The following is a 283221-nucleotide window of genomic DNA, read 5'->3' on the forward strand; positions in this document are numbered from 1 at the left end:
TATCTTTTTCCATCCCCTCACTTTCAGTCTGTACATGTCTTTAGGTCTGAAGTCGGTCTCTTGTAGACAGCATATATATGGGTCTTGCTTTTGCAAGCCAGTGCCTTTTGGTTGGAGCATTTAATCCATTCATGTTTAAGGTAATTATTGATATATAAATTCCTATTACCATTTTCTTAATTGTTTTGGGTTTGTTTTTGTAGATTTTTTTTTCCTCTTGTGTTTCCTACTTAGAGAAGTTCCTTTAGCATTTGTTTTACAGCTGCTTTTGTGGTGCTGAATCTCTTAGCTTCTGCTTCTCTGTAAAGCTTTTGATTTCTCCATTGAATTTGAATGAGATCCTTGTCGGGTAGAGTAATCTTGGTTGTAGGTTCTTCCCTTTCATCACTTTAAATATGTCGTGGCACTCCCTTATGGCTGTAGAGTTTCTGCTGAGAAATCAGTTGTTAAACTTATGGGAGTTCCCTGTATGTTATTTGTCGTTTTCCCCTTGCTGCTCTCAATAATTTTTCTTTGTCTTTAATTTTTGCCCATTTGATTACTATGTGTCTCAGTGTGTTTCTCCTTGGGTTTATCCTGTATGGGACTCTCTGCACTTCCTGGACTTGGGTGGCTATTTCCTTTCCCATGTTAGGGAAGTTTTCGACTATAATCTCTTCAAATATTTTCTCAGGTCCTTTCACTCTCTCTTCTCCTTCTGGGATCCCTATAATGTGAATGATCTTGTGTTTAATGTTGTCCCAGAGGTCTCTTAGGCTGTCTTCATTTCTTTTCATTCTTTTTTTTTTTATTCTGTTCCTCAGCAGTGAATTCCACCATTCTGTCTTCCAGGTCACTTATCCATTCTTCTGCCTCAGTTATTCTGCTATTGAGTCCTTCTAGTGTATTTTTTCATTTCATTTATTGTATTGTTCACCTCTGTTTGTTTGTTCTTTAATTCTTCTAAGTCTTTTTTAAACGTTTCTTGCATCTTCTCGAGCTTTGCCTCCATTCTTTTTCCAAGGTCCTGGATCATCTTCACTATCATTATTCTGAATTCTTTTTCTGGAAAGTTGCTTATCTCCACTTCGTTTAGTTGGTTTTCAGGGGTTTTATATTGTTCCTTCATCTGGTACATAGCTCTTTGTCTTTTCATCTTGACTATCTTTCTGTGAATGTGGTTTTTGTTCCACAGGCTTCAGGATTGTAGTTCTTCTTCTTTCTCCTGTCTGCCCTCTCACAACCAGTTACTTCTTCTCTACTAGGCACAGTCTCCACAGTTTGCACCATTGATACTGACACTCAAACTTCTGCCATTGCTTTCATGGAAAATGACATTAGCTCCCACTTCCTTCATCATGGGATTCAGTGGTATGCCAACATTTTGTATCACTAGTTTCCAATTCAAAGTCTGCTGTCAGTGGCTCTAATAAGCCAAGTCTATGTCACATGCCACCCTGGCCACAGGATGAAGTGGGGAAAATGAATCAATGCTTCTCACCTATAGTGAGAAACAATAAGGTGGGAATACCCTTAGCATAGACAATTGTTCAAAGAAAGGAATCCAAAAGTGTGGCAAATAGGAGAGTGATCAAGATGACAGTGTAGGAAGACACTGAGCTCAACCCCTCCCATGCGCACATCAAAATTACAACTATTTACAGAGCAACTCTTGATGAGAAATCCCAGAAGACTAGCAGAAAAGATCTACAACTAAAGACATGAAGGAAGGAACCAAAATGAGACAGGTGAGAGGGGCAGAGATGTGGTATAGACAAGACCCATTCCCCTGTTCTGGTGACATACAAACAGGGGGATAATTACAATTGCAGAGGTTCTTCCCAAAGAGTGAGGGGTCTGAGCCTCACTTTGGTCTCCCCAGCCTGGGGGTCTTGAACCAGAAAGAAGAGTTCCCAGAACATTTGGCTTTGAAGGCCAGCAGGCTATACTTTCAGGAGGGCCAGAGGACTCTTACAGGACACACAAAATCTAACACGCTCCAGGGCCCAGGGCAGAAGCAGTAAGTTGAAAGGAGCCTGGGTCAGACCCACCTGCTGATATTAAAGGGCCTCCCAGAGAGGCAGGAGACAACTGGAGCTCACCAAGTGTCAAAGACACAGGTGGCAGCCATTTGGGGGAGCTCATTCTACCATATGGATGCTGGTACTGGTAAGCACCATTTTGGAATCCTCTCTCTAACTTATTAGTGCTGGTATCCAGCCCTGCCCACCAGTCTCTTGGCACCAGTACTTAAAGGCCTCAGGCCAAGCAGGCAGGGACACAGTTCCACCCACCAACAGGGCAGCTGCCTTAAGACCTCCTATGCTTACAGCCACCCAGGGACCTAGCCCAGTTCACCAGAGGATTTAGGACCTGGCCCCACCCACCAACAGGCTGAAACCAACTTCAGAACACACAGGGACATGCATCAAGACCCCAGGACATGACTTTACCTACCAGTGAGTCAGAAATAGCCACTAGATCAGCTTTAGCCACCATTGGGCAGCCACCAGCCCTGGGACCCCTTGGGTGCCGGCCCTGCCCACCAGAGGCAAACACCAGCCTCAAGACCACAACAGCCCTGCACCTGCCATGTCAGAATCCATCCCACCCACCACCAAACAAACACCAGCTCTTGGACCCCCAGGGCCCTGCAGCCAGCACCCTCAGGATCTGGCTCTGCCCACCAGTGGGTCAACACCAACCCCCAATACCCATCCAGGCCTTGGCCCGACCCACCAGCAGGCCAACACCAGCTATGAAACATGTTGGACCATTCAGCAGGTGCCCAAGGATCCAGCCCCACTCACCAGCAAGCCAAAACCAGCATTGGGATACCCTAGACCCTATAGCCAGCAGGTCAGAAATTGGTCTCACTCACAAGCAGGCTGACACTAGACCCAGGAGGTCCAGTCCTGCAGTCACCCACCCCAGAACATGTCTCTGGCCACCAGTGGGCCGACGCTAGCCCTGGGACACACTGAGGCTCTGCAAAAAGCCACCTTATGACCAAGTCTTGCCAACCAGTGGCCGGGAGCCTTGGTACAAAGCAGGGCCTGGCAATCAACCAGACTGGAGGCAAGAAACACTTACCAGAAGACCAACAGTAGTTATCCCACCACAACAGAAGGACACATACAGCCTACACAAGGGCACCTCTAGCACATATAGTTCTGGTGACCAGAGGAGAATATGTTGCTGGGACACATAGAAAGTCTCCTACTCCTAAAAAAGGCCACTTCTCCAAGGTCAGGAAACACAACTAACCAAACAAATACATAGAAATAAAAACAGCAAATTAGGCAAATTGAGTAAAGAGAAAAGTAGGTTCCAAATGAAGGAACAAAATAAAACCCCAGGGTAACTAAGTGAAGGGGAGATAAGCGATCTACCCAATAAAGTGTTCAAGGTAATAATCATAGATGTTCAAAGAACTCAAGAAAAGATTAGATGAACAGAGTGATAAGTTAGAAGTTTATAACAAAGAGTTAGAAAATATAAAGAAGAACCAAACAGAGCTGAAGAATACAATAAATGAAATAAAAAATATACTAGAAGGAGTCAAAGTACATTAGATGATACAGAGGAATGGATCACCGAGCTGGAAGAAATAGTGGAAATCACACAAGCTGAACAGAAAAAGGAATAAAAAGAAATGAGGACAGTTTAAGAGATCTGTGGGACAACATCAAGTGTACTAACAATCATATTATAGGGATCCAGAAAAAGAAGACAGAGAGAAAGGGACAGAGAACATAGTTGAAGATGAATAATAGCTGAACACTTTCCTAACCTGGGAAAGAAAACAGAAATCCAGGTCCAGGAATCACAGAGAGTCCCAAACAAGATAAACCTAAAGAGGAGCACACAAAAGCACACTGTAATTAAAATGGAAAAATATTAAGTATACAGAGAGAATCTTAACTGCAGCAAAGGAAAAGCAACAAGTTATATAAAAGGAAACTCCCATAAGGCTATCAGCTGACTTTTCAGTAGAAAGTCTGCAGAACAGAAGAGTTGTACTGTATGATACATTTAATGTACTGTATGATACATTTAAATGATGTAAGGGAAAAGTGTACAACCAAAAATATTCTACATGGCAAGGTTTTCATTAAGACTTGATGGGGAGATAAAAAGTTTTACAGACAAACAAAAGCTAAAAGAGTTCAGCACCACCAAATCAGCTTTACAACAAATGTTAAAGGGACTTCTCTAAGCCAAAAATAAAGTTCACTACTATAAATATGAAAATTATGAAAGGAAAAATCTCATTGGTAAAGGAAAATATACAATAAAGGTAGTAAATCAAACATATATAAAGCTAGTAGGAAGGTTAAAAGACAAAAGTAATAAAATTGTCTATATCTACAATAAGTAGTTGAGAGATATACAAAACAAAAGACATAAAATATGATGTCAAAAACAGTGACTGTTGGGGGGGCGTACAAATGAAGGACTGTTAAAATTCATTTGAGCTTAAGAGGTCAACAACTTAAAGAAATATATATATACATACACACCTCATGGTAACCACAAACCTAAAATCTATAATAGATTATAGGACATGCACAAAAATGAGAAAGGAATCCAAACATAATACTAAAAACAGTCATCAAATCACAAGTAAAGAGATCAAAAGAAGAAAGAAAGAAAGAAAAAGAAATACAAAAACAACCCAAAAACAATTAACAAAATGGCAGTATCTACTTAATAATTACTTTAAATGTAAATGGACAAAATTCTCCAATAAAAAGACATAGAGTGGCTGAAATGATACAAAGAGAAGACTCATGCATATGCTGCCTACAGGAGACTCACTTCAGGCTTGAAGACACACAAGAGACAAAGTGAAGAGACGAAAAAAGTTATTTCATGCAAATGGAAATGAAAAGAAAGTCAGACTTAGACAAAATAAACTTTAAAATACAGACTGTAACAAGAAACAAAGAAGGCCATAACATAAAGATCAAGGGATATATCCAAGAAAAAGATAGAACAATTGTAAATATATAAGCACCCAACATAGGAGCACCTAAATATATAAAGCAAATATTAACAGATATAAAGGGAGAACTTGGCAGTAACACAATAGTAATAGGGGACTTTAACACCTCACTTACATCAATGGAGAAATCATCCAGATAGAAAATCAATAAGGAAACACTGGCCTTAAAGACCAAGTAGACTTAATAGATATATACAAAATATTTCACCAAAAACAGAGGAATACACATTCTTTTCAAGTAAACATGGAACATTCTCCAGGCTAATTCCAGGATAAGTCATATGCTAGGCCACAAAACAAGTCTCAGTAAATTTATGAAAATTGTAATCATATCATGCATCTTTTCCCACCACAATACAAAAAGATAGAAATCAACCACACACACACACAAAAGAACAAATACAACAAAAAATCGAAGCCCATGGAGGCTAAACAATATGCTAGTAAACACCCAGTGGGTTACTGAAGAATACAAAGAAGAAATTAAAAAATACCTGGAGACAAATGAAAAAAAAAATAACTACCCAGAATCTATGGGAAGCAACAAAAGCAGTTCTAAGTGGGAATTTTTATAGTGATACAAACTTACATCGGGAAGCAAGAGAAATCTCAAATAAGAATCAAACCTCACAGCTAAATAAATTGGAGTAAGAAGAACGAGCAGAAATATATGAAATAGGTACTAAGAAACAATAGAAGAGATCAATGAAACTAAGAGCTGGTTCTTTGAAAGATCAACAAAATTGATAAACTTTTAGCCAGACGCATCAAGAGAGAAAGAGAGAGGGGGCAAATCATAACTGAAAAAAGGAGATATTATAACCAACACATCGGATACAAAGGATCATAAGAGATCATAAGAGATTGCTCTGAACAATTATACTCCAAAAAAATGGACAAAATAGAGGATATGGAAAAATTCCTAGAAATGTACACTCTCCCAAGACTAAACTAGGAAGAAACAGAAAATGTGAACAGATCAATTACCAGTAGATAAAATTGAATCACTTAATAAAACAACTCCCAACAAACTAAAGGCAATGACCAGATAGATTCACAACTGAGTTCTAGCAAACATTCAGAAAGCAGTTAATACCTCCCTTTCCCAAACTACTCCACAAAATTGCAGAGGGATGAATGTTTCCAAACTCATTTTACAAAGCCAGCATCACCCTGATACAAAAACCAGACAAAGATACCACAAAAAAGAAAAATACAGGGCTTCCCTGGTGGCGCAGTCATTGAGAGTCCACCTGCCGATGCAGGGGATGTGGGTTCGTGCCCCAGTCCAGGAAGATCCCACATGCCGCAGAGTGGCTAGGCCCATGAGCCATGGCTGCTGAGCCTGCATGTCCGGAGCCTGTGCTCCACAATGGGAGAGGCCACAACAGTGAGTGGCCCATGTATCACAAAAAAAAAAAGAAAGAAAGAAAGAAAGAAAATTACAGGTCAATATCACTGATGAACATAGATGCAAAAAAAATCCTCAACAAAATATTAGCAAACTGAATTCAAGAATACATTGAAAGGATCACACACTCTGATTAAGATTTATCTCCAAGGATGCAAGAATGTTTCAATGTCCACATATTATTTAATGTGATACACTGCATTAACAAATCAAAGAATAAGAGCCATATGCTCATGTTGATACATGCAGAAAAAGCTTTTGACAAAATTCAACATACATTTATGATTAAAAACTCCTCACAAAGTGGGTATAGAGGAAACACATGACAACCTAATAAGAGCTATATAAGACAAGCCTACAGTGAATATAGTCAACAGTGAAAAGCTGAAAGTATTTCCTCTAAGTTCAGGAACAAGGCAAGGACACACATTCTCGCCACTTTCATTCAACATAGTATTGAAAGTTCTAACCAAAGCAATTAGACAAGGAAAAGAAATAAAAGGAATCCAAATTGGAAAGGAAGAAGAAAAACAGTCACTGTTTTCAGATGACATGGTACTATACACAGAAAATCCTAAAGGTGCTACCAAAAAACTACTTGACCTTAATAAATTTGGTAATCTTTCAGGATACAAAATTTATATACAGAAATATGCTGCATTTCTATACATTAACAACAAACTACCAGAAAGAAATTAAGAACACAATCCCTTTCACAATCATATCAAAAAGAATAAAATACCTGGGAATAACTCTAAGGAGGTAAAAGACCTGTACTTGGAAAGGTATGAAACAAATTGATGAAAAAAATTGAAGGTGACACAAACAGATGGAAAGACATATTGTGTTCATCAACTGGAAAATTAATATTGTTAAAACGACCATACTACCCAAGGTAAGATACAGATTCAATACAATCCCTATCAAAATAGACATAGCATTTTTCACAGGATTAAAACAAGTAATTCTAAACTTTGTATAGAAACACAAAGGACCAAAATAGCCAAAACGATCTTGAGAAAGAACAAAGCTGGAGGATAACACTCCATGAATTCAAACTATACTGCAAAGCTACAGAAATCAAAACAATATGGTACTGGCAGAAAAATAGACACATAGATCAATGGAACAGAATTGAGAACACTGAAATGAACCCACACTCTATAGGCAATTTATATATGACAAAGTGGGCAAGAATATGCAATGGGGAAAAGTCCGTGAGCCATGCCACTGAGCCTGTGTGTCTGAAGCCTGCGCTCCGCAACGGGAGAGGCCACAACAATGAAAGGCCTGCGTACTGAAAAAAAAAAAATTTGAGGCATAATTTATAAATGTATATTTTAAATTATATATATAATTATTTATATTTTTATCTATAATTTATACATTATTAAATAAATATAAATTTATAAATTATATATTTATAAATAATAGGTATAAAGAGATGTTATAAAATTTTAAATATTATAATAAATATATAAATAAATTTATACATACTTAAGAATATATTTTTTATATTTATATAATATTATTTTATATAATATAATTATACATTATTATATATTGACTTATATAGTATATATTACTAACATATATTAATAGTATACTAATTTTAATATATCATTAAATTATATATATTTTAATTTATATAATTATAATTTATATAAATATTTTAGTATATAATTTTAAAATTACATTAATATAATATAGATTAATATATTATTATATTTAGATATTAATACTCTATATTATTATAATGAAATAAATTATATATAATAATATAGGTTATTAATGTATATCATTATAATTAATGTAATTGATTATATATTAATAATAGATATTATATATGAATATATGATATGTTAATATAGGATATATAAATATAATTAATATACATCAATATATTATATATGTAATATATAATATATTAACTATATATTATATATCATATGTAAAATTTATATTATAATTAATTATGTAATTAATATATTATAATATTATATTATATTCTTAATAATTTTATTATTAATATAATTAATATATTATATATAATTTATATGAATATATATTATATTATTTATAATTTATATGTATTATATATAATGTAATATGATACATAATTAAAATTAATTATATATTATATATAATTGTTAATGATATATTAATATATATATTTGTTATAGTATATATTTTAATATATAATAATATAATTTATGAATATAAATTATATTCAAATATCATATATAAATTATATATTATATATACTATACAGATTATATATTAAAATATGTATTTAATTTATATAATATTTATATAATATAAATATATATTATTTCATATATTCTACATATTCTATATTTATTGTATATAATCTATATACTATATAGAGTTTTATGCTATAATTTATAGTATACTATATATCATATTTATTATAAAAATTAGAATGTAATTGTATATATTAATGAATTATAATTATATATAATTATGTATATAAAATATAATATTAGATTAGATTATAATTATATATATTCATTATTATATATAATAATAAAATTTATACATAAATAAATATATATTATTTATAAATATATAAATATTATAAATATTTAAATATTGTTTATAAATATTTATTATATGTATGTACCTTTACATTATATATACTATATAATCATAGAGTATATAATTATATTATGTATATTATTTTATTTATAATATATTATATATAATAATTATATATTATATAATTTTCTTTTGTATATATTATATTTATATAATATTTTATTTTTATAAATATATAAAAACATACAAATAATATAAAATATAAATATATTTATAAATGTAAATATACAGAAATATATATAATGTATGTTATATATAAATTAAATATATATAAATTCATATATATCTATGTAAATATATAATATATTCATTTATTTATTTATATATAATTATATATTGTATATATAATTATATATAATTATATATTATATATATAATATATATATTATATATATTATATATATTATATATAATTATATATTATAATTATATATACAATATTATATATTATAATATTGTATATAATAATGTATATAGACATTAATATGTAATAATAATAATGATAATAATGTATATACATACATGTATGTATGTATAATGTATATTATTAATAATGATAATAATAATAATAATGTAATAATGTATATAGACATTTTTCCCATATGTTGAAATTATCATTATATTCTTTTATTTTTAAGAACAAAATGACTTACTACCATCCACCCTAATTATTTTTTTTAATTGGGGTATAGCTGCTTTAGTATGTTGTGTTAGTTTCTGCTGTATAATGAAATTAATCAGCTATATATATACTCTCTCCTTCTTGGACATCCCTCCCCTCACCCACATCCCACCCATCTAGGTCACCACAGAGTACCGTGCTGAGCTCCCTGCGATATATAGCATGTTTCCACTAACCATCTGTTTTACACATGGTAGTGTATATATGTCAATCCCAACCTCCAAATTCATCCTACCCCTCTTCCTCCACCCCATGTCCAAAATTATATATATTATATATATATAATTATATATATATAATATATATTGTGTATATTATATATATAATATATATTTTTATATTATAAAAATATATATAATTATATAATATATATTATATATATAATTATATATTATATATAATTATATATTGTATATATATTGTATATATAATTATATGTATTATATACAATCATATATATATGATTGACTATGACTCAGCCATAAAACAAGAATGAAATCTTGCCATTTGCAAGAACATGGGTTGAGCTAGAATGTATTATGCTACGAGAAACAAATCAGACAGAGGAAGCAAACACTGTATGATTTTGCTTATATGTGATACATATAAAAGAACAAAAGTGAACAAGCAAAACAAATCAGAAACAGAGTTACAGATACCGAGGTGAAACAGGTGGTGTTCAGAGGGGAGGTGGATCGGGGGAAAAGAAATAGGTGATGGAGATTAAGAAGTACAATCTTCCAGTTGCAAAGTAATGCTTATGAAATATACCGTGTGGGGAATATAGTCAATAATTATGTAATATCTTTGTATGATGACCAAATGAACCTAGACATATCATGGTGACCATTTTGAAAGTATAGAAATATCAAATCTCTATGTTATGTAACAGGATTTATTATAGTGTTGTAGGTCAATAATACTTCAAAACCAAAAACACAGAAAACTTATAGAAGAGAGATCAGTTTTGTGGTTACCAGAGGTGGGGTGTTGGGGGAGGAGGAATTGGATGAAAGCCATCAAAATGTACAAACTTCCAGTTATAAGATAAATAAGAACTAGGAGTGTAATGTACAATATGATAAATATTTAACACTGCTGTATGTTACGTATGAAAATTATTAAGATAGCAAAGCCTAAGAGTTCTCATCACAAGGAAAAAGATTTTTCACATTCATTTAATTTTGTATCTATATGAGATGATGGATGCTCACTAAACTTATTGTCATGACCACTTCATTATATATAAAACAATTATGCTGTACACCAAAAACTTATATAGAGCTCTATGTCAATTATATCTCAATTAAATTGGGAGAATAAAAAAAGAGTGATAACTATCTACTAGATCCAGACTTAGGATCTTTTATGCGTTTACACTCAGCTTTCATTTTCCTTTTTGCCCTCAAGTTATGTATGGAGGAGACAAACAAGTACAGAAGTTACACATTGTCCAAGGGCACATTTGTGGACTTTTTAGCATCTTAGTGGAGATGTTAGAAAGCAAGTGCCATCAATGTTCATTGCAGCTTCATTTACAATAGCCACCTAAGTGTCTATCAACCTAAGTGTCTATCAACAGATGAACGGATAAAGAAATGAAATTGATTTATTTGTAGTGAGGTGGATGGACCTACAGTCTGTCATACAGAGTGAAGTAAGTCAGAAAGAGAAAAACAAATACTGTATGCTAACACATATATATGAAATCTAAAAAAAATAATAAAAAGGTCATAAAGAACATAGGGGCAGGACAGGAATAAAGATGCTGGCATAGAGAATGGACATGAGGACACCGGGAGGGGGAAGGGTAAGCTGGGACAAAGTGAGAGAGTGGTATGGACATATATACAATACCAAATATAAAACCAATAGCTAGTGGGAAGCAGCCACATAGCACAGGGAGATCAGCTCTGTGCTTTGTGACCACCTAGAGGGGTGGGATAGGGAGCGTGGGAGGGAGATGCAAGAGGGAAGAGATATGGGGATATATGTATATGTATAGCTGATTCACTTTGTTATAAAGCAGAAACTAACACACCATTGTAAAGCAACTATACTCCAATAAAGATGTTAAAAAAAAAGAGAGAGAGAGAAAATAAACTAAAACAAAGCTAAAAAAGAAAAAAAAAAAAAAAAAAAGAAAGCAAATGCCTTAAGAATGCCCTGCCCAGTGGCTGCCATGTTACCCCATGGGATCCAGAGACAACATAAGAGAATCTGTATTAAATAAAATTCTTTGCAAAAATTTCAGTTATTCACAGAATAATTGGTTATTAGTTGTAGATGAACTATTAATATACCATCTATTCAAATCTTTCCATTTAAATAGCTATTTTTATCACATTATTTTTTAAAAAGCATGTGAAAGAAAATATTGTGATCCTTAAATTTTTAGTAAAAATTACATGAAGCCAGAGTTTCCTGAGCAAGCAATATTTTTTAAGGAAAGAAATTCATTATTTTGTAACTGATCTTACATAACAAGGAATGGAGATCAATGGTCACTAATCCATCCATAGGCACACTTGTTCAAATTAGAAAAAAATGCCTTTCTGAATAGACATTTTTTCCATATGTTGAAATTATCATTATATTCTTTTATTTTTAAGAACAAAATGACTTACTATCATCCACCCTAATTATTTTTTTTAATTGGGGTATAGCTGCTTTACTATGTTGTGTTAGTTTCTGCTGTATGATGAAATTAATCAGCTATATATATACTCTCTCCTTCTTGGACCTCCCTCCCCTCCCCCACATCCCACCCACGCTGAGCTCCCTGCGATATATAGCATGTTTCCACTAACCATCTGTTTTACACATGGTAGTGTATATATGTCAATCCCAACCTCCAAATTCATCCTACCCCTCTTCCTCCACCCCATGTCCATACATCCATTATTTACATCTTCATCTCTATTCCTGCCCTGCAAATAAATTCATCAGAACCATTTTTCTAGATTCCACATACATGCATTAATATACGATAATTGTTTTCCTCTTTCTGACTTGCTTCACTCTGTATGACAGCCTCCAGGTCCATCATGTCTCTACAAATGACCTAATTTCGTTTCTTTTTATGGCTAATATTCCATTGTATATATTTACTACATCTCCTTTATCCGTTCCTCTGTCGATGGGCATTTAGGTTGCTTCTATGTCCTGGTTATTGTAAATAGTGCTGCAATGAACATTGGGGTGCATGTGCCTTTCCGAATTATGGTTTTCTCAAGGTATATGCCCAGTAGTGAGATTGCTGGGTCATATGGTAATTCTATTTCTGGTTTTTTAAGAATCTCCGTACTGTTCTCCATAGTGGCTGTATCAATTTACATTCCCATCAACAGTGCAACCTTTTCTCCACACCCTCTCCAGCATTTACTGTTTGTAGATTTTTTGACGATGGCCATTCTGACTGGTGTGAGCTGATACCTCATTATAGTTTTGATCTGTAGTTTTGATTTCTCTAATAATTAGTGGTGTTGAGCATCTTTTAATGTGCCTCTTGGCCATCTGTATGTCTTCTTTGGAGAAATGTCTATTTAGGTCTTCCCCCCATTTTTTGATTGGGTTGTTTTTTTGATATTGAGCTGCATGAGCTGTTTGTATATTTTGGAGATAAATCCCTTGTCAATTGCTTCATTTGCAAATATTTTCTCCCATTCTGAGGGTTGTCTTTGTCTCATTTATGGTTTTCTTTGCTGTGAAAAAGCTTTTAGGTTCAATTAGGTCCCATTTGTTTATTTTCATTACTCTAGGAGGTGGGTCAAAAAATATCTTGCTGTGATTTGTGTCAGAGTGTTCTGCCTATGTTTTCCTCTAGGAGTTTAGTGTCTGGGATGAAGTCAGGGAGCCTGATTCCTCCAGCTCCATTTTTCTTTCTCAAGATTGCTTTGGCTATTCAGGGTCTTTTGTGTTTCCATATAAATTGCAAAATATTTGTTCTCATTCTGTGAAAAATGCCATTGGTAATTTGATGGGGATTGCATTGAATCTGTAGATTGTTCTGGGTAGTACACTCATTTTCACAAAGTTGATTCTTCCAATACAGGAACATGGTATATCTTTCCATCTGTTTGTTTCATTTTTGTTTTCTTTCATCAGTGTCTTATAGTTTTCTGAGTACAGGTTTTTACCTCCTTACGTAGGTTTATTCCTAGGTATTTTATTCTTTTTGCTGCAGTGGTAAATGGGAGTGTTTCCTTAATTTCTCTTACTGATATTTTGTTGTGAGTGTATAGGAATGCAAGAGATTTCTGTGTGTTAATTTTGTACCCTGCAACTTTACCAAATTCATTGATTAGCTCTAGTAGTTTTCTGGTGGCATCTTTAGGGTTTTCTATGTATAGTATCATGTCATCTGCAAACAGTGACAATTTTACTTCTTTTTTTCCAATTTGGATTACTTTTATTTCTTTTTCTTCTCTGATTGCCATGGTTAGGACTTCCAAGACTATGTTGAATAATAGTGGTGAGACTGGACATCCTTGTCTTTTTCCTGATCTTAGAGGAAATACTTTCAGTTTTTCACCATTGAGAATGATGTTTGCTGTGGGTTTGTCATATATGACCATTATTATGTTGAGGTAGTTTCCCTTTATGCCCACTTTCTGGAGAGATTTTTATCATAAATGGGTGTTGAATTTTGTCAAAAGCTTTTTCTTTATCTATTGAGATGATCATATGGTTTTTATTTTTTAATTTATTAATATGGTGTGTCACACTGGTTGATTTGTATATATTGAAGAATCCTTGCATCCCTGGGATAAATCCCACTTGATTGTGTTGTATTTTTTAATGTGTTGTCGAAATCTGTTTCCTAGTATTTTGTTGAGGATTTTTGTGTCTATGTTCATCTGGGATATTGGTCTGTAATTTTCTTTTTTTGTGATATCTTTGTCTGGTTTTGTATCAGGGTGATGGTGGCTTTGTAGAATGAGCTTGGGAGTGTTCCTTCCTCTGCAATTTTTTGAGAGTTTGAGAAGGATGGGTGTTAGCTCTTCTCTAAATGTTTGATAGAATTCACCTGTGAAACTATCTAGTCTTCATCTGTATGTTCACGTTTGGCTCATCACCACAGTTTCGACATCTTAGTTAGTTCAAAGGGTACAGTTAAAGTAAATGTCAATGACTTCTTTTTTAAAAGTAAGACCAGAGGTTGCACACATCACTTTCCCTTAAACTGCATGGCCAGAACCATAGCATATTGCCATGGCGAACTGCAAGTTAAGGTGGGAAATGTAATCTCTGTCTGGGCAGCCATGTGCTCAGCAAAAATCCTTAGACTTCCATTACTAAAAGTAAGTGAGGTAGTAACTTGTAGTGGTAACTGGTAACTGCTCCAAGTACTACACAAAATCCTCCTGATTTCCTCAGTGGGTGTTTAGTTGTTTCAAACAATTAAAATCTCTCATCCTTTGCCCACCCCACATATAAGGATAATTTTCATGAAGTGTTTTTCCTCTGTGGGCATTCCTGTCAACAGCGAAAAGAGCTTTTAATAAAAGCAAGCAAAAAGCTGAGAGAAGAGGGAGTAAGGAAAAGGAAGTGGGAACAGGGAACAGGATGGGGTAAGACAAGAAGGGAGGTATTTTAGGATCCTTTACTTAATGGCCAAAGTAGCTGAAAATGACATTACTAATGTCCTTGGCCACTTAATGCCTTTCCTGAGGAGGCTTGTGGAAAGCACTCCTCGTTGCCTACCTTATAAAAACTGTATAATAGTCTAACCAGAGGGTAATAAACACTAGACAGTTTTCTGGTTCATGCAGGTGAATCCAGTCCTAACTGATATTGGGCTTCTCATCATCCTGTTTTTAATTTTTGGATATTTTTCAGTGACAGTGTTAAATAGTTTCAGTGGGTAAGGAAGCATGAAACTGTATCTCTGATACTGTCTGCTTCAGCTGTTGAATAAAACACCAGACAGTTCTGAAAGCCTGAAGAGTCTCTCTGTCTAATAGGGTTGTCAGAGACATTAGGAAAGAAGACAGAGGAAGAGCAGCACCTCTGAATGCCTGTCGTCCTGGGAGACATGCAAAATCTTCTAGGCCCAGTAGAGCTGTGAGACAACTGCACATATGGCAGAAGGCTAACACCTGCAGATTGGGAGACAGAGAGAGCAGAGGGGATAACCCAGGGCTCCAAGAGAAGACTGACATCTGCTGCAAATTGAAGCCCTACTAGAGCAGAGTGCTGTGTCCCCACCACCAGACTGTCCTGACCACCCAGGGTCAACAGAATCATGAGTGGGCAAAGAAAACTAAGAGCAACTATACCTAAGGGGGACTAAGCAACTGGAGAATCGAAGACAGAATAACTGGTGGGGTTTCCTAGCAAAACAGAACTGCCAAATGGGAGGAAAGAGGACTAAAAGACTAAAAGGGGACATAAAAAGACTCTGGGCAACTAAAAGTACTGTTTTCAAAAATTAAGTAGCTTAAAAACAATTAAATAGGTTAATGAGAAAAGAGTATAGTCATTCTTGAGAGCTGAATTAGTGTCCAGAAAAAAATAATGGAAGAAATACAGTATCTTAAAACACAGGTCACAAAGAAGTGCATCTTTTAGTTCAATTGCAAATACAGAAAACATTTCATCTGATTTAAGCAGCAAGGAATTTCATAGAGGGCAACAGGTGCTTCCAAAATTGTAAGTAGGTGTTAGGTTAACCCCCAGAACTAGCCCACCAAGTTATCATTTCCACCACAATTAGGAAGATGGGTGATGGAGTGAGGGAACCACGGCCCTGACTGCAGACTTCAGGACTACCGCCTCAGCCGGGTGCCAACAGAAAGTGTGCCCTATGCCTTGCCTCTCAACACCCATACCTTGTGCCAAAAGCTGGGGCCCTGGCATTGCTTCCACTGGAGAAACAAAGGCCTTTCCAACTTGCTGCAGAGGCACTGATTCCACTCAGTTCACTGTGCCTGGGTTCATGTGCGTGGTGGAAGCCAGGTTAAATGTAGAACCCATGTGGAAAGAAAGTCTGAGAAATGTAGTCTTCCCTTTTCCTAAATCTAACATAGACAAAAACATATTAGAAGGGGTTTGAAATCATACTATCTGCCATACATGATGTAGTGGACATTTGTCACTATTTTTGTCTGTTTGGCAGAATCCCCTATAGTACTATACTTCATCAATTCTAGGATATATTTCACCAATACTGGATTTCACCAATTCTAGGATGTGTGTTTTTTTTTCACAGTTAAACAATTCTGAAATCAGGTGTTCCTGACCCTTAAGGCACCTTAGATTCCCCCCATTTCAGGGATGCACAAACAAAGGGGAAAATAAATGCTCAGTAAATGTTGGCTATTACAATTATTAACTTCATCTCAAAAAAAAAAAGGGGGAAATTAATGGCAGCTGTAACATTTTAAAGTTAGTTGAGCATTTCATTATGGTTAGAAACTAGATGGATAGATAACTTATTTTTGTGATGCTCATATAGAGCTATCTGTACATTTTATATCTGTAATTTGCAAATACAAAATCCCAACTATCAACATCTGCGTGATAGTTGGTAAATCAAATCCTCAACAACATAGCAAGAACACAGTCTATTCTGAGGCTGAAAACAGAATTCTGAGTTAAAGTATAGGCAATGCTTAGGAAAAAATTACAAACAGCAGCATGGAACACTTGTTACCTGCTGATTATGTTAATTTAAATTTTTATAAAAGACCCCACATCAGCTGGGAATTAAATAAATAAATGTGGACATAATTAATATGCAAAACTTTGCTGTTACTCTTTAATTAAAATGCAGAAATTTTGATTTGAAAGAAGAAATAGTATCTTCCAAAGAAAGATGCTATTCTGGGAGAACAAGGCATATATTTAATACAGTGAGGAATAAATCATACTTAATCATAGTTAAGTTTTAGTTAACTCTTAACTATTTTAAGAGTTATTGTTAACAATTCTGGATGGGATCTTTAGGGGTTAACACTATCTTTTGTTGGTTCATAAACCAGCCCCTGTACATGGAGGGCAAGGAGAGACTGAAGAAAGAGGCAGACTACTCCAGATTGGTATGTGGCAGGTTTAATAAGCAAGGGAATTTGCAAACAAGGCTAAACCTGGTGGCCACAAGGTGAGATCTCCACCCCCCGGCCCGCCAGAATTTTAAAAGTATATATAGAGGTCTTAACTGTGTTCAGTAACATATACCGTACAGATGGTCTCAAATAACACATTGCTCTCTCAAGGCTGCATCCTTGAAAGAGCTCTGGCTATGGGAATGGTGAGTGGAAGTTACATGAGTGGAATATACATTAGAAGGACAGGGAAACGGGTGAGAAACCTCTAATTGCCTAGGTCCAGATTGAGAATCAATCGGTGGCCATGTCCTCTTGATGAACTCCTCCAACATTTTTCAAAATGTAAATCTTTAAGAGAACTGCTTCGTTTACATATTCATTTAAATTACTTGAATCAGATTAACTCTATCTGAGCCTCCAGCATTTTAAAAGGTAAAATAGACACTGGGCTTTGTGTTCTGCATAAGCAAACACAGTGCTCAGGACCACATAAAAGACCTCTAATTGAACTCACAATCAGGATCGAATGCCTTTAATAGGTATTGAGCACCTGGATTTTCCTTATCAGAGCACTTACTAAGCTGTTGTGTAATCATCTCTCTCCACCCAGAGGGCAAGCATCATCTCAGTTTTGTTATTTTTTCCATCTCCAGTACCTGGCCCAGTATATGCTCAATAAACATTTATTGAATAAATTGTCCAGAAAATGAATTGTTGAGCAATAGTCCCATGAAAAGAAACATCCCAAGAGTATTTAAATTCAAAGTCGTCCGGACAATCTCTCTCAAGTCTTGGCATAGTATCTTCCTCCAGGGAAGGAGGCAAAATTACAAAGTAGCTGAGTTTCTCTTTATAGGAAAATCCCTTCTTTAAGTTTATATATATATATATATATATATATATATATATATATATAAAACTTATAAAGAAGGGATATATATATATATATATATCTCACTGTGAAATACAGCATACGTATATAAAATAGGAAAGAAATATATTACAGTTTAATATGAATATGTCACTTAGGACTCAGGTCACAAAATAGAACATTTCTAGGACCTCCATACCCCTCTACACTCCCAACTCACCTCCTGCAACACCTGCCAGTCACCATGCCTTCCATTTCCTCTCCAAGTAACCAAGGTCATTATTGTCCTAACTGTTATGGGAATATTTTTCACTTGTTCAACCATCTACGTTCAAATCCCTAAACTATATGGTTTGATTTAATTCCTTTAAATAGCGAGTTTCCTTGGTTCCTCAAGATTAAGTTATGGTTTATATTTTTCAAGAATATTTCATGTCTAGTGAGCAAAAAAAGGAATGCATATGTAGCACTGGATAACAAGAAAATGTCTTTCCTTATATCACACAGATAAAATAAAGTTTTACAAACACTGGCCATTTTCATATTAGGAAAAGAACAAGAGAATAAAAATAATTCACAGCGACATGTTTATTTAAGCCTTAGCTAAGCTTTCATTTACAAACAAATAGTTTTTGGGAAAAAGATCACAAGACAATATTTTCAAGTGTCATACCATCCACATAAAAATTAAACTTGCAGAATTTACAAATTAATATTCTGAGCAGACAGATAAATTATACATCCTTTTGCAAAATCCAATCTACAATATTTAAAAATTCATAGTTACAACATAAGACATTCTCTCTTTACAATCTACCTATTTACATAGCTTTCCTCACTGCAGGTGATATAGTTCTCATCATAGCTACCAAGGTTTGCAAACATAGTACATTTAAAATGTATTTAGCAGCACATAAAAAATTAGATAAAAAGGGAAAGAAATACTACTATTAAATAAAAATGAAATTAAAGGGTGATAATAGAAACAACTCCATAGGAAAATAGATCAAAATATATTTCTGTTAGGACATCAAAAATGTTTCCCATCACAGAATGTATGCACAGCACTAATAAAACAATTTAACAGCATTTTAGTCCTGAGCACAGAATATAGCACAGCTGCAAAACTTTGGTCAATACAAGTAAATATCGACATCTAACACAATCTGTTTAACCTTCTTTGTTAGTAGATTAAAGTTAGTTCCATTTTATGAAAAATCACCATCAGTAATATTCTCATATCTTTTTTCCATTACATTAAAAGAGCTTTTAAATTTGGGAGCCCTCTGTAGACTGATATAAATACCAGACAAACCAATGTTTGATTAACATTCCCAATATGTTTCAAATATGTAAATCATCTGAACAGACTATATGAATGAGTTAACAATGGGTTGCTTTGTATTCCAAGTGTATTTTCTGTCACAAAAGCAGACATGTTGTACTTCAAATAATTTGAAGATGTTCTTTATAGCCAGGCATAAAAATCCAGCCACTATATAAGTGCAAATCAAGCAGCATATCAATTATAGGTTATATATGCATTGGTAGATATTAAAATTAAGCACATAGGATAGTACACAATTTTATTAGAATACCATTTATATTCAGCAGTTGGATTCAGATATATTTTCCAGTTAATTCCATTCACAAGTTTTTGCCTAATAAATGCAGGACAACATTTTCCATAAAGAACATAGAGTATAATCACAGTATTCAGTTTATGACTAACTTCATTCATGTTTAATTACTGGCAATATCTTCCACTGGATCTCCTGTGTCAAAGAGCTGACCATCTTGCAAATTTCGAGTCTTCCAAATTCTCACAGTTCGATCACTACACAATAATAAATTAAAAATGAACATGTGAAAAGAGGTGGAAAGATAAAGAAGTAGTTTGTAGAATTACTTATCATGGAAACATTTTCTGAAAAGATCTCTAATAGATGTAAGTAAAAATATACATTGTCCCATAGGTATACCAAACAGGTACCCATAATAATGAAATTAAAAATAGTTCATATTATCAAGGGCCTACTATATGCCAGGTATTATTACTATGTTCCCCTCACATACACTAATGCATTTAATTCTCTTTACATATCATAAGATATAGATAATGCTATTCTCCCCTATTTATTGATGAGCAAATTGAGGTCCAAAGAAGTTAATTAATTTGCCCAAGATCGGGCTTCCCTGGTGGTCCAGCGGTTGACTCCACCCTTCCACTGCAGGGAGCGTAGGTTTGATCCCTGGTCGGAGAAGTTCCGCATGTCTCAAGGTGCGGCCAAAAAATATATATATATATTGCCGAAGATCACAAAGTAAGTGATAGTGCCAAGATTTGAAACCAGGCAGTCTGGCTCCATCTCTTAAAGACTTTACTAATATGACATGGTCAGAGGTCTTCAGGCATAAGAGCCCACAGTAAGATCACAGTGAGGGGGCCAGGGCAGGAATTCCAGGGAGTTGGTGAATCTGTTGATATTCAGGAAGAATTATGTTCAGGTAAGCCCACAGAAAAAGCAGGAGGCTACTAAGAAGTAGTCTAACATTCTGCCTATCGTAGAACATAGACAATTCAAAGCTTTTCTGAGAAAACTTATTTTTATTCACTTAACATGTGGGTTCTGGGGACTAGTCATTAGACAATCACATTTCTTACCATGTCTCTCATGGCTCTAAAAAGAGAGTGTTGCTTTTCTCCCATTTCCTAACAAACCCAAAGCCAAAAAGAACAAGTTACCATAGAATTGTATAGTTAAAAAGTATTTCAAAGATTATGTAGTCCATTTCGAGGATAAAGAAAGTTTAGTGACTTGTTCAATGTAACATAGTAGAGTACAGAGCTGAGCCTAGAATCCAGGCTTTCTAATTTTTAATCAACAATCTTCTCATCCCTAAGAGTTCTTACCACAAGGTAAAAAAAATCACTTTTTTTTTTGTATCTACATGAGACGATGGATGCTAACTAAGCTTATTGTGATAATCATTTCATTATATATTTAAGTCAAATCATTATGCTGTATACCTTAAACTTACACAGTGCTGTATGTCAATTATATCTCAATAAAACTGGAGGGAAATAATAATCTCTCCCTATCCCACACAGCACATGTAACTGAAAACAGAAGGGGATATGTTCACACATCCACCCATTTATCCATTCATTTATACAACCATCCATTCAACAAATGTTTCTTGGGAACTTGCAGTGTTCTAGGCATTATTCTAGGTGCTCGGGATCAATTAAAAATAAACAAATAAATAAAAAACACAATCCTAGGCCTTTGTAGATCATATATTCTAGCAAAAGGAGACAGACAATAAAACTTAATAAATAATTAAATTATAAAGTTTATTAGAAAGTAATAAATGTTATAGAGAAATTAAAGAGTATGGCAAAGGGGATCAGGATCAGGAGTGGTAGTTGATAAGAGAGATCACAATTTTAAATAAAATGGCAAGGTTATTCTTATCGAGAAAGAAAGACATTAGAAGAAGATCAGGATCTCTGAAGGCACTTTGGGCAAATGTCCTAAGGTTGGAGTGAGCCTGATATGTTCAAGAATCAGCAAAGATGTTATTGGTGTTTTAAGAGAAGGAGCACACCAGAGGGTACTAGAAGGTAAGGTGAGCGATAAATGCTCAAAGGGTCAGATCAAGTAACGGCCTCTACTTTAGATAAAATGGATGATCAATGCAAGGTTTTGAGCAGAGAAGGAACAAGATCTGACTTGTATTTTTTAAAAATTACTCTGGTGTCTGTATTGAGAATAGACTACACATGGGCAACGGACCTTGTTTAGGAGGCTACTGTAGTAATCCAAGAGCTGAAGGTGACTAGGGTCAGAGAGGCAGCAAAAGGCATGGTGAGAAGTGATCAGATTCTAGATATAATTTAAAGGTAGAACACCAACAGAGTTTGCTGATGCATTGGATGTGGAGTGTGAGAGAAAGAGAGGAATGAAGGTTTCTAAACTAAGCAACAGAGAAGACAGACAAGCCATCAACTGAGATGGAGAAGGCTTTAGGATGAGCAGGTTTCTTAGGAAGGTCAGGAGTTCACTTTTGGACATATGAAGCCTAAGATGAACAAACTTACACTACTAGTCATGACAGAGTAACCTGTGCTAGGTTAGTGCTCCTCTTGTAAACAAAGTGAAAACTTGACAGAATATATGGAACAACTATTTTCAGAAACTGGGCAATAGGTAGTTCAGGCCTGTAATCCCTGAGAAAAGGGAAACAGAGAAGGTGAGCTCTGTGATGGCCCTGGCTCTCAGTCTGGCAGCACTTTCCAGACTACAGCAATGTGGGAAACCAAGCAGAAAAATCACAGAATCAGAGTTGAAGAGATAGTAATAAAAATCTGGTAAGTGTGAAATAGTTGGAATTTGTAGAACCAGATAGAGAAGAGGAGAGAGCTATGCAAAAAGAACTATGGAGCTATAGGAAAAGAATTCCATCAATCTACATAGGGGTCCCCTAATGCTTTTGACTGAAGGCTAAGTTGCACATGAGTAGAATCAGACTATAAGGCCACACCAAAAAACTACTAGTGAGTATAAGTCAAACAAATCCCAGAGTTCACAAAGCGCTGTGAGATGTTCAGGTTCTGACCAGTGGAGAACAGCATCAAACATTCAAGACATTCAATAGAAATCCAAGAAGAGTTAAAAACAAGTCTCAAAAATATGAGCTGAACCACAAGTAACTTATGTGCCTGACAAACAAAGCCCAATACTCTTTAAAGGAATACAACAAAATCCAGATACTCAAAACACAATACTATAATTAATGTTCAACATTCTATAAAATGTTACTTGACATAAAAGCAGAAAAAATAAGACCCATAATCATAAGAAAAATCAATCAGTGACATCAGATCCAGAAATCAGATATGATAGAATTACTTATACAAGGACTTTGAATTATAAAGTCCCACCTATAAAATAGGGATTATAATAATACTCACCTTCTAGAGTTCTTATGAAGACTAAATGAGTAAAAGCCTGAAAACACTTAGGACAATGCCTGGTAGATACTAAGCCCTATACAAACACTCATTAGATAACAAATAAGTAGCACTAATTTGAAAATAGGCCTTCTGATTTTATTGGCGATTTTCCTGATTTTATGTTACATGGTAAATACATCTGCATCTGATGCTCCATGGGTAAACTGAGAAAAATTTCAATTCTTCAAAAATAAAACTGTATCATGGAAGAAAAGTATTATATCATACCTCACCGACCAGACCTCAGTGATACATAATACTTTTATAGTCTTATCTTGTGTGTCCCACAGCTTTGAGGGATATTAATTTATTTCCCATAAATTGTCAAGGACAAAACAAATTTCCAAGGGAACAAATAAAAGTGATGACTCTTAAGAAAGTATGCATCTTGGAAATAGCATCAATGAAGCACCAAAGGTAAACACCTTAGAAAAACACAAAAGAAATTGGCTTTGATGTACTTTAGAGATGAGAGAAAGTAAATCTAAATGAGAAGAGGGATTCAATGGAAACAGCACAAATAATAAGAGACACCAGAGAAATATAGCAGAGGTTTCAAAATAAAATCAGGGTAATCGTGCATTTAGGACAGACGAATCAAGCAGTTGGTCAAATTAAGTAACATAATTGGTACACAAATGACATAGGGAGATTTTCAAGATATTCATGAGAAATTACATTTTATTTGATTGAGATGAACACCTCACATTACAGTTAGTATATATGCTTTCCTTTTCAAAGTACTTATATACATATTATGTCACTTTTATGGTCACATCTCTACACCTCCTTCAAACATCTTCTTAAATGTCACTTTTTCAGTAAGGCCTTCACTGATCACTCTATTGTGTAACCCCTGCCCCCCAGTGATGCTCTCATCCCCCTTCCCTGCTTTATTTTTCTCCATAGCACCTCTCACCATGTAACATATTTTACTTATTTATTTTCTTTTCTCCTCCTTAGAATGAAACTACAGTTTGTATCTACTTTGTTCACTTCTCTATTCCCAAGGGTCCGGAACAGTGCCTGGCACATAGGAGATTCATCATGAATAAGCAAATGAGCAAATAAATTAATCAATCCAGTCATCTTAACAGGGAAGTAGATATTATTACTATGTACTTAAACTTTAAAGGAGGTAGAAGATGCACAAAGTTTTTTTTTTTTAAATGAAATGGTCTAAATTTGAAGAATGACAAGTTTGTTGCCTTTCTGGAAAAAAACTTTTAGAAACTAGTCACTTATGAATGATTTTTTAAAAATTAAAATCACCAGGGGAAGATCTGGCAGAAGACTTCTTAGTCTAATCAGAGAGCCGATATAGGAGTAACACTATTACCATGTAACCAGGGGAGCCCAAACTCAGTGCCCACAGTGTTTCTCAGAAAATATAAATAAGACATCATAAATAGACATTAGAATAACTGTAATAAAAGGATTCATATATTCTACATTTCCAGATATTTACAACTTACAGGATTTATTAAATCTGAATACAAGTAAACAATATAGAGAAAGATCACATAGCAGAAACTTACTCAGCTGCAGTAAAAATGTGGGTGGAATTAACACATATGGCATTGATAGGACTCTCATGACCTTTCATCTCTCCAACTGGCACAAAGGTATCTATGTTCCAGAGTTTCAGAATGCCCCCTCTGCAGCCACTGAGCAAAACTGGGTGGCCTGGCATCACTCCAAGGGCACAGACCCAATCCTTATGTGCATTTGGAACTTGCTGAGAAAAAAAAGAAAAATCAGCAGTTTAAGGGGAGTAGTCCAAACTGACATTTTCATACCAAAATAAGTTACAAAAGTTTTTATTGACAAAATTCAAAATTTGGAACATTGAATTGGCCTGGAAACCATAAAAATCATTTTCTATGAAGTCACTCTTCATGATTTAAAGAAATAAATCTGTAATTTGCTCCTAAATTTGCCTCACTAGTTATCATCAGTGTTATCAGTATTAAAGGCCTAGAATGTTAAAAAAGAAAAATCTATAGAATCTAAAACACCTGGAAAGTATACAGAATTTTTCAAACATCACTTTCTCTTCAAAGGAGTAACTATTTCACCTTTCTCCAAAATGTATCTCACGCAACTAGTTTGAAAACTACAACCTGGTGTGTAGACTATAAGGATTGTCTCATAAAATCACTGCCTTAAATTTTGGAAGAGAACATAGAGGCCTAAAGCTTTTTGTTGAAGGCTGGAGCTAACCTATATATTTCACAATGAGTAAACAATAATTATAAGCTCAGACTATATACCATATTTTATGCATAAATATATTTATATACATAACATAAAAGTCACATCCAAGAATGTATATCTATAAAAGAAAAGCTTTTGAGTGCAATATATGCATCTGTTGCCAGGTTTTTGCTATTAACGTTCATGCTACTTGTTCATTTTGTTTTCATCTGGTTGTAAGCAGGAAAGTAGGAATAATTGCAATACATACACACGCATACATTTATATGGAAAAGCCTGAAATTGAGTACAATTTTATCTGTTAACTAACTTCTTCCTCTCGGAATTAGGAAAAGCCACCAATGTTTGATTGTATTGACAGGACACTTCAATCCAACTATCATTCTATAGGAAATGAGAGAACCACCACTGTTGAATGTATGAAAATGAGATGAGGAATCATTTAGACTGCTTTGACCTTAGTGAAACTTGGTACTCTTTGGAATATGTGTACATAAAACAAAAACAAAATGAGAAACTGACTGCTTTACTCCAAGACTGATTTCATTTAGTAAACACAAGCATGGTGCTATCCCAGATCTTCCAACTCTTATCAGAGTCTATTCCCCTTTTATTTAGGAGATATCATTAAATGTTGAATGTTGCCCTTTTCATAATTAGTAACTCTGGTGGGTGATGATGAAACACTCTTTAAGAGGAAGCCCTGTTTGATACCATCCCTAAACAATGAAAATCTACATAGAGGCTCTTCGCGTTCTTATATAGAATACTGGTGACTTTGAAATACCCACTCCATCCCATGAAAAGGTTTTGCATTACCTGTAGAAGGTCTTTTTGAGCTAAATCCCATTTCTTGATTCCATTATCTCTGGAACCACTAAATAGGTTATCCCCTTGTATGGTTAATGCTTCAATGCCATCATAATGAGGGGGCTCGAAATTGTGGGTGGGACTCACAGCTCCAAGAGCCCCTTCAGTTACATCAAACATCTAAATAAAAGCAGAAAGGAAGCAGTCATCCGATTTATCTGACAAATAAGCACCTATATGCATTCATGCATAGAAACACACACACGTATATTAACCAGATATGATTTGTTTTATTTTACTAAGGTAACTAAAATAACCTGCTATGAATGACTCAGGATGAACCTGAGCCCTATCTTCACACTACTTTTGCTTACATGTCACATGTTTACATGTCTGTAAGCTCTTAAGAAAGGCAACCAATTTTCTCATGTGTGAGTGTACAAACGATATGTTAAATAATAAAAATGCTACATATCAATCCAGTTGAAATTCAAATAAATGATATGATTGTTATTTAAACACTATTAGGTAGCTCTGCAATCTTGGTGGTCATCTCAAATTCTCCAAAGCTGCTATTCAAAGCCTTTTACTCCCCTCAGTTGCTCTCATCTCTCTTAACTGTTGAACTTGTGATTTCCTAAAAAGGTTAGTATGACCAAAAATAAACTTTCTGGACCATCCTCCCAGTTACAAAAGTTTTCTTTTATTCTCAAACATTCTCTTACCCTTCCCTTCTTTTCAGACGCTAAAGTGTACCTACTTTTTCCCAAGGTTCACATCTTTGATCTGATTCACCAATTGCTACCACTTCACTCTTCACACTTTCCCTCTCCACTGAGCCCATTTCCTGAGCATATAAACATGCTCAAGTCTACCAAATATAAAATCCTCTCACCTTAACCATTCTATTGTCAAGTCACTAACCGATTTCTCATCTCTTAATCAAAGTTTCTAAAAAATAGTACTTATACTCTTCCTATCTCTCTTTATTACTGTTTCCTCTTTTTTATTCCCATTGGTTCTTATAGGATTCCCCAAGGCTGAGTCATATCAACCCCTCTCCTTTGGCCATGTCAACTACTCTAACTCCTTAACCATCTGCTTCTATTTGAACAGCTCTGAAACATACATGTCTAGTCATAACTTATCTTGAGCTCTGGACTTGCCTTTCAAATGGCCTGCTGGACTACATGAGAAGGTCCTCTATTAGCATCTCAAATTTAACATCTCCAGAATCAAACTATGCTTCTCTCTTCATCTTATCTGCTACTTGCATAAAATATGAAGACTATAACATGTTCAGCATTAAAGGTGGTGATGATGAGACTTAAGCATTAGTTGGATGACTGAGCCAAAAAAATCTTTAAAATCCCTCCCAACCTATCTTCTATGAAAAGTGAGAATACATGTTTAAATAATAACACAACACAACCAGGAACCGAGTGAGGAAAAGATCAGGAAGAAAAAGCAAAGGTTAGAAATGAGAAAAAAGAAAACTGATTTAGAGAAAAGGGTCCCAGGTGCATCTCAATACTTCTAATCTATCATTTAATAGGAAAATGTAATTAAACAACTTTATTATACACACTCTGATATAATGATCCTTGGAGCCAGTGATGATTAAATCTTGTCCACTAGAAATCTGATCTACAGTAAGACACATAACAGGGCCTAGGTGTCCCGTTAACTTTCCTGTGGACTGAAACCTTTAAAAAGAGAGAAAAATAATTTTGTTTGAAAATATTTCTTAGCATGTTGAGCCTAAGCCTCAGCAAAAATAATCAACAGTCTTTGCTAAAACTGTTCTTTTTGATTTAACTCCACCTCTATGCAACTCTGTTCAAATTAAGAGTAAAAATAATGGCCAAAGTAATCAATTCTCTGATGGAAGTGTGAGGAGTCCTAAATAAGTTATTCCAAAGCAACTAATATCATTCAGGTAGTTAAAAAAAAAAAAAAAATCAAAACTCCAAAAACTTGCTAAAGGCTAATTTTAACTCTAACCTAAGTCCAGGTAAACCTTAATCAGTTAAATTCTCAACATGATATAGACATATGATTGATGTTATTAGGGCCAATTTGAAATTTGATTAAAACAACTATGTCACTGATATAACTAGAAAATAACAATATGAAGAAAGTAAAATTATTTTACTACACTAACATATATTCTCACATATACACATATATGTACACCCATCATATATACACATACATGTATGCACACATATGTGTATATACATGCATGTCAGAAAATAGGTAGTCCATTTCATCAATTATTACAAAGACATGAAAATGACCAGGAATATATCTGACTGGTAGAAAAACATGTGATGCCCATTGTCAGGGGGTGACAATGAACCTTTGTTTCATAGTCCTACCTCAAATCAAGCTGCTGGAATACAGAGGTGTATTTGCCCTCTAGAATATTATTATTTCTTGTAACTCTTTTCTTAGTTACTTTGTTAAGATGAATCTGTATTTAATCAGGTTGCTGAAATCAAGCAACTTGAAAAAGGATCTAACTTTTCAGCAGAGAAGAATGTAAAGATTTTCAAAAGCTGGTATCTTTTCTGCCTCATGTCATGACTTTGAGTATCTTCCTTCATGGTACTACAACTACAAATCAAGTTTAATGTCTTCAAGAATAAACCCAGTCCTCATCTCGTTCCTAATTTTCTTAAACAAGCACTGTTTTCAATTTTCTACTTTTTTTTTCTAAAACTGTTCTCAGGACTGTGTTTCTTATTTCTCTTTCTCTCTCATTTATTTATCTATAAATTATGCTTATAATACTTTCTCAGTCATGCATTAAAATGTTACAAGTTATAACCAATTTTCCTCAGAATTTCTAAAATAAATTTCCCTTTGATTTACTACTGACAAAGCCCTTCTAGATGGGATTATTAACTGAATTACCTATATTACCTGAATTACAAACTTTACTCAGAATCTTGTAATTGCCTTTTAATGGCCTTTATCCTCCATTACAAGATGAGTTCTAAGAAGATGGACACCAAATTTGTCTTGCTCAGTCTTTATCCCCAGTACCTTACCACAAGTGTTGGTATAGTGCTTGCCATAATTGATATTGAATAAACATTTATTAACTAATAAATAAATATTCCCTTGCTGCCAAATTTTTAAGAACTAGAAAAAAGCTAAAATAAACACTCAAATGAAGGATAAAAGCTTATACTTCATGGCAAAAAGAAATCAAATCAAAGATGTAATGCCTTATATTTCAATTTATCATTTTTCTCTTTGTACTCACTTCATCTTCTTAATACTTCATCATATATATGTGTATATATATATAATTCTATATTTATAAAAATCCTGTGAATATTTACGCTTAAAGTTATATGGTTTGTAAACTGAAAATTTTGAGATAATGATGCATAAGTGATGTTACAAAAAATAATTCTTTCAAAGGTACTGATGCAACTAGCATGAGAATTTTGTTCTCTTCCTGGTAAACAACACAACCTATAGACAAATGTTAAGAAAGGCTATTTTCCTTCATATATTTTTTTCCCAGCAATGGAGATTAAAAGAAAGGAAAATTGTGAGTTTGCTAACGAGGACATAGGCGTTCAGCGGTGCTGAATCAAACAGAAAAGTCTAGGTTTTTATATTAACTTCTGGGGTTATACAAATTAGATTTCACACACACTAATGCTATTAATGTGTGTATAATGCTATTAATGTATTAATGGTATTAATAATTTGCCATATACAGGAAGTACATTTTCTTTAAAATTCTACCTTTTAAGATCCCACATTCTGACAGCATTTCCAGAAGCTGCATAGAGAAAGGTGCCAGTTGGGTTCAGTGCAATTTGATTGACTTGGTTTTCCCCAGAAGGAATAGTAACTGTCCGGCTGGTGGTGGCAGAACAAGCATCTCCAAGAGTAACTTGACCTGAAGACCTTAACAGAGACAAAGTAAAACAAAATAAGTCACATTTCTGGACAAGAGTTAGTCTTAGAATTCCTTACATTCCTAGGAAACTGGCTGTAGACAACAAGAAGATCTGTGTTCTTTGGTCACTGTATGCACTGTGCCTAGCACAACACCTCATACACACTAATAAATAAACATTTTGATAGATAAATGAATGAAGAAAACAAGATGACATGGCTTAAAACTCTTAATTTGCAAGTTATTATAACACTAGGAATTCTGGGCCCTGTTAGAGATGACTTAAATATGATTCAGAAAAGATTAGATGACAAAGACAAAAACTCAACAAATGATACAGTGTCACAAAATTAATTCATTTTCCTGCAGTTTCCAGAAGTTCCCTGAGGAACAAGCCTACCAGTATTCCTTTCATATATAAGATTTGCCCTTATGAATTAAAGACACTAAGGACTTTTTATTTTCAGTTTTTGTTTATTTTAACCCAATCATATAAGGATTACTTACTATATGCGAAAGACTTAAATATGATTTATTTCTATTTCCTCAGCTAAATTCTAAATGGTAAGTATATTTTTAAATTTTGAAACATTTTATTAGCAAACTTCTAAAATACCAAGTTATAATCAATCTTTTCAAATTTGATTTTGATTTTAATGAGTCAACTGGATTGGTAAATTTCTAACATAAGATACAGTGTTTTTTTTCTACAAAATTCTCCACAAGAGACCTGTATTCAGTACAGTAAATAATTAGTAATTCTCAAAATATAAAATAGCACTTAAATATTAATAATCCTCACTCTACAAATTAGTAAAAATTAACCATTCCTATGCTCCCTTCTCTTATATAAACCAACAGAGTTCACCTTAATTTTAATTATGTAAAACAGTTCATCAATCTTATGGCAAAAAGGATCACTATTTGCTCTATATTTTAAAGACATATGATAACAGACGTAGAAAACAAATTCATCCTCCAATTGTCCAACATAACCTACAGTTATTAAATATAGGCTAGCACCAAAGCAGTGTAAGTCTTAAAAAAACTCCTCAATTAATTAGCATGTATTATTCAATACATGCTAATTAAATTTTGCAAGTACTTCTTAACAGTCTATAATGGTGATTTCAGCCATTTTCTAAATAGTGGTACTCATTTGAAGCAAGTAATGTAAATCATTTAACTACATCAATTAATGAATACTATGAAAATTTAATTCCTTAGTTATTTGGGAGGGAGGAAATATGAAATGTGTATTTAGTCACAGATCAAATATGACTTCTCCTTTCCTGTTTAATATTGAGCTATTGTATTTTATTTTCTCAACAGTTTTTTTTCACCTTATTTTATCTGTGTTCTTATTATAAACACTTTCATATTCTTTGCAAGTGGATAGGTATAAATAAACAAGAATGCATAAATAGGCCTATCTTTTCTTACATTTTGTAAACAAGAACTATTTGCCCCTTATGCTGTTTGTCTTTAAGTTACTTACGTTAGCGTTCGAATGCACTTTGCTGAATCTCTGATATCCCACACCTTAATATAAGATGTTGACACAGTGAAGACCAAACTTGTATAATTACAGTATTTTACAGATACTACATTGTTGTGATGACCTCCCAGTGACATTATCTCCTGCCCAGTCACCAGATTCCATACTTTACAAGTACGATCTAAAAACAAACAAATAAAAAAGAGGAAATACTGTCAATATGAGCTAAATTAGATTCTCTTAACAATAACAATTTCTCTTCTATGAGAAAAAAAATGAGATAAGAAAACAGTAATTATTTAATTAACTTGCAGCAGGCATCCTAACTCTATCCTTGACACTTTTCAGCAGGTTGAAGGGCAAAGTAGGTATAAAGGATTAGATGAAAGCCAGGATATCTGGTGTATGCATTATGTGGTATTAAAAAATAATTATACAAAATTTTGAAATAGACATATCAAGAGAATCTTGTTTCAAATTGCTCCTGAATTTAAAATGGCAATCCCAAATCAGCCTCTTTGAGACATTTTGCTTTGATCACTCTTTTGCGTACTTACCACACTCCACATGTAGGAATACACACACCTTTCTTTTCCAGGGGTCACTGATTGATTTCATTTTTGACCCAAAAACATAATCATAAAACTATTCTATTTTTTTGACATGCTAAATATCTAATTATCCTGGACTAATAAATTTAATTTGAATCATTAGAAAATTCTTTTACAGAGCAAATTTTTTAAATTGGGGAATTACTTGCCATTATTCACAATTCACAAGTTCTAGCTAGACTTTCCCCTCACCTTGTAACATCCCTAAATGCTAAAAAGCTTTGACTAGCTTCCCAAATTCCTGTACATGCTTCCTTCTCACTTTTCTAACCTCACTGTCCACCACTGCCCCTAAATATACTCTACTTTTCAATCCAACTGAATTTAGTTTCCAAACCCACTTCTACCTCCAAGTCTCTGCTTACACTGTTCTCTAATCTTGGTTGCCCATTCTTACCTGTCAAATCCAAACAATACTGTAAGGTTCATCCTAAATGCCTCCTTATCAAAGCCTTCCTTATTTTTCACAATTTAGCATAATCTCTCCCTTTTCTGAAACCTTGAAACTCTTTGTCTATAACTCTTCAAATCGTTTACAGTTAATTTCTAGTTGCCTGCAATTTCACCAAAGGGGTTAAGAGTGCAGGTCTGGAGATGAGTAGACCTAGGTTTCTAATCCTGGCTCTTTCACTTACTAGTTAAGTTTATCTGGGAAAATTATTTAATTTCTTGAATCTTCAGCTTCTTCATCTGTAAAATTAGGATGCAACATGTATTTCATTGGGTTTATTGTGAGAATTAAATGAGATAAAATTTGCATAGTCTCTGACATAGAGTAAGTGCTCAAGAAATGGTGGTTGCTACCCATCTTATTCTCTTTACCACACTGTACACTGTAATGGCCTTTTGTAGATTTTTATATAGCCTGCATTACTAAGCTCAGTGCTTTGTATGTATTAGATGCTCAATTACCAAAAGGAGATGTATTCCCTCACCATTCTATTCATCTAACATCAACACAAGTTTTACTTTCTTCCCAACTATGCAATGATTTTATATTTTATGTAATTCAGGAGTTGAATGAGATTATCTCTCAGATTCTTATGTGTCTTAAGCAGTTTGACATTTTTAAAAACATGTTAAAATGTAATCATTAAAAAAAAATATGTTAAATATCCACATGGCACAACTACTAGCACCTTTTGATCCAGTGAAGAGAAGATCATCAGTAGAATCCACACAGAGCACAGCTTTTGTATGCCCTTCAGCTATGTGAATACACTGAAGTGGAGAAGCTCTGATTCCTTTCAAAGCTGGAAATGGGTTGATTATGCCCCTGAGGTGGGGGAAAAAAATAAGATTTACTTTAGTAGCTATATCATGAAACTACTTTTTATGTTTTTCTTTGGCTTTAAGAAGTCTTTCTAAATAATTAGTATTGTAATAAAATCCAGATTGCTCCCTTGTCTCTTTTTTAAGCAAAAGGACAGAGACAAAGCGTGAAATTATAATAGTAGTGTTGGAGTGCATCAACTAATTAGGCATCAGCTAGCAGGTGCATTCTGCAAAGAGCAAAGTCATGATAAATTGGATTTTCTTATTAACAATTTCATCTCTTCAAAATTTAATGAAGTAATATTGGGAGCTCTTCAAATATAGTGAATTATGAAAAATGAGAAAGCATAAATGATGGATAACTGGAAGGTGTGACTATCAGCCTGGAATGAGACTCTGTCAAAAAAGACATTCTAAAGAAAGTATAATACATACCACCTAAAATACTAAGGAAGCAAATTTCAAACAAATTTGAATAAATACAAGAATGACTGCATAGCCTGAAATTCTAAAGGGAGAATGGCTCAAAAATAACAAAAACTTTTAAAACTCTAACAATCTCAAAGATGATTTTTAAAAAAGAGTAAGATTTTAAAAGAATAGTGATGCTCTTTAGGGAGATTTCTCATAATTTTAATATTTCTGGAATTTCTGCTTTATGCCACTGGACTATGAACTATGAAAATATAAAATTTATCAAAACACTGTCCCTATCCCAAAGGAGGTTAAGACAGGATCTGAACTGAAATAATTGTATTGGGAAGACTAAAAATGAGAGTGAATTAAGAAATGATAAATATATAAGTTGGATGTATCTATTCTCAGAGCAGGAAGAAAAATTATGTTGAAATATGTCCATTATATAAGACAGATGGCATAATGTTAGGACAGATTCAGCAATAAAACAAAGCTGTCTGTTTCCATCTTCCTGATGAAGGAGAACAACCTTTAAGATGCGATGGACAGAAATAATTAAGAAGAAATGTAAGCCCAAGATACATTAGATCTGACAATGAAGAGTTATTCAGTGAGTTCAAGTATTTCTGTTTTTAAATCGTTAGATCACAGGGTTGTGAAAGTATATACCATTGCAGAGGCAAAATCATTGTTGGTATACTAAGAGGATCAATAAAGGGGATAAAACATGTAGACCCAATTTTCCAGAAAGGAGAAAAAAAAGTGGATTTCAGAAATTACAGATGAGTAAAACTTCTTGTTGAGTATCAAAGAGGAAAATATTAAACAAATAATTACAAACACTTAAATGCTCATCAGTAAGAGATAACATCTCACAGGGGAAGGTCCTTGTAGAATTAATAGGCAGGAAATTAGGGGAATGTCATATTCACAATATATGTTGATTCCAATAAAGTCCATACAAAAAGCTTTTCAAATGATATCCCTATGGACATGGTGGGTAAGTATGAAACTGTTGTAGTAAGGTAGTTCCATCAATGGCTGAAGAGTCACCCCTAAAGAGTCAATGTTCCTCTCAGTCTGGAAAAAGGTCTTCAATATCTAGTCAGTCTTTCCCCAGAACTCAAGACAGATATGGCATGTTTATTAAATTGATATATTAAAGAGCTGCATTGTCTAGAAAAATTACCCCAAAAAATCCATTTAAGTATGTACTTAGCACTAAAATATTCATTGGATAAAATTTAAACATAAAATTTAAGTTGAAGATAGAACAGAACGCTCCAAGTAGGAAAGGAGCTTAATTAGATTTTAAAAGCTAAAGAAATTTGTTTATTGAATACAAGATCAATGGATCAACAATTTATGATTCTTCTACCAACACTTTCAATGACATGTGCAACAGAAGTAAGTATTTCAGGAGAAAGAAAGCAATAGAGCTACTATATTCTGCCAAGGCCACATCTGGAATGAGGCTGAGTTCCAGTTGCCACATTTTAAAAACAGCTTTGAAAAATCAGAGATTTTCCAAAACAGTGGAAGCAGAAAGAAGGATCTGCAGACTATATCATATTAGGAACAGATGAATCTAAAACTATTGAGCTGATAAGAGAACCTTCATCGGAGAGAGCATACAAAAGCACAGTTAAATAGCTGAATATTTAAAGAGCTGGCACATACACACAAAAAAGGTATACTGGATTAAATCTAGCATAGCTCAAGAGGGCTGATGACAGACCAATGAATAAAAACTTAAAGGAGGTAAATTAGGCTTAGGATTTAAAAAAAAAAACTTTATTTTTGGGATTTAGTTATAATGATTTCAAAAAGTGAAGGGAGTTCCCCATTACCAGAAATAAGACCAGGAATTGTTACCACCTGGGTGTATAATTACAAAATCCAAAGTATTATTTGCATTCACACATCAATTTGAGATTCTTGAAATTAATGCTCAGTAACTTGTTGGCAATGTAAGAACTTAACCAGATTAAAACTGAAATGGTAGCAAAACCTCCTCAAAAGTCTAAAACTGTCATTTTGAAATCCTATCACTATTATGTGGGGTTTATAGCTATGAACTGAAGCCATCAAATTATAACTATTGCTTCAAATGTTGAAAAGTTATGATCTAATGCATAGTCAATTGCTGCTCTTCTAAAACATTAAATATATATGTATGTATATTCTAACAACCTGATTATAAAGAAAAGAATTAATGTTAATAACCTAAGAGCTGTTTTGATCTGCATTTAATGACACAAATCATCCTAAGAAAAAAGCTAAACAGTACCCTTGGTTATTTAGCACTTGGTTATTTAGCACTATGTCTCCAAAAGAGTTCCTTCCTTCAGATTACTATCTTTATCCTAAGAATCTATTAATGTTTCCTGATGATATAATGTGCAACACAATTCTGTCATGTCAAAGGTTGTAATATTACAAAAGTGAATATTTGCCTCCAGTAACTTATGTATGGCATAGCCCTAGAGACCAGGATGTCTCTTTTTCATTCTTATGTGTTTTATTTATTTAGATTTCTGAAGAAAAATAATTTCAACATTAAATATAGCATCATATTTATTAGATACTGAAAGATACTCTCAAATATTCAGAATGTTAGAGTTAATATTTTATAGAGATTACCTTATACAAAAGGTAACAGAAAAAGTACAGAAATTGGAAACATAAACCCATGGTATTTCTTTCTCTATTAAAATTAATCTATCCACATTGTGAAGTATATAAATCAACTTTAAAATAGTTTAAGTTAAGTTTAAATATTGCAAACTTATACAACAGATCTGATGTGAAGGGAAAAAATGCTTATTTCTGATCCATGCAAAACCAGTAAAGTCTTGTAATACTGTGAATAAGATTAATTTCCTCTCCCTTCCCCTGCCTACCTTCTGGAGGATCTACTGATGATCAGGAAAATGGCCATAAAACATGGGAAAGAAGTGCAAAGAGAGAGGAGACAAACTGATTAGTGGGAAGAGGAAATGAAAGGAAAAAAAAGAAATTAGGGGTCCAAAAAACCCATAAACATGAAAAAAATGCCACATTGTTATTTGAAAAACAGCATCTACCAGTTAAAACAATTTATTATGTTTTTAAAATTCTTTTACTTTCTGTATCTTTCTATATTTTAGGTACCATAGCATCCTTTTTTCCCCTAGTATACCTTTTTTTAAAATCACAAATCCTGCCATAAACTTTTTATTTAAAATCGATAAATCAACATGAAAAAATACCTTATTCACTTCCCATGCCTTGAGGTGGAAAAACCCATTGAGGAGCAAACCTTTACATTAATTTTCAAAGAACTTAATTTCTTTAAAGGAAAGTTTTAGGTTATAGACAGAATACAAATAGCACAAATTTTAATGCTATCATATAAAAAAGTTTACCACTACTTTGAAAGGTATGATCACAAAAATATATTAAAATTAATGTTTAAAAACATCAGTGCATTTATATGGTTTACAAGTTATGAATGCAACAAAAATGAGATTTGTTTAAAGTGTCTAGGAAGGCATTTTAGAACATCAATGAAATGCCAGAACGTAGGAAAGAGAGAAAGTACCTGTGTACCTCCGACAGAGAGGAATCACTTTCATCAGACCTACAGTGAAAGAGTTAGAATTATGAGGGAAAAGAATACAGATGTCAACAGGTAAAGACACTGAGATTGAACTGATTCAACAGTATGAATAACAGAAATACAGCAAACATTTCCTTTACAGTGCCCTGCTTTTCTATTTGCACTGGATATCAGCAAATTCAGTGACAGCTAAATTAGTTAAAATTTTGTGCTTATGTTTTCTACCAAGATTTGGGGGGAAAAACTTTCTATTACTGATCCACAGAACCCATCTATCCTCACTTTCTAAAATGTAGGCCCTGAAGAGGAAAAACATCAAGCAAGTGAAATACATCACTTCAAGACTCTATTTAATTTGACTAGTACTAGAAAAAATTTTCAGTTTCAGTAGTCATTAATGAACTTTATTCCTCTTGATAATTACTTTAGATTTAGACTCTCATGTGGAAGTTGCACAAATACATTATATGTTTGCATGGAAAGCAAATCATTCAAAATTTAATAACCTTTGTGTTTTTTTTTTTTTTTTTTTTGCGGTACGCGGGCCTCTCACCGCCACAGCCTCTCCCATTGCGGAGCACAGGCTCCGGATGCACAGGCTCAGCGGTCGTGGCTCACGGGCCCAGCCGCTCTGCGGCATGTGGGATCTTCCCGGACCGGGGCACGAACCCGTGTTCCCTGCATCGGCAGGTGGACTCTCAACCACTGCGCCACCAGGGAAGCCCCAACCTGTGATTTTAATTCATCTCAAAAACATGGAGCTCTTCTGATTAGGCAGTCCCTCAGTAATAGTTGGGAGGTTTTACTGGGATTTTAAATACAGGTGAGCCACTCCTGTCAGCCTTAACCGGAAACCTCCAGGACTGACAATAAGTCTGGTTATCGTGAAAATCTATTTAGCTTGTATTATTATACAATATCCTTGGGAAGAATGAGGATAGAGTGAGTGCTGGCATATTATGTAATCAGAAACAATGTGTGGGACCTACTTCTAGCTGGTGAAATATGCTAGACTCAAAAAGGAGCCCAAAGAAAGTCATTAAAAAGGTAGGTGAGTTTTTTGAAAGTGTAGTCAGTTATTCCAAGTTTTAGTTTATAGAGACTACAACAGAGTCAAATGATTGGTAGGTAGCTCATAAACTATTTCAGTAAAAAGTACAGAACTATAATTAGATTGTCAAGATTATCAAAAGACCAAGAGAAAAATTTTATGACTGTGAATGCAAGGGAGACAAAATTTAGTAATTCTTCATCATTGCTAGTGAAAATGGACTTCCTAAAGACATTCTTAATGTTCTTCTACTCTTTCTCAATTAAATGAGAGGTATGATTTAACAATGTTCAAGAGTCTTTTTTAAAATATATTTTAAAAAAATACCTATCTAGATCATTTGAAAGGACATGTCATCTGATTAAACTATATTAAAACCTAATTTTAATATAGTTTAATCTAACTGATTAAACTATATTAAAATCTAATCAAAAATGTTATCCATAAATTAAGTAGATTAAAGAATCTTTCAAAATGATGGTGTGTCTCTCTAAGTCTATAGAGCCATTTAGCATGATCTAAACATGCCAGACAGATCTTAAACAATACCCTGTAAATTTCAGAAATCGTTGATATATACAGGGAGATTATAGCATAGAAAACAAAGAACTGGTGTGGGATACTGAATATCAAGTACATATACTATCCAATATGTTATCATTCAAAATCAAAGCAGACAAGTCAGTTAATAAACACCTTATGGTAACACTGTTAGTATGAAATTCTTGCAAGAGAGATTCTGGCTCAGTGTGGGAATATTTTTTCACTTCAAATTTAATGAAAATTATATTTTCCATACCCCTCCAACTTCTCTTCCCCAACAACCCACCCTGAGTTCTACCCCCTCCACCCATAAAGGTACTCTTCTATCCCAAGAATACAATTACTCAAGTTTTGTGGTGGATTTAGAACAACCAAATGATAACAACATGTTACACATATGGCAATGCTTTTGTAAGCTGTTATATCCACCAAAGGTAAAATAATTTGCCTCTTTTCAATGCAGGCTGTCTGGATTAGAGGCTTTTATAGGCTCAATGAAGCTGAAAAATCCCAAGAAATTTAACTTCAAGTGGTCTCAAAGATTTTTCAATTCCAATTTACTTGTAGAAGAAAAGGTAAGATAAGTGCTCAGTATAGCAATGCAAATCTATAGCAGGGAATAATGTTCAGCAGGAAAATTAATTTCTCTAATTTTGTCTATATGGTTCATTTCCCATTGGAAAAACACATGAAATATGGCAAGAGTTCACAAGTCAGACTCCATCTCCCACACAGAGAGAAGGCTAAATGTTTTCTACAGACTGTATTGAAAGGTTCAGAATATTATAATGAATAATTGGGGCTCTTTTACATAATGACTTACTTATCCTGCTGAACTGATGTGTTTCCCTGAGAAACAGTAAGACGATTAAAAACATTCAGTTCATTACGGGGCCGGCTTGGTGGGGAAGAAGGAGGTGAAAGACTAGCCTCTGAGGTTCCAGAATCTGAGCTACAAGAAAAAAAGAACATTAAATAGGTGGCTTTAATTGGCTTTGATTTGTTAGAAATGTTGTAAGAAACATGTTTTTTTATAAAAGCTTTTCATTATACAATTCCTTCCTTGCTTCCTTTCTTCCTCTGTTCCTTTTTCATAAGATAAAATGCACTCTGAACAATTTAATTAAAAATTTTTTCCACTGATATTGGCTCGGTGCTTTGTGACAGCCTGGAGGGGTGGGATAGGGAGGGTGGGAGGGAGGGAGACGCAAGAGGGAAGACATATGGGAACATAGGTATAACTGATTCACTTTGTTATAAAGCAGAAACTAACACACCATTGTAAAGCAATTATACCCCAATAAAGATGTTAAAAAAAAAAAAATTTTTTTTTCCACTGAATCTTGTTACATTGGCCACAAGATGGCACTAAAGAAAAAGTTCTGTCTGCTAAAATCTAAAGTCAGTATAAATAAAGCAAGCCAAATTTAAAATTATACAGTTTTAGAGTTGAGAGCAAGTTGTTCACTTTATAGATGAGGAGACAGACCCTGAGAGTTTAAGAGGAATTTGCCTATTCAATTGATTCATTCATTTATTTTTAAATTACTTATTTGCTCCATCCCCTATCTCCTACTTATTCTTAAGACATTCGATTCAGTAGAAACAGGTAAATTACATCTTTAAATACAGGAAACAAGGATGATTAGAAGAGCAACCTCCATGACATTCACGTCAGCTAAACCAGTGGTCAAAGTAGAGAGTGTGCATGGTGGTACAAGGGAGGAGGATGGTATAAGATCATCCACTTGGGTACAGAAAATATATGAAAACTTCTTTCATAATTATTTTTATGTTAAAGAAATTGTCTTTACCAATACTTAAATATAGATTAGCATTGATATTCCTACTCAAGAGCATGTCAGAGATCTACCTGCTATATGCAGCTCCTTAGGAGACCTGAGGGAGATCTCAGTGTGCCACAGGGTAGAAAGGTAACAGTGGCTCTAACCCATTTATAACTTTCTGTGTGTTGTGGTGTTGCAATTTACAAATGTCCACGTAAGTGGACCATCAGATTATATTGTGTACTATTAAGTAAACTAACCCTCACAAAACACACAAATAGCTTTTAAACTATTTCAACAAAAAAAACAATTAAGGATAATACCAATTTAAACATAAAAGAACAGCAAGAAAATGGCACAAGTCACACATCTTCTAACACTAGATTTTTGTTAACCATTTTAAAGAGGTGAAATCAATGTCAGTTTTATCAGATGACAGTCAAAATTAATTTCAAAACTTTCTAGAAGACTATCTGTAGTTTTAATAAACTTCTCCTGAAAGGTATATTAACTCCAAAATGATATGCACAAATAATTGAAAAATAAATCAGACTATATGAATGGGGACAAGTGCTCAAATTTATTTACAAGTATGTGTTAACAAGAAAGTTAGACTACTTATACAAGCCAACAGCACACTTGATTGTCTTGATTAGTCAAATCAGTCACAATCCCAGAGTCAGTCTGAATATGGAAAATAATTTCACTATTGTGCTTTAGCATCTAAGTGCATCAGACATTTTATACTATCTAGTAGATAAAAAGCATGGGTAACTTACTGTTTTTGTTCCTTGGCCTTTGATTTTTCCCCTTTCTCATATGCCTTTCTCCTTGTTACAGGGGAAGGCTCTGGTAACTTTTTTTCTGATACAGATGACTGTCTGGAACTAAGAGAGAGAAAGGTTCTATAATCATCTAATTTTAAATATATACGTATAACTTTGGCACTCAACCTAAATATTTAATAGATTAATAACTGGAACTTGAGAAAGATTATTTGGAAATAAGAAATAGAACTAGGACAGGAAAATATCACATGAGTTATTTTAATTAATGGGAGCTTGATAACTATATATTTAATTTTTAAATTGGCAATTTTGTCAAATACATACATGCCCATTATCTTTGAATGTAAACATCAATGCTATACTGCCAAATAGCTAAAATAATTTTTTAATTTTAAACATTAAGTGTTTAAGTTTGATTAGAATTGCTTCAGTTGAAGAAAAATTGTCTTTATAGTCTTGCAAGAACAAAAATATTAGAATATCAGAATATGAGAAACAATGAGACTTAATGAATTAATACTTACACAGTCACAAAAGAATACTACAGGTAATCACAAAAAACTACAATCATTTTACTTAACTAGTATTTAAGTATTAGTTAGCTATATCTATTTTAGTACTAAAAATATTTTTGTTTTATTATAGACTTTAAATGTTCAATAGTGGCTATGTAATTAATAATTTAAGACTATGATTGTTGTGTACAGTGGTAATGAATTTTAATTGAAAAAACTGAATTTTTTGCTATCCTTGACTAGCTTTATTAATAAGGAAAAAAACCACTAAGGAATTAGCAAGCAGGATCCCCAGAATGGGCTTACAGTGATTCCTATTTGAAAGTGAAAACTAAATATAATTAAACTTCACGTGCCTGATTTTTCTAATTAGAGGAAATCACATTTTCGAAGTTCTGCATCATTTAAATCATAAGGCCCACTTGAGTAAATTCTTTTACTTTATGCAATGGAAGTCATGTAGTAATGGGATATAAGAGTTACTGCACCAAGCACATGACCAACTTTTAAATTTGTACAGAATTACACAAACATCTTAATTTATGAAAACTTAGATAATAAGTCATGTGAAGAGACAGTGTCTAAAAGACATTTTCTACAACCTGTCATGAATGATATATTTTTAAAATGAAAAACAAAAGGGCAAAAGGAAGGTATTACCTGAATTCTGGATTCCAGGTCATAGATTTAGTCTTGAAGTTCCAAAAGTCTCTATTCATCTGATAGACTAAATGCTGAACACATAGGAGTCTCTAAAATCTGTTCTCAGTTCTATATCACTACCTTCACCAAAAGCAATTCTTCCACTGTTATCTTACCAAAAAAGCACTGAAGCCATAAGCTATACTGGTTAGCAATCTCTAAGAGCAAATCTAATAGTTAATTACATAAGTCACCTCAAGCACATGCAAGATAGTTCTGTCATTAAAATTAATTTTGGAACTAAAGGTAGCAGATGGGCTTACTGAATGGAAGACAGTGAAAATATCTTTATAAGATGAAGAAAGTTATGGGAAACAGATGTTCAAATTAGGGTGGGGAGTATGACATACAGAGTCATATAGTATGAACCATTTTTTGGGCAATATTTCCCAATGCAATGATGTGTTCATTCAATAGATCATCTGCTAGATCACACGTGAGAGTTAGTTTGGAAAAAAGCCATTAAAAATCTTTACCAGTGAATGACTGATGTAATTTTAATATAACTAACAACACACACACACACACACACACACACACACACACACACACACACACACACTGGCCTGTGTAGGGAAATCTTTGTTCTCAAGATAATAATGAAAAATTTTTAAATAAGATTTGTTTTGAATGGAATGTTTTTTGTTAAGATTATCATAGAGAGGAGAGGTAATATTTCCTCCTTCAAATCTTTAATAATACAATATTTATACTTTGTGTGTACACTCCCAGACGTGCAATGTGCTTCAAGGCAAAGAATTAGGAAAATTCAAAATGTATTATTTGTAACTGACATTTGTATTTTTCTTTAAAAGTGTCAGCAAAGGTTTACTATCTTGACCAGGCTCTTAGAACTAGGATATAATGTAATTTAGAGTAAATTTAAGAATCTTTAAAGCTTCTGTTTTATATAATGGTTTTATAGGTATAACTTTAATCTAGTTTAGGTGTTTCTAAATAAATTTTTTCTGTAATTCACAACTCAGCCTTTATAAAAATTATAATCTTTAAGAAAGACCCTAAAACTTAGAAATAAGACAAAGCAATTCAACAAAGAACATCTCATTTAAATTATTTTGAATGTCCCAAAATTAGGAGACACAACACCTAACAGAAATTACTTTGAAAACTAGAGATCTTATTTACATAAATTTTAAAAAATAGAAATAAGAAATTAGCAACATGCATTTTTTTTTTTAAAAAAGAAAGCCAAAAGAAAGGAAGTTAGTGTAGCTGGGCCAGACTTACATGCTGCCTATCTTAGAAGGGAAGCCAGATGGGGGAGGGAGCATTTTTTCCCTAGCAGAAGTACTTGTCTCTGTATTCATTCCAATCTCTTGCCCTTCTGCAACAGGTGTAAGAGGGCCAGGCAAGGAGGCATCTCCTGTACTAGTGTCTGAAGCTAGTTCACTGCTATCTGCATACAGCAATTCCATTTGAGTGGTGGTTCTCCTTCGGGCCTAGTCAGAGAATGGAAGGAAAAACAATCATGTGCAAATTTTCGCAGGGAAGATGACTAGGCGATATTTAATATTCATTTGAAATAGGTAAAACATTTAGCATGTCTTTTCCTAGCAAGTGTGTCAAACATAACATGTAAGATAGTGACAAGCCAGAGCTACAGCCAGATAAGACCTTTAGAGGCTGTAATAATAGCCAACATTTCTGTTGGATGCCAGAAATTGTTATAAATACTTTACTATATTAGTATATACTATCATTATCCCAATTCACAAATGAGAGAACTGAGGCACAGAGAAGCTAAAAGTCCAAAGTCACACAGCTAGTAAGTGGCAAAGCCAGATTCAAAACCAGGCAATCTGCCTCCAATATTATTGTGCTATACTGCCATTCATCGCCAGCTCCCTCAACATATCATTAAAAAAAAAAAAGAAAGAAAGAAAGAAGAAAGAAATTAAACCAAAAGATAGTTGCAGGGACATTCAACTAAATTCTGATGTTTCCCAGGCTTAGATGATTTATTTAATATAAATTTTAATTTCATTTTACTATAAATTTTTACATCTGTTTCTCCTTTTTTATGACCCTGCCCCCTGACGCTTTAACTGGGTGTTTAATCTGCCTGCTGGATATCTACCACCAGTCCATACCAGCTTTTGTCAGCATGGTGAGGCAGGTGAAGGTTATTTTCCTAGAATCTAAATTTACCATAAGCATTCCCTTCCATACTCCTGAAAAACCAATGGGACTACCTTGTTGTTAACGCTTAGAGTTGGCTGCTATCGCTAATGTATTAACAGATAATCAAGGTGTTTACCAGATTAGAAACCTCTAAAGGGCAGACAACCTGTTTTATTCAACTTTGTATCCCCTGCATTTAACATAGTGCTGGTAAATATCTATTTAAAATATATACTCAACTTCACTTTTTCAATGAGTGAAAAATAAATAATATGAGAACCTTTTAGGCATCTTTGCAGTTCAAAAGGAGTGGTAGATAATACCTGAAAACTTTTGGAAAGAGAAAGCCCTGCAGGTTAACCTTTTACCCTGTCAGTTCTCCCTACTGCAAATTGAGTCATTTTCTTGGGAATTCCGAACCACGGTGGGTTTTATTAGGAGATGACCTTTAGGCTACCACTTCACATTTCTCTCTGGCTTTCACAAGGCCTGAAAGACCAAGTTACCTTAGGAGATTCTCTCCTCCACTTAAGACTGGATCCAAACTATACTCAAATGCTTTCTTTGAGTTTGGGTAACTTCTACTTAGTCACTTAGAATAATAAGACACAAACCACATGTCACCAAGCCAGTACCTCAAGGACCATACATAAAGACTGGAGATGTTTTTCAGTTGGCTAGCCCAGTATTTTAAAGATAAGGAAATTCTCCATTAAAATCCATATTTAAAGCTTCTCTTTAAAAAGTTGAGGATCTGGTAGCCTTAGGCCCATATTCCATCATGGCAAAAATAAGCAGTAGTTGAGTGGTGGCTATTTGCTTTAGATGCAGCATGTCCACTTCAGGTAATCATAATAATCCCTATTAATTACCTTATATTCAGCCAAATTACTCATTTATATTACCTGGCTAACCACTGTGGGCCTTAAATCCATCCTGTCCATTAGCACAGTACTATTTTGAGTCCTGATTTCATCCATTCATTCAACAAATATTTACTAAGCACTACAAGAATTCTTTGTTTTCAAACATCTTAAGATAGTTAGTTAATTCATCTAGTACCAATGTTACCAACACTCAATCTGAAATAGACCATGTGTTTCTTACACATTTAACAGTATGTATTCTTTATTTTTTTAAGCTTCACAAATATACATTATAGCATCAATTTTCAATACAAAATGATGATTAAGAGTTGGCCTATTCAAACCACCTCAAGACACAGTTAAACAAAATAAATAAGGAATACTTGAGGACATACTAGAATGTTAAAATTTCAAAAATCTCCTGTCAATCTAAATTATTTTTAAGGATTGTTTTCCATAATCATATGTTATCTAGTAGAAAAAGTACAAGAATACAGTAAATCACAAGTTTCACAAAGGAGCAATTTTTCAATATAAATTTTTTTCAAGGGGGAATATGATAAAGAACTAAATTTCTTACACATGAAATCTTTGGTAAAAGCATGCCTACTTGCTGACCTATTAAGAGTCAAACCTGAGGCCTATGTGATTAATAGTAACAATAAAGAACGGCAGAAAAAATGTTTACCTGGTATTTTCAATTCTCCTTACCTTGTTTTTAGGTTTCACTTCACCACAAAGCTTCATAAGGTCTGAAGAGAGTGAGCTATGTGCAAATAAGTAATTAACCACATGATTAAAAGGGAACTTATAGAAAACTGTATGTCCTCTAATGAGTACAAGTATGGAAAAAAATTTATATGCCTACAGAAAACACAGAAAGACAATATTTAAAATCAAAATAAACTAATTAAAATAGTCCATTTTCCTTCCTTAAATATCCCAGTATTTTTATTTTAAAGTTTTTGATGGTTAAACATTACTTAGTTGGGCTTCCATATTACTGTTTCTAGTTCTCTTCCCTTAGCCATAAAATCCAAAATTATTTGTTTTATGGTAATTCTTTGATGCACAGGATAAAATTATTAAAAATATTACAGAAATAAGTCAAATCTATTAAGTTTCTAAAGCCTCTCTTACCTTCCTTCTGATCCTGGGCTGTTTAAAGGTACATCCTCATCAGTGCTGTCCTCTACATTTTCTAAAAAAATGTCCAAAATGTAAGTATTATCCACATGTCACAATTTGAATGATGACTGTAATCCCTATGCTATAATAAGCAACAGCCCAAGTTCTCTCAATATGGGCACTTTGGTTTTAGTAACTGAATCAAATTAGAAATGTAAAAAAATATTTCTAAGAAACTCCTTTGATTATATGCCCTAGGATGAGAAAAATATGTTCAAAATAGGAAAGCTATGAGTTGAATGATAGAACAGCATTCACAGGATGGAAATGAGATCATGTATTTATCAGAGTATGTAGAATTATTTATATATTTTTCAGAGTATGTATTTATCCCACACCATCCATTTATCCCATGTATGAAAAACCACTGAGTAAAACACAAGATTAAAGTAAATGCTGCATGCGCTCCCTTTAATGTACTGAGCCAACTTCAAAAACTACATAGGTATAAACATAGTTGTACTTTATCAGTATTCCAACTTATATATTTTCCTTTATTTTTATTTTTGTTTTCAAGTAGAGAGAGAGCATGTGTGTGTGTCAAGGTATTCAGGAGTTACATACCAGCATGCAGCTCATTCACATGTACATAAAGGACTAAAACTACGGGTTTCCATGCAACAGTTTTGTAGATAAATACAAACAAACCACTGCTATTTCAGAACAACTGTAGCACACTAATAAAAAGAGAGGAAAAAGCAAACATATAAAACTAGTAGGAAGTCAGTAAATAAAACAGCCACTGAAAGTAAATTATTTAAAATGTCAGTGAGCCCCTAACACAGGTGCAAGTTTTCAAAACTTATACATTTTATTATAAAGCCATTCCACAAAACTAAAGGCAATACTATCAACAATATATATGTTGGGGACTTCGCTCGTGGTCCAGTGGTAAAAAATCCACTTCCAATGCAGGGGATGTGGGTTCGATCCCTGGTCAGGCAACTAAGATCCCACATGCCGCAGGGCAACTAAGCCCTTGCGCCACAACTACCAAGCTCGCACGCCTCAACAAGAGAGCCCGCCTGCCGCAAACTATAGAGCTCATGTGCTCTGGAACCCATGCACCACAACTACAGAGCCCACGTGCCCTAGAGTCCGTGTGCCACAACTAGAGAGAAAAAACCCACACACCACAACTAGAAAAGCCCAGGCACCGCAACTAGAGAGAAGCCTGAGCAGACCGTGCACTGTAATGAAAAGATCACTTGTGCCTCAATAAGATCCTGTGTGCCGCAACTAAGACCCGATGCAGGCAAAAAATTAAGGAAAATAAATAAATAGAATATTTAAAAATAATTATATATATGTCAGTGAAAAATATACAGTATTCATCCCCCTTTAACTTTTACATTTATATCATACAGGTGGATTATGCTCATAAGTCAACTAATTCCTTTCTCAGATGCTCCCATTCTTCCTCACTGTTTAGCAGACACTTCGATAGAAATTCAGTAATACTTGATAGCATTATCTAAAATGGAGCCCATCTAGGACCCACACAAAGGGAGTTTACTTTCCGAAATGAGCAAAATGGTGGTCTTGAAGGCAATGTGTATCTCAAAGCCCACGCTTGCAGGCTGGAGGATGTGCTTCAAAGAAAGGATAATTGAGTGCTAAGGTGACTGAATTAGTCAATAACATAGAAAATGTAAAGAAATGACAAATCTAGTCTTTATTTTTCCATGTATAAAAGCAGGCTAAGATTGACTAGTAATTTTCTTGTAGGGAGTGATGAAACAAGTTAGTATATTAAACATCATATGAGTGCTCAGTAAAAGCTACTTAGCTCTTGCATATGCATATATGCCTTATTTAGAGATAATTACAGTTTGACATAACCAACCCAGCCAGAGGATACAACCCTCCACCCAGACATTCACCAAAATAGACACCTCTTCAGGACTGAGCTTTGTCTGTAGCACTACAGCCATCTGGGCAGCAGGACATGCCATCACCTCACTGCTCTACTCTCAACTCTAAGAACATAATTCCAGCCCAACACCAGCTTCTCTTCTCATCACTGAGCATTAAAGCTAAAAGCAGAGACTTAAAACTGCAAAATGCTTTAAAGTTCATACATATCGGTACACAGCTGCATAATCTCACATCACTAGAAGTTAACCAAACAGTTACTATTAAAGTCTTTTTTAAAGTTTATATAGGTATATAGATATGTATATATGTATGTATATGTGTGTGTGTCTGTATATATATATATATATGTATATATACATATATATATATATGTAGTGTATGGAAAAGAGTTAACATAGCAGCCCAGAGACTACTATCCTTAGAAAGGCCTCCTTGCAAGGTTGGATTTTGTCTGTCATCTGAAACTTGGCTCTCAGAGTATCCCTAGTCATCAGTTAACTAGTGAGGGAAGTTCATTATACCTAGAACATTTGTGCAAACAATATGGCTTATGCTGAGAACTCCTGCTTTCCTTCTGGAGTCTAAAATTCTCGTATATACTAGACAAAGCGTGCCTATGTGACTAGTTCCCAGTAAAAACCTCAGGTGCTGAGTGTCTAATGGACTTCCTTGGGTGTACACTATGCACACATGTTGTTGCATTTTCATTCCGGGGGAAAAGTGCATTCTGTGTGATGTTTCCTGGGAGGGAGAGAGCATAAGGCAGCCTGGACATGGATTTCTCCTGACTCCATCTGAGTCTTTTTCCTTTACAATCTTGTTGTGTATCCTTCCTACATTGCTCTCATGAATCTTTGCCATGAATACAACTATATACTGAGCCCCCTGAGTCTTCTAGCAAATCCCCAAACATAGGAGAAGATCTTAGGAACACCAACATAGGTAGGGAAAAAAGAAGGGGAAAATAAAGATGTTCTTCAAAGGCTACAACAATACAAGCCTATCAGCATGGAGTACTGGCCCTTGCTCCCCCTCTAGCCTTATATTCATCATCCTACACCACATACTTGTTGCTCCAGAGCACCAACCTGCTTGAAGTCCTCATTCATACAATATTTTGGCTAAATGTCCAACTTTTAACTTACTCCCTGCTCAGAGTGACTCTTCTGCCCAGCCCCTTTCCACCTTGTCTCTTGCCTGGCTAAATCTTTTTCTTCATTTATGTTTCAGCTCAAATTTCACCCCCTCCAGAAGGCCTCCATCAACTCCTCCATTCTTGTTGGGTAGCCCCATTCTGTGTTCCCATAATTCCCTGTACATATCTCAATCTCTGCCCTGTCTGCAATGTATCATAATCTGTTCATGGTCTGTCACCCTCAGCAAGGTATCAAGTCCATGAGGGCAAGATTCTGTGTCTTATTTATCTTTGAATCCCAGCACCCAGCCCAAAGTTGAGATAAATTGAAACTAAATAAATATTTTTTAAAGCAATGAATATGACCATCTAGTTTCTGTGTATTTAACTTCCATGTTTTTCTCCTTCCGTGCTTTTCTTCTAAGCACCTCTGGTCTAGATTATGGCCTTAGGGAAAATTTATGCCATGAGTCACAGGTTATATCAGCTGAATGTGTTTCCCCTCTCTGTTTTTGACCCTGCTTTAAGCTACAGATAATTAAAAGTTGCTTGAAAGCTGTGAAAAAGTAACAATGCACATCAAATAGCAGTTTAATATTTTCTGCACAAAAGGACATCAAAGAGGGCATTGCATTTTTCTTCCAAGTTAAAAGAGATAATGGACTTAAATAAGAATTTACTTATTACTATAAATTGAGCCACTAAGATGAAGAAGAACAAAGAAAAGTCAGAGGAGGAGGAGGGGGAGAAGGATAAGAGGAAGGAGGAGGAAGAGGAAGAGGAAAAGAAACATGCTTAATAACACATGGAATGGCAAAAATTCTGGTTATAATTCAGAAATTTGGGCAGCCTAACATGGTTCCTTAATATAACCAATCCTTTTTCTACCTGTCTTTGTTATAGCTTGAGCAGGATAAAAGTTGTAGCCTGTCCATATCTGTATTATGGAATTGATCTCAAGGAAATACTATTTTGAGATTTAACACACAGGGTAAACGTCTAAAAAAATCAAACAGGGCTTCCCTGGTGGCTCAGTGGTTGAGAGTCCGCCTGCCAATGCAGGGGACACGGGTTTGTGCCCCGGTCTGGGAAGATCCCACATGCCGCGAACAGGCTAGGCCCGTGAGCCATGACCGCTGAGCCTGCGCGTCCGGAGCCTGTGCTCCACAATGGGAAAGGCCACAACAGTGAGAGGCCCGCGTACCGGAAAAAAAAAAAAGAACCAAATAGTTCATGTATTTTATTTGCATCGTTTAAAATAAATTCAGATTCATAGGTTATGTTTATTTTAATAACCCAGAGAGGAAATTACATTTAATCTTTCAGTTACATTCCTCTCCATCAAGTATTAGAAAATTTTGACAGCTGCGTGATTAGAAAAAAGTTAAGATCAGATTTTGAAATAATTTGAAATAAAAACTGGTCCAAAATAATCATTCACGAAAATTGCAAGTAATAAAATTACACTGATGCTTCTGATCCTTCATGTATATAACCACTAGGAGGAGTATAGATACTACTCATGAGTGGGTGTAGTTCACATGAATGTTGTACTGGCAAGGGAAAATGTCAAAAATCTCAATACTCAGTGATATCTAAAGCTCTAACTTGAAAATATTATAATTATAAATAATGTTTTAATCTGTTCATTAAAATCCTTTGGATAGTTTTATTCAAGTTACAATATTAAAATATACGTGGCTTAATTTTATAAAACTTAAGAACAACTGAGAATCTAGCAAATATAAACCAAAAACAAATATATATAAAAGATAAATAACACAGAAAGTTATTTATGAGGGTAAAACAACAGATTCAAGTTAACAGATAGATTTAAAAATTAAAAAGGAATATATGTTCCATTTTTTACTACAAGAAAGAGGGGCTTATGAAACTGGAACCAAATCTGGAGTTCAAATAATAAAATAGAAAAGTAAACATACTTCTTTAAACATCTAAGAACTTAAAAATCAGGAAATGTGTAAGAAAGACAAAAGACTTAGTATGTTTGTGGTCACAGATACATTTCATAAAAGATCATGCAAAAACCAGCTCGCTGCCAATAAAAATTTTTAAATAAGATGTACCACAATTAGTGTACATGAACAATTAGTAATTCATGCAGCTGTAGGGTACACAGAAAGCTAAACATACTTACCTAATGGTATGCTATCTAGATCTGTGTAAATAACAGCAAAAAGGAAACAAAAAGCAATACTCCAATCAAAACAAATCCAATGTTAACTCTCATATAAAACAAGATTATGTATCATTTATAAGATATGTAGAATAGATGCCATAGCAAACACTTATAAATTTATTTTTTAAGGCAGTTAGATATGTAAAGTAATGAAACTTGGTTAATACTTTAAATAATTTAAACAACCAATTCAGAAGCATGGTTGATCTTATTTATTCATAAAAACTAATTACTTAATAATGCTAAGGAAGCCTTTTTAAGTTGCTAATCATTTCTTGCAATGACAATAATTACATCCCCCAAAATTTATACATGCAAATTAAAGCAGGAATAATTATCAAAAGCATAAGTAAATATAGCATCTATTCAGTCAAGCTATAGGGAAAAAAGGTAGAGTATAGCATACTCAAAGAGCAAAGTTACCATGCAATTTATTTAACTAAAATTTAATCCAAATTACCTTGTAAAGCATGACCTAGTAAAGCATCTAGCTCAGGATTTAATTCTGCTTTCTCTTTCAACATATGAAATAAGAGCTGGTTTTGTGTAGCACTGGTTATTTCAGTTTGTTTAAGCCGACCTTCAAGTACTTTAATTTGAGCCTCTTTCTGGGCAGCCTGAAGACCCTATAACAACAACCCCCCCAAAAAAAATTTATCTTAGATCATACAAAACAGAATCTACCACACAAAGATCTGTATCAAATAGCAAATGCATATGATGTATGGACTTTTACATTAAATAGATCTCGATTCATCCCAGCTTCTGCACTTGCAAGCTCGTTGACCCTAAGCAAGTTACCTTATCTTCCCGATTCTCAGTTTCCAAATATTCAAATGATATGAATGATTCTTACTTCCTTCCACGTTGTGAGGATTAAGTGAGAGAACAAACCATTAAAGGTCTAGCACAGTCTCAACGTGGGAAAAAAGGTGAGTCAGAAATTATCACCTTTAATATTTAGGCAGAAGTTTCTGAAGACAAGGAGAGTGCAACTGTATTTTTTCCTTTCTGATTTTTTTTGAGCACCCTAAGAGATTTTTCTTTTAACTTTTCCTTTGTTAAAGTGAAAAAGAAATTATTCTTTAAGTTGTTTACCTGTTCTAATACACAAGCACAAAGATGAGAAGCTAATGGAATTGATGTAAATACTGCTGAGTTTTCTTAACTCTAAGGAAAAGAATCTTCCTCCTTATTACAAAGGAAAGGGTCAATAGAGAAAGATAAGCAAAATTGCAATGAATTAACCAAAGCTTAGGTTTTCAATAATAGTGTAGTTAGAACTTACCTTATTGATGCCCATTGACAGGAAGTGATCTAGCAGGTATCTGGCTTCTGTAAGTGTACAAGCATTAATGACTGCAGTGACATCCAACGTTTCTCCTTCTTCCTACATCAAACCAACATATGATGTATCATTACCTTGACCTGAATGTATTTAACAGAAGACAAAGCCATTGTTTCATGCATTTATTTGATATCATTGGATTAACTAATGTGACTCCACAGAAAAGTATAAAATATGATCCCTACTCCAAGAAACATATGGTCTAGTTTAAAAGACAAGACATTTGAGCAGTTAAGAACTCAAGGTTGATTAATACATTATATATGCCTTGTGTAAACAATAATAATATCACAAAATAGGCACAGAAATGGAAAGCAGGCAGGGAGTGGTATACATGCAAAACCTAAGAATCACATTAAACCATAGATAGAAAATACCTTCATATAAAAATTCAAAGTGTTTTTAATGACAAAAAATACAAAAATACTTCTTATTAAGTCATTAAACACCTTTTTAGTTACAAACCTTTGCTTCTTCCATCTGCATGATGTTGGCTTGACAATCAGAAATACTGTCATTGATATAATCTATATTAGCAGTTAATGACTCCATCTCCTCATTGATGGTAACCACATTTTTATCGCCCTCTCCATTTTCCTTGACTATCTTTTCCCTTCTTTTTGAAAGCTTCTCTCGTCTTTTTGTGAGTTCTTCCCTTTGCTATTGAGAAAACAGATTTGATTTTAAGAAATTATTTTCATCTAGGACCTTGAGAACATTATGCCAAATGAAATGAGTTAACAGAAGGGCAAATACTGCAGGATTCCACTTATATGAGGCAACTAAAATAGTCACACTCGTAGAAGCAGTAAATAGAATGGTGGCTACCAAGGGCTGGGGGGAGGAGGAAATGGGGATCTCCTGTTCAGTGGATATAAAGTTTCAGTTATGCAAGAGGAATAAGTTATAGAACTCTTCTTTACAACATTGTGCTTATAGCTAACAACACTGTGCTGTACATTTAAAAATGTGTTAAGAGGGTAGCTCTCATGGTATCTGATCTTACCACAATTAAAAAAAAGAAATGGAGATAGCCTCAACCACCAGAGGGCAGACAGCAGAAGCAAGAAGAACTACAATCCTGTAGCCTGTGGAACAAAAATCACATTCACAGAAAGATAGAGAAGATGAAAAGCAGAGGGCTATGTACCAGATGAAGGAACAAGATAAAACTGCAGAAAAACAACTAAATGAAGTGGAGATAGGCAACCTTCCACAAAAAGAATTCAGAATAATGATAGTGAAGATGATGCAGGACCTCTGAAAAAGAATGGAGGCAAAGATTGAGAAGATGCAAGAAATGTTTAACAAAGACCTAGAAGAATTAAAGAACAAACAAACAGAGATGAACAATACAATAACTGAAATGAAAACTACACTAGAAGGAATGAGTAGCAGAATAACTGAAGCAGAAGAACAGATAAGTGACCTGGAAGACAGAATGGTGGAATTCACTGCTGAGGAACAGAATAAAGAAAAAAGAATGAAAAGAAATGAAGACAGCCTAACAGACCTCTGGGACAACATTAAACGCAAGAACATTCGCATTATAGGGATCCCAGAAGAAGAAGAAAGAGTGAAAGGACCCGAGAAAATATTTGAAGAGATTATAGTCGAAAACTTCCCTAACATGGGAAAGGAAATAGCTACCCAAGTCCAGGTGCACAGAGAGTCCCATACAGGATAAACCCAAGGAGAAACACACCGAGACACATAGTAATCAAATTGGCAAAAATTAGGCAAAGGAAAAGTATTGAAAGGCAGCAAGGGAAAACCAACAAATAACATACAAGGGAACTCCCATAAGGTTAACAGCTGATTTCTCAGCAGAAACTACAAGCGAGAAGGGGGTGGCATGATATACTTAAAGTGAGGAAAGGGAAGAACCTACAACCAAGATTACTCTACCACAAGGATCTCATTCAGATTCGATGGAGAAATCAAAAGCTTTACAGACAAGCAAAAGCTAAGAGAATTCAGCACCACAAAACCAGCTCTACCACAAATGAAAAAGGAACTTCTCTAAGTGGGAAAGACAAGACAAGAAAAGGACCTACAAAAACAAACCCAAAACAATTAAGAAAATGGGAATAGGAACATACATATCGATAATTACCTTAAACGTGAATGGATTAATTGCTCCAACCAAAAGACACAGCCTTGCTGAATGGATACAAAAACAAGACCTATATGTATGCTGTCTACAAGAGACCCACTTCAGATCTAGGGACACATACAGACTGAAAGTGAGGGGATGGAAAAAGATATTCCAAGCAAATGGAAATAAAAGAAAGTTGGAGTAGCAATATTCTTAACAGATAAAATAGACTTTAAAATAAAGAATGTTACAAGAGACAAGGAAGGACACTACATAATGATCAAGGGATCAATCCAAGAAGAAGATATAACAATTATAAATATATATGCACCCAACATAGGAGCACCAGAATACATAAGGTAACTGCTAACAGCTATAAAAGAGGAAATCGACAGTAATAGTGGGGGACTTTAACACCTCGCTTCCACCAATGGACAGATCATCCAAAATGAAAACAAATAAGGAAACAGAAGCTTTAAATTACACAATAGACCAGATAGATTTAATTGATATTTATAGGACATTCCATACAAAAACAGCAGATTACATTTCTTCTCAAGTGTGCACAGAACATTCTCCAGGATTGATCACATCTTGGGTCACAAATCAAGCCTCAGTAAATTTAAGAAAATTGAAATCATATCAAGCATCTTTTCTGACCACAACACTATAAGACTAGAAATGAATTATAGGGAAAAAAAAGTAAAAAACACAAACACATGGAGGCTAAACAATACATTACTAAATAACCAAGAGATCACTGAAGAAATCAAAGAGGAAATCAAAAAATACCTAGAGACAAATGACAATGAACACACAACAATCCAAAACCGATGGGATGCAGCAAAAGCAGTTCTAAGAGGGAAGTTTATAGCTATAGAAAGCCTACATCAAGAAACAAGAAAAATCTCAAGTAAGCAATCTAACCTTACACATAAAGGAACTAGAGCAAAAAGAACAAACAAAACACAAAGTTAGCAGAAGGAAAGAAATCATAAAGATCAGAGCAGAAATCAATGAAATAGAAACAAAGAAAACAATAGCAAAGATCAATAAAACTAAAAGCTGGTTCTTTGGAAAAAACAAAATTGATAAACCATTAGCCAGACTCATCAAGAAAAAGAGGGAGAGGACTCAAATCAATAAAATTAGAAATGAAAAAGGAGAAGTTACAACAGACACCGCAGAAATACAAAGCATCATAAGAGACTACTACAAGCAACTCTATGCCAATAAAATGGACAACCTGAAAGAAATGGACAAATTCTTAGAAAGGTATAACCTTCCAAGACTGAACCAGGAAGAAATAGAAAATTTGAACAAACCAATCACAACTAATGAAATTGAAACTGTGATTAAAAACCTTCCAACAGACAAAAGTCCAGGACCAGATGGCTTAACAGGTGAATTCTACCAAACATTTAGAGAAGAGCCAACACCCATCCTTCTCAAACTCTTCCAAAAAATTGCAGAGGAAGGAACACTCCCAAACTCATTCTATGAGGCCACCATCACCCTGATATCAAAACCAAACAAAGATACTACAAAAAAATAAAATTACAGACCAATATCACTGATGAATATAGATGCAAAAATCCTCAAGAAAATACTTGCAAACAGAATCCAACAACACATTAAAAGGATCATACACCATGATCAAGTGGGATTTATCCCAGGGATGCAAGGATTCTTCAATATACGCAAATCAATCAATGTGATACACCATATTAACAAATTGAAGAAGAAAAACCATATGATCATCTCAATAGATGCAGAAAAAAGCTTTTGACAAAATTCAACACCCATTTATGATAAAAACTCTCCAGAAAGTGGGCATAGAGGGAATCTATCTCAACATAATAAAGGCCATATACGAGAAACCAACAGCAAATATCATTCTCAATGGTGAAAAACTGAAAGCATTTCCTCTAAGGTCAGGAACAAGACAAGGATGTCCACTCTCACCACTATTATTCAACATAGTTTTGGAAGTCCTAGACACAGCAATCAGAGAAGAAAAAGAAATAAAAGGAATACAAATTGGAAAAGAAGAAGTAAAACTGTCACTATTTGCAGATGACAAGATACTATACATACAGAATCCTAAAAATGCCACCAGAAAACTCCTAGAGCTAATCAATGAATTTGGTAAAGTTGTAGGATACAAAATTAATGCACAGAAATCTCTTCCATTCCTAAACACTAATGATGAAAAATCTGAAAGAGAAATTAAGGAAACAATCCCATTTACCATTGCAACAAAAAGAATGAAATACCTAGGAATATACCTACCTAGGGAGACAAAGAGACCTGTATGCAGAAAACTATAAGACACTGATGAAAGAAATTAAAGATGATACCAACAGATGGAGAGATATACCATGTTCTTGGATTGGAAGAATCAATATTGTGAAAATGACTATACTACCCAAAGCAATCTATAGATTCAATGCAATCCCTATCAAATTACCACTGGCATTTTTTACAGAACTAGAACAAAAAATCTTAAAAGTTGTATGGAGACACAAAAGACCCCAAAGAGCCAAAGCAGTCTTGAGGGGAAAATAACGGAGCGGGAAGAATCAGACTCCCTGACTTCAGACTATACTACAAAGCTACAGTAATCAAGACAAAATGGTAGTGGCACAAAAACAGAAACATAGATCAATGGAACAAGAGAGAAAGCCCAGAGATAAACCCACGAACCCATGGTCAACGATCTATGACAAAGGAGGCAAGGATATAAAATGGAGAAAAGACAGTCTCTTCAATAAGTGGCACTGGGAAAACTGGACAGTTACATGTAAAAGAATGAAATTAGAACACTCCCTAACACCATACACAAAAATAAACTCAAAGTGGATTCAAGACCTAAATGTAAGACTGAACACTATAAAACTCTTAGAGGAAAACATAGGAATGAACACTCTTTGACATAAATCACAGCAACAACTTTTTTGATCCACTTCCTAGAGTAATGGAAATAAAAACAAAAATAAACAAATGGGACCTAATGAAACTTAAAAGCTTTTGCACAGGGCTTCCCTGGTGGCGCAGTGGTTGTGAGTCCGCCTGCCGATGCAGGGGACACGGGTTCATGCCCCGGTCCGGGAAGATACCACATGCTGTGGAGCAACTGGGCCCGTGAGCCATGGCTGCTGAGCCTGTGCATCCAGAGCCTGTGCTCTGCAACAGGAGAGGCCACAACAGTGAGAGGCCCGCGTAGCGAAAAAAAAAGAAAAAAAAGGTTTTGCACAGCAAAGGAAACCATAAACAAGACGAAAAGACAACCCTTGGAATGGGAGAAAATATTTGCAAGCGAATCAACAAAGGATTAATCTCCAAAATATATAAAGAGCTCATGCAGCTCAATATTAAAGAAACAAACAACCCAATCCAAAAATGGGCAGAAGACCTAAATAAACATTTCTCCAAAGAAGACATACAGATGGCCAAGAAGCACATGAAAAGCTGCTCAACATCACTAATTATTAGAGAAATGCAAATCAAAAGTACAATGAGGTATCACCTCACACCAGTTAGAATGGGCATCATCAGAAAATCTACAAACAACCAACGCTGGAGAGGGTGTGGAGAAAAGGGAATCCTCTTGCACTGTTGGTGTGAATGTAAATTGATACAGCCACTATGGAGAACAGTATGGAGGTTCCTTAAAAAACCAAAAATAGAATTACCATATGATCCAGCAATCCCACTACTGGGCATATACCCACAGAAAACCTTAATTCAAAAAGACACATGCACCAATGTTCATTGCAGCACTATTTACAATAGCCAGGTCATGGAAGCAACCTACATGCCCATCAACAGATGAATGGATAAAGAAGATGTGGTACATATATACAATGGAATATTACTCAGCCATAAAAAGGAATGAAATTGGGTCATTTGTTGAGACGTGGATGGATCTAGAGACTGTCATACAGAGTGAAGTAAGTCAGAAAGAGAAAAACAAATATCGTATATTAACGCATGTATGTGGAACCTAGAAAAATGGTACAGATGAACCAGTTTGCAGGGCAGAAGTTGAGACACAGATGTAGAGAGCAAACACATGGACACCAACAGGGGAAAGCCACAGGGTGGTTGGGGATGGTGGTGTGATGAATTGGGCGATTGTAATTGACATGTATACACTGATATGTATAAAACTGATGACTAATAAGAATCTGCTCTATAAAAAATAAATTAAAAAAAAGAAAGAAATGGTATTCATCTATTCATATACAATGCAACCACCCACCCCCCCCACACACAAGAAAACTTGGCAAGCATTCAATTTACCCAGGGAACAAATTTAGAAAACTAAAATTAACAGCTAAGGGAGAGCATATCTACTTTCTATTTTCCACACCTTTAGGAGCCTATTCATATCAGCCTCCATATTGGAAATAGTCATTTTCTGCATGATGATGTCTGTGACCCTGCGTTCAAGAAGCTGCCACTTCATGCGAGCTGTCTTAGAAGTAAACACTCGGCCTGTCAATCCTTTCCTCTGATATTTTTTTCTAGAATCATAAAAAAACAAACATAGTTACTTATGTGCTTATTTGATTATGTACTGCCAAATAATGAGCTGTTTTTCATTTAAGTCCAACATTCAGTAATGCAAAGATTATGTCAGGAGGAACAGAAGAATCATGTTGACCTGGTTCCATTTGTCGTGGGTGTTGGTAAGGCCTGGACTCTTGCCACAGGAATTCTCATTTTCTGCTGGGCTCCAGCCCTTGATGCATCTGTTTCTATGGTAGTTGCACTGGAACCTGTGTCCTGAACAGGGGTATCAGTTGAGCTCAGCTTCCGAGTGACTTTCCCAGCCACTTTATCTGACATGGGCCTTACTTGCCGACGAAGAGCTGTAACCTGAAATAGCAATAGAGATTGACTCATGCTCTTAGTCTATAGAAATACATCATTTATCTCAAAGCCAGAATGTTTCCTCCAAATGGTCAACTTGCCTCTTCTGTTTTGCGACGAAGAACCACTTCTTGGTTTCTTTTTTGGGCTTCTAGAAGTCTAAGTTGATGCTATAAAATAATATTGAATAAGTTAAAATAGGAAACTGAAAGATATAATACTTCCTACTCCTGCATTAACATGTTTCCCCATTCCACTGGGAACTGTAAGGGTTCTTAGCAGTATCTGAGCTAACACTCAGCTTGCATCCATTACTACAGATATAGATATTTTATTTCAGTAAACACAAAGGCATACTTATATAGCCATTTCTCTCTGAAAATAAAAACTTATCTCTGTGACACATACTTTTATTTAACAAACACTAATATAGGGCTTACTATATACAAATACTTTTCTAAACGCTTTACAAATATTGTCTCATTTCATTTTTGCAGGACATTTTGTTTTGGTTGCTGGCTAAGGCATGATTAGGGAGAAACACAGCTTAGAATATTTTCAACAGAGGCATCTTACAATATATACAGTAGCTATAAACTATTTTAAACATAGGGAGAATGTATATTAATTGTATTAGCACTTTATAGTAATTTTGGAAATGTTATTTCCAAATAACATTGGAAATAAATGTTTTATTGTTGGACAATAAAACAAACTGGCTACCAATTTGTATTTTAGGTAGTCTATATGATAAAGACAATTATTATTAATTATTTTAAGCCACTTTCTAGGGATATAATTTAGGAAATAATCTTGATCACAATAGGCTTGATCACAGATAGCCTTGATCACAAATGTCTCTTCTAGGACTTTAATTCTGTGATGTAACAAATAACTCTCCATGTTCTGTATCCCAAATTCAAAGAGATGATACATCTCAAGTTTATACACATTCTTATGTTATCAGATGGGAATTCTTTGATAAAAAGCATCTATCTTATCACTGACATATCTTAATTGCCTACACAATAATAGACATAGAAGCAAAGTTAATAAATCTTTTTTTAAATGAATGAGCTATCAAAAACTAAAATTAAATATAGTTTTAAGCTTCTCACTACATTTAATTTCTTCATATTAAAAATAAAATCTCAAGCTCATTCATTTTTTTTGTATGATGTACATATTTGGTTCTCTAAGCGTTCAAAGTTGAATATTACAAGAAACAATATAGACAGGAGTTGAATATGCACACAAAGCAACAAATTAAAGGTAGGAGAACATCTGAAATGGTAGCTTTGTATGTGATTAGCCAGCCTCAGATCTTTATAATAGAATAGAGACACCATATGTTGTGGATAAGATTCAAAAGTTCAGTCCCAGGAGTTAACTGTTCAATATTGATCTCTCTATACATCATATTAATTAGTAATAAAGAAATAGGTAGCATACATTGTAAGGAAATTATTCCTGTTACCCAAAAGTTTTCATTAAAAACAAAATAAATAGGCCAAAAGTCAAAACAACCTAAATGCCAGCCAATCGAGGAATGGATTAGGAAAATGTGCTCTATACATATAGCCATAAAAAGGAATGAACTACTGGGCTTCCCTGGTGGCGCAGTGGTTGAGAGTCCACCTGCCAATGCAGGGGACGCAGGTTTGTGCCCCGGTCTGGGAAAATCCCACATGCCGCGGAGCGGCTGGGCCCGTGAGCCATGGCCGCTGAGCCTGCGCTCCGCAACGGGAGAGGCCACAACAGTGAGAGGCCCGCGTACCGCAAAAAAAAAAAAAATAAAGGAATGAACTACTGATACATGCTATAACATGGATGAACCTTGAAAACATGCTAAAATGAAAGAAGCCAGACACAAAAGGCTACGTATTGTATGATTCCATTTATATAAAATGTCTAGAATAAGCAAATCCATAGACAGAAAGTAGATTAGGAGCCAGGAAGGAATGGACAGTGATTGCTAATGGGTATGGGGTTTCTTTTTGGAGCGATGAAAATGTTCTGGAATTAGAGTGGTGACTGTTGCACAAATTTGTGAATATACTAAAATCATGAATTGTATAGTTTAAAACAGTGAACTTTATGGCATATAAATTTTCTCAGTTTTTTTAAAAAAGCAGAAAAAAAGACTAGACAATATGTTAAAATGTGCTTCTACTCGATTTCAGTAGGAATGTATTGGTATAAACAAGATCTAAAATGCCCAGGAATTGAAAGTGATAAAATAGACTGATTATTAAAATACATTAATATCCTGGGAAAATAAATAAATACAGTCATAAATATGGGAGTCATCTGGCTAAAATATCTACTTTTCTATCTCATTGCTCACTCTTCTCTATCCCCTTAATTTCCTCTTTACCCCCCAAAGTAGATTTCTATTTTCTAAAATACCCTGTATGTTTATGTTTTCTTCAGGGAGAATTTAGAAAAAGTTGGTGAGAAAAAAAGAACAAGGGCTGAAACCTAACTGATATTGTGGAAAGGAAGGTGATGGCTTCTGTTTTTAAGAAAAAAATGTCATAAGAAATAACTATATTGCCAAAACTTTGGAAAGAAAAAAATCCAAACAACTATAACCTATAACCCTAATACAACCACATTTAGCATATTGATATGTATCCTTCAAATTTTTCCCTCATTGTAAACAAGCACGCATATATAAAATGTTACTTTACACTTAATGTGAAGTCATAGTCATTTTTCATTTTATTATGCAGTTTCCAAATCCTAATTTTTAATGGATGAATAACCACCTTTTAAATGGGATGAACCATAATTTATTTAACTGTTACCCTTACTGACACACATCTTAGTTGATTTTACAGTTTTCATTACTACAAATAACCCTAAAGTGAAGATTTTAACACACTGTAAAGTAATTTGTCTTAGTTTAAATTATTTACTTAGTCTGAGTTCATGGAAGCAGAATTCTTGGGTCAAAGAATATGAAAATTTTTATAGCCCTTAGTAAAGCCTCTTCTAGTGAAGCCTGGTTATTATTCCAGGAACATTTATAAAAATCTCTAGTGGAAGCTGCCTTTGGAACCATCTTAAAATTACTATCTTATATAATACTGCAACTACTTCCTTGGTCTCCCTAGAAATAACCAGTCATTATTTGCCATTTTCTTCCATCTGATCATCTAGGAAATACGCCTCCAATAAAATTTATAATAATATTATAGTGTTTTTCATAAACTTTTATATGGAATTACTATAATCCACATACTATAATAAATGCCAAATTATAAAATGCTTATTTACTGTCCTTAACCTGTATTTAATAAAGTTATCAAAATATTTCTTTCATTTATTGAACAATCTTGTTGATATACAATATTCTTACATAACTGAGAGTTAAAGTCCACTCACATCTCTTTTACGTTGATCCTTTTTCAATTGAGCAATCTCTCTGTTTCTTCTAGACTCTGTCAATCTGGCTTTTTCTTGTTCTTCTTTCATTTGTTTCATTAAGCGAACCTAAAATATTAGGTAAATACATCTATTGTGATTACCCTATCGCAATATTCATTAAATAAATCACATGTATGGAAAAATGTTCTTAGGATTCTGAATATTTAACAAGAAAAAAATGTGGAGTTTTGCTACACATTAAATGGTCAATTCGTATTTTTGTAAGATTAATATATTTATATTTCTAATACATTTCTAACATACTTCTATCAAACTGCTTAGTGTTCTATGCTTTTTATATTCAATGTCCAGCTGTTCTACAACTTGAATGATTTTTTGGTATCTAACTTATTATCAGTAGCTGTGTGACCTTGAACAAGTTACTTAACAACTCTAGACTGGTTTTCTCATCTATAAAATGGAGGTAATAGCTCTATGGGATTGGATTCCTCTGAGAATTCAATAAGTTAATACCTGCACTATGCTTATAACAGTGCCTGGCACATAGTAAGCACCTAGCTATTTTAGCTATTTTTGCTGTCATCAGCAACTACACAACATAATAATCTACTTCTTAAATCATTTCCACATTTCCTATTTTAAGGAAACAACATTGATTTTCATGCCAAAAGTTAAGAATAATCCGTTCCACCACAAAAACAGTAACGGATTAGAATTCACATACTCTCTCTGGTCAAGGGAAAAAAACTTGTACTTTTCTATGCATGGGAATGATAACCACCAAATTCAAGATAGTTGTTACCTCTCAGGGAAAAGAGAATATGATCAGGAAGAGATATATAGGAAGCTTTGTGCATATCGGCAATGTTTAATACCGTAAACTAGACAGTGGATATATTGTTCATTATGTTATTATCTGTGCTTTCTTGCATGTTTGAAATATTTTATACTTTTATTAAGTTTGTATAAGAGTTTTGTTTTGTTTTGTTTTTAAAGTCAGAGAAGCCCTGCTGACCACATGATTTTCAGCTACTCCAAAGAAAGACTTTGACTATGGATGACTATAGGAAAACAACTTTTAACTGCCAAAAGGAAGTGCATCATTTCTAAGACTGGTTACCTTTTATTGAATACAGGAAGAACCACAATAATTTTTTTTTGGTCCCAAAAGACACAAGCATCACCAGCATCTACCGTTAATGGAAAATATAATCAATACCTTTGTTTTTTTCATTTCCATCACATCCTGCTGTAATTTCTTCAATTGCTTTTCATATTGGGACTGATTTTTAAGCAACCTTGCATGCTCTTTTTGAGCTGTCTGAAGTCTCTGCAGTTCTTTATTCATGGCTTGCAGTTTCTTTTCATATTCAGACCTAACTTTTTTTGCTTTTTCTTCTGAGTAAGATTCCACTGAGCCTAAATGACCAAAAAATACTTGTATTTGTTTGTGTGAGACACAGATTTTTATTTCACAGATTTACAACTCATGACCTTAGACAAGAACTACCTCCTAAATACAAACCTCAGGAGGCCAGGATGCCTTTCAATCACTCTGCCTTTTAATATCTACTCTTATTTAACAATTATTGAAGTTTTTATCATTTTAATTTAAAAAAAGTACCCAGCATAAATCAAGGCATTAAAACAATTAGCCACAACTTTGGGAAAAAAATTACTAAATAGCCTAGACAGGTACCAGCATGAAAAAACAAAATAAACAGTAATATTTAACATAATGGGACAAATTAACATTTAATGTGACTTTTAATATTATTTTTTTCTTGTAAAGGAAGACAGGATAAAAATCTATTTTGACAATTTAGTTTGAACTTTAATTTGAATTAAATATAATTCTTACCTAAGTTTTGAAGCACCTGGTCTCTTTCAAGCTGAGTGTCCCGAATTTTATGTTGCAGCATCATTAGCTTCTCTTCATACTGCTTTTTCAGTGTCTGCAGTCTTTTCTGGCTGTTTTCTAGTTCATCAATCAGCTTTTGCTTGATTGCAATTTCACAAGTAATGTTTGCTAAGTCTGCCTGATAATTGGCTATTATAAAAGAGGAAAATAAAAATTCTGGGATAGGCCATAATAAGAGCATGAAAACCATCATCCGTATCCAAGTATTCACTTGGCAGCTGTAAGGAAAATATCCTGAATATACCAAAAATTAAAAAAGGGCAAAAAGATAGAGTGTTCACTTTGGTCAAGGACAAGAGATACCATTTGTAGCAAATAAGAATGGAAGTTACACAATGACAAAATCCAATAAGAGAAGAACATGAGCCTTGGAGGGCATACATAGGCCAGCAATTATAAAAGGTGCTTTCATCAAGGACGAACTGGAGAAGGTTAAGAGTTTTCTGCCATGTTTTAAACAAGTGCCCAAAATAAATTTTTGTCCTTGTACCAAAGGACAAGTACCTTTTTCATCTGACTCAGAATCTGATTCATCAGAGCTTTCACCCCCTTCAATGTCATCTTCTTCCTCCTCCTCTTCCTCTTCCTCATCTTCATGATCACTCACTTCTTGACTTTCTTCCTAAAATGTGATTTGTGTCCATTAATAGCACAATATTGGCAAGGCAAACTGATTACCTCATTAAGGGAGACTGTGTGACAGAATTAGAACAAAAATTTTTACATTTTGTGTGGAAACACAAAAGATCCCAAATAGCAAAAGCAATCTTGAGAAAGAAGAACGGAGCTGGAGAAAACAGGCTCCTGAACTTCAGACTACACTGCAAAGCTACAGTCATCAAAACAGTATGGTACTGGCACAAAAACAAAAATATAGATCAGTGGAACAGGATAGAAAGTCCAGAAATAAACCCACGCACCTATGGCCACCTAATCTATGACAAAGGAGGCAAGAATATATGATGAGAAAAGACAATCTCTTCAATAAGTGGTGCTGGGAAAACTGGACAGCTACATGTAAAAGAATGAAATTAGAACACTCCCTAACATCACACACAAAAATAAACTCAAAATAGATTAAAGACCTAAATGTAAGGCCAGGTACTATAAAACTCTTAAGCAAAAATATAGGCAGAACACTCTTTGACATAAATCACAGCAAGCTTGCTTTTGATCTACCACCTAGGGTAATGAAAATAAAAACAAATATAAACAAACTTAAAAGTTTTTGCACGGCAAAGGAAACCATAAACAAAACAAAAAGATAACCCTCAGGATGGGAGAAAATATTTGCAAATGAAGCAACTGACAAGGGATTAATCTCCAAAATATACAAACAGCTCATGCAGCTAAATATCAAAAATACAAACAATCCAATCAAAAAATGGGTGGAAGACCTAAACAGACATTTCACCAAAGAAGACATACAGATGGCAAACAAACACATGAAAAGATGCTCAACATCACTAATTATTAGAGAAAAGCAAGTCACCTCACACTGGTCAGAATGGCCATCATCAAAAAATCTACAAACAATAAATGCTGGAGAGGGTGTGGAGAAAAGGGAACCCTCCTACACTGTTGGTGGGAATATAAATTGATACAGCCACTATGGAGAACAGTATGGAGGTTCCTTAAAAAACTAAAACTAAAGCTACCACATGACCCAGCAATCCCACTCCTAGGCATCTTTCCGTAGAAGACCAAAATTTGAAAGGATGCATGCACCCCAATGTCCATTTCAGTGCTATTTACAATAGCCAGGACATGGAAACAACCATAGAGTGAAGTAAGTCAGAAGGAGAAAAACAAATATCGTATAATATCGCTTATATGTGGAATCTAGAAAAATGGTGCAGATGAACTTATTTGCAAAGCAGAAATAGTCACAGATGTAGAGAACAAACTTACGGTTACCACGGAGGAAAGGGGAGAGGTGGGACGAATTGGGAGATTGGGATTAACATATATACACTTACGTATAAAATAGATAACTAATGAGAACCTACTGTATAGCACAGGGAACTCTACTCAATGATCTATGTTGACCTAAATGGAAAGGAAATCTAAAAAAGAGTGGATGTATATGTATACATATAACTGATTCACTTTGCTGTACAGCAGAAACTAACACAACATTGTAAAGCAACTATACTCATTTAAAAAATAAACAATAAAAAACAAACAAAGAACCAGAATCAGAGTTAGAATTTTTCTTCCTCCCTTAATATTATGAAGTGTGCCTAGCCATATGACTTAATTTTGCCCCAGCTTCTATTATGGTGCTTTATATTTAATATGCACAATATAGTCTCAATGAATAAATACAAAAAAAAAAGAGACTGTGAGTATAAAGTACAAGAGCACAAAAATTTCACTTTTCATAAGTTAAAAATATCAATCCACAATTTTAAGGTTATTTTACAATAATTCTGTCTTAAATCAAAGAGTACTTCATCTCTCTTAGTATTCTATCACCCCATACACAATGCTTTCACAGTGCACAAGACTGTGAGTTGCTAATATTTAATAGCTCACATTTCTGAAGAAAAGAAGTCCTCAAGGACACAATTTAAAATGGATGTATGATAACCGATTCTCTTTTCTACATATAAGTTAGTACAGTTATCAGCAACCAAGAACAACCTAATCCAGGGACTCAAAATTACAAGTTTATTCTCTCATACTTACAACTTCTAATTCATTGCTTTCTCTTTCTGAAATACCCTTTTCTTCTTTCTTCTCTTGGTCAGTGTCTGTATTATCCTCTTTACCAGCCACACTAAAAAAAAAAAAAGAAGCAAAAGTGTATGATGCTAAAGTAGAGAGGAAAATTGTTCACTTTTTTCTCCCAGATTTTTAAAAACCATCAATTATTTTTGAAAACAAACTAGAAGAGTTCATCATTTAACTCAGCAAAGTTATCATGTCTGATGCTTCAGAGGAAAATTGAAACTGCCATTCAACTCATAGTACAGTGATTTATATCAATGGAGAAAATCTTATTTTCTAGAAACACTGAGGAATAGATTATACCCTGGAGCATGACACCTGATGAGACAGCTAAGAACTAGTCACCATAGCATTCAATCAACTAGAATGTAGGCAAATTAAATTTAATGGAAATAAAAAATATTTTTGTTTTCTCATCTAAATATATAAATTTTTCTCATCTTAATACAAAGATATAGAAACTGCATTTTTTATTAATGTCCTAATACATTTAAGAATAAATTTAAAGATCAGAATACATCTGCCCACAGTAAGTTTGTCTATACCGGCTGCATCCATCACAATGTTCAGGTCTCCCCTGGTAATAGAATAGTACAGGTTCTTTTCTCCTAGGTCATACCTGTAGCACAGGGCTATTTCTCATAATGTTCTCACAGAAATGGGTCTCTGCACATCAGAATTGTCTGAAGTTCTGCCTGACCCCTGATTGAATAGGAAATTCCAGGATCTGCCACAAGATTCACCATACAAATAAAAGCTTCCTCTTCAGGTATCAGTAAAGCAGCCCTAACTATTGATATATACTAATGTCACATAATGTTATAGCTAAACTAATTGCTTCAGCCCTAGTGGCCATGAGAAAAAGAAGACTCTATAGTGAGCAAAGTTTTTACATAGTTAAATCACTCTGACCCTTCAGGGTTTAGCAACCACCATCAATTATGCACAGAAGTTACACTTCTGTTCATTAGACTCCTACATTTTATCCTAAATAATATTAAGAAAGTGAATTTTAAATGAATTTACATATGAAAATTTTCTTCTTGTGCTATAGTTAACTTTTTAAATCATTAAGAATACTTGAATAAAGCAATATTATCCAAATAAAATTCTTCTAGAAAGAGCTTAAAATTTTTATCAGAATAACTTTATAACAGCTATCATTTCTTTCAAATATTCTGCTACATTAAATAATTGCCCTAATACATGGACTTATTTTTAGCTTCTAGGCTAAAAAATTAATCTCATTTAGGTGCTGGTATTATTATTAAACTCTAATGTTTAACTGTAGGTCCCAATTCTCAAAGACATTTTTGAACTCAGAACAAGATGAACACAAATACTTTTCCTTTGTAAGCACTTTTCAGAGTTCTTAATTTATGTTTATTTAGGTAGTTATTTCTGTAATTTCTGTCTTCCCCACTAGACTGTAAGCCTCATGAGGGAAGGGATCATGTCTGTTTGGCTCAGCATTACATGCCCAGTACCCAAGGGATGTGCATAATAAATGTGCATGAAGTATTTGCTAAATATATTAATCTCTATGATTGTGCATGAGCACCTCTGTTTGGAACCTCTGCCTATGTGTCTCACACACTAATTATGTTGGAGTAGAATAGTACAAATTGAAAGATGCATAAAGATGCATGGAAGACAGCATATCTCTAGAGTGAGAAGAAACTACCAGTAGGAATATCAATAAAATCCTCTTAACTGGAGAGGAATCAAGTAAACTATAACAAGGTTCCATGAGTTTGTTAAATCACTTGTTAGAGAAAAATGTTGAATATACTGAATGCCTATCTTACATCACTTGTATCATAATAGGACTGTTCATTTTCCATCATCATACATTTCAAGATGAAAATCTAGAAAGAAACTCCCCCTTCATCCAATCATCTGATTTAAAGGCCAGCACCATGTACTCAAGTAGTGCTATACTTGAGACCGGCCTAAGGCTTAAGACTAGGAAAGGAGCATGTGTTAGGAAAGATATCTCCCATCAGCATTTCTCATCCCCTCCCCTATGCAGTCTCCCTTCCTCACCTGCAACTCTTGCAGCATACAATTTTTGTTATTGTCAGTTCCTTCATTACTTCAAGCTCCAACACAAATTCCCTTTTATTCAGGTTTATAGCCATACAACCACCTTGTTTCAAATACTTGACCTAACACACCCTCCTACACCCTCCAAGTCACCAGAATCCAGCTTAACAAATGTTATTTTCACTTATATATGAAGTTAACTCATGTATTATAAGCTGTTTGTGCCAATTCTGATGCAGAAAAATCAGCAGTTGTTAACTTCATATTAATTTACCTTTATAAATCATGTAAGGCTTAAGCTTTTAAAGTACACAATTTGATACTTTATGATTATTGTACAGCAAACATTCAAGTTTTCTTCAATAAAGTGGGGAAATTTCATATCTAAAATAACTATCTAAGCAGCAATGAAAAATATGTAAGTTTGCACTTTACATAGAATCAGAATCTTGGAGCTGGAAGGAACACTAGTAATCAAGTAATTTAAACCCTTTGACATTTAACAAGCAATGTCAACATTTTTGTTGACAACCAAAAAAGAAACTGTGGCCTGGTGAAGCTTATCAACTCAAGGGGACTTAAAACCAGGTGTCATGACTCCAAAGCCAGTATTCTGGAATATTGCCTCAAAGTTCAGTTCACAGACAGAGAAGCATCAGCATCACCCAGGAGCTTGTCAGATACGTAGAATCTCAGGCTCCATGTCAGTCCTACTGAGTGAGAATCTTCATTTTATCAACACCCCAGGTTATCTATATGCACATTCATATTTAAGAAGCCCTGTCCTAGAACACCAAACAATTCTGCTTTTGTTATCTATTAGGCATCATATAAAAATTGGAGGCAAATGCTATTCATTAAGTATATTTAAAGGACTTAACTATTTTAAGGTGGGAAAATGTTTCCATTACACTACTTTAACTATGCATTTTATTCTGACCTTTCGAAAGAGAAAATTTTTCACATTTTAATGCTCTAATTTAATTCCAATGATAAACATAATGTCCTAAATATAAACTAATTAGGTGAGTCCTAAGATGACCTACAGATAGAATTATATTTTAATTATAGAATTATATTTTAATTTAACTATATAATTAAAATATAATTCTAGAATAAATTATAGAAACTTTAGAATACTATGTAATATGTAGGGTATAATTGTGGAATGTAAATTATTAAATAACTTAAAGAAAATATAATTTACGGTTTCATCTATTTAAAGTAACAGATTAGTTTAATTGTTGCACAGTAAAAGTTCTCAAGGCTTATTTTCTGTTTGGTTAGTTGGTTGGTTATTTTTGCGGTACACGGGCCTCTCACCGCTGCGGCTTCTGCCGCAGCGGAGCACAGGCTCAAGACGCGCAGGCCCAGCGGCCACGGCTCACGGGCCCAGCCGCTCCGGGGCACGTGGGATCCTCCCGGACCGGGGCACGAACCCGCGCCCCCTGCATCAGCAGGCGGACTCCCAACCACTGCGCCACCAGGGAAGCCCCAAGGCTTATTTTTAGTAAGATATATATATATATATATATATATAAAGTGGTGCTTCTAAAATAGTTAATATTATTTTGAAACCAGTTTATTTTCTTAATTATTTTGATATTGTAATCATGAGACGTTTAGAAAAATCTATAAAGAGAAGTTCTAATAAGAAGTAAAATACTACTTGATACTTGGTTAAATAATCATAATATTGAATGAGTAAAATGCAAATTTTTATTATATTGGGAGTTCAGAAGCAGTGCTTCTAAATTTTGCTCAAATTTCAAATGGAAAAAAAAAAGAGAAGATCCTGGGGGGTTTTTTTGTTTTTTGTTTTTTTGGCGGTACGCGGGCCTCACTACTGTGGCCTCCCCCGTTGCGGAGCACAGGCTCCGGACGTGCAGGCTCAGCGGCCATGGCTCACCGGCCCAGCCGCTCCGCGGCATGTGGGATCTTCCCGGACCGGGGCACGAACCCGTGTGCCCTGCATCGGCAGGCGGACTCTCAACCACTGCGCCACCAGGGAAGCCCAAGAAGATCCTGTTTTTGATGCTGACTTCAGGTACATTTTAAAAGCAAAACTTGTTTTTCTAATTCCTCCTTAAATATGCCTTATAAATCTTATCTGTAGTAAGGCCACAGTTTCCTTTTACTTTGTTGCCATTTTAACGTTGTTTTCCTAACAAAGATTACACAAAATAAGGAAGAGATGAGAATGAACCCACCCATGACTTAGCATGTGCTGCAACAAAATGCGAATTCCCACCGAATTAATAATTCCCTGTCTGTTCACAAGTTTCCAAAAGGGATATTCTGAAAGTTAAAGGGTGGGGTTCTTGGGCCATTTTTAGCCATCAAAATTATGATAATCTATTCTAAATTCACATGAAATTCTTGAATTTTAATTCATATAACCACTGGCTTTTATTCTTAAAAAGTATTTTTTTATATTTTCAGTGTTTTTGTTAATTTTATAAAATCATCATTATTTTTAGGAGCACCAAGCTAATCTAGTCTGAAACAATCTATAATTCTACAGCATATATCCTTTTGAATGGCAACTAAGTATTTAAATGACATTTTAATAAAAAACCTGGGAAATATTCCAACCTTCTTTCTTCTCGATTGCTTTCCTCAAGTTTCTGTAGCCTTCAAAATCACGAGGCACAGTATTGGAAGGCCAAGCCAATGAAGGACAAACCAGACAGTAAAAAGCGAAAGTGATAAGAAGGTAAAAATGATACATGAGCTTGAAGACTTTAAAATAAATTTTAAAAGATATCATCAAAGGACAATACACAGTAAAAAGGCAATACATTTTGTATGAATAAAAAGTAAGAAAAACAAGCAGCATTATATCTAAGAAGAGTATATATAGACTATCAGTTGAAATTATTCAGCAGTAAAATGTACAGTCTCAATTTATAAAGTTGATAAACAGTAAGAGTATTTGGATGCCATTGCTTTTTTTAACCTGAAATGGATCAATTTTCTCAGATTCCAAAAAAAAAAACCTACTTCCAATGATATCCTCTCTTCCTTGTAAACCTTTACAAAATACCTTTTTATGGCATCATTAAAAGAACTTCAAAAAGTAATGCCTTTATACCATAATATGAAAATACCATTAATACTACATACTAGGATACTAATTTTTAAACTTGTTTTCTATTTCAATATACTACATGTGAACATCACTAAATCTAAAAAAAATTCTATTTCAAAATTATACATGAAATGGTATTATGGTCAAATGAATATGACTATTATGATATCAGTGGAAAACTGTAATTTTATTAACTGAAAATTAATATCACTGTACTAATTACTAGACTACCAAAAAGATATATCTAAGGCAAAGGTAGCAATAAAATGGGAAATGTAGTACATTCCATTAGTAAGATTATTTTTCAACCAGCAAAGTATGAGAAAAACTATAAATATGTATTTAAAAGCTTTGACATTTAAAGAATATTCAATACACAGAATTGGGAATCTTTACTCAGTGGAGTGTACTGAATACCAGTATCTCTCATGTAGACAAAAAGATAGATGTGCTAGGCTCTGATTAAGCATATAGCAATCTTGATATAGTACACTTCTGCCTGAATTCCAAAAAAAAATATTTTTTCAGAATCATCAGTAATTTAAAATGAAGAGATTGAGTCTTAGTTATGAATTATTTCATCAAGGCAGTTCTCATTTTAATTTTATAACATGATTTTTATTTGCTGGCCTGTGATTGTTTTTCACAATCAACTTATATACTGCTATTGCAAGAAGAGACTAGCAATCTTTCTGAGAAAAAAATTCTGCAGAGTGATAGTCACCAGAGATCAAAATGTCCAGTATAATGTCTAGAAAAGGGTAAGAAAAGCCATCGCCTAAGAAATCTCTGTGTTTCTAGAGTTTCAACCTGACACCACTAAATACAAATATAATGCAGTCTGATGAATGAGTGAATTTTTTATAATGCAAGTCATTTAAAGCTAGATATTCAAAAATATGGGGATCAATGTATGAATGGTAAATTTTCTTTATCCATATACAGCAAAAAAAGTAAAAAAAAAAAAAAAAAGTCTAATCTAGGCTTATACTGATGATAATGAGCTATAATGACTCAAAGGATATGGTTCCCTAGCAAAAAACCCAAATTTTCTATTTTCAGCATGAAATTTTGTTTACCTTACACTAGAGAGCTATATTAAAACATATGGATAATGTGAGCTAATAAGTGGATAAACTTTAGATGCCTTCCCAATTGTCTCTTTAAAAAATCACTACAATCAATAGTTCCAAATGACAGTAGAGGGGCAGAGATATAAACTAATAATCTGATACTTCTCCATAATTTAAAGGAGTTCAGTCTTTATTTCATTTAGTTCCATTTATAATACCTCTTCCACAGTTAAATGGGGGGGGGATGACAAATCTTGCTAACCATTCTAACATTTGTGTAACTAAAGAAAATAGTCAATGTAGTCTATTCGATTATTCTTCCTTATTTTCTTACTACCTACACTTATGGATTATTTTACATCTCAACAGAAAATAAGCACAGGAAGAAGAGCCAACCTTTAAACCACACATCTTAGCAATTGGTTGTAGTTTAGATAAAGACTTTGACAAGAGGGTGAAAATTTCATGTAAAACAGGACTTATGGCATCCTCCTTGAACACAAATGTAGCTTCTGACATAAAAATGATACAGTTGCCACTCCACCAACCAACACTTAGTGTCAGAGGCCCTGAAGTCACTACAACCAAAGGCTAACAGCACAAAAACAAAGTAAATTAAAAGACATGGAGCTTCTAAAGAATTTGTGCATTCAGTGGGAGAAACAGAAGTAGCTATGAGAACTGGGACAGCTGAGCAAAGCTGAACCCAAAGGCCAATCCCCAGATAGGTTTTGGAAACTGTCAACCAAAAGGGGTAACAAAAATCTTCCCTACACTATTTAATTTTTTTTCTTAATGAGGTTACTGCCCAAATTTTCGATAGTTGGATTAATGCTTCCTCTTTCAAAATTACAAATATCCCTAGAGGAATTTTATTAGTTATAAGTCATTTCCACTGGAATGAGTTCCTTTCTCTAGTCAGATGGCTTTGTTTCCAACTTTGAATTTAAGGAGATGAGAGAAGAAAGTAGATGATTTTGAAACTGGGAGTGCTTCGGGCTAGGGAAGAATTACATGAGAACTGACCTCATAAGGGAGGAATGAATCAAGGTAGCATGGGGACACAGAAGGTCAGTAGGTAGGAATAAGAGAGAATGGCTAAGGCGGAAATTCATATTTTCCCCCAAAGGTTGGTCTACATTCATGGAAGGGAAACAAAGTTTCTTTCCCCTATTTTCCTTTTCCTATTCCCTTTTGAATTGCTCTTACCACACTATAGAATGAGTAAATATCATTTCATGTGAGTGAGTTGGGAAACCTGGACATTATGTACTTGTAACACTTTCTAGAGAAAAATTAGTTCCAAGTTCCAAACGATTTTAAATTGAACTTACTTACTATATATGCAAGGTTGAGGTAGAACCAAATTTTGCAATGTTCTCTTTGATAAATAAAATAAGTAAATATGAGGCATGTAATACAACTTAACCAGAATCAATATATCCAAACAGAAGCTACTCCCTCCAGAGTTCCTGTAGAAGACTAATCACTAACTTCAGTAAAGCTGCTGTCATTCTAAACACTTTATTATGTTTTGTTTCAACAACAACTCTTTATTATTTTTTGTTTCAACAACAACTCTTTATTATTTTTTGTTTCAACTTTAGCAAACCCTTTGGCTAAAATGAGAGCTTACCAATATTTTTAAGAAAGGAATTTACATTACATGCAGCTAAAAGTTATTGGTGATAAATGAAATGCTTTATCAAGCTGAGTAAAATAGAACTATTTATCAGTCAAAAACCTTACAACCCTGCATTGTCACAGAAATAACCTGCATCAGAGGTATAAATTTAGGGTACCTATGATCACTATAAAAACGTCAAAAGTGCCTAGGTTTCTATTGGGATCCCTATCTGTTTTTTATTATTCATACCCAACAGGTGATTATGGTAACATCTCTAAATTTACCTCAAAAGGAAAGAGCAGAATCAGTTCATGACCTTAAGAAATATACCCTTGCTTATCCTTACTTATTATTCATGAACACAAACCACCTACACCATTAAAAACAAGTCATACCATTTCACATTTTGACCAACTACACAACTGAATTTTACAAATAAATGTTAAGTCATGTGCAGAAGTCTCATTTTCATTTCCACAGCATGTTGGGTCAAACCAGTTTTGATAATTCTGTGAACACTGTTACAGTTTTAATTGCCCTGCATAAGAACTAACCATTATATATTTCTTAATGCTGCCATAATCAGCCATCCATGAGCAACATCTTTTAAGACATTAGTATCTTAAGAATGCAATTTCAATTGCAATGCCTCCTAACCATAGATGTGCAACTCCTTGTTTTAATTATTCTAATCAGTCCTTTTTAACTCAAGGACAAACAGCAGAATTAATTTGGAGAGTTTAAACCTCTAATAACTTTGGTCAACTGACTATTCAAAGAAGAAATGCTTGGTTGTCAAAATAAATTTCTAAATAAACTGAGCAAAGCAGCAGCTAGACTAAATGTCAATAGTAATTCTAAAAAGTGCACCTCCATAACAAGCTATTTGACAAATAAGATATCTTTTCCCCCTTTGGAATATCTAGCCAAAAATGCTTAAAATTAATTTGACTGGCACGTTCAAAATATATTCTATGTAAGTAATTTGACTGCACCATAGAATCAATATGTAAACATGTAAACAATTTATGAGGTTTTAACCACTCATAGATTACAAGTGGTCATATTTTAATTTTCCTCCTCTTCTTTGCATCCAGTTGATTTCAGAGGGAGATATTACCAGGATGCAAGGAAAAGGAAGCCTAGAACAGTGGTGAAAAGCTGAGTAACTCATTGTTGGAAGAGTCAGAAAGCCTGAAATAACATAAATAACTTTCACATAATCAAATTAGAGCCCACAGAAAATACTTAAGAGACCAAATGATATTAAATGACAGTCTGATGAATTAGTTTAGCCTTTAGTTAAACTAATCTAGACAGGAAGCAGAATATATCAATGAGACTATTTAATTGTATTAGAAAATGGAAAAAAAATGAAAATATTGAGTAATGGTAGAACAAGCTTTGCAGAAAAGATGAATGGAATGCAAAAGCAGCTATTTGAAAAGATAATAAAATAATTTCTAATAGTAATTTTACCTTATAGTCTAAATAAAATTCACTACCATATTATTATAAATAAATTAATTTTTTTACATACAAGTAGAGATAAATCTTTAAAAGTATATAATTATAATTGTCACCTATGTTAAATGACATTTTATTTATTAATATACTTATGAGACTATGTATACTCATTGCAATTGCAAATTAAAATAGCCTGAAAAGTAATTAGCAGTATAGCAGTGATTTTATAGCACTACCTTTTTTTCTTCTTCTTTTCTTTCCTTTTCAGCTTCTCTAAATCCTTCTTAGCTAGATCTATAATCTCAATGGTCTCTTTGTCTGAGGATACTATAGTAGGAGAGAAAGCTGATGATCCACTGAAGTACGGTGATCTTGCTGTGGCTCTTGTCAAGTTTTTTCGAAGGTTCTCATTCACTGCTTCACTTTCTAATAATTTTGCCCTAATGAATAAAAATACACTTAAGTTGGAAACATTTTATTATTGTGGTAAATAATACTTAACATAAAATTTACCTCCCTAACCATCTCTAAGTTCTACAGCAAAAAGTACACCCACACTGTTGTGCAACCATTGCCACCATCTACCTTCAGAACTTTTTCATCTTCTCCAATTAAAACTCTGTACCCATTAAACACTAACTCCTCATTCCCCTCTCCTCCCTAGCAACCACCATTCTACCTTCCATCTCTGCAAACTTGACAACTCTAAGAATAAACAGGGAACATTTTAAATGAGTTGTTTTGCAAGCTAAAAAGTTTCCCAAAATGTATTTCAACATTGCTACAAGGTATGGCTTTTTTAACATATGTGTTCACAAACATTAGTGTTTAAGATATTTTTAAAATTTCCTGATCAAATAACTGTAAATTTGAAGTAACACTCTTAGTGCTCAAAAGTGCCAGTGATAATTAGATTACTTGCATTCTGGTCAATAGGCACTAGTTATCCTTGCTTTGTAAACTCATCTTTGAAACTTAAAATGTGCAAGCAGCATGGTTCCCTTCCTTCCTGTTCCTCATTCATCATGCTATAATAACATTTCCAAATCTTTGTAAGGAATAGTTAGCCAAACTTGCCTCTAACTGGCTGAAAGATATCTGGCTCCTGAATATGGCATGGGAAAAGATGAAATCTCCAAGGAAACCCGAGTTTGATAATTAAAAACATTCTTTTGTTTGCTCAAGCGGTCCTCATAATGACAGGAAAATAATGTATGTGCTGTCAGTAATAACACTGAATGATAAGATCCTAAAAGAGCCTGGATTCTTGAGACTACAAGGGATTCAGAGAGTCCTCTAGGCCAGTTCCTTTAGACCATTTGATCTAAACCATAAAAGAACACAATTATCTACTTCAGTATAATAAATTTCCCAGGTCAATTTGGCACAAGGGTGATTGAGACAAGGTTATAAGGAGAAAATACTACCCACTATCTCTGTCTCAAAACTACATTACTAAGCACTTTTGCCATATGTTCAAATGTTTCAGAGGAAGGTGCTAGATTATTTGCAACTACTGAGCTCTAGAAGGCACAGTCAGCTGTGTTTTTACACTGCCTACCAAAATTATTCATGACACTGTTGAAATCAACTAGAGACAGAATATACACAAATCAGTGAATATGTTACAAATAAGTGTCCTATATATTCTTTAATGAAATTGTTTTACTTTATATTTGGTGTTGCAACAGTTACAATGTTTTAAAATGGTTAAATAGCTGCGTACAAACTTTTAAGTTAAATGATTTCAAAATTATTTTAAAGAAAATTCTGAATATAATGCTGTCATTTTTTAATAAGAGGACAACCTAAGTATAAAAACGCAGCTTAATGATAAAAACTCAGTAAAAATTTACACTTTTCTATATTTTCAATATCTAGCACAAAGCCTGGGTACATAATAATGAATGTTAATAATGAATGAAGGGGACTTCCCTGGTGGCACAGTGGTTAGGAATCTACCTGCCAATGCAGGGGACACGGGTTCGATCCCTGGTCCGGGAAGATCCCACATGCTGCGGAGCAACTAAGCCCATGAGCCACAACTACGGAGCCTGAGCTCTAGAGCCCGCACACCACAACTATTGAGGCTACATGCCACAACTACTGAAGCCCACGTGCCTAGAGCCCGTGCTCCACAGCAAGAGAAGCCACTGCAATGAGCAGCCCGCGCACCGCAATGAAGAGTAGCCTCGCTCGCCACAACTAGAGAAAATCCTGCGCGCAGCAACGAAAACCAAACGCAGCCAAAAATACAAATAACAAATAAATAAATTAATTTTTTTAAAAAGACCTTTTTTGGGCTTCCCTGGTGGCGCAGTGGTTGAGAATCTGCCTGCCAATGCAGGGGACTCGGGTTTGAGCCCTGGTCTGGGAAGATCCCACATGCCGCGGAGCAACTGGGCCCGTGAACCACAACTCCTGAGCCTGCGCGTCTGGAGCCTGTGCTCCGCAACAACAGAGGCTGCAATAGTGAGAGGCTCGCGCACCGCGATGAAGAGTGGCCCCCGCTTGCCACAACTAGAGAAAGTCCACGCACAGAAATGAAGACCCAACACAGCCATAAATAAATACATTTAAAAAAAAAAAAAAAAAAGACCCTTTTAAAAAATGAATGAAAATATAAATTAGCTATCAATTAATGACCTGTTTTTAATTGGCTCATTTATATAATAATCAGACAATTTGTGTTTGATTATTACCTGATTTTAAAAATCTGCGTTTGGTAGGGGCATATTTTTAATGCTTCTTCCGTCCTGGTGCTAATAAAGGCTGAAACCTTTAGGGCTCACCTCCAACTCCACCAACCCCACACTACATTAGTAGATCCTGCTTTTTGTATGGGCTGTAGAGATAACATCTCTCTCTTTGCCTCTCCTTCTCTTCCTACTCACCCAATCACACACTTGTTGCTGTCTGCATTTCATTTAATAGGAGACCAAGCAGTGAGGCATGAGGGGAAGTACACAGACTTCCTTGGGAAGGAATAAACTGAGGCTTGCATCTCAGCCTTTTCACTTACTGAATATCATCTCAGCTTTTTCACTCACAGAATCTCTAAATCCTTCATTAAATGGAGATGAAAATATATACTTCCCTAGGACGGTTATGAGGATGATGATACAATGAATTTAAAACTCACCTAATAATGTTTTTAACAAATAATAACTATTCTTATCAAAAAGTTGGAAACAATATAATTATCTAACAGTAGGGGATTAGATAAATAAATCAATTACAACCCATGAGACAGTACTCATGGAGCCATGCAAAAACCATGTTAGAAAAATATTTAATAACATTAAAAAATGATCCTAATATCTTGTCACATTTCAAAGAATAGATAGCAAAGCAATACATACACCCCGATACAAATTTTGCTAAAGTATGCATTGAAAAATTATTGAAGAGATACACCAAAATGTTAACATCAGTTCTTGGAATGGTGAGAATATGGGTGATTTTAACTTTTTAAAAACTTTCCTATATTTTCAGAAATTTCTACAAAAATTTTGAACTCCAGAAAACTAAGATTAATTATGACTATTATCATTTCACAACAAATAATGTGATGTGTAAATTTATTAAAAGGTAACTAGTATTATTTTATAATTAAAATGATAAGACTTAAAATATAAACATTCCCATGTAGCAATACATTTACATAATTTACATTAAGTTTAAGTAGCTGTGAATGAATGTCTTCCTAAGAGAAAGTATTGATTAAAATATGGATTGGAGTAGAATTTTGTAGATGAAACAGAATGTGAGAACTTGGACCTAAATAATAATATGTTAGACCTTTACAGTATTTTTCAATTTAATAATTTTTACATCCTGTTCTTTTATTTGAGCCCCATAATAACTCTTTGAGACTAGCAGGTTATTACCTCATTCTTACAGATAAACACTAAAGATCAAAGAGTTAGGTAATTTGCCCAAGGTCATATACTTAATAAACAGAAGCTTAAAAATTTCAATGCAGGTAATTCAATTTAAATTCAAAGATCATTTATGTTTATCTCATATGTAAATTATTTTTATATTATAAATTACAGTCCCGAGATCTGAGAAGACTACACTTTATGAATGGGACAAACTGAATAAAAGAGCCAAAAAGCTATTAACCTATACCACGAAAGATTTGATCACTGACTGAACTCAAGGCCTAAGAGTCATCATTGTTCTCTAGATGGCTTAAAGAATAGTCTTAACTCAAGAACTTGAAGAAGAAAGATATTAGATGCTCCTTTTAGCTACTAGAAGGAATGGAAATGATTCAGTCAGTTTTCTAGGAAATAATGACACTAGTCAAGCCATTCACCAAATAATGAGATCAAGCTTAGATATGGTCTTAGAATACATGATGGAAGAGAGGAAATCAAGCCCAAGAACCAGAGTATGGAATCAGCCTTAACAATTGACCAGTGCCAAGAAAATAAAAAAAGATAAAAAGAAGCAGACTAGGAGCAGGAAAAGAATCTTTAGGAACTAAAAGACAGAGATACTAGTTTTGTCTGAAGGAATGGTAAAGATGGGGTCTACAGAGTCAGGAAACACAGGAGACTGGTCAGAGGACAAGTTTTTGGCAGTAGGCAGGAAAGAGCACTGCCAACACAAGATGGAAACTGCAAGTCCAGTTTGGCAGCTGACCAGAACTACAACCTAAGGTCCCAAAGGTCTCCATCAAAAAGGTAAAGTTTGGAAATATATAAACAGAATAAAAGTAATAGTTATTTGAGTAACTTTATCTATTGCTACATCAGATGTTTTCTCACTGGTTTTTATTTTTTGAAGCTTTTAAGGGACCTGGTGTGCCTTACGGAGGCAGAAACAGTAGAAACACTACTCATCTCTGTTTAAGAATCTCTAGAATAACCAGAGGAAGAGAGAGGGAAATAGAACACAAATACAAGACAGAGAATTGTTAGGGTAGCTGTGAAAGATAATCTCTCACTTGGTTATTTTCTGCAAATGGATAACAAAAGTGAGATCTGAGCTATTTAGGTGCTCCCAATGGAGCTGACTGTAGTTCTACTTAAAGAGAAAGCAGCTCAGCCATCAGGGCAAACCATGGAACCTGAAAATATTATAGAAATGATTAGTGTCCTTGATCTACTTTCTGACCCCAATTCTTCCAGTCTGTGCTCAGTGGTCCCCTCCACATTCCCACACCTGGCATGGGTGTTCTATTTACTGATTTCTGTCATTCCATTTACTACATGTGACTATTTATGTAAGTTGACCCACCTAGACTGTGAACTCTTTGTTTATGTCATACTTGTTCAGTCCATGGCATGATGCTTGGCATACTGTGAGTATTTGCAATATGTGTGTGAAATGTGGGTGATGAATGAGCCTTTGTATATACCACAGAGGCAGGCAAATTGGTAGGGATGCAATGACTCACACATATAGAATAGCTGAAGAAGTATAAGGGAACAGGAGTAATGGGAGATTTTAAAAATTAGAGATGACTTATTGATGTTGACCATTCCCAAATGGTGGGTGAAGAGGCACAGGGAGGTAACTTCATCTACACCAATTATGCCTGTTGTTATATGAGGTTAGGTAAGCTTCCAATTAAGGGTATAACAACAAGAGCAGGAGGATAACCCAGGAAGATAATGTGGGAAGAGGAAAGTAGTTTGTGACGTTATGTTCCCATATGTTCCGTTATAGGCAAGTACCTATTCCCCTAAAGTTAACCTGACCAAAGGGCTGAAATATCACTGTGAATAGTTACTACAAAATAAGCCCAAAAAATAGCAATAATACTTCACTGCAAAACCCAAAATACGTGCATTATATATTACAGAACGTGAACTGTACCTGAGATCTTCAATTTCTTTAATATAATTGTGAATCATATTACTAATCTCCTCATTCCCTTCACCTGCAGGATAAAATAAGGAAAGGGGGAGAGGGATAAATTGGGAGATTGGGACTGACATACACACACTACTATATATAAAAATAGATAACTACTAAGAACCTACTGTATAGCACAGGGAACTCTACTCAATACTCTGTAATGACCTATATGGGACAAGAACCTAAAAAAGAGTGAATATATGTATATGTATAACTGATTCACTTTGCTGTACAGCAGAAAGTAACATTGTAAATCAACTATACTCCAATAAAAATTAACTAAAAAAAGAATTTCCTTTAAAATTCAACAGAACAGAATGAGAGAAAAAACAAAGTTATAGAAACAAACAATAATGCTTTGAAACATAATTTAAACAGCAAATTTCCTGCCCTTAATTACATGAGCAGAAAGTAAGATAATATGATGAAGCATAGGGCATATTTTGTTTCTGTAAGAATGTATTATTTACAAATTAAGTATTAACTTAAAATCACAGATTGTATACACAGAGATTGACTTTTTCACTTCAAATATTCCACAGAGTTAACAAATATGAAGAATATTTCCTGCTCTCCAAAAGTAATCCCTCACTCATCCCACCCGACATACATACCTGCTCTGGCAAGAACTTGGTTGGCCTGATCACTAACAAGCTGTGTGATTCTGGTCCTCAATACATCAACCGTCTCTTGCATGGCTTTAATTCTTACACGCAGGTTGTTATTTTCAGTCTGTAGCATAGCATTCTCATGAAACATATCATTGATGCTTTCCACACCCTCCTCGTCGATTATTCTTTTACCCTAGAAAAGAAAAATATTTCCCTATTGATTGAGAAGTTTTAAATACACAAGAGTTTTGTTAAAGGATACTGCAGGATTATGCAATTCTACAACCAAGAGCACTTTTGTCTTAACAGCCTCAAGGCAAGAGATCCTTTTCCCTCTACTACATCTCTCCTTTGAGCATTTGTCACTAAAGAATCTGACTGGGAAGGAAGTATTTTGAAACAAGAGGCTGGTCAGGTTGTTAGACTGAACATTATTAAAGGCTACCCACACATAAAACTAGAGAATTCTACCTCCAAAAGGAAAGATGCCACCACTATGACAAAGAGACTCCAGAAACATATATGTGCAAGCCATCACAAAAAAGTATCACTGTGTACACAAAATGTATCACAAAATGCAAAGTCAAAACCATTAGCTTACTGTTTTGTACTCCATAAGCTCCATCTGAAGTCGTGTGATCTCACTACGGAGCGCATTGATCTGCTGACTAGCTCTGTCCTGATTGACCATCACCTTGTTCTTGATATTTCTAGCTCGATTGGCATATTTCAGGGTATTTAAAGTTTCCATAAAATCTCTGTCTGAAGGGCTGACACATGCTATCATGATTGTTTGGCTGAAAGTTACAAAAAATAATTAGGTTTACAGATAAAAGCAAATAAAACACTGAAATAATCATTTTAAAATTCCCACCTTTTGAATAATATCTCTCCTTCGAGATACCAAAAGATTGACATTACTAACTTAAAAATAAAAGCAAATTTATAAGCCCCAATGCTTTAAGACTATCTTAAGGAAAAAGATTTTGTTTGCTTGGCTAAAATTGGGGAAAATTAATTTATATTATACTTTTTTGACTCATAATACCATATACTCATAATACAAGTGCATATATTTCTCACCTCTTTAAAAAATTTTTTGAAGCAATATACACAGAATAATTCTAAAATTTAATCTATCTATAATATGACATGTTGAAATTCAAAAATCATTGCTTTCATTATCTACTTAATATTTCAGGATTTTTTTTTTTAACTTTTATTTATTTTTGGCTGCTTTGGTTCTTCGTTGCTGTGCACAGGCTTTCTCTAGTTGTGCCGAGCCGGGGGCTACTCTTCCATTCGTGCACAGGCTTCTCATTGCGGTGGCTTCTCTTGTTGCAGAGCACGGGCTCTAGGCATAAGGGCTTCCGTAGTTGTAGCACGCAGGCTCAGTAGTTGTGGCACATGGGTAGTTGCTCCACAGCATGTGGGATCTTCCTGGACAAGGGCTTTAACCTGTGTCCTCTGCACTGGCAGGCGGATTCTTAACCACTGTGCCCCCAGGGAAGTCCCTATTTTAGGATTTAAATTTTTTCTTTTTATTTAATCACTTGCATCCTGATTTTTTATTTCAGCAAAAAGTTTTACACAAAATCCTATCACCTGATCAAAAGAAGTATTTAGTATACCCATATGTTTCACAATATGAAACGTCATTTGTGATTGAGTGGTCAAAGTTCCAGAGTTTCTGGCTAGATTACATAGGAAAACTGGGAAACATTATTTTATCGTCATGATGAATTGCTTTACCAACCAAAGAATAGGATAATAAAATGCTTATTATGCCTAAGCTATTTCTGTCAATGAAAAAGATGTGGAGAGTCTAATGGGCACTTGCACACTAACAGTTAAGGAGCTAATTTACCCACCCTGGTAGGAAATTTATACCTATCAATTCTAATCTATAGCCTCCTAGCTTCCTGCTTCCACTCCTGCCTTCTCCCAATAATCTCAACACGGCACTCATAGTAACACTTTTATTTTCTTCTTCTTATTTTTTTTTAGTATTGTCAAGCTTTATTTTTACTCATTTTAGATGTGTAGTAATGTCTCATTTTTTTAAATTTTTTAAATTTTTACACAATTTTTAAAGGTTACTTTCCATTTACAGTTATTACAAAATATTGGCTATATTCCTCATGTTGTACAATATATCCTTGAGCCTATCTTACATCCAACGGTTTGTACCTCCCACTCCCCCACCTCTATATTGCCCCTCCCCGCCACTGGTAACCACTAGTTTGTTCTCTATACCTGTGAGTCTGCTTCTTTTTTGTTATATTCACAGTTTGTTGTATTTTTTAGATTCCACATACAAGTGATATCATACAGTATTTGTCTTTCTCTGTCTAACTTATTTCACTTAGCATAATGCCCTTCATAGCAACCCTTTTAAAAGGGGTCCCATTCCACCTATCTTTATTCCTTTGTGAACTCTTGCTCATCCTTATTTACCCTTACTTTTACTATTATTCAAGATTCAACTCAGAGATCATCTAGTCCAAGAATCCAACACTGAGTTTGGCTGTACTCCTTTCTCTCTGCTTCCTCATACCCTTTGCATACCTCTTTTTTGTTGATTATGATTATATTGAAATTTTATAGATCCAAACTCTTAGATACTAAACTCCTAGAGGACAAGGATCATCAAATATTTTTTATTCATCAGACTACTTTGTACAACACAGTATTTGGAACATATTAGGTCATTACTATTTGTTTGTGTTACTTAGAACATATTAGATCCCTAATAATTGTTTGTATGTCATGCGTATATTATATTTATTTATTTGAAGTCAGAAGTTAAGATAATTCATGCATCTCTGTTGATGAAGAAGATAAGGTAATCCAGTGAGAGTGATGATTATGGATACTGATTAGAGGATAGGACTACTCAAAATGTTATCCCCAGTCCAGTGCCAGTCTGGAAGATTCATGACAAGTATAGAAATTGACAGTAAGCATTTTGGCAACTTTTACAACATTTGAGCTTGCTGTAATCAATGAACTCATTTCACTGAATACAGTATAGACCAGTTCAAGTATTTTCAAACTCACATAATGGGACAAGCTGAGTATAGTCATGTTCAATATCAACCCACTACAACTGGGAAGTGGGAAGGAGGAGAACTCTCCCTTACTAAAAATATTTTGAGAAGTATTGGGATCAAGTGCTTAAGAAGAATAGTGAAATCAGGAATGAGAGGAGCTAAGACCTACTGTATAGGAAAAAGGTCACATATTAAAACCCAAATGATACAAATTTCAAGAACAGTTATGGGGCTTCCCTGGTGGTGCAGTGGTTGAAAGTCTGCCTGCCGATGCAGCGGACACGGGTTCCAGCCCTGGTCCATGTTCGAGCCCTGGTCCGGGAGGATGCTGCGCAGCGGCTGGGCCCGTGAGCCACGGCTACTAGCCTGCACATCTGGAGCCTGTGCTGTGCAGCAAGAGAGGCCGCGACAGTGAGAGCCCCGCGCACCGCGATGAAGAGTGGCCCCCGCTTGCCACAACTAGAGAAAGCCCTTGCACAGAAACGAAGACCCAACACAGCCAAAAATAAATAAATAAAGTTATTAAAAAAAAATAGTTATGTTTATGAAAAAGATTTTTAATGAAAGTTGTTTATTTTTATATAAAACCATAACTCTATCTTAAAGGAAACCATATAATTTAAATATATTAGGGAGTTCCCTGGTGGTCTAACAGTTAGGATTCAGCACTTTCACTGCTGTGGCCCGGGTTCAGTCCCTGGTTGGGGAACTGAGATCCCACAAGCCATGCGGTATGGCCAAAATAAACAAACAAATAAATGAAGTTATTTATCTTATATATTGTTATATCATATTATATTACACATTAGGGAGGAAATACATCACAATGTTAACAATAGTTACTTACAAGTAATAGAAATACAGTTGATTTTTATCATGTTTTATATTTTCTGTATTTTTCCATATTTTTGCTATAAACTTTTTAAAATGTTACATTAAACATTATAAATGTATAAAAGCCAGCTTTGTTTCTTAAAAAATCACCAAACTGTACACATAAATATATGCAGCTTGTTTCCACAAATACTTTTGATTTAATTTTTCTTTTAAGAGAAATTTGTACAAACATCACAACATGAAGGAATTTTGTTTTCCAATGCTTATACAAAGTTTAATGCTTTTGAACTAGGCGTTCAATCTCACAATTTTAAGCAGGAATTGAGGGTCACTGAGAATAAGAGGCGTTACCACTAGATAGGAAATGGGTGAGGAACATCTGAGACTCTTTAGCTATAGCTTAGATAAAACTCAAGAGGAATGCAAAACCCACAGTGCAAATATCTTAGATTGTTACAGGGCAAGCAAACTCTCAGAAGTACTGAATTATTCAAAAGTATTGACACTTGTAAAGGAAAGATGTTTACTATCTCTGCTTTGTTTATAAGACAAAGCTGTATTATAAAGCTAAGAAATAAACACAGGAAAAGGCTACAATTTAGCAAACTTTAAAAATTTACATTTGGCTTAAAAAACAAAAATTTTTGTCCTGTTATAATAAGACCCAGATTGATATTGAAGGTCAGAATGAAAATATAGACCAGAAGTAAGAAATATGTAACAGTGGAAGCAATACAAAGGATATGCTAGAAGACAGCTGAGTTAAGACAATGGCAATATTATATGAAAAGAAGGAATATAAAAATGATACTCTTGAATTCTATAAAACAAAACTTTATTTCTAAATCCATCCAACTTCAGACCTAAATAAACTTAACATTATCAAAATTCTTTGAATAATAGTTGTTCAAAAAGAAAGTTTGCAAGTTTAATTTTACAGCATCTAATGATCATTTTACAGCACCTAATGATCATTTTATAGCATCAGTAAACATGTTAGACCGTTGAAAACACTGTAAAATAGATTCACTGTAGTTGTGTGTAACTTGTTGAACTGTTCTATGATTGAATTTAAATGCCAAAAAAGTTACCATTTTTAAAGCCAACATTCTGATGCTTATAAAAAGGAATGCATTACCAAAAGAATACATTTAGCTGATGAAACATATCAGGATGATGCAAAGTACAGAAAAGGAGGAATATCAGTGATTCTGGCAAACTTAATAACCATCAATCACCCTATATTTCATTCAATTAACATTTTTAAACTTTTTCTCAAATGTAAAAAAATGTTTAATTTTTAGGAGACTTTGTAAAGAAAATGAATAATATTTAAATTGCTTTTTAATTACTTAGAAGACAGCATTTACTTTTCAACAAAATTTTATTAGGCATCAACTATGTGCCAAGCACTTAAAACTGAAAAAATGGTATAGAGAAAGAGCACATGCCAAGGATTTCATTTATAAGCTAAGTGACTGAATAAATTACTTAACCTCTCTGGATTTCAATTTCCTTATCTATAAAATAGGAATAATAACACCTACCTCAAGAGGTGTTATAAGAAATATATGAAATAACAACATGCAAAAGCACTCACACATTTGAGGCACTTAATAATTATTAGTTCCTTATCCTATTAATTTGCTTTACAGTAAAAACAGTTTTTATAAATCACTTTACAAACTTATTTTAAAAATAATGAATAACTGAAATTCAGGAATATGGAGGATAAACACTTATGCATACCTATTACCCCCAAGAGAATCCTGTAGTAGTCTTGTCAGCTTAGAATCTCTATAGGGAACATGTGTGGCCCTCTTGCTCTTGTCTCCCAATGCACTTATTACATTGCCAAGTGCCAACTAAAAGAAAGAGAGAGAAAAAAAATTATAAAAATATCCTAATTATAACACTTTTAAATAATGAAACCTTATAGAAAATAATATGAAGCCATGGCAGAATTGAAAACATTTGTGTTTGGTTTTGTTTTACATTTGTATTTTCAAATATAAAGTAAACTTGGAGCTTTCCACATAACTACTAAAAACTGACACCACTCAAAATTTAATGCCATATATATACCCATAATTCACAAATACTTAAACTTCTATGCAGAGATTTTCTTTAGAAATAGAAATGTTATAAGATTGATGACTTCTGACCAGTCCTAGTATTACCAGAGCATCATGTTGTACACCCCACAAAACTGCCAATTCATGTTGCAAATTCTTCTCCTCAATTCATTGAAGAAACAAATTGTTCACTAGTTTAACAGTTGCATAAACTTTCTTGTTGTACTATAGCTTCCTCATGGGAAAACAAAATTTCCTTTAACCACAATAAAAATATCAGTATGATATCTCTGATCATGGCATTCCTAATGCAAGTATAGCCGCACTTAGAAATTCAATGAATCTATGTGCTAAGCATCCAATATTTTAAAAAACTAAGTCAAATTACGGAACTATTTAGTCACTCCTCCTGCCACCCCCTACTGCTTTTCCTACTGTCACTGAACCAGCACCTACAGCATAAGCATTTTCCTAAATGCTGGTCGCACTCGCCTTCAGTAATGCAAAACCATGTCTTTGTTAGAGCCAATGGATCCTGCAGCGAGTGCATCAGCATCACACTGTGTCTTAGTCCCCCTTTTCCAGAGTCTGCAGTTTTAACCACTGGCCACACTGAATGAACCTCTACCACGTGTCTGAACATGCTTCAATAGCCTGAACTGGAAAATAGAGCAATGGCTTTTGTCTTTTCCGGACAGCACAAATGTAAATACCACCATGATTTTATCTCCTAAGAAACTCAAAACAATACACAAAGTCGAGGATCCTGGTCGCTCACTCCTTTTAACACATGTTCAACTGTATGGTGGGAGCATCAAGATGGGTAGTTGGGAAGGCTGGCTCTCTCTAATCGGTCTCAGTTGATAATTCCCCCACAGAAGGGTTGCAATCATATAAAAGTAAATATTGGGCAATAAACAAAAAAATGACCATATGCTTGGAGCCCCTGCTCTAGGAAGAAAGGGAGGGAAGCAAAGCAGAAAACACCTGTCCTGATGCTGTCAGCATCACAGAAATTTAGGATGCCGTTACTTTTAAGCAGGAACAAAGAACCAACTTTTTAATGAAATCAATAGGAAGAAAAGATTAATTACATAAAAATTTGGTTCTAAAACGTTTTCTTCCATATAATAGAAGCTTTAGGCTAACTCAAACACAAGGTGTTTTCCAATCAAAAACACCACTAGATGGCATGGTATTAAAGTTAATTCCTAATACAATCTAGAAAAGTTCTCATTTTGAAACAATCATTACTAAATAACATTTGATTGTAATTTCCAAAATAAAGTCTATCACAAAATGTTAGCAAAAAAGCTACTTTGAAAGTAATCCCATAAAATGTTTAATATTAAAACAGTAAGTTTGTGAGAAGAATTTTAAAATCATTTCTATTATATATATGCATAGATTATTTTATGCACACATCATAAAATTTAATCCAACTAAATTTTTACACATGAAGAAAATTTGCAATGTGAAAAGGAGAAAAATGCTGACAGTCTGAGGAGATCAAAATTCAATGCATTACTCCTAAGTTTACAGCAACTGTCATTTCTCAGCTCAGTGAATGAAGGATTTCCACTTGGGTATTATGTATTACAAAAGGGAAAAGGACAATAAAATAGCCCTGTTATATTCTCAGCACAAAGCCTTAGTCTTAGTCTTACAAGTCCACAGTTGATGGAAATGCCTTCTTTTGCCCTCTCGCCTGTAGCTCCAGTACGCTTCAGTCTTTCTGATCCTGCCAGATCAACAAAATGGAACTTTGCAGTCAGAGTTTCAAATTCATTCATCTGTGATGATTCAGAAATCACCTTATTATCAGTTGCACTTTCCTGCAATTGAGGAAGATAATTGAAAATATTTTATTAATATGACACTAAATATCCTTCAATCCCACCTTGCCCTCAGTATACATATAGCCAAGTATAGGCATGTGGCCAAATAAATATAAGTACAAAAATGCCTGCTGCAATTAGAAGCTTAGACAAAGTTAGGTCAAAGAAGGTCAAAACCTAACTGTTATCAACTGAGGCTTTGCCTGTGTTGAAGAGAAACTTGTAGCATATAGCCCTCAAAAGCAAAGGGTCCCAAGTAATGACATCCATTACCATATGGCCACAACATACTTTCTGGCTATTGCAGACATATATATTCAATTTTTAATTTTACATGGTTGGCCAGCTTTAGCTTAAACAAGATCAGGGACATCTCAATTGGAAAAGGAATGATTAAACAAACTAACCTTGGCACAAATGTTCTCTTTGAATATTTTCATGGATTTTACAGAAATGAAATATGAAATCTTAAAAAATTAGAACCAATAACTCACAGCATCTATTTGGGGACACATTCTGGTTTGACACAAGTGAATGGTAAAAATGGCATGTGAACGAGAGCTCTGAACATTCATTTGGGTACTAGCAGTGGTCCGGGATAAAGCACCCAGCTTCAAACACTGCATCATCTAGAAAAGGGAAAGAAAGAGGGGTTTTACTTGAACAATACTTAGACTAGGTCCATATAATCAGAAATCTGAGCTACTGGTTAAAATCCAACATATTAAAGGATGTGAAAGACAGATTTTCTTCTTCTTCTTCTTACTTTTTTGCGGTACGCGGGCCTCTCACTGTTGTGGCCTCTCCCGTTGCGGAGCACAGGCTCCAGACGCGCAAGCTCAGCAGCCATGGCTCACGGGCCTAGCCGCTCCGCGGCATGTGGGATCTTCCCGGACCGGGGCATGAACCTGTGTCCCCTGCATCGGCAGGCGGACTCTCAACCACTGCGCCACCAGGGAAGCCCTCTTATTATTTTATTTACAGGCACTTTTTGAGCTGAATTTCTCAGTATAACAGTTTTTTTGTTGTTGTTGTTTTTTTAATAGGAGAAAATACTGAGATTCAACCGTTTGCCATTCGCTGACATTTGCAGCTTCTATTTCAAAACTATTACAGTAGAACACTTCGGAACAAACTAAGCAATAACTGGAATTACTCAGGCTCTTCTGTATCTTATTTTTTGTAACTTTTTTTGTTTTGTTTTGTTTTGCGGTACGCGGGCCTCTCACTGCTGTGGCCCCTCCCGCTGCGGGGCACAGGCTCCGGACGTGCAGGCCCAGCGGCCACGGCTCACGGGCCCAGCCGCTCCACGGCACGTGGGATCCTCCCGAACCGGGGAATGAACCCGCGTCCCCTGCATCAGCAGGCGGACCCTCAACCACTGTGCCACCAGGGAAGCCCTGTAACTTTTTTTTTTTTGGCCACTCCACGTGGCTTGCGGATCTTTGTTCCCTGACCAGGAATTGAACCCAGCGCCATGGCAGTGAAAGTGTGGAGGCCTAACCACTGGCCTCGCAGGGAACTCCCCATTGTAACTTTTCTTAAGTCTCTCTTTAGGAGCCATGATACAGGCCTACGTATGTTACAGCAAAAAGTACAAAAGGACTGTGGCCTCATCCTTCACTTAAAATTATCTAACCCTCTTTTCTAGGTGTGAAAGAAAACTATACATACAATGCCTTAAATTCTTTTGATGTTACAATAAATGCACTGACTTTATCATAACTGTTACATTTTTAATAATAAAATCCTGGTAAAAAATGAAGAAGATTTTAACTCCATGTTACACTCAATGATACAAATATCATGAGCAGCAGAGCTGACTATTAAATAAAGCCAAACACGCTCTATTTTTTTTCCTGTGGCTGTGCCGCGCAGCTTGCGGGATCTTAGTTCCCCAACAAGGGATGGAACCCATGCCCTCTGCAGTGGAAGTGTGGAGCCCTAACCCCTGGACCACTACGGAATTTCCCAAACACGCTCTATTTTAACTACAACATAAATGTCACCTCGGATTCTGTAATCACTGTACGTGTTGTGACGCCCACGGTATAAATTCCTCCAGCTGAATCTTCATGAATCTTTATATTTGATTTTTTATTTTTTGCATCAATATCACGAGTGGTATCAAATAAGTCAAGAACCTCTTCGTTATACAGCTAACAAAAAGAAATATTATAAGTTTAATGTTAGCAGAAATTGCCTCATGGATGTAATAACACATATTGCATGTTATCTTTCAAACATATCTTAAAAGTTCTTCCAAATACATATATTTCTTCAAAATAAAACATAAAATGATCACAAATACAAACAAATACCAGATTTCTTTACAAGAGTAAGAACAGTAAAAGACCTAATCATGACTAATGAGTTAAAGACTAGCTAAAATCATCCACTAATCCTTTGCAAGAGATATATAAATATAAATACAAGCAAATACTAAAAAAATATGTATCTAATGTAAACAAATCCTAAGCTTAGGGAAGTTCTTAATAATTTTTACTACTTGAACTAAAAATATATTTTCTTTTGCCCTACAACCCTTCTTAGTGTACCTAAAAATAAATAGTATTTTTGCAAGGTCAGCAATGTAGTTTCTGTATCAATAGAGGCTGACAAGATTGTGCTACCACCTTAGAAGAGGATACATACAACTATTTTTCTATCAATATGCTTAAAGTCACAATGCCTAATAACATTTGGAGGGAGAAGGAGAAGACTGAAGACACCGTTTCTTTCCTTTTTCCATCACTAGTTACCTTTCTTTTGGTAGAAACACATAATTATATTCTTGGTTTTTACTAAATTGGAATGTCCATTAAAACCAGCAGTAAGATAACTGATGTTAATTTGAATTAAGTATTCTATTTTGTGCTATATAATGCTGAATAAAATGTTTCATCGATTATCAAAATGATTAGCTCTTGTGATTGAGATTACAATTAGACTAGAACACTCTTTGGACCAAGTATACAGAATTATAATGGCACTGTCCACCCAAGTGTAACATTGCTCAAATCCTAGATGTCCTCTTACTGGTATGTCCCTCCCACCAGCCTAGACTGCCCTAAATCCATACCTGCCCCAACCTTTGCACATTGCATCAAAACATCTGCCTATCCTTGTAGGAATACCAGCTTCTGCCACCAGATTAGTGCTACAGCATCAATCCTATTATTCCTCACAATCTCCCCCTCCCTTTTGGTCTCAGTCACTGTGTTCCCAGTACTTTGTGAGCCTGCTTACATTACAACAGTAATTCTCAGATAAAGAAAAAATCTGAAATAAACAATATTAATTGTTTTACTCTGTGGACACTGGTCAAATGTTTATAATCTTAAATGCCAACAAGTAAGGAATACTTATAACCTATTATCTCTTGTTGCTATCGCCTATAACCTAATGCTAATTTAGTCAACATTTACTGAACACTATATGCCAAGCACTAAAATGGAAGCGGGAGTATAAAATCATAGAGCTATGGTCTTAAGAATAAGATTTAAAGGAAACTAATGACACAATTAGACTATTACCTCTAAGAATTGGGCATTCACTTTAAAATCTGGAGGAGGAAGTCCATTTTTAATGGAAGTGTGTTTTTTTTCTTCGATACTCTTGAAAAGGTGTTTAACAGCACGAGAAATAATACCCTGTTCTTCCTCAATGATGTTAACATCAAATCCTGTTCCCATTGTGTATGTTTTGCCAGCTCCAGTCTGAATAAAAGAACAGAGAAAAATGAATGCTTGACCTTAATAACATAATCTCAAGTGACAGAAGTGAAAGTGCAATTGAATTGACACTTCTGAAAAGTTACAGCTTCTATGAAAATAATTTGGTACTTACTTGTCCATAAGCAAAAACTGTAGCATTATATCCTTCAAAACAACCTTCAATTAGTTTTTCTATACACTGAGTGTAGATCTGCTCTTGCTGGGAGTCAATGTCAAACACATAATCAAAAGTGAAAGCTTTATCTTTGCCTAGGAAGACCTGAGGTTCTCCTGGTGTGACAGATGTACAAATATGGCAACCTTCAATCCTTTCTTTGGCAAGCTGTGGTCTTATTCTGTGAGAAAAAAATCAGGAAAAAATAAAATAAAATAAGACAAAATAAATGGAAAAAACTGAAGAAATAGGATTTTGAAATTCCTAGCAAATCTTTTAAAATCACTAATGTAATCTAGTACTTACTCCTTGAGTTGAAAAGTTTAAATAAGTTAAATTATACTGTCAATTTCAATATGAGTTACTTAATCCCCCCAAAAAAATCATGAACAAGAGTAAAATTAATCTTAAAATTAAATATTTTTGTGGGTGAATACCTTTCCTCAACTCTATAAAAGACTCAGTTAAATAAATTAAACTACCAAAATGCTATTTGTTGTTATCTTTATTTTAGATTTCTTCTCTTTATTTCCAGACAGGATGATATCCAAAAATGAGAAATTAAGTACATGGTATTTATCTTGATACCCTTGACTCACCTTTTTTGCAAACTCTTCACTAATGGTTCCCAAACTTATTTGACCATAACCTTCTGTTAGCTTAACATGTTTAAGCATAATCACACAACATACAATATGAATGAATATATATATTCATTTGTAAATATATGCATGTACTATATTGATTTGTCATATATTATGACATACACAAAAGCAGAATTGTGAAAATAAAGAAATTAAAAATAAAAACAGGGGTTTCCCTGGTGGCGCAGTGGTTGAGAATCTGCCTGCTGATGCAGGGGACACGGGTTCAAGCCCTGGTCTCGGAGGATCCCACATGCCGCGGAGCAACTAGGCTGGTGAACCACAACTACTAAGCCTGTGCGTCTGGAGCCTGTGCTCCGCGACAAGAGAGGCCACGATAGTGAGAGGCCCGTGCACTGCGATGAAGAGTGGCCCCCGCTTGCCACAACTAGAGAAAGCCCTCACACAGAAACGAAGACTCAACACAGCAAAAATAAATTAATGAATTAATAAACTCCTACCCCAAACATCTGCTTAAAAAAAAAAATTAAAAAAAAAAAAAACAAATAAAACTTCTAATATTTTCTCTCCAAAACCACTGAATCATCATTTACATCTCCTAGGGTGTCCTTTGTCCACTTGGAAGACCACAGCACTATACCTGCCCTACACCCAACCCTCATCTACTTCAGATTCTAGGACCTTCCTCTTTTGCCTTATCTTCCTGATTTCAAGGCCTGTTTTTCAAAGAAGGAAAGTAAATATGGTGATATGTTACTAACAGAACAAAGCAAAATCTGGCCCTATTCTACTCACTCCATAAGCAGGACCATCCTAGACTTACACGTCACTGACTTAACAGTACTTAGGTTTTTTAGAGGTTTCTATTTGCCATGGAGAAGGAGAAGCAGTTTAGGGAAGAAAGTAAAGACAACCAGTAATGGAAAATATAAAACGGTACAGAGAGAAAATAGAAAGGATTTTAAAGGGATCTTATTTTCTGAGATACAGAAACAGAGATCTATAGAAGTGGAACAAGTTCATCTATTTGTTAGAGATAAAGCTAAGCCTAAGTCCAGATCACCCGAGTTTTAACCCTTGCCAGTTCTTCAGGGTGGAAGGTCAATGGAAGGATAGGAAAGGCAATACTGAGAAGCGACTGAATTTCTGTAACCCTGGTTACCTGAAACAGCATTCTGTACTAGCAAAGAAGTGTTAAGTAAAGAATATATTTATTTATGCAATTTTCCCTTCTTCTGTGATAATGATGTTTTTCTTCCACAAAGTCTTCAACTTCATTTATTTGTTTTAATGGAATGCAATAATCAATGTGGAGCTGGCTAGGTACTACGGAAAGAGTGATGAAGTGGCCTTTAGGAGACTTGGATTCCACTACTTCTCTCACTCCACAGATATCATGTGGCCTTCTCTCAGAGCTCCAATTTCCTCACCTATTGACAGAAACTATCATTTCCAAGGTTCCTTTCAGATCTAATGCTGAGAGAAGAACACTATATTACAAAATGGGAAGAGAAAAATAATATTTATATATTGTTATAAAGATAAAATTATATTACAACAAGTAAAACAAATGGGTTTCTTACAAGAAGCTACATCCATGGACTATAAAAACAGCCCCATGGTGGTAAGCAGCTTTGGCTTTCTGGCTCCACATTTTCTTGATGAGTGGTCTTTCTCAAAGTTAATATTCCCTTCTTTCCAATCTTCCCTTCTCCTGTCTCACTTCATCCATTCATGGGGATAAAAATCATAAATCCATCATCCTCAGGAGAGTCATGGGGAGAAAACCAAATCCCCCATCCTCCTTGGAAGAATCACCATCCTGTCTGTTGGCAAGCTAGAAACGAGAGAGTCAACCTCAGTTATTCCCTCTCCCTATTCTATCCACCTAATCTATCTCTAAGAACTATTAATTATCTTGGAAATAGCTCATCATTTTCCTTCTTTCCTCATCAATAACACACTAATCAAGTCACCATTATCTCTTACTTGGATTATTGTAAAAGTCTCATCATCAGTCAACCTGCATCAAGTCTTGCCCCCACCAATCTGTTCCACAGATTGCAATATCAGTGATACTCGTAAAATATGAAGTTGATCACTACCTTGCCTAAAACCCTTTAGTATATCCTTAAATCGCTCTACAATCTCCTCTTGCCATGCTCCATCTTTGCATCAAAGGACTTCAGTTAGTGATGGTGGTGGTGGTGATGGTTTATTTTTAACAAGTTTCACTAACAACGTGTGCTCTCTCTAGCCTCTATGCCTTCAAATATGCTTTCTCTTCTCCTGGACACTCTTCCTTCTCAATTCGCAACTCCTTTTCCAGCCTGAACATCTCATGTTTTCGACCTCTGTTTAGATTTCACTCCTTTCAGAAGCTCTCACCTAACCCTTTGCATTCCACCATAACGTCATATCTGAGCCCAGGCTGTTCTGTCTCCTGAAAGCTACCTCATTTACACCAGGATTCTGCTCTCTCCCTGATTTATAGCTGCACTGTGAAGTTTAATAAATTCCATGTAATAATAAAGAAAAACATAAAAACAACTATCTAAATGAAAATGACAACTGTTTGAAATCAGTGCCTCACTAATTTTAAGTAAATGATTATAACCATGGGCTATTAAAATACTAAGCTAATTTATTTGGCTATTAAAATACTTCTAATTTAATTTCTACATAGAGAATAAGTACTATTTGAATTGCAGATATGACAGCCAATTTTAGAATGCCAATGTCACTCAGAACTTAATCTCCTAACTTCTAAGGAGGAGTGCATTTGAAAGACGGGTGATATGCAATCACACCATCTGCATGGGTGGGGAGACAAACTGGCTTTAAAAACCAACAAGATGGGTGGAACCCTTTTCTACTGGATGCAGGCAAGGGCAATTTCCCAGCAGGACTAAGAAATTCCCACCTAGGAGGGGATGGTCTCTGGCACATGCAGATAATTGGAAGCTGACTACACTTCAAAGTTTAGAGACATATTCACAGTCTCAATTCCCCTTCAAAAATTCAGATTTTAAACTCTCCAAATCCTTAAATTTATACTAAAATCAAGAATTCTCAGATGAAGTCTTAACCTAAGCCAATTAACCTGCTTTAATGATGTAAAGAGTTTGAAATTTACATAGTTACAAACTTCAATTTAAAAACTATAATTTGATGTTATATATAGACAAAATATAACAACCTCCAGGGAAAAAGAAGACTAAAACTAAAATCTGACATTACTTTAAAAATTTAGAACTATCTTCTTAGTATTTTTATATAAAAATAAGACCATTAAACATACTCATCTAATCCCAACACTAAGAAATAATGAGGTTAACATTTCAGTTAACACTAAGAAATAGTAACAAAGCCTTGCAGGCTTTTAAAAATGTGTAATCATACAACTAGATATATTTGAAAGTACTTCTTAAAGAAAAATTATGCATAAAACTTATGTCATAAATATTTAGGATAAGATATTCTAATATTACACAGCAGTATTATATTATAAAAGCCAATAACGATGTGGGTTCTATCTACAATAGTAATTTGCTAATGGAGATGGGTTTTTTTAAAATGTTACAATGGAAATGAATGTAGATAGGATGAGGCTGTTATGGAAAATAGTGACAGTTCCACTAGATAATGTGCTTTTTTCCTTAGCATAAGGTATGTAACCTTTTATCCTTTGTGGGCCATTGACCAATAGGGTGGGATCTGAAAGGGAAAACCCATGAAGAGTCATACAGAAATAAATGTAATTTGTTATAACTAGTTTAAGAAGGTTGAAGGTTTGAAACAGAATATGATACAAACTGTCAATTATTCAGATTTAAGATAAAAGGACATGAACAAATGTTGTATCCATTTTCTGAATCTTTCCATCAGCAGAAAGCAGCCATTTTACTTCTGTTCTCACACTCTATTGAAACTTCTTAGACAGAAGGCACCAATGACCTTTTTATTTCCAAATACAATGGACCCTTTTCAGTCTTCATTCTACCTGACACATTTGATCCTATTTACAACTTGTAGGGGAGGAAAAAACTTCTTCCCTCTATCCTTCTAGATTTTCCTGTTTGGGACCTTGTTAATTAGATTGACAAGGCAGATTAACAAAATAAAAACAAATAGAAGTTTATGAACTTGCGTACCAGGCATACACATGGGAATATTCAGTGATGAGTAAATGAAAGAGTGGCAACTTGGATTTATATAGCATCTTAACAAAAAGAAGAAGGACTTTGAGTTTCTAGGACAGCAAATTGTGGGAATATAAATATATGTAGGAACTAATGGAAGATAGGGGCTAATTAAGTAAGGTTTGTTGTGTAGGATACTTTCATGCAGTCTCTGGTAATTAACTTCTGTCCTTCCTGGTTGAGAACAGAGGCAGAATACCTTTATAAAAGCTACGGGCCTTTAGGCAAATATCTGCTTCTTTTAATTGCCTTCAGCTCAAAACAATCCTTACATCAAATTGGCATACTATGGGGTGGCATTTTCTGCTACCCTTCAAATACCGTATTTCTCAGCAGTTGGCTTTTGTGACATTTATTTCTCAGCAGTTGGCTTTTGTGACATTCCTTTTTTCTTCTTTTTAACTGATTCTGATTTCTGAACTCACCTTTTCCTCTTATACCTCATATACCAAGTTGCCTTAAAATGTCAGTGTTTCCCCCCAAAAATGTCCAGAGTATTTAGCATGGTATCTAAGATTTTCCTAATTTGGATTCTGCCTGCAATTCCACTCTCAAATCTAGTTACACTCAGCTACATCAAACCACTGATCATTTCCTGATCAACTTATATATTTTCATTCACCATGCCAATGTAAGTGGTTCTCTCTCTGCGTGGAATGCTGGACTTCCACTTCTCTCATAGAAACTTCATTGTAATTCTTCAAGACCTAGCTCAAATATCTGTATATTTATAAAGCTGTCCCTTCCCCCCCACCAACTTGAATTAATCTATGCAATTTGTACAAGATTTTAGAATAATAGATATCAAATTGAATTCTTATTGATCACTAGTAAATGAATTATTTGAGGACTGAGAATATATCTTATTCAATCATAAAAGTAATTCAACAAATGTTACTGACTGACTCCTATAGACTGCTCTAGTTAAAGGGGAGTAACAATCCAATACTGGGCATGTGATTATCACTATAATCTAACTTTTGCCCCATCACCTTACTTTGTTACTAGAAACTTGATCTTGAGCAACCATTTAACAATTTTATGTCTTAATTTTCTACTCTGTAAAATAAATATAGGAGCCTGGATTTAATATTCCTTAAGTTCTTTCGAACCTCAAACTCTATTTTAATTATTCCCTTAGGAAAAGCAAAACCCTGACTTAAAAGAGGTATTAATAAACAACCTTTTTCTTCTGTCACACCTTATATCCACCATTAATTACACCACTCATCCACATTTCCTTATAGTTCCTATTATTCTCTCCAGTTTTTATAGCCAATGTTACTGTGGCCATAGGGACAAGGAACTTCCTTTATGAAAACATTATTATGGCTCTTTGCAGTGCCAGTATCTAGTGAAAACTAGAGGAGAGTCTGAGACTAAGACCAGTAAGTTTCCTTAAACTGGGCCCTGTTATCTGTTCTCTGCCTTCATAATAACCATAACTGGATTTAGTAACTGAGTATATCAAATAAGCTACGAGGACTAGTTGCAAGATGTCCTGGAGAAGACAGAAAAATAAGATAAGTATATCTGGGGGAAAAGGGCTTCCTTTTCAGCTAGAATTTAAGTCATGATACAGTAAAACTATATTTAAGGTCTAATTCTGCCACATATTATTGGAAGAAGCATCCCACCATGAGACCTGAGCATCCCTGTACATCCTTGCTGAGTATGCCAAGAATGCAAAACCCCAACTACTCTTTTCATGGATCACTTCTCAAGGTTGCATTTGCAGCAAGCAACCTTTAGGGATAGTGTCTTCCACCTGACCAAGAGCTGGCTTGCTTCAGCAAAGCAATGGAAACAGTGAATAAACAATAAAAACAATGAATCCCCAAGTCCAGTGTTTCTTTTTATTTCTTACAGTTTCATTGAGATATAAATGCCATACAGCACTGTATAGAAGTTTAAGTTGTACAGTATAATGATTTGACTTACATACATCATGAAATGATAACCACAATAGTTCAGTGACCTTCCATCATCTCATATAGATACTAAAGATATATCAATAGATATTAAATAAAAAATATATATTTTTCCATGTGATGAGAAGGTTGGTGTTTCTTGATATGTCACTGCTTGCACAGCAACCATGTAATAGTTCTACCTGCATTGCCTACTTTGGATTAAGGGGGCGGGGATGAGGAAGCAGTTCAAATCAACATGAGACTCATGATGCTTACTGTACTGTGAGTAATAAAAGTCCTTTGCCTCCAACTCAGGAGTCCTGTGTCTTCTGCCACTACACATGAAACAGTGAAAGACTAGCTTGTTAACTTGTAAATAGGGTAAAATCTCAGACTCTGCACAGGTCTTAACACATACTGTGACCTTTGGCAAGTCACTCTCTTAGCCTGAATTAAGCAGAATTAAATTGTTATGGCATATTTTGTCCTCATACTATACTAAATTTGATTAAACGCTAGTGACGAGAATTTTGACTAATAACTAATCAATGACTTGTAGTTACTGAAGTGATGTTGCTTTAAGGAAAATAAATAAATGCATATAAATACAATTTATAACCTCCCAGGACTTGTGCAGACACCCATAATTTTTTTAATTAGAAAAGTAGCACTAATATCATTCATTAACCTAAGTACAAAGATTCATGCAATCCAACCTATATTTCTAAATTAAACACATGCAGTTTTGTTTGTTTTACCAGACTTTTTCATATACCCTCATCTCTCCTATCTCTCTGTTTCCTGTTTTATTAAAAGTATCACAAGACATAGCCTTTCTTTTGCTAGGGGATTGGTCAAGTTATTTTTATTTTTCCCTACAAACAAAAAAAGAATAAGACACAAAATATCTTCCTTTTTGCCGTTGGTCATTGCTAATCTCTTGCCCTGTTAGAACATCGCTGTCCTTAATCTACAATTTCATAAACATGACAAAATTTTCCATTACCTAAATGTCTTTGTAAACTGTCTCTTCTTTTTTTGCTTGAGTTATTCTGATCTCATCCCCACATGATTGTGGTAGTTTTCTAGTTTACTCAATAATCTGACCTGATTCCCACTTTGTGTGGCTCTTTCACCTACAGCTATCTGTAACTAGCACACTTGGCACCTTGTTAACACCTTTGTTCTTCTTACAGGACACCAATAAATCTGTTCCCTGAACAGATCTTTTGCCTTTATCTCATTTGTCAGTAGATGACCATTATACTGGACAACACATATTAGTATTCAACTTGATCTTAAAGTTAATTATATTGTACTAATTTCCTCCCTTCCATTTCTAAAGTTAGGGCACTCTGTCACCACAAATAAGTGGCTGAAATTTCTATCCCTTGTTTGATTCTCTCCTAGTTCATTCCAGTTAGTAGACACACATTAAGAATCTGCACTACTTTAACCCTCTACCTTCTATTCTAGAAGAGAAATCCTGACATGCTAGAGGAACTTGCTAGACCATTTGTGGCCTTGCTGAATTATTTTCCTAAAAGATCAGGCACTGCGTAAATAATATGTAACACAAGTCCACAAAAAGAAATTCCCCCAAGTGGATCTTTAATTACAATGATGGTTGATGGGAAGAAACATATTTCTTCAAAACATTCAAGAAAGAAACAGAACTAGCTGCTGGACAATCATCAACAGGAAGACACTGGAACTCACCAAAAACGATACCCCACATCCAAAAACAAAGGAGAAGCCACAATGAGATGGTAGGAGGGGCACAATCACAGTAAAATCAAATCCCATAACTGCTGGGTGGGTGACTAACAGACTGGAGAACACTTATACCACAGTAGTCCACCCACTGGAGTGAAGGTTCTGAGCCCCATGTCAGGCTTCCCAACCAGGGGGTCCGGCAACAGGAGGAGGAATTCCTAGAGAATCAGAGTTTGAGGCTAGTGGGATTTGATTGCAGGACTTTGACAGGACTGGGGAAAACAGAGACTCCACTCTTGGAGGCACACACAAAGTAGTGTGCACATTGGGACCTAGGGGAAGGAGCAGTGACCCCAGGGGAGACTGAACCAGACCTACCTGCTAGTGTTGGAGAGTATCCTGCGGGGGGCGGGGGTGGGGGCGGCTGTGGCTCACCATGGGGAAAAGGACACTGTCAGCAGAAGTTCTGGGAAGTACTCTTTGGCATGAGCCCTCCCAGAGTCTGCCATTAGTCTCACCAAAGAGCCCAAGTAGGCTCCAGTGTTGGGTTTCCTCAAGCCAAACAACCAACAGGGAGGGAACCCAGCCCCACCCATCAGCAGTCAAGTGGATTAAAGTTTTACTGAGCTCTGCCCACCAGAGCAACAGTCAGTTCTACCCACCATCAAACCCTAGCACCAGGAAACTTGCACAAGCCTCTTAGAAAGCCTCATCCACCAGATGGCAGAGAGCAGAATTAAGAAGAACTACAATCCTGTAGCCTGTGGAAAAAAAAAAAAACATATTCACAGAAAGATAGACAAGATGAAAAGGCAGAGGGCTATGTACCAGATGAAGGAACAAGGTAAAACTCCAGAAAACAACTAAATGAAGTGGAGATAGGCAACCTTCCAGAAAAAGAATTCAGAATAATGATAGTGAAGATGATCCAGGACTTCAGAAAAACAATGGAGGCAAAGATCGAGAAGATGCAAGAAATGTTTAACAAAGACCTAGAAGAATTAAAGGACAAACAAACAGAGATGAACAATATTATAACTGAAATGAAAACTACACTAGAAGGAAACAATAGCAGAATAACTGAGGCAGAAGAACGGATAAGTGACCTGGAAAACAGAATGGTGGAATTCACTGCTGTGGAACAAAATAAAGAAAAAAGAATGAAAAGAAATGAAGACAGCCTAAGAGACCTCTGGGACAACATTAAAGGCAACAACATTTGCTTTATACGGGTCCCAGAAGGAGAAGAAAGAGAGAGAAAGGATCCGAGAAAAGATTTGAAGAGATTATAGTCGAAAACTTCCCTAACATGGGAAAGGAAACAGCCACACAAGTCCAGGAAGCGGAGAGAGCCCCATACAGGATAAACCCAAGGAGAAATATGCCGAAACACATAGTAATCAAACTGGCAAAAATTAAAGACAAAGAAAAAGTATTAAAAGCAGCAAGGGAAAAATGACAAAAAACATACAAGGGAACTCCCATAAGGTTAACAGCTGATTTCTCAGCAAAAACTCTACAAGCCAGAAGGGACTGGCATGATATACTTAAAGTGAGGAAAGGGAAGAACCTACAACCAAGATTACTCTACCCGGCATCTCATTCAGATTTGACAGAGAAAGCAAAAACTTTACAGACAAGCAAAAGCTAAGAGAAGTCAGCACCACCAAACCAGCTCTACAACAAATGCTAAAGGAACTTCTCTAAGTGGGAAACACAAGAGAAGAAACAAACCTACAAAAACAAACCCAAAACAATTTAGAAAATGGTCATAGGAACATACATATACAAATTACCTTAAACGTGAATGGATTAAATGCTCCAACCAAAAGACACAGGCTTGCTGAATGGATACAAAAACAAGACCCATATACATGCTGTCTACAAGAGACCAACTTCAGACCTAGGGACACATACAGACTGAAGGTGAGGGCATGGGAAAAGATATTCCATGCAAAAGGAAATCAAAAGAAAGCTGGAGTAGCAATACTCATATCAGATAAAATAGACTTTAAAATAAAGAATGTTACAAGACACAAGGAAGGACACTACATAATGATCAAGGGATCAATCCAAGAAGAAGATATAACAATTATAAATATATATGCACCCAACATAGGAGCACCTCAATACATAAGGCAACTGCTAACAGGTATAAAAGAGGAAATCGCCAGTAACAAAAATAGTGGGGGACTTTAGCATCTCCCTTACACCAATGGACAGATCATCCAAACAGAAAATTAATAAGGAAACACAAGCTTTAAATGACACAATAGACCAGATAGATTTAATTGATATTTATAGGACATTCCACACCAAAACAGCAGATTACACTTTCTTCTCAAGTGCTCATGGAACATTCTACAGGATAGATCACTACTTGGGTCACAAATCAAGCCTCACGAAATTTAAGAAAATTGAAATCATATCAAGCATCTTTTCTGACCACAACGCTATGAGATTAGAAATCAATTACAGTGAGAAAAAACATAAAAAACACAAACACATGGAGGCTAAACAATACGTTACTATATAACCAAGAGATCACTGAAGAAATCAAAGAGGAAATCAAAAAATACCTAGAGACAAATGACAATGAAAACACGATGATTCAAAACCTATGGGATGCAGGAAAAGCAGTTCTAAGAGGGAAGTTTATAGCTATACAAGCCTACCTAAGAAAGAAGAAAAATCTCAAATAAACAATCTAACCCTACAACTAAAGGAACTAGAGAAAGAAGAACGAACAAAACACAACGTTAGCAGAAGGAAAGAAATCATAAAGATCAGAGCAGAAATCAATGAAAACGAAACAAAGAAAACAATAGCAAAGATCAATAAAACTAAAAGCTGGTTCTTTGAGAAGAAAACCAAAATTGATAAACCATTAGCCAGACTAATCAAGAAAAAGAGGGAGAGGACTCAAATCAATAAAATTAGAAATGAAAAAGGAGAAGTTACAATGGACACCACAGAAATACAAAGCATCGTAAGAGACTACTACAAGCAACTCTATGCCAATAAAATGGACAACCTGGAAGAAATGGACAAATTCTTAGAAAGGTATAACTTTCCTTTCCAAGACTGAGCCAGGAGAAATAGAAAATATGAAGAAACCAATCACAAGTAATGAAATTGAAACTGTGATTACAAATCTTCCAACAAACAAAAGTCCAGGACCAGATGGCTTAACAGGTGAGCTCTATCAAACATTTAGAGAAGAGCTAACAGCCATCCGTCTCAAACTCTTCCAAAAAACTGCAGAGGAAGGAACACTCCCAAACTCATTCTATGAGGCTGCCATCACCCTGATATCAAAACCAGACAAAGAAACTACAAAAAAAGAAAATTACAGACCAATGTCACTGATGAATATAGATGCAAAAATCCTCAACAAAATACTTGCAAACAGATTTCAACAACACATTAAAAGGATCATACACCATGATCAAGTGGGATTTATCCCAGGGATGCAAGGATTCTTCAATATACGCAAATCAATCAATGTGATACACCATATTAACAAATTGAAGAAGAAAAACCATATGATCATCTCAATAGATGCAGAAAAAGCTTTTGACAAAATTCAACACCCATTTATGATAAAAACTCTCCAGAAAGTGGGAATAGAAGGAACCTTCCTCAACATAATAAAAGCCATATATGAGAAACCCATAGCAAACATCATTCTCAATGGTGAGAAACTGAAAGCATTTCCTCTAAGATCAGGAAGAAAACAAAGATGTCCACTCTTACCACTATTATTCAACACAGTTTTGGAAGTCCTAGCCACAGCAATCAGAGAAGAAAAAGAAATAAAAGAAATACAAATTGGAAAAGAAGTAAAATTGTCGCTGTTTGCAGATGACATGATACTATACATAGAGAATCCTAAAGATGCCACCAGAAAACTACAAGAGCTAATCAATGAATTTGGTAAAGTTGCAGGTTACAAAATTAATACACAGAAATTTCTTGCATTTCTATACACTAATGATGAAAAATCTGAAAGAGAAATTAAGAAAACACTCTCATTTACCATTGCCACAAAAAGAATAAAATACCTAGGAATAAATCTACCTAGGGAGACAAAAGACCTGTATGCAGAAAACTATAAGACACTGATGAAAGAAATTAAAGACAATACCAACAGATGGAGAGATATACCATGTTCTTGGATTGGAAGAATCAACATTGTGAAAATGACTATACTACCCAAAGCAATCTATAGATTCAATGCAATCCCTATCAAATTACCACTGGCATTTTTTACAGAACTAGAACAAAAAATCTTAAAATTTGTATGGAGACACAAAAGAACCCGAATAGCGAAAGCAGTCTTGAGGGAAAAAATCGGAGCTGGAGGAATCAGACTCCCTGACTTCAGACTACACTACAAAACTACAGTAATCACGACAATACGGTAGTGGCACAAAAACAGAAAAATAGATCAATGGAAAAAGATAGAAAGCCCAGAGATAAACCCATGCACCTATGGTCAACTAATCTATGACAAAGGAGGCAAGGATATACAATGGAGAAAAGACAGTCTCTTCAATAAGTGGTGCTGGGAAAACTGGACAGCTACATGTAAAAGAATGAAATTAGAACACTCCCCAACACCATACACAAAAATAAACTCAAAATGGCTTAGAGACCTAAATGTAAGACTGGACACTATAAAACTCTTAGAGGAAAACAGAGGAAGAACACTCTTTGACGTAAATCACAGCAACATCTTTTTTGATCCACCTCCTAGAGTAATGGCAATAAAAACAAAAATAAACAAATGGGACCTAATGAAACTTAAAAGCTTTTGCACAGCAAAGGAAAACATAAACAAGATGAAAATACAACCCTCAGAATGGGAGAAGATATTTGCAAACGAATCAACAGACAAGGATTAATCTCCAAAATATATAAACAGCTCACGCAGCTCAATATTAAAAAACAAACAACCCAATCCAAAAATGGGCAGAAGACCTAAATAGACATTTCTCCAAAGAAGACATACAGATGGCCAAGAAGCACATGAAAAGCTGATCAACATCACTAATTATTAGGGAAATGCAAATCAAAACTACAAAGAGGTATCACCTCACACCAGTTAGAATGGGCATCATCAGAAAATCTACAAACAACAAACGCTGGAGAGGGTGTGGAGAATAAAGGAACCCTCTTGCACTGTTGGTGGGAATGTAAATTGATATAGCCACTATGGAGAACAGCATGGAGGTTCCTTAAAAAACTAAAAATAGGGCTTCTCTGGTGGCGCAGTGGTTGGGAGTCCGCCTGCGGATGCAGGGGACACGGGTTCGTGCCCCGGTCCGGGAAGATCCCACATGCCATGGAGCGGCTGGGCCCGTGAGCCATGGCCGTTGAGCCTGCACGTCCAGAGCCTGTGATCCGCAGCAGAAGAGGCCACAGCAGTGAGAGGCCTGCGTACCGCAAAAAAAAAAAAAAAAAAAAAAAACTAAAAATAGAATTACCATATGATCCAGCAATCCCACTACTGGGCATATACCCACAGAAAACCTTAATTCAAAAAGACACATGCACCCCAATGTTCATTGCAGCACTATTTACAATAGCCAGGTCATGGAAGCAACCTACATGCCCATCAACAGACAAATGGATAAAGAAGCTGTGGTACATATATACAATGGAATATTACTCAGCCATAAAAAGGGACGAAATTGGGTCATTTGTTGAGACGTGGATGGATCTAGAGACTGTCGTACAGAGTGAAGTAAGTCAGAGGAAAACAAATATTGTATATTAACGCATGTATGTGGAACCTAGAAAAATGGTACAGATGAACTGGTTTGCAGGGCAGAAGTTGAGACACAGATGTAGAGAACAAACGCATGGACACCAAGGGGGAAAGCTGTGGGGGTGGGGTGGGGATGGTGGTGTGATAAATTGGGCGATTGGGATTGACATGTATACACTGATGTGTATAAAATTGAAGACTAATAAGAACCTGCTGTATTAAAAAAGAAAGAAAGAAACACACCTCAGTAATTCCACTAAAGAGAGTAAGTATGTAAAAAGCCTAAGAACAATAAAGAACAGCAGTGTGTACAAGGGACCAGTAAGTATACACTTTTGTGAATAATAGAGATGGTGAGAAGAACTTCACTTTTTAATCCATTAATGATAAATCAGTTTTTTAAATTACTCAGAAATCTTATCCTCACCTGTGTAATTAGCTATGTGTCCTACTGCCTCATCTCTCTGTGGTCCACCTTACTCAAGATTTTTCTTATTCAGGAACAGCAAAAGATATGCTTAGACACATCTATTTTCAATTAAAATGCTTAAAGCACAGTGCATATAGTTAATATTTGAGACTGTGATTCTTAAACTAAGCTACTCAGTCTCTGGCTTGCAAACCAGTTGGAAGAGCAAAGATTTATTTCCCTCAAGTGCAGTTCTGCATTGGCTAATTACGGAGAAAAAGTGGGGGGAAATAGGATGATGAGACATTGTGTCATCTTCCTCTGAATTTCACTCCCAAGTATCATACATTTTTATCCCCATGTTTCAACTAAGGATACTGCACGTTGAGAGAAGCTCTCTCTTAAGTGACAAAACTAGTATCTTTCACAGGGTTTGAGTATCAGATGTTCAGAGAACTACATTGAAATAGTGCACATCAGCTAACAATATAAAGGAAAAAGTAGCCAATTTCTAGATTTGGAGAAAAGTCTAATCCTCTGGATCCTATAATTAATCCTTTTAGAAACTCTGGGCCTTTCTTCTTTGGCAGCTCTCCCAGAAATATAAAATCTTCTACTCCAAAAAGCTAAGGGAATAAGGAAAGGGGGTACTTTAAATGATGACATGTTCCACCTGCCTAATGTCCAAAGTGCTCATAAAATTTCTGTTGTTGCTGGTGACTGTATGTGGTAGCATATCTATAATCCTAGGCCATCAGAAAACTTCATTGAGTCAACAAATCCTTGTGGAGTACCTACTATATGTCAAATAGTGTATAAAGCAAGGACCTTAAAGACATAAACAAAAAACTTGAAGAGGGTAGCCAAGGGAGAGGAAAAAAAAACAAAGAGCTAGAAGAAAATTAAATATGTGCTCAATTGAATATTATATACAAAGGAGAAATGGAATAAAGATTAGCCAGAGGATAATGCATAGGTACAGGAAAAGCTTCAACAGGAAATTATATTTGACCTAGGTTTTGAATGGCGATTAGAAGTTTCCAGGCTGAGAAGGGAGAAAAGGCAAAACAAAGACAAAGATATTTAAAGTATATTTGTTCCTTGTTGTAACACAGTCTTTTGGAGTAGAAGCACGAGGATAATGAGTTACTAGAATTTAGGAATATTTTATTAATGTTATGACACGACCTAAGTAGGCCTCCCAACTAAGACATTATCCTCTAAATGAACACCCTAGTCTTGCAGGATGAAAGATGTCACAAGCCATTTTAGAGATCTCTGCCAAACACTTTTTAGTTTTCCCCTCCAGATGTATTCTTCACTCATCTTCACCTTACCCTGTGCCCTAGAAGACTAACCGTCATGAGCTACGACAATGAGTTTCCTTGCTCTCAGCTTCCAGTAGGACTCACGAGTAGGACATGGTAGGGTAGGAGAGGAATGAGGTCAGGATATTAATTCTCCTGGTTCCTTCCCTGCCAGGTCCTGGTATGGGCTGCATCCCTCTAACAAAAGCCACACCTCCGATCAGGACACCACAACAATAGGTGTCCCCCTACTATTGCTAAGATCAGAGTACTGCCTCATCCTTTGTAGCTTCCCTTCATGCTGCCCATCCTCTACAACACTCTCCCCAATCATCTTGTCTGAATGTATCATCTGTTTCCTGCCAATATCCCAACCAAATCAGGATTAATCTCAGAAAAGGGCAACAACCCTTTTTTAGCACTACCACTGTCATCAATCCCTTTCACTCCGATTCCTGATATAAATATTGATCTAAAACAGAGAGCTTCCAAGGTCCCTACAATTCTCCAGCCCTTCACAAGCAAGTCATTAACCCATTCTCTTTCCTGAGAAGAGCTGGAGTTTGGGATATAAGTAATGGATGTTACTGTTAACTGTGTAATAGGTAATAGCAAAGTTTAAAAAGCGTCATCTCTCTTGGTCAATAGAATTAGTATTTTTAATACTTACAATTTAAAAGATTTAATTAACACTTCAGTTTTGTTTTTAAAACTTGAAGGAATGGTGGAAGAAGCAGCAAGAGGGGAAGAGTAAGGAGAGAAAAATCATCTCAGAATGAGAGTATTGTGATAACTAGATGATATTTCAACTCTGAGATCAATAGGTTTCTAATACCATCTATTATTCTTATTATACTCCATCCTAGTTATATACAGAATTTTCAAAAATATTCCTATAAAGTTTTTTCAAGATGAAACTATTTGTGTTCTTGAGGAAAAGGGGAGGTCTCTTTCTATGCTTAATAATTACTATATGTTTATTAAACTATCTCATCATGAGAAAAACTGGTATTATGACTTTATATAATGACAATAGTACATCCTTCATCCCAAGTGTATATTACTTGTGTTTATAATCATTCTTTGGAAGGGAAAAAGACTTGTCATTTCAGCTCTGCTTCTTAGAAGTGGAAATAATATTTTATAAGTATGATATTGTGTAGATGAAGATTCTGATTATAAACAAACGAACATACATTACTGATAACCAATTTTTACCATGAAGAAAAAATAATTATCTACCATAAACACTAAAATAAGTCATAATTCTGTCATCTCTCAAGAAATCCAAAGTAAAGGTCAAAACCAAGGTAAGGAAAACCTATTTTTCTCAAGAAAATGTGGTATAGAGTTTTAAGATGATCTGCAATGATCCACACCCATATTTAATTTTTGCCCCTTAACTGTGATAGAACCTGTAAATATGATGGGATATCACTTCCAATTCTGTTACTAACCAGTTGATTTGGAGTTAACCATAGAGAAATCACCCTGGGTGGCCCTGACCTAATCAGGCAGGTGCACCTTTAAAAGAAGATGAAGCATCAGAGAGACAAGCTCCTGCTGGATTGCAAGAAAAGGGCTAATAATCATGTCTCAAACGGCCTAAAGAAGTGGATGTCTTTAGGAGATGAAAGCAATCCCCTAACAATAGTTAGCAAGAAATGGAGACCTCAGTCACAAAATCACAAGGATCTGAACTCTGCCACCAACCTGAATGAGCTTAGCGGAAGCCAGTGAGAACTACATGTGAAGTATAGCCCTGACTGACACCTTGATTACAACCTTGTGAGATCTGAGCAGATAATTCAGCTAAGCTGTGCCTGGACTCTTGATCCATAGAAACTGAGATATAATAAATGTGTGCTATTAAAGTCACTAAATCTCTGATAATTTTTTATAAAGCAATAGTAAACTAATACAGGAGGATACCTTATTACTCTTTATTACACTGAATCCTACTATTTTAAGACCATAACGATTAAAACTACTGTTTACGCTAATTCTGAACACAGAATAGTCAGACGGGTGACATGTGTAATACTGCAATGACAGTAATAAATAAGTCAAAGAAGCTCAATATAACAATAGGTTGTACCTTACAGCAGGCTGAATAATGGTCCCAAATTCCTGGAATCTTACATGGTAAAAGAGACTCTACAGATATGATTAAATTAAGAATTTTGAGATTATCTCAGATTATCCAGGTGGCCCAATGTCATCACCAGTGTCCTTATAAGAGGCAGGAAGAGGGAGATTTGTTATAGCAGAGGAATGTCAAAATGATACAATATGAGAAAGTCATTGCTGGCTTTGAATATGGAATAAAGGGCCAAAAGCCAAAGACTGCAAGAAACTTCTAGAAGCTAGGAAAGTCAAAGAAAGGGATTCTCCCCTAGAACTTCCCGAAGGAATGTAGTCCTACCAAACCATTTTAGGACTTCTGACCTCCAGAACTATATACTACATTTGTGGGTTATTTTAAGCCACTAAATTTATAGTTAATTTGTTACAGCAGCAACATGAAACTAATTAACTTCATATTAACAATCTGTTTGTAAAAACATAGGTCAGTTAGAACGACCATAAAATTTTACTGTCCAAACCAGGATACTTTTGAAAGGGAAAGTAGTACTATTAACCACCATATTAGGACAACAGTCATAAATTAGGACAGTCCTAGGAAAACTGAGACGTATAATCAGCCTACTCAAGGTACACTCATAGCAGAGAATTCAGTCAAATTATAGAGGTGTACATTTCAGCTTAAAATAAGGAAAAAGCTTTTTAAAAATTAATCCATCAATAAACAGATGGATTGCCTTAGGAGGTAAGGAGGTATGCACATTAGCTACTGACAACAGATAGGTAGTACAAGTCCTCAAACCTGGTTGCATGGGAGAATCACCTGATATGTTTCAGTGTTTTTATTTCTTTTGTTTTGTTATATTGTTAATTCATATTGCCAGGTCCCACACCAGACCTATTGAATCAGAATTTCCAGATGTGGGGCCCAGAACTTAAATTTTTAATTAGTTCTCCAAGTGATTCTAACACAGTGTCAGCCCAGCACCAAACTTTAGAAGCAGTGGTGAGCAATGATACTTTTACTTTATTTTAGTAATGGACCCTCCTACTCTAGGGTCCTCATACACACACACAGTCAATACTTCTACTACCTGCTTTCCTCCCAAACACAATCTTAGTCCTGAAGCCCAATATGCAAAAAATATAAAAACAAAATCATTCCTACTGGAGGTATCCCAGGAATTCCTTGCCACTAGGCTCTCCACACACAGCAGCCCCTAAGGCTTCTGCATGAAATCCAGGGCTCCTCTGAGAACAGGCCTATAAAAGCCAAGTGTCCATACTATTAGAGACAGGCACCTTCAAGATGTCCATAGTCTGTTGTAAATACTCAGAGATGCAGCTGTCTTTTAAAATTACGTATTTGGAGTTTGTCTGTAATATATTAAGTTTGGGCTTTGTTATTCAATTTTGGAATAAATTACCTTTCTTTGGTTTTCAGCTCCTCTGCCTGAGGGTACTTCAAATTGGGGTGTGGTGGAGGGTGAAGAACATATTTTTCATCACTCTCTTTAAAGCATGGCAGATTCAGCTTCTTATTTATTTGTATGATTTTATTTTAGGAAATGGATTTTGGGGTTCATAAAAGAAGTTTGAAAACCATTGTTGTAGAGGAAATTCCTGTATATGGTGAGAGATGAACTAGATGATCTTAAAGTTCCCTTCAGTGTCAGCTCTAAAATTCTAAAAACTTCATATTGCGATAATTCTAAGAACAATTATAGGTAATCTGGTTGCCAATAAAATAAAAGCATTAACCATGTTTGTGAGGGCAAGGCTGCCCATATCTCTTAACTTCCAAGGACACTCTGTATTTAATAAAATAGATTGCACTCCAATGGGGCATTTTTAACAGATTCAGCAGCCTTGGATTTTTAAAATTATTTTCATACTATATCAATGAATTGAAAGTATCTTCCCAAAATTCATATGTTGAAGCCCTAATCCCCAGTGTGATGGTATTTGGAGGTGGGGCCTTTGGAAAGGTAATTATATTTTGACAAGGTCATGACTCTGGGGCTCCTGTCATGGGATTAATGACCTTAATAAGAAGAGGAAAAGAGACGAGACCTTTCCCTCTCTTACTCTCTCCCCACCATGTGAACACAGAGAGAAGATGGCCATTTGCAAGCCAGGAAGTGGATCCTCACCATGAACTGAAACTGCCAGTACCCTGATCTTGGACTACCCAGCCTCCAAAACTGAGTAATTTGTACTACAGCCACCCAGTCTACCATATTTTGTTATAACAGCCTAAGCTGACTAACACACTGGACTCCCTCTGTGACACAATTCTAATATCTCATACTATCATGTTTGCTAAATGCTATGAGGCAGGACTGACCATGAAAGAGTCTCACTCAAATAGAATTTTTAAACTAATTTTAGAAGCCCCCTCCCAAAACAAATAGGTAACAAATACTTTTCTAAACACAAACACACACATAGTCACACACACAGATAGACACACCCCATACAATACCATGTAGAATGAAATTACCTCTCAATAAAATTGATGTTGGTGTGCCTGAGGGAGGAGATGAGCCCAGGGTCTTCCTACTCCTCCATCTTGATCCACCTCCTCCAAAGCACATGTTTCTTTGGTTGATTCATTTATACATTTAATTTCAATTAAATCAATAAAATTAATCTTCCAATAGTTAAATTCCTTCACTTTTTACAGATTGTTTTTTAGAAAGCCAGCTGAATATCATTTATGGATATCATTTTATTTCATGAAGTATCAGGAATGGAACATGCAAATAGCATTTCCCAAACAATTCTCACCAGTTTAATTTGGTCTATTACCAATTTTTTTTCCAATGGAAAAAAATTTGAGAGTACATAAAATAAGATAAGAAGGAATTGAAAATACCCCTGGCAAGAGGTGGGCAAGAGGAGGTATCTAAGGAAGCTGGCTGTCTTGCAGACATTTTAGCCCATGAATGTAATAGATAAATATCAGAGAACAAAGTATCTTTGATAAATGCATAAAATGCACTTTCTCCTCTTCTTGAATTGAAGGTCAGAGAAAATAGATAAATCTCATACATTAGCTAATAGAGACACGGCGTAAAGAGTGTTAAGGAATCACACAGAATAAAGTCAAATCTTAATTAAGCTTAAGTAATCTCATACATTAGCATGGATACCAAAAGAGTTAGTACAATCTACATTTGCACATTCTGAAAAAACAATCTGAGTGTTAGGAATTGAATAAAAATGTCATTAGAGATTTGTGAACCACAGTGAACTCTCTAATCCATTAGCTTTCCCTTTCTGGCAGAAGTCTAACTGTAAGTAGATTATGAAAGTTCCTGCTTTATCAACAAAATGATGTCCCAAGTATCAGATATTTTAAGCTAACTATAAGAATTAGAGGTTTCCAGAGAATAGAAATAAATTGTCCTAGAGTTGAGTCAACTTAACAAATAATATATTGTGTAGGTTACTTTTGATACCTCTATATGTAAGACACCATGCTAGGCACTGAAGGAGAAATAAAATGAATAAACGTCTAGTTTCCAACACCTAGGAATTTTTTATTTAAATGAAGAAAATGAGGCAAATACAAAAATAAGTGTAATTCAATATAATATATTATACTATTAAATAGTGTAAAAGAGGCTTAGAGCAAAACTTCTCAAACTTTAATGTATATATGAATTACATGGGGGGTTTATAAAAATACAGATTCTGATGTTTAGAGTGTGGGTGACAGCTGTGAATCTGCATTTCTAATAAGCTATACATCATGCTGATGCAGCACTCGAGTCAAAGCTTTATGATAAAACAGGTGAAAGGTATCACCCCAAGTTAGAAAAGGCAAAAAAGTATAATCATGACAAGAAGGGAGAAGATGACATTTCATAGGATTCCTGAATAGCTAGGATTTTGAGGAAAAAGAAATTAAATGTATAAATGAATCACAGCTACTTACAGAGCAACTATCTCTGAGAATGACCTTAACACTAGCAGAAAAAATGATGTTCCACAGTTAAAGATATAAAGAGGGAGCCACAAGAAGGTTAGGAGGGGCAAATGCACAGTTAAGTCAAACCCCACACTCCCAGTTCAGTGATCCACAAGCAGGAGAAATGTCACAACTGTGAAGGTCCTCCCTGGGTAGCAAGAGGTCCAAGATCCACATCAGTCTCCCCAGCCCATGTATACTGCACTAGGAAGATGAGTTCCCAGAAATTCTGACTTTAAAAACCTGAAGGAGAGCCAGGAAGGCTGTAGGAAACTGAGACTCCACTCTTAAAGGGTGTGTACAAAATCTCACACACTCCAAGTCCCAACACTGGGGCAGCAGTTTGAAAGGTGTCTGGGTCAGACCCACGTGCCTATCTTGGAGGGCCTCCCAGAGAGTCAGGAGGCAACTGGGACTCCCCTGAGGGAATGAAACACTGGTGGCAACCATTTTTATGAACTCATTCTACTGTGCTGACATCAGAGCTGACAAGCACCATTTTAGATTCCTCCCTCAGGCCTACTACCACCAGCCTGTCTGCCCCACACACCAGCACACACTCACCAGTTGCATGATGCTAGGGCTTACAATCAGCTGTGCCAGGGGCCTATCCCACCTACCAGTGGGCCCACAGCAATCACATGACACCAGGTCTCACAGCCAGCCATGCCAGGGGCCTACCCCAACCATCAGGATGACCTCATCACACTCAAGCAGCCAGGCCTCTGTCAGCCACACCAGGGGCCTGCCTTGCCCAACAGCGCATCCATAGCAGTAGAAGAGCACTGGGTGTTCTACTCACAGCAAGCTGCCCAGGAGGCCTGATTCAGCCACTAGTGCACATGCAGAAACTGCATGAGGCAGGGACTCACAGCCAAACAGACTAGGGCCCAGACCCACCTACTAGGAATCCACAGTAGTTGAGCCTACCACAACCAAAGGGTGCATGCTGCTCACACAGAAGACACCCCTGGGGCACCAACCTCTGGTGGTGAGAAGGGAGCATGCTGCTGGGCCACATAAGACATCTCATGTATAAGGCCACTTCTCCTAGCTCAGGAAACATAACCAACCTACCTAATACATAGAAAAAAACCCACAGAGATTAGAAAGAAATGAGAAGGCTAAGGAATATGTTACAAATGAAGGAGCAAGACAATACCTCAGAAAAAGAACTAAACGAAATGGAGATAAGCAAGTTCAAGATAATGATCATAAAGATGATCACTGAACTATGGAGAAGAATAGATGAACAAAGTGAAAACTTCAACAAAGAATTAGAAAATATTAAAAAAAAAAGCAATCGGAGCTGAAGAATACAATACTGAAATGAAAAACGGGAAACAACAGTAGATTACATGACCCTGGCATACCAAATGGCTTCCAAATTGGTCAACTTATTTAAATTCTTTGCCTGTTTCTGAGAAAATCACTGGATCAAGAATGTCATTAAGTGTGGTTATACTAGAGGCTCCTTACTAAATCTATTATGTTGCACATTGAAAATAAGACTTAATGCAGGGAAAGACAAGTCTCCCATTTGCTTCTTAAAAAAAAAAAAAAGAACAGACCAGCAATCTGGAAGACAAAGTAGTGGAAATCAACCAAGCTGAAAGGGAAAAAAGGCGATTTTTAAAAAATGAGGACCTCTGTGGCAATATCAAGCATACCAACATTCGCATTATAAGGGTCCCAGAAGGAGAAGAAAGAGAAAAGGGCAGAGAACCTATTTGAAGAAATAATAGGTGAAATAATAGGTGAAAACTTCCCTGACTTGGAGAAGGAAACAAACATCCAAGTACAGGAAGCAGAGTTCCAAACAAGAAGAACCCAAAGAGGTCCACATCAAGATACATAGTAAGTAAATGGTAAAAATTAAAGAGACTATCTTAAAAGCAACAAGAGAAAAGCGACTAGTTACCAACAAGGAAACTCCTATAAGAGAGTTAGCTGAATTTTCAGCAGAAATTTTTCAGGCCAGAAGAGAATGGCACAATATATTCAAAGTGATGAAAGGAAAAAATGTACAACCAATATTATAAGGATATTCTATCCAGCAAGGTTATCATTCAGAATTGATGGAGATAAAGCTTTTACAGACAAGCAAAAACTTAAGAGTTTATCACCAATAAACTGGCCTTATAAGAAATGTTAAAGAAACTTCTCTAAGTGGAAAAGAAGGCCACAACTAGAAATACGGAAATTATGAAAGGAAAAATCTAATGGTAAAGGCAAACATATCGTAATCAACCACTTATAAAGCTAGTAGGAAGGTTAGAAGACAAAAGAAGTAAAAGTACTACTTCTAAAAGTAAAATCATTGATACCCACAATCTGTAGTTAAAGGATTCACAAAACAAAACAATATAAAATGTGATGTCAAAAACATACAATGTTGGGATGGGTGGGGATGGTAAAGATGAAGAGCTGTTATAATGTATTCAAACTAAGAGACTATCAACTTAAAATAGACATCTATATACATAGGTTGTGGTAACCACAAATCAAAAACCTATAAAGATACACAAAAAATAAAGAGAAAAGAATCCAAATATAACTCTAAAGACAGTCATCAAATCACAAGGGAAAAGAGCAAGAGAAGAAATGAACAGAGAAGAATTACAAAAACTATCAGAAAACAATTTAAAAAGTGGCAATAAATACCTACCTATCAATATTTACTTTAAATGTAAGTGGACTAAATGCTCCAATCAAAAGAGATAGGATGGCTAAATTGATTTTTAAAAAAAAAAGACCTATCTATATGCTGCCTACAAGAGATTCACTTCAGATCTAAAGGCATACACAGACTGAAAGTGAGGGGATAGAAAAAGGTATTCCATACAAATGGAAATCAAAAGAAAGTCAGGGTAGCAATACTTATATCAGACAAAATAGACTTTAAAACAAAGACTGTAACAAGAGACAAAGAAGGGTATTATAAAATAAAGGGATCAATCCAACTTAAAAATATAACAATTGTAAATATATACACACTCAACATAGGAGCACCAAAATACATACAGCAAATGTTAACAAGCATAAAGGGAGAAGTTGACAGTAACACAATAATAGTAGGGGACTTTAGCACCAATTACATCAATGAACAGATAATCCAGACAGAAAATCAATAAGGAAACACAGCCCTTAAATTACACATTAGATCAGATGGAATTAATAGATATACAAAGAATATTTCATTCAAAAACAGCAGAATACACATTCTTTTCAAGAGCACATGGAACATTACCCAGGATAGATCTCACGCTAGGCCACAAAACAAGTCTCAGTAAATTTAAGAAGACTGAAATCATATCAAGCGTCTTTTCCAAACACAATGGTATGAGATTAGAAATCATCTAGAAAAAAAAACTTAGCCATAAAAAAGAATGAAATCTTGCCATTTGCAACAGCATGGGTGGATCTAGAGGGTATTATGCTAAGTGAAATAAATTAGACTGAGAAAGATAAATGCCATATGATCTCACTTACATGAGGTATCTAAACAAACAAGCAAAACAAAATGAAAAGAGACTCATAGATACAGGGAACAAAGTGGCAGTTGTCAGAGAGGAGGCAGAATGAGGGACTGGGCAAAATAGATGAAGGGGATTAAGAGGTACAAATTTACAGTTATAAAATAAACAAGTCACAAGGATGTAATATACAGCATAAAAATATAGGCAATAATACTGTAATAACTTTGTGTGAGGACAGACGGTTACTAGACTTATCACGGTGATCATTTTATAATGCATTCAAATGTTGAATCAGTATGCTGTACAACTAAAACTAACATAATATTGTATGTCAACTCGTCAACTACACTTCACACACACAGAAAAACAAAGGAACACGATTTTTTACTAATGGAGTATTTTTCATTTAAAATAAAGCCTAATAGTGATTATTATTAGATCTTTATTTTATAGCAACCTTATATTACCTGTAGAGATATAACAGAACTCTACTAAAGTGCTATTCCTAATAACTTGGGTTTCTAGTCATTGCAAAGTTAAGCTGCTTCACACTATAGTAGTATAATCAGTGGTTCACAGGATGAGCTCAGACAAGAAAGCTCAATGCAAGTTGACAGAAGTTGAAGTTTGTAAACCTTATTCTGGATTGCATTCCCCACTCCACAATCCTTGGACAAGGCTGCCCCAACTGTGGACAGATACAACTACGAGGAAGGAAAGTAGGATGTGGTATGTGGATTTTTTCCCCCTCAAGCAACATAGGATTCCTAATATCTAAATTCATTTTATTTTGCTGTGTATTAAATTTCTACAAGCTTAGGGCCTAAGACAATACACATTTATTATCTCACAGTTTCTGTAGAAAAGAAATCCAGGCTGAGACCTCTGCTCAAAGTCTCACCAGGCTGATATCAAGCCATAAGCTGGGCAGCGTTCTCAGCTAGAGTTTCAGGATTCTGTTCCAAGCTCATTCAAGTTAGTGGCAAAATTCAGTTGCTTGCAGTTGTAGGACTGAGGTTCTTTTTTCCTTGCTGGCGGATGAGAAGCTCTCAACTCCCTCATTCCATTGTCAGGTCCTACCTGTATGGCCCTCTGAAAACATGACAGCTTATTGCTTCAAAACTACCAAGAAAATTTCTTGCTCCAGTCTGCTAAAACTGAGTCTTAAATAACATAACGCAGTCATGGAGTGACTTCCCATCACTCGTGCCAAGTTCTACTGATTAGAAGCAAGTCACAGATACTGCCCAAACTGAAGCAGAGGGGATTTCAGAAAGGCATGAACACCAGGATGCAAGGATCATTGAATGTCACCTTAGAGTCTCTCTGCCATGGTCAAGGAAGTTATTTCTCAAAAATGTGACATTTGATTAGACACTTCAAGAATGAGGAATCAACCATGTGAAAGCAATGGGCTGAGGAGGCAACCACTGGGAATATAGGGAAGGGGACATGGGATAAGGAAGGAGATAGACCTGAAAATAACTCCCAGCAGTAGCCATATCAGTTATCTTTTCATTTCATCACTGGTTGCTAATGAATGTAAATAAAGTATATAGTGTGAGTTTTATGAATCTAACTACCCAAGTTCTCAATGATTTCATGCATACCCCAAGAGGTATGTATTAATGTAAGAGACACAGTATAAATGATGTATGTCTTCCTGGAGTACGAACTTTATATTTGGTAAAATAAGTAATGTAAATATTTTCATATTAAAAACAAACATATTTATAGAATGAGTATACAAAATGGAGTACAATACAAAATTTGTACTAATTTTTAAGATAAAACTTGAGGCCTCCCACCAAGAAATTTCCAACTTGAGAGTACAATACACATTTTCTCTCTCTGCAATTAGGGGAACTTTGGTGGAAATGCTTGACACACAATGTTATTATGCTTCTACTCTCTATTTCATACCTCATTAAGTATTAATGAGGAAAAAACACAACTCTCAAGTGAAGAAATAAATTTTTAAGCACATAATCTCAAATGTAATGCACATGAGCATATTCACTGCAGTCTCTGCAAGGCAAACTGCAGACTAAATTGTTATAAAGACAGTTAAATTTATATATCATGCAGTCACCCTAGCATTGAAGTCTTAGGTACTGTACTTCACAATTATCCTATCTAGTTTCAGTGTGATGATAAAGGCTTTTTGTTTGGTTATTGGTTGGTTTTGGTTTTGTTCTTGTTCTTAAAGATCCAAGTGTGTATCCCATGTTTGTGACATAAATTGTTAACAATAGTCCAAAATCTATTCTACACTTTGTCTTTAATAACACTTTTACTATTAACAAAATTTTTATCTGAATACCCTGTATATTTCAAGCCTCTTGTAGCTAGATATAGCCATGTGGTTAAGTTCAGGTTAATGTGAACAGTACAGAGCCTTAAAGGGAAGGGATGGGCCTTCCCTTTTTTTTTTCTCTTCTCACTGGCTGAAATGCAGAAGTGGTGGTGGTGCACCATCTTGGAACATGTAGACAGGAGTAACACTCAAAGGATGGTGGAGCAACAAAACAGAAGGATCCTGGATCCCCAACATAATGGAACTTAGCTCTGGGCTGTGTATGCCTGGGCTGTAAGGTGGAAGAGAGGTAAATCTCTATTTTGATTAAGCCCTTGTAATTTAGGGTCATTGTTACAGTGGCTGAACCCACGTCCTAACTAACACAGAATTTGATAGCTGCCCTATCAGAACCTATATAATATGTGGTACTGACTTGGAGACTGAGCAGTAGGTGATGATGAATGGAGAGCAAGACGAAACGTTGCTGACTCCTGCTATGCCACAGCAAAATGTTTATTCAAACTGTCACTTTGAAAGTTAGTATTTTAAAAGAACTAACCAAGCCTCTAGCTTGAGAAAAAGTAAGACTGTTAGTATGCATTGGTTACTTCTTGATGCTTCCAACAATATCTTTCAAGAGATATAAACTCAGCCTAAATGAAGAATTCTCAACAGATATGGAAGAGAACTCAGCTCTACTAAAGAAAACTCACCCCACCTATAGCTTGAAACCTAAATTGACTGAATGTCTGGTGAAGTATGGCTTCATTGGGTTTTAAACCTAATTCTTCTATATTCTAATCACACATAGTTAAAACAAGAGGTTCACAAGGCACTGCCTAAGCTGATATAAGCCTGAGACTCCACGAGTTCAACAGCCAGACAATGGGATCCAGCCCAGCAATCAGGAAGATATTAAGGGCACTTCCTTCTCACCTAAGCCTCAAGGTAACTGACCTTGATTTAGAAACTGGGAGATTTGCTGAGCACAAAGGACAACAATTAAAATTCAGTTATTTATCTAGGGAAAAAAATTATGTCTTGATTAATATTTGGCTATGGTTACTTGCACTTGAAACTAATCAGAACAAATAGGCAGAAAACCCAGTAAGTTTTTGAGGGGATGTATTACACACACACACTTGGACTATAAAAGCCTATAATTGTTCAACCCAAAGACAACCCCTAGGCTCTCTTACCTGCACTAGCAGGAAGCCGACTTTGAAAGCTATCTAACGCCTACAAAGAGTATGCTTTTTTAATGCCCACTTTAGATCTGCACATGGAGAGTAACAGACAATAAAGAATCTCCCAAAGGACAAAGCCAGGAGCCACAGAGAACAAGGGCAAGGGGACAAGCTTGCCAGGAGGGCTAACAAAGAAACTTTTCTACTACCAGGATAAAAATCTTCATGATTCCTACACACAGGATTTGACCATTGCTGAGTGACTATTGGGTTTCTGATCTTCCCTTTTCCAAATGGGAGTATCTTATCCTGCTTCTCCTCTACCACTGTCTTTTGTATATGTTAACCTGCCTTGCATTTACCATTGGATGTGCATATTGGATGTGTATATTGGATGTACATTTGGGGGGAGGGGGGAGCAGATGGAAGATAACTTGGCTTTCAGATCAGATGTGCCAACCATAAGAAGTAATATCAGGGCTTGAGAGAAAGAATAGACTTCGCATCACACAGATATAATAAACTATGAGATGAATGAGACCTAGAGAGGGAGTAGATAAGTTTCAAGGCTGGGAGATAAGAGTGCAAATAGCAGAAACTGTTAGATGTCTCCCCAAACCCATGTTCTCTTTCCTTTATAGTAATAGGAATTTTAGCTAGGTATACAGCATCTTACATTTCCTAGCTTCCTTTGCTGCTATATATGGTGGTATGACTGAATTCTGACTAGTAAGATGCAAGAAAAGTGATGTGTGCTACTTCCAGGTTAATCCCTGAAGAAGAAAGGAGCATGTCCTCCCTTTTCAGTTTCTTGCTGGGAGGCAAACATGGTGGTCTCCATCCATAAACAAAATCAACATCCAAGGGACAGCAAAGTGAAAACACAGAAGGTGATTGGGTCCTCTACACTGTGCAGATTCCTTGCTAACCCTGGACTAGCATAATAATTTCTGTCTTATCTAAGCAACAGATGTTTTGGATCTCTGTTATGGCAGTCAAGCCTATATTCTAACTTACACATGCTTATAAAACTATACCAAGGAACTTTTCAACCTAATGTATAGATATGAGTAGAGACACAGAGAATAGCCTTAAAAGCCTATTCCAACTAAACTGTTGGGTAATTTAGATCATGACTCACTATGGTAATTCTATGTTTTATAAAACCATTTGCTACAAGATAATAATAGTATTTAAAATACAGTGATAAATTACCACTTACTTTAAAAATTTAAGAAAATTTTTAATTAAGAAAACTCTAAATATTCTGAAATCTCACTGAAATGAAATGCATTCTGCAATAGAAATTTGTAAACAAAATAAGAATGCCCTGAATTATAAAATTTAGACACTAATTTGTCAAGGTGTCATTTCTCAATATATAATTTTTGTATTAGCACATACGTGTTTTAGAGTTTATTAGAACTGAAATTTTTCATCAGCTCATCTCAATTAAAAAAAATAACTTCATGTGAAAGAAATCTGTCATACAAATTAATATTAACTTAATATTTACTTAATATGTATTCAATAAAAGCTTATATACATATTGACATTGCCTAAAAGTCCAAGAACAAAGAAAAATAGTTAGGAAAATAACATATGTGTTTAACGTGTCACAGTTCACATAATGCTTTTCATGTATCTTTTACATACAGAAATTTGCTTTGTTCATTTGAACGTTAGATAATAATAAAATATAATATATCATCTATAATAGTTTCAAAAGAGCAACATGTGATATAAACTGATAGACACTATGTTTCATGGTGCACTAGCTGGCTGCCCTAATTGGCAACTAAAATACAGGCTCCACACAGATCTATTTTCCCTGGGTCTGAATGACATAGCCACCAATGAAGAACACTTATAAGCCAAATAATAAGCCAGTAAGAATTTAAACCATGAAAGAATTTTAGGGCAGACACAGACCATAATTGGGTGTCTTCCATTAGCCTTCAGGGCATGCCAACATTCTGGGGGTATTAGGAAAATAACCAACCTCTTGCTAGGAGCAAATCATTACTGGCACATCCTCACCCATTATTTTCTTGGAGAGCAAGGTACTTTTTCTGAGGTATCTACTTTTATAGAGATAAAAAGCCTTTAAATTTTACATTCTCAGAAGTTTAAATAATTTAATTCCATTCTCATTGATGATTACATGTTGTAAACATTTATAAGTGGTTTCCACCATGCAGCCTATCCCTCTGTCCCTAGATCTGGTGGGATGTCATGCAATTTGCGATTTAAAGGCTTAACACCTTCTTCTTCCCCCCTTACACCATCCACCCCCACTACACACCTTACCTTCACATGGTACATCTGTCTCTCTCCCATGCACATTTCCACCCAAATTGTGCTTTAGGGGATGGCAAAAACTGTAAAAATATCTCTGATTCATCTAGTTGTATCTCTTCTCCAATTCAGAACTATGCTTTCCACCTTGTAAGTTCTTAGAGGGGTGGGAGAGGGAAGACTATGGAAACAATTCAAATGGCAAATAATGAGCTCTCTCCCAGCTGTGCAATCTACCCATGGTACAACCTTTACACAGTATGGGTATTCAGATCATTCCTCCCACATTTTCATGGAAGTTAGTCAATAAATAGCTGACTGTTTGCTTTAAAGAAGGGGAAAACATAATTTGTAAGGACTGAATGGGATGATTAATAATATTGATGGTGATAACAATAATATTTGTCATCCATCAAGTGTCAACTACATATGCCAGTCACTTTACATATAATATTTTGTGCCTGCAGCCACAGCATGCCTCTACCATCATTTCTCCAGCTCCTGTTCATACAACCGCTAGCCAGTCCTCTCAGGTTACAGTGATGAGCACTGATGCCTTTTGTTGTGCATAAAGAAGGTAACCCTAGGTTTGCTCAGCATTTCCTTGAATTATCTCACTGAAAACTTGCATTACAATCCAACGGTTATTCCTTTGTTTCTCTGTGAAAAACCCAGCACTTGTACACTTTTTATCAATCATTTAGTTTGCCAGAAAGTGAAATAAATGGCAGTAGAGAGGCCAAAGTAAAGTGCGTGACACTTGGCACAGCTCCCTCAGCTCAAGGAGGCAGTTGGCGCTCTCATTAGCTGACAGCACTTGCAGCACAGTGCTTCACATTCAAGGAACAATGCACCACCGTCTGCTGACTTGGCTCTCACTGGTAAACAGCATAAAATAAAATTCAGATCATGAGAAAAATATATACTATAAGGAAACTATACTGGATGTTACATATGCAAGGATTATCATTTTAAAAGAAAATGTCTCAGAAACAAATAGCATTATAAAGAACCTGCTGTGCATTGAACCCAGTTTTTGATCTCTGCAGATGTTTCAGCCCCACTAGCATCTCCTAACACTTTCAGCTATCTCAGGCTTACCTGGAGAGAGGGCTGGGCTCCTGGTGCTGCCCTGGAACTGCAACAGTTTGGCACCAAACTTGCTCTGACTAAACTCACAGAGGCCCTGGCACCTGCCACTGCTTATAGACTAAGAGGCAAACACTGACCAATAAATGACAAGAGACAGGAAGAAGACACAGATAAATTGTTCCATTTTCCTCCCTCCCAAAGACTGTTGTGAAATGAGTGTTTCCACATGGCTTATCCAGAGACATTTCTGACAACATGGCTATGTTTACAACTCAATATGTGTACTTTGTATTTACTATCCCATTTTCAACGCCTTGCTTAATTTTTCCCTCACTTTTGCTACCCTGGGACTGTACTCCTGGCAAAGCATTAGCATGCTCCTAGGCTTTGCCTCAGCTCTGTTTTCTAGGAAACTCAGGGTAAAATAAGCAGCATTAAACTAACTGAGGCATCTTTTTGATACTTTCCCCAAATGAACAAGAGAAATAGCATTTTAACTATTGTTGTGCTTGCAGTGGAGTAAGGAGAAAGGGAATTAATATGGGTTGAGCATTTACAATGTACCTGGCACTATACTGGATTTTCACGTTATTTCATGTAATCTCATTTAATCCTCACAATACACCATCTAACATTATCATTGAAAAACAAGGAAATAAAAGAAAAGTGGTTAAGTTTTTAACTTGTATAACACTAAGTTCAGCACAGCAGTATAGGCATCACAGCTTGGATTCATTATACTAGTGAGCCAGATGAGTCCAGGTATATTCCAGAAATTGAGAATCTATAATGCTAAACCAAACTGCAGGAAATCCTTTAGCCCTCTTTTCCCCCTCATTCTGAATGCTTGGTTTCATCTTTTTCATTTCACTATTCAGATGATAATCAAAGCTCAGTAGCAGCCAAAAAGCACTTTTCCTAAACGAATTCTTCTGTAAATTTGGCAAAGCATGCAACACAGATGTCATCTTCATGTCAAATGTCACAGTCTTTGTCTATCTGCCTTTTTTAAGGACAGAATCTGTTGAACTTCAGCTACTTCAACTTCATTTTCTTTAACAGGGTCTTTAAAGAAACAACTTGTGTTTCTATCAAAGCAATCTCCATGACTGTTTTTGGCAAACCTATTTACAAACAATTAGGTATAAATAAAACATTAGCTTGCAATTTTTCACAGCAGCAGACAGAAAGACAAATGAAGAAAAATGAAAGCAACATACAAGATCTATGGATTAATATAAAACATCCCAATATATACATAAGATGGGTTCCAAAAGAGAGGAAAGAGAGAAGGAGATCAAAATGTATTTGAAGAAATTATACCTGAAAACTTCCCAAACCTAAAGAAGGAAACAGATCCAGGTACAGAAAGCACAGAGGGTTTTTTTTTTTTTTTGCGTTATGTGGGCCTCTCACTGTCGTGGCCTCTCTCGTTGCAGAGCACAGGCTCCGGACATGCTGGCTCAGCGGCCATGGCTTATGGGTCTAGCCGCTCTGCGGCATGTGGGATCTTCCTGGACCAGGGCACGAACCCGTGTCCCCTGCATCGGCAGGTGGACTCTCAACCACTGTGCCACCAGGGAAGCCCCACAGAGGGTTTTAAGAAAGATAAACCCAATCAAACTCAGACCAAGACCTATCATAATTAAACTGGCAAAAGTTAAAGATGAAGAGAGGATTCTAAAGGCAGAAAAACAAAGAACCATTTACAAGGAAACCCCTATAAGGCTATCAGTAGATTTCTGTGCAGAAACTTTTCAGTCCAGAGGGGAGTGGCATGATATATTCAAAATCCTGAAAAGGAAAAACCTGCAGAATTATTCTAGGATATTCTACCCAGCCGAATTATCATTTAGAAGAAGAGAGATAATTTCTCAGACAAGCAAAAACTAAAAGAATTCAGCAATACTAAACATACCCCAAAATAAATGTTTAAGGGTCTTCTCTAAATGGAAAAGCAAGAATAAATAAAAAAGAGAAAATCTCATTAAGAAAGACAAATATATAGTAAGGATTGAAGATCACTTAAATAAGTCAGTATGTAGGTTAGAAAACAAACAAAAAATTGTAAAAGTGATTTTAACTACAATAGACAGCAAAAGGATAGGCATGAAGATGTAAATTAAGACATCAAAATCACAAAATGTGATGTGGGGGGTAAAAATGTAGATCTTTTAGAATGTGTTTGAACTTGAATGACTATCAGTTTAAAGCAAGTAGATATAGTTATGGGTCAACATACATGAACCCCATGGTAACCATAAATAAAACCTACAACAGATTACAAAAACCAAAAAGGAAGGAACTCAAACATACTACAAAATAAAATTGTCAAACCACAAAAGGAAAAACAAAAAGAAAGGAACAAAGAAGAACTACAAAATCAACTGGAAAACAAGGAATAAAATGGCAATAAGTACATACCTATCAATAATTAATTTAAATGTCAATGCACTAAATGCTCTGATAAAGACATAAGGTGAAAAGGATCTTGCTGTAATTTATGTCATAGAGTGTTCTGCCTATGTTTTCCACTAAGAGTTTTATACTGTCTGGCCTTACATTTAGGTCTTTAATGCATTTTGAGTTTATTTTTGTGTATGGTGTTAGGGAGTGTTCTAATTTCATTCTTTAACATGTAGCTTTCCAGTTTTCCCAGCACCACTTATTGAAGAGGCTGTCCTTTCTCCACTGTACATTCCTGCCCCCTTTATCAAAGATAAGGTGACCATATGTCCGTGGGTTTACTTCTGGGCTTTCTATCCTGTTCCATTGATCTATATTTCTGTTTTTGTGCCAGTACCATACTGTCTTGATTACTGTAGCTTTGTAGTATAGTCTGAAGTCACAGAGCCTGATTCATCCAGCTCTGTTTTTCTTTCTCAAGATTACTTTGGCTATTTGGGGTCTTCTGTGTTCCGCACACCACAACCACAGATCCTATGCATTCTGGAGCCCCCACACCACAACTAGAGAGAAGCCCATGCGCTGCAATGAAGGGCCTGCACGCTGTGACGAAAAATCCCAGTGCCACAACTAAGTGCATTTATTTATGCAGCCATAAATAAATAAATAATTTTTAAAATAAAAAATGGGTCAACAATGAAATAAAGAAGAAATCAGAAAACACCTTGAGACAAACAAAAATGAAAACACAGCTTTATGAAATGTATGGGATGCAGCAAAAGGAGTTCCAAAAGGAAACTTCATAGCAATACAGGCCTACTTCAAAAAAAATAAGAAAAATCTCAAATAAACAACTGAACCTACAAGCAAGAAGAATTATAAAAAGACAACAAACAAAGCCCAAAGTCTGCAGAAGACAGGAAATAATAAAGATCAAAGAGGAAATAAATAAAATAGAGATTAAAAAATCAATAGAAAAGATCAAATAAACCGAGAGATGGTTTTTTTTTTTTTTTTTTTTTTTTTTGCGGTACGCGGGCCTCTCACCGCTGTGGCCTCTCCCGTTGCGGAGCACAGGCTCCGGACGCGCAGGCTCAGCGGTCATGGCTCACGGGCCCAGCCGCTCCGCGGCATGTGGGATCCTCCCAGACCGGGGCACGAACCCGTGTCCCCTGCATCGGCAGGCGGACTCTCAGCCACTGCGCCACCAGGGAAGCCCCGAGAGATGGTTTTTTGAAAAGATAAACAAAATTGACAAACCGATAGCCAGGCTCACCAAGAAGAAAAGAAAGAGGACCCAAATAAAATAAGAAATGAAAGAGGAGAAATAAGAACCAATACCAGAGAAATACATAAGAGAATACTTTGAATAGGTATATGCAAACAAATTGGACAATTTAGAAGAAATGGACAAATTTCTAGAAATGGATTACCTGCCACGACTGAGTCAAGAAAAACAAACAATTTGAACAGACCAATCACTAGAAGCAAATATAAACTGTAACTTAAAAACTCCTGCAAACAGAAGTCCAAGACTGGACAGCTTCACTGGGGAATTCTACCAAAGATATAAAGAACTTACAGCTATTTTTTTCTCAAACTATTCCAGAAGATTGAAAGAAGGGAACACTCCCAAGTTCATCTGATGAGGCCTCCATTATCCTGATATAAAAACCAGACCAAGACACTACAAAAGAGAATATTACAGCCCAATATCGTTGATGAATATAGACATAAAAATCCTCAACAAAATATTAGCAGATGTGGGTTTTGTGAAGAAAATGGACTCTGGTGTTCGATTAAATGATCAGGATTTGAATCCTGGCTCTGTAATCCATAGTTCCACGCACATGGGCAAGTAACTGAATCTCCCTATGCCTCAGTTTCCTTGTCTCCAAAATAAGGATATAGTTACCTACCTCCTTTAGTTGTTAACAGGATTGGTTATATGTGCATATTCAGTATTTAGCAGGCTTGGATTCAGGGTCCTGGATCAGGAGCAGCCTACCCAACATACAAAGCAGCAGAGGAAAATAAGGAATGATGAAACCTTCTACTGCAAAGGCAGCCAGGCTCAGTCCTAATTCAGACTCCATAGGAGGATTCCAGGGGAGCTTAGCAGTTATAGGATGATTTAATCCTAACCTGTCCTGGACAAGATGGGAATGGGACAAGTTATAGAAACAGACTTGGAGGCATCCCTGAAGTCAAATGAGAGGGAAATCAATCTAAGCTAGGAAAAGAAGGCAGACGCTTTAAGAGCCTGAGCTGGGTGCCCCAATTCACTGAGGACACTGAACCTCTGAGAGATTTATCCCAAGTAATTTATCCCAAACCACATGGCTAGCAAGAATTTCATCTGTGATATGGAAATACACTTCATGAAAAGTACAATAACTTCAGCAATAAAAACTCAAATTTTCCATTAGGACAGAATTAGGCTGACGCTTGATGTCTAAAATGCAAGGGGAATCATACTGTTTTCTCAACAACCATCTATCAGACATTAACTGGCCTTTCTGAAAAGATGGATTTCACATACCTGACAACCAAAGGTAAAAAGCATTTATTCAGTAAAAGTTAAAGGAATTTAAACATATTCTTATGTGATCCCTCCCCAATTAATTTATTCTTAATCTTACTGGAATCAAAGGTGAAGAACAGGGATTAATTATCATCATTTTTCACTATTTATTTATTGCATTTACCATTTGTGCTTCCCATGTACAGTAGTGACATAAGGCTCTTTTGCTAATTAGTGAAAACAGTAACATAGAAACAAAGAAGAGTTGATGTGATACAAAGTGCTCTTCTTAGTTATAGTGAAAATCCCCAGTCCCAAGGCTATAAAGTTATTTTTCTCTGTTCACCACTGTCTTTACCCATAGCTGAATGCTCAGCACTTACTTTAGGTAATGCAGAAGGAAAATAAAGTCCAGGATATTTTAAACACTAGAACAGGAGGGTCTTCAACTGCTGCTACTTTCTTGCTAACTACAGCTGATTGCTAACAGTGTCAAATACTATCACTGGGTACAACAATAGAGAAAGGATGGTTTAGAATGAAACTCTGTTCTTCTGGGGATTTACCTTATTCCTCCATCTGAAACATATTCCTTTGCCATCTCATTTTGTCTAAATTTCCATTTGTATTTTGGGGATAGTTACATTTCTCAACCTTGGAGAAGTGGCCCTCTGTAGGTGATGTCCTATGTGTCCCAGCAGTGCACTTCCCTCTCATCACCCAAGGTCCAGGGGCCAGCTGGTTCCAGGGTAGTGTCTGGCCTGCAAGACTGTAGGTTTCTTGCTTTTGGTGGCTGTCCCCTGGTGGGTGAGGCTGGTCTAGAGGCTGCACAGGCTTCCTGGTGGGAGGGGCTGGTGCCTGCCCCCTGGTGGGTGGAGCTGGATCCTGGCCCTCTGGTGGGCAGGGCCATGGATAGGGGTGTGTCTAGAAGCAGCTGTGGGCTCAGGAAGTCTTTAGGCAGCCTGGGTGCTGATGGGTGCGGCTGTGTTCCAGCCTGCTTAGTTGTTTGGCCTGAGGCATCCCAGCACTGGAGCTGTTGGGTGGGGCCTGGTCTTGGTGTTAATGACCCAAGCAAGATGTCTACCTCCAGGAGAGTTCATGCAGATGAATACTCCCTGATATGTCTACCACCAGCTTTTATGACCCCAGACTGAATCACAGGCACCTCCTCACCCCCGGCCTCCCCAAGAGACCCTCCAAGATCAGTATGTAGGTCTGGTCCAGGCTCCTGTGAAGTTACTGCTTTTGCCCTTGGTCTCAGTGCACATGAGATATTGTGTGCACCTTTTAAGAGTGAAGTCTCTGTTTTCCCCAAACCTGTGGAGCTCCTTCAATTAAGTCCCACTAGCCTTCAAAGCCAAATGCTCTGGGGGCTCCTCTTCCCAATGCCAGACCTCTGGGCTGGAGAGCCTGACATGGGGCTCAGAATTCTCACTCCTGTGGGAGAGGCTCTGCAATATAATTATTCTCCAAAACTCTGAAGACTATCTTATCTCTAAAGGAAAACAAAAGAGAAATGTACCACCAAAGATATGTACAAAGATGACACATTAGAAATCAGGACCAAAAAATCTAAAGCAGAAAATGGCTAATTATACCAAAGGAGTAAAACATCTTCTGTATAAGTTTTATAAAGGTTCCTGAAGACAAGTGGCTTTATAGAATTATATTAATGGAAACCAGACTAAAAGATTAATTTAAACCAAGAGAATAAATATTTATTGATCATCCACTTTTTGAAAAGTCCTGTTTGGCACTGGTGAGAAATAAAGGTAAGACAAGAGTTTACCCTCACAGAGCATGCAATTCAGAGAACAAAGACACAGTCCTTAAAAAACAATAAGATAAAATGATAAATACTAAAAAGGAAAATCAAAAAATGTTCTATGAATCTAAGGGGAATTACTGTAAAAAGGAAAACAGGAGCCAATATTTTATAACAACTTTAAATGAAGTATAATCCATATTTTTTCTTTTTTGCGGTATGCGGGCCGCTCACTGTTGTGGCCTCTCCCATTGCGGAGCACAGGCTCCGGACACGCAGGCTCAGCGGCCATGGCTCACGGGCCTAGCCGCTCCGCGGCATGTGGGATCTTCCCGGACCAGAGCACGAACCTGTGTCCCCTGCATCGGCAGGCAGACTCTCAACCACTGTGCCACCAGGGAAGCCCTATAAAATTTTTGAATCACTATGTTGTACAGCAGAAACTAATATAATATTGTAAAACAACTATATCTCAAGAAAAATACATAAATAAAAATAATTTTTAAAAACCTAAATTTTAAAAAAAATATTTATTTATTCGGCTGTGCTGGGTCTTAGTTGCGGCACATGGGATCTTCATTGTGGCATGTGGGATTTTTAGTTGCAGCATGTGGGATCCAGTTCCCTGAACAGGGATTGAACTTGGACCCCCTGCATTGGGAGCATGGTGTCTTAGCCACTGGATCACCAGGGAAGTCCCAAAACCTAAATTTTCTAAACTATAAAAGTGGGGGGTTGGACATCTCTGGTGGCACAGTGGTTAAGAATCTGCCTGCCAATGCAGGGGACACAAGTTCGATCCCTGGGCCAGGAAGATCCCATGTGCCCCAGATCAACTAATCCCATGTGCCACAGCTACTGAAGCCCACGTGCCTAAATAAAGCCCATGCTCTGCAACAAGAGAAGCCACTGCAGTGAGAAGCCCACACAACTCAATGAACAGTAGCCCCCACTTGCCGCAACCAGAGAAAGCCTGTGCGCAGCAATGAAGATCCAATAATGCCAAAAATAATTAATTAAATTTTTTAAAAGTGTGAGAGAAAAGGAAACCAAGAAAAGGTCAGAGACCATAGTACAAAAGGAAAAATGGAACATTTGTTAAGAATATTTGCTACAGTAAGGAAGCTGTAGCTTTCAGAAGAGCTAAAAGATTTGAGAATAATATGGGAAAATGAACTTGTTTCTAGGTGGAAAGAAACAAGAATAACAGGTGGGAAAGTAGAGTGTTTAAAAAAACAAATTTTTCAAGGTAAATTCTTTGCCCAGTTGCCCTATTTATAAAGATAATTTTTGAAAAACATTTATTATACTGTAAAAAATGCTTTAGATGAAAGTTTAATATGCCAAGGATCAAAAGGTGTTCATAATGAAATGTTATCAACAACAGTAACAGCCAAGTTCCCATGATTCTACAGATACTTACTAAAGCAACTCAAAGAACTTGAGCATGCATGAGAGGAACACTTGCCTAAGCGCCAGACACTAAATCAAAACCAGTGACCAGGATACCAATCAAAAGCAAAAGAGGGCTTCCCTGGTGGCGCAGTGGTTGAGAGTCTGCCTGCTGATGCAGGGGACGCGGGTTCGTGCCCCAGTCCGGGAAGATTCCACATGCCACGGAGCAGCTGGGCCCGTGAGCCATGGCCGCTGAGCCTGTGCTCCGCAATGGGAGAGGCCACAACAGTGAGAAGCTCGCATACCGCAAAAAAAAAAAAAGCAAAAGAAGTGTGTAAAGTGTTTCCTCTTAAATTCTTCTCAATTTTCTTCAAGAAAAGGTATTTTGGTAGACATTTACCTTTTGAAATGGGATTTCAGGATTAGTAATGAATGTACTTATCAATTATATGTAATATAAAAAAGGAGAACTGTACAAATACATGAAAATTACAGTTGATCCAGAACATCTTCTGAACCAATGATTCAGTATACTTTCTTGCCAAGCTAGTTACGAATTGCAAATACACAAATGTGCACAGACATAGGCAGTATATTTGATTCATTCATTCTTCCTACTCCTGCTATGAAAAGAAAATTATATGTATATTGGTAAAACAAAATCAAACAAAGCTAGTGGCCCACAAAAACTGTGTATTTGGAGATTCTGAATAATTGGCATAAGGAATAATCTGGTTCTAGGAAAAGAAAGGTGATTATGTCTCTTAGGAGACTTTATACACTTAGGAAGGAACACTGGATACATTTTATTTTATATAACACAAAAGAATCTCTAGTAGACATATATGAGAATATTGGAAATCTTCCTGAACTACTGAAACCATCTGGGTAGAGCAGGAGGTTGGGCAATCTCTTTCCAGAAAGAAAGGCAACTAGAGAGTTATAATGGTAATTTAAAGGTTTGTTAGGTTTAAAAACATTGTCTTTAGATGTTCTCTCAGGGGTTCTGAGACTTCTAGAATAAAAGGAGTCCCTTTCACCTCAAATGAAAGTTTAGTTCTACTGTGGTAACACACATTACATTACTAAAAAATGTGTGCTTATGACTTGAAAACTATAAAATACTCTATGATTAATTACAAAAAAAAAAAAAAATTCTACTATCATATGATTGTTGTGCTTCATGAAGCACTATTTGACATCTGCTTGTGAGAACTGGCTTTATATATGTATTCATGATTCAAGAATGTGTGTCATCCCAAATTAAAAATCAAGAGCCCAACAGTGAGCCATTCCCATTTTAAGACAAGAATATACACCAATATCCGGGCTTCCCTGGTGGCGCAGTGGTGGAGAGTCCACCTGCCGATGCAGGGGACACGGGTTCGTGCCCTGGTCTGGGAAGATCCCACATGCCGTGGAGCAGCTGGGCCCGTGAGCCATGGCCGCTGAGCCTGCGCGCCTGGAGCCTGTGCTCTGCAAAGGGAGAGGCCACAACAGTGAGAGGCCCGTGTACCTCAAAAAACAAACAAAACAAACAAACAAACAAAAAGGAATATACACCAAAATCCTTCAAACGCTCCCTCTTGACACAAACACCTAAATGTCTTTCATTTACCCAACCGTTCATTCATCAAACATTTGTTGAACACCTGGATTCTCTCTGCAAATGAATAAGGTATCGTGCTACTTCATCAAATTCACTGATTAGTCCTAATAGTTTTCTGGTAGCATCTTCAGGATCTCTATGTATAGTATCATGTCATCTGCAAACAGTCACAGTTTTACTTATTATTTTCCGATTTGGATTCCTTTTATTTCTTTTTCATCTCTGATAGCTGTGGTTAAAACTACCAAAACTATGTTGATTAATAGTGGTGAGAGTGGGCAACCTTGTCTTGTCCTGATCTTAGTGGAAATGGTTCCAATTTTTCACCATTGAGAATGATGCTGGCTGTGGGTTTGTTATATATAGCCTTTATTATGTTGAGGTAAATTCCCTCTATGCCTACTTTCTGGAGAGTTTTTATCATAAATAGGTGTTGAATTTTGTTGAAACCTTTTTCTGCATCTATTGAGATTATCATATGGTTTATATCCTTCAATTTGTTAATATGGTGTATCACACTGAATTTGGTAAAGTAGCAAGATACAAAATTAATGCACAGAACTCTCTTGCATTCCTATACACTAATGATGAAATATCTGAAAGAGAAATTAAGGAAACACTCCCATTTACCATTGCAACGAAGAGAATAAGATACCTAGGAATAAACCTACTTAAGGAGAAAAAGACCTGTATGCAGAAAACTGTAAGACACTGATGAAAGAAATTAAAGATGATACAAACAGATGGAGAGATATGCCATGTTCTTGGATTGGAAGAATCAACATTGTGAAAATGACTACACTACACAGAGCAATCTACAGATTCAATGCAATTCCTATCAAACTACCAATGGCATTTCTCACAGAACTAATACAAAAACTTTCACAATTTGTATGGAAACACAAAAGACCCCCAATAGCCAAAGCAATCTTAAGGAAATAAAATGGAGCTGGAGGAATCAGGCACTCTGACTTCAGACTATACTACAAAGCTACAGTAATTAAGACAGTATGGGACTGGCACAATAACAGAAATACAGATCAATGGAACAGGATAGAAAGCCCTGAGATAAACCCACACACATATGGTCAACTTATCTTTGATAAAGAAGGCAAGAATATACAATGGAGAAAAGACAGCCTCTTCAATAAGTGGTGCTGGGAAAACTGGACAGCTACATGTAAAAGAATAAAATTGGAACACTCCCTAACACCATACACAAAAATAAATTCAAAATGGATCAAAGACCTAAATGGCCAGACACTATAAAACTCTGAGAGGAAAACATACACAGAACACCCTATGACATAAATCACAGCAAGATACTTTTTGACCCACCTCCTAGAGAATAGAAATAAAAACAAAAATAAACAAATGGGACCTAATGAAACTTAAAGGCTTTTGCACAGCAAAGGAGACCATAAACATGATGAAAAGACAACCCTCAGAATGGGAGAAAATATTTGAAACAAATCAACTGACAAAGGATTAACCTCCAAAATTTACAAGCAGTTCATGCAGCTCAATATCAAAAAAACAAACAACACAATCCAACAATGGGCAGAAGACCTAAATAGACATTTCTTCAAAGAAGATATACAGATGGAGAACAAACATGAAAGGATGCTCAACATCACTAATCATTAGAGAAATGCAAATCAAAACTACAGTGAGGTATCACCTCACACTGGTCTGAATGACCATCATCAAAAAATCTACATACAATAAATGCTGGAGAGGGTGTGGAGAAAAGGGAACTCTCTTGAACTGTTGGTGGGAATGTAAATTCATACAGCCACTATGGAGAGCAGTATGGAGGTTCCTTAAAAAACTAAAACTAGAACTACCATGTGACCCAGCAATCCCACTACTGGGCATATACCCTGAGAAAACCATAATTCAAAAAGAGTCATGTATCACAATGTTCATTGCAGCTCTATTTACAATAGCCAGGACATAGAAGCAACCTAAGGGTCCACTGACAGATGAATGGATAAAGAAGATGTGGCACATATATACAATGGAATATTACTCAGCCATAAAAGGAAACGAAACTGAGTTATTTGTAGTGAGGTGGATGGACCTAGAGTGTGTCATATAGAGTGAAGTAAGTCAGAAAGAGAAAAACAAATACTGTATGCTAACCCATATATATGGAATCTAAAAAAAAAAAAAAAAAAAAAGTTCTGAAGAACCTAGGAGCAGGACAGCGATAAAGATGCAGGCGTAGAGAATGGACTTGAGGACACAGGGAGGGGGAAGGGTAAGCTGGGACAAAGTGAGAGAGTGGCATGGACATATATACACTACCAAATGTAAAACAGATAGCTAGTGGGAAGCAGCTGCATAGCACAGGGAGATCAGCTCAGTGCTTTGTGACCACCTAGAGGGGTGGGATAGGGAGGGTGGGAAGCATACGCAAGAGGGAGGGGATATGGGGATATATGTATACATATAGCTGGTTCACTTTGTTATACAGCAGCAACTAGCACAAGAATGTAAAGCATTTATACTCCAATAAAGATGGTAAAAATAAAAGTAAATTTTAAGTTAAAAAAAAAAAAATGAGTAAGGTAGGCAATTAGAATACAAAGACATAAAATACACAATCCATGCCCTTATACAGACCAGTCTAGAGTTTGTAAGATAAAGCATATTTACTGTCTAAAATCGTGCTAAAATCTAATCAGCATGTTAACTTTTCTAATTAGAGAACTTCAACCATGTCTGATGATGTAATGTATGTGTATATACATAGTTGTGCAATAGGTATACAGGCATACCTCAGACATATTGCAGGTTTGGCTCCAGACCACCACAATAAAGCCAATAAAGCACATCACACAAATTTTTCTGTTTTCTAGTGCACATAAAAGTTATGTTTACACTATTCTATAGTCTGTTAAGTTTGCAATAGTATTATGTTTAAAAAAACAATGTAAGGGGCAGGGGGGTGGTGGGACGAACGGGGACATTGGGATTGACATATATACACAAATATGTATGAAATATATAACAATTAATAAAAAAGAGATTAAAAATTAAAAAAGAAAAAAAAAAACAACAATGTAAGGGGACTTCCCTGGTGGTCCAGTGGTAAAGAATCCACTTTCCAATGCAGGGGACGCAGGTTCGATCCCTGGTCAGGGAACTAAGGTCCAACATGTCATGGGGCAACTAAGCCCACTGCCATAGATACTGAGCCCACATGCCTCAACTAGAGAGCCCACGTGCTGCAAACTACAGAGCCCACGTGCTCTGTAGCTCATTCGTCACAACTAGAGAGAAGCCCGTGCACCGCAGCAAAGAGCCCATGCATCACAATGAAAGATCCCGCGTGCCTCAACTAAGACCTGATGCAGCCAAAAATGAAAAAAAAAAGAATAATAAAACAAATATTTTTTTAAAAAACTTTTCATTAAAAAAATATAAATAAATAAATAAACAGTGTAAGGACTAACGTGGTGTTCCAGTGGCTAAGACTCTGCGCTCCCAATGCAGGGGGTCCGGGTTCAATCCCTGGTCAGGGAACTAGGTCCCACATGCCACAACTAAGAATTCACATGCCACAACTAAAGATCCCGTATGCTGCAACTAAAGATCCCATGTGCCACAACTAAGACCTGACACAGCCAAATAAATAAATAAATATAAAAATGTTAATAAAAAAATAAAACCCATGGACATTTTTTAAAAAACAATGTAAATACCTCAATTAAAAAATATTTTATTGCTAAAAAATGCTAACCATCATTTTAGTTTTCAGCCAGTTGTAGTAGTAACATTAAAGATCACTAATCACAGACCACCATTACAAATATAGTAATGCATAAGTTTGAAATATTGTGAAAATTACCAAAATGTGACAAAGGAACACGAAGTGAGCAAATGCTGTTGGAAAAATAGTGCTGATAGACTTGCTTGATGCAGTGTTACCACAGATCTTCAATTTATAAAAAACACAATATCTGTGAATACAATAAAGCAAATTGCAATAAAATGATATGCCTGTACACGTAAGTGTGTATACACACACATATAAACACATTTTTTTTTTTTAACTCTTCAATTCTATATAGCTTATATGGTGTGATATCATGGAAAGAGCCCTGGTCTAGGGGTCAAGACCTACATTCTAGTCAAGCTCAACTGTTTCTTAGCTACCTAGGGCAGGTCACTTAACTTTTACTAGCCTGTTTCCCAACACAAAAATTAAGACAAAAATACCTGTTTTACCTACTTCACAGGCTTGTTATGAAGACTAAATGGCAAAAAATGTAATAGTGTCTATTCAATTGTAGAACTCTATACGAATGCATAATGTATTGTAATCCATTACAATAAGTTCTTACAAAAGAAGTTTTGTTACAAAAAATAAGAACTTCTTATTTCAACTTCCAAAGCTTTTAAAATAGCTAAAATGCCTTCTATCCATGTAAGGTTTTCAGGCAATCTCAGCTTAATAGCAAAGTCTTACTCCTTTGCAGACTAGTGTTGAAGATGTAATGAGAATTGAGTTAATGCTGCAGAACACCACCTGGCCAAAGTTTCTCAAAGAAGCAGATATATCCTAATCACTTAAGAGCATGTTAAACATACTGACTTGTAAATCTGATTTCTAGAGGGATGAGTTCAGGAATCTACAAATTTGTCAGGCACATGGGAGATTTTTACACACATTAAAATATAAGAGCCACTAACCTATGGCAAAAGATCACCTTATCCTTCTGACTTTACTAGCAAATAAGATTAGGAAAAAAAGGTGTTTTGATTAGAAAATAAAACATCACATAAAATAATAACTGCATTTTCCAGCTCCTTTAAAAATATTTTTTAATTAAGAAAGATAACCTGTTAAATAACATGCTTAATTAAAAAAGAATAAATTAGTTTCACAACTTATGTAGTGCTAAAAATAATCTTAGTTGTTACTCTTTATCATAACTAAAAACCACATCCAAAAGCAATTGGGAAATATGCAGTAAGCATTTTGGGCCATTAATATAAAAATCCTCTTTTCTGTTGAAAGAAAACAATTTAGGATAAATGCCACCAACTCCTTGCAATGTAATACTACCATCATGGTTCATGATACAGATAACAAGATAAAAATCTGTAGTCAATAGTTCTGCAAGTATGCTTTCTATAATTTCAATAATGAGAATTCTTACATTTCTAAATTGAATTTTATATAAATACAATACAAAGAAAATAATGGAATTTTAAGAGTTCTTCTTGGCAAATTAAATATAAAATTACTAATACCAACATGCTATTTGAGCAAAATCTATACTATTCCAAATATCACATATTTCTTACTTAGTCAACACAAATTTCAAATGCACAGTGTTAAATTCTGCTTATGTGAACTAATGTTTCAAAAGGTTTTTTTAAATTAAAAAATAGATAGTGGATGCTATTAAAATATATAATGGATAATTTAAAGCTATTTAGGTAATAAAATTATAGTTGAGAATTTACTTTTTAAATTGTCTTAATATTAAATGTTATTTTAAAAGATAAATTAGAAAAATATATAGAATTTATTGTCCAAAAAATATATCTTTACCAAAATAATTACAACATTTTTAAGGATATCTGTATAAAACATACATTTGTTTATATAATAAAAATATCTAGGATCTTTTGTAAAATTGTAGCCATCTAGTAAAACTGAAATGCAAAAAAATTTAAATAGTCAAATAAAAGCACTGCTGAAAAGCTTCATACAGTTCTTTAAATAGTCCTTACATTAACATTTAAGAAATAAAAACCTACACACACTTTTCCTTGCAGCTGCTTTATAAAAGTGTATATAAAGTTCCAAAACAAACTACTAAGAAAAGCCCCACATTATTGTTGCATGTCTGTTACTAACAGAAGTTTCTCTGTTTGAAACAGAAGGCCTCCTGTTCACTGAAATGACTGAAAACATGGAGTTGGTCATTCTTAACTAGGCCATAAGGAAAAAAAAACTGTGCAATAAGAAAAATAATAAATTCACTCAAATAATGGATAAAATAGTAACAAGATAATTATAAACCTATCATTATATTAATTATGTGACTAATTAATATTTTATTTTGTATAAAAAAAACATTTTCTTTATTTCATATGTAAAGTATGTTTCTATATATTTCCTTCCTGGCCACCCTTCTTGTTCAAGTCAAAGAAAGCTTAGAATACTCAAAAAACACTCCTGTAAATTTTAACAGAAGTCTGAAGTTACAGAACATAGCCTGTTAAAAAAAATTATTCCTTTACTCCCTAACATCACCCCCCAAAAAAAACCTCTAAAAAATAATATTTCCAAGTTTCAACAATTTTTCAAGCAATATATTTGGTACATAAAATGAAAATGAAGATAATTCAAGGTCATTACAGTATGATGATATTTCCTTTAAGGATGACTGTAATGTTGTATTATCTTCAGAAGGAAATGGACAAATCAGTGTTTCTATCCACCCAACTACACAGGAAGTAGAATCCATAGATAAGTAATTCAAAGACTCTGGGTGAATAAAGCACAATACTAAAACCAAAGAGATGCTAAATGCTTATGCTATTAGCATCTACACACACTTTAACAACCAAACAATGATCATTTCCCACTAAAGCCACCCATTGCTGCCCAAAGTGTTCGCTCTCTCCCTTGAAGGGACAAAGCCTGAGGTCTAGGTAATCTATCTGGCATTTATCTTTTGCTTATTTATGTGTTCTTTTTAGGTGTGGATCACTTAACTTGGTAGGTAGACTTTAAGCTTTTCAAGGGAAAAGACTGTCTTATTCCTTTCTTGGCTTCATCAGGTTAATTCGTCTTTTATTCCTTCTCAAAGATGTTGAGCTCCCTATCTCCCTTTTCTCTATAGTCTCCACAATCCCCACTTTAAATTTATGATCACAATCTTCAAATGAGCCCTTCAGCACTACCGAAGGGCTCATCTATACCCAAGTTAATTCACTCACCCAGTCTCCAAAATAACTATTTCTTCTCCTCCAACATTTCCAACCATACTCTAAGCTGATCCCCTTGTTTCTTGTTTCTTATTTCAGTGAGAAAGTACAAACTGTCAGAATAAATCTTAAGTATTTTCCCACTCCCAAATCTAAACATATACTTTGCTGTTAAAATGAATGCACATTCCCTGTTTCTATCAAAGGTCAATTCCTCCACTTACAGCTGCATTCCATCATTTCTCACTTACTTGAAAACTTTATTCCTGGAAATATCCCTTCAAATCCTGCATTCTTCCCTCCCTACTAGATCATTTTCAGCATACAAATATTTTATAATTTCATTCCTATCTTTATGCCTCAGACTCAATGGCAGTAAAAATAGTACCTACTTTACAGAGTTTCTGTGAAGATTATTATGATCATAATTATTATCATACCTTAAATCCATCCCTTACCTTCATATCTTCCTCTGCCTACCACATTTTTCTAATCCCCATTACAGCAATCTCAAAACAGTTGCCAATCCTTACTGTCTCTAATTCCTCATTCTCTCCTGAACCTCCTCTATTCAGGCATTTGTCACCATCAAGCACTGAAAACCCACTTGACAAATACACTAATGACTATCAGGTAACCAAATACACTAATGACTACCATGTAACCAAATCCGATACTCTATCCTCAGTTCTCAAAGAACACATATCGAACACTTACTGTGCTGCCAGACATACTCATTTAACCCTCACAATAACTCTGTGGGATAATACTGTAATTATCTCATTTTAAAGAGGAAACCAAAGCATCATGAAGTTGAGTAACTTACTCGAGGTCACGGTTTACTCAATCTCTCAGTTCTAGAGAAAATCCCACAATCTGGCTCTACTCAACTATTCATTTTAACAAATATTCCCTACTCAGTTCCTTCACAAGCAATAGGCCAGTGTCCTTACGTCCCTACACTATACTATTCACAATGATTCTCAATCTTTCTTAATCCATGGCCCATTTCAAAAAAACAAACAAAAATCTTCTACTGGTCTTTTACACATTATATCTGACATACAATCAATGATGTCAAGACATGAATAGAGGAAGGAAAATGTAACCATTAATCAAGAGAAAAAATGGATAATGGAAACAAATCAACAGATGATCAAGATGTTGTAGTTAGCTAGGAGGATCTTAAAGTAACTATTACATATATATTAAAGAAAAGAGAAGAAAAGATAAACTAAATAGATTAAAAGAGAGAATTTCAAGAGAGAATCTGAATTTTAAAAAATAGATGAATAATCTATAATTGAAAAATACAATATCTGAAATCAGAAACTAATTAAATAGGTTTAATAGCAGCTTGGACAAAGAAGACATGTTTGGCTAGCTCAAAAACAGATCAATAGAAAATATCCATCTGAAGCACTGAAAGAAAACAGAGTGAGAAGAGAACAGAGCATAAAGGAGATATGGAACACTCTCAATATATAACATACATGTAATTGGAGTCCCAGAAGGGGAAGAGCAAGAAAATGAGACAATATGGAGAAGATAATCGCCAAGAAATTTCCAAAACTGTTAAAAGACATAAGCTCAGAGATTTAAGGAACTCAGTGAACCCTAAGCAAATAAAGTAGAGTGTATGGCAAGAAATAGTACTAAAGATACAGAGGAATATTTCATAATGATTATAGGACTGTGATAGAACAATGCCCACACCAAAATGTCCATTTCCTAATTTCTGGAACCTGTGAAAATGTTACCTTATGTGGCAAAAAGGGACTCTGCAAATGTGACTAAATTAAGGATCTTGAGACCAAAGATTTTCCAGGTACATTACCAGGTATCAGATGTCCTGCATTACATCATGTAGGCATAATCTAATCACAAGAGTCTTCAGAGAAAAGGCAATGTGAAGATGAAAACAGAGATAGAAGATGCTATTCTGCTGGCTTTGAAGATGGAGAAAGGGCAAGGAGCCAAAGAAAATAAGGATTGCAGCAGTAGAAGCTAGAAAAAGCAAGGAAAGGAATTCTCCTCTAGAGCTTCTGGAGCACCCTGGTTTCCACCCAGTGAAACCTATTTTGGACTTCTGACCCTCAGAAGAGTAAGAATATTAATTTGCATTGTTTTAAGCTGCTAAGTTTGTGGCAACTTGTTACAGCAGCAAAAAACTAATAAAAAGATCAATAAAACCAGAAAATATAATAATCCTGAATGTCTCCACCCAATAATATGGCTTTAAATATAAAAAGCAAAAATTGACAGAAAAGGAAAATCAATAAATTCATTATCATAGTTGGAGAATGTTAATTCACATCTCTTAGTAACTAACAGAACAAGCAGATTTTAAACAGTAAAGAATTAGAAGATTTAAGCAATACTGTTAGTTATATTGACCTAGGTGATAATTATAAAACACTAACGGCAAATATTGTAGAATAAACATTTGTTATGTGTGCATGTAACATTTACCAAAACAGACCATCTGCTGGGTCATAAAGCAAGTCTACAAATTTCAGAGAACTGTAATCATACTAAGTATATTCTCTGACCGGAGTGGAATTAAACTAGAAATAAACAACACATAACTTTAAAACTCCTGAATATTGGAAAATTAAACAAATTACAGAGCTCCCTCTCCTCCCTCCCCTCACACCAAATTCTCATACCTTAGAAGCTAGGGGGAGAGAGAAAAAGAGGAAAAATGCTTCTCCCTGCTCTGAAAAGTCACTGCCCTCATTCAGACTCATCTTCATCCGTAACACTGCTGTGTTCTATGTAAAGCCTTCCCTTTCGCCTTTACACCAATTCCTGTCTCCCTTCAAGTCCCAGCTTTTAACCTTGGCTTTACCATGGAGTAGTCCCTAATTAGATCTCAACTTCCCCTCAACTTTTAGACTAAATATTGTCCATGTCTCCTTTAGCTTTCAATCACCTCTTATCTTGAAGTACTTTTTAAATATTTCACATGTATAAACACTAATTTTTCAATAACAATGTCAGGTATTTAATGACATAATCTATACCTTCTGACTTGCTACTCATGCACCAGCAACATGATTGTCAACTGGGGGAGTTTGTTAGAAATGCAGAGTCTCAGGCCTTGCACCACTACTAAATTAAAATCTGCATTTTAACTGATCCAAGTGACTGGAATGCATACTGATATTTGAAATGTTATGCCTTACAGTGATTCTTTTTAATCCATCACAATAAATTGTATATAGAAGCAATTCAATAAATACCATTCAAAATGATCTAAAAACATATGCATGCTTTTACATTTTTAGCATACAAAAAGCACACAATAAATTTAAGGTCAGGAAATCTTTTAGGAATGCTTCCTCTATTTTTCAGGGCAAACATCAATCTTGACCTCTCTGAACTTCTTAAAAAAATTAATATGGCACCTGAGAATACATCATAAAGAATAAGTAAAATTTCATTGTCTTGACACAGTAGTATCTAAAAATCTTCATTTCTAGTTTAAACAGATAAATTAGTAGTTTATATTGCATGCCCAGTTTCTTACCCCAATTTTGGAAACAATTGGTTAATTCTTCCCTCCTGCTCCTGCCTATTCAGTGCTATTCCACTAAACAAAACATCAACATCTAATCCTTGAGTCCCTTTGAACAGACAGGTTCTTCAGGACAAGAAGAAAGTGTGTCCAAACAGATGCCTACTGTCATACCTCACTTCTTTGATCTAAGAGAACAAAATCAGTTCTAATGGATAATCATTTTGAAGTCCTACAAGGAATCACTAATTCAGATTACTTCAAAACTGGTGATAAAATAGGAACTGAAAAAAATCATATACATAACATAGGATACAAAAATATATTCAGGCCATGTCCTTTTTATTGTCATAATGATAAATAAGACCATTAAATGTGACATACAGAATTAAAGCTATATTAAAATGTAAATATCTCAGAATTATTTTCCCATAGGAAGATGTAAATTTGACAGTCCTGACAGATAAGATCAACAAAATGCCATACAACGAAAATAATAAACCTATTTGTTGAAGCTAAGAAAACTATTGCATCAACACCCACAAAATGGACATAAACATATTATATGCTTGATTTCACAAAGGGTTCAGATGTACTCGAGTTTAATTAAATCTCTACTCTAGAACCTTAAAAGAAAACATGGTATACATAACAGGTTGACTAAAATTTATAAGATTATCATTTTGGACCATCTTATATTAAAATTTGGCATCACTTTTGCGGCCTGGTTTGGATGGCTCAACCTTTAAAATAAAAATCATGGATATTTGAATTGATTTTTTCTTTACATATTAGCAGAAACATTCTAAATCATTCTATAGACTTAATATATTTTACTTGAAGATTTAGACATAATTATTCTTCCTATTGCCGGGGATAGTAATATAAAGCTTATGCTTCACTCAACTGTCCTTTTTATTCTGTCTTCCCTCACAGTTTATTCAGTGAGAGAAGTGCAGCTGTGCAGTAAGCAGACCAAAAAAGATCACTAGGAAACTGCTAACTGCTATTACATCACTGTCTCTGGTACTTTATTGTCAAAAGATCTAGCTGGTATTTGGTTAACAACGATGTATTCCAAACACAGAAAATCATTTTTTAAGAAACAATTTAAAAAGCTTCTAAACAGCTCTTAAAGAATTCTACACAGGCTTGGTAAACATCTAATGCAGTTAAATATACGACCTAAAGACCAAATAGATACATGAGGACTTGATAATCAGGGGGTGTTGGCAGTACCACAAAATAGGAAAAAATCCATGCATGTAAGCAAGTGATAATAGGTAGGCCTAGCAGGAGGCACAGAACAACAGCAAGAATATGAGGGCAAGCAACAGGCAGAAGTCTAAGCAGACATAGTCTGCTTATGTTGGCAGGTATCAGAGTCAATCACAAAGAGTTATTTTATAACAAAAGGTTATAGAGTCAGTCAATAAATAGTTATTGGAGTTCTCTCCTGAATTAATCACTGTTCTAGACACTGTTCCAGTTATGAATAAAACAAAAACAACTGCTTACAGGAGTCTGTGCTAAACATTCTGTGAATACAAGTGTTGCTTTTGTCATTGATATTAGCTCAAGAGACAGTTTAATGATGAACTAAGCAGTAAACAAAGGCAGTAACTAAGACACATGGATCAACAAGACAGAGTACAAACTACTGGAATAGTGATCAAGGCAGGGTTCAGTTCCTGGAATCAAGCTACTAAAAGCCTAGTAATAAAGGTTCAATTCATTCAGCAAAAAAAGTTTATGTCTATACTAAATATTAGAAATGAAAAATTAAAAAGATACGATCTTCTGAGCCGCCTGGTGTTTAAGAACAGGATCTGTCCTAGAGTCTGAGGTAATGATAATATGCAAGTGTTAAGCAGCCTAACTTCAAAGAGTAGAGACATAAATGTGTTCAAAGCAGTTCTTTAGGAAAGAATAGTCTGATAGCAATGAAATAGATTAGAAAGGAACATAAATAAGGCAGAGGGCATAATAGAAAGAGCGTGTGATTGGAAGTCAGAATACCTGGTTCTAGTCCCTGCTCTTTTACTTATTATTCTCTGACACAGAGTCTATGTTTTGTCATCTTTAAAATAGTAACAAGCTGATTGAAGGCTCCTAATGAGGATTTACTCCCAATCTGCAAAGAACCATACAAATGTTATTACTACCATTAGAGAAGAAACTATAGCAAAAGGTCAGTCATTAAATAGTAAAGACCATGTAAATAGTAAAGAACTAGAGTAAAGACAATGTGAATTACTAGGGACGTGCGAGGAAAAAGGTACAATATAAGAGACATCAGTGAGAAAGAAGCAGCAGGATTTGGCAACAACCAGGGGTAGGTGAAAAGAAGAGAAATTTTAAAAACATAAGTACCAGAAGACACTGTGTTAAGGGGCAGAGTAATGAAAAAATATTACAGTATTAAATTGTGGAAAAAATATTAAGCATGTATATAACATCTAATAATACTAAAACCATGTAAAGAGTGCACAAAATTCTCAAGTGGATACAATTTTATTCAGTTATGATTATACTTTCTAATATTAATGATACTTGCACTTGTAGTTTTTCAGATTTTACAAAATTTTGATCTATTTTTATTATATTACAAAACAAAGAATGAAAAAATGTACCAGCTGGCTATTTTTTAACTTGTAAGGGGAAAGTGCTGTGATGCTTCTTCGTATTACTTTGCAAATGTAAAGGTATTGTTTCCTTCAACTTGTCACCTGTCTGAGTTCTGGAAAGGCTACATCCAACAAAACAATCCTTAATAACTCTAGATTTGATAGATCATCATGGAAGGAAGTTTTGCTCTTCAGAATGGTCATATCACACTGGTCCACAACATTAATTAAAACACCATTATAATCATTCAGGCATTAAATAATTTAAAACCTGAACACTAGGTTGGTGGCAAAGGGATGGAAAAAATAGTATAGATATAAGACACTGGAAACAACACATCTATACATGAACATGGAATGACAAACACTGCCTGGAATCCAGTTAGGTCCCTCTTCTGTGCAATGTCTAATTCTATCATTTAAATGAGCCAAGGGGGGACTTCCCAGGTGGTCCAGTGGTTAAGAATCCACCTTCCAATGCAGGGGACGTGGGTTTGATCCCTGGTCGGGGAACTAAGATCCCACACGCCGCAGGGCAACTAAGCACACGCGCTCTAGAGCCTGCATGCCACAAGTAGAGAGCCCGTGTGATGCAACTACTGAGCCCGCGCACCACAACTAGTGAGCCCATGCACTGCAACTACTGAGCCTACATGCACTAAAGCCCACGGGCCACAACTAGAGAAGCCCACGCACCACAACGAAGAGCCCATGCACCGCCACTAAGACATGACACAGCCAAATAAATAAATATATTTTTAAATAAAGAAAGAAAGAAATGAGCAAAAGGTAGCTGTAGACAGAATAGCATCCAGAAAATAGCATCCAGAAAAGGTCTAATCAGCAGTCCCCAACCTTTTTGGCACCAGGTACCGGTTCCATGGCAGACAATTTTTCCAAGGACAGGAGTTGGTGGGCAGGGATGATTCAGGCTGTAATGCAAGCAATGGTTCAGGCAGTAATGCGAGTGATGGGAAGTGATGGGGAGTGGCAGATGAAGCTTCGCTTGCTTTGCCTACAGCTCTCCTCCTGCTGTGCAACCTGGCTCCTAACAGGCCGCGGACCAGTACTGGTAACCGGTTGGGGGCGCCTGGTCTAGTCTATATCTGAACAAAGATAATTAGTAATAGTTTTGAGGCCTACCTAGTTACTAATTCAGTAGGAATAACACACATACTTGTAGTGGCACACTGAGTAATGAAAAGCATAGCACATATTGATGATCAGTCAATGATGATGTTGATGATCAATGATGATCATCAGTGATGATTAGTCCTCCAATGATGCAAGTACTACTTCCCTTAACTTGGATATCTGATATATGAAAACAGTATAGGGTTTCCTGGGGTATTCTATAAATTCATTGTTGATCCTAATATCTTATTATAATACCTCACCTGAACACATAAACATGAGGGCATTTGGGAAATACTGGAAACTACAGAGGCAACAAAAACTATGAACCAAAGCCATTTAATTCAGAATGTTCTCCAATGAACAGTGAATACTCAAGCATCAACAGTAGCAACAGTGAGAATTAGCCATTAATAAGTAAAAGAAAGGTCCGGTTTTGAAACAAGAGCTAGTTGCTTAATGTCTATGATGATGATAATATTTCATAATTATATTTTATTAATAAAGTACTAGAGTACCCATGAATCACCAAGAATTTAGCAATAATATAGCATAATTAGTGGAACTCCAAGGATATGTTCAACTGGCTTAATTGTCCTTAATACTTGTTAAGCAACTAGTATGTACCAGGAACTATACTTAGAATCTACATCTGTTACTTTATTTGCTATTTGCACAACTAGTTTCTCAAACTGTGGTTATTTTCTCCTCTCTTTAGAGAAAAAGGTATGTTACCTACCTTGTATGTGAAATTGGTGCGATGAATGGATTCATATGAGTAAATAGAGTAGTATTTGTTAAATGAATCAATTGATGAAAAAATAAATTAATGGAAAGGAAAAGAAAGAAAAGGAAAGGTAAGGTATGGGAATGGGAATGATATGCTATGGTATGGTATGGAATGGAATGGTAATGGTATGATATGGTATGGTAATGGGATGGGATGGTAATGGTAAGGTAATGGTATGGTATGATATGGTAATTGGATGGGATGGGATGAGATGGGATGGCATGGTATGGTGATGGGATGGTGATGGATGGTAGTGGGATGGGATGGGATGGGATGGTAATGGGATGGGATGAGATGGTAATGGCTCTATTCTGAAAGTTCCACTTCCATGCATAATCTGTTGACAAGTTCCTAGAGTGGTGTAGTAGTAGGAATACTTTGGAAACTGATTCATTAGTTTTAGAGCCAGAAGGAACCTGGAGGAAATCCTTTAGTCTAACTTTCATTTTAAATATGAGACCAAAAGAAAATATGTGATTTGCCTAATATAACTCATGTAGTTACTGAGGGAAGCAGGGCTGAACCCCAGGTCTTCTAACTTTCATTCCTGTAGTATAAACAGTTCCTCTTTTTTAGCACTCCCTTGGGAGTTAATTGGAGTTCCTTTGTGAAGAAGCCATACTGACCAGCAATATTTACTATGAAATCACTCTACTAATTCATATAATAAAATGCTGGCAGTTATAACAAGATAAAGAATGGAATTTTTCTTGTTGTCTCATAATTTCAACTATAAGCCTTGAGAAAAGTTTCTTGACACATCCCTACAGCATTTACAAAGAGCTGACCAAACTGGCCCTTCAACTATCAGTCCTTACCTTTTATCTTCAGGCTATTTAAGATAAGACTAAACATTCATGGTGGGGATACTCTGAAGAGAATTCACAGATAGAGAACACTGTTTTCTCTTTTCCTCTCCTAAGTATAGTGAAGAAAACGTTTCTTCTCTATTAAGCCAAGTGAGTGGGCAGTCCAAGGTTTTCTTTGCTTACAGAGATTAAAGAGCTATAAGAAGGGGATTGCAGCAATTCGCTTCTGCAGAATGCAGAGTGCCCCATCTCAAAATGCCCATCTCATAAAGTTCAGGCCTATCTCAGAGTGTCCATCCAGAGAGGAGGGGTGAGAGAGTTCCTGGGGAAATCTGATGCATGTCCTTTGAAGTCTAGTTACTGTTATATATATACCTGGAAAAGTCTGAAAATAGGAGGTCAAAAAAAAAAAAAAAAAGAGGGTAGTAACTGAGCAAGGAAGCTGCACATCTGCTGTTGAACAAGTCACAGATATATGATATTTCTCATTGCCCAAGTGGACAAAAAAGAGAGCAGCCAAACAACAAGCCATTTCGTAGGAATTTCGCCAAGGAAAGTTGACTACCTCCAAGGCAAATGGACATTCAGTGTTACAGGATATAGGCATATGAGGAGAGTAGGAGGGAAAAGGAGCTAGAGCATCCCCAAAAGGTCAGGCAGAGAGTGCAACTCTCATTACAGATGTAGCAAGGAGGCTGTCTTCAAGAGGCTCTACAAAGAACCCAAGTGCATAATGGCCAGCTAGCGGAAGCCAAGAAAGAACTACAAAGAGCCCCAAGAAAAGAAGTACAAAGAACATTAAGTTAAAAAAAACAGTTCTTCTTCTTTAAATGTCTCCCCACTCCCTCTTTGGAAGGCCCAGAAGAGGCAGAGAAAGGCAAAGGAAGGAAAAATGAAGAGCAAATTGAGGCAGAGTAAGGTGAACAAAGGGAGTCCACATTTTCCACTGTAGGGAATTAAGCCTGGAGTCAGGACTGAGCTGGATGAAAACAGAACAGTGAATTGGATGTTTTTGGTTTAGATTGGGCAGGACTTTAATTCCTGAAAATGAGACCATTCTTACAGCTTAAAATAACCTGAAAGTAATGGGACCTAACAAGGAGGTTGGAAAGAAAAATGAGACATTTTTTAAGAGTTAATTCAGACATTCATCCCTGAAAGACAAATTTTGATTGAAGCATAAAGCAAAGTTTCCTAGATGTAAGCTACCAAATTCAGCCCACTCAACAAACCAGTTACACAGGCTTTAAGAATCAGATTTGAGAGTACCACTTAATGACCTAGGGAAATAATCATGAAATTTAAAGCTGTGAAGTGAAAAAAAAAAAAGATGGAAAACTATATGCAATAGGATATAATTTTTTATTATTTTATATAAATAATATGAGAGTATATTAAAATATATAAGCAAAAATATATGTTCTTATTTATCTGGGTGGTGAAATTCTTATAAATTTTCTAAAATGAACAGAAAATACTTTTATAATCAGGAAAAAAACACTGTTAAAAATGTTTGCAAGTAACCTTGTGAAAAAAATGTGAAATTTTTTAATATTAAAATCAAAAAAAGTGTCATTAGTACTGTTCTGAATCTTGCAGCCAAAAGCAGTTGCCGTAATAACATCAGATGTTGAGAACTAACAACAATGCTTGAATTTCAGGGCTGGGGAGATAACTGGTCAATATTATGTTCACCCAAGACTGTCAAATGAGCTCTCTACAAGATTATAACATGGCAGGCCACTGCTACCAGAATATAGATAATCAATTGCCCTTCTACCTCCTCTCAGTGGTGTCACCAGCTACCTCAATATTTTCATTACCCGGTTTCTTCCAGTTAGCAAAACCAGCCCCAAGTCTTTGGTCTAAAATATAGAAAAAGCTCATCAAACTCCTGTTCACCAAACTCGCTATCATAAGTCCAAGCTTCTCAAATCATCCTTCAACATAAAAATACTCATTTGATACTACACTGCATAGCCTCTAACTTGGTCCCACCATCTATCCCTCACTTCCCTCCTAAACACTATGTGTTGGAAATCATGCTCCATCAGCAGTGGTAGAGACCAATGGTTAAGCTTGGAACACTGGCTGAAACCAAGTTTGCCAGCCCTGTCACTAACAGCTGTGTGACCGCAGGCAAACTGCTTAACTTCTCAATTTCCTCATTCATAAAGTGGGATTAATAATAGTACCTATAAGATTATTGTGAGGCCCATGTGAGTTAATCGTGTTTTAGAGTTTAGAACGTTTGCTTCTGCCACATAATGAGCATTTGATAGTTCATTGATTTTGATTAGAAAACTCACCTATAGTCTCAAACTAAAACCTTACCTGCTCATCCCCTGAGGACATGGCTCTTACTGAAGTGCTCCCAAGTAAGGCTATTTTTTCTTCCACACCACATGTGTATAAGACATTGCATGGAAGTGAGGTTTCTTCTTGCTCCCTAGTGCAGTTTCCAACCTATCTCCCCTCATTCCTCTTCCAAAGATCCCATCTTCCTTGAAGCACATGTCATCATATCTTGCCACAAGCTGCCCCAGTCACACTGCCTCATCCACTGATGTCACTCACAGGCTAAAATATTCCCTTCACCACCACTTCGATCAGCATTCTTGGCAACTTCAAATCCCTTAGGTAATACACCCAACAACATTATCTCACAGTTCTTTGGCCTACTTAAAACCAGTCTCATTTTTGTTAAAAGGAAGGAGAAGAGGGAGAGGGGAGGGGGAGGAGGAGGGGGAGGGGGAGGGGGAGGGGAGGAGGGGAGGGGAGGGGAGGGGGAGGGGAGGAGGGGAGGGGAGGAGGGGGAGGGGGAGGACGGGGAGGGGGAGGGGAGGAGGGGGAGGGGAGGAGGGGGAGGGGGAGGGGAGGAGGGGGAGGGGAGGAGGGGGAGGGGAGGAGGGGAGAAGGAGGAGGGGGAGGAGGAGGGGAGGAGGGGGAGGGGGAGGAGGGGAGGGGAGAGGGAGGGGAGGGGGAGGGGGAGGGGAAGGGAGGAGGGGGGAGGGGAGGAGGGGGAGGGGAGGAGGGGGGAGGAGGGGAGGGGGAGGAGGAGGGGGAGGGGAGGGGAGGAGGAGGGGGGAGGAGGAGGAGGGGGAGGAGAAGAAGAAGAAGAAGAAGAAGAAGAAGAAGAAGAAAACTACTTCATCTTCATGCTCCCAGATCCAAACTATATTGCATCTATACCCACAAATTCTGTGGGGGTGGGGGGGTTCTGTTAAATTAGAAGTGTCACTGCTTCTATCTAAGGCCACTCTCTCCACTTTCTCTCTCAGTCTCATCCCTAGTCTCCTTCTCTAGGACTTCACTTCTAAAAAAAATCTCTCTTTCTTACACCATCAATCTAAAGAATCTACTTGATTCTTCTCTTTCCCTCACACCTTTTGTCAGCAAGTCCTTACAGCTCTATCTCCAAAATATACCTCAGATCTACTGTTCACCACCTGTGATGCTACTGTTTAGTCCAAGCTGCCTCCATCTCTCTCCCGGAACAAAATAACAGTTTTCTCACTAGTCTCCCACCTCTATTTTTAACTCTTATAGCACAGTCCATCTTCTATATAGCAACCAGTTATCTTTCTAAAATGTAAATCATATCATGTCATATCTCCACTTAAAGCTCTCTCTAAAGCCTTCTGACTAAAATTAAGTCCAAAATTTCCATTCTAGACTACAAGGCCCTAAACAATCTGGCTCCTGCCTACCTCTCTGTTATTATCTCCAACCTCTTTTTCATTTGCTGTATCTGGCTATCCTGCTTCTTACCATTCCACTAACATGTCAGCTTATTTTTCATGGCTTCTGCACTTGCTTTTGCTTACAATGCTCTTCTCTCAGATCTTCTCATGGCTCACCTTTCAAAATTCACATTTTAACTCAAGTGTCTCCTTCCCAGCCAAGGCCAATTACCCTCAAGCATATTGTCTCATCGTCTCCACAGCACTTATCAGCAGCTGAACTTTTTTTTTTTTTTTTTTAACTGTCTCTATCCTTATCCAATGTTAACTCCTTGAAAGTAGAAACACTTGTCTTGCTCGCATCTATCAATATATCCTCCACACCCAGAACACTCTTCCTGGAACATCAATGGCAGTCAAATATTTTTGACAGACTGACTAAAGTCTCAAAATAATCAGGAGTATACTATATTTTTCTCCTCCGGTGTTGAGGACCAAGTCTGACATGCCTACTGATGTGTTAAGCACTTCACAGAGAAGGACAAAGAAGAAATAAAAGTACTGTTACTCTTAAATAATTCAAAATCCATTTGAGGAAGAAGAGAAACTAACCCAAGATACTACAGAAAACTACACTTCTAACCCAAGATACTAAAGACAACTACACTTGACCCTTGAATAACACGGGTTTTAACTACGCCTGTTGACTTATATGTGGATTTTTTTAAATAAGCATGTACTACTGTACTACACAATCCAAGGTCGGTTGAAACCATGGATGCAGAATTGCAGAAAAAGAAGGATGACTGTAAAGTTATAAAAGGATTTTTGACTGCGTGGAGGGGAGGGTCAGCACCTCTAACCCCTGTTTACAAAGCAAACTATCATGTATCATACATTAGGCTTACATATGTAAACACAGGAGAATTAGGCAGGAGAGGAACCCTTAGAGAAGAATAATTCCATGAGGTATGTATCATTTTACAGATGAGGAAACTGAGGTTCAGGCAGCTTAAACAATTCACCCAAGGTTAAAAACTAGGAAAGGAGTCAGGTTCAAACAAGTCTCTTGATGTCAAAGCCCATTCTTCTCTTAGGAACCTGTTTCTGCCACTTCCTTATAAGAAGAGCTGGCAACTATGAAAGGTACATCTAACAGAAGTAAGACTGAATAATATCTGCCAAGGACATCTAGAAGACTATAACTCTACCAATATTAAATGCTCAAAGTGCTTCGGTCTTTGGGTCTTGAAAGATAAAACAGATCATCAGTCCCCTGAAAAAAACACAGCCTATTACCCACAGGACACTAGGACTGATGAAGTAATGTACATAAGAAAAAGATATGCAATTAACAAAGGGATTTTTAAATTTTATTCAAAGTATTCTTAGAAATGGAATATTTTAGGAAACTTTCCATAGAAGCTTCCTGCCTCACTCAGATCCAAGCTAGCCACTCTGAATGAATTAGTTATTAATTAACTGTATGGGAAAAGGATGTGTGTTTACATGTGAGTATGCACAGACGTGCATGTATGTGCATGTATTCATGTATTTGTATGTGGGAATGAGCTGTTATCAATACATTTTTGCTATTAATATCTTATGAAAATAGGATGAAATTTATGGAAACGGACTTTTTTAATGGAATGAGCATGAAAATTAGGAAAGATTACAAAGGATAAGCACAGAGGGGAAATAAGCAAATAGATGAACAGGGCTATGTTAAAGATTAGGAGAAGGGAAAGATTAGATGTCATGGGACTTAAATTTATTAAGAAGAGTTTATATTACTATTTTGGAAAATAAGGAGTCACTTTTCTGTTTTAGAAAGTGTGCTAATGTGGTCACAATGGCTATAGAGGTAAACTACTCTAATAACTTGAACATAATGTGTTTAAACTTAATTGTTGTCATGTTTCATGGGAAAGCCATCTTGTAATGACATGCAAGACTCTCCCAACTGGACTGAGTTTGTCAAGGGCAAAATCCACATCTGATTCATCTTGCATTTCCCAGTGCCTAACAAAGTGTTTTGAGTGCACTTTTTATTGAGTGCACAATTTTAGTGGGGTTTTATTGAGTGAAAAATTTTAGTGTGCAAAATTGAGTGCACAATTTTAGTGGGGTTCAATAACTAATGAATTTGAACTGGACTAAATTGAAGTATATTAAATTTATTTGGTCAAATTGAATTAGAATGGTTGGGATGGGAGCTACTAATTATCCTCACAAATCACTTTTATTCCTCCATTTTAGATATCAAAATATACTTAAGTAACTTCTGTTTTGCTTACAGTGAGCTTGGAGTAATAGCCTTCTTTTTACACTTTTACTGTCTGCACTTTACAAAGAGGCTGTAATGTACATAGCAGAAGTATAATCCACTACTTTACACATAGATGAACCTGAGTCATAGAGAAGCATCACGTTATTTTTTCACAGGGTTACTCTTACATCACTGCCACCTAAAAGTGAGTCAGTGGAACAGAAGAGATCTGAACTCAAAGTCCAAATGCATTACTTTCATCACCAAAGTTCATCTTAAAAGATTCAATCATAAAAGGAAAATTATGTAATGTACAAATAAACATATTTGATAGTCAAAAAAAGGCACAAAGATGACTGCTTTTGGCAACAGAAATTCCTGTTATTGCATCCTTTTTTCACATAGAGAGCATGGTTGTTTGAATGTACAGAAAACAAATATATAAGCAAGGGTAGGGAATCTAACATGATTTTGAAGAATATCCATCCTCAGTTACATTACTCTATCTCTACTGCTGCGTTTATTATTTTGATAACTGATATTTGGAGTATTTTTCTGCTTGTCAAAGACAGCAAGTGGGGCTTGTCTTAAGTTTTAAGGCTGTCTTAAGTCATCTTCAGTAGTTCACTTAACTTTCTACCACATATTTTTTAACTTCATTTGTTATCACAGTGTTTCATTTCACAGTAAACCAATTTGTGAAGGACACAAAAGGTATTTATTTTACCAGTTCAATCAAGTTTGTTTTCTAAACAGGTTTGTTTTAAAAAGTGAAACTTGTTTTCAGGGTCATTTGTGTTTCTGACTTTGTTGATACTGTATCAGAAACTTATTTTTCAATGCAAACAAAACTAGTCATCTAGTCAAATTTCAGCAGCTAATACTGCATAAAAATGGAAGACCTGATTATTGAATAAGGTTCTAAGGAATAAAAGAGTCACAAATTGATTTTATTCTTCTCTAATCAGAGTAATTAAACTAAAAATTTGCAAAATGACGTCTCATAATATGAACTACTAAAAAAGGAATGCCAAAATTAATCAAATGTCTTAAGTTAGCAAAAGAACTCTGTCACCTCAATCAAATCTTTCAATTACCTCACATCAGGTGTGGAAATAGTAAGATGTTCTCCCACAGCTTATATATAAAATGAGTGTGTATGTATGTGTGTATACATGTATGTGAGCATGTATGTATATGTACATTGTGAGGCTGTGTGCATATATACATATGCATGAGGGTGTGAGTATGTGTGTATTTCTGGTCACTTTTGGGGTCTTAGTAAAAACTCTTGGCATATGTAGAGTGTGCTCAGGTTAATGATATAACAAGCAATATACTTAAGCAGTTTAAGGATTAACATGTCGGTCAGCTCGCCTTTCCAGGTAAGCAGCTGGAAATCAACAAGTATTTCCATGTCCTTAAAGATAAACAAGAAAGGAATGTAATTCCTTACTTACAACAGAGGACAAAGACTAAGAAAATATTTTATTCAACCTGGTCAAGAAAGCATGATGATCTGTCTTGACTTTCACAACTCAATGTATTCAACAAACCAAGACATCCATTCTACCATATAAATACAATGCTAATAACATCAGCTGGTTAACATGACGTCATATATTATCTAACATAAATGCACTATTATCATCCTTTTTTACAGCTTTATTGAGATATAATTGACAAATAAAATTATGTGCATTTATGCACATAATTATGTGCATAATTATGATGATTTTGATATACATAAACATGTGAAGGGGTTCCTCCCATCAATTTACACATTCATTACCTCACATATTTGCCTTTTTTTTTTTTTTTCTTTTTGGTAAGAATGCTTAAGTTCTCCCAGCAAATTTCAACTATACAATACAGCGTTATCAACTTTAGTTACCATGGTATACATTAGGGCCCCAGGACTTATTCATCTTATAACTCAAAGTTTGTGTCTCTCCCTATGGCTCCCACCACGCATTATCCCTTTCCTTCATCGTTAGAAAGAGACATAATAAATTGTAAAAGGGTCCCCAAGTAAAGACTTGAAAGAATCCCTGCTAAAGAAAGAAATTTTTGCAAGTGAATGACTACAATTGATATCTGTTGAGGGCCTATATATGCCAAGCATTATTCTGAGTGCTTTATAAATATGCCAGTTAATTCTCATAACTATCACATGAAATTAGTATTCTTATGATCTCCACTTCACAGAGAAACTAAGAAGGAGGACAAGAGTTCACTAAAGGAATTATCCATACCTCGAAGTGATTAGAAAGAAATAGTGGTTAGTCACTACAAGTCTTATCCAGAAGAGGAAGAGATTTAAATATATTATTTACATATATATATATATAGAGAGAGAGAGAGAGAGAGAGAGGATAGAGGTGGTAAGAAGAAGGAAGGAACAATAACTAAAAAAGGAAAAAAGAATCTGACATCTCCCAAGCACTTCTAAATGCAATGCATTTACAACAGTCATATAATTTTAAAAGCCCTATAAAGAAGGCATTAACTCTATTTTACACAGGAGAAAACTAAGGGTCATAAAGGTTGAGTGGCTGTCCTAAAATTCTGAACTCCAATCTTTGTGACTCTAAAGTCTATGCTCTTTTCAATAAGCCATGCTGCAAGGGAAAATAAAAGTAAGGCAGGGATGGGGTAAAGGGATAATAAAGAATGTGAACCCAGAAAAAAGAGAGATGTACCAGTTTTTGGAAGTTCCTTGATGGATACTGGATACTGGGAGCCATGATGCTTTTAATCTCCAATGCAGGGCTGTCAGGAGCCAGAATGGCTACTTGTTTTCAAGAATCAGTGCCCTTGATCCCTCAACATTACTCTTCTTGCCTATCCCATCTCATTGTCAGCGAAGCTGCTATGAGAAAAAGCAATGGCCAACTCACCTAGATGTGCCAGTCCCATACTGAGCAATTGCAGAGTGCATACAAGTGGCCTGGCCTAGCTCAACACACAGTCTATGGACAGCTTTACTCAAACTGAGATGCCAGTCCATCACTGTATATATGTTATATGGCCACAGCAGAAGCCAAGAGAACATTTTCATATCAATGTGAAGGTAGGCACAGTTCAGGAGTGACCATAATTTTACATTTCAGAATGACAATGAGGAGAGCCATAAATGATGTCTCAAAACTTCAAAGTTTCCTGATAATTCCAATATATCATTTTTGACCAAAATATCATGGGTACAAGTTGAGAATCTTTTCCATCAACTGAGATTAAAAAACAAATATCAATTTATTCAATAATTTGTTTATTAACATTAATATATTTTATACTATATTGGCCAGATTTATCAACTTCTAGTGGATTTTATCTTTTTTGGGGGGTGGGGGTCGTGTGTATCTGTGTGCGTATGTGTTTCATGTCAGTCCCCTACCAAAATCGCAGCTTCTTGATCTCAGGTAAAATCTGTCTCAAAACATACTGGGGCCTCCAGGCTGGCATGGGTTAAGGAAGAAAGTTGGACAGCTAGCCTGGCCAGGGGCCTAGGTGACGTGGAAGTGAAGTGAGGTCCAGGGTGACTCAGGCTTGATCAGTGCCAGCACATGTACAAAAGTAGATTCAACCTGGTGGTGACTTCCCATTCTGAGTGGCCCACATGAGCTGAAGGACACTCCAGTTGGAAAAAAAAAGGGATGTTTCCCCTCCACAGAAATGGGGCTTCCAATAATTTCACTTAATTGAGTGGATTTGGATCCAAGATATGAGAAAGGGGATATAAATCAGGAAACCAAGACAGAAGCCAAGTCTGGACAAATAAAATAGGAGGTTACAGGGAAAGCTATGACCCAAAAAACATAGACATTTAAGTTTGGAGCAGCAAAACAAATTTCAAACTAATGGGCAGGTGGGGCAAATAACACTGCTCTGATTTACTTGTGGCTTTATTTGGAACTGACCAAGAAGCTCAGAGGTACTGAGGAGAGAAAAATAATGAAACTAAAATGACAATACTACGACTTTTTACAAAACACTTACTAAGTACCAGTAGTATAAGGGTTTACATATATTATCTTAATTCTCACAACAAACATATGAGGTAGATCATTTTCTCTTATCAAGCCCCTGTAGACTTTGAATATAACAATATTTCCTAGACTTCCTATAGACATTGAATATAAAATATTTTCAGTCATAATAATCTAAGGAAGGGGATGAAAATTCTGGAACATGGTTGGCGTATTTTTCACCGGCATTAGCTAATTTGTACTGAGTCATCCTCACTAATATCCAGCTGCTACTTCTGAGATGCAGTATTTATTATAATTCTAAAGGTTACATTAAAAAGCAGCAAAGGGGGCTTGCTGGGTGGTGCAGTGGTTGAGAGTCCGCCTGCCAATGCAGGGGACGCGGGTTCGGGCCCCGGTCTGGGAGGATCCCACATGCCGCGGCGCGGCTGGGCCCGTGAGCCACGGCCACTGAGCCTGCGCATCCGGAGCCTGTGCTCCGCAAACGGGAGAGGCCACAACAGTGACAGGCCCGCGTACCGCAAAAAAAAAAAAAAAAAAAGCAGCAAAGGGACTTCCCTGCTGGCACAGTGGTTAAGAATCCGCCTGCCAATGCAGGGGACATGGGTTTGAGCCTTGGTCCGGAAGGATCCCACATGCCGCGGAGCAGCTCAGCCCATACGCCACAACTACTGAGCCTGCACCCTAGAGCCCGCGAGCCACAACTACTGACCCCACGTGCTGCAACTACTGAAGCCCGCGTGCCTAGAGCCCGTGCTCCGCAACAAGAGAAGCCATGACAATGAGAAGCCTGACCGCAACAAAGAGTAGCCCCCACTCACTGCAACTAGAGAAAGCCCAGGCGCAGCAACAAAGACCCAACGCAGCCAAAAAATTTAAAAATTAAAGATCAAATTCGTAATCTTGGCCTTATTACCATTACACTGAAATCAACTGGACTTACAGATCATCAGTATACACAGCACACAATAACACAATTTCATTACACCTATTTTTAAATAGAACAAGGTAGACTCCTAATATTGAAACATATAAAATGAAACCACAAAAACTGATGTCAAAATGTGCTGAAATTTAAAACTGCAAAATCATGAACAGTCTTTGACTTACTCTATGTTGAGAGCTGCAGTCACAGAACACATGCAAAGGTAAATAAAATTATGATGAGTTATACTAAGTTAGTACAAAATTAAGAACCAGAGAAAACTAAGGAAACCCTATACTCAAAGACAGGAACTGAATCTGCTACAAAGTTAACAGTCCAATTACACTTATGTAACAAAATAGGTAAGAATATAATCAAGGACAGATGGAATGTTCCCAATCTAATGCCAAGTTGGCAAACTAAAATTCAAAAGCATCATTTTGTAAATTGAGACTTGAAAATGTCACAGATGTCACATCTGAATTAACCTTAAGTGGCAGTCCAAATAACTAGGAATGAAATCTGTAATCTCATGTTTTATCAGCAGTGGACAACTTCCATTTTATGGCAGGACAGATGCAGACTACATTACCAACAGGCTGCTCAAACAAAATTGTTTTGTGTTGAATTAGGTGAACACAAGCAAAATAAAACACTTTAGATATGCACTGATTTTCAAGTTCAAGTTTCATGGTTATAGATCTGTGTTTGATTTACTTTACCATCAGTGGCTTAGACTAATGTGTTGAGTGAAAGTGTATTATACTAATACATTATTTATGTTGCTATAGATATAGCTGAAAAATTAAAAATTTTATTATCAGTACATCTTTTTCTGAAAAGCATCCTCAGTACCATAACATTTAATCATATATTCTGGGTAAGAAGCACTACCCTCCCCTTTCAATTCCAAGAAATAGTCATTTGTAGACTTTTTGCTCATCAGTGGAAGTGAAAGCGTTACCAAGAAACGTAAGACACTGCACAACTCTTAGAAAATGAAATTAACATCCTTATTAGACAGTAAAGGCTTGACAATTAAATTACTGTTTGATATATGGAATTTAATAGAAACTGAATTGAATTAATGAAATAAGGCAGATGATGTGTAACATTTAGCATGTTAACTCAAAATGCCCTTCTTTAATATAAAGACATGGAAAAATTCTTATGCTTTACTCTATAAAGTGGTAAATATCAGGCTATAAAAGTGTATACACATTGCAGCAATTTAAAAAAAATATAAGTAGGGCTTCCCTTGTGGCGCAGTGGTGGAAAATCTGCCTGCTAATGCAGGGGACACAGGGTTCAAGCCCTGGTCTCGGAGGATCCCACATGCCGCAGAGCAACTAGGCCCATGAGCCACAACTACTGAGCCTGCACGTCTGGAGCCTGTGCTCCGCAACGGGAGAGGCCGCGACAGTGAGAGGCCCATGCACCACGATGAGTGGCCCCCACTTGCCACAACTAGAGAAAGCCCTCACACAGAAACAAAGACCCAACACAGACAAAAATAAATACATAAATTAATTAGAAGACGCTCTTTAAAAATATATATATATATGTACACATATGCAAAGATTAAAAATAAATATACAAAATGCTAGTAGTAATTATATCATGGTGGTAAACATTGATTGATTGCTTTTCTCTTTTCCCAGATACTTTTTCTAATTTGATTACATTATTTCAATAACAGAAAAAATATCAAATAAAACTTATGAAATTAAAAGCTGATTTTGGAGACAGACTGCGCTTGCAAGGTCTATTTTCTGCTTCTAAGTATCAGCCTTCTTTTAAAATGCTTTCAGCTAAGTCTTCATATACATCTATCAATGAACTCTGCAGGAACATTGCCCATCAGCTCCAGGTGCCAGAAAAAAATTTTACAGAAAATGTAAATATATTTTTTAAATTCTGTGTTTTTATTACTTCTAGTCTTTTTACTCAGTTTACTCCTTACAACGCTCTTTAACCCGCAACTTGGTTTAGTGTATTGTTGCCAAGGTTGATGAGATAGATGCAGCAAGGAAAGCATTAGCAACATTTTCAACATTGGTGCAAGCCAATTCAGAAGGAAAATTCACACTATTATTAACCAACTTAGTCATCATTGTCTTACATCAGGTTAAGCAACTAATGGAAAATATAACAATATTATTGTTAATCTCACAAAGAATATAGTAGTCACTTTACAAACACTATAAACCATACCAACTGAAAGCCTTGTGTGAGAAGAGAAAGAAAAGAATAAAAATGGTGGATTTTAGTAAACTATTTAAAAAGCAATTTGGTAAGATAGAGAAGGATAGTATGTGATTTACATGTTGGAAGCAAAATGAAAATTAGGAGACTGGGTAAAGTAAGGTTTTTGGAAATATTTATATGCATTTTTGTTACATTCATAGTGGTGTAAGTAATAGGCACTCAAAAAGCAAGAGAACAGACACAACACCTATAAAAGTACTTTGAAAATTCAAGTTATGGCTTACATATTAGAGAATGACTAATCTAATTGCTAGAGTTTGGAATATAACGAATATATTCATCGTTGGTTATATATCAAACTCATCTCTAATAGTATTACTGCCTGTGTTTGTGTAAAAACCATTTTCCATATGCTTTCCCACGGTTGTCTCTGTTGTTCTTTTCCCGAGTCCACTGAGGTAGGTGGATAACTATCTATACACAAAGCCAAGTTTATCATTGGTTAGACGAAAACAGTTTTCTAATCATCCAATGTTCATTCTATTATATCACATCGTTTCCAATTGCTTTAATGCCTCCAACTTATGTGATTCCAGTACACAATAGACATTCAATAATTATGTCATAAATGAATGAATTTTGATCTAAAAAAGTAAATTAACATTATAAGGCATACAACTGAGAGTAGAGGTGCCCTATGCCTCATTAGTACACCATGTGATCAATATACCACATCATAATAATTAACTACAGCTTGACCCTCTCCAAGGTTTCTTATTCCTGTTTGCTGAAAGAAAAAGCCTCTTATTTATTCTATGTAGCTGTGTCAAATAATGTGAATATCTACTCTGAAAAAATATAATTCATTCATCCTACTCAGAAGAACTGATATTGTTGTGCCTAAGTGATAGACATAGCTCCCCCAAATTGAGAATAAGGTCAAATCCAATCTCGAAAACTAAAATTTTACTACATACTAAGAGATCCAAAGAGTAGGGAATAAACTTTAAGCTGTCCTTGATTTAGCCCCTGGGTGGGTTCAGGATGCCCACCTCTCTAAAACCAAGTTTGAAAAATTTCTTGGTTTCCTTGCTCTAAACAGTACCCAAGTAAAGTTAGCCTGGGGCTAAATCCTGAATGACCTTCATTCCAAATCTGGACATGTAGATATCAGCTTGTTTCCATTCAATAACCCCAATGTCCTTCAAATGTTCTATTGTAATAGTGCTGTCAGTATATTAGCACATTCTTTTACAAAAATGTCAAATATTCTCTCAGTTTGAGGGACATTTCAAGCTGAACAGTGAAAATCATAATATTGTGTATACCTCTCTCACTGGAATTTGAGAGAGAGAGAATCACATAAAGAAGGTCTGCGGCCCCAAAACGCAGAAATTTCCCTGCATGAAGTCTAGAAAAGCTTCAAGTAGAGGTAGGATTTAGGATATTTTTTGGATGACAGGCCTCCAGTATGGCCAAAATGTATTGTATCCTTTACTTCCTTCTAAAATAAGGATAGGAGGGACTGAGACGTTATTTAAAAGTTTAAGAACCACCTTTCTAGTAAAGTAATACTCAAAAGTGTTTTTTTTTAAACCACTCAGATTTCTACCTCCAGCTCCAATTCCAGATCCCAATAAATATACCACACTGACCCTACCCTACCTCTACCTTTCCCCACCCTCCAGCCATCCCTCCATAGTGAGGCTGCCATTATTATTGGAATGTGCTATAATCCTCAAATCTGTTGGGGTAGGAAAAAAAAAAAAATTTAAGAACCAAGGTGAGGGGAGAGGGAGAAGGCCACATGTCCCAGGCCTAGCATTGACAAAATCCTCCTATTTACATGATTAATACTATTCCCAAATTAAGCTACACAGACATTGCATTTCCATGGTGGTTGTTAAAGCATTAATATGTTATATGTATATGTTGAAAACAGTCTATATTATTTTTATAACCTAGTTCTGGCATTTCTTCACATTTTAATATAATAGGATCCTCAAAATGTAGACCTGGATTTCTACTCCAGGGATCCCTCTCTCTTTACCTCTTAAGAGGTCCTTTTTAGAATCACTGGTCTAGTTTCTAGAATTGAAGCAATCACAAAGCCAAAATAATGGGCACTGAGATTGGGAGCACTCACTGAAATACCAAATTAAACTTTTAAAGGGAGCACTTAAGGGATTAAAACTGTAGTTTATAAAATATAAATTTATTCTATTTCTGAGATGTCTGCCAGCAAAACATGAAGTCCTAGAAAATCCACAGCAACAGTCAACGGAAGACTTGAGCTGCTAGTTGTGGAACTTCAAGCAATTCCCTCAACTGCTCAGTGTCTCTATTACCTCAATCATCTTAAAGAAGGGGCCTCAACCAGCTAGTCCCTTCAAGGTCCCTTTCAGTTTTAAAATCTATTTTAAATCCAATAATTATAGAGGTACTAAAACTTATGTTCAATATATAAATGTCTAATAATTTCAAAAAAACTAAGAACAAAGGAACCTCAAATATAATTCCTAAACATTAAGAAATATAATAATTGTAGGATGTCATCAAAATGGTCCCCTTTGGCTTGTCTGTCATTTGCTTCAAATAAAGCCTGAGCCACAAGAAAACTATTTTAACACCCTGAGAAGATTAAATAGTTAATCCACTGGGAAACCAAGTTCAAAGACAGAATTCACAAATCCGCTCTCCAGAGAGAAGCACTGAAACTAACAAACATCCATTTTATTTTTAATAAAATTATTCTAATGATACACTGAATACAAATTATGTCATCTAGCATGCATTTTCATTGATGTATTTTCCTTCCTAATCTGAAACTTAGATAAAAGTCATGTCTAATGTTGACAGAAAATAACCATTTATAAGTCAGGGTCACACAGGGAAGCTGTAACATGTCTTACAGGAAAACATCCATAATAAGGGATATTCCAAGTTCACTTCTTTGAGGAGAAATGGATGAGAAGTGGAAGATTGGGCAGATTATGAAATTAACTACCAAGATAATTTCTGTTTTCATGGCTTCACTAAACTGGAATTTCTAGTGCATCATTTACTACCCCATAATTATGCACCAAAATATTAACTAATTAGCAGGTAAGAGCTCAAGGGGTAGTAATAAATAGACATGAAATCTGAACTTCTGTGGAGTTCCAAATGACAATCAGACCTACCACACTATAAATGTAATAAACCTTGTCTGAAGAAAAAGTATCAACTCATATTTAAATAAATAACTTCATTGACTTTCAGCTCACATAATCTACAAGCTCTTTAGTCTCCTCTCTTTCATTTCCCTTACTTTATGATCCAAATGTGAAGACAATACAAGTAGGGCATACATGTTATATCATACATACAAAGATAGAAATAATATCCTTCTAATGCACAGGCTTTGGAGTTCAATTTTTGTATGAAATATGCTTGGAAGTAGGACATAATTTTTGTTTTTTAAATCACTGTTCTTGGGGAATATATGAACTAAAAAATGCTATAAAAAATAAGAGACAAATAAAAACTAAACTGCAACAATTGTCTTTAATTTCTAATTGTGCTGTTGATATGTTTAGTGTTAGGTCCTACATAGTTTGTGCATTTAAAAAGAGCTTCACACTGCTAGGTCTAAGCTCCATGAAAGCAGGGACCATGTCTGTCATGTATGTCATGTATCCTCCGTGGTAGGAAAGTATCCAGCACATAGTAGGCACATGATACATGTCTGATGCATGAAGAAAGGAATAAACAAATGACCAACAGCAGATAACCACCTGTTTCCATGAAATATTTCTGAAAGCCTTGCTCATCTGCCTCTACATTCTCTAAACATTAAATTGTTTCAAATAATTTACCTCATGTATATTCGTGTTTCAGCTTGAAAGATCCTTATTACATTGAAACTAGTATGTGAAATATTGGGTTGGCCAAACAGTTTGCTCGGGTTTTCCCATAACATCTTATGGAAAAACCCAAATGAACTGTTTGGCCAACCCAATATTTTGAAAACATTTGGAAATATTTTTAAGAACAGAGAAACAGGTACCGGAAGCTTGAGTTTGAGTTCCAATTCTGGTATTTAGTGGCTGAGAAACCTTGAACAGGTCACCTAGTATCTTTGAGACTCACTTTTTCATCTGTATAAGAGGGATAGTATCTATCCAGCCTACCTCATAGGGTTTTAATGTAGATTAAATAAAATACTGCATATTTGTATTACAGCCAGAATTGGACAAAGAGATCACAAAAGTCTAAATGTTTCCTCTTAAGTAACAACAGTACCCACGATAAACATATTGTGGGAAAGACAAGTTTGAAATGTCAAAATAGGTCCTTTCTGGCAATATAGAGGCACCGTTAGTACCAACAGTTTGGCTAACAACAAAAAAATCACATATTTAACAGACTGCATATGGAAAGGCTCTTATAACCCTTAATACCTTTACACTGCCATCTCAGCATGAGGGAAAAGAAAAGTTCAGGGAGGTCACATTGCAAATCAGTGCCAGTGGCAGACCCAAAACAGAGCTTTTAACTATCCAATCAGCACTTAAGCTAGCTGAGCAATGCCACTTCTTAAAAGTGCTGTAGTAAGGTAAAAACACAGCAAATTAGACAACATTACACACTAATCCAAACTCAGTGTCAAGGATATGTTCTGCTCTCTGCCAAAGCCAAGAAAAAAATTGTAGCTCACAACCACATATAGACAATAACATGAAAACACAATGGTCCTTTCTGTATCTCCATTTTCTTTCAGCTCTTGACATATTTTGCAAGATAAAATTCTTGGGGAAAATGTTTTATATGTTATGTCAGCATTCAGACATAGTGGGAAAAAGGGAAAGCGTGAGCTGCCCATTCCCCTCACTTGGCCCCATGGTTGGCGCCTTGCAACAAACACTGTACTTTCCTTCACCACATCATTTCATAAAGTCTTAGATTTAGAATTCAAAATGTTTGAGTTTACTATTTTAACTTAACTGAATGGTTCAATTCAGTATACTACTTAGATAATAAAAATAGAATATACACTAAAAATTGCTCACTTTTGTAGGTGACATTTATGAACTTACTACATTTTCTAGGAAGTCAGCTACCATCAGTCTATTATCAATAACTTTCTACACCTATGCACCCAGAGGGAAAAAATGTTGCTGTTAAATCAAATCTTACACATACATACGTGCATAGATATGTGTGTATGTGTATATATAACCACTCTAAAAACAGACACCCAATATTTTGGTATTTTCTTGATCTACAGAAAATACCAGATCTATGATGTGGTGGCTATGAATATTTTTATTCTATACTTCTTCCTCACATTTTTTTAAACTATAGAGCAGCACTATCCAATAGAAATATAATGGTAGCAACATTATATTTAATTTTAAAATTTCTGGTAGCCATATTTTAAAAAAGGAAAAAGAGATAGATGAAATTAATTTTAATATTTTATTTAACTCAACATATCAAAACACTATCATTTTAACATGTAATATAAAGATTGATATATTTTTCACACTAAGTTTTTTAAGTCATATATATATATATGATTTATGAATATATATATTACACAGACAATACATGTCAATTAGGAGGCTAAATTTTCATCAGAAATACTTTATAAGTATTTACATTTCATAAACTTTACAGATAAAAAATAGGTCCACATAGCCACATTGTTCCAAGCATACCTAGAAGTTTTCCAAAAACTAAATGAAGGACAGCTTTTAAATTTAACTAAAATTAAATAAAAATTAAAATTTAGTTTCTCAGTTGTGGTGAAACCAAGCAGGACCCTGCAGGGTCTTCCCAGGGACAGACACCCCTCCCCATGTCCCTGGCCTCTTGTTTGTAGAAAAGCTTTAGCCTCCTAGGCCTTCCCCAAGTTCCAAAGAGCATATTTAATCAGAGTAATGCAGATACAAAGGAAAAGAGTCAAGCAAGACAAAATAATAACAGTTTTATTTTTATTAAAACAAAGTCAAGGGCCCTTAGTTCCTCAAGGGCTATAGATAATATTCTGAGCCATATCCCTGAGTAGTTTTACAGATACTAAAACCCCCACCAGGTGAAGGAAATTAACTGCATGCTGACCACAAGCAGGTAGACCCCAGGCCGGTTGGAACCAGAAGGTTGATGATGTTAACTCCTGAAATACCACCCTGTTACCTCACCACCAACCAATCAGAAAGATATCCACAACTGATCACACACCCTGAGACCCTCTCCCTCACCTTGCCTTTAAACACCCTCCCCTGAAAGCCATCAGGGACTTTGGGTCTTTTGAGCATGAGCTGCCCATTCTCCTTGCTTGGTCCCAGAGTGGGTATGCCTTGCAATAAGCTGTACTTTACTTCACCACAACCTGGTGTCAGTAAATTGGCTTTGCTGTGCACTGGGAAAGTGGAACCAGGTTTGGTTCAGTTACAGTATTAATCATAATTCAAGTGCTCGATAGCCACAGGGGGTTAGATAGCGGGGCAGGGAGGGTGATCTGAATTCATACCTACCACAATGAAAGATACCCTACAGAACACCTCAGATATACTCTGCCAAAAGGCATTTTCAGAAATTGAATTTAAAATGTTCTTCCTAAATGAGAAACTTTCTGTTTAACTTCTTTTCCCCAAAGCTGTATATTACCCATGCACTTATTTGAGAAACCTAAAATAGAGTCATCAGCTTTAACATACTGATAAGTCTCCATATCTAATTAAACACAAGAACCTCTAGGACACTGTGCATTTACATAAGTAGAGTCAACTCTATTATTTGTTATTACATTATTCATTGAAGGGGAAAAGTAAGTCAAGTGCCCTGATCATTTGTGTCTATGTATTGCTTTATTTATCCTGCTGATGAAGACTATCACAAACTGGAAGGTAAGACTGGAAGTCACAGGAAAGATTAAAAAATCGGAGGAAATAGTTTAGGTAAGTTCAGTTTCCTCCTTTCTGAGCTCTAACTTTTCTAGGAATATCGAGGTATGAATATCCTGTCAAAGTCATTCATTTGTAATTAAACTAGTTCAGAACCAGGAAGAGGCAAGTGACCTTAAGCCAAGTAAAGTTTTGCAAAGCATGTTCTTGCCTCACGCCTATGTAGATTTAATGGTTAAGAACTTGAGCTCTAGAGTCAAGCTGTCTGGGTTAGAGCTCTGTTTCTGCCACTTGCTACCAGTTTAACTTGGGGAAGGTTACCTAATCTTTCTGTGTCTCACCTATAAAATGGCCATAATAATAACAGGACCTAAGTCAAAGATTGTTATGATGAATAAATGCAATTTCACAGGATGTAAAACATCTTAACACACAGCACTGACCCTGGCACATACTATGTGTCCAATAATTATAGCTATTTTTAACTCAGAAATTAGGACAACAGAGACGGGATTTTATGTTCAATAAATATTTGTTTTAAATGAAAACATATGTCCATACACTTTATAAATGCCAAAGTGCTATATAAGCTATTTTTATCCTATGTAAAGTAAGTTTAGAGAGTCAATCTATTCAGACAATGTATTTAATGGAAAAAAAAAAAGATCCTCACAATGTGGCTTACTTCACAACGTGTTTTTATAAAGTCTTTCCCCAAAAAACAGACCCACACATATTCCCTTAAAAAAGTGCTAACATGCATACCAAAACCAAGTATAAGTTATTTATCTGTCAACATCACTTTAGGGTGATTCATGTCTCTGTTAATCTCCACTGCAAGCAGCGTCAGTTTTAAAAGCATGGTCAACAAACTGCCCTGTGATATTCTAGAGAATTCACAGATTAAAAAAATATTAACTCTCTAACAACAGTTTCTCTGACAGCCAATTTTCTTTTTTGTTTGTTTTCATTACTATTTTATGCTTCTTCTTTACCCTCCTTGACCAAACCTGCTAATTAACAAAACTGCATCTTACTGGGTTTCCTCTTTCTCTCTCCCCTTCATCTGCCATGTACAGTCACTAATAAGCATTAAAAGGCCAAAAGAGAGGTAGTAGCAGTAAACAGGAGAAACAAACTAATCCAGCAATTGGATAAGTAGCCCTAGAATAACCAAGAAGGCCAAATTAAAACTTCAAAAGCTTTATAACAGGTGGTTCTAAACAGTCATAAAACAGTCACCTCCATGGGTGGCCATCTCCTGGTCTGTAAAGGGAATGAAAAATATATATATAATTCATTTTATTCTTTAGATGATTAAAGAAACAAAGTATACATAAAACTACCATTTCTATACCTAACCAAGATTTGTCACTAAAATAGCTATAGAAATACTGACATGATAGGATTTTAAGAATAACTTTTCAGAAAGACTACAAGGGTAGAAAATTTTAAAAAATAATTTCTCAGAGGACAGATTATTTTTATAAATCTTTAATGTATACATAAAGAGAAACGAATTCACAGACTATAAGCGCTATAAAAGCAACGCCACTTACTCTACCATGAATGCTTCATTAATATTTCAGCGATGATGTTGCAATTTTCCATGAGCAACTGTCAGAGCTCTGCTTCTTGATATGTATCAACAATCCAAATTACATTCAATACTCGTGTATCTGTCCTTGACCAAATTACAATTTTGATGTATGTAGTATTTCAAAACTCTCACCCAGGCATATGTAATTTTATATTGTAACCACCCTGCTGAACCTCAGTATGTTTCTTTCTCACCCAGTCGCCCATTTAACCCTTACACTTGCTGAGGAGTTTTCTTCCTTCTACAGACCTAGCACCAGGGAATTTTCCCTTAAATATAATATCCCTTCCAGCGCCAGAAATGTCTTCAATACCCACACGCTGGTGCTATCTAGTCCCCGCCGATGCTTAACGAGACGTCCATTTGCACAGAAATCTAGACCCCCACCATTGTAAGGCTTTGTCTCCTGCCTCCGAAGGCCGGAGTTGCAGGTACACGTCAAGACAGTCACGCTACAAATATAAGAAGAGAACCACAGCCCAGGAGAGGGGCAGCTCCTCCGGGCAAAGCCAGACAGGCGATCGCCCAAGGCGGCCGAACCTGAGGCAACTGTTCCTCGGGGGCGCGACCCGGCTGGTGCGGGCGGCGACGGCTTCTCCCCCTAGAGGAGTCAGGCGCCCCCGGGACCGGGCGCCGCGCAGCTGCCAGTCACCTGCAAACTCCCGGGGCCCGAGGGCGGGAGGTTTCCCAGCCAGCACTCGGCCGCGCGCGCCAGGCCGGAGGAGACCCGTCGCCTCGGTTTCCAGAGCCGCCGGGCCCCCGCCGCGCCACCTCTCAGATCTCCACAGCGCGGCGGCCGGTGACCCGGGCCAGAGCAGATCCTCGCCGCGCCCGCAGCCCGCCCGCCGCCGCGTCCGTCCTCACCTGACAGCCACCCGCACAGAGCTCTCGTCTGGGGCGCCCCACATGCCGGCGGCAGGCGACAACCGGGCCCCTGGGCCTCTGCACCGCAGAACTGAGGCGCCGCCGGAGCCGCGGCGGTCGCGCGCAGGAGGCTGGAGCTGCAGGGGGCGGACGGCTCACCTCCGCCGCGCTCCAGCCATGTTGGGCGACTGAATGGAAAGGTGGCGGCAGCAGCGCTGAGGCAGAAGGAGGAGGAGGTGATTCACTGCTCGCGGGTGCCCGCCCCTTCTCCCCAGCTCAGCCCCCAGCACTGGGGCGGAGACGCGGCGCGCTGAATGGCTAGCGCGGCGGCGGCGGCGGAGCCAGCAGGCCGCTCAGGGGCCTCCTGCTGGACGGGCGAGTGCGCCCTGCCCCCTCTGATGGGGACGCGGCCTGCGGGCGGCCGGGCTGAACGCGCCACACCCGCCCGGGCTCTCCGGGCTGCTGGCCCCGCACTGTGTCAACGGCGGCCTAGCTGCCGGCCCCACCTAGCGCTGCCCGGCCTGCGCCCCGCCCTGCCCTAGGCGGGCACTGCCAGGCGCTGCTGGCCCGGAGGCGCGCGGGGGGGAGGGATGCCGGCCGCGAGCTGCCCACGCCCCAGGGCGACGAGCTCTGCGCCCTTGCAGGCTCTTCTGAGAATGCTGCGGCTAGAGCCCGCCCTGCTGCAGCCTGCCTCTTTTCTAAAAGCAAAGCTTGATTCCCCAGCGGAGCGCCAGCAATCTGCCAGCTGCCGCTCTGGTTCGCCTTTGTTTCCACCCTTAGCTTATTGTCCTCTCTCCAGCTTGGACTCTGACCCCTATCCCCAGCCCCCTATGAACGTTCTCCTTCCCAGGAGTCAGTCATTCATACTAAACCGGATCCCGGATTTGGCCACTGCCTCTGGGCAGCTGGATTCTGCAGTCCATCGCCCATTTACCAGCCCGTGTGGGCTATGGAAATGATGGAATCTTGAATGCCTTTCTGTTAAACCATTTGTACACTGGTAAATGAACTGCACCCTGGTACTGCCAAGAGTTCCCAGAACTGAATATCCACCAAGACCTGCTGTGTAGTAAATCCTTCTCAACGGACTTTCTTTCCCTTCTGGCCTTCAAAAAGCACCTCCCAATCCAGGGATTCTATCAACATTGACCCATTGTGGTTTCTGCTTGTGGCTATTGTGCTTCCCCATTCCTTTAGATAGCTCTGTGGAAACAGCTTTTATTAGCTTTGCCACAGAGTATCTTTTGTGGGCTGCCCCATACATTTCTCTAAATAAACATGTGGGTTCCTACAAAATAGTATAATACATTAAATGGCACCATCCAAATAAAGACACTGCCCAAGTACCTACAATCTAAAATGGCACACGTAATCATCCTTATCAGCAGAGATAACAGCAGCACAGATTGGGACAAACAAGAAGTATTTAATGATCTTAAGTGAAGGCCTATGTGATATATAATTATAGAAGTTTTAAATTTATTCCATCCTTTAACCTCAATACTCCTGAGTCTTAACAGACGTAACTAGGAGGTAAAGAGGGCAGAGATGGTGAATACCCTCTGCAGATCAAATTGGTGGCAAAGCTCTCCTGCCCTCTGGAGAACCTCCTCTTCCTCAGTATTTGTCTATCAGCAAATCAAAACACCATTTCCTCCTTCCCTGGCAGTCCCACATCTGGGTGGATCTGGACTGGCCACCTTGGTTCTCGAATTGATAAAAGCTACAAGGAAGGCAAGTAAAGCCAAGCAAACTTAGCAAGAAAACTAAAGAGAAATATGTATAATTTAAGAACTTATTATATTAAAAAAATTCTCATTTAGAATAGTACCAGTACATACATGTTTCAGTAGGAGCTGTCACAAACACAAATACCACCAGAATCCAGGCAGGTAATTTAAGTGAGTGGAGCAGGCAGATTGTGAAAAAATAGAGAACATAGGCTTCTTGCAAAGGCAGTGGCCCTCCTTGGCTGTGGCCAGCTGGAATGCAGACCCAATGCCTCCAAGCTTTTTGTTTGCTTGTATGTTTGTTACTTCTCAAGAAATAGAGAGGGCTTCCCTGGTGGCACAGTGGTTGAGAGTCTGCCTGCCGATGCAGAGGACACGGGTTCGTGACCCGGTCCGGGAAGATCCCACATGCCGCGGAGCAGCTGGGCCCGTGAGCCATGGCTGCTGAGCCTGAGCATCCGGAGCCTGTGCTCCGCAATGGGAGCATCCACAACAGTGAGAGGGCCACGTATGGCAAAAAAGAAATAGAGAAAAGTCAGACTTTTATGTGAAAATTCCTTAGTTTTAAATATCAATAACTAATTCAGCACCATATTTACATACCATGCAAACCAATCAAAATAGGTCTCAGGCCAACTTCAATCCCAAGCCATCAGTCTGGAACATCTGGCCAAAACATTAGCACCAATAATAGCTGTGTCTTTGGGTACGTGTTGCACGTGGGTTCAGGAAGTTAGTATAAAAATTCAAATTCCTATTGATGACTCAGTCAGTATTTTTCTCCCAAATTTCAAAATTTATAAATCAAGTGTATATTTTGTATTTACTTCAGATTCCTTATGGCTGCTATAACCCCTTTCCTTATGGCTCACCTAATTAATTAATTATCTTAACTTGAAGAAAATTCTGAGGAAAGAGCTTTTACCATAAGAGCAAAAAATCCTTTCCCAATTATTCACTCAATAAATATTTAATAAGCAGCTGCAATATGCAAACAATGCTGGACACTAGTGATATGAAGAGAATTAGGAGTGTCTTACAGTCTAGTTCAGGGAGACAAATTTGAAAATCCATAAGTGCAATAATAGAAATTATGACAAGAGTATGATAAATTCCATCTGGAAGGGTGAGGAATTCTTTAGATATAGACCACTCAGGATGATCTCCCTGAGTCCACTCTTGCATCCACACTGCAAAAAAGTGATCTTTTAAAACATAAGTCATTTATGTTATTACTCTGCCTGAAACTTTCCAATGGCTAACTAAAACAAGTAGAATAAATTCTGGATTTTAAGGCTCTTCACACTCTGGCCTCTCCAAACTCTAACCTTATCTTTTGCCACTCCAAGTTTTAACAGCTACTTTTCAGTGAAACTGGCCTTCTTTCTGTTTCTTGAAAACAAAGTTTTTTCCTGCCTTAGGACATTCCCACTAACTAGTCCCTCTACCTGGAATGTTCTTTCCCTGAATCTTCCCATAGTTGGCTTCTTTTGGTCTTTTAGGTATCAGTTTAAATGCAATCTCCTCAGAGGGACCTCTCCTGATAATTCAATCTAAAGTAGCACTCCCATAAGGCCAGCTCACATGATTTGCATGGCCCAGCGCAAAGTAAAAATGCAGTGTCTTATTATGAAAGCAATATAATAATGTAGTTAAAGATATTAAAATAAAAAGCTTTTTCCTTTCTTCTGAGCTCTCCCATTAAATAGTAAGTAAAAACACTATTAATGTCATTTTCCATAAAGAAAAATTAAATTTTTTAATTATTGGCATAATTTTACCATTCATCTTTTATTGTTCAATGCCAGCTTTAAGTATGAATAGAAAAGCACTTAACGCATATGTGGAATTATAAATTATACAATTCCTGTTGTGTAGTTCATACATGCATGTGAATTTGATTCTTAACTGAACCATGGAAACATTACACAAAACTAACTCAACTGTTTTTATTTTACTTCTTGATATACCCACATTCTACTAACAATTTCTCACCTTTGGCTTGCAGATGAATAAGGAAGAACTGAAAGGAAGAGGAACTACCTTTCCCTGTCTTTCTTTACCTTTTATGTCATCATTTTCAGAGTCAGTGGTTGGCAGCTACAGGGAAGTGTAAATAAGAAATAAGATAGGGTTCTTGTTCAATGTGCTTCTTAGAATGCCATTGCCTTCTTTTGCATTTGAAGCAAGTTCTGGTTTGAGGGGAAGCATGGTCTTTCAAGGTGTCAGCTTCCCTGCTTAGTCAGTCATAGATGTAACACGTTTAACTCGTACTTGTCCTGGCTTTGAATCTTACTTAACTTCCATACATCGTGCATCAACCAAGATTCTGTGCTCACAGGGCATCACAAAAGCTATGAGAATGGTGTACCAAGGAATGGAGGTTATGGGTATTGCACATATGTCCTGCTCCACTGTCTTATCAGACCTCCTTTACAAAACAAATTCAAAGATAAAATTATTAAGAATTTCAAGACAGTGCTAGCAGGGCATTAAACAAAAGTAGGGTCCCTCTAAGCACAGGGCCCTGTGTAGCTGCACTGATTGCTTACCCATGAAACCAGCACTGTACCCCCAGTTACTCACTATCACATCACTATTTTATTTCTTCATAGCCCTTATCACTAACTGGTATTTTCTTGCTTTTTGTTTATTTCTCGTTTATGGTCTGCCTCCCTCCATTTGAATTTGAGTTCTAAGATGGCAGGGATCTTCTCTGTTTTATTCACTGTTGTATCTGTAGCTCCTACAACATGTATCTGACACACAGTACAGGACATTAAATATTAGCTGAGTGACTATGTGAGTTTGGGCAAGATGCTTCTTGTATGTAAGTAATGTATGTTAATTTTTTTTAATTTTTATTTATTTATTTTTGGCTGCATTAGGTCTTCATTGCTGCACACGGTCTTTCTCCAGTTGCGGTGAGCGGGGGCTAATCTTCGCAGCTGTGCGCTGGCCTCTCACCGCAGTGGCCTCTCTGGTTGCGAAGCACGGGCTCTAGGTGCGCGGGCTTCAGTTGTGGCTCATGGGCTTAGTTGCTCCACGGCATGCGGGATCCTCCCGGACCAGGGCTCGAACCCGTGTCCCCTGCATTAGGAGGCAGACTCTTAACCACTGCGCCACCAGGGAAGCCCCAAGTAATGTATTTTCTGCCTTATGGAGTTGTTTTGTAGATTGAGAGCTTCGCTTATCATATGTTAATCACAGCACTAACTCACAATAAGTACACAATAAAGCTAGCTATAAAAAGAGCTACATACATATATAATATATAATATAAATACATTTGTAAATATGAATTGTTTTACAAAGCAGGTACTGATGCTTTAGCTGCACCTGTCTAAGGTGTATTTGGGCAAAAGATACATTCTAGCACACCCTAAACAAGCATCCAAAAGGAAGCTACAACATTCATGAGGGCAACTATCACCAGTTTTTTTTCCCTCTAGGCTATCTACCCTGTGTTTTCTCTGGTGTCCACATTCTAATCAGTCATTAAAAGTTATTTGCTACTTCCTTTTTGCTGCTAGCAGAAAGACTAAAAGAAATAGTACTGATTACAACTCCATATGCAAACAACTGGCTTTGGAAGAGCATGCCTAGACAAATATCTCCTCAGAAATCTTTTTGGGAAAAAACCTTAAGAAAACTAATCCTTAATACCATAATCAGAAATATCAATTTTCCTTCATGACTCATTTTGTTTTATACATTTTCCCTATTAATAACAATGGAAAGCATTTATAGGGCTTTTCCACCTTGCCAGTGCAATGTGCTAAGTGGCTAGCATGCATTATTTCACTTGATTCTTTCAATGACTCTGGAAAGTGGGTACAATTACTACCTCCATTTTACATGTGAGGAAACAGAAGCCTCCCCAACAACTCTAACTGTTAAAATCTTGTCTATATTTCAGGCCCAACTCAAAAATTACCTCTTTCTTCAGACTTTTCCTGATTTCACTCCTCCTCTGGGCCAGATGTATGATATTTTTCTTCTGCCAAATCTCTGTTGTACTTCATGTATGTCTTTGTTTTGTTATAATTATTACTTTTTAACTCCTCAACTACATCATAAATTCCTAACGGGCAGAATTTGTGGAAAATTCAAGAGTGCAGCCAATGCTTACTTGTATAAGTCAGCGATTACCAGAAGAAGGGCATGCTATGCTTTTATTTCAATACAGAACAAGTTTTCATTGTAGATCATCTGCTGCCCATTGGTTATGGTTCTCTGAGAGACTGTTTCCTGACCATGGTGTCTATGAAAAGTGGTGTTCAAACTATCAGGAAGGAAACCAGAACACCTGAGCCCAGCAAATGTAAGCAAGGTTTCATTAATTTTGGAGATGGAGGACATTTTACAATTCTAGTTCACTCCTTTCATTTTACAGATAAGGAGACAGTTCCTGACAGAACTGACCACCGTACCAGTTTCCCCTCCTCCCAATACACACACATATTACACAGTAAATTAGTAGCAGAGCTAAATAAAAATCCAGGCATCTTGACTCTCTGTTCTGGCCTCTTTGCTCTTCACTGTTAGTTTCACTATATATTTTATTCTTTGGGCTTAGAAAATCTCAGCCTACACTACAAGTGTTTGCATATGAAGAATATATAACTGGAAAGTAATGCAAGGCAAGCTTAAATACTTATAGTAGTAGTTTATCTCATGATGAAAGCAGTTTAACATCTTGTAAATTTATTTTTAATGACATAACATTACTAAAAAATCAAACTTTTACCTATATACATTTTTTTTCATTTACGTTTATTTTAAATATTGGTGAGAGTTATTTCTGCGTGGAAAATAAAGGTTTGAATGATTTTTTTCTTTCTTTGTATCTTTCTTGAAAATTTAAAAATAACAAATCACTTTTACAGAAACAGTGAAATTACTCTTTAAAGAGAAAAAAATGGCAGGGAGCTAAACTTCTCTTTATTAAGAATAAACAACTAGATAAAGGTTAAATTTCATTGTTCACACTTAAAATCAGAGTTTGAAACCTAAAATTGCATATGAAGTCTTGGACCTGAGTACTAAATCTAAGAAGAATTCAAAGAATACTCTTCTCTCCAGCACTAGGACTTTTTTTGAGTTTGCAGCATATGTGTATTTGCAGGCAGCTTGATTACCCCAAAGTACTGGCCCAGTTAATTGCATTCAAATGCAAATTACAGCTATTAAGTCATGCTGGTCTTTAGCCAACATCTTGAGCCAAGCTAGTAAGAGGAGTGTGTTTTTTTCTAACTGGGTAGGACTGAACTTGATAAGCAGTTTGGGATAGTCTTTCATTAGAACCTCATTGCTTGTGTGGTTTTGTTTTTTTAATTTTGGAATATTATAGAACTGAATCACCAAAAGATAATTTTATTAGTTATTTCTAATTGAGAACATTTCACCATTCACTAGCCCATCCTCTTATTTATTCATCAATACCGCCTTTCTTTTCCTGTATCTGTTGATTGAAATTCCTGCCTTTGTTTTCTTTTTTCTAAACATTTTCTTTTCTTGTTACCTCCAAATGGGTATTTTTCAAATTCTCATGGTTCTGGATACCCTGAAACCAAAAGATTAATGAAGTTCTGGATTTTTCATCCTTATTCTATTTTTAAAAGACCTACAGCAATTAAAAATATGAAGTTAAGGTTAATTATAATTTATATGACAAATATTTCATCAACTTTTGCAATAAACGTACGCTTAGCTTTATCTCAATAAAGGTACCCATTTGGTAGAATCAGTGCTTTTTAAGGGAAAACACACAAGTTAAACTTGTAAGATGCTTTACTTAAATCAGTATCCAACTCTGCTCTTATTTCCTTGATTTGATCTGAAAACAGCTATTTCACAGTAGACTCCACCAAGAAAGCCCTCCCAGACAGGAGAAACTGGTGACATTTGTATTTATTTTATGATCCCAAGCCACCTCTTCAATTTTTGCAGAAGTATAAAAGGGAAAAACCATTTCTAATAGGAAAATTGTGGTTAAACTTTCTTTTTAGCCCAAAATGAGTATTTAAAGGACTTCTTTCTGTTTCTGACGGTGGCAACAAAGATTAAAAACAGAGATATGGACACAATAAGATGTCAATGGGCAGCAAATTAGCAACAAGCTAAGGGCAGCCCCTGAACACACTTGCTTATGCATACACCACGAAAAAGAAGGTGTGTTTCAATATGAGAAGTAAGGTGGATAGAACCTAGAAAGCAGAGGAGTTTAGACTGATAAAAGCAGAATATAGGAAACCATTTAAATCTTGTGAGTATAACAGTAATAAGACAGAAGCAGTATTTTTAAATATGCAAAATAAAATAAAATTTTAAAAAGAAGTATGAGTCTGGTCCAAGTCTGTGAGATGAATTTGGGAGACTCAGTTAGGCAACCATATCATAATAAATTAATTATGACATGGTAAGGGCCTAAACTAGGCATCTTAATAGACTATGGTGAAAATGGAGAAGTAAGACTTACAAGTGAAAGGCATCCTTAAGGAAGAATTAACAGGAATTAGCAATATGGGAGAAGAATAAAAGGGGATTAGATATTACACTTACTGTCATTGAAAATGTTCAAGCATAGACTAGAAAACCACTGGATGAAGAGTCCACCAAAAAGATACAAGCATCAACTGGGAGAACAAGGGAGACATGTCAATTAAAGGGTCTCAGAGAGTCCTTCAATTAAATATTGTGAATTTATAAAATAGTGTTAAGAACTATCGCTAAATACAGGTGTTTATGAAAAATTAATAGTTTAAGAAAGAAATGGAAAATTTTATTTAAGCCAACCTGAGTATTATAACCCAGGAGACAGTCTTTCAGAGAGCTCTGGGAACTTCTGAAGTGGTAAAGCGGGAAGCCAGTGTATATGTGATTTTTGCCAAGTGGATACATGCATTCAAGCACACATCTTGGTGCAAGGTCACTGTTATTTGCAAGGAACGTACATCTTAGTTAATGGTTTTAGTGCTTTTCTAAGTATTGGGAAGACGCAAGTTCATAAAATTTTCTCCTGGAAATAGCTAACTATCTGAGGGCCAGTTCTGTCAGTTTTCCCAGAGCACAGAATGTCTCATTCTGATCTTCACCCTGAATTCCTTTCAGGGTGTATTGCAGGTCAGCAACAGCAGTGGCTAATGACTTGATTCTTGTAGAACTGGATGTTGAGCAACATTCTCTATTTTACAGTCCCCTCCCTTTCAATCTTAATTTCAACCAAGCTTTGGGAGACATCTCATGACCAATTTGTCCCACTGTGCTAAGAATTCCCAGATCAGGGGAGGATTTCTTTGATAGGCCACTCCATGTGCTAGTCCTAGACTAAGCCCTATTACCAGTAGCCAAAAGCCTCTGGACTAGTCCGTTATGGTCCAGGAAATGGTTTCCTCTCATTTCTTCCTCCCATATCTAGAATTACACTATTACAATCACTGATCTTATAGAACTATGTATTTGATCAATAGTTTCAAGTTGCCTAATCATCGTTAATTTTATTTGAGACTCAGTCACACATTTGGTAATGCAATAAACATCAATCTTGTAAATTAGACAGAATACAAGTAATATAGCTAGTAACATTAATAAGGTCTAAAGTAAATATTTAAGCTAAGAACTTCTGTTAGGTGCAGCACAGTATTTCCCCAGGTCATCTGACCAGTCTGTTCTGCACCAATTGATATTTTTAAAGGAAATGACATATTGGCATTGTACATAAAATTCATCAAAGATGTCTGCCCATACAAGACGAGAGATGTGTCGTCCTGACCCTTTATATGGTCGAGAAAAGAATATTATCTTCTGAGGAGTTACATGACTGGTGCCAGAAGTAGAAAAATCGATCTTTAAGGTTGAGCATGTATTTCTGCCATTGGGGAGGTCTGGTGAAGACACAAGGCAGGTGCACAATGCACACTAGAGGGGAGGGAGGAGGCCAAAGGGCAAAGAAAATGGTTTATGTTTAAATTTTTCTTGTCTTGCCTTAAAATTTGGATTTTTATTTCATCATAGGCAGCTGAGAGAATAATTGTAGTGCTACTAACTAAAACAAGCAAGTTGGGTGGAAGGAAGGGAGAGCTCATTTGGCAGAAGAAAGAGGAAAGAGAAAGTGAATTGTAGAAGGAGATCTTGGGTTGAAGCAATGTGACAATAATAAAGGTAGAGACAGTGTCAAATGGTGGGTAGAACACAAGCATAAAGGCACTGGAGGAACCAAAGGGAATGAGGACAGAGGAAGAATCAATGGAGCTATCAGTTCAACACAGCTAATTGTAACCATAGAGAGTAGTTTTAAAAGGACAGGGGAAAGGAAAGCTAGGTGTCCAGGGATCTAAGAATTGTTGATAGGAAGGCAAGAGGACAGTTATTCCTTTGAGGAGTTTATAATGAACATAAAAAAGAATTTGAACTAAATTTTATTCCTACTTATAAGTCATTAAATGAATTCAATAAGTGTTTTAGTGCTTAAGTGACATCCTATTTAAAACTACTTTCATCAGCTTATCTCCATTCTACCCCTTATTTCTTTGGCCAAATTCTACCCGATCTTGAAAGTGTTCTTAGACTCTTTTCTTTATGCCCTCACACTTAGCTTAGAGCAGAGACCTCTTTTATATATTCACAGTGTACATGGGCATAATTAAAATGGTTATTAATTTTCTTTGAATTTATCTGTTTAAAAATCTCTCCCACTATATTGTAAGCTCACTATATTTACATCTCCAAATACAATGCATGTTATTTGATACTTAGTAAATATTCACAGATGACTGAAGATGCTTCTTTATTGTTCTTGAATTCCAAATAGCAATTAAGTGTTGGCTGTGCTTTTATTTTTCCTGAGATACTCTCTACATTTAGACCAGCAATTCAGGTGACTGTAGTTTGGGCTTCTTTGCAGGCCTTCACTTCCCAGTTTGTAAGTTTTGAAGCTCTCAAGTCTTGGTCCAAGGTCCTTTTCCCTTTCTTTTTATACTTTATTCCACTGCTTAAATTCAATCTGTACGGTGATTACTACCAATTCATGTAAACATTTATTCAGTAACTATGTTTTGAGTGTCTACAGTGTGCAGAACATGGTTTCAGACACTGGAGATACAGCAGAAAACAAAATGGGCAAAAACTTTTGCCCTATGCAGCTTGCATTTTTGGGAGAGAGAAAGACAATAAGCAATATAAATAAAATGTAATACATGTTTAGTGGTGTTTAATGCTGTAGAAAAACAGGAGTATACAGAATGCTCAGGTGGTGGGAATGTTTTGTATTTTAAGGAAAATAATCAGAAAGACTCTCAATAAGATGACATTGAGTAGAGACCTGAAAGAAGCGAAGGAATGAGACATGAGGAAACTAGAAGAATAGCATCCCTGGTAGAGGGAACAGTAAATGCAAAGACCTTCAGGTGAAAACATGTCTGACCTTTGTTTAAGGAACAATGAAGTGACCAATATGGCCAGAGCAAAGTGAGCCAGGGAGAAAAGAGTGTGAAATGAGATTAGAGAAGTGGAGGATAGTGATAGTATATGGAAGAAAAAACCAGATGAACATCAAATTATTATGCAGATCTTGTATGCCACTGAAATGGTGAGTGAGATAGGATGCCACTGGATCACATTGAACTAAGTAATGACATAGCTCCCTATGTTTTAATAGGGTCTGTCTGAACAGGGGGTTGAAAATAAACTGAGGGAAGCTAGCTGTGGAATGTGGGAGATGTTTAGGTGGCTACTGCTGTAATCTAAGCAGTAAATGATCTGACCAGTAGCAATAGAGGTAATGAGAAGTGATCAGGTTCTGGAGATATACACACACACATACATACATAAGAGTATGTGTGTACATTCATTTATATTTAATTTTTCATTTTGAAATAATTTTAGGCTTACAAAAAATAGAACAAAGAGTTCCCATACGTTCAACTCCCCTAATTTAATAACATATAAATATAATTATCAAACCAGAACATCAACATTATATAAATACTGCAAATATTCTATTAAAAAATAAGGCAGAATTTTTAAAAGAACATAAAACTTCAATAAAATTTTTAAAGTGTCTACATACTTTGGTTATCTAATATTAAAATATAGAGGTAGAAATTATATATTTGTAAGACATAAATGAAAGAAAACTATTAACTCTAACTTAAAGCAATTGTCAAAACTATCGCATTTTCTTCCCAAATAGCAACTTTGACTCCAGTCTGACTTCAATTCATTCCACACATCAGTGTCAGAGCACCAGAACAGCTGTCAAATTAGCCTCAAATTCTTTTTATATCATTAAGATTTTGGAAATATTTATTTGAGTGTTTGGTTAAAAAAAAATTTAGTGAACACATAAAATCAAAATACTAATAGTGTACTGTGTTATATACATGTGCATTTTTCTAAAAGAATACTTGGTGCTGGGAAAACTGGACAACTACAAGTAAAAGAATGAAATTAGTGCTTCCCTGGTGGCGCAGTGGTTGAGAGTCTGCCTGCTGATGCAGGGGACACGGGTTTGTGCCCCAGTCCGGGAAGATTCCACATGCCGTGGAGCAGCTGGGCCCATGAGCCGTGGCTGCTGAGCCTGCGCGTCCGGAGCCTGTGCTCCGCAATGGGAGAGTCCACAAGAGTGAGAGGGCCACGTACAACAACAACGACAACAACAACAACAAAAAAGAATGAAATTAGAACACTCCCTAACACCATACACAAAAATAAACTCAAAATGGATTAAAGACCTAAGTGTAAGGCCAGACACTATAAAACTCTTAGAGGAAAACATAGGCAGAACACTCTATGACATAAATCACAGCAAGATACTTTTTGACCCACCTCCTAGAAAAATGGAAATAAAAACAAAAATAAGCAAATGGAGCCTAGTGAAACAAAAGCTTTTGCACAGCAAAAGAAACCATAAACAAGATGAAAAGACAACCCTCAGAATGGGAGAAAATATTTGCAAACAAAGCAACTGACAAAGGATTAATCTCCAAAATATACAAACAGCTCATGCAGCTCAATATCAAAAAAACAAACACCTCAATCAAAAAATGGGCAGAAGACCTAAATAGACATTTCTCCAAAGAAGACATACAGATTGCCAACAAACACATGACAGGATGCTCAACATCGCTAATCATTAGAGAAATGCAAATCAAAACTCCAATGAGGTTATCACCTCACACTGGTCAGAATGGCCATCAACAAAAAATCCACAAACAACAAATGCTGGAGAGGGTGTGGAGAAAAGGGAACCCTCTTGCCCTGTTGGTGGGAAGGTAAATTGATACAGCCACTATGGAGAACAGTATGGAGATTCCTTAAAAAACTAAAAATAGAACTGCCATATGAGCCAGCAATCCCACTACTGAGCATATACCCTGAGAAAACCAGAATTCAAAAAGAGTCATGTGGCACAATGTTCACTGCAGCACTATTTACAATAGCTGGGACATGGAAGCAACCTAAATATCCATTGACAGATGAATGGATAAAGAAGATGTGGCACATATATACAATGGAATATTAGCCATAAAAAGAAACAAAATTGAGTTATTTGCAGTGAGGTGGATGGACCTAGAGTCTGTCATACAGAGTGAAGTAAGTCAGAAAGAGAAAAACAAATACCGTATGCTAACACATCTATATGGAATCTAAAGTAAAAAACAGGTTCTGAAGAACCTAGGGGCAGGACAGGAATAAAGTCGCAGACGTAGAAAATGGACTTGAGGACACGGGGATGGGGAAGTGTAAGCTGGGACGAAGTGAGAGAGTGGCATGGACATATATACACTACCAAACGTAAAATAGCTAGTGGGAAGAAGCCGCATAGCACAAGGAGATCAGCTCGGTGCTTTGTGACCACCTAGAGGGGTGGGATAGGAAGGGTGGGAGGCAGACGCAAGAGGGAGGGGATATGGGGATATATGTATACGTATAGCTGACTCACTTTGTTATACAGCAGAAACTAATACACCATTGTAAAGCAATTATATTCCAATAATGATGTTAAAAATAAATAAATAAAAGAGTACTCCCCAAAACAATCAGTTTTTACTACTTCTATGAACCTGATAAGGATTCCACAGAATAGTGTGGTTTCCAAATTAAAATCAAAGAATAGTTTTATATGTATGTTTCTAAGACACACTATTTGCCATCTCCATACCTGAGATTTCCCTGCCCTTTTCAGAGTTCTCTACCCTCTTAACCATTTAAGCCTCCTTGTTTAAACTTCCACTTGATCATATCCATAATCCTTGTTCTCTATCAAATCTATTTCTTCTTGATGTATTCTGTTCTTTCTTTACTATTTGGCTGAAAACTCTACTCACTTGACTGTAATATCCAGCAAAGCATGGGCCATGTGTCTTGTTCACTCTTCTGCGACCAATGTCTACCATGGTGCAATAGCACAAAATAGATGCTCAATAAGTATTTACTCAACAAAAGGATAAATGAATGCCACTTTCTTCAAGCCCAAACATTAACTAACACAAATTTTACTTACGGAAAAGCTGCTCTCCATGGAACATAGCTTTATCAATTAAGTTGTAGCACCTTTTACTGCATGTACAGGGTATGTAGATGTGCCCATGGGTTTTATTTTAATACTGCTATTTTGTAATTTGAGAAACAGCTCAGGAAAATACAAAAGAATAGGTGGAAGTTCTCATTATGCCAAATATCTCTCATATCCTGAACTGGGAGTTTAGACTCAGAAGCAAATGCTAGATATAAATAAAATTTTATGGGTCTACATAGAAAAAAGCACTCATATGTGTACCATAATGCATTAGTACTTTTTGATGCTTCTCACAACAAAAAATACTCATTAATGAATATTTGATGCTTTTATTTGGTAACACATAACAATATTGTCTAATTATTTAAAACTTATTTTAATTTTAATTTCTTAGTTAATCTAAATACCAATTTTTTTTTTAACTGGTGGGTGGAGTGCTTTAAAAATGTCATGTTTCTACAAGCCCAGGCTCTGCACCTCCCATGTGGGACTCCAAGCCTGAGGTGAGGCCAAGGCCAGGACAGCAGTACCAAGGCCATGTGCATGAGACCCCTGCTGCTATCACCATAGTTGTGGTATCCAACATGCATCAGATGCTGGAGGACATGGACTTTGAGAGAAGAATCCAGTTGATAACCTTGAATGACAGTAGCCACAATGCTCCATGTCATCCCAGCCATAATTGGCACTATGCTATATGCTAGAGAGTGGAGCCAAGTGGTATGCCCAAACACACTGGAGTGCAATTGTCTCCACTGGGCCAACTGCTGTGGGCACACTGAAGTGGCACAACTTCTGCTTTACCATGGACTAACCTCTGGGCAGCATGCAGTTGCTGTGAATTGTCAAGAGAATTTTCATTCCCTCTTTTGAAGCTCAGCCCAGCTCTGAAGTTTGTTTGGGATGAAAAAGCGACTTACTGTCCAGTAATAGTGACTGTTATCAACTGAATATTTGTGTCCCCCTCCAATTTATATATTAAGTCCTAGCCCCCAGTATGATAGTATTCAGAGATGGGACCTTTAGAAGATATTTAGGTTTACATGAGGTCACGAAGTTAGGACCCCCATGATAGGATTAGTGACCTTATAGAAAAGACACCAGAAAGCATGCTTTCTTTCTCTCCCAATGTGCACAAAGAAGAGATCATGTGAGCATGCAAGAAGGCAGCCATATGGAATCCAGGAAGAGAGTTCTCACTAGGCACCTAAGTCAGCCAGCATCTTGAACTTGGACTTCCCAAACTCCAGAACTGTGAGAAATAAATTGCTGTTGTTTAAGCCTCCCAGTCTGTGGCATTTTGTTATGGCAGCTGAGCTAAGAAAGTGACTGTTAGGACCTGCTTGCCTACTGGATTGCCACTTTCCCTTCTCACACTGCCTTTCAATGGTGCTCACCCGGATGTCCATGCCCCGCCCCACTGTCAGCTTCCAAATGCAGGGTAGAAAACTAAAGCTGAGAAAGAGTTGATCAGATTATCTACTCCTATTTTTTAAGAGGCCACAATAGAGGTAAGAGGCAGATCTTGGGGGATGTGAAGTACAAGTGCTCAAGCCTGGACAGATGACCACATTCCAGGTTATTCCTGTGAAGATGTCTACTCATATGGGAAGAAAAAGGGAGAACCATCTCTCATTCTGTAGACAAAAATAAATTTCTAGGGTAATAAATACCCACATAGAAAAACCAAAAGTATGTAGATATTAAATGAAAATGTAAAACATATGAAGTAAATCAAAAGCCATGAAGAAAAACCTTGACAAACTTGAGTACGTAAAAGTTTTAAACTACAACAAAAAAGACAACTTAAACAAATTTTAAAAATAAGTAACAACTAAAGAAAAATACTACTCTATATTACAAAGGATTAGTATCCAGATTATGTTATATAAAGTTCCTATAAATCATTATAAAAACACACACACAAAATTTACAAATGAGCGAAGGATATGAACTGACCCTTCAGATGAAATAATACCAAAAAAACCCCCAAAACCCCAAACAGACAAAAACAACAGAAACACTACCAACAAAAACAAAAAGAACCACACACACAAAAAGATGCTCACCCTTACTAATAATTAGGAAAATGCAAACTAAAACAATAAGCCAATAGCATTTTTTAGCCTTCAGTTCATTAATAATAATGGCATTCTGATGGAATATCAAGTGCCAGCAAAGGTTTGGTGCTCTTATGGACTTCTTACAATGTACCAAGCTCTCGTTCTAGTACTTTACATATATCAACTCATTTAATTCTCATAAAAACCTTGTGGGCAGGTGTCATATTGTCATTTGCATTTTACAGTTGAACTGAGGGACTGGTTTAGTGACTTATACCAAGATATCAAGGTTAGTAGGTGACTCTCAAGTCAACACTTTTAACCATTAGACTATACTGCCTATAAATTGATAGCAATCTCTCTGGATGGCATTTTGACTGTAATGAAAAATTTTTAAAGGATACACGAACTGCTGGGTCTTGAGTAGTCAGGGATCTGGAATTAAAAGTCTTAGGTTGGAATCTGAACTCCACTAATTACTATACAAGTCAGTTTACATCTCTGGGTCCCAGAATTTTCATCGTTCAAATGGTTATATAACTTTCCCTAGGTAAGCATGTTGTGAGAATTAAAATACATAATGTATATTAAAATATTTTTCAAACTGAAAACACTGTAAGATAGTCTCATCATTTTACTGAATTTTTGTTCTTTAAGGAAGCATCTCTTCTTTGTGTTTGAGTTTACTGAATAAAAATATTTTCATGGAAAATTAGTAGTCTTTCTCAATTCTATGATCCCTGTAGTTAATTTTATTTTTTAAATTTTGGAGCTGCTAATCATTATTTGTTCAAAACTAAATACTAGCATAAGAATTCACTGGGGACAGGAAGTGGCAGACAACAGGGAAAGAGACTCACAATGTTTTCCCTTCAGAATTTATTATTTCCTTGGGGTTACTGAACATGCACAAAGGCAAGAACATTAACAAAATAGTATAGCAACATGTAACAAAGTTAACATTAAAATATGCAAACTAAAGACAAAATTATAGTAAAGTTCTTGAAAGCAGAAGGATATTTGGTGTCAGTTCAGACCTAATTCATAATTCTGGCTCTCTTTAGTTTCATTAAAACAGAAAACACATCACCTACAAGGAAGGGTTATCTTGAAGATTAAATTAATGTAAGTAAAATGCTTATTATACACAGTGTCATGCATAAAAGTAAGTGCCTGTGCTATTATTTCTAGCTGCGAAGAGTAGTCAGAAATAAAAGTAGAAAAATGAGCACTCTTCAGAAAATCAAACAGTGATTCAGTAAAATGTACTGTCAGAAAAGATTTTCTAGAAGAAATGTGCTTAAAACATGCTGTAAGACAGAAAAAATAGAAATGATATTTTTCAAAATACTACTCTCTTTTAGAATGGGAATCTTTACATGTTGGGACAAATGAAGCTGAGAATGTGGTGACAGCACCAGTAGCCAAAATTTAAATGTGAAAATAGGAATTTTGATGAATAATATATGAAAATAAAATTGTACTGCTCCAGCTATCCATTTACATCTAGATGCCAGTGCATAAGCTGTTATAATTTGTCACACTTTCAAAAAAAGGATGGCAGCCTCTCTGATTTAAAAAAAAAATCAGGACTTCCCTGGTGGCGCAGGGGTTAAAAATCCTCCTGCCAATTCAGGGGACACGGGTTCGAGCCCTGATCAGGGAAGATCCCACATGCCACAGAGGAACTAAGCCTGTGCGCGACAACTACTGAGCCCGCGAGCCACAACTACTGAAGCCCGCGCGTCTACAGCCGGTGCTCTGCAACAAGAGAAGCCACTGCAATGAGAAGCCTGCACACGGCATTGAAGAATAGCCCCTGCTCACCGCAACTAGAGAAAGCCTGCACGCAGCAACTAAGACCCAATGCAGACAAAAAAACCCCAAACAAACCAGGTTTTAGAGAAAAAAGACAACACTGATGCCTTCCACTATTAAACTGAAGTATTTGTATCTAAAGGTGAGGAAGCGAGCAAAACTTCAGAGGAAACAAATTCAAAGTTTCCTTTTATTTTTTTGAATTCATTGACTTTTTAGCAGTTTTAGGTTTACAGGAAAACTGAGTGGAAAGTACAGAGTTCCCACACACCTCCTCAACCCTCCCCAGATTCCTCTATCTTGCGATAGTGGGGCACATTTGTTACAATCAATGAGTCAGTATGGATACATTGTTATTAACTAAAGTCCAGAGTTTATATTAGGATTCATTCTCTGTATTGTACATTCTATGCGTTTTGATAAATGTATAATGATGTGTATCCACATTATAGTATACAGAGTAGTCTATCTGCCTTAAAAATCCCTGCACTCCACGTATTCATCTTCCCCTTCTTTCCCCTATATAAGCCCCTGGCAATGACGAGTCTTTTACAACTGTCTCCATATTTTTGCCTTTTCCATAAAGTTGCCTTTTTTAAAGCAAAACATTTATGTCACACCTTGGCTGAGAAACCTATAAAATCAGCTACAAGAAACACTGAACTACTGGAAAATTACTTTATGAATAACAAAGGTAGATGTCACTTAACATCAATATCATCACAAAGAACAAGGATATATAGTTGAATGGAATCATGGATGTGGAGAATATTGAGTGAAATTACTTATGTGCAGAATAAAAAGCAAATATTGACATCTGTGTTGCACATATATGAGGGAGAAGGACTTGATAATTTTATTTTGTTACAGAAAACCTATGCCATTAGTGGAAAGATTTTCCTTTTGTTGTGGAAAGTGTCCTTCAACATCTTTATGATACAGGAGGTTTACCAGTGAAATAGAATGGTCAGTTTAGAACAGACATTTTTTTCTAATTTGAAATCTCAGACACACAATTTTTCCCATTTTCAATGCCTTGGTTGACTCCCTTCAATTATTTATGTACGTGTCCATTTCTCCTACTAGATTACAGATTATCTTTGAAGAGTTTATTTATTTTTACATTTCCCAGTGCTTAATATGCTAGTAAGTGGACAACAGATGTCTGCTAAATAAACTTTTATGGATAAAACGTATTAAAAATCTCCTTTTGCTCCCTTAACCTCTCATATATTCTCGATAAAACTGATCCACTTCTTTGTAAACATTAATTTTTTAAAAATCAAGGCTTTTTCAAGATATTTTAAATAATAAATTTAAAATATATTCATGGTAAAAAAAGAAAAAATATACATAAAACAATATAAAGGAAAACAATACTCCTTCCTCATCATCTCATGATTTCCATTTCCAAGGTTATCTGATTTGTGCTTGGCCTTTCAGAAACTTGCTATGCATGTATACTTCTATTAATGTGTGAATGCATATATATTTAACAAGAAGTTAAATAGGAGCTCTAGTTACTAAGGCTGTAACGCTGATAACCATAGGTGAAAAGTATAAGCACTCCTTTGATCCAAAGAGATGTGCTATGCAGATTATGCTAAGATAGCTCTGTGGCCATCTCCCATTTCCAGCCTATATATGAGAAGGCTAGAGAAATTGGAAAGTGAGACTTTCTTTTAAGATCATTATTATTGTGTATACTTCTCCCTCATAACAACCCAAATAAGAATAGCATCAAGAAATGTATTTATTCAGAATAAGAATGTCTGCTAGGAGGGGGACCTACATGTTATGTAGTCTTTTTTCCCTTTCCTTCCCACTCTGCCTGTCTAGATGCTTACTGAGCTGCAGAAACTTGCTGAACAAGTGTTGCAAGGCAGGAGTGGAACTTGGTGACAGAATATAGGAGAGGTCAACTGATGTCCACTGGAATTAATGTAGACAGAGACAAGTGCTTAGCTCTTACCTAGAACAATCCAATGAAGAGGATTTCTGCTTCTAGCTGTGCAGTATACTAGAGATTCAGTGAACCCCTTGTGAAGCAATACATCAAACATTCTGGATAAAAACATATAGATAAAATACCAAAGACATCATGCACGAAAGAAATTATTGAGAAGCTGGAATTCATTAAAATTAAAAACTTCTGCTCTGCAAAAGACAGTGTAAAGAGAATGATCAGACAAGCCACAGACTAGGAGAAAATATTTGCAAAAGACACATCTGATAAAATACTGTTATCCAAAATATACAAAGGACCCTTAAAACTCAATGATAAGAAAACAAACAACCCAATTAAATATGGGCCAAAGATCTTTAACAGGCACATCACCAAAGAAGATATACAGGTGACAAATAAACATGTGAAAAAATGCTTCACATCAATGTTATCAGGATAATGCAAATTAAAACGAGATACGACTACATAATTCTTAGAATGCCAAAATCCAGAACACTGACAACACCAAATGCTAATGAGGATGTGGAGCAGCAGGAACTCTTGTACATTGCTCATGGGAATGCAAAGTGGTACAGACACTTCAGAAGACAGCTTGATGTTTTTTTACAAAACAATACTCTTACCATGCAATCCAGCAGTTATGCTCCTGGGTATTTAACTAAAAGAACTGAAAACTTATGTGCACACAAATATCTGCATGCAGATGTTTATAGCAGCTTTGTTCATAATTGCCAAAACTTGGAAACAACTAAGATGTCTTTCAGTAGGTGTATGCATAAATAACTGTGGTATATCCAGATGACAGAATATTATTCAGTGCTAAAAAGAGGTGAGCTATCAAGCCATGAAAAGAGATGGAGGAAACTTAAATTCATATCACTAAATACAAGAAGCCAATTTGAAAAGGCTGCATACTCTATGATTCCAACTATGTGACATTCTGGAAAAGGCAACAGTATGGAGATGGTGAAAAGATCAGTGGTATGCATGTGTGTGGTGAGGGGGTGGAAGATGGAGAAGGAGGATGAACAGGAGAAACACAGAGAATTTTAGGGCAGTGAATTTGTTCTGTATGATACTATAATGATGGATATACGTCATTGCACTTTTTATATGTTAGAGATTATATATTTTACATTATATGTTTGTTCAAACCCATAGAATGTACAACACCAAGAGTGAACCCTAATGTAAATCATGGACCTTAGGAGATTATGATGTGTAGGTTCATCAACTGTAACAAATGTACCACTCTGGTGGAGACTATGCACATATGGAGGCAGGGAGTATATGGGAAATCTCTGTACCTTCCTCTTAATTTACTTGTGAATCTAAAAGTGCTCTAAAAAATAGTATTTTTTAATAAAACATATATAAAATAGAATATTTAAATGCATGACTGAGTTGAGGCCAGAAACAACAAAGAGGTATAAATCTATGGCAGTAAAAGAGAACTGGAGATGGCATTTGACCTGGCACTATCTACCTATCAATGTGGACAGAAGCTGGGTTTTAATAAATCACCTGGATCATGAACAAGAGACAAAGTCTGGGGTTTGAGTGTGTATAGTGAGATATCAGAGAGAAGAAAACTCGCATGAGACCAAGATCTGCAAAGAGTGATACCCTCACTGAGTAAACTGGGGAAAACCCCACCACACAACATAAGATTGTGACTATATGACCATGTTTTGTTTTTGGATCTAGATAGAAGAGAAAAAAATATACCTACCCTGAAATTTCCTAATCATAAGCCTGAGATCTACCTGTATGGCCCATAAAACTCCAAGTCAAAAATTTAGAGTCAGATATGCAAGGATTGCAGTTACAGAAATTATGAGAAACAGAATACAAAATAACTATGCTTATACTTCAATAGCTATGATATACTTCAAGAAATAGTAAATGGAAATGAAAATAAGAGGACATAAAAGAAGATTATTGAAACTGGCTAATCAGATTTGAAAATGAACCAAATAGAGGCTCTAGAAATCTGAATATTAATAATTAAAATTAAAACCTCAATAGATCAGTAAATTATACCTAGCTGAAGAAAGGATGGACCTTGAAAATAAATCTAAAAAAAGAATACAACTATAGTACAGACAGACAAAGAATGAAATAAAGTTAAAGAGATCTTAAAAGCTATGAAGGGGCTTCCCTGGTGGCTCAGTGGTTGAGAGTCCACCTGCCGATGCAGGGGACACGGGTTCGTGCCCTGGTCTGAGAAGATTCCACATGCCGCAGAGCGGCTGGGCCCGTGGGCCATGGCCACTGAGCCTGTGCGTCTGGAGCCTGTGCTCCGCAACGGGAGAGGCCACAACAGTGAGAGACCCACGTGCCACAAAAAAAAAAAAAAAAAAAAGGCTATGAAGGATAAAGTGAAAAGACCTTTTATATTCTTCATTCTAGGGCCCAGAATGATTAAAGAGAATGAGAAAGTTATGGATTGACTTTTATTTATCTTGCTTATGATCTTTTGCCTCCCTGAATCTGTATGTCTTTCAATAATTCATGAAAATGATCAGTTTTTCATCTTTTTAAATATTGCCTATGTTGGTAGTAAATTTTTTCAGGTTTTATTTGCTTAAAATATTTTTATTTTCCTTCCTTTTAAAAGAGAGTTTCACTGAGATACAGAATTTTAAATTTGCTAGTTATTTCTTCTCAACATTTTGAAAATGCCATTTCAATATCTTTTGGTACCTAGTATTGTTCTTGGAGCAGCTGTCAACCTAATGGTTATTCCATTGTAGGTTTGATGGATTTTCTTTCCTCTACTTTTTTTTTTTTTTAAAGATAGTTGAAATACAACTTTATTCTGATTCTAAACAAAAAGGAATGGAAACGACAGTAACAAACAAGATTCCACCACTGAATATTATGATGTGACTGTAGCAGTCTTATACTTGAAATTCAAGGAGGAAACCACTGTGTTCCAAAACAGCTAAATATGCAGGTCCAAAAAATGAAGGTATTTTTTTAACTGCCACATTCACTCTGAAGCCCATTCATCTCCTTCAGCATCCCAAAGATTAAACACATGTTCTGCTTAACTATGTAACAAAGTGGCAAACACGCTGCACTACTGACATCACAGGACAGTTGCCTATAAAACTAGACTTCTGACGCTGGGATCCAGCTTCACTTTCTCACAAGTCATCATCTTCATCCGGGAGAGCAGTTGTCTGAGCAACCCCTAGATTATGCTCGTACTGCGCTGCCATGGCTGGGTCCATGACTGCCTCTGGCGGGGTGAGAGCAGACATGGCGACGAACTCCAAGTTAGGGTCTCCGATCAGATTTCTAGCAAGCCAGAGGAAGGGCTTTTCAAAGTTGTAGTTACTTTTGGCAGAAATGTCATAGTACTGAAGATTATTCTTTCAGTGGAAGACAATTGAATTTACCTTAACTTTTCTGTCCTTAATATCCATTTGATTTCTACACAACACAATGGGGATGTTCTCACATAGTAGTACCAGATCTCTGTGCCAATTAGGCACGTTCTTGTAAGTAACTCTTGATGTTACATCAAACATTCATAACGGCACACTGAGCTTGGATATAATAGCCATCTCCCAGTCCAACAAATTTCTTCTGACCAGCTGTATCCCAAACATTGAACTTAATAAGTCCTCTGTTGTTATGGAACACAAAGGGGTGGACCTCAACATCCAAGGTAGCTACATACTTCTTCTCAAATTCACCAGTCAGATGACGTTTCAGGACTGTAGTTTTTCCAGTACCACCATCATCAACCAATACAAACTTAAACTGAACTTGGGGTTCTCCTTGGGCTGCTATCGTGATGTTACTTCCAGAAGCATCTCCACCCCCGTCTATCTTTCCTCTACTTTTAATATCATCTGTTTGGGGTGCTACAGAAACTCAATAAAGAAACTTGAGGGAGGGAAATAATCCCAGAAATGTATGAGATGCAAGAGGAATGATGAGCAAAGAAAAAAAGTAAACATAAAGCTAAAGAAATAATAAAATGTGTAATTATTGGCATTTCAAAAAACCAAGATAGAGAAATTCTTATGCCACATTCTCTAATTACAATGCAATTAAGTTGAAAATAATAACATAAATATAATTAAAATAATTCCAAACTTTTAGAAATTAAAAAACACAGTTCTAATGGAAATTTAGAAATATTATAATTAAAGCAAAAAATATATAAATATTACTTGTCAGAACTTGTGAAGGTAAACTTATAGCCTTAAAGTCTTATTAAAATAAAGTTGAAAATTGATGAAATAAGCATTTCAATAAGCATTTCTAATTTCAATAAGCATTTCAACAAATTTCTAATTTGTTAAGCATTTCTTAACAAATTAGAAAAAGAACAACATAATGAACTCAAAGTGAAAGAAAGGATATAATAAAGGAAAGAGCAGGCACAAATGAAAATAGAAAACAAGATAGAGAGTATAAACAAAAAAATTGGAATGGTTAATGCAATTGACAGACTCTAATCAAAAACATTAAACGTCACAACAAAAAGATTAGGAATGAATAAATGAACAAAATAAAAACACAGGAGATATTTTAAGTATTCTAAAAACCTTATGGCAAAAATCTTGAAAAATATTTAAAATAGACAATGCTCTAGAAAAATAGAAATTACCAATCCAAAATAGAAATCTGTGTTGTTATAAAGCAAGAAATACATTTATATGCTCATGTAGCAATAAAAAAAATTGAATCACTAGATCAAAAGAGTATCATAAAGAAAACCCTAGGTCCAGATAATTTTATGAATCCCACCAATAATTTAAGAAACATATAATTTTGACCTTAATGCATTTTCAGAAAATATAAAAAGGGGAACATTCCCCAACTTTTTTAATAAAAATGGTATGCGCTTGATACCAAATTCAGACAAGAATACAAAACAAGGTAATTGTAGCCTGAATCTCCCTCCTGACTAAAGAATCAATTCTAAATGCACTTGAATTAAGCTCTCAAACATACTGTTAAGGTGATATATGAAGTTAGAGTTGGTTTAATTAGAGGAATAGAAAGTTTGTTCAGTAGTAGAATATCTAAGTGTCTGTATTAAAATTTTAATGTAGAAAACTTACTATTATTGCAATAGTTGCAGAAAAAAACATTGTATAACATTTAACAATTATTGATAAAAGCTCTTAGTAAAATAGAAATAGAAACTTTCTTAATTTTACAAAAGATATATCCACACATACACACAAACACACAAAACATAGCAAGTATTCTACTTAACATCAGAAGCAAGAAAATGTGTCCATTAATGGTTCTTTTTTATCTTCCAGTTTTATTGAGATATAATTGATATACAGTACTGTATAAGTTTAAAATATAATGATTTGACTTACACCATAAAATGATTATCACATTCAATAAGTTTAGTGAACATCTCATATAGATACAAAATTAAAGAAAAAGAAAAAAAGTTTTCTTTTGATTAGAACTCTTAGGATTTACTCTCTTAAAAACTTTCATATCTAACATACATCAGTGTTAATTATATTTATCTTTTTGTAAATTACATCCCTAATACTTATTTATCTCATGACTGGAAGTTTGTACCTTTTGACTGATTTCATTCAATCAGTTCACCCTCCTCTCACCTCTCATGACTGGTAACCACAAATATGATCTCTTTTCCCATCAGTTTGTTTGTTTATTTTTGAAGTAGAATTGACCTACAACACTGTGTTAGTTCCTGGTACACAGCATAGTGATTTGGTACTTCCGTACATTTCAAAATAATCACCATGATAAGTCTAGTTAGGATGTGTCAGCATACAAACCCATTACATAGTTATTGACTATATTCATCACACTGTACATTTCATACCTGTGACTCATTTATTTTGCAACTAGAAGTTTGTACCTCTTAATCTCCCTCACCTATTTCTTTCCTCCCTCCATCCCTCTCTCCTCAGGCAACCACCTGTTTTTTCTCTGTGTCTATAATTCTGTTTCTGCTTTGTTATGTTTGTTCATTTGTTTTATTTTTTAGATTCCACATATAAGTGAAATCATACAGAATTTGTCTTTGTCTGATTTATTTCATTTAGTGTAATGCCCTCTATGTTCATTCATGTTATCACAAATGGCAAAAATTCATTCTTTGTATGGCTCAGTAATATTCCATTGTATATATGTATATCACCTCTTCTATGTCCATTCATCTATCAATAAACACATAGATTGATTTCACATTGTCTATTCTAAATGGTGCTGCAATGAACACAATGGTGCATATAACTTTTGGAACTAGTGTTTTTGTTTTCTTTGGACAAATACCCAGGAATGGAATTGCTGAATCATGTGATAGTTCTATTCTTAATTTTTTGAGGAATATCCACTATGTTTTCCATAGTGGCTGCACCAATTTACATTACAACCAACAGTGCAGAAGTGTTCCCTTTTATCTACATCTTCATCAACAGTTGTTACTTAGTGTCTTTTTGATTATAGCTATTCTGACAGGTGTGAGGTAGTATCTCATTATGGTTTTGACTTGCATTTCCCTGATAATTAGTGATGTTGAGCATCTTTCTTTGTGCCTGTTGGCCATCTGTATGTCTTTTTAAAAAATTTATTTATTTGGCTGTGCTGGTCTTAGTTGCAACACTTGGAGTCTTCATTGTGGCATGTGGGATCTTCGTTGCAGCATGCAGGATATAGTTCCCAGACCAGGGATCGAACCCAGGTCCCCTGCATTGGGAGCAAGGAATCTTAACTGCTGGACCACCAGGGAAGTCCCCATCTGTATGTCTTCTTTAGAAAAATTTCTGCTCAGATCCTCTGTCCATTTTCTAATGAGGTTTTTGTTTTTTTTTTATGTTTAGTTGTATGAGTTCTTTTTATATTTATGGCATTAACCCCTTATCAGATATGTCATTTACAAATATCTCCTCCCATTCTGTAGGCAACATTTTCATTTTGTTGGTGATTTCCTTTTCTGTGCAAAAGCTTTTTAGTTTGTTGTAGCTCCATTTGGGTTTTTTTTTTTTTTTTTTTTTTGCTTTTGATTTCCTTGCCTGAAGAGACATATCCAAAAATATATTACTAAGACTGATGTCAAAGAGAATACTGCCTATGTTTTCTTCTAGGAGTTTTACAGTTTCAGATCTTCCATTTAAGTCTTTAATCCATTTTGAATTTGTTTTTGTGCATGGTGTGAGAGAGTAGTCCCATTTGATTATTTTGGATGTAGCGCTCCAATTGTCCCAACACTGTTTATTGAAGAGGCTGTCTTTATCCCATTGTATATTCTTGCCTCCTTTGTGTATAAATGTGGGTTCATTTCTGGGCTCTCTATTCTGTTCCATTGATCTATGTGTCTTGTGTTTGTACAAGTAATATACTGTTTTGATTACTGTAGCTGTGTAGTATAGTTTGAAATCAGTGAGCATGGCACCTCCACCTTTGTTCTGCTTTCTCAAGATTGTTTTGGCTATTTGGGGTTTTTTGTGTTTCCATACAAATTTTAGAATTATTTGTTCTAGTTCTGTGAAAAATACCATTGGTATTTTGATGGGGATTGCACTGACTGCAGATTGTCTTGAGTAGTGTGGTCATTTTAACAATATTAATTCTTCCAACCCATGAACAAAGTACATCTTTCCATCTGTTTGTGTCCTCTTCAATTTCTGTCAACAGCATCTCATAGTTTTCTGAGTACAGGTATTTTACTTTCTTAGTTAGATTTATTCTGAGGTATTTTATTATTTTTTTAAAATTGTAAATGGCCTTGTTTTCTTAATTTACCATTCTGATAGTTCATTCTTAGTGTATCAAAATGCAACAGATTTCTGTATATTAATTTTAGATCCTGCAAGTTTACTGAATTCATTGATCAGCTCTAGTTTGTCTGTTTTTTTTTTTTTTGGTGGCATCTTGAGGATTTTCTATGTATAATATCATGTCATCTGCAAACAGTGACAGTATTACTTCTTCCTTTCCAATTGGATTCCTTTTATTTCTTTTTCTTTTCTGATTGCTGTGGCTAGGACTTCCAATACTATGCTGAGTAAAAGTGGCAAAGGTGGGCATCCTTTCCTTTTTCCTGATCTGAGGGGAAATTCATTCATTTAACATAATGTCAGTTGTGGACTTATCATGTATGGCCTTTATAATGTATGGCCTTTATAATGTTAAGTTGTGTTCCATTATACCCAATTTGTTGAGTATTTTTAACAAATAGATGTTGAATTTTGTTAAAGGTTTTTCCACATCTATTGAGATGATCATATGTTTTTTATATTTCAATTTGTTAATGTAGTGTATTACATTGATTGATTTGTGGATATTGAACCATATTTGCATCCCTGAGATAAACCCCACTTGATCATGGTGTATGATCCTTTTAATGTATTGTCAAATTTGGTTTGCTAATAGTTTGTTGAAGATTTTTGCATCTATATTCTTCAGTGATATTGGCCTGTAATTTTCTTTTTTTGTGATATCTTTCTCTGGTTTGGGCATCAAGGTGATGCTGGCCTTACAGAATGAGTTTGGAAGCATTCCCTGCTCTGCAATTTTTTTGAATAGTTTGAGAGGAAAAGGTGTCTATATTTTTTTAAAAATTTGCTAAAATTCACCTATGAAACCGTTTGTTCTTGGCCTTTTGGAGAATTTGTTTTATTATTAATTCAATTTCATTAGTGGTAATTTGTCTGTTCATATTTTCTATTTCTTCCTGGTTCAGTCTTGGAACACTGTACATTTCCAGGAATTTGTCCATTTTAGATTGTCCACTTAATCGGCATATATGCTTATGGGCTGGGCTGGGCCAAGAGACTGCTGGCTGAGAAGTTTCAGGGATCCCAGGGTTATTTCTGGCTCACTGGTGGGCAGACCCAGATTCTGGTGTGGGTGACTGCATTGCTGGGGGTCCCAGATATATTGTTTGCCTGCTGGTGCATAGGGCTGGTTCCTGAGGCCAATGACTATGGTGTCCGTTGTGTCCCAAAGCTGGTGTTGGCCAGCTAGTGAGTGGGACTGAATACTGGAGTGGCTGGCTGAGAAGCTAGGGTGTCTCAGAGCTGGGAATGGACTGATGGTGGGTTGGCCTGGGGCTCCAGAGGGTCATGAGCCTTGTGTTGGCCTGCTCTTTGGTGGAGCTGAGTCCTGGCAGGTCCCATAGCTAGAGTAGTTTCATTGGTGGTTGCAACCCTGTTCCAAGGTCTCTCGCTGCAGGGTTCTGGGGGTTCTGGAGCTGGTGTCAGTCAGCAGGTGGATGAGGCTGGATTCTGCCATGGCTGACTGAGGGTCCCAAGGTGTCCCAGAGCTGGTGGGTCCTGGAGTTGGTGTCAGCCCACTGGTGGGCAGGGCTGAGGCCCAGGTATTCTGAGGGTTAGTGCCAGGTCACTGGTGGATGAGTATTGTCTTGGGGCTAGTGCCAGGCCACTGGTGTGCAGGGCTGGTTCTCAGGAGCTCTAGGCTAAGGGGTTCTTAAAGCACCAGGTCTGGTGGGTGGGGCTGAGGTGTCCAAGCACTCGTGCCCACAAGCTAGTGAAAGGGGCTGGCACTAATAAACTAGAGGGATGATTCCACAATGGCACTTGCCAGCACCAGTGTCCATGTGATAGAACAAGCTTCCCAAAATAGCTGCTGCCTGTATCATTTTTGCCTCCTGCCTCTCCAGGAGGCTTTCCAAGATAAGCAGGTGGATCTGACCCAGACTCCTTTCAAATTACTGCTTCTGCCCTGGGTCCTGGAGTGTGTGAGATTTTATGTGTGTCCTTTAAGAGTCAAGTCTCTTATTTCCCACAGCCCTCTGGCTCTCCTGAAATTAAGCCCCACTGACCTTCAAAGCCAAATGTTCTGGGTATTCATCTTCCTGGTGCAGGACTCTAGGGCTGGGGAGCCCACTTTGGGGCTTGGACTCCTTGCTCTTTGGGTACAACCTCTGCAATTATAATTATCCTCCTGTTTGTGCGTTGCCCACTTGGGCGTATTGGTCTTGACTACACCATATCTCCATACCTCCTACCCATCTCGTTGTGGTTCCTTTTATATATCTTTAGTTGTAGAAGGTCTTTTCTGCTGATGTTCCAGTTTTTCTCATCAGTAGTTGCTCTACAAGTAGTTGAAATTTTGGTGTGCCCATGGGAGGGGTCTTCACACTCTACCATCTTGGCCACTCCCCCCAGTGGCTCTTGTTTTCAACACTGTCCTGAAGATCCTAGCAGCTGCAATCTGGCCAGAAAAAGAAATAAAATGTATCAAGGTTGGCAAGAAAGAAAAAAAGCTGTCATTATTCGTAGCTGACTGCCAGTATTTTTTTTTTAATTTATTTTTATTTTTGTTTGACTGCCAGTATTGAGAACATAAAATAATCTATAGACAAATTATTAGTATTAACAAGACCGGCAGCTAGAAATCATCATTGAGAAGTCAGTCACATCTCTAAATACTAGTAACACATAAAATTTTATTAAGGAGAAAGAATGATTTGATTACAAACCTCAGAGAAAGACCCACAATTTGTAGACATTTTAAGTGGAGAAAGGACGAACTTTCCCATAAATGGCATTAGATAGATTGTGAATAAGAAAAAATATGAAACTGGACTCCAATTTCACAATATACTAAAAAATATAATAAATTCAGGCACATTTAAGATGTAAATATAAAAGGCAAAATTTTGAACATTTTGGAAGATAATATAGGAGACAGTATTCATGATCTCAGATAGGGAAGGATTTCTTAAATAGGACTAAAAAAAAGAAAAAAACACTAATCATAATGGTAAATATTGATAAGTTTGACTACATTATAATTAAGAACCTCTATCAAAATACAGAATCAGTGAATCAACAATTATCTCAAAATAAAATATTAAAAATTTTGCTTAGTTAAATTCAAACACATTATAAAAAAAGTAAAGGTAAGCAAAAACCTGGGAAAAGTTACTTGCTTACATAAAATTGACAATTAGGATGCCACATTCCAATAATAGGAATACATAAGGTATCATTATTTATGTAGCAAAAGCCAGAAAATGGTAAATATAAAGATGATCTAAAGATATGAATGTCTTAAATAGTATCAATTTGGAAATATCTCAAATATCAATGGAGAGTAGAATAGATAAATTATGGTACACTAGAATGTTAAACAGAGAAATTTAAAAATGAACCCCTGCCTTCGGTATAACATGTAAATGTTTTAAAAAAAATGATGTCAAATAAAAAACTAAAAAGATGTAGTAGAGGAGCTTCCCCGGTGGCACAGTGGTTGAGAGTCTGCCTGCCGATGCAGGGGACACGGGTTCGTGGCCCGGTCCGGGCAGATCCCACATGCCGCGGAGCAGCTGGGCCCGTGAGCCATGGCCGCTGGGCCTGTGCGTCCGGAGCCTGGCCTGTGCTCCGCAACGGGAGAGGCCACAACAGTGAGAGGCCCACGTATCACCAAAAAAAAAAATACAGTAGAATACACACAGGTTTTATTTTATTTAACAAACATTTAAAAAATATAATTACCAGTGTTGGACCAGGTATTTGATGATTATTGATTCACTTAATTCTCTAAACAATTCAACAATGTAAACACTATTATTGGCTTCAGTTTAAAGATGCAGAAACTGAGGCATAGAAAGGTTAAGTAACTGCCCAATGGCACACATCTAGTAATAGGAATGGGCAATCTGGTTCCAGGGTCTAGAGTATGATTCCATTCACATAAACTTCAAAAGCAGGTACAGCTATACAGCATATTGTATGTGTGTGTGTGTGTGTGTGTGTGTGCATTTTTTAATGTTAAAAATAGATTAACAAAAAACAAAATACAGAGGGATTCAAAGAAATTGTCAATGTTCTCTTTCCTTTTCCCACCCTAGTTTTATTGAGATACAATTGACATACAGCACTGTTTAATATGTACAGCATAATAACTTGACTTACATGTATTATTAAATGATTACCACAGTAAGTTTGGTTAACACCCATCATCTCTTACATATACAAAAGAAAAAAAGAAAAGAACACAAATATTTTTTCCTTGTGATGAGAACTCTTAGCAACATTTTCTTTCTCAGGAGAGCATCTAGGAGGTGTGTATATGGCTGTCAATTTTATTATCACTATTACTTTTCTCTGAAGTGTACATATACATTATACATGGTATTTCTTGGTATGTTATATTTCTCAATTTTTAAAAAGGTTAAAAGAGAGGGGGGCTTCCCTGGTGGCCCAGTGGTTGAGAGTCCGCCTGCCGATGCAGGGGACACGGGTTCGTGCCCCGGTCCGGGAGGATCCCTCATGCCGCGGAGCGGCTGGGCCCATGAGCCATGGCCGCTGAGCCTGCGCGTCTGGAGCCTGTGCTCCGCAATGGGAGAGGCCACAACAGTGATAGGCCCGTGTACCGCAAAAAAAAAAAAAGAGAGAGGGGTTGACCCTGAACAGAGAGTCCCTGTAGTGGAAGAGAAACCTGTACTTTCAGAACTTTTCTGTGAGTTAAGCCTGTGCCGAAGAAGACTGAATCATCCTGAAAGAATCCTACCCAAGAGGACAGCCATGGAAGGCGAGGGAACCCCAACAGAAAGAGGATGAGTGGGTAGGATCTGAGAAACTGAGGTTTGTCTGAGGGAACATAGTATAAATTAGGGTGCTGGGCAGTGGGAATGGGGAGAGCTGTCCAGGGAGCTCACAAAAGCAGTCCAAGAAAGAAAAGCCAGCATCTGAACTTCTGCCAGATGATAATGGCATCACAGAAGCAGGAGCTAGAGGTAGTAGAGAGAGAAGGGATGAAAGGGTAGAAACAAGTTAGAAGAGTAAAGAATGAAGGGGGAGGAGGGAAGCTTTGAACTGGATAAGATTAAATTCTTAATATTAGATTGGACTGGACTTTATGACACTTACAAATGAGGGTTTTTGGTAATTCATGTTAATGACAGGGAAAAGTTAAAGGGCTCGGCCTGAGATAGTGTCCAAAATGGAAGACTTTACAGAACTTATTTGAGGTCTAGGGGGAAGAATAAGTAGTTTCCTGCTTGCACTTTACCAAGTTCAATAAACTAACAAATTCAGATTATACATAAATCTCTATCCCATTACCTTTTTAAAATAGGTTTACTGAGATATGATTTGAATAATTTAATATTCAATTTTTTAAAGTTTACAAATCAGTGATTTTTAATATATCTACAAGGTTGTAAAGCCATAATCACTAATTCCAGAATATTTTATTACTCCCAGAAAAGACACTATACAAATTATCAGTCATTCCCACTCCCACTATCCCCACAAGTGGCAACCACTAATCTACTTTCCATCTCTATGGATTTATCTATTCTGGACATTTCATATAAATCCAATCATGCAATATGTGGCCTTTTGTGTCTGGCTTCTTTTACTTAGCGAGGTGTTTTCAAGGTTCATCTATGTTGTAGAAGATACATCATGTTCCATCCTTTTTATGGTTATATAAGTATTCCATTGTATGGCTATATCATATTTTGTTGTTGATAGACATTTCAGTTTCCACTTTTGGCTATTATGAATAATGCTGCTATGAAAAATTGTGTACAGGTTTTGTGTGAACAGCTACTTTCAATTCTCTTGGGTATATACCTAGGAGTGGAATTGCTGTAGCAGATGGTAAACAAACTGTTTTCCATGTGACTGCATAATCTTACAACCCCATCAGCAGTGTTTGAGAGTTCCAATTATCCACATCCTCACAAACACTTGTTGCCCATCTTTTATTTTACCCATTCTAATGGGGGTAAAAATAGTATCTCATTATAATTTTGATTTGCATTTCTCTGATGACTAATGATGTTGAACATCTTTTCATGTGCTAATTAGCCATTTGTATATCTTCTTTGGAGAAATGTCTGTTTAGAGCCTTTGCCCATTTTTAATTAGGTTTCTTCATAATTGAATTATGAGTTCTTTATATATTCTGGTTACAAATCCCTTATTATATAGATGATTTGCACATATTTTCTCCCATTCTGTGGGTTGTCTTTTTACTTTCTTTATGATGTCCTTTGAAACAAAAAATTTCTTGATTTTGATGAAGTTCTGTGTCTCTATTTTTTTCTTCTTTTGTTGCTTGTGCTCTTGTCTCTACCTTTTTAAAAAAAAAATACAAGTGCAACCATAAGATACCCATAATTCCCAACCTGTTTTGTCTTAATAATAATTCTTGGGCATCTTTCCACATCTCTCTATCTCTGTCATCTCTATCTATCTATCTGTCTATAATATATATTTTTAATGGCTGCATATTATCTTACTTTACGGCAGTAAATAACAAGTTCTCTACTGATAGACTTTTAGGTTTTTACAACTTATTGCTATTATAGTGCCACAGCAAACATTCCTGAAAATGTATATATCTTTATATATATGTGTGTACACACAGTATGTTTCTAATTGTAGGAGTGTTGGCTTAAAGAGTGTTTGCATTTAAAATTTTGACAGGTAGTACCGAATTATCTCCAGTGATGTTATATATATATTTTTAATATACTATCCTCTAATAGTGTTTGAAGCTGTCTTGTGAACACATGGTATGATCACATTTTTTAATCTTTATGAATCTGATAAGAAAAAAAATCTTGTTTGGTTTTGCCTTCTTTAATGTGTTTGAGGTTGACCATCTTTTATATGTTTATTGAGCATTTGTATTTCCTGTGGTATAAAGTGTTTCTTCATAATCTTTGTCCATTTTTCTAGTGGATTATTTGTCCTTTTGTTGAATTTTAAAAGCCTTTTGTATGGTAATAATATTTGCTTTTTCTCAGTTATGTATGCTGTAAATATTTTTATTTGGTTATTTATTTTTAGTTTCCTTATAGACTATTTGTTGCGCAGAAGTTTCAGGTGCTTTTGTAGTTGAATTTATCACTTCTTTAAAATGAATTTTAGCAAATCCTTTTTTTCCCCTTTTTCTCTTAATTTTTCTCTAGGTGTTTTTTCCTATACTTCAAACTCTGAAGAGTCTGATGTTATTGACTCTTTTTCCCCCTTGATTTAATTATAAAAAACACTGCACACAATTCATTGAAAACTTAATTACAAATACTGCCTAGAATAGTGCCATGTACATAAGCCCACTGAAGAAATATTACTGAATAACGCTTTCAAATTCATATTCATCTTACACTTTTCCATTCTAGATTATCTAAATAATTCTTTTTTTTAAACATCTTTATTGGAGTATAATTGCTTTACAATGGTGTGTTAGTTTCTGCTCTATAACAAAGTGAATCAGTTATACATATACATATGTTCCCATATCTCTTCCCTTTTGCATCTCCCTCCCTCCCACCCTCCCTATCCCACACCTCTAGGTGGTCACAAACTGCTGATCTCCCTGTGCCATGAGGCTGCTTCCCACTAGCTATCTACTTTACGTTTGGTAGTGTATATATGTCCATGCCACTCTCTCACTTTGTCACAGCTTACACTTCACCTCCCCATATCCTCAAGTCCATTCTCTAGTAGGTCTGTGTCTTTATTCCCGTCTTACCCCTAGGTTCTTCATGACCTTTTTTTTTTTTCTTAGATTCCATATATATGTGTTAGCATATGGTATTTGTTTTTCTCTTTCTGACTTACTTCACTCTGTATGACAGACTCTAGGTCCATCCACCTCACTAAAAATAACTCAATTTCATTTCTTTTTATGGCTGAGTAATATTCCATTGTATATATGTGCCACATCTTTATCCATTCATCCGATGATGGACACTTAGGTTGCTTCCATCTCCTGGCTATAGTAAATAGTGCTGCAATGAACATTTTGGTACATGACTCTTTTTGAATTCTGGTTTTCTCAGGGTATATGCTCAATAGAGGGATTGCTCGGTTGTATGGTAGTTCTATTTGTAGATTTTTAAGGAACCTCCATACTGTTCTCCATAGTGGCTGTATCAATTTACATTCCCACCAGCAGTGCAAGAGTGTTCCTTTTCTCCACACCCCCTCCAGCATTTATTGTTTCTAGATATTTTGATGATGGCCATTCTGACCGGTGTGAGATGATATCTCATTGTAGTTTTGATTTGCATTTCTCTAATGATTAATGATGTTGAGCATTCTTTCATGTATTTGTTGGCAATCTGTATATCTTCTTTGGAGAAATGTCTATTTAGGTCTTCTGCCCATTTTTGGATAGGGTTTTTTGTTTTTTTGTAATTGAGCTGCATGAATTGCTTGTAAATTTTGGAGATTAATCCTTTGTCAGTTGCTTCATACGCAAATATTTTCTCCCATTCTGAGGGTTGTCTTTTGGTCTTGTTTATAGTTTCCTTTGCTGTGCAAAAGCTTTGAAGTTTCATTAGGTCCCATTTGTTTAGGTCCCAAATTTTTGTTTTTATTTCCATTTCTCTAGGAGGTGGGTCAAGAAAGATCTTGCTGTGACTTATGTCATAGAGTGTTTGTCTATGTTTTCCTCTAAGAGTTTGATAGTTTCTGGCCTTACATTTAGATTTTTTTTGTTGTTGTTGTTACGCGGGCCTCTCACTGCTGTGGCCTCTCCCGTTGCAGAGTACAGGCTCCGGATGCGCAGGCTCAGCGGCCATGGCTCATGGGCCCAGCCGCTCCATGGCATGTGGGATCTTCCTGGAGCAGGGCACGAACCCGTGTCCCCTGCATTGGCAAGCGGACTCTCAACCACTGCGCCACCAGGGAAGCCCACATTTAGATTTTTAATCCATTTTGAGCTTATGTTTGTGTATGGTGTTAGGGAATGTTCTAATCTCATACTTTTACATGTACCTGTCCAGTTTTCCCAACACCACTTATTGAACAGGTTGTCTTTTCTCCACTGTATATTCTTGCCTCTTTTATCAAAGATAAGGTGACCGTATGTGTGTGGGTTTATCTCTAGGCTTTCTATCCTCTTCCATTGATCTTTCTGTTTTTGTGCCAGTACCATACTGTCTCTGCATCTATTGAGATGATCATATGGTTTTTCTCCTTCAGTTTTAATATGGTGTATCACGTTGATTGATTTATGTATATTGAAGAATCCTTGCATTCTTGTAATAAACCCCACTTGATCATGGTGTATGATCCTTTTAATGTGCTGTTGGATTCTGTTTGCTAGTATTTTGTTGAGGATTTTTGCATCTATTTTCATCAGTGATATTGGCCTGTAGTTTTCTTTCTTTGTGTCATCTTTGTCTGGTTTTGGTATCAGGGTGATTGTGGCATCGTAGAACGAGTTTGGGAGTGTTCCTCCCTCTGCTATATTTTGGAACAGTTTGAGAAGGATAGGTGTTAGCTCTTCTCTAAATGTTTGATAGAATTCGCCTGTGAAGCCATCTGGTCCTGGGCTTTTGTTTGTTGGAAGATTTTTAATCACAGTCTCAATTTCAGTGCTTGTGATTTGTCTGTTCAAATTTTCTATTTCTTCCTGGTTCAGTCTTGGCAGGTTGTGCATTTCTAAGAATTTGTCCATTTCTTCCTTGGCAGGTTGTCCATTTTATTGGCATAGAGTTGCTTGTAGTAATCTCTCATGAACTTTTGTATTTCTGCAGTGTCAGTTGCTACTTCTCCTTTTTCATTTCTAATTCTATTGATTTGAGTCTTCTCCCTGTTTTTCTTGATGAGTCTGGCTAATGGTTTATCAATTTTGTTTATCTTCTCAAAGAACCAGCTTTTAATTTTATTTATCTTTGCTATCATTTCCTTCATTTCTCTTTCATTTATTTCTGATCTGATCTTTATGATTTCTTTCCTTCTGCTAACTTTGGGTTTTTTTTGCTCTTCTTTCCCTAATTGCTTTAGGTGCAAGGTTAGGTTGTTTATTTGAGATGTTTCCTGTTTCTTAAGGTAGGATTGTATTGCTATAAACTTCCCTCTTAGAACTGCTTTTGCTGCATCCCATAGGTTTTGGGTCGTAGTGTCTCCATTGTCATTTGTTTCAAGGTTTTTTTTGATTTCCTCTTTGATTTCTTCAGTGATCACTTCATTATTAAGAAGTGTATTGTTTAGCCTCCATGTGTTTGTATTTTTTACAGATCTTTTCCTGTAATTGATATCTAGTCTCATAGCATTGTGGTTGGAAAAGATACTTGATAAAATTTCAATTTTCTTTAATTTACCAAGGCTTGATTTGTGACCCAAGATATGATCTATCCTGGAGAATATTCCATGAGCACTTGATAAAAATGTGTATTCTGTTGTTTTTTGATGGAATGTCCTATAAATATCAATTAAGTCCATCTTGTTTAATGTATCATTTAAAGCTTGTGTTTCCTTATTTATTTTCATTTTGGATGAACTGTCCATTTGTGAAAGTGGGGTGTTAAATTCCCCTACTATGAATGTGTTACTGTCGATTTCCCCTTTTTTGGCTGTATTTGCCTTATGTATTGAGGTGCTCCTATGTTGGGTGCATAAATATTTACAATTGTTATATCTTCTTCTTGGATTTATCCCTTGATCATTATGTAGTGTCCTTCTTTGTCTCTTGTAATAGTCTTTATTTTAAAGTCTATTTTGTCTGATATGAGAATTGCTACTCCAGCTTTCCTTTGGTTTCCATTTGCATGGAATATCTTTTGCCATCCCTTCACTTTCAGTCTCTATGTGTCCCAAGGTCTGAAGTGGGTCTCTTCTAGACAGCATATAGATGGGTCTTATTTTTGTATCCATTCAGCAAGGCTATGTCTTTTGCTTGGAGCATTTAATCCATTCACGTTTGCGGTAATTATTGATATGTATGTTCCTATGACCATTTCCTTAATGTTTTTGGGTTTGTTTTTGTAGATCCTTTTCTTCTCTTGTGTTTCCCACTTAGAGAATTTCCTTTAGCATTTGTTGTAGAGCTGGTTTGGTGGTGCTGAATTCTCTTAGCTTTTGCTTGTCTGTAAAGCTTTTGATTTCTCCATCAAATCTGAATGAGATCCTTGCCGGGTAGAGTAACATTGGTTGTAGGTTCTTCCCTTTCATCACTTTAAGTATATTGTGGCTCTCCCTTCTGGCTTGTAGAGTTTCTGCTGAGAAATCATATGTTAACATTATGGGAGTTCCCTTGTATGTTTTTTGTCATTTTTCCCTTACAGCTCTTAATACATTTTCTTTGTCTTTAATTTTTGCCAATTTGACTACTATGTGTCTTGTCATGTTTCTCCTTAGGTTTACCCTGTATGGGACTCACTGTGCTTCCTGGACTTGGGTGGCCCTTTCCTTTCCCATGTTAGGGAAGTTTTCAACTATAATCTCTTCAAATATTTTCTCTGGTCCTTTCTCTCTCTCTTCTCCTTCTGGGACCCCTATAATGTGAACGTTGTTGCATTTAATGTTGTCCCAAAAGTCTCTTAGCCTGTCTTCATTTCTTTTCATTCTTTCTTCTTTATTCTGTTCCACAGCAGTGAATTCCACCATTTTGTCTTCCAGGTGACTTATCCGTTCTTCTGCCTCAGTTATTCTGCTATTGATTCCTTCTAGTGTTGTTTTCATTTCAGTTATTGTGTTGTTCATCTCTGTTTGTTTGTTCTTTAATTCTTCTAGGTCTTTGGTAAACATTTCTTGCATCTTCTCGATCTTTGCCTCCATTGTTTTTCCGAGGTCCTGGATCATCTTCACTATCATTATTCTGAATTCTTTTTGTGGAAGGTGGCCTATCTCCACTTCATTTAGTTGTTTTTCTGCGGTTTTATCTTGTTCCTTCATCTGGTGTATAGCCCTCTGCCTTTTCATCTTGTCTATCTTTCTGTGAATGTGTTTTTTGTTCCACAGGCTGCAGGATTGTAGTTCTTCTTGCTTCTGCTCTCTGCCCCCTGGTGGATGTGGCTATCTACATATTATTTTTAAGTGTTATAAAAACTGTTAAGATGTATTGTGATATACCTCAGTTCACCTCTTCATTTTGCTATATAGCCATATTCTCTGTATCTTTTCTCCAAAGTGCTCAAACACTCCAATTAAAAATTTATTCTAAAGGTAGCAACAAGAATTATTATGTCTCCATGAAGAAAAAAAGCTCAACATTTCTAATTACTAGAGAAATGTAAATCAAAACTACAATGAGGTTTTACTTCACACCATGCAGAATGGCCATCAAAAAGTCTACAAATACTGAACACTGGAGAAGGTGTGGAGAAAAAGGAACCCTCCTACACTGTTGGTGGGAATGTAAATTGGTACAGCGACAATGGAGAATAACATGGAGGTTCCTTAAAAAATTAAGAATAGAACTACCATATGATCCAGCAATCCCACTGCTGGGCATACACCAAGAGAAAACTGTAATTCAAAAATATGCACACACCCCAATATTTATTGCCACACTATTTACAATAGCCAAGACCTAGAAGCAACCTAAATGTCCATTGACAGATGAAGGGATAAAGAAGATGTGGCATATATATATATATATATATGAGGGTAATAGTCCATATATATATAATGGAATATTACTCAGCCATAATAAAGAATGAAATAATACCATTTACAGCAACATGGATGGACCTAAAGATTATCATACTAAGTGAAGCAAGCCAGAGAATGACAAATATCATATGATATCACTTATATGTGGAATATAAAAAAAATACAAATAGACTTATTTACAAAATGTAATAGACCCACAAACATAGAAAACAAATTTATGGTTACCAAAAGGGAAGGGGGGAGAGGGATAAATTAGGAGATTGGGATTAATATATACACATTACTGTATATAAAATAGATAACCAACAAGAACCTACGGTATAGCACAGGGAAGTAGACTCAATATTTTGTAATAACCTATAATGGAAAATTCTGAAGAATATATATATATATATATATATATATATATATATATATATATATATAAAGTCACTGTGCAATACACCTGAAGCTAACACAATGTTGTAAATCAATTATACTTTGTTTAAAAAGAGTAAAGTGTACATTAAAAAAAAGAATAATTTTGCCTGGATATTTGCAGGGTTTTGCTGGCTTGTTTTTGCTTTGCTTTTGCTTTTACAAATTTCTGGAAATCTGAAGTTTCTGGATTATGTATGGACTGCTAGAATTAAGATTTATGAGGATGGAGGTTATGTTCTTCCCTGCCGAACTCTCAGCATTTCATCCTGAGCTCTGTAAATATCTAAATTAAAGAATGAAGTAAAGGGAAGAAATATATTATTTTTTGTTTGAAGCTTGGTCTGATTATATATGAACTCCTAGAATTCATAAACTGCCTTTATCTTTCTTTTACTGCCTCTTCTTTTTTGCAGTACGTGGGTCACTCACTGTTGTGGCCTCTCCCGTTGCGGAGCAAGGCTCCGGACGCGCAGGCTCAGCGGCCATGGCTCACGGGCCTGGCCGCTCCGCCGCATGTGGGATCTTCCCGGACTGGGGCACAAACCTGTGTCCCCTGCAACGGTAGGCAGACTCTCAACCACTGCGCCACCAGGGAAGCCCCTGCCACTTCTATAGAATTAGCAGGATATCTCCAGAGCCATGGATTACTGCAGGATCCCTCTATGAAATGCCTCTGCTTCCCTTCCCTTTATTGTTAGATGTGCTCTTAGAAGGCTTTAAGTTACTGATTAGGGGATGAGGTTCCAGAGTTTATAGAAGAAACTTTGAAGGCAGCTTTGTTGCTCATTTCAAGTGTGACATTGGGCATGTTACTAAACCTCTCCCAATGTTCGATTTCCTGTAAAATGGGGATAGTAATAATTCCTATCCCAGAAGGCTATAGAGGGTGATAAATGAGATAATTCATCTAAAACATTTAGTGCTGCTTGGCACCGAAGGAATCACTCAATAAATATTAGATATTATCATTATTATTACTAGTACTACAATTATATGTCTATTTAACTGTAAGTTCCATGAGAGCAATAACCATTATTTTTTAAGCTTCATACCTAGCATAGTATTTGGTACATGTGTGTTGAACTGAACTATGCTTATGATCTACAGAGAGAAATGTGAAGAATAAATATTCTTCATTTTTTCCTGATCTCTTGGATGGGGAAGTGTAGGAAGAAAACAATAAGTTTGGCCTATTGAACCATAAGGGCTGATTGCCTGATCTATATTTCTAAATTAAAAGTTAAATTCCCCAATATTTAAAGCTGTGGAAATTGCCTTATAACATCAAAGTGAGAAAACTTAAATTTGAGCAAAAGCCAAGCAAGGATACTTGCATGCCTATGATCTGTTTTTCCTTGCATATACTTCTTAGTTTTAAAAGCAATACAGGTGAAGTAAGAGATGATCAGGAAGAGAGAGGATGAAGTGCTAGAGAAATGTGTTTATTTACTTTATTTCACCCTGTTATTACATTAAGGGAATATTCCAGTTGTCTTTGTAGCAAAGCAATTTCCCCCACCCACATAGAAAACTATCACAAGGTGATTCTTCCACCATGGCTAGATGCAGATCTTTCCACATTACTTGGAAGAAGTTTCAAGAAAGTTTCCTTAAAGAAACTCACTGTGTAAATGCATGATAATAATGAGTTGTAAGTTCATTAGAACTTCTTCCCCACTCATGAATTGTGAATTCCTTGCCAAATCAACCTTTATTTGCACAACTGCATGTTTTAAACAACACATACTAAGTGCCATAAGTGGGGATAGTGATATTTTAAAATTCTCAATACAATTGATTTTTCTGAATTCCTTATGCAGCATAATAAAAGAATTTAAAATCTCATATATAGTCCACTTTGAGTACCCTCTTAGAGCTGTCAGCCCATAACTCAACTGATAAAGTGACTCCACCAGACTAAAGTGGAGCCCATTAAAACATTACATCATGCTGTACACACTGAACCAAGAAAGGATCTTCTCGTATGGTACCTCCATGAGTAGCTTGTCCAGTGAATATTTCAATGACTCAAGCAGTAATGATTCTACTCTTGCTTGAGAAAATATTTTGTAAGCTACTTATCTTGGTCTTAGGAAATTGAGACACATTGACTCTTCGAGCTACACAAAACATTTGTGATCATCAAGTCCAATCCTCTTGTTTTTGAAGCTTATCCAGGATCTAGTTGGTGGAAGAACTGGAACTAAAGCCCAGGTTTTCTGTTCTTTTCACTCCCTGACACTGATTCCTATTTATTTAATGTAAAAATAAGTGAGTTTATTTATATCACTCTGTTCCTTCTGTAATATAATTAAGGATGTATTTTCCAAGCAATTGTTTTCACATGAGAACGTTCTTCAATTTCATATTTATGTTTTTGATGATATAGTATCTCTTCAGTTTTTAAAATATGTAAAAATTTAGAATTTTTTCTCTTTCAGATAAATTGTCATTTGATAAAAATTTATTACATTTAAGTTCTTTAAAATACTAAAACTAAGTGAAATTAGTGCTACTCAGTGAAATGTCAGTTACTGATTTGGGGAATGTAGCCTAGGACCCATATTTTAAAGTAAGACTTAGGTATAAACATATGGACATGAATGAATATCTACGTTTTTACAACATTGCAGGTAACTGTTTCATTGTGTAGTAAACTAACAATCCCATTCTTTTCCAGTGACTATACTAGCAATGCAAATATAATTTGAAGTTATAATTTCATTTCTCTTAAGTAGTCTGTGAAAACTTAGGCATTAAAATTCTTAAGATTGTCCATATAGAGTCAAATATTTTCCATGTGACTCTTATGGCATGAAATTCATGAGGGTCACATGCCCTTAACTGCTTTAGGGAGCATAGCCCTTGAGATGACTCTGTTTCTCTCAGAATTCTATAAGGCTTTTCCTTTATGAACAGCATCTGACTCCTCAACCCAAGGGACAAAAATCTCACTGGCTAAAACATCCAGGGAATTATTTGTCCTCTTTATTACCATCATCAAATAAGTTCTCCTCTTAGAATAGTATCAAATCCAGACTGTATCATCCCCCTGTAACCTAGAGTGACATATCTAGGGTTTGGAGTCAGAACAGACCTGGGTTTAAATGCTGACCCTACCACTTAATAGCTGTGTCACTGTGGGAAAATTAAGGAATCTTGCAGTGCCACAGTTTACTAATGTGTTTAGAAGACAATAATTCCTACCTTTCAAGGTGTATGTACATAAAGTAATATATATAATCTGCCGCCAGATAATGCCTAAAACATAGTTGGTTCTGAATAAGTTTTATGACTTATATTATTACCCTTTATACAACAAGTAATCCCTGCCTTCTAAGTCTTCAGGTACTTAAAGATCCTCACATTTCAAATGACCAAAACTAATGCTGATCATTAGGTGGCCATATTTTCTCAATATTTCTTTCTAGGCTATTTTATCTTCTTTTTAACACTTAGCGATCACATTTCTGGCATGTGCTCATTATGGTAAGACTTTTTAGTCTAGTGCTTTCCCTCTGTGGAAGACCAGAATCCTTAATTATGTACTTCCCCTTTGCCACATAACCAGGAATTTTGGAGCTCCTTAAGAAGATTAATTCAACTTGCTACCTTTGTCATAAATTAATTGACATTATGTGCGTGGGTTTATTTCTGGGCTGTCTATTTTTTCCATTGGTCTATGTGTCTGTGTTTGTGCCAATACCATACTGTTTTGATGACTATACTTTTACAGCATAGTTTGAAGTCATGGAATGTGATACCTTCAGCTTTGTTCTTCTTTCTCAAGATTGCTTTGGATATTTGAGGTCTTTTGTGGTTCCACTACAATTTTTAGAATTCCTTGTTCTAGTTCTGTGAAAAATGCCATGGGTATTTTAATAGGAGCTGCACTGAATCTGTAGATTGCTTTGGGTAGTATGGGCATTTTAACAATATTAATTCTTCCAACCCAAGAACACAGGATATCTTTCTATTTATTTGTGCCATCTTCAATTTCTTTCATCAGTGTCTTATAGTTTTCAGAATATGGGTCTTTCACCTCCTTGGTTAAATTTACTCTTAGGTATTTTATTCTTTTTAATGCAATTGTAAGTGAAATTTTTTCTTAATTTCTCTTTCTGATAGTTATTCTTATATAAAAATATAACTGATTTCTTTATATTTACTTTGGGTGAAATAGGTGAAGGGGATTAAAAGATACCAGTTATAAAATAAATGTCATACTGGAATGTAATGTACAGCACAGGGGAAATAGTCAATAATATTGTAATAACTGCATGGTGTGTAATGTATTAAAATATCAAATCACTGTTGTACACCTGCAACTATACTTCAATAAAAACAAAAACAAACAAACAAAACCTGATACCATTTCTGCACCAAAGCTGCCTTTATTTTAGACTGCTGAACTGAGGGCTGTTTTATCAGCAAATCAATGGCAAATCTGGATGTGGAAGCCAACAAGCTAGATTACCAGCTCTTTGTGACACTGAAAGAACACTTCCATTGACTGATTTCTTCTTCTGTGGGGTTTCAACAATACCTTAGTGAGAATCTGCCTAGAGACAGGAGCACCTTCCTGTATTTCGATATGATGCATCCGCACACTCACAGACAATTCTGGATTGGCCTTAACTGAAGAAATGGGAAGCTGAGCACTCTACTTAAGAATGGCAAGTCAACCTAACTAATAATTGCACTTACTTCTAGCTTTCCTACAGCAATAGTACTTCGTCTGTATTACTTAACCACTGAATATTTATGGTGTGGGTTTTTCTGCTTAGAAATAACTAGCTAATATTTATCAAATCCAATTTAGTTTTATTAGATAACTTAATTTTGTCTAATTTTCCAGATCCTTAGCATAATAAATAATCTGGCTCTAATTTCAATATATTTCCCCTTGGCACATAAATGGAAATGTCTCCATATTCTTCAGCACTTAGTGATTTTTGTTTGTTTGTTTGTTTCCTCATGGAGGCTGAAAGGAAGAGAAAATATACCCTAAATTAATAAATGCTTATGTGATTTACTTTAATAATTCAGTTTTGTGCCAAAGCCCAGAATGAATTATCCTTTATAAACATTAATAATTTAGTTTTGTGCCAAAGCCCAGAATGAATTATCCTTTATAGACAATCTCTAAAACTATGAATTTAATGTTTTAATAGTTGAATGTTATTAATGAGTGATGAAGAGAGATTTGAATAGAGAAAAATTATCAAAATTATCAAATGCAATATTTATGTAACTTATAATATATATAACTATTACCTAGGTGTGTGTATGTGTGTGTGTGTATATAAAATACATTGTTGAGGTAAATTTTGAATTGAAGCAAAATTTAATCCTATGATACAGACTGCTTATGGAGATACTATACCTATGAGGGTTTACATATTATTTTCTTGGCATTTTGAATTTGGGCTCCTCAATAATTAAAAATATTTTCCCTCCCAGTATAAGCTCAGTTATGTTTAAATGTGTAATTTTTAAATGGAGGAGATAAATAGAAAAATAAACCAAATACTCTCCTGTTCAACCATCATTATTTATTACCTCAGATCTTCAGCCTGATGAGCACTTTTGCTTTATAAAATCTGTCAATCACTCTAAAGTGTTTATCTGCAGGTTTGGAATAAGGAGAATTTAATCTGAAAATAACCCAGTTCATCCTCAACAATTTGGAGGTTCTGAATTACCTATCCTAATATACAATTTTAGTTCATAATATTGGTACATATTTAATAACAAATATGCAGAATTCCTGTGGCTGTTTATTCTTTGTGATAAAATTCAAGATAGATTGTACTATAAATTTTTTTCTTGATTATTCATAAATATAGAGGGTGAGAAAAAAAGTATTAAGCTGAAATAGAGTTTTTAAAAACTTATGTTTGCTCTCATTTAATGCTATCAAACTGTTGAGACATTACCAAGAGCATGTTTTTCTAGCTAGTAAGCTATGTTCAGAAATGTTTTCCAGTTTAATACAAATACATGCATTCAGAAAAGGAAATTGCTGTGTCAGGTGTTGTTAGGTCCCAGGCAGATTGTTTCCTGTTTTGGAAACCACTGTGCCCAGTCATTCAGAGCTAAGATGATTCTATTTGCCCTCTAAAAGGGGAATTGGCTAGCTCAGTGAGAATGACTTCCAAATATTTCAGTGGAATTGAAGCTTAGCGTGTAAGACTCACTAGATTCCTAAATATAAAACCATTTTGCTCTTTTCCTATAAATTGAAAATCTGCATTTTCATATTCAGTGATTTTTTACTTCTTTCATAATTAGTATCTTCATACCAAAAGAATTTAAATTTTAATTTATGCTATCAATCTTATGAAATCTCTTCTAGTAAGATGAAACGTAATTTTATAGTTACAGGAAATTCTTGGCTACTCACATTGATAGAGACTCAAAGTTTTGGAGGTCATATTTTAGTCAGTAACCCACTTTCCCAATCATGTTTTCTATATAATCTGTTATTAATAAGCAAATTAATTGATGTAAATTTTATATTACTCCCGACTTTTACAATATAATTTGCTTTGTATACCCAACACTCTAACCTTCTTTCCTTTGGTAAATGCATTATATATATATATTTTTTGTAGAAATTTTCCTCTGACCACCTTTTTCTAGTAAGAGCTGCCAGTTACTACCCAGTCACCTCTAGTTACAGTGATTGCACCAAGCCAGGCTAATAGCAAGCATTCCCCACGATTTTTCTAATTTAATCAGGGAAGGGACATGTGTACAGAGATATTTGTTTACTAGATGCATTAACTAATTTGGGAATTTTCTGTGATCATTTATTATTTAGTGTTTTTATAAATTGATAACAAATTTCCTCCTTACATAACAAAACTAGAAAGAAACATATTGTTATATTTGCACCTTATGTTAATATGGAATTTAACATTTTTAGGTAACCAAACGTGTTTTATTTTATTACCACTAAGTTTGTAAAGTTTTCTTGCTGCAGTGTTTGATTAATGCTCTCAATAATAGATTACACTAATACTTTCCAAGTTTTGAGCATTTGTTCATTTACTTTTGCCAAGTAGTAGATCATGTGGCTTCAACTCTGCAATGATAGAAAATGGCAATTATTTTGCTGAGTTAATTCTGGAAAGTAATAATTCCTACCTAATAAGCAGAATTCAGTAACAAGGAGACTATTTCCTCACTTCCTTGCTTTGTTTAAGGCTCAGGACCACCTACTGAGTGGGTGAAGTTAGAAAGGCTATTTGCAATTGCTTTTAAAAAGAAAAAAAATTTATGCACCTGTTGCACAGCTGTAGTGACAGCCTAAGAGGGACAAAGCAATGAGGGAGTGTGCTCAGTAGTTATTTCTTTCACATGAGGTGCAAATGCTTTGTTGTTTTAAGAATTCACATGCAAAGCATGAGACTAACAATATCCTCAATGAATTTTTCTGTGAGAGAGTCTATTCTGCCTTTCATCTTTAATTTGTGGAAAGTAGTAAAGTAGCTGATTTCCAAAGGTATTCATAGGATAACTTCATAAAAGAGCTCATAGAATGAAAAAAATTTTAAGGGAAAAATGAGAGAAAAACAGAGAAAGTGATTTTTGAGCCACTTCCATCATCATGGAAAGTTCTATTGAACAATATCGCTCTGGAGAGATTCCTTTTTTATAAAAATACAGTTTCAAATAGAGCTTTGGATAAAATTATTAGATTCATTCCCAGTTTTATTTTCTCTTAGATCTTAAGATTTGTCTATCAAAAATAGAACAAAACCCAAAAATCATGATATGTTTTTACACTGGAATATTACTGAGCAATAAAAATGAACAAATTATAGGTACACACAAATATGGATAAAACTTATCTTTTTATTTTTTATTTTATTTATTTATTTATTTTTGCGGTACACGGGCCTCTCACTGTTGTGGCCTCTCCCGTTGCGGAGCACAGGCTCCGGACGCGCAGGCTCAGCGGCTATGGCTCACGGGCCCAGCCGCTCTGTGGCATGTGGGATCTTCCCGGACCAGGGCACGAACCTGTGTCCCCTGCATTGGCAGGCGGACTCTCAACCACTGCGCCACCAGGGAAGCCCTTATCTTTTTTTTAAAAAAAATTATTTATTTATTTATTTGGTTGCACCAGGTCTTATTTGAGGCATACGGGATCTTCGTTGCCACATGCAGGATCTTCATTGTGGCATATGGGATTTTTGTTTTTTAGTTGTGGCGGCATTCAGGATCTTTAGTTGTGGCATATAAACTCTTAGCTGTGGCATGTGGGATCTAGTTCCCTGATCAGGGATCTAATCCAGGCCCCCTACATTGGGAGCGTGGAGTCTTAGCCACTGGACCACCAGGGAAATCCCTGGATAAAACTTATAATTGTAACATTGAGCAAAAGATTTAAGATACAAAAGAAAACTATTAGTATATATCCCTTTACATAAAGTTCAGAAAGAGGGATGTATACACAGTTGGTAAAAACAACTATAACAAAATCAAGGAAGGAATTATTATAAAATCCTAATAATGGTTATGGGCAGAAGGCAGAGGGAGGAGGATATACTCTAGAAAGCATACATGGGTGGGCTTGTAGGTTGCCAGCAATGTTCTATTTCCTACCTTGTGTGGCAGTAACATCTGCGTTTTTCTATAAACTCTCTTGAATGTGTTATATTTTGCAGTAAAAATAAGCTAAAAACCACTGTCATAGTTAGTTGAAACTGCCTACTTTTTTGAAGATATAAAATAATTTTTAAACTGATACACTGAGGGATTATTTATAACTGCATGAAGTGTACAGATTTTTAGTATACAAGCTACAGTGTTACCTTTTAGTGATGAGAGGAAATCCTTCATTTAAAAAATGTAGGCAGTAGATTATGGTACACATACTTAAGTAGAAATAAGACGTTATTTCTTGTTCCCTGGTGGTTTACATAAATTGGATGGCATATTTTTATTCTATAAGCATCTAGATGCTCTAAATATCTTTACTAAGTTTGCTTTCATTTTCTTCTAGATGTCATGTCAAATAAAAGATTAATTGAGGTGTTTATGGATTTAAAAGTTGATACTAATTCAGTTGGAAGCATTAATTAAGAATAAGTTAGCACAAAAAATTCTCCTACTATCACTAAATCCAGATTAGACTCAAAATTTTCAGTTGAAAATGCTTCACGTATTCAAAATAATCTCTTGTGCTATAAAATGTAAGGCTTTGGAGGCTTCATCCTCAGATAATTGTACAGCAAGAAGGATGATTTGCACTCAATTATTCCTATAACCCGAGGTGGTTATTTATAAGGAGATAAACCTGAATATATATAAGAACCCATGATTTGGAGCCTAACTACTCTTCCAACTTAATTCCTTGCTCCTCTATACTTCCCACTATGAGCTGATGAATATTAAGCTACTTGATGTTTTGTATCTCCATGCCTTCAACTGTTGTGTGAAGATTCCTTTGGTTACATGTTAGAAAAGTCAATTCAAGCTAGGTTAGGAGAAAGTAAATTTAAAAAAAAGTTTGAAAAAGATATTAAATACTTACTGTACAATTCCAAATCAGAAGTAGTAAATATTATTAAAATTTGATGATGTGGTTCCCACCGCATGGACTGACCCCATGCAAAAACACCTGCAACAGTTGTGGTTGAGCCTTACAGCCAGCCATACTAGGGGGCCAGCCCAGCACACAAGCATACATGTAGTATTCATAGCCCAGCCACAACAAGAGGGTACATGCAGCCCAAACATGGGACACTTCTGGAGTACCTGGTTCTGGTGGCCAGGGAAACCATGCTACTGGGTCCCACATAAAGCCACTCTTTCAAGACTGGGAGATGTAGCTAATCTACCTAATATAGAGAAACAAACACAAAAAAGAGCTAGCTAAAATGAGGCTACAAAGGAATAATTTCCAAGAGAAAGGACAAGCCAAAACCTCAGAAAAAAAAAACTAAACAAGACAAAGATAAACAAGCTACCAGAAAAAGAGTTAAAAATGGTCATAAGGATAGTAGCTGAACTCAGGAGAAGAATGGAGGAATACAGTGAGAACTTCAACAAAGAGATAGAAAATGTAAGAAAGAATCAATGACAGCTGAAGGATACAATAACTGAAATTTAAAAAAATATGCTAGAGGGAATCAATAGCAGATTAGATGATGAAGAAAAGCATATTAGTAATCTGGAAGACAGGGTAGTAGAAATCACCCAAGTAGAATAGCACAAAGAAAATAGGTTTTTGAAAAGTGAGACTAGCTTAAGGGATTTATAGTACAACATCAAGTGTACTAACATTCATATTATAGGGACCCCACAAGGAGAAGAGAGAGAGAAAGGGACAGAAAACATATTTGAAGACATAATGGTTTAAAGCTTTCCTAACCTGATGAAAGAAGTAGACATCCAAGATCAGGAAACAAAGAAGTCCCAAACAAGATGAACTTGAAGAGATTCACACTATGACACATTATAATTAAAATGTCAAAAGTTAGAGACAGAGAATCTTAAAAGGAGCAAGAGAAAAACGTATAGTTATATAAAGGGGAGACACCAAAACAGTATCAGCTGAATTTTCAGCAGAAAATTTATAAGCCAGATGGGAGTGACACAACATATTCAAAGTGCTGAAAGAAAAAAACTCACAAAGGAGAATACTCTATCCAGCAAGGTTATCATTCAGAACTGAAGGAGAGATAAAAGTGTTTCCCAGACAAACAAAAGCTAAAAAAAGTTTATCACCACAAACCACCCCCCTTACAAGAAATGTTAAATGTACTTGTTCAAACTGAAAAGAAGAACAAAAACTAGATATACAAAAAAGTATGAAAGAAAAAATCTCACTGATAAAGGCAAACATATAGTAAAGGTATTGATCAAATACCTATATAGCTACAAGGCTAAAAGAAAAAAGTAATACAATTATCTACATCCACAATAATTAGTTAAGGGATACACAAACAAAAAGATGTAAAATATAGCATGAAAACCATAAAACATAGTGGGAGGAGTAAAAATGTAGTGCTTTTAGAATTCACTCAAGCTTAAGCAGCCATCAACTTAAAATAGACTGACACATACATAGGTTGTTATATAAAAACCTCATGGTAACCACAAACCAAGAACCAATAATAGGTAAACAAAAATGAAAGAGAAAGGAATCCAAATATAGCACTGAAGAAAGTAATCAAATTGAAAGTGTAGAGAGCAAGAGAAAAAGAAAGGAATAGGGAACTACAAAAACTACCAGAAAACAAGTAACAAAATGGCAATAAATATATACCTCTTAATAATCACTTCAAATGTCTATGGACTAAATGTCCCAATCAAAAGACATAGGGTGGCTGATTGGATAAAAAACAACACCCATCTATATGCTACTTACAGGAGATTCACATCAGAGCTAAAGACACACACAGACTGAAAGTAGGGGATGAAAAAAGATATTTCATTCAAATGGAACCAGAAAGAAACCTGGGTGGCAATATTTATTTCAGACAAAATAGACTTTGATACAAAGACTGTAACAAAAGACAAAGAAGGATATTACACAATGATAAATCAACCAACAGAAAGATATACTACTTATAAGTATATGCATTGTAGGAGCACCTAAATACATAAAGCAAATATTAGCAGACTTAAAAGATGAAATGGACAATAATAAAATAGTAGTAGGAGACTTTAACATCCCACTTATATCAATGGATAGGTTATCTAGACAGAAAATCTATAAGGAAACATTGACCTTAATGACACATTAGAGCATATGACTTAATATATATGTATAGAACATTCCATCCCAAAGCAGAAGAATACACATTCTTTTCAAGTGCACATGGAACATTCTCCAGAATACATCACATGTTAGGTCAACAAACAAGTCTCAATACATTTAAAAAGACTGAAATCATATCAAGCATCTTATCCAACTACTACAGTATAAGAATAGAAATCAAATACAGGAAAAAATAGGATAAAACACGCAATCATTTGGAGTATAAACAACTTGCTACTAAACAACGAATAGGTTGCTAAAGATATCATTGAGGAAATAAAACGATACCTTGTGACAAATAAATATGGAAACCCAATGGTCCAAAATCTTTGGAATGTAGCAAAAGCAGTTCTAGGAGAAAAGTTCATGTAATACAGGCTTACCACAGGAAATAAGAAAAATCTCAAATAACTATATAACCTTACATCTAACAGAACTAGAAAAAGAAGAAGAACAAAACTAAATGTTTGTAGAAGAAAGAAAATATTAAAGATCAGAGAGAAATAAATGAAATAAAGACTAAAAAACAACAGAAAAGATCAATAAAACTAAGATCTGGTTCTTTGAAAATATTAACTAGATTGACAAACCTTTAGCTACATTCATCAAGAAAAAAGAGAGGGCCCAAATAAATAAATTCAGAAATGAAAGAGAGGTTGCAACTGACATCACAGAAATGCAAAGGATCATAAGAGATTGCTATGAACAATTATATGTCAACAAATTGGACAACCTGCAAGAAATGGGTAAATTCCTAGAAACATATAGTCTTTGATGACTGAATCAGGAAGAAATAAAAAATCTGAACAGACCAGTCATTAATAATGAAATTGAATCATTAATCAAAAATTCTCAACAAAAGAAAGTCATGGACCAGACAGCTTCACAGGTGAACTGTACATTTAAAAAAGAGTTAATATCTATCTTCTCCAACTATTTCAAAAAATTAAAGATAAAGGAATGCTCTCAGCCTCATTCTATGAGGCCAGTATCACCCTGATACCTAAACCAGACAAAGACAGTACAAAAAAAAAAAAGAAAAAGTAAAAGAAATTTACAGGCCAATATCACTGATGAACATAGATGTAAAAGTTCTCAACAAAATACTAGCAAACCAAATTCAACAATACTTTAGAAATATCGTACACCATGATCAAGTGGGATTTATCCCAGTGGCTCAAGGATGATTCAATATCTGCAAATTGATCAATGTGATATACCACATTAAAGTGAAAGGTAACAAATCTTAAGATCATCTCAAGATACAGAAAAAGCATTTGATAAATTCATATCCATTTATGATAAAAACTCTCAGCAAAGTGGGTATAGAGGAAACATGCTGTAACATAATATAAGCCATATAAGCTAAACACACAACAAACAGCATATTCAGCATGAAAAGCTGAAAGCATTTTCTCTAAGATCAGGGAGAGGACAAGGATGCCTACTCTTGCCACTTTTATTCAATATAGTATTGGAAGTCCTAGCTATAATAATGAGAAAAGAAAAAGAAATAAAAGAATTCAAAATTGGAAAGGGAGAAGTAAAACTGTCACTGTCTGCAGATAACATAAAACTATATATAGAATACCCCAAAGATGCAACCTATTAAAACTAATAAATGAATTCAGTAAGTTACAGAATGCAAAATTATTATATAAAAATATGTTGCCTTTCTATACACTGTCAATGATCTGTAACAAGATACATTTTTTTATAAATTGCATCAAAAGAATAAAATACCTAGGAATAAATTTAACCAAGGTGTATGAAGACCTGAAAACTCTAAGACTGATGAATTAAATTAAAGATGATGCAAATAAATTGAAAGATATATTGTGCTCATAGATTGGAAAAATTAATTTTGCTGAAATACCCATGCTACCCAAAGCAACCTACAGATTCAATGCAACCCTTATAAAAACACCCATGACATTTTTTTTAAAGAAATAGAGAAAATAATTCTAAAATGTGTATGGAAACACAAAAGACCCCAAATAGCCAAAACAATCTTGAGAAAGAAAAACAAATCTAGAAATACCACAATCCCTGATTTCAAACCATACTTTAAAGCTATAATAATCAAATTCGTATGGTATGGGCACAAAAACAGACACATAGATCAATGGAGCAAAATAGAGAGCCCAGAAATAAACTCATGCTTATATGATCATTTAAACTATGAAAAATGAGGCAAGAATATATGATGGGGAAAAGACAACCTCTCTTAAATAAGTATTGTTGGGAAAACTGGACAGCTACATGCAAAAGAATCAAACTAGACCACTTTCTTACACCATAACAAAAATAAACTCAAAGTGGATTAAAACCTTAAAAATATAAGACATGAAACCATAAAATATTTATCCTAGAATAAAACATAGAAAACCCTTTAACATTATTCTTAGTAGTATTTTTTTTTTTAATCTCTCTCCTCAGGCAAGGGAAACAAAAAGCAAAAATATATAAATGGAACTCCTTAAACGAAAAAGCTTTTGCACAGTGTAGGAAACTATGAACATAACAAAAAAGCAACCTACTGAATGGGAAAAGATATTTACAAATGATATATCTGATAAGGGAACAATATCTAAAATTTGTTTTAAAAATTTATACAACTCAAAATAAAACAAACAATTCAATTAAAAAATGGGCAGAGGACCTGAATAGTCATTTTTCCAGAAGACATACAGTTGGCCAACAGACACATGAAAAGAAGTTCAACATCATTAATCAATTTTCAGGGAAGTGCAAGTGAAAACCACAATGAGATACCACCTCACTCCTGTCAGAATGGCTATCATCAAAAAAAAAAAAAAAGAAAAGAAAAAAGTGGTCAGAAGAGCCTAGGGGCAAGATGGGAATAAAGATGCAGACCTACTAGAGAATGGACTTGAGGATATGGAGAGGGGGAAGGGTAAGCTGGGACAAAATGAGAGAGTGGCATGGACATATATACACTACCAAATAGCTAGTGGAAAGCAGTCACATAGCACAGGGAGATCAGCTAGGTGCTTTGTGATCACCTAGAGGGGTGGGATAGGGAGGGTGGGAGGGAGGGAGTTGCAAGAGGGAAGAGATATGGGGACATATGTATAACTGATTCACTTTGTTATAAAGCAGAAACTAACACACCATTGTAGAGAAATTATACTCAAATAAAGATGTTAAAAAAAAAGACAACAAATAACAAGAGTGATGAAGATGTGGAGAAAAGGGAACCATTGTGCACTGTCGGTGGGAATGTAAATTGGTATCGCCATTATGGAAATCAGTATGGAGGTTCCTCAAAAAATAGAAAAATATAACTATCACGTGATTCAGCAAATCCACTTCTGAGTATTTACCCAAGGAAAACAAAAACACTAATTAGAAAGGATATATGCACCTCTGTGTTCATTGCAGCACTATTTACAATAGCCAGGATATGGAATCAACCTAAGTGTCTATTGATACATGAATGGATAAAGAAGATGTGGTATATATACATACAAACAATGGAATATTACTCAACCATAAAAATTTGAAATCTTGTCATTTTCAGCAACATGGATGGACCTAGATAGTATTATGCCAAGTTAAATTAATCAGACAAAGACAAATACCATATCATTCCACTTATTTGTGGAACGTAGAAAACAAAACAAACAAAACTGAAACAGAAACAAACTCATGGAGACAGAGAACAAACTAGTGATTGCCAGAGGGAAGGGTGTTAGGGGTTTGGGAGAAATGGGTGAAAGGAATTAAGAGGTACAAACTTCCAGTTATAATGTCACAGGGTTTAATAAATTTTTATGGTAATAGATGGTAGCTAGACTTATTAGGGTCATCATTATGTAATGTGTTTTAATGTCAAATCACTTTGCTGTATACCTAAAATTAAGATAATATTGCAGGTCAACTATACTTCAATAAAAAGAAAAATATTTGGCTTTGGATATTCACAAATTTTACGTATACTCCATGGGTAATTTTTTCTTCACATGAGATGATACCATTTATATTGCTCTTCCAATGTTTTTTTTCATTTAATGAACAACATTCCAAGACATTATTAAAGAGTAAATTAGATGAATTCCTCATTTTGTAATGGCTGCATTGTGTAGTTTGACATATAGTTACAGTTTTAAACAAGAATTTATGGACATTATACTGGGACTATCTCATGCAAAATTCAAGGTAAAGTCAAACAACTATCAGGGAGAATAGAGGAAACAAGGAAACTCTGCAGCTGGAATCCTTTGACATTCCTTCTAGAGCTGTGTGATTATTATGTCTCTCAGGTAAAATTCCTCGAAGAGTATTGGGCTGGTCTAGCTGAAGTCAGGTGCTACACTTTTTCCAATGAGGTTTGACCAAGGGGTCAGGATCACATAGAAAATAACGTGGCTGCCAACAACCAATACCTGAGGTGGGATGCAGAGCCTATGTCTTAATTTTGTCTTTCTGGTGTTTATCCAGTGTCTTACCATCTCCATAGAAAGAGTTGTGACAAAGTATCTCTCTGTAATAAGTTGTCCTCCCCTAATATTTTCCCTTTACTTCAGTGTTTTACTGATATCATGTGCTAAATTAAAATATTATTTGTGTGACAGGCCCTGAAATTCAGGTTCAGAGTAGGCCAGCCCTGTGAGCAGCAATGAGAGGAGGGAAAGGAAGCCTGTATGAGACCTGAGTCATAGATCCTTGCTTTCCGTATCCAATACACCCTCCCCCATTTGCTTTGTCTAGCTCCCAACCTGCATGTCCAACTGCTTACCAATACCTTCATCTAGACATACAATGGATACTTCAGATCAGCATTTCCAACACTGAATTAACTTCTTTTCACAGATTTCTACTTGTTCTGGCTTACCTCAATTAATAGCACCTCCAGACAACTCCTTCCTCACTCTGCTTTCCAATCAGTCACCAACTCCTGTCAGTTCTTCCTTTACGGCCTCTCAAATCACTCCACTTTTCTCCAGTCCATTGGCACTGCGCTAGTTTCGGCTACCATATTCTCTAGTCTGGACAACTGCAATCTCTAACTCATCTAACTTATCTATTGCTTCCAGTCATGCTCCCTACAATCAGTTCTCAACCCTGCAGCAAGTGACAACAAAATTTTTCTTGCAACTATTCTCTCTTCAGAATAAAACCGGGAGTCCCTAGCAGAGCCTGACACAGGATAGCATTGCTCAGTCAGCTAGGCATTCCACAAATTGCCATCTTCTTCCATCTTAGCCTCTATCTTCTTTCCTTATTACCCTTTTTCTCTATTTTCTTTTAGCTCCCTGATTTCTTGCCTCTAGAGCAATGATTCTGAGCTTTGACTGCACATTAGAAAACTCACCTGGAGAACTTTAAAAAATCCTATCACCCTGGTCATCCCAAGCCAAGTAAATCAGAACCTCTGGGGGAGGAACCCAGGGATCAATACGTTTTTAAAGCTTCCCAGATGATTACAACGTGCATCCAAGTTTGCGAGCCTCTGCATCTTGTTTATGTTTTCTTCCTCTACCTGACCCAATCCCTATCCCCACTTTGTTTATTCTCTCTCCCCCTCCCCAAGCTGCCTAGCTCCTACTCATCCTATAGATTTTAGCTTATAACATGGGTGCACCGGGAAACCCTTCTTAACCACAAGGAATAAATTATGGGAATAGACGCAGAATTTTGAACAATAAAACTCTCAAGATCTCTAAATTCATATCTATAAATTATCCTTTGGACCATTTGATATCTATGTAATACATATTTTGCAGATTTAACTGTGTTTATCAGGCCAACAATATACATTCCTTAATTTATTACCAACTGTCAGAGTTTGTTCTAGATGATTTGTCTACATTATCTCATTTAATAATAAATGAGATTTATTTATGATTTTCAACAATCTTAAGGAAGTATTCAAATCCTATTTTATTGCTGAGAAAACTGAAGCTTGGACAATTTAATACATTTCCCAAATAAACACTAAAACTAAAGTCTAGATACCAATACAAGTCACAAAAAAGCAGAATATAAAATATTTCCCAGTCTAATTTTTTTTTAAAAATCAAAGTACTGTGTAGTAGCAAAAACATAATTTGCAGATATGTATTTTGAGTTTCAACTTTTCTAAAAATTTAAATGTCACAGAATAAGTCAATTTTCATTGTAGTATAAAATTAATCAGACACAGTTAGTTGTTACATATTTTACAAAATATAATCTGTTGATCAAGTTACCTGGTTTTTTCCTGATCAACCCTTTTTTATAAAACTCCTGGCAATGAAGTTGATGCATTATTGAGATAAATTGTATGTCATTTTAAAATAAATTATGTCTTTCTGTTGGTTTGAGTGCTGTAAAAAAAATCACAGTATGGTGAATAAAAAGTTTTGAAATCCTTTAAACAAGAAACTTTTTGAAATGTATGGTTTTTGTTTTTTTTTTTTTGTTTTGTTTGTTTGTTTGTTTGCAGTACGTGGGCCTCTCACTGTTGTGGCCTCTCCCGTTGTGGAGCACAGGCTCCGGACACACAGGCTCAGCGGCCATGGCTCACAGGCCCAGCCACTCTGCTGCATGTGGGATCTTCCCGGACCGGGGCACGAACCCGTGTCCCCTGCATCGGCAGGCGGACTCTCAACCACTGTGCCACCAGGGAAGCCCGAAATGTATGTTTTTTAAATGTTAGATGCTTATGGAAAAAACTACTCAGCGGCATAGCAGAAGAATAATAAAAATGCCTAAATATCAGCTAATGATTTTACGACATACACCAGTGTGTCTGATAAGCACAAGATTCAGATGAGGGAAATGTCAACTTAGTTTATTTTGCTTTAAATTAGGAAACAGTTCCTTTACAGTTCTAATGTATACTTAATGGGGAGCCTTGTAAAAACAACAGTTAGGAATAAAAGCTTAAAACAAGATTTTTAGCAGTTTTAATGCTTCAGAGATCTTTGTATCTACTGCATTGTTAATAGACATTAAGGTTTCAGAACCAGAACATATACCTCATCCTTTTTATTCACTATCACTTCCTCTCTCCTCTCCTCTTCTCCCCTCCCCTTAGCGCTCATAATCTCTCTTTATTTTTTCCAGCTTGCTCTGTGTGCTTACCTCCTGTATAATTACCATAAATAATCAGCAATATAGGACTGGTGTGGTACAAATGGCACACCTTGGTTGTGTTGTCAGCAACCACTTCAAGTGGTGGTAGTCTAAACATTTGCACTCTTCTTGTCACAATGTCTCATATTTAAGTATTTCATCACAAGTAATTCTTTTAAAATCCAGTAGGTAAAATATCTGTATGTCTCTCCATGGTTAATACCTGACCCATAAGCCACCTTTCCCTATCCATTGAAGTGTTGACTGGCCAAAACACTTGACTCTACATGCCTGGAAAGGGTGTTAGCTACAGCTCAGAATTATTCCTTCAAATTAAAACAAAGCACAAGAAACCAAAATTGTTCTTCCCTATTAAGAAGTGAGCAGAGGAAAACAGAGGATTTGTTTAGCTGTAAACCAAGTAAAACCAGGGCTATGGTACCTTCTACTTTGCCAAGGCTAAAGTAAGGCCATGACTTCAGGGATTACAAGATTCCAGGAAGGGAACAACCTGGCACTTTCTGGAGCCAGTTATTAATGTGATAGATAAAAAAATAGCAGAGGTTCCCAGTAAATAATAAAATATTCAGGAAAATCCCTTATTATTTGTTTCTTTGCCCATTCCCTGTCTTCACTGCCAGACTCAAGATTCTGGAGTTACTATTTCCCCTCCTTGTGCTCTGTTGAGTATTCTGTGGGTCTTCCCAGCTGCAAGATAATTTTTCTTCCCCAGTCTTCCCAAAGAAAGTGTGAGCTTCTTTAGCATGTAATAATGAATTCCCAGTTTTGAAGAGGTAGAAAGCTCTAATTTCCAAATCACTAGTACTACTCCGCACCCGCCTCCATCCCCACACATATATGGGGCCCAAGGTGTGTAAAAGGACAAAATTATACTGTTAGATAGTACTGTACAAACTAGTCAGATTCCCTAACTCAAAAGTGAAGAAATTGTGGGTGAGAGAATTCATTTGCTCAAATTCACACTAGTTACTGGCTAACTAGAATAGGATTTAGAGTTCCAGTTGAGTATATTTCCTAACTATTTATCTTAGTAAACTAATTTTGTTTACAAAATTTTATGACATCTTTTAATATAAGTTGGAGACACCTGTGTCATCACAAAACTCGGGGTGGGATCACTGCCAAAGAGAAGCATAGGATTTAATTGAAATTTAAAAAAATTCAATTTGTGCTGTGCTTATTCACAAGCTTCACTGATGCCAGATTTTTTTCCTTCAGTGTCTGGGTTTTGTTGGCACAAAAAATTACTCCCCTGGGTGATCTGTTTCTTTTCATAAATTTGCAATGCAATTTCAAATGTTGCATTTTCTTGCATTTCCTTTGATTTGTCATTGTCATCCTTTCCAGTATTGACTAACCATTGCACATCGTTTTCTTTTTTTTAATTTAATTTATTTATTTTATTTATTTTTGGCTGTTTTGGGTCTTCGTTGCTGCAGGAGGGCTTTCTCTAGTTGTGGCGAGTGGGAGCTACTCTTCTTTGCAGTTCACGGGCTTCTCACTGCGGTGGCTTCTCTTGTTGCGGAGCATGGGTTCTAGGCACGTGGGCTTCAGTATTTGTGACCCGCGGGCTCAGTAGTTGTGGTGCACGGGCTTAGTTGCTCTGCAGCATGTAGGATCTTCCTGGACCAGGGATCGAATCCATGTCCCCTGCATTGGCAGGAGGATTCTTAACCACTGTGCCACCAGGGAAGCCCGCACACCCTGTTTTCAAACAAGATGGTACAGCTTCTTCAGAGAAACTACTGAGAAACTTGAGGAAGATTACCTGCTTATCTAAGGTAATTGCCTCTTAACTCTCTGTTTTTTGTAGCTCTTCTTCTTGACCCAGGTAGGTGGCTTCTGGAATAAACCAACTGGACCAAACCCATTCTGAAAACCTGTCTTAAGAGGTCTTATATCAGCTTTGCTTCACACTCATTTGCCAAACATCAAATAGATCCCTTCTCCTCTTCCTTAGGTCTCCAATGACCAGCTGATTTAGATGTAGACTTCATGAAGTCCATGCATAATTGTTCTTACTTTGAAGCATTTAGTTCAATGACATATCTATGATGTATCTATGTTAAGTGCTAGCTCTGTAAGCACATGTGATGAGTGCTTCCCAAACGTAATTCCAATATGCAATTCCAGATTCTCCAGTATCCAGGACACCCAACAGGTACTACAAAATATTACTTAGCTGCAGCCTGTGCTCTGGATCATGACACTTCTTCAATCCCAACCAGACCTTTACATTGGAAACTATAGATATCGTTTTCCCTACTTTTAAATTTAGATATAACTAAAACATTGCATGCTTATCTTTCAGACTGTGAGTTCCTTAAGGACAATGACTATAGAGTATTTAACTTTGACTTCCCAGTGACTAAAAGCCTGATGTTTTAAGGGTATTTAATAAATGATGAATCAATAAATGAATGAATAAATAAGAAATGAATGAATGTGCTTCAAATCCCTCCCATACAAAGATAATGCTATTGATATTATACATTAATTAAGGCCAATTTTCTCTTCTGTGATAATTGTTTCTTTGCCCTTTCCCTACCGCAGCTCCCTTTCTTCATCTCCACCTCAAAAGGAACTATCCCTTTTCTGCTATGGTCCAACATTGTAGGAAACTGCAAGGCTTGTAGAAGATGCTGGTTTCATATATCAAAATAATAATTTGGCATGGCCTAATAAATTATCGGATATTAATTAGGGACAATAATCAGAATTCCAATCTGTAAGCAAAACTAACATTCTTCATTAACAGATTATCTGGGGCCTGAGCATTGAAAGGGGGCACACCATTTCAAAGTTAGGGAAGCTAGACTGGAACTCAGTTAGGAAAGGAATTGGAAGCAGAGTAAGACGGAGTTATAATACCAACTGGTGCGAAAATAGATGGGAACTTCTAAATGCAACCACAGAGACAACTCATATCTTCCCCACCCCCTGCAAGGAGATTGGATTGTTGATGGTTACTCAGCAACCACACTCTTTTGCACATACCCATCTCAGTGACTTCTCACTTTTTTCCCTTTTAGAGCTGCCTTTGATATTCATTTATTACTCACATTTCAGATATCAGCAAATGTACAGTTTGTTCTGAAATCTGAACCCTGCTCAAGATGGTCCATCTGCTACAGAGAGTTCTGTGTCCCTGACCACACAGACTAAGGACAATAGCTATGGCAGAGTATTTTAAATGTACAAATCCTTCACTGCTGAGTTCCACTTCTAGAAATTTAATCTAAGGAAATATTCAGAAATGTGCTCACACTGATTTCTCATTATTTATAATGTCAAAAAACTGGAAACAATCTTAAATAAAGTTGTACACTAGAAATTGGTTTAGTAAATTATGATACCTCCATACAATCAAATACCTTCAACTAAAAATCAAGTCATGATGCCATATTAACATTTTTATTATCATGAAAACCTGATTATCATATATTCTTTTAAAATGCATACTATTGAGTTATTTTATTACATATGTAAATATGCACATGAAAAAATCCTAGAAGGATAAAAGTAAAATGTTAACAGTGGTTATCTTTGGGTGGTAAGATTATAGTAAGCATTAATAACTTTTTAGTTTTGGGACATTTTCCTAGGTTTCTGATTTGAAAATATATTAACTAAAGCATTAATTTAAAAAAATAGAACAGGCAAAAGAGGAGATTAACTATTTGTTGGGAATTCAAGAGCAATGAAATTTCTCCCTTGTCTTCAAAATTATCTCTGCAATAAGCTTATTGATGTCTAAAATTTAAATTTAGAGACTCATTTCTTTGTTCTTACTATCTTTTGCTATCTTTCAATATCTATATTGAAAATATATCTAAAAGGCAAAACATTCATTCCACTAAGCATTTATACAGATAGGAGGCCAATGCTTTTTAAGCTATGTCTGTGAAATCAATTTATTAGATCTTAGCTTGAATATGAAATAAATTAAATGGAGTAGAATAGAAAATATCTGAGTTTATCCTTCCTAATAAAGGAAGGTATTATTTCAGGATACTTTAACTTCAGTTATATATGTGTGTATCGGGACATGAGGTAAAATGTATTCTTTATGGAAGGACATGGTTGATCAGTTTGAAATTCACTGTGATAGTGTGAACACATAGACTAGATCTTCTGAAATGTGTTTTTGATGGTGGCAGAAGATATTTGTGAAAGGGCACTGGATGCTTCAAGTAGTTGAAAGGGAAATTCCTAGGTTTTAAGAATGCAGAAAGGGAGATGAGAGTATCAAAGGACACAATTCATTCTGTGGCTGTCTTTAGCTCCCTTTGGCTCCCCTGGGGAAACTAAAATATAGCACAGAACCCCATTCAGCAGTTGTAGTGGATAGAACTTTTATAGTTACTAAAGTTTAGGAGTATAGGATCAGTGTAACTCATTGAGCTCTTTAAGATCTTATTATCTGTTGGTATCTACAATTTGTTGGTACTTGTTCTGTGGTGTGAAAGTGAAACCAAACACCTCAGGTTAGGATTTGAACCCAAGGGCTGGGACTCAAACCCAGCCAAAATCCATATTGGGACTTGAACCCATGGTCTTTTAATTAGAATTGTTCACCTGGTGTCAGGGCTTACTGCGGCTCAGGTTCTTTGTGTTTCACTGCAGAATGAATTCAGCAAGAAGCAAAGTGATAGGCAAGAAGTAGATTTATTAATATAGGATGCTTGTGAGAAATGTAAGTGAGCAGGCAAGGGGGCTCTGCCCCAAGAATTAAGTAGGCTACATTTTTATAATCAAAAGAAAGTGAGGAGGGGAAGAAGACCAACTTCTTCCTCATTCTTTGAGTAGATGTCAGGCTTACATCATTAGCTCCTTCTCAACAACGAGCAGGAGAGTGTTTGACCCTATAAGGTCAAACTAGGACTGTCATGGCACTTATTCAAATCAGCAGAAGGGTGGTACTATATACTAAAATATGTTAAGTCATCTCAGGTTTCAGTATAATGAGAGTCTTCCTTCTACTTTGGAATGTCACCTTTCCCTTGGTTATTCCTATCCTTGGTTCTAAGGATCATTATCTTGCTGGACTGAACTAGCAGAATGCAGGCCTCATTTTTTCACTTAATGACCTGGGGCCTTTCTTGTGCTTTTATTGATGGCTTTATAATTAAGGAAGCCTGCTTTGTTCCACAACGTTCTGATAGTTTTCTTGAGTGATCATTAATGTACACTGGTTTCCCAAAGTTCCCTCTATGTATAATCCCCTAATGGGATTTCTAAAACTACCTGTGTAACTATCCTACTCTTTCCCTATCAAAAGTGGTACTAATCTGTATAAACCACATTTATGGTAACTGAATGATCAAATATATTAATATACTTCCAAATAACATAAGGAAGAGACTGTAGTGCCTTCTTTGACCTTCTAGAATTCAAGATTCTAAACAGTTTGGGAAGTCAAAATTTATCCTGACTTCTTATTCTGCACCAGTTCATGGATTTGCATCCTTTCTTGGATATTCTTTGTTGCTATACAGCCCAGAACTTCTCATCTGAGCAAAGGAATCTGGGGAAAAATACAGTAAATTGTCATGATTTTATGTGTTGCCTCTTCAATGGATATTTGCATTCAAAGGAGGACCTAGTACTGTTGAGAAAGATCTTTAGCACACAAAAATGAGTCCAATCTGTGACAGACCAGGAATAGATCTGTAGTGGATATTTCTCATGCTTTGACCTTTGTAATCTTTTGACATCCTCCCCCAAGGTAGACATCTAAGCCACAGACAAGTGACCTTAGCTCTGCTAATCACATGCATTCAGTTGAGACTTTCAGTTGGAGGAGAGTATGTGAGGAGGCAGGCATTGTATTAAATACATTTTTCTAGTGAAGGTGGTTGCAGTGGCATACAGTTTTCAGGGGGGCAGTCGTAGAGTCCTTGGTATCTAATGCCCAAGGTCAGTGGTGTGAGTTGGGTTGTCTGTGCCCAGTAGGAGAGCAATGAGATCTTGGCTGTAGTGGTTCTGCAATGTGATTGGGGCTTTGTTTCTGGCTGCATTGTTTACAAACCTGAAATCTGTGCCATTTCTAGTATCTGTTAACATACTTCTTGCTGTTTAAATTAGTTAGAATGAGTTTTGTTGTTTGTGACTAAAAACTTCAGTTAGTTACTGTCTTCCTTCAAATCATATTATGTAGACAAAGGTGGGCAAACTATGGGAAAATCCACCGGTGATGTCAGATGGTTCTTCCATGTACGTTATCTAATACTTACCTATGTATATTTTCTTTTTGGGAAGGACAGAGAACAACTGATGGAAATCTATTATTTAACTTTTAGTTATTTGTATAAGTGATGTTTGGTTAGAGTTCTTAAAGGTGAATTATTGAAGACTAGGATGAAGGCCTTGAGATATAAGTCAACTCTTCCTTTTGACATTTGCTGGAATGACTACTTTTTTTCATGTTTTGTTCTACTAGGAAGAAATTGTATTATTGAATTTACACTAATTAATGGATTCTGTTCATGTGTACAAGAAATAAAGTAAAAGAGTTATAAAGTAGATAAGAAGATAAAAAATTAAAAAATGACATCCTTTTATTCATTCATTATAGTCTTTAAACTATAGAACATTACAAGCAAAATAAAAATTTCAAAGTTGTTTTCACTTTTGTATTGACCCAGTCTATCTGATAAATAATACAAAAGTATAATTTAATCTACTGCTTGGCACATAGAGATCAACAAATACTTTTAACTAAAAGAATAAATGGCTTAGTAAGGAGAACCGAAGGTCATGCAATTTTCATTAATTCAATGGGCTTTACAATCACAACAGCCAAACTTGCTGCACCATTGCTTCAAGAATTCTGTTCAATTCACATATTGGGAGGAGCATAGTGAAAACCAAACATTCAGGTCATTAAAATGTTACACAGAAAAGACAATTTTAAAGTTTTTATTCAATATGCATTAGTGTGTGTGTGTGTTTTCTTTTTTAAAACTATTTCTACTTTTAATTCTGAAAGATGAAGCTAATCATTTAGGAATTGTCATATTACCTTTTTCTTATAATTTGCTAAGTGGAAGAGTTTTTGAGATTAGGCTTAAGTCTTCTAAGGCCCAATAAGCAGATGAGTAAATATCAGTGACTAACATTTGAACTTTAATCATGATTATGATGGTTTAAGTTTTTATTAGCCACTTCTACTATAACTCTCATGAGCAAAGAATCTGAGTTTTGGTGCTATTTATGAAGAAAAATGACTTCAACATTGCAATACACAGAATGAAAGCATTGTGTGTACCATGAGACTTTTTAGGTACATATCAAATTAGTGTAACTGTTAATTACATTTGGAAAAATGGGAGGAAAGTATAGATTGAAAATTCTGACCTGGAGTAGGCTGACAGTGAAAATAATTAAATAAAGTAAAATACATCTTGTCAACTCAAAAACTATCTATTTTCAAGGTTTTCTGGGTTAGACGGCATTTTTAAAATTGTTTTGAACTAATGTCTTTGAAATGTTTGCAAAACTACTTAGAGAAGCTGAGCTAATGTTTCTTAAGCAAGGAGCTGGAAGGAAAAGAAGGGTGGTAGCAGGCTGCTGAAGTAAAACACTTCTGCACAGAGTCAAGTTTATGGTGGCATTAAAGAGCAAAACTCTGGAGATGGACAGATTTGGTCTCTGTGTTATTTAATCTCTTTATTTTTCAGTTTCCATATTATTAAATGCACTTACCCTTCAGGATTTTAAGTGTTAAATGAAAAGTACTTTGCATAGTACATGGAATGTAATAAACTCCATAATAAATGGTGATGATGTGGTAATAATAAAGGTAATGATAATGCTATTTTGAGGGAAGCAGGCAAGAGGAGGGCAGTGTTTTTTATATGTGCTTGTCAATTCTCATGCTGCACATAGACCTACTAAAGCAGAACTTCAGGGCTTGGGACCTAAAATATATATATATATATATATATATATATATTTTTTTTTTTTTTTTGCGGTATGCGGACCTCACTGTTGTGGCCTCTCTCGCTGGGGAGCAGAGGCTCCGGATGCACAGGTTCAACGGCCGTGGCTCACGGACCCAGCTGCTCTGTGGCATGTGGGATCTTTCTGAATTGGGGAATGAACCCGTGTCCCCTGCATCGGCAGGCGGACTCTCAACCACTGCGCCACCAGGGAAACCCTAAAAATATATATTTTAAAAAATCCCCTGGAGACTGTATTAATAGGCTAACTTTGACGACCACTGGAATTTAGTAAAGGTTGCTGGCATCTTATTGACTTTTGTGGTGTGAAGAAAACTGTAACCAAGAAAAGAACTCATACTTCTTTACACCTATGTGAATCTCTAGATGTGATATGAAACTACCTTACAGCTACACACAAAGCTTGTGTGTTAGCTTAAATAATCTCTTCAATTAAAAAATAAGTAAGTAAACAGATCTTAACATTCTTAAGACCAATAAACACATTGAAAAAGCAAATAGCTAAGCCTATGTTGATTCATAAATAATATCTCTGACCAGTGAAGGTATCAGCTGTGGGTGGTTTGGAACTCAAGTGAGACCTGAGGCAGAGTTTACAAACACTATTTTCCTTCATATTCCTAATAGTTGTCCTCTAATCCTATTCTAGAAAGCTCAGTGTCACCATGGGGCTGCAATCCTAATTCTGACCCCATAGTTTTCTTCTCTGACAGATAAGGTGGACCCATGGACACTTCTCTGCATCCTTAAGTGGATAAGACCAAGCTCTGGGGGTAAAAAGTGTTGGTGAGGATGTGGAGAAAAAGGAACCCTTGTGCACTGTTGGTGAGAATTTGGGCAGCCACTATGGAAAACAGTATGATAGACTCCAGCAATCCCACTTCTGGGTATATATCCAAAGTTATTAAAATTAGGATTTCAAAAAGATATCTGTACTCCCATATTTATTGCAACATTATTCACAATAGCCAATATATGGAAACAACATAAGTGTCCATCAAAAGATGGATGGATAAAGAATATGTAGTAGGGCTTCCCTGGTGGCGCAGTGGTTGAGAGTCCACCTGCCAATGCAGGGGACACAAGTTCGTGCCCCGGTCCGGGAAGATCCCACATGCCGTGGAGCAGCTGGGCCCGTGAACCTTGGCTGCTGAGCCTGTATGTCCAGAGCCTGTGCTCTGCAACGGGAGAGGCCACAACAGTGAGAGGCCTGTGTATCGCAAAAAAAAAAAAAAAAAAAAGAATATGTAGTATATACATTGAAATATATACAATGAAATATTATTCAACTGTGAGAAAGAAGGAAATCCTGCCATTTGCAACAACTTGTGTGCACCTTGAGGGCATTATGCTAAGTGAAATAAGTCAGACAGAGAAAGACAAATACTGTATAATATCCATTATACGTGGAATCTCAAAAAGCCAAATTCATAGAAAGAGAGAGTAAAGTAGTGGTTACCATGGCTTGGGGTGGGGAAAATGGGGAGATGTTGGTTAAAGGGTACAAACTTCCAATTATAAGATTAACACAGGATTAAATATACAGGATTATATTTAATTACATAATTAAATATATTAAATCCTGTATATTAAATATACAGGATTATATTTATATTATGCTGTATATTTAATCCTCAGAATATATAAGATTTTCTGTGCATATAAGATTTTATATGCACAGAAAAATATCTATAATCTATGCTTATAGTTAATATTGCTGTATTATATACTTGGAAGTTGCTAAGAGACATCTTAAAAATTCTCACCACAAAAAAGAAACAGTAAATATGTGACAGGACCAAGGTGTTAGCTAATGATACAGTGGTACAGATTTTGCAATATATAAATGTATCAAATCAACACATTGTACACCTAACCTTACACAATGTTATATATCTATTTCTCAATAAAGCTGGGAAGAAAGGACTAAACTCTGAGATATCAGTGAATGTTTACTGGACTGTAAAATAAAGCAAATGAAATTGCTTCACTTATTTTAAATGACTGTGAAGATTTACTGAAGTCCATGCATTTGCTCCCAATCTTGAGTCCATGCAATGCATTTATTTTAGGTACTTTTGGAATAATTTGTATTCTCTGAACTCAAGTCCGTCACATGTTCTGAGATATAGTCTACATAGGAGCATTACCTACTGTGATATACTCAAGTTTACCACTCAGGGAAAAACGTCCTTTTAAAACATAATTTTAAAAGGATAAATCTGACTTCTGGAAGATTGAGAGGGAACTAGACAATGACGCTTTAGCAGCACTTTTTGGTGAGCATCAAAGACAAGACAATAACATTAATACTGTAACATTTGTATAACACTTTACAATTTAGAAAAGGCTTTGCAAATGCTGTTTTACATTTTGAGTTTTGAGAACACTTATTTTATTTAGTTTGATTTCTGTAGTCAAAAAGAAAAGGAAAAGAGAGCAACATTAAGGAATTACCTGCCCAAATATACAGGTATTAACTGCTGGAGTTGGATCTTTAGTTTCAATGCTCTATTGACTAAATGATGTTCATGACTTCAAGTCCAATATTTGCATTGTAAAAAGTTTATATGATCACGGTTTGTGTGTAGTAAAGAAATACTAGCTTATCAACTTTTGGTGTTGATTCTAAAATTAAGTATGATAGTTCCTTTACAGAGGTTTTACTAATTGGGTCAAGGAGCTAACTTATTGAATCCTCAACTAGGAGATAACTTCGTATCACAATTCATAGTGTTTCATAATATCCTCTGTGTCCACATAGAAATTTCATTGGTTTCAACAATTCTTTCTCAACAGATAGTTAGAAAAAGAAAGCTACCATATTAAGCACACAGATATATTGCAGAGATTCTTGTATGAGGAATAAAATTCTAAAATTAAAAGGGTAATAATAAAATTCTCATTGAATTAATTACATAGAATGAGACTCAGATCCAATAATAATTACATAATGTTTTAATAACACTCTATAATCTCTAACTAGATAATTCAAACATCTTCCCTACAAAGTAGTGTGAATATTATCTTTGTGGTTTAGAATAATCATTTCTGATTAAATGTTTTTATAAAAATCATGCCACTTCATTGTATTTATAGCTTGTTTCTTCTCACTAATTTAAAGAACTTAACTTAGACATTAATTAAGCCGTCTGTCATGATTCTGTAGCCATGTGTTAATTTTCTGATAGGTATGGAGGGGAATAGAGGAGAGGCATAGATTTACACTATAGGATATGTATACATATACAAATGCGTGTGTGTGCACCTATGCTAGATTGTGAAAACACACATATACACACATATACATAACCTGTGTAATTCATAAAGTCTCTCAGAATGTACTACTAACCATTTTAAATGGAAATCATTGGGAGCTGAAAGGGTGGCATGAAAAAATATTTGTAGAAATGAACTAAAGAAGAGGTAGCAACTTTCTTAACCTGAACTAGATACAACAGCAAATCATTTTTGGTTTTGTTCTATTGTTGGCATACTCCTTTAGCTCCAGCAAACTTTTCTGATAATGATACCTAACCAAAGAAGGCAGCATATATTTTAAGAGCACTGGTTTTGGAGTTCAAAGACCTGGTAACATTAGGGAAACACCTTGACCATCATTTTCCTCATATGTAAAATGAAACTAATTATCTAATTAGTGATTATAGAGTGTTAGGTGAAATGGTATGAAGTAAATCAAAACTGAAAGGGACACAAAATCATGCTTATGACAGTTGATTAGAAAATAGTAAGCAATCACTGCAATTCCCTTGGCTTTTTAATGGAGCATATATTTCAACTAAACTTGAATGTAATTTAACTGTAATATTGTTTAAGTCTATAGTAGAAATGTGCATTTTCTAGATTCAGGACACAAATTCTTTTCCTTAATTAAAAAAAAATTATGCCTTGTTTAAAATCTCCAACAATAAAGGCAAAACACACTCTTGAGTGCTTGTCTGTTCCCACAGAATATCCTCTCAGAGAATTTAACTTCTGTCTTCAATTTTCAGAATGAGTGGAGAAAATTTAACTTTATATGACATTTCCTTTCCTTTTATTTTTCAAATTATGAGAGATTTCAAACTTACGAAAAGTAATAATAGTAGCAAATAGTGGCACCAGGTTTGGTTCTCAAGCATTTTACATGTATTGAGTCATTAGATTTTCACAGTAACACTTTGAGGCAAATACGTCAATTCTCTTCATTTTACAAGTGAAAAAAGTGAGGTTTGATGTAAGGTAGCTAATAAACAGCAGAACTGGGATGTGAATGCAGGTCACTTGACTCTGCAGTCTGGGTCTTAACCATGTCACAATACTATCTACTTTGTAAAAAGAGAAAGTAAGCCTCAAAATATGATAAATGTTAAATTTTGCCATGTTTTCTCCAGATTACTTTCTTCTTTGGGTGGCAGTAAGAAGATGATAAACAGAACAGAGGTAGTTGACCCCCATCTTGTGCGCCTTTCCAAATTCAATATCCTCCACAGAGCATTTCCACAGAGGCAACATTAGTCAGGAAACTAGTAGTTTCTTCATCAGTGGCACAGTGTGTCTTTGAAAATTTAAGCCTGAAAATGCCATAAGTATATTAGAAAATTTGGTTTAAAAAGTTTAATTACTAGTTAGATGTTAAAAAAATCATTAAGTTGTTTTACAATTTTTGGTGGACAATTTGTTCTTCATTAGAAACATTTACCTTCCATTATACTAGAAGAAAATAGAACTGTATAAAATTCAGAACCAATTCAGCCTGATTTTATCACAATTCAGTCATTATAATAAACTCCTTATACAACATTCTTCTTTCCAAAGTATGCATTCTTTATGGGTTTTACTGTGGTATTCAATAGCAAGACTTTTATTATCAGTGTTTCTGCATAATTTAGATAGTGAATTTAAGAGTTAAGATTTAAGAATTTCCACAGGGAGAAATTAAGATGGTGGGGTAAAAGGATATGGAGGTCACTTCCTCCCATGAACACACCAAAAATACATCTACATGTGGAACAATTCTCATTGAAAACTAACTGGAAACTGGCAGAAGGACTCTTATACAACAAAGGCTGAAAGAAAGATACACATGTAATTGGAATGAGAAGACCTGTGCCCCTGGGAGGAGACTCAGAGTGATAGGTAGATTGCATGAGTGAACACCTGCTCTGGAGAGTGAAAGGGTTGAGCCACAGACTGGGCATCCCAGTCCTGAGGCCCTATGCATAGTAGACAAGCCCCTTTGGCTGGTTGGAGAACTTCTGGAACAGATAGAAATGCTGGAGAATCAGGGACTCCACTAGAGAGGAGTGTGCAGGTGCTGGATGCCCTCAAGCAAGGCAGAGAGGGATCTGCCCTAGAAGCTGCTAGGATTCCCAAGAAACTGCTTCACCATGCTCCCCAGCCCGAGGTGAGTGAATGCCCAGACCCCACTCGCTCTATGCCACAGTGCAACACTGGATCTAGGGTGACTGGAACCTGGGAAAAGACATGACCTTGGGGCACAGAGGTAACCTGGTCCTCAGGCAGAGCCCAGGTGGGGCAGCAGTGGTGTTGGCATTTACTCAAGTGGTACACTAGAAGCAGCCCAGACTTCTGATGATGAAAAGCTGAAAACTTTCCTGCTAAATTCAGGAACAAGACAAGGATGCCCACTCTCACCGCTTCTATTTGACAAAGTATTGGAAGTACTAGCCACAGCAGTCAGACAAGAAAAAGAAATAAAATGTATCCAAATTGGAAGAGAAGAATCAAAACTGTCACTATTTGCACTACACTACACACTACATAGTGAACCCTAAAGTCTCCACACAAAAACTACTAGAACTAATAAATGATTTCAACAAGGTAGCAGGATACGAGTAATATACAGAAATCAGTTGTGTTTCTATACATTAATAATGAGATATCAGAAAGAGAAAGTAAAAAAAAAACCCCAATCCAGTTTCATCAGAAGAAAGAAAGAAAGAAACCTAGGAATTAACTGAACCAAGAAAGTGAAAGACCTATACTCTGAAAACTATAAAACATTGATGAAGGAAATTGAAGATAATACAAAGAAATGGAGAGATAACCTGTGCTCTGGGATTGAAAGGATTAATATTGTTAAAATGGCAATACTACCTAAAGCAATCTACAAATTTAACAAGATTCCTATCGAAATACCTATTATATTTTTCACAGAATTAGAACAAACAATCCTAAAATTCATTCCAAGACCCCCGTTGATTTCCCAAGTGATTTTGTGAAAAAATTAGAGGTTATCACTCTCCCAGACTTTACACTACATAGCAACAGTAAACAGAACAGCAAGGTACTGGCTCAATAACAGACATATAAATCAATAGAACAAAATAGAGAGCCCCGAAATAAACCCATGCTCCTGTGGTAAATTAATCTATGACAGAGGAGGGAAGAATATACAGTGGAGAAAAGAGAGTCTCTTCAATAAGTGGTGCTGGGAAAACTGGAAAGCTACGTGTAAAACAATGAGATTTGAATATTCCCTCACACTAAATACAAAAATAAACTCAAAATGGTTTAAAGACCAAATGTAAGACATGAAAATATTAAACTCCTAGAAGAGAACACAGGGAGAACTATATTTGAAACAAATAGTAGCAAAGGACAAAATGACAAAGATAAACTACGGAATGGGAGAAAAGATTTGCAAATGATGTGACTGACAAGTGTTAATATCCAGAATATACAAATAGCGCGTACAATTCAGTATCAAAGAGGAAACAATACAATAAAAAAATGGGCAGAAGATTTGACTAAACATTTTTGCAAAGAAGGCATACAGATGGCCAACAGGCACATGAAATGATGCTCATTGCTAATTTTTAGAGAAATACAAATCAAAACCACAATGAAATGTCACCTCACACCTGTCAGAATGACTATTATCCAAAAGACCACAATAACAAATGTTGCAGAGGATGTAGATAAAAGGGAACACTTGTACGCTGTTTGTGAGAATGTAAATTTGTGCAGCCACTATGGAAAACAGTATGGAGATTCCTCCAAAAGCTAAAGATAGAATTATCATATGATTCAGCAATTCCTCTCATGGATATATATCTGAAGAAGACAAAAACACTGATTCAAAAAGATACATACACCACAATGTTCATAGCAGCACTGTTTACAATAACCAAGACATGGGAGCAAACCAAGTGCTCATCAACAGAGGAATGGATAGAGAAAATGTGGTGTTTATATACTATGGAATACTACTCAACCATAAAAAAAGAATGAAATACTACCATTTGCAACAATGTCGATGGATGTAGAGAATATTATGCTTAGTCAGATAAGTCAGACAGAGAAAGACAAATACTGTATGTTTTCACTTATATGTGGAATCTAAAAAATAATACAAATGAATGTTATGAAAAACAGAAACAGACACACAGATATAGAAAACAAACTTATGGTTACCAAAGGGGATAAGGGGATAAGGAAGGGGGGAGGGACAAATTAGGGGTATGAGATCAACAGATACAAACTACTCTCTATAAGTAGTATAGATAAGTAATAAGGATATATTGTATAGCACAGGGAATTATAGCCATTATCTTGTAATAACTTGTGATGGAGTATAATCTGACAAAATACTGAGTCACTATACTGTACACCTAAAACTAATATACTATTATAAATCAACTATACTTCAAAAAAATAAATAAAACATAATAAAATACACAAAGAGAATTTAATATCTCATATTTTTATATAGCAAACTGTTTTCCCTACATTAGGAAAAATTCATATTTTTCTTACTGCCCAGCTCCTCCTTTAGAATAGGATTTTTATGATTTGTTGAGGTCTAATTGTCCATTTTTCTTAGTGCTTTTAAAAGTCTTGGCAATGTATTTTTAGCACTTTGGAAAGTTAAAGCAAAGTTTTATCTGGCTATTTAATGGTTAGTATAATATCTACAATCCAGTGATTTATGAATGTGAGCTAAAGATTTCCCTTTTTGACAAGATATATTCAAGCTCCATTTAAAGCACATATTTAAGTCATTTAACAAACATCTAACAAGCTCCAGTTCCAGGCATTCCATTCTAGTGGGAGATTTTGTATTTTATTGGATTTGTCATCTCTGTCTTAAGTGTCCATAAAAATGGATTGTTTTCATACATTAAAATGAAGCTACTGACCTTGTTTAGGAGAGTGTGCTCATGAAATGGCATTTGAATACCAAGGATGTGCTTGCCTGAGCTATTAGTACTCTTTAATCTGTTATAAATCAGTTTTTCTCTCATGAAAAATGCTTCATTTAGGGATCCAACAAAAAGGTAATGAAGTCAGATAAATTTATCAGCCACTATTAAAGCTCCAACTCAGGTCTTTAATATTTTAAAACAGATGTCCTGTTATCTTATTAAGAAAGCAATCTAATTTCTATACATTTTGATATGAAATAAAAACAAAATAAAAGACCTTCTACTTATATATTCCTTTCTTGAGGTCTTAGAATAATTAAGATATTTTAAGAAAGATTCTTGTGTAATTACTACTGTCAAATTAGTATTTTATATCAAATATGAGACTGACAAAGATGTGCATTTTAAAATGGGTTGTTCAGTCTAGCCACAGTACATACTTTTACAACAATGTGAGTAAATATGATTATTTTATACTAAATGTAATGCATGCTGAAATAAAGAATGATAATAAAAGCCAATGCTCTGGGACACTATAATGAACTGAATGTTTTGGTCTCATCTAAAATTCATATGTTGAAATTACAACCCACCCCACACCCCCCAGTGTGATGGTATTAGGAAGTGAGGCCTCTGGGAGGTGATTAGGTCATAAGGGAAAGGGAACAGTACCATTATAAAGAGTTCTCAGAGAACTCCCTTGTCCCTTATGCCATGTGAGGGCACAGAAAGAAGACAGCTGTCTATGAAATGAAAAGTGGGTTCTCACCAGACACCGAATCTGGGGGGAACTAGACCTTGAACTTCTCAGCCTAGAGAATTGTCAGAAATAAATTTCCATGGTTTATAAGCCACTCAGTCTATGATATTTTTGTTATAGCAGCCCAAACAGAATAAGACAGGATTTACAGTAAAATTAAACAAATAAATTGACTTAAACTATTGCTCTACTCAATAGCATTTATGAGGATATGTGTGACCTGATGCAGTTATATAAATCTTTTGTTTCAACTAGTGAGGAAAACACTCCACAAATTAATCTAAATATTAATTTATGTCAAAAGTAATTTTTAAGTATGAAGCTATTATAGTAAATATTAATGTGACTATCAGTGAAGAATATAACAATTTTCTGGATAATGAATGCAAACCACTTTGAGGTGAATTGGTTATTAGTCTTTTCTTTTAGGTCAATAGAAGTCACAAAATTATTTATCATATCTCATACAACTTTGCCTATAGAAGCCTAATTAAAAATTATTTTTTTCAATTCTAATATTTTTAGATATAGTTGATTTAAATATTATTTACAATATTATATTAGTTTCAGGTGTTTTATAGTGATTCCAAATTTTTATTTATTATACTCCATCATAAGTTATCACAAGATAATGGCTATAATTTCCTGTGCTATGCAATATATCCATGTTGTTTATCTGTTTTTTTTTTGTTTTTTTTTTTTGCGGTGTGTGGGCCTCTCACTGTTGTGGCCTCTCCCGTTGCGGAGCACAGGCTCCAGATGCGCAGGCTCAGCGGCCATGGCTCACGGGCCCAGCCGCTCCGCGGCATGTGGGATCTTCCCGGACTGGGGCACGAACCCATGTCCCTGCATCGGCAGGCGGACTCTCAACCACTGCGCCACCAGGGAAGGCCACTTATCTGTTTTATACATAGTAGTTTGTACCCCTATCTTGCCTGTCTCCGTTTTCCTCTCCCCAATGGTAACCATTAGTTGTTTTTTTTTTCTCTATATCTGTGAGTCTATTTCTGTTTTGTTATATTCATTCATTTGTTTTATTTTTTAGATTCCACATCTAAGTGATAATATACAGTATTTGTCACTCTATGTCTGACATTCCACTAAGCATAATACCTTGTGTGTCCATCCATGTTGTTGCAAATAGCAAAATTTCATTCCTTTTTATAGCTGAGTAATATCCCATTGTTATATATACCAGAACTTTTTATCCATTCAGCTCTTAATGAACACTTAGCTTGCGTCCATATATCTTGTTTATTATAAATAATTCTGCTATGAACATTGGGGTGCATGTATCTTTTCAAATTAGTGCTTTCATTTTCTTCAGATGTATTATATATGGTGGTACTAATTTATAATACCACCAACAGTGCACTTGTTCCTTTCTCTCTACATTTTTGCCAACACTTTTTATTTGTTGTATTTTTGATAATAGCCATTCTGACAGGTGTGAGGTAACATCTCACTGTGATTTTGATTTGCATTTCCCTGATGATTAGTGATGTTGAGCATCATTACACATGTCTGTTGGCCATCACTATGTATTCTTTGGAAAAATGTCTATTCAGATTCTCAGCCCTTTTTTTTTTTTTTTTTTCGGTACGCGGGCCTCTCACCGCTGTGGCCTCTCCCGTTGCGGAGCACAGGCTCCGGACGCGCAGGCTCAGCGGCCATGGCCCACGGGACCAGCCACTCTGCGGCACGTGGGATCCTCCCAGACCGGGGCACAAACCCCTGCCTCCTGCACCGGCAGGCGGACCCTCAACCACTGCACCACCAGGGAAGCCCTCAGCCCATTTTTAAATCAAGTTTTCTTTTTAGGTTTTTTTTTTTGATGTTGAGTTGTATGAGTTCTTTGTATATTTTGGATTTTAACCCCTTATCAGATATATCATTTGAAAATACCTTCTCCCATTCAGTAGGCAGCCTTTTCATTCCATTTGTGGTTTCTTTCACTGTGCAAAAGCTATTTTTTTGATGAAGTTCCATTTGTTTATTTTTGCTTTTTTTACCTTGCCTGAGAAAACATATCCAAAAAAATATTGCTAAGACCGATGTCAAAGGCTGTACTGCTTATGTTTTCTTCTAGGAGTTTTATAGTATCCGGTCTTACATTTAAGTCTTTAGTCCATTTTGAGGTGGCTTTTGTTGTTGTTTTTATATATTGTGTGAGAAAGTAGTCCAGTTTGATTCTTTTGTATTTAACTTTCCAGTTTTTCCAAAACCATTTATTAAAGAAGCTGTCTTTTCCCCATTGTATAGCCTTGCCTCTTCTGTCACAGATTAACTGTCTGTATAAGCATGGCTATATTCTCTTTCTGTTCCATTGATCTATGTGTCTGTTTTCATGCCAGTTCCATACTGCTATGATTATTTTAGCTTTGTAATATACTTTAAAATCAGAGAGCATGATATCTCTAGCTTTTTTCTTCTTTCTCAAAATTGCTTTGGCTCTGGGGTCTTTTGTGGTACCATACAAATTTTAGGATTATTTGTTCTAGTTCTGTAAAAATGCCATTTTTATTTTGGTAGAGATTTCATTGAATCTGTAGATTGCTTTGGGTAGTATGGTTATTTTAACAATATTAATTCTCCTAATCCATGACCATGGTATGTCTTTCCATTTGTTTGTGTCATCTTTGATCTCTTTCATCAAAGTTTTATGCTTTGCAGAGTTAAACTCTTTAACATCCTTGGTTAGGTTTGTTCTTAGGTATTATTCTTTTTGATGCAGTTGTAAATGGGCTTGTTTTCTTAATTTCTTAAATAGTTTGTTAGTAGTATATAGAAGTGCAACAGATTTCTGTATATTAATTTTGTATCCTGAATTGTCCTTGATTTCATTTATAGGTTCTAATAGCTTTTTGGTAGCAACTTTATGGTTTTTATATATATTATCATGTCATCTGCAACAATGACACTTCCTTTTTCCTTTCTAATTTGGATACCTTTAATTTCTTTTTCTTGTTTGATTGCTGTGGCTTAGACTTCCAATAATATGTAGAATAAAAGTGGCAAGAGTGGGCACCCTTGTTCCTGATCTTAGAGGAAATGCTTATAGCTTTTCAACATTAAGTATGATTTTGGTTGCAGGTTGGTCATATATAGTCTTTATAATATTGAGGTATATTCTTTCTATACCCACTTTGTAGAGAGGTTTTCTCATAAATGGATGTTGAATTTTTAAAAAAACTTTCTCTGCATCTATTGCGATGGTCATATTAGTTTTATGCATCAAGTTGTTAATGTGGGGTATCACACTGTTTCATTTGTAGATATTAAACCATCCTGTATCCCCAGGATAAATCCCATGGCGTATGATTCTTTTAACCTACTGTTTAACTGGTTTGCTAATATTTTGTTGGGGATTTTTGCATCTATACTCATCCGTGTTATTGGCCTGTAATTTTCTTTTTTTAAATTGTCGTTGTCTGGTTTTGGTATTAGGGTGATTCTGCCTTGTAGGATGAGTTTAGAAGCATTATTTCCTCTTCAATTTTTTGAAATAGTTTGAGAAGAATAGTGTTTCTTCTTTAAATGTTTAGTAAAATTCACTTGTGAAGTTGTCTCATCCTGGACTTTTCTTTGTTGGGACTTCTTTTTTTTACTGACTCAATTTCATTACTAGTAATTGGTCTGTTCATATTTTCTATTTCTTCCTCATTCAGTCTTGGGAGATTATACATTTCTAGGAATTTTTCCATTTCTTCCATGTTGTCTATTTTATTGGTGTATAACTCTTCATAGTAACCTTTTATGATCCTTTGTATTTCAGTGATGTCAGTTTCATTTCTGATTTTATTAATTTGTACCCTTTCCTTTTTTCTTCATGAATATGGTTAAAAGTTTACCAATTTTGTTTTTCTTTCCAAAGAACTACATCTTAGTTTCATTGATGTTTTCTATTTTTAGTCTCTATTTTATTTATACTTGCTTTGATATTCATTATTTCTTTCCTTCTACTAACTTTGGGTTTGTTTGTTCTTTTTATAATTCATTTAGCTGTAAAGTTTAGATTGTTTATTTAAGATTTTGTATTGTTTCCTGAGGTAGTTTTGCATTGCTATGACCTTCCCTGTTAGAACTGCTTTTGCTGTATGCCATAGATTTTGGAGAATTGTGTTTCCATTTTCATGTCTTCAAGTATTTTTTTATTTCCTCTTTTGTTTCTTCATTGACCATTGGTTGTGTAGAAGAATGTTGAGTAGCCTCCAAGTGTTTCTGTTTTTTACAGATTTTTTTTTCATGTGGGTAATTTCTAGTCTCATACTTTGTGGTTGGAAAAGATGTCTGATATGATTTCAATCTTCTTAAATGTATTGAGACTTCTTTTGTGCCCTAGTGTGAGATCTATGCTGAAGAATATTCCATGTGCATTTGAAAAGAATGTGTATTCTGCTGTTTTGGGTGAAATATTTTGTATGTATCTATTAATTCCATCTGGCCAAATGTGTCATTTAAGGCCAATGTTTCCCTATTGATTTTCTGTCTGAAAAATCTGTCCATTGATGTAACTGAGGTGTTAAAGTGCCCTACTCTTACTGTATTACTGTAAATCTTTCTCTTTATGTTTTTTAATATTTGTTTTATTTATTTAGGTGTGCCCATGTTGGATGCATACATATTTATAATTGTTATGTCTTCCTGTTGGGTCAGTCTCTTTATCATTATGTAATGCCCTTCTTTGTCTCTAGGTACAGTCTGTTTTAAAGTTTGTTTTGTCTGATATAAGTATTGCTACTCCAGGTTTCTTTTCATTTCCATTTGCATTCGATATATTTTTCTGTCTCCTCATTTTCAGCTTATGTGTGTCTTTAGGTCAGTCTCTTGTAGGTAGCATATATATTGTTCTTTTTTTTCTTAAATCCATTCAGCCAGGCTACATCTTTTGATTGGAGCATTTAATCCATTTACATTTAAATTAATTATTGATGGGTATGTACTATGGCCATTTTTTGGTTTTGTAGTTTTGTTTTTTTTTTGCGTTACATGGACCTCTCACTGTTGTGGCCTCTCCCGTTGCAGAGCACAGGCTCCAGACACGCAGGCTCAGCCACTCACAGGCCTAGCCACTCCACGGCATGTGGGATCTTCCAGGACCAGGGCACGAACCCATGTCCACTGCATTGGCAGGCGGACTCTCAACCACCGCACCACCAGGGAAGCCCTGTAGTTATTTTTTTTATCCTTTCTTCTATTTTTCTTTTGCTTTCTTGTGATTTGATTATTATTCTTTATTGTTATGTTTGTTATATATTTTAAATTGATGATCTCATTTTGAACACATTCAAGCCACTCTACATTTTTGCATCTTTGTTTTGTGCATCCCTTAACTACCTATTGTGAATATAGTTGCTTGCTTTTTAACTCTCCCACTAGTTTTATAAGTGGTTGATCTGCTACCTTAACTATATGTTTTTCTTTACCAATGAGATTTTTTCCTTTCATAATTTTTATGTTTGTAATTGTGGTCCTTTTTAGACTGCTTAGAGGAATTCCTTTAACATTTCTTTTAAAGCTTGTTTACTGATGCTAAACTCTTCTACATTTTGCTTGTCTGTGAAAAAATCTTTTCCTCTTCAAATCTGAATGATAAACATGCCTGATAGAGTATTCTTCATTGTAGTGTTTTTTTCCTTTCATTACTTTGAATATTATGCCACTTCCTTCTGGTCTGCAGAGTTTCACCTGAAAAGTTAGCTGATGTTCTTATGAGCATTCTTTGGGCTTCTTTAAAAATTCTTTTTCCCTTGCTGCCTTTAAGATTTTCTTTTTCTTTTTAGTTTTTGCTATTTTTATTGTAATGTGTCTTGATGTGGACCTCTTTTTGTTCATCTAGTTTGGTACTCTCTATGCTTCCTAGATTTGGCTTGGACCCTTTGCTTCTTGGGGAGATCCTCTGCAATTTGTGATTCTTCTTCTGTTTGTGCACTGCCTACCCAGGGGTGTGGGTCTTGACTCTAGTGTGTCTTCACCCCACATACCTGTCTCATTGTGGTTCCTGTCTATATCTTTAGTTGTAGAAAATCTTTTCTTCTAGTCTCAGGTTACTCTCATAGCTAGTTGCTCTGTAAGTAGCCATAATTTGGGATTTTTTGTTTTTGTTTTGGGGATTTTTTTGGGGGGTAAATAGTTGTAATTTTGGTGTGTCCATGGGAGGGACGGAGTTCAGTGTCTTCCTACTCCACCATATTGACCACCTCCTCTCTCCATGTATGGTTTTAACTAGCATTTACTTACTACACATTAGGGAATAATCTGAAGATAAATTGTACATTAGTCCAAAACTTCAAGATGTTGACAATCTGGAGGCTAAATTTATGGAAAAACAGGTAGTTATTGATTAACTCCTTTTTCATCTGGAGAAACAATGGTATCTAGGATAGGCATGGTCCCTTTCCTCATGGACTTTACGTTCTATTGAAAGATTCAGGCAGTAAATGTATGTGTAAATAAAGAAAGTAATTACATCTTGTGATAATTGCTGAAGGGGAAATGAATAGTATGTTGTTAAAGAAATAAAAAGGGAGATATTTTAGATGTAGTCAAGGCATGGTGCTGTGTCCTGTGGGACATGGACCCAAATATGAAAAAGGGATAGCTCTGATCTCCAAGAGTTTACTGTCTAGTGAAAGGCATACATTAAATATACAATAAACTACATGTGACATAATCAAATAAAACCATAAAAGAGATAAAATTATTTATCTCTTTTGAAAAATCACTAAATAATTCTAAATCACTAAATAATTCTGATTGTAGTTAATCAGGAAAAGAATTTATGGACAAAATAATGCTGAGTTGGGTTTTGAAGGATGACTATACTTCCACTGATAGAATAATGAGTAAAAAAAAAAAAGGTTTGACAAAAAGCAAAGAAGGGTGAAATACATTCCAAATCCAGGAGATGGTGACCAGTTAAATATGATAGAAGCAAAGGGAGTGAAGGTATGTGGAGAGATAAAAAAGAGATGACATAGTAAATGGAACTTAAACCATATTAGAATGAACAGCAATTTTTATATATCTAATTAAGGAAAGAAGAAACAACTCTACCCAATTGTGAGGAGAAGAAAATTTAGTATACTTGTTGATGCTTTACTCTATGTGAATATGTTCCTTGTGAAGATTAAGAACATCCTTAAAGTCTACAATTTATCTAGATTGTCCAGGGCACTGTGAGTCCTAACTAATCCCTTTTCAAGGAACAGAAGGAAAATAAATTTTCTCAGTAATACATTCTTTAGGCAGAGTAGGAAATAGAAGAGGGCATTTATAATTAATAGTAATATTGTTACACAAAATCTGTGCATTTTATAGTGTCTTAAAAATTATTCTTAGAGTGGTGAAGTTCTTTGTGAAAATTATAACATTTCAGCCATTGTATGGAAAAAAATATTGAAGGGGTTATTGTATTCATGCTTAACTAGACTTTCCTAAAAGACAGAAAAAGAAGAGCAGTTTATTCTGTGGGGTTCAAGCATGACAGGAAGATCAACATGAGGAAGCTTTGCAAGAGTTGAATACTGCCAATTGTATTTTTAAATACTACCTAATTTATGCAAGAGTTTTAAAATCTGGGCTCCATTAATGGGCATCAGGGGTCAGTAGAACCGCTTAAATCATAAAACAATGTATTTACATCTGCATTCCTCTTTTTAATCAGATTATTAAGGGGGGTGGAAAGACTCATTCACTAGAGGGCAGACAGCAGAAGCAAGAAGAACTACAATCCTGCAGCCTGTGGAACAAAAAACACATTCACAGAAAGACAGACAAGATGAAAAGGCAGAGGGCTATATACTAGATGAAGGAACAAGATGAAACCCACAAAAAACAATAAAATGAAGTGGAGATAGGCAACCTTCCAGAAAAAGAATTCAGAATAATGATAGTGAAGATGATCCAGGACTTCGGAAAAAGAATGGAGGCAAAGATTGAGAAGACGCAAGAAATGTTTAACAAAGACGTAGAAGAATTAAAGAACAAACAAACAGAAATGAACAATACAATAACTGAAATGAAAACTACACTAGAAGGAAACAATAGCAGAATAACTGAGGCAGAAGAACAGATAAGTGACCTGGAAGACAGAATGGTGGAATTCACTGCTGTGGAACAGAATAAAGAAAAAAGAATGAAAAGAAATGAAGACAGGCTAAGGGACAACATCAAACGCAACAACATTTGATTTATAGGGGTTCCAGAAGGAGAAGAGAGAAAGGACCAGAGAAAATATTTGAAGAGATTAGAGTCGAAAAATTCCCTAATGTGGGAAAGGAAATAGCCACCCAAGTCCAGGAAGCGCAGCAACTCCCATACAGGATAAACCCAAGGAGAAACACACCATTGGAAAAAAGTAAAGCTGTCACTGTTTGCAGATGACATGATACTATACATAGAGAATCCTAAAGATGCCACCAGAAAACTACTAGAGCTAATCAATGAATTTGGTAATGTTGCAGGATACAAAATTAATGCACAGAAATCTCTTGCATTCCTATACACTAATGATGAAAAATCTGAAAGAGAAATTATGTAAACACTCCCATTTACCATTGTAACAAAAAGAATAAAAGACCTAGGAATAAACCTACCTAGGGAAACAAGTGACCTGTACGCAGAAAACTATAAGACACTGATGAAAGAAATTAAAGATGATACCAACAGATGGAGAGATATACCATGTTTTTGGACTGGAAGAATAAATATTGTGAAAGTGACTATACTACCCAAAGCAATCTACAGATTCAATGCAATCCCTATCAAATTACCAATGGCATTTTTATGGAACTAGAACAAATCATCTTAAAATTTGTTTGGAGACACAAAAGACCCTGAATAGCCAAAGCAGTCTTGAGTGAAATAAACGGAGCTGGAGGAATCAGACTCCCTGACTTCAGACTATACTACAAAGCTACAGTAATCAAGACAATATGGTACTGGCACAAAAACAGAAAAATAGATCAATTGAACAAGATAGAAAGCCCAGAAATAAACCCACACACCTATGGTCAACTAATGTATGACAAAGAGGCAAAGATATACAATGGAGAAAAGACAGTCTCTTCAATAAGTGGTGCTTGGAAAACTGGACAGTTACATGTAAAAGAATGAAATTAGAACACTCCCTAACACCATACACAAAAATAAACTCAAAATGGCTTAGAGACCTTAATGTAAGACTGGACACTATAAAACTCTTAGAGGAAAACATAGGAAGAACACTCTTTGACGTAAATCACAGCAACATCTTTTTTGATCCACCTCCTAGAGTAATAGAAATAAAAACAAAAATAAACAAATGGGACCTAATGAAACTACAAAGCTTTTGCACAGCAAAGGAAACTGTAGATAAGACAAAAAGACAATCCTTAGAATGGGAGAAAATATTTGCAAACGAATCAATGGACAAAGGATTAATCTCCAAAATATATAAACAGCTTATGCAGCTCAATATTAAAGAAACAAACAACCCAATCCAAAAATGGGCAGAAGACCTAAATAGACATTTCTCCAAAGAAGACATATATATGACCAAGAAGCACATGAAAAGCTGCTCAACATCACTAATTATTAGAGAAATGCAAATCAAAACTACAATGAGGTATCACCTCACTCCTGTTAGAATGGGCATCATTAGAAAATCTACAAACAACAAATGCTGGAGAGGGTGTGGAAAAAGGGAACCCTCTTGCACTGTTTGTGGGAATGTAAATTGATACAGCCATTATGGAGAACAGTATGGAGGTTCCTTAAAAAACTAAAAATAGAATTACCATATGATCCAACAATCCCACTACTGTGCATATACCCAGAGAAAACCATAATTCATAAAGACACATGCACCCCAATATTCATTGCAGCACTATTTACAATAGCTAGGTCATGGAAGCAACTTAAGTGCCCATCGACAGATGAATGGATAAAGAAGTAGTGGTACATATATACCATGGAATATTACTCAACCATAAAAAGGAATGAAATTGAGTCATTTGTTGAGCGTGGATGGATCTAGAGACTGTCATACAGAGTGAAGTAAGTCAGAAAGAGAAAAACAAATATCATATATTAACGCCTGTATGTGGAACCTAGAAAAATGGTACAGATGAACTGGTTTGCAGGGCAGAAGTTGAGACACAGATGTAGAGAACAAACGTGTGGACACCCAGGGGGGAATACCATGGTGGTGTGGGGATGGTGGTGTGCTGAATTGGGTGATTTGGATTGACATGTATACTCTGATGTTTATAAAATTGATGTCTAATAAGAACCTGCAGTATAAAAATACAAGGAAACAAAAAAAAAACAACTGATACTTAACTTTCTTTGAGTTATTTGTATGTAAATATGCTAATATAAATGTTTCAGTCATTACATGAAATTTCTAAAAATCTTATACGTTCTGGTATAATGTTATGTCATAATTTTAGTTATTACTTTAAAATGTATATCTCAGAAATAACTGAATTTCCTTGTCAATTGCATTATTATGAACTTTCATCAAATCCTCAACCATGGTCATTTTTAAGTCTTTGGTCATTTACAGACAGTTCTGTGTGTACTCTGATGCTTTTGCAAAAATGTTCCTATAAAATGGTTTCATCTTCAAGTAATTTATGGAAAAGACTCTGACGAATACAGGTTTCTGGTAAATGATTATACTGCTGAACTGAATGAATAAGCATTTTCAGAGCTCTAATGGAAAACTAATGAATTCATAAAAGTGTTAACAAAAGATCAAGATGAAAAAATATTAATTGCATGGGACTGAGTGAACTGATGAGGATGATTAGAATTTTTGTGACTTTCTGTTTGAATAAAAAAAGAAAATCCCACAAGGACTCAGAGGGAAAAATATACAAATCAATTTTCACTGCAAAGTAGAGGAGCTGTTACAGTGGAGGATTACTGGACTGAATGTCAATATTATGACATAGTATGAGTGTGTTTCATGTTTGGTAATTACAATCATTGTTGCTTTTGTTGTGGTCATCCTTTTACAATGCTTGGTGTCAGTTTATTTATCTCTTGTAAAAATAAAATACAGTGTGTGTGTGTGAAAAAAAAATCTTGTATCCTACAGATTTGCTGAATTAAAAAAAAAAAGGGAGGTGGTGTTTCCTAACAATGTCCATTGTTAGTATGTTGGATGGGATAATACTTCTTTGTGTGGAATAGTTCCAGGTTTTGAAGGACATATACCATTCTCCTAGAAGCCTGTCTCATATATCAGTAGTGAACCCTTAGTATTTGTGATAACCCGAAACAATCCCAATATTTCTAAACACTCCCTACAGCTCCTCATATTGAAAATCATGGATATTATATTATCCCAACGAAGATATTATATTATCCCAATGAAGAGTAAGAAACATTGCTTTCCAAAGCTTTGATTGCTTCATTTTTTGAAGAGCAGAGCATTCTTGCTTATGAGATGATCTTTTTACAGAAAACAAAGAGATGGGACTGGAAGTCTCAATTAAGTGGATTAACAGCTATTGTGGGAGTATCTGAGAAAGGGAAGGAGAATAGCTGAAAGAATGTGGTATTCTGAATAAGATATCTAAATTTAGTTTAGAAGTTCAAGTAGTTCCAGATGATGACAAGTTCATCTGTAGCCATGGAAGTGGATGGCTTATGCAGGTGGAGGTGAATATCATTAGAGATGAAGATGCCTAGGAAAAAAATCGCCATGTTTTTGGATGATTAATTCACATGTACATTGAAAAGATTCAGAATGATGGCAGGACTTGGGACAAAGAAGAAACTATGTGAGGTAATAGAGATTTAAAAAGGGACATGTGAAAAGATATTTGTCACCTCCAGTAGTCAAGAAGAAGCAAATTAGAAAATAATAGGGTATTATTTTTCACCAGTTTGGTAAACATTAAAAGATTGATAATGTTCTGTACTGGGAGCTGAGCAGGCAAACAGATATTCTTATGTATCCCTGAAGGGAGTGCTACTATCTTTTTGATTAGACATTTGAAAATATCTATTAATTCTCCCAGTCCATTTTTGAGAAGTTATTCTGCAGGAACTTACTTACAAATCTGTTTTTTTAGTTACAATTAACATAAAATATTATATTATTTTCAGGTGTACAACATAATGAATCAATATATTTATGCATTATGAAATGATCACCGCAATAAAGTTCCGTTACCCTCTACCACCATACAAAGTTGTTACAGTTTATTGACTATATTACCTGTGTGTACATTACATACCCATGAATTATTTATTTTTATAGCTGGAAATTTGTATGCCTTAATCCTCTTTACCTATTTCATCCATCCTCCCATCCCTCTCCCCTCTGGCAACCACCAGTTTATTCTCTGTATCTATGAGTCTCTTTTCCATTTTGTTCTGTTTATTCATTTGTTTTGTTTTTTAGACTTCACATATAAGTGAAATCATACAATGTTTTTCTCTTATTTCACGTAGCATAATACTCTCCAGATCCATCCATGTTGCCTCAAATGCAAGATTTTATTCTTTTTTATGGCTGAATAATATTCCACTGTGGTATATGTGTGTGTGTGTGTGTGTGTGTGTATATATATATATATATATATATATATATAGCTATCACATCTTTCTTATCCATTCATCTATTGATGGATACTTAGGTTGCTTCAATATCTTGGCTATCATAAATAATGCTGCAGTGAATATAGTGATGTATGTATATTTCCAAATTAGTGGGGGTTTTGTTTTCTTCAGGTAAATTCCCCAAAGTGGAATTGCTGGATCATATGATAATATATCTTTAGTCTTTTTGAGGAATCTCCATACTGTTTCCATAGTGGTTGCACCAATTTACAATCCCACTAACACTCACAAGGATTTCCTTTTCTCTACATCCTCTTTAGCACTTGTTTTATGTCTTTGTGATAGTAGCCATCCTGACAGTTGTGGGATGGTGTCTCATTGTGGTTTTGATTTGCATTTCCCTGATGACTAGTGATGTTGAGCACATTTCTATGGGCTTGTTGACCATCTATATGTATTCTTTGGTGACTATTCAGATCCTCATCCCATTTTTCCTTGGTTTTTTTTTTTTTGATGTTGAGCCGTATGTATTTATTTATATATTTTGGATATCATCCTCTTATCAGATATATCATTTGCAAATATCTTTCTCCATTCTGTAGGTTGCCTTTTCATTTTGTTGGTAGTTTCCTCTGACGTGCAAAAGGTTTTTAGTTTGATGTAGTCCTTTTAGTTTACTTTTGCTTTTTGTTGACCTTGCCCCAGGAGACAAATTTTTTTAAATGTTGCCAAGATTGATGTCAAAGATGTTACTGCCTATATTTTCTTCTAGTTTTATGGTTTCATTTAAATCTCTCATCCATTTTTGAGTTTATGTTTTATATGATGTGAGAAAGTGGTCCAGTTTTATTCTTTGCATGTAGCTGTCCAGTTTTTTCAACAACATGTATTGAACAGACTGTCTTTTCCTCATGGTATATGCTTGCCTCCCTTGATGTAGATTAATTGATCATATGAGCATAAGTTTATTTCTGGGTTTTCTATTCTGTTCCATTGGTTTATGTGTCTGTCTTTGTGTCAATACCATACTGTTTTGATGACTGTAGCTTTGTAGTATAATTTGAAGTCAGGGAGTGTGATACCTCCAGCTCTGTTCTTCTTTCTCAAGATTGCTTTGGATATTCGAGGTCTTTTGTTGTTCCATTACATATTTTAGGATTGTTTGTTCTAGTTCTGTGAAAAATGTCATGGGCATTTTGATAGGAGTTATACTGAATCTGTAGTTTGCTTTGGGTAGTATGGGCTTTTTAACAGTATTAATTCTTCCAACCCAAGAACACAGGCTATCATTCCATTTATTTTTGTCATCTTCAACTTCCTTCTTATAGTTTTCAGAGTACAGGTCTTTCACCTCCTTGGTTAAATTTATTTCTAGGTATTGTATTCTTTCTGATGCATTATAAATGATATTTTCCTCTTGATTTCTTTCTGATAGTTTGCTATAAGTGTGTAGAAATGCAACAGATTTCTGTAAATTAAATTTATATCCTGCAACTTCACCAAATTCATTTATTAGTTCTAAGAGCTTTTCGGTTGGGTACAAATCTTCTTATAGCAGTGTTAAAAAATTGGTAACAAAATATTTATCAATAGTGGGACAATGCATTGGTAGTATAGAATAATATGCTCCTACTAAAATGAACATTAGAAATAAGTGATTTAAGAGCAAATATCTATAATAAGAATTTTTTGCAGTTACAGAATTATATGTGGAGTAAGCAATAAAAAGGAAATAAATCTTGTATATATTGGTATGAAAGTAGAGAAAGGTTTGGAGATTACCCACCAATTTGATCACATGGGATATATAATGGGATAGGATTAAATGGAAAAGATAGAAATTATGAATGCTTTCCTTATACACTTTGATTTTTTTGACTTGTCAGTACTACTTTTACTTTTAAAAATAAAATTAACATAATAAATAAAACATTTTCTTCAAAGGAAATTAAAATCTTATAAAAGGATAAAAGAAGTATACAGGGCTTCCCTGGTGGTGCAGTGGTTGAGAGTCCACCTGCCGTTGCAGGGGACATGGGTTCCTGCCCCAGTCCGGGAAGATCCCATATGCCGCGGAGTGGCTGGGCCTGTGAGCCATGGCCGCTGAGCCTGTGCGTCCGGAGCCTGTGCTCCGCAACAGGAGAGGCCACAACAGTGAGAGGCCTGCATACTGCAAAAAAAAAAAAAAAAAAAAAAAAAAAGTTAAAATACAGTATTGTGTTAAATAATAATAATAATAAAAAGAAGTATAAAAATAGCATCAAGAAGCAGAACAATTGATGGGCCTTGAAAGATCAATAAATAATCTATTGAGGGCATAGTCTAAGGAAAGACGTCCATGAATTTTTTCTCATTCCTAATAATCTTTAAACAAAAAAATAAACAAGGGCTTCCCTGGTGGTGCAGTGGTTGAGAGTCCGCCTGCCGATGCAGGGGACACGGGTTCGTGCCCCAGTCTGGGAAGAACCCACATGCCATGGAGCAGCTGGGCCCGTGAGCCATGGCCACTGATCCTGTGCGTCCAGAGCCTGTGCTCCGCAACGGGAGAGGCCACAGCAGTGAGAGGCCCGCGTACCGCAAAATAAATAAATAAACATATTCAAAATTCTAAGTTAGATAGTCAAGTAGGCAATATACAAGTGAGATCTACCTTACAGGAAATTTTTTTCTTTATATGTGTTAGGAGTTCCTTCAAACATTAAGAAAAAAAATGCTTCAGAAAGCAATAAGCTCTAGATTTTGACAAGCAGTATTTAGAATTTAACAGGCACTGCTTGGTACATGTTTCATTGCCTGAGACATATCCTTAAAACTATTCACTATGTCTAGATATTGCCTAGAACCAGTGTATTGTTTTACTAAATACAGCCCATCCCTAGCCTTTGTTTATAGGTACAGTATTTTCATGACAGTATTACATGTCATGAAAATGATAAAGAAAAATAAGAAATAACAGGCATATGTGAGAGATGAAGGCTATTATCTCTCTTAACCCAAGGTCATGAAGAATTCCTGCATATGAATACTATGTTTTGCAGAACTAGGATATACAAACTACTTCTTTAGCCCAAATTGTCATGGTGTTGCTGGGTTGTTGGGTTTTTTTTTTCCTTCATCTATTTAAACTAATGTATCATGTTTGGAGCTACAAACCTGGATGTCATCAATGAACTCCACCCCTCATTTCCAGTTCCACAAGAACCATAAGTAGGTGGATAGGTGTGTTTTAGGGTGGTAGCCCTGTCACATCCATCTATCATATCCTTGCTCATCCAGTTGTTGAGCCAACAGGAAATTGCAACCCTATAAGGAATAAAGGAAAACATCCACTTAATCGTCAATGTTTCCAACTTCACTGAATATTAAGGGAATCAAATTCCAATTCTACAGCTTCTAATTGTATGATTTGAACATGTTATTTTATCCTCTAAGCTTCAACTTCTTTGCCTATGAAATAGTGATTGTATCCTCTTTGTAGAGCTTTTGTGAACATTAAGTGAGAAAATACATGATAAGTTCCTGGTGCAATGTTTGCTAGAAAATATTGACTCATCTCCTTATCTACCTATTTTACCTACCTGACTTCTTATTTAAGTTTTCTCTCACTCTCTAGTTCACTTACTTTCTGTTCTTCCTGACCCTTTTCCTTCTCTAAATGCATATTCTTTCTCTGGAACAATTGTGATTCTTTTTCTCCCTTAATATTGCACTCCTTTTAAATTTTAGCCACTAGAGGGATATATAATAAGATATAATTCCACTCATCCTGATCACACTAGGATCAGAGGATAAAATCAAAGAATCAAAGAAGAATCAAATAACTACAGAATGTTGAAGAGATATTAGAAAACATCTAATAAAACACATAATATTAAATATGAAAGAACTAGGTATTTAAACAAATATGAACAGGTAAATGTTATATTTTTTAAATCATTCCCTCTACAATATATGTAGTTAAAAAAATAAATTTTATTTTTCCTTGAAATTTTCCTGTAAACCATTTTCTGAAAAAAAAAAAAAAGACAAAAGACAAATGTGAGGGCAGAAAGCTTTTAGCAGCAAAGCCAGTTTGCAAGTTGTTCAATTCAAATAATTTAAAGTCCAAAATACATCCATACATTCAATTACAAATGTATAATTTCTATTGCACAGCAAAGGAAACCATAAAAAAAAAACAAAAGACAACACTAAGAATGGGAGAAAATATTTGCAAATGAAGCAACTGACAAGGGATTAATCTCCAAAACATACAAACAGCTCATGCAGCTCAACATCAAAAAACCAAATAAACCAATCAAAAAATTGGTGGAAGATCTAAATATACATTTCTCCAAAGAAGACATACAGATGGCCAAAAAGCACATGAAAATATGCTCAACATCATTAATTATTAGAGAAATGCAAATCAAAACTACAATGAGGTATCACCTCACACTTGTCAGAATGGCCATCGTCAAAAAATCCACAAACAATAAATGCTGGAGAGGGTGTGGAGAAAACGGAACCCTCCTACATTGTTTGTGGGAATGTAAATTGATGCAGACACAATGGAGAACAGTATGGAGGTTCCTTAAAAAAGTAAAAATAGAACTACCATATGACCCAGCAATCTCACTCCTGGGCATATACCCAGAGAAAACCATAATTCAGAAAGATACATGCACCCCAATGTTCATTGTAGCACTATTTACAATAGCCAGGACATGGAAGCAACCTAAGTGTCCATCAACAGAGGAATGGATAAAGAAGATGTGGTACATATATACAATGGAATATTACTCAGCGATAAAAAGAACAAAATAATATCATTTGCAGCAACATAGATGGACCTAGAAATTTTCATACTAAGTGAAATAAGCCAGACAGAGAAAAACAAATATCACATGATATCGCTTACATGTGGAATCTGAAAAGAGGGTACAAATGAACTTATTTACAAAACAGAAGTAGAATCACAGATGTAGAAAACAAACTTATGGTTATCAGGGGATAAGGGGGGGGAGGGATAAATTGGGAGATTGGGACTGACATATACACACTACTATATAAAAAATAGATAACTAATAAGAACCTGCTGTATAGCACAAGGGTAATGGCCTAAGTGGGAAAAGAACCTAAAAAAAAAAGAGTGGGTATATATGTGTATATATATATATATATATATATATATATAAAATATCAAATACCCTATATGATTAAAAGTATCAACTAAAAATGTAAACAATAAAGAAATGAAAAATTCATGTAAAATATCCAATCCAGAAGTTACACTTTATAGTTATTCACCGACTTTTCACACATACAGCAGCGTCTTATTTCTGTGATGCTACTTTGTATTTCTGTTTGTTATTTGTTCATTATTCTCTTATTTAAAAAAATGTTGCTCTGATAATTTGAGGACAATCTAGGCCCCACATAGTTTTACCACAGGAATGCTGCTGGTAGTGAGAGTCCTGTCTGTACCTTACAGCTGCACTGGAGAGGACCAAATAGTTGGAGGCTCCAAGATTGACATTTCATCAAGATGGAAGTGTTCAAATATATTCTCGTAATTAAGTTATATTTTAAGAAAAGGCACTTATATATTTGTCCATATAATTCTGTGTATAATTGGCTATATTTAACTAACATTTTAAACAGCAGTTATAAAATGGCAATAAGTACATACCTATCAATAATTGTTTTAAATGAAAATGAACTAAATTCTTCAGTCAAAAGACATAGAATGGATGAGTGAATTAAAAAAAAAAAAGACCCATCTATATGCTGTCTACAAGACACTTGCTTAAGATGTAAGGACACACACACGTTGAAAGTGAAGGGATGGAAAAGGGTGTCTCACACAAATGGAAACCAAAAGAAAGTTGGGGTAGCTATATTTACATCAGACAAAATAGACGTTAAAATAAAAGGCTTAATGGGGGACAAAGATGGGCATTATGTAATGATAAAGGGGTCATGACAAGAAGATATAACATTTGTAAATATTTATGCACCCAATATAAGAGCACCTATATAAATAAAGCAAATATTAGCACATTTAAATGGAGAAATTGGCAGCAATACAATAATAGTAGGGGACTTTAATCCCCCACTTACATCAATGGATAGATCATCCAGGTAGAAAATCAATAAGAAAATTGTGGCATTAAATGAGTTTTACACCAAGGAACTTAATATATATGTACAGAAAACCCTATCCAAAATCAGCAGAATACATTCTTATCAAATGCACATGGAACATTCTCCAGGATAAATCATATGTTAAGCCACAAAACACGTCTCAATAAATTTGAGAATGTTGAAGTAATATCAAGCACTTTTCCCAATCATAATGGTATGAAACAAGAAATCAATCACAAGAAAAAAAATTTTTAAATCACAAATATGTTAAGACAGGGCTTCCCTGGTGACGCAGTGGTTGAGAGTCCACCTACCGATTCAGGGGACACGGGTTCGTGCCCCGGTCTGGGAAGATCCCACATGCCGCGGAGCGGCTGGACCTGTGAGCCATGGCCGCTGAGCCTGCGTGTCCAGAGCCTGTGCTCCGCAACGGGAGAGGCCACAACAGTGAGAGGTCCGCGTACCGAAACAAACAAACAAACAAACAAACAAACAAATATGTTAAGATAAACACCATGTTACTGAACAACCAGTGGTCAATGAAGAAATCAAAGAGGAAATTTTAAAATTCTTTAATACAATGAAAATGAAAATAAAACATACCAAAATCTGTGGGGATGTAGCAAAACCTGTTCTAAGAGGCAAGTTCATACTGATACAGGCCTAGCTCAAGAAGCAAGAAAAATCTCAAGCAATCTAACTTTACATGTAAAGGACCTAGAAAAAGAAAAATAACTGAAGCACAAATTTAGTAGAAGGAAAGAAATAATAAAGGTCCAAGCATAAATAAACAAATGCGAGACTAATAAGACAATAGGGAAAAATCAGTGAAACCAAGAACTTGTTCATTGAAAAGATAAACAAAATTATCAATCCTGGGGCTTCCCTGGTGACGCAGTGGTTGAGGGTCTGCCTGCCGATGCAGGGGACACGGGTTTGTGCCCTGGTCCGGGAAGATCCCACATGCCGCAGAGCAGCTGGGCCTGTAATCCATGGCTGCTAAGCCTGTGCGTCTGGAGCCTGTGCTCTGCAATGGGAGAGGCCAGAGCAGTGAGAGGCCTGCGTACTGCAAAAAAAAAAAAAAAAAAAAAAAAAAAAATCAATCCTTTAGCTACACTCACTAAGAAAAAAGGCAGGGCCTTTTTTTTAGAAATTAGAAATGAAAGATGAGAAGTTATAACCAGCACCACAGAAATAAAAGAATCATAAGAGACTGCTATGAAAAAGTATACACCAACAGATTAGACAACCTTCTAAAATGGATAAATTTCTAGAAACATATAATCTTGCAATACTTCATCAGGAAGAAATAGAAAATCTGAACAGCCCTATTACTTGTTAGGAGATTAAAGCAGTAATCAAAATCCTACCAACAAACAAAAGTCCAGGACCAGATGCCTTTAAATGGTGAATTCTACCAAACAATCAAAGAAGATTTAATACTTCTCAAACTCTTCTAAAAAATTGAAGAGGAAACACTTTTGAACTCATTTTATGAGGCCAGCTTTACCCTAATATCAAAACCAGGCAAGAACACTACAAAAAAAAAGAAAATTACAAGCCACTATCACTGATGAACATGGATGCAAGAATCCTCAACTAACTATTAGCACACTGAATCCAACAATACATTAAAATAATCATACATCACGATCAAGTGGGATTTTTTCCAGTGATCATTCAACACCTGCAAATCAATCAATGTGATACATATTAACAAACTGAAGAATAAAAATCATATTATCAGTTCAATAGATGCAGAAAAATTTTTTGGCAAAATTCAACACCCATAAAAATTCTCCACAATGTTGGCATAGAGTGAACATAACTCTACATCAGAAAGGCCATATATGACAAGTCTATAGCTAACATCATACTCAATAGTGAAAAACTGGAAGGATTTCCTCTAAGATTAGGAAGAAGACAAGGATGTCCACTTTTACCACTTTCACTCCACATAGTATTGGAAGTCCTGGCCACAGCAATCAAACAAGAAAAAGAAATAAAAACATGCAAATTAGAAAGTAAGAAGTAAGAAGTAAAACTGTCACTGTTTGCAGATGACATTATTTTACATATAAAAAACCTTAAAGACCCCACCAAGAAAAACTTATAACAAATGAACAAACTCAGTAAAGTTTCAGGGTGCAAAATCAATATACAAAAATTTGTTCCACTCTATACACTAACAGCAAACCATCAGAAAGAGAATTAAGAAAACAATCCCATTTATAATTGCATCAAAACGTTAACCAATAATTTTAACAAAGGAGGTAAAAGACCTGTATACTAAAATTTATAAGACATTGATGAAAGACATTGAAGAAGACAAAAATAAATGGAAAGCTATTCTGTGTTTATGGATTGGAAGAATTGGTATCATTAAAATAGCCATACTTCTCAAAGAAATCTGCAGATTCAACACAACCCCTATCAAAATTCCAATGTCTTTTTTCACAGAACTATTAAAAAACACTCCTAAAATTTGTATGAAACCACAAAAGACTCTGAATAGCCAAAGTAGTCTTGAGGCAGAACAAAGATGGAGGCATTATACTTCTTGATTTTATGACTTTACAAAGCTATAGTCATCAAACTGTATGGTATTGATATAAAAACAGATATATAGACCAATGGAATAAAATAGAGAGCCCAGAAAGAAACCCACGGATATATAGTCAATTAATTTATGAAAAAGGAGTGCAGATTGTGTAATGGGGAAAGGATAGTCTCTTTACTAAATGGTGTTGGTAAAACTGGACAGCCACATATGGAGAATAAAATTAGACTACTGTCTTACACCATACACAAAAGATCACTCTAAATTGATTAAGGACTTGAATATAAAACCTGAAACCATAAAAGTCCTAGAGAATACATGGGTGGTAAGCACCTTGACATCAATCTTGGCAATGATTTTGGGGGATCTGACTCCAAAAGTAAAGGCAACAAAAGCAAAAGTAAATAGTAGGATTACATCAAACTAAAAAGCTTCTGCACAGGAAATAAAACCATCAACAAAATTAAAAGGCAGAATGGGAGAAAATATTTTTGCAATTAGATATCTGAGAAGAGGTTAATATCCAAAATATATTTTAAAATTTATACAATTCAACAATGAAAAAACAATCCAATTTAAAAAGGGGCAGAGGAATAAACATATTTCTAAAGAAAACATACAGTTGGCCATCAGGCACATGAAAAGATGCTCAATGTCACTAATCATTAGGGAAATGCAAATCAATACCACAATGAAATATCAACTCACATTTGTCAGAATTGCCATTGTCAAGTAGATAAGAAATAGTAAGTCATAGTAAGTAATGGCAAGGACGTAGAGAAAGGGAATCCTTGTGCAGCCATTATGGAAAACATTATGGAGTTTCTTCAAAAAGTTAAAAATAGAACTACCACATGATCCAGCAATTTCACTTCTGGGTATATATCTAAAGAAAACAAAAACATGAATTCAAAAGGATATGAGCACCCCTTTGTTCATTGCAGTATTGTTTACAATAGTTAGGATATGGAAACAACCTAAGTGTCCATCAATTGATGTATGGATAAAGAAGATGTGAAAGCCCCTGTGACAAGAAGGTATGTTTCCCATTTCAGGGAATGAAAGAAGAACTTGGAGCAAAGAAGGCATTGTTCAAGAAGAGGCTCTGGAAGGAGAGAATCCAGATTATGCAGGGTTTTATAGGCCAAATTAAGATTTTAGTTTTTCCCAAGAGTTATTGAAAGTCATTGAGAGAAGAACAATAGGATTAGAGTTGCATTAGGAAAATCACTGTGACTATTGTGACTAGAGTGGATGGGCCCAAGAGAAATGTGTGCCCATGTGTAGCATGAGACATGTAGAAAAATGTTCATAGCAGTTTGCTGTTCTTAACGGCCCTAAAGTAGAAACAGACCAAATGTTCATCAAGAGTAGAATGAATAAGTAAATTGTCACTTACATATAAAATGGATTTCTATGTAAAATGGGAATGAACAGACTAAGACTGAACACTACTACATGGATGAACTTCAAGCACATAATGTTAGATAAAAGCCAGACACAGAAAAACACATACAGTTTCATTCTATTTGCATAAAATTAAAAGCAGGCAAGACTAATGTGTGGTGTTAGAAGTTAGGATAGTAGTTATACTATGAGTGGTGAAGGAGGGAATAGTTATTAGAAGGAGCATTAGGTGGGCTTCAGTGCTGGCAATGCCCTATTTGTTAGGTGGTGGTTAAACAGGTGTTGGATTTGTGACAATGTATTTCACCGTATATTCACACTTTGTGCAGTTTTCAGTATATGTACAATATCACACTGAAAAACATATTTAAACTTTTTAAAAGAATAGATTGAATTTTAAGAGTTATTGAATGGATACTATGAGATTGGTTGGGAAGCAATGGCAGTAATCCAAGTGAGAGAAATCATTTCTCCTTGAAACTTGCTAATGTGAAGATGGAAAGGAGACTTATTTGAGAGTTATTTTTTAGGCTGCAAAATGAACAGAATTTGGTGCTAAATTAGATAGGGACTGTGAGGAATGAGGAAGTAACAAGGAGTATTCCTTGGAGCAACTGATTGAGGAAACAAAAGAAGCAGTCCTCTGTTTGTGAGAAGGGACAAGGGGTAGAACAAATGAGCTGTGAGAAAAGGAGAAGGAGGTAGGGTTGCATTTGTTCAGAGAGCAGAGAGTTGTTGAGAGTGAGAGAGTGAATGAACTAAAGAAATATGATAGAATTGCAGAGTGGTACTGAATCATCATAACTTTCTAGTGAAGATTTTACTGTGAAGAGTGACTTGCTCCATCAACACTCAGCTGTTCCTGTCTAGGCATGAAGAGAACCAGTGATTAGGATCACACATGATTGGAGTTTTGCTGGATGGGTGTGATCAATATAGTTTTCAGGTAATATGATAAGTCAAAATAGATCAGTAAGAGGTTGGGGTACATTCCAACTTTCCATCCTCATCATAATGAAAGAGGATTTTCAATGAGCATCTATTCAGGTGTTCCCTGGGAATCTGGAAATTCACTTGAGAAGGTAACAGAGATGAGGGAAGCCAGTGTGATGAAGGTCATAGGTCTCCAGAATTACTATTCCTCTCCTCTCTAAACATACCTTCCTTTGTACTACAACCACAGTCTCATATTACCGTTTTTCTTTCTCATCTTTCTCTTTATTTTTCTTTTTCTACAAGTCCCTTTCTCCTCCTCATGTCCTCTTCCCTTTAGGGGATTGTATGGAAGAAATAAAAGAAGTGGATCTGCCAAAATTGTCTTGGGACACTGGCAGACTTGGGACTGGAGAAACTAAATTGAGAGGAAGATTAGTGTTTTAACTTTTTGGACACATCAGTTTATACATAATTTTAGGCTTTAGTAACCAGTGGACCCATTGCAAAGACCCAATGCAAAGTCTATACAATTTAAGTGATATGCCAACTAGCATTTGGACACTAGGCAAAATTGCAAAAGAAAGAATTTTTACCTTTTTTTGTGTGCCTATCTCCCTTTTTCTTCTGCTAATAGCTAATTTATTCATTCAGTTATTCCATCGTTTATTCCACAAACATATTGAGTAACTACTGATGTATAGTAATATATCAGACACTAAGCTAGTTGTCTTCTAACAAGTCAGACCTGGGGGGGGTCTCTTAATCCAAAAGGACCACCCCTCTCTTCTAAATTAGCCCTGTCTTTTCCATGACTCAATCAAAACCAACCATTTCCTGAGGGATGCTGATTAGATTTTTATTTAGATAACTCATACGAGTATATGCATAAATGGTAATAACTATAAACATATGCCAGGCTCTCTCCTGAGCACTCTATAAGTATGAATACATTCAATCTTCACAACATACTATGAGGTAAGTAGTATTATTATCTCTACTTTAAAAATGAGAAACCCAAGGGATGGAGAGATTAAGTAACATGGTCATCAAGGAGGTGGCAGAGGCAGGACTCAACAAAACAGTCTTTCTCCAAAGTCTGTTTTCCTAATGTTACTGCTCAGGTTCAGCTGCTCGCCACTTGAAAGCCAATACTCAAGAGATGAAAGGGAAAAGGAAAAAACTACTTTTTTTCAGGAGACCAGCAACCTGGGGAGAACGTGGATTCATGTCCAAAAACCAGCTCCGAATATTCTGCTCAGCCATGAAAGTTTTTAAAGGGAGAATCACCTGAGGAGGGGGGTCAGAGTCATTGTTATCTTCCACTGTGTGCAGATTTTCTTCTGATTATTTGGTGGTGAGGTAACCAGGGCAGTGTTCCAGGACCCTTGTTCTCAGTCTCAAGTTACCATCCTCCACGTGGTTGGGGGTCTTTTCTCCTTCAGAAGAATTCAAAGGTATTCTGTTATATATATTCCTTGAGGAGGAACCAGGACACTGCCCCATGGCTGCACTACTGTTTCTTGACTGCTCCTCTTTGTTTCTGCATTCCCTCCATTCTCTGATACGCAGCTGTTTGAATCTTCCCTCTGGAACTCAGGGAAGGTCAAGGAGGCTGAACAAAGCTTATTTCCTACACAAAAGAAACAGGGGACACAGAAAGAATTTATACCTGGGAGGACCCCACAGGGTCCTGCTGCATTTCACAAATCACTGCCCAACATAGCCACACCTGAGGCTTGTGAGGAGAGAAGAAGTGCTGCATTCTAATAGACTCTGTTATGGGTCGGAATTAAATTGCTTTAGCCTTAGAATTCACCCTTTTGTTCTTACCATCAGGAGTCTAGTGGTCCTTAGGGTGAAGTTGTTCAGTTGCTAATGAATTTTATGTAAACATTAAAGAAAGCAAAAGTCTATTCATGTCTCTAGTTTGGAGAAAGACCTCTTTATGGTCATTGGGATTGATAATGAGGGTATAGGATCTACGAATTCCTGGGCCTATTCTACCTGACATGAGGGGTGTTGACACCTACCCAGAGAAGTAGAAAGAGGAAGGGTATACACTTGTGGGATCTCAGAAAGAAAGAAAACATGCAGCTAGGTGATCCAATTAGACAGTTAATGTGATATCTAATTTCTACTGAATCAGCAAATTATGGGGAACTTTTATAATCAGCATCCTGTTGGGAAGACTGAGACCAGTGTATTACTTCTTAACTTATTCTAGAGAAAAGGAAAGAAGGTGGATGAAGCAAATATATGAAATCCCAATATGCTCAAGTTTTTTCAGCAGAAAAGAAAAAAAATACACATTATAGTTTTACCTAGCAGTATGGGTTTAGTTTATGAGGATATGAAGGAGAGAATGCACTTCTTTTTATATCTCTTCCTCAGTGATTTCACTCATTCTCATTAATATTCTTTCATTCATTCATTTTTGTTCTTTTGCACTATTTTTATTCATTTGTTTACTCATCCATTTATGCACCTATTGAACAAATACTTTTTAAATGTCCTCCAACTGCCATGTATTGTTCTAGGTGCTATAAATATTGCCATAAATAATACAAGCAAATTCCTGGTCCACAGAGTTCACAGTCTATGGAGGGCAAAGGTAGTAGACAGAGAGAAACAACTAAGAAATTAATGAATAAGATAAATGGAGAAATAAGTTTCATAAATAAAACTGATGTGATAGAGAGGAACTTGTTGGGGGGTTATTTTAGATTATGTGACAAATGAATAAAATTGAATAAAAGGTAGCATGTGATAAATGTGACGACAGGATTTTAAATAAAGTGCTCTATAAGCATTAAAAAAGAAAGTTTTGTATAACTGGAAAGAATTTAAGACATCCTTAAAGCTAGATAGAGTTTTGGTAGATGAAGTTGGTGGAATAAAGACATTCCTGATTTGAGAAAGAAAATGAATAAGGGAGGAAATAAAAGGGAACACCTGCCATGTACAGCCAAAGGAATGAGGTGCAGAAGGATGGATGAGGGGTAAGGGGAGACAGCTTTTGGAAGCAAAAGAAACAGACTGCAGTCCTAAACATCATGAAACAAGTTTTAATTAAAAAATTCTTCAGGCAAAGGACTTGAATAGACATTTCTCCAAAGAGGATATACAAATGACCAAGAAGCATGTGAAAAAATGCTCAACATTACTAATAATCAGAGAGATGCAAATCAAAACCACAACGACACATAACCTCACATCTGTTAGAATGACTATCATCAAATAGACAACTGATAACCAATAAGTGTTGGTTAGGATGTGGAGAAAGGGAATCCCTGTGTATTGTTGGAGGGAATGTAAATGGGTATAGCCACCATGGAAAATAGAATGGAGGTTTCTCAAAAATTAAAAACAGAACTACCATATGAACCAACAATTTCATTCCTGGGTATATATCCGAAATAATTGAAAGCAGGGTCTTGAAATATTTGCACACCCATGTTCATAGCAGCACTATACACAATATCCAAGAGGAATAAGCAACCTATTCTTTCAACGGATGAAAACATAAACAAAAGGTGGTAATACATACAATGGAATATTATTCAGCCTTCAAAAGGAAGGAAATCTTTTCACAAGCCACAATATGGATTAAACTTGAGGACGTTATGCTAAATGAAATGAGCCAGTTAAAAAAAGACAAATTCTGTATGATTCTACTTAGATGATGTATCTAACATTGGCAAATTCATGAAAGTAGAATGATGGTTACCAGGGGCTGGGAGGAGGGGGAAAGAGGAGTTATTGATAAAGTTTCAGATTTGTAAGATAAAAAAATCCTAGAAATCTGTTTCACAACAATGTGAATGTAGTTAACTCTACTGAAAAATACACTTGAAAATGGTTAAGATGGTAAAGTTTATGTTTTTTATCACAATAAAAAAATTATTCAGTTACTTTAGTTCTCAAGATCGTTATGCTGCTTTTGTATTAAACTATTAAACTTCTAAGGTGTGTGTGTGTGTGTGTGTGTGTGTGTGTGTGTGTGTGTGTTAGGTTGCAGGAAAATATATGTATCTGTTTGGATCTATATTACCCTCATTTATCTAAACCCCACTTACATGGATCTTGGAAACTTTTCCCATATTGAGCAACAAGCTGTCCTAAACAAGGGGACTTTGATTATTGTTTCAACCATTTTTTATTACTCTTGAATTATCAATATCTGTGTTGCAAAAGTTCCCATTACATTAGTTTCCCAATAAAATGTCATCTGATTATAGGACTTCTTTTACCTCACCCTTTGTGAGTTCTGACACGTTTCTAGTGTAAACTTGCCTAACTTTATACATCTGCATAATGTCTAGACCCAATACTTTTTAAGTATTAAGTTTAATATATTCAATATGTAAAAATTAAATAATATATTTGATATATAAAGTTATCTCCTCTTTTATACAGATCAAGCTGTAATTAAATGATAGAGCCAAGAGAATATCATTCAGTGTTTAATATTTCATTGCCTCATTGATGCCTTATCTATTTTATAGGCATTAAATTACATAAAAATACATAAGGTGAATACTTAATCACCATATCACCTACATTAGAACACAAGTACAGAGATAAAGCATATAGTTTTAAATATGCTTAACTCTGGAACCCTTGTCTATTTACTTTTATAATTATTGGGGATTTTTTTTTGGTTGTTTTTGTTTTGCTTTGTGTTTTGCTTTTTAGAACTTTTCTGCTATAGTTATCTTCATTTTGTGTTAACACGAGAGAGATGCTTTTCATTGTACAAAACTGGCTCACTTTACAAGATCTGAACTTGAGAAGCTCATATTTCTCAGGTTTCAAGACAACATACTAAATGTATGGGAGCACCTACTGGTGAAGGATGATATAGTCCTACAGACTGGTTTTATTGGACCTTGTAATTTAGACCAAGTTGGAGGGCATGAGGCTTATGAAGCCCTTAAGTGTATAATCAAGGGAATTCTGCTGCCAAAAAATGCTTATTGCTTAAATATTGCAAGAGAGTGGTCTTAGGCAGGAAATATAAGAACTGAGAAGACACTATAAAACAAATATACCATTTAGATGGGACCACAATATCTAACAGGAATAAAATTGTTTAGTATTGAGGTACTAAAATGTTTCATGAGGGCTGAGAAAAGGTTTGTCTCCTTCACTTCTGAATCCCTAGCATGGTAACTGGTACCTTGAATGTGTCAATAAATATTTACTGAATTAATAAATGTTAACCGATTTGGAATTTCTTCCTCAAAATATCTGAAAATTTGCCTTCTGTTCTCCTTCTCCCATAGGACCATATCCATCGTTTATAATAAAAACAAGGAAAAATATAATTTGTGTGACAAATTTCCTTTTTAGATGAAAAAAAAAAGCTTCTTTTTGGTTAACCAGAAACCCTGAGACAGTTAAAAAATATACTACAACTTTAGAGTTAAAAACTGTAATAATGAAAAATGACCTAAACGAATTAAAAGGAAGGTGATGGGGAGTTGCAAAGGCTTTGTAATCAAATATTTCTAGGTTCAAATTTCAGCTCTATAGCTTAGTAGCTGCATTAGGTTGGATGAATTGCTTAACTTCTCTGTTCTCACTTTCCTTTTTTATTAGAGTTTTGTGAAGATTTAATGAGTCAATGTATATGCAATGCTTTGTGCCTACTTGGTAAATAATAAATAGCAGCTATTGAATTTTTCTCCGAATGAAGGTACTCATTTTCCTAATTTTCAGGGGACCGTATGCTTCTTGGGAGAGGGACCATATTTTATTCATTTCTAGAACATAGCACAGTGTCTGGCATAAGTTGGTACTTAATAAATAAATGTGTTGAATTAATAAAGAAAATAAATATTTAAACAACTATTTGGTGACTACTGTGCACAGTACTTGACAAAATTGTGCATCATACAACTTGTAACTGAGGTGTATGTAGACACCCAACAGAATCATTTAAAATATAGAAATAGGATATTTTCTATCACTGGAATAATCTGTAATTGCTTTGATTAATCAAGTTTTTTCATGATGATTTAGGAATTCACAAGTAAT

At 35.7% G+C, this 283221-nt stretch overlaps 1 protein-coding gene and 1 pseudogene across 11 annotated transcripts; both read right to left on the reverse strand.

Moving 5' to 3' along the window:
* Window positions 1–19194: 19194 nt before the first annotated feature.
* On the reverse strand, window positions 19195–177397 carry KIF21A (kinesin family member 21A). Of its 11 annotated transcripts, XM_033412359.2 has the most exons (38): window positions 176947–177397; window positions 96603–96825; window positions 96290–96472; window positions 94763–94912; window positions 93248–93382; window positions 92583–92750; window positions 90590–90705; window positions 85552–85747; window positions 84954–85143; window positions 84298–84361; window positions 78702–78905; window positions 73803–73841; window positions 69120–69210; window positions 66933–67050; window positions 66369–66557; window positions 65727–65926; window positions 64505–64612; window positions 61216–61284; window positions 60906–61120; window positions 60612–60765; window positions 54604–54798; window positions 54079–54180; window positions 53251–53416; window positions 52749–52769; window positions 47530–47590; window positions 47101–47155; window positions 44630–44841; window positions 42156–42263; window positions 40413–40541; window positions 37978–38016; window positions 37298–37312; window positions 33842–33978; window positions 32092–32272; window positions 30437–30601; window positions 28257–28374; window positions 26678–26848; window positions 25180–25379; window positions 19195–20458 (listed from the first exon to the last, which is right to left on the reverse strand). In XM_033412359.2, the coding sequence occupies exons 1-38, from the start codon at window positions 176988–176990 to the stop codon at window positions 20365–20367; spliced, it is 5025 nt and encodes a 1674-aa protein (XP_033268250.1). In that variant the 5' UTR covers window positions 176991–177397; the 3' UTR covers window positions 19195–20364. The 11 variants fall into 11 exon arrangements, with proteins under 11 accessions (XP_033268250.1, XP_033268254.1, XP_033268253.1 ...); XM_033412363.2 differs by lacking the exon at window positions 73803–73841; XM_033412362.2 differs by lacking the exon at window positions 52749–52769.
* A 22798-nt stretch (window positions 177398–200195) lies between these two features.
* Window positions 200196–206298, reverse strand: LOC101275811 (GTP-binding nuclear protein Ran-like; annotated as a pseudogene).
* Window positions 206299–283221: the final 76923 nt, after the last annotated feature.

This window comes from Orcinus orca, chromosome 11 (genome assembly GCF_937001465.1).
Source record: "Orcinus orca chromosome 11, mOrcOrc1.1, whole genome shotgun sequence".
Lineage (NCBI taxonomy): Eukaryota > Metazoa > Chordata > Mammalia > Artiodactyla > Delphinidae > Orcinus > Orcinus orca.

What these genes read in the sequence shown, in the direction of transcription:
- KIF21A (XM_033412359.2), bottom strand. Translation starts at nt 176,990, where the DNA reads ATGTGGGGCGCCCCAGACGAGAGCTCTGTGCGGGTGGCTGTCAG. An exon ending in AAAGAAATTGAAGATCTCAG is followed by an intron (nt 78,906 to 84,297) that starts GTACAGTTCACG and finishes TTTATTCATTAG; the next exon opens with GGCAAAATTATTAGAAAGTG. An exon ending in AGCCCAGGATCAGAAGGAAG is followed by an intron (nt 47,156 to 47,529) that starts GTAAGAGAGGCT and finishes ATTTGCACATAG; the next exon opens with CTCACTCTCTTCAGACCTTA.